Here is a 288358-nt window from a genome sequence, read left to right as displayed (position 1 = left end):
TCAGGTTTAAAGGCCTAGTCAATGATTATATATTTTTTATTATTTACCTGGTAAAAATTCCCTAAAAAGAGAGAGAGGGAGGGAGGGAGGCTCGATGTTTCCCCCAAACTTTAGGCTCCGTTCAGGGTTTTTGCGGCCATGTGGTACATCCGAAATGTCTGGCTTCTGGGCTGGGCTCAGAGCAGGGAAATCAGTTGAGAGACTTAAGCCTCATAGACCTTAGCCCGTAAGAGGGTCGGCTAGTGCAGGAAGTTCGGAGCCAGAGGGAGCTAGCAGCCCAACAAGGTAATTCTCCCAGCCTCCAGATGACAAAGGTTGCATTTACACCTGGCTGGGAGGTTTAATCATCTACCATTTCCAAACACAGCAGGCTAACAACCGGCTGGGCTGAAAATCATAAATTAAAAAAAAAAATTACGAAGAAGAGACAGTACAAGGGGGAAGGAAGGAAGATGTGGGTCAGTATTTCTGTTCCAGAGGACCCTGGGTGGGGGGCTGTGGGTGAGGAGCTGTGGATGGGGACCCTGGGTGAGGGGCTGTGGGTGGGAAGCCTTGATAGGGACCCTGGCTGAGGGCTTTGTGTGGGGGCCTAGGGCAAGAGGCTGAGTCAGGGTTCCCAGACAAGCAGGAGCAGCCCAGTTGCTATGAGCCCCACGAGAAAATGGCCACCTGTGACCATGGCTGTGAGGAAAGAAGTCTGCCATAAAGATCTTCCGTGGGGGGCTTGCCACTGGTGCTTATAAGTCGCTGCCATCATGTTAGAGGAGGCCAAGCTATCTTTTTGTCACCAGCCCAGGTGGTCTGGCATAAGGTTGCATGCACTTCCCCTCCCACTCCCCCTAGTGCCTGCCTGCCTGGGTTCAGATCTCCTGTGCGGCTTTGGGCAAATAACCCTGGCTCTGTAAGCCTCCATTGCCCCACCTATAAAATGTGGATGGTAACAGTCCCTGCCTCATAGGATATTGTCAGGGTTAAAGGGGACAATGTGTTGGTTACTTCATGGAAAAATGCCACGGGGAGGGGGGGGACCAGTGGCCAACTTAAGCTGTAGGTTGATGGTGTCTGAGCTCAATGTGTGTGAACCAGATGATGCTGGATTTCTAGATGGGAGACACTCAGGGGTCCTGTGGTCCACAGGTTATGTGTTAAGTGTTAGTTTTGCACACATTGCTTTGAACACACCAAGAGAGAAAGCCATAGATCCTCATGGATGAATAGGATCTTCATAATAAAGTTTTTATTGCAGAAGAAAAATCCATCTTTTAGGTAATTAGCAATAAATATTTTCAATGCCTGCCATCTACGCGACACTCTGGACAGCGTAGGGGACGCGGCAGAGTTGGGTCCAGGCCCTCCTCCCTCAATAAATTTACTGTCTTGATAGGGGACAAGACATGCATGTAAATGGATAGCTAACAACTCAAGATAACATATATCAAATACCACATGAGTTGTATTGTAGCCCAAAATATGCTTGTGTCTTATCTTCTACTCACTCTGTGAAGACAGAATCCACATCTGTCTTGCTTGCTGTGCTATTCCCTCTGCCCACATGTGCATTATGCTCAACCGTCCTGAACATTTACTATGTCCCGGGCAATGTTCTGAGCCTTTTTTGGTATTAACTGCTTTAAGTCTATAATATAGGCTATGATGGAAATACTATCAACAACCCCATTTTTACGATGAGGAAAGTGAGGCACAGAGAAATTTAAAAACTTGCTCAAATTTATACAAGTCCGCTCATTGTCCATAGGCAATGGCTGGCACACAGTCTCCCTGTGCCTAGTGACCATGAGACAATATATTCATGGGGCCCCACCAATGTTCCAGACACCTTGCTGGGCACCTTCACAGACTGCCTCACTTCATCTTCACAAAACTCCATTGAAGAGTATTGTGATTTCATGGTTTTTTGTTTTTTTAAAGATTTTATTTATTTATTTGAGAGAGAGAGAGAGAGAGATCTTGAGAGCACGAGCAGGGTGAGAGGCAGGGGAAGAAGCAGGCTCTCCACTGAGCAGGGAGCCTGATGTGGGGCTCAATTTCAGGATTCCAGGATCGTGACCTGAGCCAAAGGCAGACGCTTAACCAACTGAACAACCCAGGCGCCCCTTGTGATTTCATGTTAAAGAGGAAGGGGCTCAGACAGGCCAAGGACACACAGAAGTTACTGGCTGGCAAAGGGTGCTGTCCAAATGTATTCCTATACCAAGGGACTGACCTGGAGTGGAACAAGTGTTTGGAGTTCAGAGGACTGGAGTGGTGAAGGAAGTTTTCTCCAAGATGGAGTGTGTCTACTAGATTCTGAAGAAGGAACCAGATTCAGATAAGCAGAGAATATAAGGGAGAGCTGGAAATGGGGCAGAGAGGCCACACAGAAGTCCTGTGGGCTTGTACAAGCAGGCTGGCTAGAGTGACTAATATGTGCAAGCAGGAAGTGGCAAGGACAGTGAGAAAGGTAGATCAGGGACAGATTAGAAAAGGCCTTGAATATAAGCAAAGGAGGGGAGACTCTGAAGGAGCAAACTCCACAGAAATGATCTGGGCACGTCTTGAGTGCTTAATGTTTCTGGATCTCTAGCTGGGACCAAACATTTGATAAGACTGGCGTGGCTTTTAATTTCTTCAAGCTATAGTTATATTGAATTACATAACATGTTTAATCAAGGCCACTGGAAAATTACACAAAGCGTTTGTTTCATATGGCATGGGAAAACTTGAAAGCCTTGCAGAAAAATGCCAATGTCCCCGCCTCCCTCCCTCTCTTTCTGCGCTTTTGAGTAAGTGGACTCTATGAAGTAGTACTGCCTTATCATTGAGGAAATGGAGCAGACAACGAGGCCCGAGCTGGGGACTCGTAAGGTAACAGCAGCTTCATGCTGCTAGCAACTGTTCATTTCAGTTCCAGGTGCTCTGGGGTTCTACACCTGGTTCTAGGGAGTCTCGCCACAAGCATCTTTGCTGCGAGCATTTTTGCCATGAACATTTTTCCCGCATAACTAATTGGCCGTAATGCAATGTTGCCATAAGATAGAAAAAACTGGTTAATAGTTGGTTTGACGGCTCGTTGGTTTCATCAGCCAGTTGACGGTTTAGTTTCATCTCTCCATTGACACAAAACTCCCATTTTTATCTAAATCTTAGCCATCGTAATGATCTATATAGTGGCAGAGTTTTCAATGCACGTTTCCACAGAATTTTGGAACATCCATCAACAAACATGTGACAATACGCCAAGAACAAACAGCAGTGTAGAAGGCTTTCACAACGCCGTACAAAGCCCGGTTACAAATATGCATCCTAATATTGGAAACTGATACTTCTCTCAATGAGGGAAGACATCTTAGTGAAAAAAAAAATGTGATGCCAAACGAAGAGATGAATCAGCAAGCAAAACAGCGTGTGACACCATGAACAAAAGACGTTGAAGACAAGACCTTGGGTACAATCCACAAAATACAATCAGGTGTTTGAGCAGTATTGCCATGAATCTACAGGCATTTTCAATGTATTCAAATATTTTGTGTTTTGCAATAAAGTTTTTTTTTAATTTTGTTATTCATTTTTCGTGTTTCATTATGTCCTTTTTAATGAATGCCCCTCCTTTAATTTTGGTGATTTTATGTTTTACGGCAAAGCTGCCTTACAGTCAATTAGTTATGTGGCCAAAATGTTTGCTCAGAGATGCCCGTGGCAGAGATGCCACAGAGAAGATCCTGGATGCGCCTGGGCCCAGAGCAGTCTGGACCACTGCCACTAGGTTGGGCTTCCAGCTGTGGGCGTGAGCTTTGCCACAGCTCCTCGCCACTCTGTTTTTCCACCGTGAAACAGAGGTTCCTAATGGTTCTGCTCCCTCTGCTCACACGAGCATGGTGACGAATAAGGCAGTGCTGGCCGAGGCCAGTGGGAGCCTGGACGTCACACGAGCACCTCAATTATGACTCCAGGTAGAACCCAGATGGTGGTGGTGTTTCTCTGTTTGCTCTGTTACAAAGCAGAACCTTATTCCACACGCGGACCCCTCTCTGTCTATTACAGCGAAGCCAGGATATGGCGGATGGCGATGGCTGGAACATGGTGGTGTGACAGAAGAAATAAAGCCACCAGGACCAGATCTTGCTTTGTGTTGCCATTTCCTATGTTGTCGGCTGTGTTTTCTGGACGTGTGGAAAGTTTAAACAGTAAATGTAACTTGGGTATCTCACACCTTTCTGTGGAAAGTATACAAACTTTGCCGACATTGAAAGTTGGAAGATTCAGCTCCTTCATTTGGTCTATAACACTTTGTCTTTCTGGTTCATTCCTTTTGGGAAAACATATCTTTTAAAGGAGAAAAGACAAAAGTAGCTCCTTAAACTACACAAAAATAGGTATTAAAGGTCCTCTGTGGCTGTTGTAGGATCTTCTCTTACTTGCTCGGAGGCTTGGAAGAGTAAAACCGGAAGTGTACATGGTGTTAATCGTGGGTCCTGTGGGACTTGGAATGGAGGGGCCGACTCCCCTGAAAATTCTCCATGTACTTTCCAAATGGAGACTTGAAAACCTTTGCCTGAGCAAGCCATCCTTCTTGTTTTCCTGTCCTCTATCAAGATTCAAACTAAGTTGGCCACCCACTGATATGAATCTGTAAATAGACCAAATCCTCCCTTTGAACACACTGGTCCCTAACTTGCTATCTTATGAAAATGTTTGGGGGATGACAACATCACAGGGCTCAGCAGAGACTAGCATGTCTGCCCTTTGCTAAGGAGACCTGGAAAGCTCTGGGTTTCTTGGAGAGGGAAGGGGATGCTGGGGAACGACAGACCACAAAATATGCCTGCACAGAATCTAGGCTCCCTGGCGCCTTCCTGTCACTGTGTGTGTGTGTGTGTGTGTGTAGTTTGTGTTGTACGTGGTATGTGTTGTGTGGTGTGTATGGTGTGTGTGATGTATGGGGTACGTGTCTGTGTGTGTGTGTTGTGTGTGTGGGATGTGCGTGTGGTGTGGTATGGGTCTCTGTGTGTGTGGCATGTGTGTCGTGTATGTGGTATGTGTGTTGTATGTATGGGGTGTGTGTTGTGTATGGGGTGTGTGTTGTATGTGGGGTGTGTGTTGTGTATGGGGTGTGTGTTATGTATGGGGTGTGTGTTGTATGTGGGGGGGGTGTTGGTAGTGGAGGATGCTATTTCTGCAGAGATCTATATTTCTAGTTAGCTTTGTGCCTTCTGGTGGGAGGAGAAATGTGGAGAACAGAGTTTTTAAATTTTTTTTAAATTGAGCTATAATCGATATCTAACATTATATTAGTTTCAGGTGTACAACATAATGATTTGACATTTGTTTATATTGTAAAATGGTCATTGCAGTAAGCCTAGTTAACCATCATCACCACTCACAGATACAAAAATTTCTTTTTTTCTTGTGATGGGAAATTTTAAGATCTACTCTCTTAGCAACTTTTAAATACACAGTATGGTATTGTCAACTCTAGACACAGTGCTGTGCATTATATTCTTATGACTTAGTTTTTGGTATTACTTTTTGATTGCCACATTACTAAAGCCTAATTTTTTATTCTGCTCTCTTCCCATACCTTCCAGTGCTCTGTATTGTCTCGTTTCTTTATTTCACGGTTTTCTTTAAATAAATCCATTCTGCTCCTACCTCCTCTAACTTTTCTCCCACTATCCCCTTTTCTCTATTTCCTTATTTTTATTTTTCTCAATTTCTCCTAATTCTACTAAACTTCCTCCCTCCTCCCATTTCTCTCTTGCTTCTCTCCCTGGGAGCTGTACGTCAGAGAACTTGAACTTGACCCACAGCACAGCCAGAAGCATCGGTTGTACTCTATATCACGTTTCTTTAAAATAAAGCCTGCCAGCATGACAGCCTTAGGGAGTTGGCTCTGGTGCGTGCGCCCAAGCTTCTGCTTTTGTTCTGAATTCTGAATTCATGCTGTGGTTTTAATCGCCGCTCATCAAATGGAGGTGGCTGTCTTTCCAGTTGCTGGTGAGTTGCTAGGAGCATAAGAACAAGACTGTTGCAAGGAGTTGGTGAGGAGGTTGAGCTGGAGAAATAAACGAGCAGTTGTCTTCCTTCCACAATCTGGGCCGACCTGCATTCTGTTTACCTGCTGGGTACAAAAGGGATCCTCAGAGTTTCTAAGTTTGAAATAAAGCTCTAGAAATAATTTGCAAAGATGTCACAGCTGCTGAAAACTGATAAAGTAACCGGGTGGTGGGTATGGGAGTCTGGAGAAAAGAGAAGCGCCTCCGAAGCTAGGAACCACTTGAACATTTTTTCTCTCTGCAACCTTGAGCACCTCTGAACCCCACACGGGTCATTATTTCCTATCTGCTCTTACACCTGTGTCCGTGTCCCAGCAACACGGGGCTTTAGCACAGTGGCGAAGGCTCTGGAGTGAGGCTAAGTTTGAATTCCAGCAAAACAACCTCTCTCAGCCTGTGACCTCAATCGAAAGTAGGTACAATAGGACCTGTTGTTAAACCGGGTGATCCAAGGGAAACGCTTGGCACGGTGTCTGACACTAATAAGTACTCAGCCTGTTATTACCCATCATTGAGGAAGTCTTGAGTCTCAAAAGGAGTTAACGGAGAGCTACACATGCATGTGGTCCTCCATCCCGCAGGGAGAGTGAGAGAAACTGAAACCACGCGGACTGGCTGCTCGGCGGCCAGAGCCCCTCCTCACGGCGCCGGCTTCATAGTGAGTCGGGGGCCGTTTTGATGCAAGGCGAGAAAGTCACTGTTGTGATAGACCTTTATCCTTAGGTCGGTTATCTACTACCATGTAACAAATCAACCCAAATGGGGTAAAACAACCATTTTTGTTCATTCATGACTCTGAGAGTCAGCAATTTGGGTTGGGCTCAGTGGGACAGTTCTGCTGGGCTTGCCTGGGTCTGCTGGTGGGTCACCTGAGACGAGGGGGTCTCCAAGGTCTTCACTCACATGTATGGTGGTTGGTGGGGCTCTTCGTGGGCTCTCTCATCTTCAAGGAGGCTGGCCTGGCCTCCTCACAAGGTGGCAGCATTCCAAGAAGGCAAGAACAGAAGCTGCAAAGCCTCTTGGAAGCCTAGCCTTGGGTGTTGCCCTTCTGCTGCAGCCTGCCTTTGCTGATTCAGAATGGGGTAAACAGGCTTTTGATGGGAACCACAGCCATGTCCTGCTGCAGAGGGAAGTGTGTACGGGGATGTGAGAAATTCTTGTGTCCATTTTTGCAAAGAATCTACCAAAGACCGCCTCTGGCCTTAATCAATCACATCCCCTCTCCATAAAAACACTTGTCCCCAAAAGGCTCGTTCTATCGGTTTGAAGTCTGAGATGTAGACATTAAAAATAGGGCCTCATCTGGATGAGGCCCCTCTGGTACATCACGCAAAGTACCACCGTGTATTTCGGGGCAGAATGGTACAGATTTCTGTAAACTAAAAACACAGGTTCTCTGTACCATTCTTCTTCTTCTTTTTTTTAAAAGATTTTATTTATTTGATATGGGGGGGTTGGTGGGAGAGCAAGCACAAGCAGGGGGAATGGCAGGCAGAGGGAGAAGCAGGCTCCCCACTGAGCAAGGAGCCCGATGTGGGGCTGGATCCCAGGACCCTGGATCATGACCTGAGTCGAAGGCAGCCACTTAACTGGCAGAGCCACCCAGGTGCCCCGCTCTCTGCCATTCTGCCCCTGAACATACTATGGCGGGAGAAGCCAGACAACCCTATAGACACCCTCACTCAGAAAGGGAAAAATAAGTCACGTCACAGTATCGAGTCCATGACAATTCTGAGACACAGCTGGACTTGTATTTTCAGGCCCCTCTACAGTAAGGGCAGGAATTTTCCTGGTTAGGACCCGGTTTTACTCCCTGGGAGTAGTTTCCTAGTTCATTGCTCCTCTCGACTCTTGGCTCTCCCCTCTGGGCTCTTGGCTCTACCTTCTCATATGTGGCTTCCTTTCCTGTAAGAATTGTCCAGGCTCTCGGCAGAGCAGTGTTCTCAGCTTGCTTCCTGCCCTAGAAACCTGGGGACCCAGAAGACTCTTTTCATTTCGAACTGACTCTGTCCCTTTGGTCTGATGGATTATGCCTCCTCTTACAACGGTGTGGCTTTCTGGACTATCAGCCTGCAGTCTGCTCCAGTAGATAGACCTCTCTTAGCTCGGGGCAGCGGGTTGCCCTGCTGTAGGAAAATGCCTCTACGATCTGGAAAGTTCTTTCATCCACTTGAGAGGGTCTGCTGAGTGTTCTGAGGGATCAATAGAAGGTATTTAGGCTACATCTTTGGTTTCCTCTTTTCCTGAAGGCATTTCTGGGACTCTTGCCAAATGGAGAGACTTGGTGAAAAATGATTTTATTTGTCAATCAAGCCCATACGCAGGCTTTGCATATGCCCTCTAATGTCTGCTTGCAGGCTGAATGGTTCCTCCCTGAGCTTATTTCTTTCTCCGAGAGAGACGCTCCTTACTGGGATCCATAGCTCATTAGGTACATTTCTTCCTTCCGAGTTACTGCAGGCAAACTTTTGCTAATTTTCTGTCACTCCATAGAGTAGAGATGGCCTTTTTTTCCAATCTCTTCTGGCAGCTTCCTTTACTGTGTTTCTGGTGCAGGAAGTTCATGGACAGTCTCCTCATTACCTTTTCCGCCTCTGCCCTCCACCAGGTCCGAACGCCAATGCCACTAATTTTAGGTTATTTATGGCAGCACCTCACTTCTAGGACCAACTTCGGTATCAGCTGTTTATTGTTGCATAACAAAGCTCCCCAAATGTGTGGCTTTAAATGATAACCATCTATTTGCTCACGATTCTGTGGGCCAGCAATTTAGGCTGGTCTCAGCTGGGCAGTTTTCTGTCAGCGTCACCTGGGGTCAATCACATAACCGCGTCAGCCGGTGGGTAGGCTGGGACTGGCCCATCTTATGGCTTCTTCACATGCCTGGGATTGGTGTTGGCTAGCCCCTGGGCCTGTCTCTCCACATGGTCTCTCATCCTCCAAGAGGCTAGTCTGGGCTTCCTCCCAGGGGCGACATCGTCACAGGAGGGCAAGGAAGGGAACTCTGGGGCATCTCCAGGCCTAGGCCCAGAAGTCAGACAATGTCATTTCTGCTACACTCTGTTGGTCAAAGCGAGTCACAAGGTTGGCCCAGATTCAAGGGGCAGGGACATGTATGCTTCATGGCTCAGTGGGAGATTGGCAAAGTTCTGTTACAAAGGGGTGTGTATGACAAGGATAGGGGCATAATCTCAGCCATTTTTGCAAACCATCAATCATAAGCACAGTCTTTTTTTCTTTAATTTTTATTTTGTTATGTTAGTCACTATACAGTATAACCCCAGTTTTTGATGCAATGTTCCATGATTCATTATTTGCATATAATACCCAGTGCACCATGCAATACGTGCCCTCCTTAATACCCATCACAGGCCTATCCCAGTCCCCCACCCCCCTCCCCTCTGAGGCCCTCAGTTTGCTTCCCAGAGTCCACAGTCTCTCATGGTTCATTCCCCCTTCTGTTTACCCCCCCTTCATTCTTCCCTTCCTTCTCCTACAGATCTTCCTATTTCTTATATTCCATAAATGAGTGAAACCATATGATAATTGTCTTTTCTGCTTGACTTATTTCACTTAGCATAATCTCCTCCAGTCCCGTCCATGTTGCTGCAAATGTTATGTAATCGTTCTTTCTGATGGCTGAGTAATATTCCATCGTATATATGGACCACATCTTCTTAATCCAGTCATCTGTTGAAGGGCATCTCATCTCCTTCCACAATTTAGCTATTGTGGACAATGCTGCTATGAACATTGGGGAAAAGCACAGTCTTGAATGTGATGTTCCCAGCACATCTGTCCCCTCCCAATTCTTCCCATCACATAAAATATTCTTCCTCCTCATATTTATTAACCTGTACACCATCATCTGAACTTCTTCCACCTTTCCTCCCTATTCAATTCCCCCATTGGTTGCCTAGCTTTAAAGTATTCAGGCATCAACTTAAAGCCAAATCCCCTGTGTGTCTCTTCCCATTCCACACCTTTTCTCATGAAAAGCCAATAAAAAGGTGAGGCCTTGCTGCAGTAAATTCTCTCAGGTGCTCCCGTCTATTTTTCCTAAGAGTCCACACACACAAGTCACTGTTTAACTTCCTGGGTATTATATTTTACTGTCTTGATGTCTTAGTCATTTCCAGCACCCTGGGAATAAAGTTGGAAGTAGGTAAGAATTATTATCCCTGACATACTGCCGAGTCTGTGGCTTAGTTAGAAATAAAACCAGCCATCCCTGACTCCCCACTGCCTCTCCTATTTGAGTTAGGATGTGAATACAATGTTGCATTCAGATGCGGCTTCCACATTTCACAGATATTCTGACAATTACAGAATTGCTCAGTCGACCTGTTGTCAGTGAAGCTGGTTTACATCGTGAAGCTATTTTCTGAAGGGATCAAAATAAATTAGTCATGATGATTAAAACGCTTTGTAAGAAAATCCTCTTTCAAAGGGATGAGATGATTTCAAACCTTTAGAGATCAACTGGGAAGTTTGGGGCATTATAAGGGAATAACAGAATAACGAAAACATCTCCTTTGACTCTACATTATACTATTGTGCAATTTTCCTCTAAAAAAAAAAAGAAGAAGAAAAAAGAAGGAAAGAAACCCCTGAACACTTTTACCCAAAAAAGCCTCAATAACAATGCTGAGTTTTTCTGTGCCCCTTGACTGTCCTTGCTCCACATTCCCAGCTGCTTTTTGTGATCCAAATGTCTGTTTACTTCCAGAAGAAACATACAAAAGGAAACACTGAAGGGCACCTCTTTCAACCTTGACCTTCACAAAAGTTTTGGCTCATTCCGTTCAGCTTCTCTTTATTAAGAACCAACTGGGCACCCACACCCAGTAAGGGGCCGTGGAGAAGGCAACAGGCATGAGAACAGCTAGGAAATTGCCCTTGTGCGTCACTTGGACACACTCTCTCGCAGGCCACCCAACTCTGCAAAGCAGGAAGCTTGCCTCCCCATAGGTGGGAGTTAGCGTCTCCCTTTTCCAAGGCAGCTCTACCCTGTGTCTGGGGACACACGGTGTGGTGGTGAGAGCCTGGACTCAGGAGCCTGACTGCCTGCATTTGAACCTGTGATCGTGACTGACTAACTGTGTTACTCTGGGCAAGTTGCCCAACCTCCCTGTGTCTCAGTTTCTTCATCTGTGAAATGGGAATAATACTAATAACAATGATACCCCCTCTTTGGGTTATTGTGAAGATTGAATGATCAGAAGCATGCTTGTTGGCACTCAGAAATGTTATACATATTCAATAAATTAAGAAAAAGAAGAGGTTTTGTTTTTGTTTTGTTTTGTTTTTAAGCGAGGAGTGTGGGAGGGATGGGGGAGAGGGAAAGTGAGAATCTCAAGCAGATTACCTGCTGAGCGTGCAGACCCTGAGATCATGACCTAAGCCGAAATCAAGAGTCCAATGCTTTAACCCACTGAGCCACCCAGGCACCCCAAAAGAAGACATTTTTAAAGCCCCTTTGATGGCTCTGTGCATACCAAGGGAACATTAATACATTAAAATATCCAATCAGTGTGAAGGTGTGTTGCAAAGAGGGGCATTGTTTCCTAGCCAGTGTCCTTGTTAAGAAAAATTGTTTTCTGGAGTGTAAGATGAAGACCGTGTGCCACTGGGACACACTCTCTCACACGCCACCCAACTCTGCAAAGCTGGCAGCTTGCTTCCCCGCAGGTGGGAGTTAGCGTCTCCCTTTTCCCAGGCCCCTGTACTGTGTGTCCGGGGATGCACGGTGTGGTGGTGGAAGCCTGGACTCAAGAGCCTGTAAAATCTATAAAATAGTAGGTAAAATATTTTAGGGCCCTCTTAAAGGAAAGAGCTCATGTTATTTCTTTTTCTCAAGCATTCCCATTCGTCCATGTCAATTTTCCCATGGGAGATAGTATCATTTAGTGTTTAAGGGCATGGGCTTTGGTCTGAGATCCACTCTGTGACCTCTGAGCAGGTCTCAGTTTCCTCATCTGTGAAATGGGTGTGGGGTTTAATAGGAGGGTTAGAAGAGACAAACAAGTAAAGTACTTAACACTTGGCTCTAATAAAATTTATTATTATCACTGGAAATGTTTCCTCTAATCCCAGATCATATTATTCAGACTGAAGTTCTGTGAAAGCAGGGACTTTACCTCGCTCCTCTTTTAGGCCCCTATAAAGGTCATTTATGATAATTAGCAAGTGATAGTTGTTGATAATATAATGATGATTGATGCTAGAAATTCTGGAATTTTTTGGAGGACCAAAGAACAAGAAAAACCCTGGCCCGGAATTCCACAAGATCCATTCTGAGGCCAAAAGGAAAATGGAGGTATGGAAGAAGGCTGTGCTTTCCATATCCCAAAAATTTTTTGGTCAAGAGCCCCATTCTTGATCAAAGGGAGCTATTAATACCTGGTTTATGTTCCTGGTGAAATATCAGCTCTGTGTTATTATATTTAAACTTAGTTTTTTTCCAGGGGCACCTGGGTGGCTAAGTTGGTTAAGTGTCGGCCTTTGAGTCAGGTCATGACCCCAGAGTCCTGGGATGAAGCCCTGAGTTGGGCTCCTTGCTCAGTGGGGAGTCTGCTTCTCCCTCTCCCCCTCACCTGGCTTGTGTTCTCTCTCTCAAATAAATAAATAAAATCTTAAAACAAAACAAAAAACAACTTAGTTTTTTCCAAATCCCATTTTCTAGCTTTACATGAATGATAATGTTAATAAACGAACTGTCTCACACACACACACAAAGTCCCATTCTTGGCCTGCCACTGAGTGGCTGGGAAAATCATCTGATTTTTCTAGGCCCTGGTTTCCTCATTTAAAAACTGTGAGGGTATCCTGAAGGTCCTTTACCTCTGATATGCTTGAGGAAGGTCCCAGATGGAACTAGTTCTAGCCAGGTCATCCACCACTTAATCCTGGAAAGGAAACCAAATAGCCAAAATGAGGAATTTCCTTTCAACAGATATCTTGTAATTATGCTGATTTTTAAGCCACATAATCAGTCTAAAAGCAAATCCCATCTCAATGGAATTTATAAAAGGATTAGGAAATGGAGAAAATGGGGGCAAGTTAGCAAGCCCATTTGATTTAATTTAAGTCCATTTCCCCTTTGTCCTTTACTAGTTTTTAACCGAAGAAGGTGGAGAGCCCAAGCAAGTCCCTGGCTTCCAGGCCTGCATTTCAGCTTCTCTATTCCAGGCTAGGTAGTAGGCGATCTGCTTTTAGGATGCACATCCCTGCAGTTCTGATACTCAGGGAACAAGAATGAAGCATCTCTTTGGGAGCGGCCTGTGTTGATACCCGAACAAGAAAAACCTAGGTTAGGAAAAGCCACAAGGACTCTTCCAGCCTCCATCTGGAAAAAGGACGGACGCCGCTTTGACTCACAGCTGTGCTTCGGGCTCGGAATCTGAAGCGGTCTTCTGCTGTGCTCTCTGGTTTTATTTTCGTGGGTAACTGCACGTTCTGAGTAATCAGGCTGTCGAATGAAATCCCACTCTAGCTGATCAGCACTGAGACAAGTTCATGTGCCTTTTTGTCATTGGATTGCGGATTATCTGTCAGTTTATTCAATGTCAGCCACATCCAAACCTCCTTCTTGAGATTTGGCCAAACTCTGGGCCACAGTGTCTTGTACAAAAATAAAGCAGTTAAAAGAAATGATGTCCAGCTTTTTATCTTTGACTTTTGGCTTTAACTTTGGAACTAGGACGTGAATTGATTTTAAAATGGCACGGCTTACATCGGAAACCGGGGATGTCTTATATCGGAAACCGGGGATGTACTATATGGTGACTAACATAATATAATAAAAAATCATTAAAAAAAATAAATTAAAAAATACAAATAAAAATAAAATGGCACAGACATTTGCATAGTTCTTCAAGGGGTTAAAGCAGCCTCACGTGCAGGAAATAAATGTTTCCCTGTAACAGTTCACCGAGCAGGTCCTGTTAGCAAGCTTCTTTTTTTCCAGATAACTTACTTGTAAATGCTTCACAATTTTCAAACTGCAACTTATTTTCATTGAAGTATAGTTGACACACAGTGTTACATTAGTTTCGGGTGTACAACCTAAGTGATTGGACAAGGCTGTATGTTACGCGGTGCTCGCCACAAGCGTAGCTACCGTTTATGACCATACAATATTGTTACAATACCGTTTGACTGTATTCCCTATGCTGCACCTTTCATCCTCATGACTTATTCATCCCATAACTGGCAGCCTGTACCTCCCCCGCCTTCACCCACTTTGCCCGTCCTCCCTCCCCCCTGCCAACCTCAGTTTGTTCTCTGTATTTATGAGCCTGTTCCTGCTTTCTATTTTGTCAAACCACAATTTTAATTCTCTCAGTAAATTTTAGTCTTGTCATCACGATTTTAAAATGAGCAAATTGGGATTTGTACTTTCAGTGGCTTCCCCAAGGTTTGGGGCTGCTCAGCGGTCCACTATGGACGCCAGGTCTCAATCCCTGTTCACGGGCGACACGGAGGCGTTCTGACTCCGCATGATATCAAGTCAACTGCGGATCAGCTCCTGAGCCTCAGAGCTTCAACTCCCCTCTCTTCTGTAAATCTACTGATGCCCTCAGCAGAGCGCTTACTGTATTATTTTAATTGCCTGCGGGCTTGCCAGCCTCTACCCTGTCACTTAAGGGCAGGAAAGGTTTCCCTCCTTGTTTTTTTAATGCTCAGAGTAAGTGTCTGACACATATGGGAACTTGATAAATGTCTGTCCAGAAAGAAAAAACTAACAAATTCATCTTACTAGGCGGATTCTAAAACCTATAAATATTTTATGGATATCACAATTTTTGCATTTAAATATTTTAGTGTACATTAGAATTTTGACGAGTCCTGATAAGGAGTATTAAAAAGTTTTGTGTATGAAATCATTCATTTTTCCTTAGACAAATGTCCAGTCACTCTGATCTAAGCCTTGGAATCTTATCAATCAACAAATATTTGAGTATCTCTATGTATAAGACACTGTGCTAGGCGCTGTCAGGGATCAAAGAAATCTAAGCGGCAAACCCTTCTCTCAAGGAATTTGTAACTTTGTGGAAGGCTTGGTTTTTCTTTGTCCACTCAAAGCATTTCCATGGAGTTTATCATACAAATAATAGTCGGAGGGTTGGGAAGAACCGGAGTGAATGTGAAGATCTTTTTCAGAAAGCCATGCAATTGTCCATTTAGGGTCTTACATTTCAAGACCCTAGCTTTGGCTGGTTAGAGGGATGAGCCTATCCTTTAGAAGTTAATTCTCCAGATAAATAAGAGGGTCACTGCAGAAGCCTGCGTGTTACAAAATGCAGGAGGTGGGGAAGTGTGGGAAATAGCAACCCTTTCATCTTCAAGGCGAGAAAAAATATTGCATGGGTCCAGGACAAGCAAGCCATAAATTTCAGGCTTGAGCCCCAGCAGAGCTGCCTCCTAACTGTGGCCCAAACCCAGGCTGTGAGGATTGAGTCACTCTCAAGGCACGAGACACGAAAGAGGAAGAGCTCTTCTCTACAGCCTGGGGCAGCCAAGTTCCCAGGGGCTGATCCTGTCTCTCTCTTGAATCCAGCTTTCTCGAGGGTTCCAGCATCAGAGAGTGACAAAGAAGTAAAAAAAACAGCGGTGATAGCCAAGAACATCTCATACACTAGAAGGAAAGGGTCCTCCTGGAAGCCAGAACTTGTAAAATTCTCAGAGCCAGACAGGGAGAAGGAGCAGATTTCTTTGAGGTTCTGTTGTTTATACTTAAGTGTTTGGTCTTGGGAGACCCAAATGGGCCTGTAAGGCCTTGCCATTAGAGATGACAATGGCGGACTTTGGTGTAGCCAGACTACATCATCTGTTTCTCTTTATTTTCTTTCCAATGTCTTAACTTTTCTCTTCTGACAGTATCAGAAGCTATCAATATGGTTTTGTGTCTCAGAACCTACATGTATTTTAAAAAACGAAGTCCAACCTCTATTAAATACTGACGGCTTGGCAGTTGTCCTATTGTAAACGCGGCAACCCCGTGTGGTAGGTACTATTATTATTGCCATCCCCATTTTCCAGATGAGAAAAATGAGACACAGAGAAACTGAGTACAGCTGGTAAGCGGTGATATTGGAATTTAAACCTTGGTCATGTGTCTCCAGAGTCTGCTCACGTAACCACTAAGGTATAGTGACTTTTAATAGCTTATAGGATAGGTTCATATGCATAAGAAAGGAAAAATCCAACCACGTAGTAGAAAATTCTTTCTGAAGGTGTCCTTGGAGACTCAGATTCTGAGGGCACAAAGTCAAAAGGGATCAGCAGACCACTTCTTATTCTGACTGTCACAGTCCAAGTCAGAGGGTAGAGGGTGCATCCCCAGATGCAGCCTGCTGGACATGCCCGTGGAAGAATGGAGACTGCCTCAAATGAGAGCAGTGGGGCACGTGTGTAGGGAGAGCAGAAGCAAGTTTCAAACACTAGGGAACAAAATAAGTCAATGTTCGTATGTATAAACTATGGAATTCTGTCCAGCATTTGGAAGTAAGGAATTTGATGGCGATGTAGCAGCACGCATTTTATAAGCTTAGTGTTGGTTGAAACAGTAAGAAACAGAACAAGATCTCTAGTCACTAACATTAAGGTAGATTAAAAACATGGACACAAGTAAGCACAAAGTTTTTTATGAAGATACATATGCTCAGGAGCCTAAGAAGGGGGAGAAATTGGGAATAAGAATCTGAAAAAAAAAATAAAATAAAAAAGAGAAGAGAAAAGCAAAGTCTGGAAGTGATATGGTCCTACTGGAAATGTGGATGGTAGGTTGTTAAATTTCACATCATTCATTCATTCATTCATTCATTCATTCACCTAACAAACACGGTATTCATGGCCAAGGGGATAAGAGGCAGGTGGGATAGGGGAAAGAGCAACGGCTCTGGGAATGGGTAGATGGAGTTCCAATCCTGGCTCCATGTGTATTTGCTGGGTGGCCTTGGGTGACCTCCCGAAGATTAAATTTCTTAGGCTGCAACATGGAAATAACATCGAATTCATAGGGTTGTTGTGAATAATGTATGCAAAGCTCCTTGCATGCAGTGCCTGACCCAGAATATATACAGCAAGCCTGCGGTAAACAGTTAAGTACGAAACTCTGCTATACTGGCGATCAAAACAAAGACCTCCCTGTGGACTGGTGGAAAAGGTGATCTTAAATCATTATACGGGAAAATTTAATGATCGAAATTGGTGCTACAAAGGAGAAGGTACAGGGTGCTATGAGAGAATTTAAAAAGTCTGGAACTTATTCTGGGGGCTTATTGTTAGGACTTTATTACGATTTTATTTATTTATTTGACAGAGCGAGCGAGCATGGGGTGGGGGCGGGGAGGCAGAGGGAGAGGGAGAAGCAGACTTCCCACTGAGCAGAGAGCCAGATGTGGGGCTCGATCCCAGGCCTGGGATCATGACCCAAGCCAAAGGCAGACGCTTAACCAACTAAGCCACCCAGGCGCCCCTTGTTAGGACTTTAGAGATGTTTAAGATGTTGAATAATTTAAGAGCCAAGTTGAGGAGACCAGCCATGAGCACGTGCACAACAGTGTCGACAGTACCGTCAGGGCCAGCAGGAGAGATGATCCCAGCGGTGCACGTGCGCTGAGAGCCAGGCAGCACGCTGTTCAGAGGACGGCAGAGGTCTCCGAGAGCTGACGGGAGCTGGGGTAGCCTGTGGGCTGGTAGCGGGGGTGGAGGGCTGGAGGGAAGTGCAGATGCAGTAAGCGCTGGAGGCAAGAACATGCAGGGTGCGCCTGGGGACTGGGAGTAGACCCCAAGGCCTGAGAAAGAAGTCCTGTTCAGCCCATGCCCCCCTTTGATAAACAAAAGAATCCCATGCCCTTCCCCACAGCCCCCACACCTGGAGATTCTGATCTACTTTAAATTAGGCTGGCCCCTGGTTATCTTCTGTGGATCTCTGTTGGCCAAGATTTCACTGAGTTTTTCTTTCTGTAATTTATATCAGAACCGCAATAGGCATCTCTTCTCATTTTCCACATATAAAATGTATCATACTAACTATGCTTTTTAAGCTATACCTAACCCTCCCCCTGATTTTCTCTTAGACCATTGATGGTAAAATAAGTAGTGTGGGTGGGGGGAGAGATAAGCTCCTCTGGAAAGTAGGTTAGGGCCAGATAAGAGGGCCTTAAATGTTGCTAATGTCTCTGCTACTATAACTACCCCAACCCGAGGCACAAATTCTTCTTACGAGAGGAGAGCCAAGGGGGCCCATTTGGGGGCCCTCAGGAGTGAAGTGAACTCGCTTCTGTGGGACCCCCCCCCCCTGCAGCCGGTACTTGGCCCTAGATGAATGAGGAGAGACGAAGTCTAATATATAAAAGAACTCGCTTTGGTCAACCTCAAGGCTGGGGAGTTGAGAGGTCAGTTTTCCACAAGATCTGTCTCTGAGCCCACTAGCTTCTCTTATCCCAGAAATCAGAAGAGAAGAATTCTTCCCATTCTGCAAGCTCCAAAAACCTCACTCCCTTAAGAGGAGCTCAACTTATTGTCTTTAGTTCTAACTTGGAATCTTTAGGTGGTAAGGGCGGGGGGCGGGGGGCAGGGGAAGTTCTTAAACTCATTTTAGTATTACGAATAGCCAAAAAATTAATGTATTGACCCCGGACAAGATGCACAGGCTAAAGAAACTTAGGTTTTTTGCTTTGGGCTAGAATCTTATCGACCCAATGTAGTAATACTGGTCATTTAAGCTGATTGCAAAGATGTGTCATTTATTTATTTGCTTATTTATTTATTTTTATTTTTTTAGTTTCAGATGTAGTGTTCAATAAAAGATTTGTTATTTAACAAATGCAGTTTGTATGGTAGACAGGATCTTCAGTGCATGGAATCTACGGTTGAGCAAAGATTGGGGTCCTCTGTTCTAAGAAGTTTGTTGAATAATTGAGGGGAGAATCCAGTTCTGCTAAGTAAGAGGGAATAAGGATATGGGAGAGTGGGTAAGCATTGCAGAGTCACCTTTGGCCCAGGGAAGGGTCACGGTGAAGACCATAGAACCTGGGAGAGAGGAAGATGAGGCACAGGTGTTCTGCCACTCATTTCTTATTTGTCTTTGAATGAGTCGCCAGTTGCAGCCAACGTTAAGAAGAGATTCTGAGTCTCCATCAGGCTCCCTATCTAGATTTGGCATTAGCTGGTGTCTACCTGTTGGTGCATGAGCAGGACTGTGTTTACAAGGAGAAGCTAAGCAGCCGGAAACCTACTTCCCTACTCCTGCCCCACCAGACTCCCAGCCCAGGGAACCGCATTGAAGAGCTCTGTGCTGGAGATGGTAAATCCATTCAATTTTGATGATAGAAAAGACTTTCTTCATCCACCCATTTTCCCACTCATTCATTTATGCAACAAATAATATTTGTGCAAAGTGTTCTGGGGCCATGGGGACTTTTACCTCTGAGCCCAAGGTCCATGAAGTTGATGATGCCCTAAACTGAGTGATATCAGCTCAACGATAGTAATGTGGCTGCTGATTCTGACACTATTACAGCTTCAGTGATGAGCTGTAATGAGGCAGTGTTTGGCCGGATGGTTGGAAGACTCCTGAGCCCAGAGAGCTGGGAGAGGAGCTGGCTGGAGTGGGAGGCAGCTGTGCTGTCGGGAGGAAGTGAGTCTGTAACCAGGACTGGATTCAAAGAAGTGGTCTGAGCAGCATCAGCCTGAGACACGGCCCTCTCCCAGGGGTGCACGCCCCTCCAGCTTCTGCTTACACACCTGGAGAAGGGCTTCCTCCCACCCTATTTCAGGAAGTGGATCAAGAATGGATTGAGGGTCGGTCCTGAGTGCAAGATTCTCACACATACTGCTTTTCTGAGCTGTGGGTGTCCTAGTAGGTAGTACTCAGGAGACCGGAGATCCTTCAACTTCTAGCCTTTGTCCCCTAAAACTCTCAGGTTTGAGTAATTGAGCTCCTGGCAGGTGTTGTCTGCCAATGGAGCTGTTGCCTGCATTGCTGGGAGGGTAAGAAGCAGGCTTCCTGGTGTCAGCTAGCCCCAGTGCTCTCCAAGGGGCAGTGAGTGAACATCGGTGCACTTGATTGAGCACAAGCCCTACGTTCACCAGACGTAGCCAATGGGCCTGCCAACCGAGGCTGATCGAAATGGACAGCTCTTAGGTGAGAAGGAAGGAAAACAGGGGCCCCATTGAGGACCTACCAAGCTAGCTCCCACTTTGGCATCTAAAATGGTCAATTTTAGCTGATTGGGTTCATTTCGCAACTGGGTTATACGATTCCCAAGCATTACCTCTTATCTCTAAACAGAGGTGTGAAAACAGAACTGACTTGGCACAGACTGGTTGCCTAAAGGAACGTCTTTGTGTAAGGCTCAAGGCTTGTTGGGTGGAAAAAGACACAGGATGCCAGCCCCTATGCCCCTGGCTCAACTCATCTATTTTTGGTTCCCTTCATTCAGAGGAGACCAGACGCAGGTCCAGTGCATAAAAAAGGCGGTCCCTGTAGAGAGAATTAATACTTGTGCCATGATGTAGGGCTTTGGCCTCTCCCTGGGGTTAACCTGCAGCCCCAAATGAACTACTCAAATAGCTTGTGGACATTTCCCAAATGTGTAGTGAGGCTTACAGACAAATATGCAGCCGGCACTGTTCACTGCCTCTTGGGAGTGAGAAGCAAGATGGCGCCGTGCCAGCAGCCTCACAAAGCAGCGTTGTTAATGCTCCTTTCGATGCTCCTGTGTGGCTTCATCGGAGCAGAGGAGGATCTGTTTACGCCACTGACTCCTATTGATTCTTCTGGGGGATGGGAACTACAATGCTGGTCTCTGTTAGTCTCTGGAGCCTTTGGGGAGTGTTTGGCCAAGGCTTGAGGGTGTCCTGTGATCTTCTTGGTTGATGTGATACTGAATTATACCATTGGAGGGTGAGCTCATTCCTGGGCTTCTGAAAGCAGGTTTCTGACTAGGTTTGGGGCAGAGAGGCCCATTGTCTCCTTGCAGGGAGTTGAGGGTAATGTTTCTCAAAGTTGAGTCTCTGGAAAATTGGGGGGTCCCAAGGCTCCTCCAAAATATAGGTGACAGTGAAATTTGAGAGGCTGAAACACATCTCTCTCCAGTCACTTGAATCATAGCCACTAGCCACGGTCTCTTTTGTTGAAAAACTTGAGCAATTCTTTGGCTGTTGTTTTATTTTCCCCCTTCAGAAAAGCTGTGAGCACTTCAGGCCCTTTGTTCTGCTTAAAAGGATTACAAACTGAGTAAAGGGAAGCCATCAGCTAGATCAGGAGGTAGGGCCCCAGGTCAAAGAAGATCCAAGGCCAGCCCCACCTGCAGAGCCCAAATAGCCAAGTCAGTCTTGAATCTCCTCCCACTTTCTTCAGGGACCGGCCTCACCCTGAGCTCTGCCTAAGATGTACTGCCCGTTGCATTCTTACAGGCCTTTCTTTCAGCAGAGTGCGGAGCTACTCCAGCTCCTTGCTAATCGGGCTTCATCAAGGGCAATGCACTGCATTAGTAAAATCGGGATATTCCCTGTGACCTAAACCAGACCCTTTCAGCAAAGTATCCCTTGAATCTTGACCCCTTGCCCCCAACCTCCTGGTTGAACAAGGCAAAAAATCCACACCACTCTTCTACCTTGAAAGCGCTCTAATTTGGCTGAGGGGCCCCTTATTGGGTCCCTATGTTCAGAACCCAGTGACGTTTGAGCCCGTTTCATCTCTAGTTGGGTCTCTCTTCAATCCATTTTCCACCCTGTGGGCAGAGTGAATTTCCTAAAATGAAAATCTGCACGTCGTTCCCCAGTTTTAAAGGTTTTAATAATTTCCTATAGTTTTTGAGAAAGGGTAGAAAGTCCTTATATGGCATTCAGAGGGCTTGAGGATCTGGCATCTTCCACCCTCTCTCTTTCCTCATCCCCAACCACATCACAAACCAAATTTCTTCAGGCTGGTTCTGCTCCATTTCTCTGGCTGTCTTATGCTTTCCTGCATCCCCTTTATGACTTTTCTACTGTGACCAGACCTGCCCTTCCTTCCAGACTGTGAACAAATGAAGGGAGACATGGTATCAGCTGTCTTTCTATCCCCCCCCCCCGCCTTACAGGTGGCAAATACAGGTGCTCAGTAATTGTTTGCTCAGTCATTTTATTTTATTTTATTTTTTTAAAGATTTTATTTTATTTATTTGACAGAGATAGCCAGCGAGAGAGGGAACACAAGCAGGGGGAGTGGGAGAGGAAGAAGCAGGCTCCTAGCGGAGGAGCCTGATGTGGGGCTCGATCCCAGAACGCTGGGATCACGCCCCGAGCCAAGGGCAGACGCTTAATGACTGCGCCAGCCAGGCGCCCCTGCTCAGTCATTTTAAATAGGGCTCTTCCCACTATGGGAAGTGTTCTCGACAACAATTAATTAAGTGTTCTTGACAACAGTGGACTATTTTGGATCCGTCTGCTGTTTTCCTGAAGAGCCTATGTTTGATCACAATTGCTCCTAGGAATCGTGGAGAGGAAGCCCGAGGACTCCAGACCTGGAAAGGAAAGCAAAGCATTTTTAGGGATCACTTCTTTTTTTTTTTTTTTAAATAATGATTTTTTATTATATTATGTTAGTCACCATACTCAGGGATCACTTCTGTATTAACTAGCAGCTTTTAAAAATGAGTTTGACCAAAACATTCCAATCCCAGGAGTCTAAGATCTCATGGAAATAACGTTTTTGAGAACAAAATATTGGAGCTGAAGACCAAAGGAAATTTATATCACAGAAAATGATGTGACTATTATTAAGAAGGGAGTCGATTTGTATTTCCAACATGGTGGGATGTCCGTGGTATTGGGTGAGGAAGTGAGTTGGTGAAAAATTTGAACAGTGTCATCCTCAATATCAGAGGATAATATGTTGTGTGTATAGAAAATGGTCTGGAAGGACACACATCAAACGAAACCTATGTCCTTTCCTGGGAATGGGACACAGAAAAGAGCAGGGGGAAATTGGTCAATTTTACGTGATATTTCTTGGAGTGGCTTGAATGTTGAATTACCTGGGTCCAATGGGGGTGGTGGAGGATTAGAGTACGTGACTTTAAAGCTCTGGCATGATTGATTTTTCTCTGCCTCTTGCCTGCTTTTTGTCTCTCAGAGGTTACTGTCCTGCCTTCATGGCATTTAAATTGGGATTCTGGAAGATGGGAGTGGAGAAGGTGAAGGAGACTCTTTCGGTCAGACTTCCCTGAAGTGACCCATGAGGGGCTGAGGTGGGTCAGAGCCTACACAGCTCATGTCTGAGGTGCGGTGAGCCTGTGGCAGCGCCTCGTTCTGGTCAGTTTTGGTGTCGGAGAGCAAGACTGGGTTCACAGTCTCACGGGCAGGCGTGTGCTGGGCAGGAGCAAAATAAAGACCAACAACTATCATCTATTAATTCCTACTTATTAATACTGAGCACTTAGTCTGTCAGCCCTGGGCCAAATGCTTTATAAACATTTCTCCACCGAAGCCCAGGATTAATTTTTCCTCATATAACTGATCGGGTTTTTTAAGTTTTCTTTTACCAGACATGAACTTAAAGCGCCTAGATAATAAGTGATAAAGCAGGATTTGAACGCAGGTCGGACTGAATCCAGACTCCATGCCTGTTACCACGACAGGCCTACAGGGGTAGACAGCGAGTGAACCCCAATCACGCGGGTGGGCGGTGGGGGGCTCTGCGGAGGCGGCGCCTGTAATGGAAAGAGCGCAGAGCTCGCAGGCGGAGACACCTCGGTTAAGTCCCGACTCTAACTTGGTCACTGCGAGGACAAGTGCCTCTCTGGGCCTCAGTGTTGTCGTCGGTAAAGTGGCCGACAATCCCCACTCGGCACGTAGGGAGGAGAGCTACTGGCAGTGCGGATTTGGACACGGCTTCCTGCTCCGTGTTGGTCCCGGCGCGCCAGGCTCAGCGGCGCCCTTCCATGGCCTTTACCCCTTTGACCCTCTCAAGGAGCCAGCAAGCTATCGGCCGACTCCCTATCGCCCCGCTTCAGGCAAGATCTGTTTACACGCGGGCTCTGCTTCCTCACCGCCATTTACACCTTAGAGCGCTGGAATCTGGTCTGGACCCGCCACTCCGTCGGTTGGCTCTGGCCAAGGTCACCTACACGCAGTTTGCCGGGGGCAAAGTCCAGCAGATACTTGTCTGTCTCTGCCTCGCCTCATCTCACAACGAACACTTTCCTTCGATCTCGCTCTCCTGGTTTTCTTCCTTCCCTCAAGTCCCTGCTTCACCAACTTGTTCCTTCCTGTTTCCCAAACCAGGGGCACCTGGCCGGCTCCGTCGACGGAGACTGCGACTCTTGATCTCGGGGTTGTGAGTTTGAATCCTGCATTGGGCGTTACAGATTACTCAAAAATAAGATCTTGAACCCCCCCCCAAAACTTCCCAAACCCATGGATTTCTCTTCACCTGGCAACCCCAGGAATTTTCAGATCGGGCTGTGCCCTCTCCCGCTCCATCAAACTCACCTTGCGCTCTTAGGATAAGACCACAGTCTTCACTCAACATGGCCAGCAAGTCCGGCCCTTCAGGCTCTTTGACCACCTTTTAAAAAAACATTTTATTTATTTATTTGAGAGAGAGTGAGAGCGAGCAAGAGAGCATGAGTGGGGAGGAGGGGGTGAAGCAGGCTCCCTGGGAGCAGAGAGCCCGATGTGGGACTCGATCCTAGGACCCCGGGATCCTGACCCTAGTGGAAGGCCGACGCTTCACTGACTGAGCCACCCAGGTGCCCCTCTTTGACCACCTTTCAGGCTTCACCGTGCCCACTCGGCCCTTGTGTCCCGGGCTCTGCCTGCTGGACCCCTGTGGGGGGAGGGCTCTTTGCCTCTGTAGGGGGAGGACTCCTCCCTTCCCCGGCACTTCACACATGTGCTTCCTTTTGCTACCCGTCCCCCACCCCTACCGCCCCCACACCCTTCCACTTCATCACCCCCCTCCTTACCTTTGCCAAACCAACTTCCAGTCTCGTTTTAAATATCACTTCCTCAGGAAGCCTCTTCTTGATACCCCACGCCAGCTGGGGCCCCCTGCTTCTATGTTTTTCCTGGCACGCTGCACCTCTCCTTCCCCATGTTTATCATAATTGCAACTTTTGTGTGATCATTTGTTTAATATTTTAAAATAATTCCTTCCCAAGAGGGCGGCTCACTTGTAGTAGGCCCCGTGGGTCTTCCTCACCCCTTGATGAAGCAGGGCCTGTAAGGACCAGGTGAATGGATCTGTCCAGATGCTGCCTGTTCCCTCCTCCTGGCGGCTCCCCTCCCCCACTCCAGGCCCCAGCCATCCTCCAAACCTTGACCCTGTCATTTCCCTACTTAGAAATCTTTGCTGACCTCCAACTGCCCAACACCGTCACTCTGTTTCTCTCTCTCTGGTCCTATTTTTTTTTTTTTTAAAAAAACAAGCTTTGCCTTGGAATTCTAAGTTTTGTCAAATTTAACGGACTCGCTTCTAGTTTCTGTAACTGGTCATCCTCTGTCCTCCGTCACGTTCCATATGCCTCCGTTCTGGCTGTTGCCTCTGCCTAGAATGGAATGAATACATATTCACCCCCAGTCTTTTTCCGGCTTCTTGGTCTCCTTGGCCTGGCTGGGGTGTGTCCCCCGTGTGCCCCAGTAAAATGCAGCGCTACCCCAGCGTCGGCCCACATGTCTGTCTCCTCCACTGGTAGCAAGCTCCTGGAGAGCAGGACCAAGACTTGCTGAGTACTGTGCCCTCAAGCCCCTGCAACACGGAGCCTGCATACAGATCCGATGTTCAGCATAGTTGGCGAATGAAGACTTACCTGATTTGTGTAGTCCGTGGCTCCTAAATGAAGCCTATGCTTTGAGGGGTTGGTCCTGCCCTGCTAAGGTCAGACCAATGTATTGGTTCCTCTAGAATATGGAGGCACAGTTGCCCCAAGGAGAGCTCCGTGATGCACTATCTGGTGGTGGAGAGGGGAGCGAGAGAGGAAAGAGCACTTTTGGGGGTAGTGCCCCTCTAATGCTAATGGATGCTATTTCTCCTTTTGCTAAGATAAAGTGAAATACCTTTCTGTATACCCTGTTTACTCTCTTTATGAGGGCTGATTGGAAGGATCTGTTAGGACAATGGGTGGAATACGTTGTACAAGTACTTAGGCTTCTCTCCAGGTTTGTGATGTATACAACTGCTTCTTTTGTTTTCCGTCCTAGACAACAGGAAAGTGATCCGTCCAAGGAGAAGAAGGCCTTCAATACTTGGGGTTAGACGAACACCGGGGTGTCCCCAACTCTGCAGGTTCTGCCCCACCCTGCTCGCCTCCTATGCTCAACTTCTCCAAACAGCGCAGCTCTGTTCTCCCCAAAAGTCCCCCAGCGTGCTCTTCCTGCTCGACGGAAGTAGTTATCAACCCAGGCTGTGCGCTAGAATCATCAGGCTTTAAGAAATACGGACGCCCAGGACCTTCCTACATCCTTTGAATCAGAATTTCTGGGATGGGCTCGTACATGAGTAATTTTGAAAGCTTCCCAGGTGACTCCAGCCTGTGGCGTGTTGAGAACTACCACCCTAGACCTTTGCTGGTTTTCCTGATGGAGGGTCCTCTGTGCCCCGGCCAGACTCCTGCCTATGAGATGCCGCTTATCCCTCAGACAGCAGATCCAGATGGTCGTCTCGTGTGACCTGGAGGGCACTCTGGACCACTGCCATGATAGCGCATTATGATTATTTGTGATGGGGAGACTATTTGCTTCTGGAGGACCCTCAGTAGCATAGATCGGAATACCCACAGTGTTGTAGGTTTTTAAATAACTATTACTTAGACTGAATCCAGTAGAAACTTCAGCTGCTTTGAAATTCCCATGGATTGTCAGGGAATTAGATCCTCCCTTCCTTATTCACTCTGGGCCAAGAGACCCTTTTCTCTTTTGCTCTGATAAGTCACTCTTTGTGATGTGGGTTACACTGACTGCAATTAAGTCCAGTCTGGCTCAAATATTAATTTACAGGGTTGTTCTGAGGACCTTGGAATGTACTTGGAATGGTTCAGGCCAACATATGTGAAGATACTATGTTTTGCAAATAGATTGATCCATTGTGATAACATGAAGTCCATCCCACGTCAAGGAAGGGTGTGAGGAGAGAGTCAGGAACACTGAACTGAACAACGTTTTGCAAATAAATTGATCAATTGATGAACCTCATAGACTTTATCCTAAAAAAAAAAAAGTCCCCCCCCCAGTCCCAATTACTTTGGCATCTGAGCTTCCTTTTTCAAACTCAAAACTGCCTGTCATAACTGTAACCAGTTTCCACTGCTCCTCTCTAACTATTCCGCCCCTATAGACCACTAGCCACTCTGTTATGATTGTACGTGCTCTTTATTCCTGACTCTTTTCTCACACCCTTCCCTGACCTGGGATGGACTTCATGTTATCACAGGAAATCCTACCCACTCTTCAAAGTCTAATTCAAATGTCAGCCCCCGGGTGTCCCCAGCCAGGAACAATCCCTTTCTTTTCTGTGTTTCTAACATACTTATTTTCTTACCATTTAATCCCTCATTCATTTTGTAAATATTTATTGAGCACCAAATATGTGCTGGGTTCATTTATCCATGGTCTCGTTCTATACTCCATTATAATTATTTCTGTTTTGTCTTCTTGAGGGCAGTGGCTGAATTTTGTTTCTTTCCCTTCTCCCCTCTGCCCTCCCTTCTAAGAACATGGGGTCAGGTGTAATGATGTGGTTGTTTTCTGTCCTACACAACAGGAAAATGGTCTGTCCAAGGAGAAGAATGCCTTCAATACTTGAGGTTAGCACCCAGGCCCATGAACACCTAGGTGTCCCCAACTCTTCATGGGGTCAGGTATAATGATGTGGTTGACAGAATTGGGTCTTGTTAATGATACTCTTGATAATGCAACCTGGGCACAAATTTTCTTCTGAATAAAGGAATCTACTTGACCTATCAAGGCTCTGTAAGTCGTGACATCTACGGAAGTGACTTTAGAACGAAGGAAATTTTCCCTTTAGGGCTTATCAGGTAATGCCACCCCCTAAATTCTCCTAACTCTCTTTTTAACAGATAAGAAATGCCTTCTCTGGAGATACTTCCTTGGCAGTGAGGACCTGAATAGTTTGGCCACTGAATAATAGTGATGACCTCACTGCTATCCTGCCTCCACTGTCTCTGTTCCCATGATATGATTTGCACGTGGCTGTCCCTGGCCAGGGTCCGTGCTCTGTGTCGCCAGGCGTTCCGAGCTAAATCACTGGAGTGTTCTCCCTATGAGCCTGTGCATGGGTGGAGCGTAAGTACAAAGCTTCATTCCTGGGCCGGTCGAAATTCACCCGAACGCTCTTGCCAAACACCTCCCTTGGATTTCCTCTGCTTGTCTTTCACTGCATCTTCTGCTGGCCATAGAAGGCTTCTCTGGCAAGGTGTTTTGCTTTCCCAGCGACCAAAGGGAGAGCTGCTGTTTGGTTTCTTAACTAGACTGGGAGTTTTCTAATTCTTAGCGAAGACTCCCAAACCCTTTTCTCTGCAATGCCGGAAATAAATCCCACGCTAACCCTCATGACAAATTTAGAACACAACACACTCGCAAGCCCCACATCCCGTCCCAAGGTCTGTTCCAAGTTTATAAGGGCAGGTTCTGCCTTTCTGCCTCCCGGCGTGGAGAGTGCTTTCAGCTCAAGGACAAGAGAGCTGAAGACTGGGAGAGAGACGTAGCAAACCCATGACCAAAACTGAGAGAAGTGAGAGATTACAGAGAAAGGCAGCTTCTGGGAGAAATGCAGCGCTGCGGAATGGAAGGGCAGCCTTCAGGTGACTTTGGGCAAAACGTAATTTCTGTGGGAAACAGTTTTTACAAAGTCAAGAGGAATTAGTGTGTTAGTACAAAGATTTTTTTTTCTTCCTTCTACAAATGATCAAGGAAAATGGATTTTTAAAATGTAAACATTCTCTTGTGGTATTTACAGCTTCTCTAATACAGGAGGACAAAGGTCTCGGAGTTTAAAGTAAAAAGCAGGAACAGAGAGATAACAGTTCTTTTACAGTTTGATTGTAATCTAAATATAACAGGAAAATCACTCTTTACATAAAGCACCGTGATGGAGAAATATCTGGGTGAGAAGATTATTGGGTCTTTTTTCCTTTTTCCTTACTTTTTCTTCCCTGTAAGTTTTCTTTGTCTTTGAGAAAGGCCTGTAGTGATGGAGACAAATAGTGGTTGAATGAAAAGCCAATGTTGGGCTTTGCTGATAGAGAGTTTTGGGGAAACGATTTGTTAGGGCAGAGAAGCTAACAGATTAAGAGGGAGACCTCAGAGATCACCCACGTCAATCCTTCATTTCACACATAGGGGTACTGAGCCCAGCAGGTGCACAGTCTGAGGAAGCACAAAGCCTCATTTCGGGAGATTTCGGACTCACCTGTGTCATGATATGGAAGAGGGACACTTATTATTTTTTATCAAACTGCTGGTCTAATGAACTCACCCTCCCCCCAGGAAAGAGATCCTACAATTACCTCCAAATGACCTCTGTCCTCTTTGATAGCAAAGTCACTTGCTAATAGAAAGTTTGCTGTTTGGGGAAGTTGTTATTCTGTGCGCCCCCAACCCCCCCGCCCCCCCCAGCCATCTAGTTTAGCATTTGGGGAGTTTGTGATGTGCTGGGTCTCACTCTATTGCTGATCTTTCAGGGGTGTCTGTCCGTTTAGGTTTGGTTCCCTGCCCCCTAGATGCCTGAAGTCTCTCTCACCCCCACTGGAGAGCACTGTGGCACCCTGCGGGCAGTGTGGATGGCGCTGGCTTTCTCGTGCTCAGGGTACAGATCTGTGGGCTCACACGTGCAGTGTGACAGCTGACTTCTCCTGCCCCACTTGGCTCCATCCACTGGTACCAGCTGTGGGCCTCAGCCTTTGTTAATGCTATCCATAGCGGGGTCCCCATCTGTGAGAAGGGTGAGCCCCCGCAGGCCCAGAAACCCAGTGGTGAGTTTGGCCATGTTCTCCCTCCAGGGAGAGGGGCCCAGCCACCCTCTCTGCTCCTTGCCTGGACTTCCTGGGGTCCTTTCATAGCTGCTCCCCAGCCTGCCTGCCCCCACAGAGCCCTCGGATGACACTAACTGGGTCTCATTTATCTCTGCGTCCCTGGCTTTAACTCAGGGTGGGCAGTTTATAGATGTTTTGCAAGAAGTGATGCTAAGTGGCCATTCAGGTCAGTGAAAACCAAAACCCAAAAACCAAACAAACATGTGTTTCATTTCAACGAATTATGGAGAAGCTGCCGAGCCCACAGCACGAGGCAGACAGCGCAGCGTGAAATGCAGTCCTTGCTCTCCAAAGACTTCCTGGGAACTCATATGACAAACAGAATGGAGGAGCTCAATCAAAATGTGCTCACCAGTGGCCCGACAATGGGGACTAGACCCTCATCTTCACCAGAGGGGCGCTAGGAGAGAGTTAAAGTTCAGCGGGCATTTGGTAACGTGTAGGTAAAATGTCATGATGGGTCTAGTCATTCGTGGTCATACCACCCATTCAGTCTCTGTGTATCTCAAAGGAGATCTTCCTGCAGGAGAGAGAATGACTCGATGCTTTCAAATAGCATGACTTGGCATCTCACTCTTTTCCAAGGTCCTCGATTGGTTATGAAGACGCTGACTTGTCTCCTGCGTCCTTCTCTGTTAATCATCTTCAGGAAATTGTCTGGATGAGGGTTTATGTCCTCCTGGAGAAACTGCCCTTTACAAAAGGTACATTGTGCGACACCAGGGGCCAAACTTGCAGGACGTGTTCTGAACCCCCAAATATATCATGTTTTGCCTAAGAAAATAAGCAAATTATATAAAATGTGTTTGATAAAATGCACTCCCCTGCCTCTGCAAAATATTCCTGGGTGGAGAGCAAATTCTGCCCTTGTTTTGTCTGTTTTCAGGGAGGGAGACTCAGGCGGGGGACGCTTTATTTGCTCAGCATCCAACGCCAGCCCATGCTCGTGACCGTCCGAAATGCGGCTGTGAATAGCAAAGTATATCACAAGGGTTCTCAAATATGAAAGTGGGGTTGGAACAAAGAGCAGGCACCAGACTTCCTCTGTTAAAGATTATCCAACGTGTCACCTGGGTGCCAACATTCCCATAAACCCCAGCAGCTCTCTCTCACCTAAGGTAACTTAACGGCTTTGAAACTCTGCCCGGGGCCTAGTAGCATTCCATGAAACAACCTCATCACAGGGGAATGAACTTTATCTCTAAGACTGTAAGTGTGTTTGCTTTAAAGATGATTTACCATGCTCGACAATTACCACATTTCCTAAATTAAACCCGATCCTTTGTTATAATTCTATCTCTGACGATTTCATCGAGAGGAATAGACCCACGAGGGAAGGGTAAAACTCTCTGGGTTGGGTTTAAATGAGCCTGCAGGCTGGTCCCCAGTTTGGGGGAAGCAAAGAGAGGAAGGTTTCTCATCTGGGGAAGGCTGAAACTGGAACCAGTCAGAAAGACAGGTTGGAAGAACCTTCCTCCTGACCTCTGCCCCATCTTCCTCTTTCTCGATCCTAATTCCTCGTCTCTTTGTCTTTTAGAAATTGAGGCTCTCAAGGTTCATGATTTATGATAGAGAAAATTAGTTTCTCTTTTTCCTTTGCCAAGGCCAGTAGGAGAAGCCAGTCATGGCAAGGACTCCACTGAACTCTCCGTGAGGCCATCCCCTCCCCGGTCAACCTCTGCTCTTGTTTATTTTGCTCATTGAGCAGCAACTCCCAGCAGCTTCCAATCACACAGCCTGGTTTTGAGAAGAGGGAACGGCCTGCATCCCTGGGTGAATTTTGTTCCCTTTGCTGCACTTGCTTCAAGCTTAAACAATCCAGTTAAAGGATAAGGGCTAATTCGTGGAAACCCTTCGAGAACCAAGATAAGATGACAGCATTCAAAAGGAGAGCAGGTGATGCGTGGGTGCTGAAGGGTCTGCAGGGCCTTAGGCAGGGCCTTCAGGAGTAAGCAGGGTTGGGACGGGCACAGAGCAGGTGTTCTAGATGAGGGGAATGTCATGCCATTGGTAGAAGGCAAGCGCTTGCTTATTTTATAGACGGAGATTTGTGGTGCCATTTTGTAGAGACGTGGGGCAGAGCCAGGCAGCTTCAAAGGCAGCGTGTTTCTGGAACTGGACAGCAGGTTTTGGGTAGAAGCTGGATTCGGGGACTGTGGGAGTGCTTTTCCAGGTCCAAAAGGTCTGAAACACAGGTCCTTTCCAGACACACAGATGTGCATGGACGCTGAGTGCGCAGCATACATTCTGCTGACCTGAGGTCGCTTCCTGTTCTCTACCGAGGCCACTTCTTACAGGTGACAGCAAGGACTGCAAGGCCGGACATCGCTAGGAAGAAATTCTGACTCTGCTCGTACAAGCTTGAGCTATTTGGGGTATGGGACTTAAACTACAAAACGGGAATAACGATGCCCTTCTTCCATAGTTCATCTGCAGGAAAAGCTGAGGGGCTAAATGAAATGCCAGGGGCTCCGTGAACGCTAACGTCCTTTTTTTCCCCCTTCCTGTTTCGCTCTTCTGGAGGATTTTTCTCCTCCTCTCTTTTATTTTGCCTGGCTGGAACTTCCTTTCTCACCTCCCCCCACCCACCCCAAATTGTCCCTGGGCTCCATTTGAAGGACCCAAGTGTGTGTACTGGAAAGATTAAGCTGTCCTTATAAAGGAGAAATGTATTCAAAATGGGACACATCAAAAGTGAATGTAGGTGACAAATGTTTATATTTGGAAAGTGCTTCTGCTTTGATCCTGGTTTCTATTTTTTGAGAGCTTGACAAATGTGCCCTCTGGGTCTTGGCTTCAAACGTCTTCAGTCAGCAGAGCACTTTAGAGGAGGCAAGGCTCATTTGATCCTGCTCTTACTGTTCCTCCTGCATGACAGAGATGAGGAGATCTGCAGTCGTGGAATAGGTGTCCCCTTGTGTCCCCAGAGCCAGCGTGGCCGCACCGAGGGGGCCACCCCTTCCCTCTCAAGTCCTGCTCTTAGGGCCGCAGATCCCAGAGGTGGTGGAGGCTGCCCCTGGCTCGGGCCTCCAGAGGCTCTGCATGGGCTTGGCCGTCAGGAATGGTTCCCTGACCCTCTGCCTCCCTTCCTGCTCCCTGAGGTCACACCGAACCTTTGCCGACCAACCTCTGACCCCCTGCTTGGGAAGGTGCCAAAGGTGACTCCCCGGGGGGAAAGTCATCGGGGGTGGCTGTGCGGTGGCTCAAGTCAGGCGAAAGTCTCCGGACAGCCAGGCCCAGAACGAATATTTCCCGGGTTTGGAAGAAAAATCTTGACAGGCTTTAAAAACCATGTTTAGCCGCCAGAACTTGCCCAATGCTCGCGAGTGGGTTATAAAATGTCTCTGTGGGGGCACCCGGGTGGCTCAGCTGGTTAAGCGTGGGACTCTTGATTTTGGCTCAGGTCGTGATCTCAGGGTCGTGAGATCGAGCCCCATGAGGAGTCTTCTTGTCCCTCTCCCTCTATTCCTCCCCCTGCTCCCACACGTACTTGCTCGCTCTCTCTAAAATAAATAAACAAACACGATCTGTAAAAAAATAGAAACCGTGTCTGTGTGCGAGGAGGTTGGCTGCGGTGGTGCGCGCAGCCTTGTGCCCGCTCTCAGCCCTCCAAACATGAGCTTCCTTGTCCATAAAGCCGTTTCTTTCAGGCCAATTTCTTCCCCTTCTTGGATCTTTGAGCTGAAAGCAGGACGGGAGGACACCGAGGTGGGTATCTGCTGTTCCCGCCAGGGCAAGCGTGCAACCAGGGAAGACAGGCCAACCCTGAGTATTTCCGACAGAGGGACTTCAATGCCAAGGATTGGTTCTGTAGGTCAAGGAATGGCTGAGGAGCCAAACGAGGAAGAGCGAGGCAGCCGAGGTTAGCTACAGCGGGAAGCCACCACCGCCTCGCTGCACGGGGCAAAGCAAGGCTGTGACCTTACTTCCAAGTATAGGCTGGGGTCATCGGGCAGAAGCAGGACCACAGCAGGTCCCTCATGCAGGAGCTGGAGCTGGACTCTCCAGCTGCTTGCGGGGGAAAGGCTCTTCCTCCTCCTCATCTCCCATGGGAAGCTCTCACTGCCCACTGCCCACCAGCCAGAAGCCAGGGGACACAGATCCTGGGTAACAGCTGGCGGGGGTCAGCCACTCTCTCCCCACCCTTAAGACTGAGAGCAAAGCAGGGGAGAGTGAGAAGGTTCTCTCGCTTCCAGTGTCTAGAAGCTTTGGGACTTTCTTCTCTGAAAACCAGAAAGCCACAGGAGAAGGGGAGGCCAGGGTCCTGGAGGGATGATGGTATGACATTCGGCCACGCCTGTGCCAAGTGCAGACAGAGCCACACTCCCGTGGGGGAGGCTCACTGTCCCCAGTGTTCTCACAGAAACACTCATCCCTGAATGACTTCTGGAGCTCCCTCCGCAGTGACTGTGATCCATGCCTCTGTTCTCAGAAGGGTTGGCTTAGGCAGGTGGCATTTCCAAGAATGCTCTGGCTGGGACTAGCAGGTTATGAACTCCCCCAGGGGGTCACTGAGAAATGTGACATGCCTTGATAACTGGGAGGCACAACCGTGTGGCTTGTTATGGTAAATGCCGGGTTCTGGCGACATTTGGGGCGTGAGGACACTGTTGATTCTGGGAATCTGCCGTCTCTTCCGCATCTTTCATCTGATGGCTCTCTTACAGTGGTACAGACGCTGCCCGCTCTCTTATCTAGATGTGTCCTGTGTGTGACGTGGGAGAATATATTTATTGAGAGGTTATGGGGGGGGCACGAGTTGCCAAGCAACTCTCTGGAAATGCAAGCCTATAGAGTTTACACTTCTGGGTCACCTTGGGAAGGATATTCTGCTGCCCAGGGCTTCGTTTTTCTCTCGCTGGCAAATGGAAGTTATAGGCACTTCCTAAGCACTCTACCACCCTCAAACATGCCCTTTAAATGCACACTTTTTGATGGTGTTTAATTACATATTTTTTCCTTCTTTGTAAATACATGTTCATCGTAGAAGATTTGGAAAATAGAAATATTTAGAGAAGAAATTAAAGATCACCTACACTTCCATAACCCAAAAGTAACCAGTGCTAATCATTTTGTGAAGTTACATTAATTTGAAATTAGGACCATATTATATACATTGTTATACACTTAAAAAAAGATTTATTTATTTATTTGAGAGACAGGGGAGAAAGGGTGCCTGCACGCGTGTGCGCACATCTTGGGGGGAGGGGCAGAGGGAGAGAATCTTCAAGCAGACTCCTCACTGAGCGTGAAGCCCAACACAGGGCTCAGTCCCACCACCCATGAGCTCGTGACCTCAGCCAAAACCAAGAGCTGGACACTTAACTGACTGAGCTACCTAAGCGCCCTGTTATATACTTTTTCATGTAATAGTCAGTAAAAGGTATAAAAGTATCTTATTTTTTTAAAAAATATGTTTTTAAAATCAGTGAATAATACCCTAGTTGCATGGATGTGCTGCATTTTGGTCAATTATTCCTAATTACTGGATGTTTATACTGTTCCATTTTTTTCTCTTCTAATCACACTGCGATCGACATTTGTCCCATAAATTTTGAAGCTGGTGCATCTGAAAATGTAAGTACAATTGGGGTCCCTGGCTGGCTCAGTAGAAGGGGTTGTGACTCTTGATCTCAGGGTCTGTGAGTTCAGGCCCCATGTTGGGTGTAGGGATTATTTAAAAATAAATAAACTTTAAAAAAAATCGTAAAATATATATAAATAAAATTAAGAGGTGTTAAACTATGAAGAAGAAAAGATTTGCAAAAAAAGTTACAATCAATGTTCTCAATGTATAAAGAGCTCTTTTTAATCATTATGAAAATCACTATTGCTTTAATGGAAAAATAGACAGGAAAATGAAATAGAAGAATTATCTGATACCAGTAAATACATGAAAAATGTTCAAAGCCACTGGTAACCAAGACACACAAATTAGGGGCGCCTGGCTGGCTCAGTCATAGAGGATATGACTCTTGATCTTGGGGTTGTGAGTTTGAGCCTCACATTGGGTGTAGAGGTTACTTAAAAATAAAAAAATAAGAAAAAAAGGACACAGAAATTAGGACAACAATGTGACCTTGCTTTTCCTGTAAATTTGGCAAAGATAAAAACAAAATAAAACACAGAAAGTATAATGCTGCTGGTGGTACTCGTGTAGGTGAGAGAGATGTCTTGTAGAATTCCTTGTGGAAAAGCAGATTGATATATTATTTTTGTTTTAGAGAGATTTTGTTTATTCATTTATTAGTCAATAACTGTCAAGTCCCTATTATCCTTAAACATGTTTTTAGGAGGCCCCTGGCTGGCTCAGTTGGTTGAGCGCCCTACTCTTGGTTTTGGCTCTGGTCATGATCTCAGGGCTGTGGGATGAAGTCCCATACTGGGCTTTGCTCTCAGAGAGAGTCTGCTGGAGATTCTCTCTCTCCCTCTGCCTCCCCCACTTCGCGCGCGCACACGTGGACTCTCTTTCTCTCTCTCTAAGGTAAATAAATAAATCTTTAAGCAAACAAGTGTTTTTTTAAGTGCTGGGAGTCCTAGTCCTATAAAAATATGTGGGACATAGCCCCGTCCTTATGGAGGCTGTGATCAAATAAGAGAGGTCACAGGTGTCCAAATACAGAAAATGCAAGGTCAAGTGGACTGATAGGAAGAGCATTGGATTTGTAATCAGAAGATTTGGGTTCTAACCTTGGTTTTGGCCTCTTACTAGCTGTGTAACTTTGGAAAAGTCACTCTACCATCTCGGGCTTTGATTTCTCCACCTGCAAATAGGTTGTAGGAAAACGAAATGAAACCAATGAAACCAAAGATCTCAAAATAATTTGTAGGTTGCTCATGCTTTTCACATCTGAATCTGGTAGCTCTGTGATTTCAAAGGAAGAAGTCATTATTTTCTTTTGGGGAGATTTGGAAGCTGGTGGGGGAAGACAAATCGTCCTGTGTTGTGGGGGGAGATTTGACACTGAGACTGTAGAGAAAGGATGGGCCACGAGGCAGGAATTTAAGAAGCAAAGTTGGGGAGGCAGGAGAGAATAAGGAGAGTTTAGGACCCTGTGAGTATCAAGCATCTAGCTGAGGCGTAAGAGACCTCTGGGGGTTGAGATAAGCCTGGGGAAGCCGGATTGGGAGCCAACGGTGAGAGCACCTTGATGCGAGGCCAAGGGCCCAGACTTTGTTCTGCAGATAATCAGAGCTGCAGAGATGTTTCAGCAGAGGTGGTTCTAAGAGTTGAGGTGATGCCTGGCGTAGGAAGAAAATGGTAGGTGACCCCAGCATGCAAATCTAATCCCATTCTCCAGGAAGAGGAACAAGAGGTCCTTGGAGAAGAGGCCGATGCTCAGGCTGGAGCAGGGAAATGCAGGACAAGCCTGAAGCACCTTGTAGTGCTGGATAGTAGGAAAGTGAGAAACCAAACCAAACGGGACATGGGAGCCAACCTGAAACAGGGCTTCAAAGGCCAAAGTTGAAACAATTTGAGCAACGTTAAATATATTACTTAGTACAGGATTATAACCCAAAGTATAAAATAAATATCCATGTGTCCGTACTGATAGAAATGAACGAGGGGAGAAGAAGCAAATCTCTCTCGTCAAGAATTCCCAGTAATTCCCATAGACACTCCTTCTGCCAAAGGTGGAGCTAAGCTCCCCTCCGGCCCCTCCTCACCCTGAATGTGGGTTGTGGTTACTGACTTGCTTCCAGCAGGTAAAGTATGGCAAGAATGGGGAGGGGGAGTAACTTTACCAGGGCGGAATCTGGCAAGTACTCTCTTGGCTTGGGGATCAAGGTCAACATCTTCAGCAATAAGTTGTGTTGCCAGCATGTGCCCTTGATGTGACGTGATGAGAAGGGCACTTACCTCTGTGGTCCTCGGATCCATAACCCTAGTATAACCATAAGAAAATTATCAGGTAGACCCAAATTGAGGGTCATTCAACAAGATGCCTGGCCAGTGCTCCTCAAAACTGTCGAGGTCTTTGACAAACAAGAAAAGTTTGATAACCTGTCACAGACCTGAGACGTGGCAACCAAATGCAATGTGCTATCCTGAACGGGATCCTGTAACAGAGACAAGATATTAATGGAAAAGCTAATGAAATCAAAATAAAGCATGACATTTTTTTAGAAAGAATTTTATTTATTTATTTATTTATTTATTTATTTATTTATTTATTTAGAGAAAGAGCGAGTGTTTGCATGCGGTGGGGAGCGGCAAAGGGAGAGGGAGAGAGAGAATCTCAAGCAGACTCCCCACTAAGCTCGGAGCCTGACGCAGGGCTCGATCCCATGATCCTGAGATCATGACCTGAGCCGAAATCAAGAGTTGAACGCTTAACCAACTGAGCCACTCAGGCGCCCCTAAAGCATGAAATTTAGTTGGTAGTCTTTTATCAGTGTTGGTTTCTTAGCTGTGACAAACTGCCAGGGTGACATGGGATGTCAGCAATGGGGTGGGGGGGACACTGGGTGAGACCTGTGTGGGAACTCTCTGTACTACCTTTGCAAAAAAATTTTTTTTCTAAATCTAAAGCTATTTTAAAGTGGAAAGTTTATTTAAAAATTGCTTTTAAAGATGAGCGAATGCTGTAAAATTCATTGTAGAAGGTAATGAACAATTTTACGGTGACTTTGAATGAAGGTACTCCCTGGGGACAGGTATAAGGAACAAGCTGATTGGATGGAATTTCTACACTGGGCCACCTAATAATTGGACTCTCATCTCCCTTTATTTGATATTGAAGGCTCTGTTTTTTCCCTGTAGCTTAGATATTTAACCTGGAAAAACACACACAGACACACAGTGTCTTACTAAATCCCTCCAAAAAATGCAAGTTATTTTTCTTCAGATCCTTTCAAGACTCCTTTGATAAGCGTTAAAGATATAACTAGCCAAGTTTTCCTGGACCCTTATCTTATAATTATCTTTTCTTTTCTTTTTTTTGAACTGTAAGTGTAAAATGTGACCGAACGTTTCTACAGTCTCAGGTTAAGTCCATAGTACATTTTATATGAACTTCCATTCAGGTTCTCCTTGGAGTCTATAATTTTTCCATTGAATGTTTATTTCCCACTAAATTTAGGGTAGGCTTTAAACAAATTTAAAGTAAAATAATTTTCTCCTTAATCCCGTTACCCTACCACTACAACTTCTAAATTTCTGTATGCTTCCTGCCAATAAGCCTCTGAGTCAAACCCAAGAAGTGTCACAGGCATCAAAGAATGTTTTCTCCGTGCTCACCACCTTTCCTTCAAGAAGAAGAGACTCATTTCCCCCAAATTTGCATTTATAGGTATTTCCTGTTTACACGCTGGCTGATGATAAAAGATAACTACTGGGTCTTATTTCTTTTCAAAGACATTATTTGATAAACTCACTTTGATTCCACCCTTCCATTGACTACTTGTTAATGCCCTGTGCCTGAGAAACAGGACTGGCTGCATAATTTCCAGGACCTGGTGCACAATGAAAATGCAGGGTCCCTTGTTCTAAAATTATTAAGAATTTCAAGAGAGTGACAGCAGAGCATTGAGCCAAGTATGGGGTCCTTCTAAGCCCCGGGCAGCCCAGGCGGCATGTCCCTGAGGCTGGCCCTGCTAAGGGGACTGAAGTTAGAGGGCTTCTCATTGTGCACCTAGGACTTTACTCCAGAAGAAAAGGGGCAGAAGCATTTTAGATGCCACCATCTACCATTCATTCAGAGGCTAGGAAGAGCTGGAGAACCATGGAGCATGGTCGTACAGAACCAGGAGCCCTGTGTCCAGCACTTCAGCCCAGTCCTGTGGTTAGAGAGGCTGAGGGTGTTCAAGGAAGGGACCCAGGATGGCCTGGAGTGGAGTTTTGGTAGACAGGGGATAGCACCTTCTTTACAACATCCGTGAGGGGAAGGAGAGGGAGAGACATGGAAGCCCACTTGACTCTGGGTCTCCGGAGCCTTGGACCTCAGTTCAGTTCAACAGTTTTTGAGCATTTACCAAATGCCAGGGACAAAGTTAGAAGCTAGAGGTAAATGTGAATGAATGAATGAATGAATGAATGAGTAAATGAATGAATGAAATATTTACTCTTGAGGAGAGAGTCTAGTATGGGGAGGCAGATATATAGATAGATAATATCAGAATAAATATGGTAGATATTTTAAAAGCCTCTTAACCCTGTTTTGGTCTTGGGAACCTGGAATCCCCTGACCTGATCAAATGATGTCCATGTTTCATCCTGGATACGGCAGGTAAGAGTGCTGTGCACTCCCTTCAAGGAGCCCGGGAAAGGTTCTCATGGGGGCATGCAGCGGGGTTCCCCAGTGAAAAACAGCGTGCATGTTTTATTTAACTTCTGTCTAAATAGATCTTAAAGGTTTTAGGTATACACATGAATGATAACCTTACATATGACAGAGTTTTTGGGGGGCACCTGGATGGCTTATTCGGTTAAGTGTCTGCCTTTGGCTCAGGTCATGATCCCAGTGTCCTGGCACCAAGCCCTGTGTTGGGCTCCCTGTTTGGCGAGGAGTTGGCTTCTCCCTCTCCCTGTGTCCCTCTCCCCATTGTGTGGGCGCTCTCTCTCTCTCTCTCTCTCTCTCTCAAATAAATAAATAAAATCTTAAAAAAATATGTCAGATACCCCCGAAACAAAAAATACATTATATGTTAATTTAAAAAATTTTAAAAATCCAAAAATAAAGATTTCATGAGGGTGATGAGCACTGGGTGTTGCATGGAAGTGTTAAATCACTATATTGTACACCTGAAACTAATATTAAAACCATAGGTTAGCCAACTGGAATTTAAATAAAATTTAAATAAATTTAAATTTAACTTGGAAAAATAAACAAAAATTTAAATAAAAAATCAATTTTTTAAATAAAAATTTGGAATTTAAATAAAAACTTGGAAAAAACCCAGCGACAACAACAATAAAAACAAAAACAAAACCAAACAAAAATATGCCAGAGTTTTTAGTGCCTTAGACTTATTTTTAAATTTACCAGTTGAGATGATTAAAGAATTTGCTGCTTTATTTATTTGTTTTTATTGTATTTATTTATTTATTTATTTAATTTTTATTTATTTATTTTTATAATTATTTTTTATTATATTATGTTAGTCACCATACAGTATATCCCCGGTTTCCGATGTAAGGCTCGATGATTCATTAGTTGTGTATAACACCCAGTGCACCATGCAATACGTGCCCTCCTTACTACCCATCACCGGCCTATCCCATTCCCCCACCCCCCTCCCCTCTGAGGCCCTCAGTTTGTTTCTCAGAGTCCATAGTCTCTCATGTTTCATTCCCCCTTCTGATTACCCCCCCTTTCTTTATCCCTTTCTTCCCCTACTGATCATTCTAGTTCTTATGTTCCATAGATGAGAGAAATCATATGATAGTTGTCTTTCTCTGCTTGACTTATTTCACTTAGCATTATCTCCTCCAGTGCCGTCCATGTTGTAGCAAATGTTGAGAACTCGTTCTTTCTGATAGCTGAGTAATATTCCATTGTATATATGGACCACAACTTCTTAATCCAGTCATCTGTTGAAGGGCATCTCGGCTCCTTCCACGATTTAGCTATTGTGGACAATGCTGCTATGAACATTGGGGTGCATATGGCTCTTCTCTTTACTACGTCTGTATCTTTGGGGTAAACACCCAGTAGTGCAATGGCTGGATCATAGGGTAGCTCAATTTTTAACTTTTTAAAGTAGATCCCACGCCCAGCATGGAGCGCCACACGGGGCTTGAACTCAGGACCGTGAGATCAAGACCTGAGCTGAGATCAAAAGTCAGATGCCCAACCGACTGAGCCACCCAGGCACCCCTTTACTGCTTTCTTAAAAAAAAAAACAGACTGAACAAAAAGCATTTCCCATGGATATCTGTCACAACTTTAAATGATCTTTTACAGTGTTTTCTCAGAATCAAATTCTTCTCCGAAGTGAGTAGCTTGCCATTTCATACCCGGTGATAGGTGATCCCGCATCAGTTGTTACAAATTCAGTCCGCTTCCAGGGCGCCTGGACACACAGCACGTCAGAGCAGTCGTCTCCCGGGCTGTGGAGTTCTCCCAATCCGAAATTGCTAGTGATCATTTTTTATCTGACAATCATGTGGTCGTGGCGAGCACACTCATCGGGACAAGCGCTCAGAGGGTTTAAAACCAGGACCATTGCTCACACGCAGAATTTCTCCTGCCTTCCTAGCAGGGGTCACTGGAGATACTCCCCTCCCTTCTCCCCTGGGGCTGTCCCCATGCCCTTCTCTGACCTGACTGAGGCCCACGGGATGACACAGCAAGGCCATCTCAGATGCCGGGCCCCACCCCAGGGCCTCATCCCTGTGCCTGGGTCGGTGCCTGACACACACGCCGCGTCCCCACAAAAGGCTGACTGAATGAGTGAATGATTCCCATTTTTTTTCTTGCAAACAGCTTTGCAAGTACTCTCCCATGAATCTCGCGAAGGCTCTGAGTCGTGGGGAGGCAGAAAGAAAGTCCATTCTGCATGAAGAACCAGAGACCCAGTAAGCTAAGTGAATGACTCATAGTGACGCAGCAAACCGAGCAGGTGCTAGGGCTGCCGACCCAGCCCCCTGCTGCTTCCCCGTCGCCCGGCCTGCAGACCAGGGCCCTCACTTCGCCCTGAATAACCAAACAGCGAGAGTAACAAATGTTGGCTATAAACTCTCCTGATCCATTGACTAGCTAGGGAACTCGCTAACGAAGAGTAGCATCAGAAGTATTTGGCAATTTACTGTCGACTTTTCCTGAGAACACAATTTTGGAAACAAGATGTTAAAAAAAAGAGAGAGAGAGGGCAACAAGATGTTAAAACCCTCAATGAGATACAAGAAATACCAGCTGAAGCCCAGTCTATGCTTAGGTGTTAAAGCTTCTCTTACTACCTGTCCCCTCACCACATTTCTTTTTTTTGTTGTTTTTATGAACAACATATAAAGACTAGGAACAGCATGTCTAGGATTATAAGTCAATTTTCTATGATTTAAGAAGTACTTTAAAAGCAAAACAAACTCTGGAAGATAGTTTGAGGAAATAAAAGTCTTAACCTCATGACAAAAGAGGTCAGTGGTAGTTCTAGGTGTCTACAAAAGGGGAACTAATACATCCTTGTTACAAGGAAAAGCAAAAGGAGAAGCAAGTTGTGACCGTTCCCTGCAGGGCAGCAGAAAGGCCAAAGCTTGTGAAAAAGAAGAGTTAGCAGAATAAAGCGCAGTCATCCTGGAAACATGTACTGGGAGAAAAAGAAGACAGAAGAATGAAAAATCTGATGCTTAAATTGTTTTTCTGAAATATCATTTTTAAGTAATACTACTTTTTCTCTCTCCTACACACACACACACACACACACACACACTCACGCACACGTGCATGCATACACAATTAGCTACCTAGACAGATAGATAGACAGAAAAATTCTGGTTTTTGTTTGGTGGTAGAAAAGTAAGTGGCAATAACAAAATGCATATATATGAACAACCCAGAATTCTGGAAAAGAATCAAGGGGCATCCCCATCTCTGGTAGATAATGGATAACCAGTTGCCTAGAATGGTTGAATTGTTCATTGGCTCAGCAGCAGAGCGGACCGTTCTAGACCAGCCGGGAGTGGGCAGACAGCGTGATTCTAAGCGGCAACCAGCAGTTATTCGGCTTGTGGGGACTTCATCATTATTTACCTTTTTATAATCAGGTAACATTACAATTTGCATTCTGCAATAGCATTTGGCTCTCAGATCCGATAACTGCTTTTTAAAAAAATATTTAACATCTCTTTATGGGCAGGGCTGCAAAAGGAACTTTTAACCGGGGGTTAAAATACTGAAAAGCCTAAGCACTGGTTTGGAAGGTAAACCTTTCACTTCTGCCCTGCTGTCTGCCGTTTTTCTTCTCATTTCGCAGATGTGCGGCTTGAGAAGAACCCAGCCTCCCGGTCAGAGGGTTACTGCCCAACCCTCTGGGCAAAACAGACAGTGGTTTACCCGCAGGCTTGCTTGTGGTGGTCCAAGGAGAGGAGGCCATTGGGGAAATGTTAAATGTAAAAGGTATTAGAGAAGAAAATCAGAGCATTTTAGTGAAATACTGACTCAGAGCCAGGGCACTAATGCCTCCTACCCTCCCCACCCCCAGCCCCTTCATTTCGGAGCTGTGTCTGGGCTGGATGTGAGCACATTTCTCAGGGGGGTTTGATTGGAGGAAATTAACACCCCCCCACCCTCCCACCCCTTCTCCACCCGTGGTTTGCTGGAGGGGAAAAGCTCTTCGGGCAACACCGTTCTCATGAAATGAAGCTCAGCTCCACACCTGCATTGAGATATAATTGACATATAACATTGGATTAATTTGGGGTGTAACATAACGATTTGATACAGGTTAACACTGCAAAATGGTCACCACAATTTTTTTAGTTAACATCCATCACCAAGCACAGTTACAGTTTTTTTTCCTTCCGATGAGCTCTTTTCAGCCCTACTCTCAGCAACTTGCAAATATACAATGTCGGATTGTCAACTCTATCACCGTGCTGTATGTGCCGTCTGTTACGTCCCCAGGACATCTTCGTCTTATAACTGCAAGTCCAAACCCACATTTTACAGCTCAGATTTATTTCCATTCTAACCCAACCCCCTTCTCAGAGCTCCTGATGACTGTTGGTGCTGCTGTATGCCTTTGTGTGCTGGGGAATGGGAATGGGAGCTAGACATCACCATGGCGGAAAGTGGAAACCTCTTTAGGCTTGAGTCATTCTTGGCTCAGGGGTCTTTGTATAATGAGGTGACCATCAGTCTGTTTCCTGAGCTGCTCGCACAGGCTGGAAAAGGCTTTGAAGGACGAGATTCTTTTCCAATCAGAGGTCTGAGAGCTTTGGTCGGCTCTCAGAGTCAACCTTTCTTTGACTCACTGGAGCTTTGGAGAAGTCCCTGTAGACCAAGTCCCTGCATCATGGTGGGCGGTTACCCAGGTAGATGCCACGGATTGTGCCCTGGGCTGCTTATGATCTATGGGATCTTATGTTCCAGAATTAAAATGAACAAATGAGTGTTAATCATATTCTTCAACCAAATGGGGGAAAACGGGCTTCTTTTCCTGAGTTAGCTTTTATTTTCCTGTGTCTTTTTTTTGTCTGCAAGTTTCAAGTATCTTTTGTGGAATCCAGTTCTGATGAAAGGTGCTCTCCAATGGAAAGTGTGGAAAATAATGCTAGGAGTTCCCCCACTTCTATAGATATTTTTGACTAAGTCTTTCTGAGTTCCCTGGACTTCCAAAAAACTGAAACCAGAAGAAGAAAACAGCTATGAACCTCTTGTTTCTTGACATTTAAATCTGCTGTGTCCTTGGGGTAATTCATTTGGGTTTCTTCTCTCTCTCTCTCTTTTTTAAAGATTTTATTTACTTATTTGAGAGAGAGAGAGCGAGCGCGTGAGAGAACAGAAGCAGGGCGAGGGGCAGAGGGAGAAGCAGACTCCCTGCTGAGCAAGAAACCTGATGCAGGGCTCCATCCTAGGACCCTAACACTATGACCTGAGCCGAAATCAAGAATTGGATGCTTAACTGACTGAGCCACCCCGGCACCCCAGACCTGGTTTCTTTATAGGTTTCATGGCGCACCAGGAATGGGTATGTTGAAACACATGGACCAAAGCACTGCTATGACCAGTTGGGTTATAGAAAGTCTTGCTAAAAAAAAAAAACTGTAGAGATTTTAATCCTCTTTTCCTTGCTGCAGAATGGGGAGGGTGCAGAGGATGGGGAAGAGGCAAAACGGTGGGGAATGAATAGCGTTTCCATGAGTAAGTTTAATTTGACCTTTAGGAATTTATTAACTTGCTTTTGGGTTGAAGTTCTAACCTGAGATCTAAGGGTCGCATTCAACAATATGCATGATTCGAGGGTGGGTGGGTGCAAGGTACATTAGTCATGGATTCGGTTATCAAGAAAGCTCAGGGTTGGGACAAAGTGTGGCTCTGTATGCAAGTGTCTCCCGATATCTGTCCGCTTGATACTCGGACTTCCCATTGTTCTCCTTGTGAGATTACACCTTCCAACCCACCCCCTCATCCCCTTTTGAGTTTCTCTGTTCTCAAATTCCTCTGAAAATAAGGCTACCAGAGGCGCAAGCAGGCAGCTATGGTGTCTAGACAGCCTGTGTCCATGTTCTCTTGGCCGGAAGGTGTAGGGATAAGAGCAGGGGCCCCCTGGCCAGCCCTGCCCTGCCGCAGCTGACCTGACTTTGATGGCTGAGGGCACGGCTGGCCAGGGTATGGCAAGAACAGTAAGGAAGAGGGACCGCACAGATAGATCAGTCATACGCAAGCTCTGGCCAGCAGGACTCTGCCGATTACTCAACTCTTCCTTTTCTTCCGCTCCAAGGGACAAAAAGGTCAGGATTTCATGGCAGAATTCTCCTCCTGGACTCCCCTCATTGCGTCTTCACAGACTCAGCCAAGATCCAGAAAGGACTCCAGTTTTGTAGGAACTGCAGAGTTTGTGCCCTTGTTGACTAGTCTAGGGCCCATGCTGTGTGGAGGTGAGGGGTGAAGATAACAGGACCCGAGCGAGCCCCGCAGAGCCCTAGGAGCCAGCTCAGCCAAGGAGACAGCCACGGGGCAGCAGCGAGGACTGTCCCTTCTGGAGCCCCATGAGAAGCCTGGGCAGGAGGAAATGTGCGACATTGAAAGGGATTTCATCCTCAAGCAGAAAGCATTTAGCGGATGTCTGAACCCTCGTTTGGAGGAGGGGGAGATATTATGCCAATTAAATCAAGACAATAGCATCTTGTTCCCCCTGCAGTGAACCCTGAGCAAATTGCCTGGCCAGGGGAAGGAAAGTATTTCATTATTGCACCTTTGAAAAAGGATAATCCTTTCTGTATTTCCTCTCTGGGGGATGGTGTCCTTTGTTCTTGTACCTCTGACTCACATCGACTCCCTACCTTTAGTTTCGGGGGAAAAAAACTTGGTAGTTAAAAAAAAAAAAGTGTGTGTGTGATTAAATGACCAAGCTGTTAGACAAGCGAGGACCCATCTCAGGATTCTGATCAAGAAACCAGGGACGATGGGGTGGTAATCTCACAGTGTCCTCTGGGGCAGGGGACTGATAGGAAGCCCTCTCCTCCCCTGGGGGACCGGGGCAGCGGGGGTGGGTTGTGGGGGGCCGGGCTGGGCGCTGCAGAGCTGAATCCTCTGGGGCAGGCATTTGAGCCTGGTGGACATGCAACTCTGGAAAAGACCTTTTAGAAGCCAGGGGCCACGGGTTACCACTCTGATGACCTCACCCCAGGAGAGAAAGTCAGAAAGTGCAACACGGGAAGGAGGTGCTCTCACAGAATCACGACACTTTGGAGGGGGAAGGGATCGTAAAGCCCATCAAGCCCAGGGTCTCCATTTTACAGCTGCGGCCACTGAGGCTGCGGCTGATGGAAAGACATTCCCAGGTCTGCTGAATGAGTCTAATGTGCTTTGCAGCACTTGGGAGGGCTTATCCCCGGAATGCTGTAGGTTCCAAGAGCATCAGGGAGCAAAAGGGAAAATGAGAAGCTCTGCCTAGCACAGCTCTCCAAGTCATTGCGTTCGTAGCACGATCAGGAAGTTTCAAGCATCCTTTTATCAGCTGTAAACACTGTTTTAATCATAAAGCGTCTCTCACTGAGGGACAGGAGCTTCCCAGGCACGAGTGAGGAATGTCTATTTCTCAGAGCGCCTTGCTTCTTCAGGGTGACCTTTTCTTAGGTGAGATGCAAAGACCTGGCCTTCTCTCAGAAGGGCAGGTGACTAGCTTTTTCAGACTCCAGTCATCACCTTATGGTCCTAACTCCAAAGGAGTGGTGGCAATCAGGTTTCAAACCAGAAAGCTGGTCCTCATCCTACGCCAGCGGAGGACCGTTTCTGGACACAGTCTGGATACCTTTAGGGGGACTCACTAATTGATCTGTGTTGAGACCAGTGGCTTTCCTGGGGGGCCTGATCCCAGGGCCCTGTGCCCGTCCTCACTGTGTGTGAACGACCTGAAGTGTTGATTTGGGGATGAACAGTAGGTTGGAGAGGTTTGATGACACTAATGGAGGTGGAGTGTGTGTGTGTATGTGTGTCGAGGGTCAGGGGGCTGCCGGCCTGGTCCTGGACTTCATCTTTGGGGAAGGACATTTGCTGGAAACAGGAGTGGAATGGGGGTGGAGCTTGCGAAAACACCTTTCTAACAGCAGAAGCTCTTTGAGGATGAGACACAAAACTCTCCCAGGACCAACAGCTCACCCCACATAGCCCTCAGCCTGTTTCTTAGAATTTGGAGAGTATTTTGAACCCTCCTCTGGTACTTTAGTTTTTCCCAAAAAAAATCCTACCACATTCTCTTCCTTTAAAAAAAAAAAAAGAAAGGTAAAATATCTGAGATCCTAGTTTTACTTTTATTTGGAGTTAATAGTAATTTTGATACTTTTGACAGTAAGAAGACGGTAAAAGATAAAGGACGGAGAAATCTTCACTGCCTCGCAACTCCCTGATCCCCACTTCAGCTCAGAAATAGGGCAGAGGGACCCCAGGACATGGTAATGCAGGTGTGAACGTGTCGCCGTGCTGCTGGAGAGAATCACAGGGCTGGGAGGGAACCTACGCGTGACCACCCTTCCACTGTCCTAGCCCTGACCTTCGCAGTCGTTAAGACTTCTCCAGCATGGAAGACAGCAGTACTGGGACGGAAGGGGAGAGGGTGGGGGTGGGGAGCAGCCAGAGGAGGGTTACTAGGGTTATTTGTCAGCTGCATGGAGCACAGATACGACAGAACATCACACTACTCTGAATTATGGACAGTGTGGTTCCCACTCACGAGGGGCCCAAGGAAGGCCCTAAGCAGCCTCCCCAGAGTGGACGGGCCCCCCAGCAGACAGGACCACTCCCGGTTTCTGAATCGTGCGGACAATTTCAGGTTGTCATAAGCCTCCGGAAAAAGCCGCTTTTAAACCCCGACACCTGGGTGCAGGGCAGCACCACGCCCTGCCCATCCGACAGCCTCTGCCCTCCGGCAGGGGACTGGCTGGCAAGAGGTGGAAAGATCAGTCTTGTATTGTTTGTTAAAGCATTCAGCAGCCCAGAAATAAACATGGACACTGATGCTGATTTGAGAACTAAGGGATATCTTTTAAGTCTAATAAATGTGATAAAAATAAAACAACATCCTTCATAAATTTAATGGAGCTTGGCTCAGTGTTTACCTTGTGTCATGTACTTGAGATTACCCCACTGGAAGAAGAAAACACTTGATTAATGCAGGGAGTCTATTTTGTAATCTGCAGTGGTTGGAAAATATTTTTCTACTTCCTGCCATGTCCTTTTTTGCTTCTCTGAGGAAGTTATTGATCGTGTACTTTATAATCATGAGAAGGCAGCAATTTCTAGTGAGAAATCCAACAGGTTTCTTCATTGCAGACACTCTTCCATTTGGTAGTTAGTGAAAAAGGGGTTCTCTGCTCTTTTTCTTTCACCCTGTGGCTGACGTTTTCCTTTGGGTGTTTGTGATGATGAGAAGCTAAGGTTTTGGGGGGAGGTGTCCTGCTCAAGGTCGTGCAGCTAGCAGATGGGGGATGATGGGCTTCAGGACCAGTTCTGTCTGGCTCCCATCCTCACTGGGAGAACTCTGTCAGTCCTGCGCGGAAGGACCAAGGCACTGAACGGTACTCATCTTATTCACTCATTCATCATACTTGAGTATGATTACAGCGTCTGCTGGGTGCCAGGCATCATTCTAGACACTGGAGATACCGAACCGAAGCAAACAGAACCCCTGCCCTCTCAGAGCTCACATTCTAGTGAGGACCAGTGAGGTGAGATGTAAAATCAGCAAAATAAATGAGCGGATCTACACCAGTGAAGTGGTGACTTATGCTATGGAGAAAAATAAATCAGAAAATGCATATATAAGGTATGAGAGCGGGATTTGCAACTTTACATAGACCAGTCCGGGAAAGCTTCATTAAAAAGCTGAGAATTCAAGAAAGAGCTGAAGGAGGTGAGGGAGTAAGCCACATGACTACTGGGGAAAGGACCAGCTAAGAAGATGGAATGTGCAAAGACCCTGAGGTAGGGCTATGCTTGGCATATCTCAGGAATGAAGAGGAGACTAGCATGGCTGCAGAAGTACTGAGCAAGGTGGGGAACAGCAGATGAGATGGAAGAGGCCCATGGAGGCTGGGTGGCGAGAGCCTTGTAGGCCACACAGGGACTTCACCATTTATGCAGAATGAGATGGGGAGCCATTGGAGGGTTTTGAACAGAGAAAGGACACGCTCTGACTCAGTTTCAAAAGGATCTTTCTGGCTGCTGCGTGAAGACAGACTCAAGAGGGCAGGGTAGAAGTTAGGAGCCCCACGAGGAGGCATTTGCTGGAAACCAGGTGAGAGATGGTGATGGCTTGGACCAGGGAGGAGACAAGGGAGGGAATGAGGAGTGGATGCGTCCTGAAAATAAATGGAGGTAAACTGGAGTTTGCTGATGGACTGTGGGGTATGGGATAAAGGGAAGTGTTAGGATGCCTCTGAGGTTCTCATTTCAGTCGGATCCCATGAGAGGAATTATAAGGCAGAGACTTAAGGTCAAACCAGAAACATATTTTATTTTATTTTATTTTATTTTATTTTATTTTATTTTATTTTATCTTGTTTTGTTATTATTATTTTTTTAAAAAATAATCTCTACTTTCCACGTGGGGCTTGAACTCATGACCCCGAGATCAAGAGTCGCATGCGCTACCGACTGAGCCAACCAGGTGCCCCCAGAAATGTATTTTACTGTGGAAGAGATCGCAGAGGGGGGCTTGAGGCGGGCAAAGGGGATTCTGTGACTCCGTGGAGCCGTCTCACGGACAAGCAGGAGACACCGAAGAGCGCTTCCGAGAGCGTACTTGGTGGATGCAAATAGACAGGAGGTTCTCCTGCGCATAGAAAATTCTGCAAAGATAAGGCCTTTTTCCTGTCTTTTTCTCTTCCTGAGAGTATCTTGCCTAACCACCCTGAGGGAAGAACATTTTGTCACAAACCATCGTCACACAGGAACCTGCAATTGTGCCCGAATGGGGACAGGTGGGTTAGTGATTACAGAGGTGGATATTCTAAGGGTCAGGGTGGGCTCTGAGATATGCAAAGCCTGCCTGCGAATGCAGATACGCTTATCAGAGCAGAATCTTGCAGGTTCCTAGAGGAAGTAGGGAATAAGGAACGGGGGAAAGTTTAGGGAGAGCTGGAGTGGGCTGGAAGGACCTTTATCTACTTTGGGAGGCCTCATCCAGAAGCCATTGGACTCTCTGAAAACCGAGGCGGGGGCGTAGGGAGGGAAAGGGGTCATTTCCATGAATCAAGGTACTTTACTGATTGGGAAACTAAACCCTGCTAGGATTTCCAGGAAAAGCTCTTCTTCTGCCCTCACCCCCAACCCTCACCTATCACAGTGTTTCTAGACTGAGACACTGATCTTAAAATGAAACCTGTTCCAAGAAAGAATTTGACCCTTAGTTGGGAGAATTGTCAAACTCTGGGGTGTCCCAAGATTGGAAACCTCCGGGAAAAGCAGGCATCTATGGTATAATGATGACAATAGCTTACCTTAACTGAACGCTTGCTAAATGCTGGGCTCTGTGGCAGGCAACTAAAGTGCATTTTCTCAGCTAATCCTCACGCAATCTGAGCAGACAAGTGCTATTATTACCCATATTTTGTAAATAAAGAAATGGAGACTCGGAGAATCAGGGAATCTGCCTGATTTTATAGAGCCAGTTAGAGGCACGTCTGAGAGCCTAAACCCGGCCAGTGGACTCTAAAACCCGTCCTGTCCCACTGAGACCAGGCCGGGGACACACAAAAGGGGGAATGACAGGCTATTTGGGAGGGGGGGAGGAGTCTCTCTTCCCTGCAGTCTCGGAGCTGGGCCACACAAGGCTGAAAGCCAGTTAACCTTGATTTCAAATTAAGGAGTCCTTAGTTTTCTCAACATTTGCCTCAGAAAGAAACACCTCCCTTCTTCCTTCTTGAAGTAATTAAATGTTCACATTATACTTTAAGGGATATCCTCTATTTACCTAATGCTTTCCTGTTCAGTCCTTTCAGACTATGAATCTTGTATATTTTATATACACAAAGGTGACTTTTCCTTCCTTGAATGACCAGCGCTTATCAGCACAAGCAACCGATACGGAGCTCATAAATATGTCACTCGGAATTCAGTCCCTGCCCTTCTCTTTTCTAAGAGTAATTCTCACATGACGCGTTTTGTCCCCCTTTCTTTCCCTAACCCCGTGGAGACCGCACTTGTGCCCCCGGAGCCCCGCGGAGTCTGTTTTGGTTCTAACTCCCCATTGGCGTATATAAAAATGAGCGACTGGTACTTATGCACCAAAGTCATTTCGGCAGGAGCCTGCAGACAATATAAAACAAGGCCCATGGAGCCAGCGCCTTCCGATTCCAATTAAATATTTCCTGTAAGTCTGTGCCAATTGTGCGTCTTGTAAGAACATTTGAAAGCAGAAGTTTGAACTCACAGGGACCCCGTTGCCTTAAAAACCTGTTTCCTGTTTGACAAGATTTTACTAGTAGGAGCAAAGTAGCACATTCAGCAAGAAAAGTCATTGTTAGTGGCTGAGATGTGCAAAGGTGGTGGTTTCCTCTTCCGAGTCCCCCCCAGCACAGCCTCGCTGGGTTGCAGATTTCTCTCTTCCAGATAAATCTCTCTCGGAGCATAAGAACCCTATTCCAAAGGGCCCTAATGGCATTTCCAGGGAAGGAGAAAATATTTGCTTATCTCCCTATCTGCACATCCTACCCCTTGCCGTCTTGTCAAGTTTGAAAGGCTCAAGAGAACCCTGTAGATGTTATTCATCTCCGTTTTACAGATGAGGAAACTGAGGCTCAGGGTTCATATGTCATTAAGTTTTGTACTGTTTGCGATTGGCAGGGACTAGGTGTTCAAGGTGCCTCTTGTGTCACCACTTTGCACAAGTTACTAAAGTTGTCTCAGTTTCCCAATCCATAAAATGGGGTAAATGGCAGCGGGAATTTGACATCATAGATTTGAAGTACCTCTAAGTTGGTCACAAGAAAGGCACTACAGGGGTGCCTGGGTGGCTCAGTTGTTAAGCGTCTGCCTTCAGCTCAGGGCGTGATCCCAGCGTTCTGGGATCGAGCCCCAAATCAGACTTCTCCGCTGGGAGCCTGCTTCTTCCTCTCCCACTCCCCCTGCCTGTGTTCCCTCTCTTGCTGCCTGTCTCTCTCTGTGTCAAATAAATAAATAAAATCTTTAAAAAAAAAAGGCACTACAATAATCACAAAGTAGTATTATTACAGGAGTATCACTATCATTATTTAAAAAAAAACAATTTTAGGACAGAATCTCAAAGTACCCCGTGCTCTCGCCCCAGCCTACTAATCTACGAACCTTTTTTCCAGCCACGATGCCCTCCTGTCATGCCCTGGTCACCCACAAACGCACATACACACGCTATCCCCTTTCTTCAAACTTTGTCCTTTGGATCTTTTCCCACATGGTCCTTTCTACCTGGAACCCTCACCCCTGTTTCCGTGAAGCCTTCCCAGCTTGCCTGGGGATCAGGCTGGTGCAATACAGAGTTGCTCTCAGAACCGGAGAGCTGCTCGTTTGAAGCCCCGTGTATTATCAGTGTGGTTTAGGCAAGTTACTCAGGTCCCCCGAATCTCTGTGCTCCTCTCCAAGATGGGCTAGAGCCCTTCACCTCACCGTATTATGAAGACTCGGTGACATAGTGCGGGCCCCACGCGGGGCGCAGGATAGGCTCGGAGCGCCCCGGAGCCCCCCTCGCTCCTCAGGTAAGTGTCCTCCCTCCCGTGCTGTGCATGCGCTTTGCTTGTACTTCTCGCAGAACAATTCTCCAAACTCTGTCTTGAGTTATTGTTCTTACTGCATGTCTCCGCTGCTCACATGAAATTGTGGGCAGGCTCTTTGAGATCCAGGAAGAAGAGGGTTTATTTTTATGTCCACCATTGTCCTTACCCTGTCGTAAGTCCTCGGTGCTGCTGGTAGAACCCCAGAAATGTTATCAGCTGGCTCTCTTGGACCTGCTTGCCTTGTGGCGTGGGCTGGTGACTAATATTCAGGGCTAATTTGTAGTGCGTGGGAAGCTGAGCCAAAGAGGGGTGAAGTGAGCCAGCCATGAGGCCCGAGCATTCCAGAACTCATTCCGAGGCCCTGCCTCCAAACACCCTTCTTTTACCACGTCAGCTCTGGACAAATTCAAACAACTGAGTATTTCGCTTGATCACGTGAGTATAATTTGATAAAGTAAGACTCAAGCATTCATACAACAAACCTGTAATAGTAATACTGTTCATGGGTAAGTACTGCATTCTAAGCAACTAGACCTCTTAATATGATATTAATCTCATGGAAACCCTGAGAGGTGATATTTCCACCACCCCCCCATTTTGCAGCACAACGATGATTAGACAGTACTTGTGATACCCTGTGCTAAGTTCTAGGGGTGGCAAAGCTCCGGTCCGTTCAGATCACAGTATATTGTCAGCGACAGGCGAGCAGATCATTGAATGCATTAGGAGGTTCAAACACTAAGTTACAAAGTGGGGGCACAGAAGGGAGAATAGTTACATTGGGAATGAGAAATTGTCAGGAAAACAGGCACTAGCTGAACAGAATCCTGAAGGATGAGAGTTCAGAAGACCCATAAGGGAGAAAAGGCAATTCTAGGAATAGGGAACAGTGTGTCGAAGGTTAAGGAAGAAAGAGCAGGGCCTATTTCAGTTGTAGTGGAAAGAGGACGTTAAACTTAGGCTGGGGCAGGAGTATGGGCCAGGCCAAAGAGCTTGGCCTTTTTCTTTAGGCAATGGGGAGCCATCGAGGGTTGTACACAGGAGGAATTACTCTGATGTTTTCTTTTTTTAAAATTAATTTATTTATTTGAGAGATAGAGAGAGAGTGTGTGTGTGAGCAGGGGGAGAGGGAGAGGGAGAGAAAGAAACTCTAAGCAAACTCCTCTCTGAGTGCGGAGCCGGACTCCGGGCTTGATCTCAAGACCCTGAGATCAGGACCTGAGCTGAAACCAAGAGTCAAGCACTTAAACCACTGTGCCACCCAGGCGCCCAACTCTGGTGTTTTCTTAGGATTACTTAGTGGTCTTAGAGTTGGAGGAGACAGTGAAAATGTCCTAAGCATGTTAGCTATCAAGTTATATCAATGTTAAAAGTGATTCTCATGAAAATATGGATGAAATGCTATCACTATTATGCCTGGATATTAGCAAAATTAAGCTTTTTCTATTTCAGTGCTTATTTCTTCTTTGGGTAAAATGGAGAGGAAATGTGCTAAAACACTTCCTTACAGGAGCAAAAGATCTCAAAGAAGTTTCATTTTGGAGAATGTTCTGCCCCACAGGTAAGAGTTAATCTTGTGAATGACTGTATCTCTTTCGTGAATGGAAACACAATTTGTCTGCGGGTGTCTCTCAGGACACGTTCCCCGGCACTCTCTTCCCAGGGCCGGCCAACCCCAGCACCACAGCAGACACAGCTCTCCTAGGCACCCAGCCAGCCCAGCCCAGCCCCCTTTGCCCCAAATGAACGAAATCTGCAGACACATACTGCATATGCACTCATATACTTGCAAATAGTGAGGTAGGATATGGGGAAAGATAATCCAGAAACTTTCATAGAGCCCAAAGCTTCCAAAGATTTCCCTGGTCAGTCTCAGTCAAGCCAAGTCCCAGGCTGCGAGCCGTGTGTCTGCAGCCCGAGAAGCTCCCGGCTTGGCCCCTGGGAGGCCGGGGCTCCTGCCCCTCTCGCTCCCCGTGGCCGCCTCATGTGACCAACTTGCACAGGAAGTGTTCTTGCACAGCTTTTCTTTCTTTCTTTTAAGCAACACCTGACTAATCTCATGCGAAATGTTCTTCATGAAGTGAGCTCACCAACAGATGGTGCTGCTGGGACCCATCTGGGCACAAACAACGTCCTCACCCCTTGCCAGGGCTGGCTCCTCCCGGCTTTCCACGCCAGGCTTTTAACATTCCTTCCATTTTCAAGTGATTGAACTCCTGCAGCGGCCTATGAGGGAGGCCGTTGTGAGCAGTAGGGCAGATGCTTGCTGGGAAAGTGACTGTCCCAAGGTCACCTGGGTGGGCTCCCTCTTCCTCTGTGTCCACCCCCCCCCCACCTCCAAACCCCACCTTCCCCATGTGTGACCTGCCCAGGCCATCACAAAGTTCTACAGGCTTCTCCCACCATCATCAGGCATTAGCTCTGGGTCTGCAGAGCTTCCAGAACCTTGGAATTCTGCCCCGCAGGCTGGTGTTGGAAACTTGCCCATCTCCTGGCGGATCTGACGCAGGCGGGCTAACTGCTTTACGTGGTGAAGACGGCCTTTGGGGTGACTGACCACTGGGTTGGATGTTGCCCCAGGTGTGGTTCCTGTGGAAGCAGTGAGTCACAGCCCTGGTTGCTGGCCTTCTCCTTCATACACCTGCCTCTGTCTGGAGGTATCTCACTTCCTCGTGAAATGGAGAGAGGAGAGCCCCAGGGTGCCGGGGCACGCGTCGGCTCTGCCAAGTTACATCATCTTCCTCAACTCCTGTTGCCTTTCCCCAGCCGCCGCCATTACCGCCGGAATCAGCCAGAGAACAGAGGAAGGCAACGGGGGAACGTGTCATTGTGATCACATCAGGCTCTGGATCTGCTCAGGTGAGTTCAGAGATAGTTCAAAGGAGCAACAACAGTTCAAAGTTCAACGATCAGAGCACCTGAACTCAGTTTGTGCGTTGGGTGGAGGGAGCTGGTGCAGGGTGGGGGTGGGAGAGGCATGGATGTTGGTGTCAGGCAGACGTAAGTCGGAATCCTGGCTTTTCTACTGATGAGCCCTGTGGCCTTGGCAAGTGACTTGAGCTCCCTGAGCCTTAGTTTCCCCATCTGTAGAGGGAGAGGCCCAGTGTTTTCCTCACAGATGTGAGCAAAGATTAACGGTAATGATGAATATAAGGCACCAGGTTCTTCTGTCACTGGTCCTGGCTCCAGGTCAGCGGCACCTTCAGGAGCATGGACAAGAGTGTGGGCAGAGCTCCGACCCCTCTGGTCTGTACCACAGCTTTGGGAGGCTGAAGGGCCTGAAAGGTGTCTGGTAAACTCCCCGCTCTCAGGCACCCAAGGTAACCTGTGAAGGGGAGCCAGGAGCCTGTTTGAAGGGGGCCCCAGGGCGCCTGGGTGGCTCAGTGGGTTAAGTGTCTGACTCTTCATTTCAGCTCAGGTCATGATGTCAGGGTCGTCAGATGGAGCCCCGCATCAGGCTCCTCGCTCAGCATGGAGTCGGCTTCAGATTCTCGATCCCTTTCCCTTGCCCCTCCCCCCACTTGTGCACTCTCTCTCTCTCTAAAAATAAATACAAAACTTTAAAAATAAAATAACAACCCTGTAAGGTAGGTACTATTACTAAAAAAAAGAGTCCAACTCTTGATTTCAACTCAGGTCATGATCTCAGGGTTGTGGAATCAAGTCCTACATTGAGCTCCGCAGTCAGTGGGGAATCTGCTTGAGATTCTCTCTCCCTCTTGCTCTGCCTCTCTCCCCCAGGCGCGCTTTCTCTCTCTTTCTCTAAAATTAAATAAGTATATATTTTAAAAAAGAGTGCCTCAATGACAAGCCCGGAGGGTGCAGTGGATTGAGCTGGCCCTGGTGATGGGGAGTCCCGTGCATGACGGCGCCGCCCCCGCTGAGGCTTGCTTACCATCCTCTCTGGGCTCACACTTCGGGGTAAGGCCTCCAGTCCTCCTCCAGTCTTCTTCTTCCTGGTCAGCAGAATCCTCTTTATCAACGACAGTGCCTTGTTCTGGATGGCATTTCCTAAGCTTCTAAACGTTTAGGTATATTTAAATGACAGACATAAACGCGTGTGGAAATTCAAATATTCTTTCACTAGAAAAATGAAGTCCGGTTGACTGAATAAGGAAAATACTCGATATTACATTCAATAACTCATCTGATTTCTTGGGAGCCATATTTGCTCCAGGGTGAAGCATTCGTCGTTGCTTAATTTCAATATTCTTCATAAAAGACATTAAGATGATAAGCCAATGAGTTATAAATCTGTTTTTTATTTTTATTTATATTTAAAACAGTTTTTAAAATTAAAAACAACAACAACAGAACCATTGCAATGATCTGATTGTATATAGAGAAGGTGACTTAATAAACATTCAAAATACAGCACAAAACCACTGTGAAATAAGATATGGAACCAAGATGGCAAGATGAAAATGTTTCTGCCCAGTTTAGAGTTTGGAGAGATATATTTATGTTAAACATTTCAGTGAGCATGGAGAATGGGTACTTTCTGAAGTTACTATTAAAATTTTATTTAAATATTGGAGATTGGTTTATCATATTTTTGTCATCTACCCTATCTGCTGATTATTCCTGCTTCTCGTGAACTCATGGTTCTGTGAAATTTCAAGGAGACATCTGGTTCTTCTGATTACCATGTCCCTGTCCCCAGTTCAGGATGACTTCCAGGGTCCCCATGGCAGTTCCCCCTTTCTGTGAGCCTGGCTTGCCGGCCCTTTCCTTGATTGCTCCTGTTCTGTTAGGACCCTACCTTTCACTGACTCTAGGTTCTCACTTGCACCATGGGAAGAGGTAATGCAATGGCTCAGGTCCAGCCAGCAAGATGGCCTTTGTGATAGATACATGTCCCCAAATTGAAACCAGAGATTCCCTCTCCTGGTGTCACCCTAAGAACCCTCACATTAGAAGGGTCAGTGGGGCTCTTCAAGGGAGATGGGATGGGTGGGCTCCTTATGGCTTTGCAGGAGTGGCAGTGGAGTCCAATGATGGAGTGGGGGGAGTTACTCTCATCCTGTGCCTTCACGGCCAGGACCTGCATGGACACTTGGAAGTTCCCACCTGCACCAAGGCATCCTTAGCAACTGGACAGCAGAAATCCCCTTCTGAGTCAGAAGCTGCTGGTCTCCTCTTGGGCGGAATCCATACCTCTAAGACAAGGGGAACAGCAAGGTCACCCAGACCGTACAGAACAAGGTGAGACTCTCCAAGGTTAGTGTTATACCCCTCCCCCTCCGTGGGTAAGTGTGACGTCATTGTTGTGCAGGTGAAGATAGAGCCAGACTCTCTCTTTCAAGTAATTTTTCTTTCTTTCTTTTTTTTTTTTAAAGATTTTATTTATTTATTTGACAGAGATAGAGACAGCCAGCGAGAGAGGGAACACAAGCAGGGGGAGTGGGAGAGGAAGAAGCAGGCTCATAGCGGAGGAGCCTGATGTGGGCCTCGATCCCATAGCGCCGGGATCATGCCCTGAGCCGAAGGCAGACGCTTAACCGCTGTGCCACCCAGGCGCCCCTCAAGTAATTTTTCTAATATCTCATTTCGCAATAAGCCAAAACTTGGTTTCCTTATTTCCTTAGTTTTATGAAGACCTCTTAGCACATCAAAAAGGTATTTATGAGGTGCTTAAAAAAAACCATTGGGTAAAAAATCCAAACGATAATGAGGATTAAAAAAATCAAGTAGAGGAAGAAAGTCAGAATGTGCATTTCTCAAATGCTTACTATTAGCACTTACACGGCAAGCACTCTAAACGATCTAATTTAAGCCCCATCACAAGTGGAAATGCAGGCTTTCCCATCTCCATTCTACAGATGCGGGGTCCAAGCCTCGGCTGGGGGTTAAGTAATTTGCACGGAGATGTGCTGAGGAGCGGGATTTGAGCTCGGGCCTGCCAGCTCTGAGGCTGTGCTTGTCCCCTGCGTCACCTGCCAACCAGGCGGAGTGCTATACACCCACGGGCTGGGTGAGGCGTGTGTGGGGACATGGGGACACAGGCATTTCTCTGGCCCTCAAGGTCCTCAAATGGGGCTAAACTGGAGACTCCTTCCACTGTTCTCAAGATAGGAAAGTACTGCCTATGTAGGCTTCCAGTGAGCGCGGACGGAGCCATAGTGTATCTGTCTGAAGTTACCTAATAGACAGACGCCCCGCCCAGGGAGGAAAAGAAAACAGTGCAATGTTGTGACTGCACCCACTTGCGTTTAAAGTGTCCATACATAGGGACCCGAGCCTTCAATTTGTTGTTCATTTTAATATATATTTGGTCACGTTGGAAGTGCCTTTTAGGGGCGCCCAGGTGGCTCAATGGGTTAAGCGTCTGCCTTCGGCTCAGGTCATGGTCCTGGGGTCCTGGGATCGAGCCCTGCGTCAGGCTCCCTGCTCGGGGGGAGTCTGCTTCTCCTTCTCCCCAAGCACCCTCCACCCCTCATGCTTTCTCTCCATATTTCTCTCTTTCTCTCTCAAAAATAAATAAAATCCTTTAAGAAAAATTTTAAAAATTTACTTATTTTCCTTTTTAAAAATTGAAGTTCAATTAATTAACATATAATGTATTATTGGTTTCAGAGGTAGAGGTCAGTGTAGTGTCATCATTTTTTTAAAAAACTGCATTTTTACAAAAGTAGAGTTTTGGCTCCATGCCCAACGTGGGGCTTGAACTCACCACCCAGAGATCAAGGGTCGCATGTTCTCCCGCCTAAGCCAGCCAGGTGCCCCTTGGCATATTTCTTAATAAACAAACACGGTTGGCTCTTTTGTTATCCTTTTAAATGCACATCTGGGGTTGTATAAATCAAACTGACTTCTCTTCAGCTGTATATTTTCAATTGTTTCTATTTCCACTGAGGACTAAAGGCCCCCACGGCAGTGGTAACCTGAGGGTTAGCATTCGATGTGTGCGCCTACCTGCTTTATGAAGCTCCCCGTATGGGAAGCTCCTCGTATGTCTGGGGTGCATGCCTCCGCTCTAGGGAGCATTTCCTACACTGTGCTGGGGCTTACCTTGTATGGACTGCTGCCACACTTACTTTATCTAGACTTATCTGGAACATTTGGGCCTCCTTGGTTTATGTGAGTGGAATGAAAGAAAACCATGGGTCTATCTCAACAATAAAGATAGCAGGTGTGATCGCTGAACCCAGGAGTGAGGAGCCCAGACTCCTGCAGTTCCCTGCCTGCTCGGGCCACACTGGATGTGCCCTGGGCTTGGGGGTGACTGGCATCGCCCCTGGGTCATCAGGCCAGAGCACTGTGGGTATCCAGTCTGAGGTTGGGGAATCCGCTTCCAGCAAAGACGCATGTGGCTTTGTGTGACACGGTGGCTCATCTCCTTAAGAGATAAGCTGTACCTGGCTTCCTTGAGGTCTAGAGATCTCAGAGTTAGCTGGACTTTTGTCATTAAGCTTGCAGCGGTGGTGGGGGGGATATATATGTCACTTGGAGTGGCAAAATAGTAAGAGTGAAATCCTGACGTTTCTCCTTCTGCATTTGAAGCCCTACCCAGGAGGCATCCCAGAAAGGGAAACTTACAGGGTTCCAATGAATAGTTTCCTTATAAAAGACCTACAACTTATATACACAGCATCACCCCAGAAAAATCAGCGCCCTGGTCTAGGGCATCAGGAGCCGGAGGCCAATGCCCCTGTGCTCGTCCTCACCTCTCCGGCTTCCTGAGACTGCTTCCCTTCCTTTTTGCCCATGCAGCACAGTTCCTCTGTAGGAACTTACTCATGGGAAGTGGGGAGCTGGGTGCCCGGGACCCCGCCAGGGACAGCTGCTTCTCTGACACTGGCTCCAGGGTGCGGAGTGACGTCCAGATAGTACCTATCGGAATACACTCAAAGCAGATGACTGGCTTAGTGCACTTTCTTTAAAAGCCTTATTGATAAACAGACGGATTTCTGTTCAGGCGGGGTAGACCAGTGGCTCTCAACTCTGGCTGCCTGTTAGAATCATCTGGAGGCTCAAAATCTCAGGGATTTTATGGTTTCTTTGATGAATTGAAAACAGAGAAAAAGATGATTCTAACAGACTGTTTCTTTTGGAAACCAACGTCCAGCACCTTCATTAATTTATTGGAGTCGACCCAAATAGAAATGTATCTCATCGCGTCCACCTGCCCTCGCTGTCACTCACTGAGTAAGGAAGATGAAGGGCCTTGGAAGCCGAACTTGGCACCGTGCATGCCGGATGACACATAAGCCGATGTAGGATGCTCAGGGAAATCTGCGGTACCAGCATTTCTAACCCATCCCTTCTCCCAATCCATACACCTGCTACCAGAACCTGCAAGGGAAAGGAAAGTCAAGAGCAGGAACAGCACTTTTCCTCTGCGGGAGGCGTCTTAGTGATAGAATGGAGTTGCCTGGATGTCACTCTGCACTTAGCAACAGCAATAACAAACCCCCCCAAACTCTGGAGTGTTCCAAAGAAGAGGGTCAAATTCTCCTGGTGATGAAGATTACAGCATCCTGGCTGAGAAAGAATCTCCAGGGATGGACGACTGAGGAACCAGAAGAGAGGCGGAGCTAGGGACTGACTTGTTCTTGATGGTGGATCTTGCAGTGAGTTAGGCTTGTGCTTCTAGAGAGTAAGACGTAAGCAAACAGGGGAGGGGAAACTAGGTTTTGAAAGAACTAGAGGCTCGAGCAATTACTTTTTGTTGTTGATGCTGCAGGTTGTTTGTTTCGTGGTTAGTCCGTAAAAGAAAACAGGAATTTAAACCCTTACACCTCTGCTTTTCTGAGCAGCCTGGGAAGGTAGAGCCTGGATGGAATATATGGGGAAACTCTCAGATGGCTGGGACTCTAGTGTGTGTTTTTCACTCCAAAACGCATCTGTTGTCATCCCTCTAAGGAACTGTTTGTAGTTGACAGATGTCTCGGTGGTAACGTTGCAAAGGGACGAACCGCTTAGCTTAATTGCTGCCAGCATTGATGTCACTTAGCGTAGGACATTTAGGAGAATCTTAGCTCAAGTCACACAGAGGACACTTTCACACCTTGTCCTCTAGGGCCTGGCTGCGCCAGATCATTGACAAGGTTTGGTCTTGTCACTGTCATAGAAATATTGTAAAAGAGAAAACAAATTAAAAATAAATAACAACAAAACCAAACTTCGGAGTGGACGTTGGTAAAGAATGTAAAAGCGTTGCAAAGGCACCATGGTCACGTGACTTCCAGCTTCCGAAGTCTGTGCTGGTGCTTTGTGAGTATTTAGGTAGGAAGGAAGGGTTTGGTCAGGCTGGAGGGGAGACTAGAGGAAAGGGGTGGGGGAACTGCTCACTGCACTGGGAACACAAGAGGGGAGCATGGCCAGCACCTCCCAGGCTGGGGTTGGGGAGCCGGGCAAGATCCAGGTACCGGTGCACGTTATATCCCTGAAACACAGGTACCGCAGTCCAGGGAGGGTGTTCGTGCTGTTAACTGTGCCAGGCAGGTCCCAGGCCCCTTCGAGCTGCCCGGTACCCTGCGTCCTTCTCAAACACTGTCCAAGTTCATAAACAAAGAGCAGTTCACATATGTGGGGGACAAAACTGAACTTTGTTTTAACCTTTTAAACATGAAAGCTTTAAGAAATTTATTACTGTGATCATAGATGCATGGGGAAGGTAAACCTAGGGTCTCCATGCATTATTCGAACAGAGCTGTCTCATGTTGTCTGTTTTGTAGTTGGAAACTCAATAGTTTTACATGGCAATATTAAAAAGGAGATCTGTGAATGTCTTTTGAGTGTTTGGTGGGGGGGGGGTTGGGATAGAACAAAACTGAATTACTGTATTTCTTAGCAGGTACCTGCAGTTTCCAAAACACTTCATGTCATATTTAAAAAAAAAAAAGGGTGGGGGGTCCCGGGTGGCTCAGTCAGTTGAGCGTCTGCCTTCGGCTCGGGTCATGATCTCAGGGCCTGGGATGGAGCCCCACATCGGGCTCTCTGCGCAGCGGCCAGTCTGCTTCTCCTCACTCTCCCTCTGTGTTCTCTTTCTCTCAAATAAATGAATATATAAAATCTTTAAAAAAATAAATAAAATAAAATAATTTAAAAAAGGATTTTCCAGGTCAAGGATATGTTCCCCGAGTTATGAAAGTAATGTAGAAAATAATTGTGTCTTCATAAGACAAGTCCATTCAAAAGAAGACATAAAAATACCTTCTAGGAACGGCAAAGGAAGGAAGATATGCCTTGTGTCCAAACACAAACAGGGAAGGTTAATGTTAGTAAAAATCACTTCCAGTGGAGCAGTGTGGCTCAGCAGACATCCAAATAGTTTTTATTCCCACTGGTTTCCTCCCCAATTATCGCATCTTCTAATCAATTCACTTTCAGGAAAGAATACTGAAAATAAACTATGTGCTTTAAATTCATGGTCCCAACGTTAAACTGAAAGCTCTGATAGATAAATGTAATAGTTTGATCCAGGGTCCTGACGCGTGTTTCAAGTTTGATGAGGGGGGCTCTCACCCACCAGACTGCCACTTGCTTTTCGTCCTTCTGGTCACAAGAAACCAACGGTAACTCACGGGCTTGCTGACGCGCTCAACTGTCATGTCAGGTCAGGTGGGTGATGATTCAGTCTGTGCCTGTCCTGTAGTCAAGTGGAGGAAGACGAGGAGCACACAATGCCTCTCAGACAGGTGTCACCCAGCCTTCACGGCACTCTCCTCCATTCACAGTATTACCTCCTGAGGACTTGCCAATGGAATTTCAGGAATCCTCCATTTTAATTCTGTTTTCTAGTAATAAGGATAGAAACCCTTCTTCATTTCAAATGATAAAATCACATTTGTTTCCTGGATTTTTTTTCCTTCTGCTTTATCACCATCATTAGTATTTAATGATTTCATCATTGGACTCTAATATAATTACTCTTTAAAATAAATTTTAGGGGCGCCTGGGTGGCACAGCGGTTAAGCGTCTGCCTTTGGCTCAGGGCATGATCCCGGCGATCTGGGATCGAGCCCCACATCAGGCTCCTCCGCTATGAGCCTGCTTCTTCCTCTCCCACTCCCCCTGCTTGTGTTCCCTCTCTCGCTGGCTGTCTCTATCTCTGTCGAATAAATAAAATCTTAAAATAAAATAAAATAAAATAAATTTTATTGTTGTAAAATGAGAAATAAAAAGTTAGGAAAACATTAAGAAGGAAAAATAAGAAAGAAAATGTCACATATTTTTCGACCAATGAAAAAATTAAAAATATTACTTTGAGGTTATTTATGCTCTTTTTTCCATGTAATCATTTTTTAAAAAACTCAACACAGACATAATATAGAGAGTGAAAAGGCAATACACATACATTCTTGGGAAAATATGTTTACAATAAAAACAAAAACCTCATGTCCAGATTATTAAAAAGTTCCTACAAACTAATAAGAACAAGACAACCTAATAGAAAAATGGACAAAAGACTTGAATGGGCACATTGCTAAAAAAGATATTGAAGGGGCCCCTGATTGGCTCAGTGAGTAGAGCATGCGACTCTTGACCTTGGGCTTGGAAGTTTGAGCCCCCCCATGTTGGGTGTAGAGTTTACTTAAAAAAAAAAAAAGACATTCTAATGGCTCAGAAACATATGAAAAAGTGTTCAAACTCACTACTCATAAGGGGAATGCAAATTAAAGCCACAATAGCATACCACTATATGCCTCCCCGACCACAAAGATTAAAATGACTGATGGTATCAAACGCTGGTGAAGAGGGAGAGCAACTGGAACTCTCATGCACTTCTCATGACAGTGTAAGTTGGCACAATACTTTGGAAAACTTTCAGGCAGAATTTACTAAATATGAACACACATACACCCTGCAACCATCAATTCCTCTCCTAGGTACATACCCAACAGAAATGTGTACATCTGTGCAACAGAAGTCATGCTCATTGGGGCGCCATTTGTAATAGCCCCAGCCTAGAAGGGGCAAAATGTCCATCCACAGTAGAATAGATAAAAATGCTGTATTTATGTAAGGGCATACCACACAGCGATCAGAAAGAATCATTGCTAAATGTAGCAATGTAGAGAAATCTCACAAACATAAATTAAGCAAAAGAAAAGACACACAGAAGTACAACTGACCCTTGAACAGGCAGGGATTAGGGGCCCTGACCCCAAATGCAGTGGAAAATTCACCTGCAACTTCTGACTCCCCGAAAACTTAACTAATAATAGCCTACTGTTGACTGTTGATTAACACATGTTGTGTATGTTATGTGCATTGTACACTCTATTCTTACAATAAAGTAAGTGAGGGAAAAGAAAATGTTAACAAGAAAATCATAAGGAAAAGAAAATACATTTACAGTACTGTACTGTATTTATTGAAAAAATTCCGCATATAAGTGAACTCACTCGGTTCGAACCCATGTTGTTCAAGGGTCAGCTGTACGTATTTATGGTCCCACTTATATACTTCAAAATTAGGCAAAACTTATTTATGATGATGCAAGTTTGGTTATCTTCTGAGTTGTGGTGACTGAGAGGGGACCTGAGGGGGCTTTTGGGATGCTGGCAATGTTTGATTTCTTGTTCTGGGTGGTGGGTACATGTCTGTGCTCACTTAGAGAAAATTTGTTGAGCAATAAATCTATGGTTTTATACTTTTCTGTGTGTATAAATGTCAAGAACAATCCACTTTATAAAATCTCATTTAGCAAAGAAAAGGACACCATTTTCAAGATGTTTATGAAGAGTTAAATTTTTTCCCCTAAAATGAGTCGAAAAAAAGCAGCATTTCAAAAATTACCATATTCTTTTATGTAATCTATGATTGTAAACATTTGAAACAAAATTAAAATTAAACACTATAAGTAAAATGACATAGTTTTAAATCTTGTAAAAATTTTATATCTAACTTTTTTTACTTAACAAAAAAAAGGATACTTAGTGTTATTAAAGATTCATCATAAATATAATCTCTGATGTCTATTGTTAGGTCAAAATTTGTTAACCCTTTTCCTCCTGCAGGACTGGGTAATTTTAAATTTAGGGATATTATTAAAAATGCTACAATGAATATCTTGGTGCATAATTTTTTTCTATGGTTAAAATTATTTGCAGGTGTGGAATTACTGGGTTAGAGAGCGTAGAGATTTTTAACTCTTGATGTAAATTACTATATTTCTCTTTTAAAGGGCTTCTCCAAAGCAAAGGAAACAGGTGACAAAACTAAAAGGCAACCTAAGCAATGGGAGACGATATTTGTAAATGTCTTATTACATAAAAGGCTAGTATCCAAAATCTGTAAAGACCTTATTAAATTCAGCACCCCCAAAACAAAAAATCCAGTCAAGAAATGGGCCGAAGACATGAACAAGATATTTCTCCAAAGAAGACATACAATAATTGGCCAACAGACACATGAAAAAATGCTCAACATCACTTGGCATCAGGGAAATACAAATCAAAACCACCACTGGTCAGAATGGCTCAAATTAAGAAGTCTGGAAACAACAGATGTTGGCAAGGATGCAGAGAAAGGGGACCCTCCTACACTGTTGGTGGGAATGCAAACTGGTGCAGCCACTCTGGAGAACAGTATGGAGGTTCCTCAAAAAGTTAAAAATACCCTATGACCCAGAAATTGCACTACTGGGTATTTATCCGAAGGGGCACCTGCACCCCAGTGTTTATAGCAGCAATGTCCACGATAGCCAAACTATGGAAAGAGCCCAGATGTCCATCGACAGATGAATGGATAAAGAAGATATGGTGTATATAGACAATGGAATATTACGCAGCCATCAAAAAATGAAATCTTGCCACTTGCAACGACGTGGATGGAACTAGAAGGTATTATGCTAAGCGAAATAAGTCAATCCGAGAAAGACAATTATCATATGATCGCACTGATATGTGCAATTTGAGAAACAAGGCAAAGGATCATAGGGGAAGAAAGGAAAAAAATGAAACAAGAAGAAACCAGAGAGGGAGACAAACCATAAGAGACTCTTAACTGTAGGGAACAAACTGAGGGTTGCTGGAGGGGAGGGGGGTGGGAGGGATGGGGTGACTGGGTGATGGACACTGGAGAGGGCATATGTTGTGGTGAACACTGTGTATTGTGTAAGACTGATGAATCACAGACCTGTACCCCTGAAACAAATAATACATTATATGTTAATAATAAAAAAATAAATTAAAAAAATTATTCAACAACAACAACAACAACAACAAAACAAAGAGCCTGTCATATCAGAAAGAAAAAAAGCTATCAAGGAATATTAGGGTCATGCCATAAAGACATGAGAGCCCAGCACCCACTTATCCCATTGCCCCACCATCTCCCCTCCAGGAACCCTCAGTTTGTTCTCTGTAGTTTAAGAGTCTCTTGTAGTTTGTCTCCCTCTCTGTTTCCTCTCTGTTTCTTATTTTATTTTTCCTTCCCTTCCCCTATGTTCATCAGTTTTATATCTTAAATTCCATATCTGAGTGAAATCATGTGATATTTGTCTTTCTCTGAATGACTTATTTCACTTAGCATAATAATTGCTGGGTCATAGGGTAGTTCTATTTTCAACTTTCTGAGGAAGCTCCATACTGTTTTCCAGAGTGGCTGCACCAGCTTACATTCCCACCAACAGTGTAGGAGGGTTCCCCTTTCTCCTCATCCTCGCCAACATTTGTCATTTCCTGACTTGTTAATTTTAGCCATTCTGACTGGCTTTAAAAAAATGTTTTAGGGGTGACTGGTTGGCTCAGTGGAGCATGCGACTCTTGATCTGGGGGTTGTGGGTTCGAGCCCCCCACTGGGTATAAGAGGTTACTTAAAAATGAAGTCTTTAAAAAAATGTTTTAAATTGATTTATCTTTAAAGAATGAGCATTTCCAGCCATTGAAAATACTCAGAAAGGGAACTTTTGAATCTGAATACAATTTTCACACTAGAATCTTCCCAAACATTCCGAGCAATGGCAGCTTCCTTCAGGAGATGGAAAAGGTGTCTACTTATATGATACAACTGTCATCAATTCCCAAGTTTTTTGTATTTTTTATAAAAGCCATTTACATTCTTTCCTAGTTAGTCATAGATGGTTTACATGTCTGACTCCCCTGCTAGACTGTATTCTGAGAACAAAATCTTGCCTTATTCATCTTTGTAGCCCTAGCATAGCACTTGTCCCTTAGTAAGTACTTAGGAAATGTATTTTTTTCATTTTTGACTTTAGAATTAAAATAAATAAATTTAAAAGAGCTATATAATATGGGAAGTACAGTAAGGGAAACAAACCCCTGCCTTTCCAGAACCACACACACACACTGTTAGCACGTCACATGTCCACCTGAGAGACTGGCTACGCACCAGAAAATGAGTTTATGCTTTGAATTAATATAACTTTGCACCAATATAGCAATTTCTATAATCATGTCTATATACACCTTTAAAGATCTATACAGTTATGTGTAGTGTTTTTTTTTAGGATTTTATTTATTTATTTGACAGACAGCGAGAGAGGCAACACAAGCAGGGGGAGTGGGAGAGGGAGAAGCAGGCTTCCCACTGAGCAGGGAGCCCGATGCGGGGCTCGATCCCAGGACCCTGGGATCACGCCCTGGGCCGAAGGCAGATGCTTAATGACTGAGCCACCCAGGCGTCTGGTTATGTTTAGTCTTAAAATACTTTCATATTTATTACCAGCTTTTAACCCTCCTCCAGATAATTAGCAAAATGTATGAACACAAGATTAAGTGCGGCCGCTTTGTAAATTGGGAGCTAAGGAATAGAAAAGTCTAACGACTTCACAGAGGACGCAGAGGAAATGTCAGAGCCGAAGAGGGAGCGGTGATGATCTGGTTCTCAGCTCCGTCCCCGATGCCTCCCAGAGCCTTTGGGGCAGAACTGCTGGGATCAGCCCAGCCCGCGCTGGCAGCACGCCCACGACCAGAGTTTGTGGGGCCTGGCCTCTTATGACAGTACGACCATTTCAAGAAAAGGACTAGAACAGGCATCTTTTCATGGCACCAGAAATGCTACCCTTTGAGGAGGCTAAATTTTGCCTACTTTTCAACACTGTTTTGGAACACAAGTTACTCATTCCACTTCAAATGAAATTACTTAGGAAAAAACACTTTCACAAAATGTATGAAGGGCCATTTTTGGAAACAGAGACCAGTTCCAAGTTCTGGTTCTGATACTTATTAGCCTCTCTACACCTCAGTTTTCTCATGTGTGGAATGAGATACCATTCACCAGAAAAGATCTGTGTTGGGGTTCAATAACTGAGGGAGGGAACTGCGTGAGGAAGGGCTTTGAGGGTGCTGTGGGGCCAGGCTGCTGGGCCAAGGTCACCATTCGACATTAAGTGAAAGAGCAGAGGAGTTTGAGTCCTGAAGATTCCTGAAATGTGAGCAAAGACATGCTGTGAATTCTCACTTTCTCAAGTGACAAACACCTCTAGCGCTCCCAGGCTCCGAAGTGGGGGTTTAGGGGTGTGGGAGTGAGGTGACCAGATCAAGGCTGTGGCTGCAGTGGGGTGAAGGTCTGGACTCACTCCGATGGGCAGGTGCAGCCTGGAAGCAGAGTCTGCACCCGAGAAAGTAACCCCTGTGGCGACCGGCGGTGCCCTGTGGAGCCCGGTGGGGCGCTGGTACCCCTGGGGCGCCTTCCCAGGGGCGGCTCGGCTGCACGCGTGAGCCACGTCCGCGCTACTGCTCCGAGGGGCGGGGAGGGTGGAGCTCCGCGTCTCCGATTTTGGGTCCGCGTCTCCGATTTTGGGTCCGCTTACCGTGCCCTTATTCAAGCTTTCCTCGGGCAGACTCGAGGCTCCCGAGGGACCCCCTCCCCTGACGGGAGCTGGGATATTTTACTCCAGGAGTCCTGTCCCCACCCGGCGGCTCCTGCCCATCCCAGGGGCCCCGTCCAGGGCACACTCACACCGACACAACCGGCTTGAAACCTTTCAAAGGGCTCGTAGACCCTGGTGGGCCTGCTGTGCTTTGGGAAGGACTGCATTAAGCAGACTTGGAATCTTAGGTACTGTGAGTCGGAAATGGCGCGACCTCTTTTCAATTCATCTTCTTCCCTTCACCCTTTCTCCTGAACACTTTCAAGGCTACATAAAAGTTGAAAGAACAGTGTGATGAACACCACGCTCTTTCACCGCTTCTGCAGAGAAGCCCGGGTGCCGCCGCGTCTGCGGTGTACCGCGGCTTCTAGAAGATACTGAAACAGACCATGCTAAAGTGTTAAGCTTAAAGTGTTTTTTGAGATGAGTGAGATGATTGCCTAGGCTCGTTTGGGAAAGAAAAATAAAGCGGCCGCAGGGCTGGCGGCTGTCCCCGATCCTACGTGAAGAGCCCATTGGTGACTCAAGGGCGCCGAGTTTCCCGGGGTGGCTTTCTTGCTATATCAGCCGTGGTATCCATCATGCACATGTTGGGGGCCCCTGGCCTTCGCGAGTTCTTGGGGCCTCTGTCCTCTAGCAATAATTTGCTTCCCATTTCCTGGAATTTGTCAGAAGTGAGCCTTATAGTATAATTACCCTAAATTGTTATGACTACGTTTTAAATGACAGGGAATGAGCCCTCTTTACCTACTTGAAAAGCGAAGGAAGACACTTTGAAATGTCAGGAAGACATTTAAAAGGATGCAGAACTCATTTCTCCTTCTATGGAGAAAGCATCTCCTAGCTTTTCTGTACGGCTCTGGACCGATTGCAGGTACAGGGTGGCCGTATCTGCAATTTCTCATCTCTGGGGAGGATTTAATTGCCTTTGTCATATAGCAATTAAGAGGACTAAGTCCTTCCATGCATGGCCACATTTGCTTTAACTTTTTCATTCAACACTTAAGAAAACAACTCATCAGGACTATGAGCTATGACGTCTGTCGCCTCGCCGCGGATATCCAAATTGTATCGTGTTATTGTGGAAAGGCCTGGCCTCGCCTGCTTAATTTGTTTAAGCATACTGCCGCCTTTTTCTCAGTGTCTTTCAGATAGGACGGTGGGTGGTCTCACTTTAAGGGGGACTGTGGTAGAAAGTGGGGCTGGGGTTGCTGAAGGACCCCTACTCTTTCTGTTTCTGGCGGGGGGGAGGGGGATCATAAAGAAATTCAGCTGCTTCAGCCTCATTAGATACTCCCTCTTCTTTTTCATCCCAGGACCCCGAGATCACGACCCGGGCCAAAGGCAGATGCTTAACTGCCTGAGCCACCCAGGCGCCCCAGCACCTCTGCTTTCTGAGAGCACGAAAGTTCTCTCCTGTACCGTGTGGCTCCAGGCCGGCAGAGCGGAGCGGGGAGAGCCGGAGGCCTTACTTAGCTAAGGACATGCTGACAGAGAAAAACACAGCATTGTTCCCTTGCCTGTTATGCCCTGACTGTGGCACTGCAATACCCCGAGAAAATCGGAGTTGCCCTTTATATAAAAAACAAAGAAAAGACTCCAATCATCCTTATTACTATTTGCACACTTTCAAATCTAATGGCATATTCAGACTGCACTGGTAGGTTTTGGATCAAGGAATTAAAACAGTTGATACTTTCAAAGGCCAGTTCTTTTAATTTGATTTTGATTTTTTCTACCTTTATTGAGATGTGATTGATAGATAACGTTCCATAAATTCAAGGGCTATGATGATTTGATACACATATATATTGCAAAATGATGACTATAATAAGGTTAGCTAACACCATCACCTCACGTAACTACCATTTTATTGTGTGTGTGGTGACAACATGTAAGATACTCTCTTAGCAACTTTCAAGTCTGTAACGCAGTCTATTAACTCCAGTCACCACGAGGTACATGCGACCCCCAGAACTTATTCACCTTTTTATTTCCTTTAGAGAGGGCGTGGGGAGCAGGGGCAGAGGGAGAGAGAGAATCTCAAGCAGACTCCCTGCTCAGTGCAGAGCCCGACTCGGGCTTGATCTCGGCACCCCGAGATCAAAATCGGGAGCTGAAATCAAGGGTCGGATGCTTAATCGACTAAGCCACCCAGGCGCCCCTAGAACTTATTCATCGTCATGAGGGGCTGTTCCGTAGAAAATCCAGGCATGATAACTCTCCCGAAACAACTTAGAATCTTACTAACATAAGGCACGTAAGCGTTAGGAATGCCGCCGCTGGGGCTGCCGGGAGTCCAAGGAGTCACACGAGTGACGGCAGGAGCAGCCTGAGGGGACAGTGAACGGACAGGCTTCCACTTGGCCAATATCACACACATGGCACATGCGCATGGCGCTCTGGCAGATGCAGGCCAGAGTGCGGCGTCCTGGGAAGGACACTGGGGCTGCGTGTGGGGGCTGCCGAGGGGGCCGTTGATGTTTACTGCACCTGTACCGCTTGTGTAGTCAGGGGTGTGCTGGTAAATGTTTAAGCCCCAGTTCTCTCTCCGTCTCAGAACAAAAGTTCCTTAGTGTTCTCCATGGTGTAAAGACTTCCACTATGGCTAAGTTCAAGCAACCAAGGTAAGACGGACCAGCTCACAAATTCCTGGACATTTAAGAATTCAAGCACTTGTTATGTGCCAGGTTCTGGGTCAAGCGCCGGGGGAGATGGAGAAAAAGGTCTGATGTAAACCTTGTCTGCCAGGAGACAGAAATATATCAGGGGAGCTGAAAAAGGAACTAGGGGAAGGACAGATTAGCCTCGGCAGGGTGTGGGGAAGTAGGAGAACGGGAGAAAGGTCTCTGAAGGAGCTTTGAAAGATGGGATGATAGCTAAGTAATTAAAGAATGAGAAAAGGCCCCAAACCATGGACGGACATGATGCGTTCAGGGAATTGTGTGAGATTATTGGCACCAAAACCAGGATGAGGCCAGAAAAGAAAGTTGGGGCCATACTGTCAAAGGTGGTGAATTTCACTGTGTAGTAATGAGAGCTATGGACAATTTTTGAGAAGCATCCAGCAATAATTCTTTTTTTAAAAAAAAGATTTTATTTATTTACTCATTTGAGAAAGAAGGAGGTGGGGGTGGGGCAGAGAGAGAGAGAGGGAGAGAAAATCCCAAGCTGACTCCCTGCTGAGCACAGAGCCGCAGACGGCGCTGGATCTCATCACCCTGAGCCAAAATCAAGAGTCGGAGGCCTAACTGACTGAGCCATCCAGGCATCCCAACATCCAGCAATAATTCTGATGGTAGTGGGGAGACTAACCTGTAAAAGAGATCACTGCAATGTTTCAAACAGAATATAACGAGAGCGCCAATTAAGGCAAGGCAGTAGAGATAGAAATGGGGCAGAGCCAAAGGGCATTTAGGGCGGAAGAACTGACAGGATATTGGATTGGCTGAAGTGAGTGCAAAAGATTGGTGGCTGGAAGATAATACCCAGGATTTTGAGGAATGGCCACTCCACCCCCTGTGGAAATGAGTGACTTGAGAGCCTAGTTCATCATTTCCTTTGTATCTCACCGACATTTGTGAGTTTGAAAGGGAGAAGGTCTGAGACATGAGTGAGAGGCCATGAAGATGGCTTTGTTTTACTGTATTTGCATTTACAGATCTTGATTCTGGATAGTTATGCTGTGAAAATTATGGACTTCTGATGTGGGATGGAGGGCCTTTCACAAAACTAGGAAATAATAATTACCCCAGGATAAATAAGAATTTATCCATGGCGCTTGAAAACAGAATAAATCAGGGAAGGGAGGAAAGCACCCAGGTAAACCTGTGAGTCCAGTTATTCCGAAGAGCAGTAGGCATGAGATAGAAAGAATAAGGGAGCGGGAGGTGTTTTGTGATTCACGTGAGAAAACAGCTGGGAAGGAGGCCAGAAATTCGAGTTGGTGCCTTAGATGTCTGTGTACAAACACCCAGGGCATAGGTTACAAGCAAAGTCAACTCAGGATTATAACACCAGGTGTAAACATGATGACCTCATTGAAACCTCGTAGATAGGACTCAAGACTTGCACCTAGTGATGAAATCAAACCTATGCCCTCTTCAAAGAAGCATGTCTACGAAGTGGGGAAGGGGATTCATGTCTGTTGTAGAGGAACCAGGTAGAAGCCCACTGAAGAGCATGGAGATGAGAATTTAGAAGGAGAGGATCAGAACGTTGCTAGATACCATTTGGCCAGAAGGTAATGGGGGAAAAAATGAAATTTCACATTTGTATAAAACATCCAGATAAAATTCTTTCAAATGTTTAGTGGGAACTCTGACCCTGATTTCACAAACATAACATTTTTATATCCGTTTTTATGCTTGAAATAGCTATATGTGGTTCCTGACAAAAACTTTTTATTTTTTTTTTTAAAGATTTATTTATTTATTTTAGAGAAAGAGAGCACAAGTGTGAGGGGCAGAGGGAGAAGGAGAGAGAATCTCAAGCAGACTCTGCATTGAGCATGGAGCCTGACGCGGGGCTTGATCTCATGACCCTGAGATTACAACCTAAGCCGAAACCAAGAGTTGGACATTTAATGAACTGTGCCACCCAGGCGCCCCCTGACAAAAACTTCTTAAAAATGATCTCTTGAGACTCTCAATAATCTCTATGAAGGAAAAACATTTTGTTGTATAAGTGGGTGACAAAAATTTGAAATGTTTTTATAGTTATTTAAACATGTACGATAGTACTATTTATAGCTATTTAAAAATGTATACTAAGACTATAGAGAATCAAACAGTACTTCCCTTTTTCCCCATTGACATGTGTAATGTTGAAATTCATATGATAAGGCAAACACATTCTTTATGATGGGCAGATCCACTCAACTCGCCAATGGGGATAACTCTCTACTCAGGTTACTACCCCCCTGTAGCCAAGGATCAGAGTCTGTTCAAAGGGGTCTGATAAAAAATGCAACAGTGGGAGTCTCTAGAAAGTGTCAGGCCAGAGGCATGTTGATGCTCTCAGGTGGTCTAATCTCACGTGGAGCCATGCTCCATCAGTACCCGGGATGTGAGTGTTATCGGCTGGATTGTGTCTCCCTCGCCACAAATTCGTATGTGGAAGTCCTAACCCCCAGTACCTCAGAATGTGACCTTATTTGGAAATAAGGTCTTTGTAGATATAATCAAGTTAAAATAAGGGTGGTCCCTAATTCAATGACTAGTCCTTTTAAGAACAGGGAAACTTAGACACAGAGACACACAAAGGAGAGACAATGTGAAGACACATGAAAAGAAGATGCCAAGGAGAAAGGCCTGAACAGAGACTTCCCTGTCAGCCCTCGGGAAAAACCACCCCTGCCGACACCTTGAGTTTGGACTTCTGGCCTCCAGAACTCTGAGATAAGGCATTTCTGTTATTTAAGCCACTGGGCCGGTGGTGTTTTTTTACAGTAGCCTAAGCAAACTCATCCAGTGAAAATAAGAGTTCAGTCCCCAGGAAAGGGGGCACTGGTGAGGACCAGGCAGTATGTTAGGGTAACAGCCAAGCAGGCAAGAGGAACTTCAGCCCCGGAGGAGGAATGAAAATGAAAAAGGGGAATGGAGACAATGTCCAGTGAATTTTGGGCAAACTCTGTGAAGTTAAAGCTGTTCTCATGAGCTTTCCTAAAACTCATCTCCCAAACATAAAAGATCTTACATCAAATAGAGTGGTAAGAACCCAGGAAGGCTGGTTGCCTCCAGGGAGAGTGGCCCAGTGGTTGGGCCACGTCATCGTGTGTGAGGTCCCTTGTACCCATGGCTGAGGGCAGGTAGGGTAGGCAAGGCAGTTATGTGGTTGAAGATTTATTATATAGAAGGATAAATTTTGGCTCAAAATTAAGGGAACTTTCACTTTTTCCTCTATAAGAACATTTGAAATTTAAAATATCATAGGGAATTTGTAAAATAGAAAAAGAATAAAATCTCCCCACAATTCCACTATCTTTTTTTTAAAGTAATCTCTACATCCAATGTGGGGCTCGAATTCACGACCCCAAGGGTAAGAGTCACATGCTCTACCAACTGAGCCAGCCAGGCACTCCCGCAATTCTACTTGCTTAACCAAATTCACCATGTATTTCCTTCGTCTCTCTTCATGTATGTATATTATAGGTAGTTGGATATAGTAAGTGTACGTATAATTTGCATCCTGATTTTTAAAGGAATAAAATTATAGTCTAAGCATGTTCCTATTTTGCTACATGATTTCTTATAAAGATAACTTTGAATGGTTGCGTAAGTCCGGGAAGTACACGAAGCATAATAAATGATTCCCTGTTGTCGGATGTTAGCGTTGTGGCTGGTTTCTTCCTTATCGATATTCTCTTTACGGTTCCTTCTAGCACTGAGAGTCTATGATTCCATGTTTGGCAAAGGGAAATGAAAACCACTTCTCAAATTATCTTCTCCATCTCTAATTACTCTTAAGAAGGGGCCTTTTGAGATATCCTGACAGGTTACATTAAGTAAGTCAGATTTCTGTTTATTTCCTGAGTATCACTTCACAAAAATAATTTTAAGAAATTTTTATCTAGTTGACTATCTTGGACAGTTTTTTCCCCCCAGATATACGTCCACAATTAAAAAAATGGAAAATCAGTACCAAGAATTTCTAGACACATTTCATCCAGATTCTCCCAAAGTTAACATTTTACCTAATTACAGTACAATAATCAAAACTGGGAAAGTACTTTTGATACAATACTGTCATTAAATCTGCAGACCCAAGTCAGAATTCACCAACTGTTCCACTGTGTCCTCTTTCTGGTTCCAGATCCAGTGAGAAACCACAAGATGTATGAACTGTCTTGTCTCCTTAGTCTCCATTAATCTAGAATACTTCCTCAATCTTTTCCTGTCTTGCACACCTTGATACTTTTGAAAAGTACTGGCCGATTGTTTTATAGAATGACCCTCAGCTGGGGTTCTCTCGTGTTTCCTCATGGATTTTTCATACCACCATGCTGATTTTGTGTCCTTCTCAGAGCGTCTCTACGGGGAAACACATGATGTAGACCTGTCCCATTGCAAGTAATGTTAACTTTAATCATCTGGTTACCGTGGTGTCTGTCTGATTCCTTCACTGTAACGTTACCATTTTCCCCTTAGTAGGTATTGTGGGGACCTACTCTGAGACTGTAAAAATCTTGTTTCTCATTATACTTTCATTGACAGATTTTAGCTTTTGCTGATGATACTTCTCTGAACCAATTACTGTGTTTTCCACATGATTTTCTATGTTCATTATTCTTTTCATTGTTATTAGTTGTAATTTCCTTGGACAGGTTTTATAGATTTCCTTAACCCATATAGCCCTCGATCATCCTTTCGTTAAAGCAAAAGAAGAGTATTTATCTAGGGCTCACCCTGTGTTGTTCCTGTCATCAGAACATAAGGGGGCTGCCAGAAGATTCCATGTATCTGTATCGGCTCCTGATTTTCCGAGTCTTCCTCAGCTAATTATAGCTCATTCTGCGAAGGAATCACACACACTTCTTCATGTGTTATTTACCCTTCAATCATTACTGTAAAGTGATAAAGGAGTAGCAGTTGACACTTCCATTCTACAGATGAGAAAAATGAAACCCAAGGAGGGAGACCCACTGCTTGGATCAGGTACCAGCACAATTGGAATTCGTTTCCGGTTCCTAGAGGTTTTTAGTTCCTATCTGGGGCTGGTCTAAAAAGCATATCCTTCTATTTGTGTAGGGATCACATGATATGTCTTCAAGAAAAGATGTTGCTTTTTTTTTTTTTAAAGATTTATTTATTTATTTGACAGAGACAGCCAGCGAGAGAGGGAACACAAGCAGGGAGAGTGGGAGAGGAAGAAGCAGGCTCATAGTGGAGGAGCCTGATGTGGGGCTCGATCCCAGAACGCTGGGATCACGCCCTGAGCCGAAGGCAGACGCTCAACGACTGCGCCACCCAGGCGCCCCAAGAAAAGATGTTGCTTTTGAACAAACTTGTTATCAATAAGACTATCACTCTTTTGGCTACTTCATACTGTTCACCATTATCATCCAGTCTATTATTTGCAAATAACAACAATAATAGTTCCTTAAACATAAGCTTCTGACAGACATAAATTTCATTTTCATCTCAAGGTGACTTCTTGATGATGACCTTAAATTTTGAATACGGAATCGGCCATTTATCCAGAATGGTTAAGAGGTTCTGGTTAACTGAACACGACCCTGTGTAGCAGGGTCACCACCTTTCAAAGAATCCAAGCACGAAGGTGAAGAGCAAGTATTCTTTAAAACCAGACAGTATCATATGTTAGCACAAAAAGCAACCCCCACTGCATGGTACCATTAAAACAGGAGGTGGGAGATAAGCTAATTTTTTTTTATTTTTTTATTTTATTTATTTATTTATTTATTTATTTATTTATTTATTTATTTTTAAAGATTTTATTTATTTATTCGACAGAGATAGAGGCAGCCAGCGAGAGAGGGAACACAAGCAGGGGGAGTGGAAGAGGAAGAAGCAGGCTCATAGCGGAAGAGCCTGATGTGGGGCTCGATCCCAGAACGCCAGGATCACACCCTGAGCCGAAGGCAGACGCTTAACCGCTGTGCCACCCAGGCGCCCCAGCTAATTTTTTTTTTAAATTATCTTCTATGTTACCTTGTTTTCTTGTCATTTATCTTTTTTCCTAAAAATAGCATGTACGAGAAAAAAATTTTAGATTAGGTGGACTTTCTGGTGATTGGTATCTCAGTTTTTTTTTTTTTTTTTTTAAAGATTTTATTTATTTATTCGACAGAGATAGAGACAGCCAGCGAGAGAGGGAACACAAGCAGGGAGAGTGGGAGAGGAAGAAGCAGGCTCATAGCGGAGGAGCCTGATGTGGGGCTCGATCCTGTAACGCCGGGATCACGCCCTGAGCCGAAGGCAGACGCTTCACCGCTGTGCCACCCAGGCGCCCCTATATCTCAGATTTTAAAAACATACTAAGATACCTGTTCAACTGGTTTTCTGTAGGGTACCAGCAGTTAGAGTTTGCCAACGGGACAGCAAGCATCTGCATCTGTTCGCACAATCAGGTCTCGCTGTGAACTCAGTGTCTCAGAGCAGCACCCCTCCTGGGTGGTGGTGTTTTGTTTTGAAGTCGTTTGTGTCCCCAGTGTTTGTCCCCGTGCCTGGTACAAAGAAGGCACTGGATACATATTTGCTGACTGACCCACTGACCCACTGACAGCCAGACTTCACATCCAGGGTGAGGGCCCGGCCTGGGCCTTCCTGAATTCCTGGGATTTTTTCCCCCAATTTCAAAAAACAATACACGCTCATCATAGAAACTTGTAAAATAGAGAAACCGTCACGCACACTCAAAAGAGAAAATAGAGCTCTTCCTTATCTTCCCAGCCATAAAGCTGATGATGCCATAAAGAGCAGCATTTTCCCATTTATTAAAGATCCTTTAAAACATGTTTTTAATGGCGATAAAATGATCCACTGTGTCGATGTGCCGTATATAATCATTTCCTTGTTGTGGGTCATATAAATTCTTTACAGTTTGCTACCATTGGAGAACATGTTGTAAGGTTATACAATAAACTCTCCGACTAGTAAAACTGATTATCAAGTTGCTTTCCAAAAAGATTATATCCATTTAGGCCCACTTGCTAGTGCTCCATAGATTTTAAATGCTGACAGTTGAGAAACAAGGGTTTTGAAACGACTCCTTTCCTTTTAAACAGCTTCCAATGTGATGAGAATGAGCTAGCTTTTTCCTGCAGACTTAATTCTGGGCCCCTGTGAAGGGTAGGGTAAACCACAGGGGAGTGGATAATTTGGAAAACATGCCTGGAAACCTCAACCTAAATTGAAGAGAGAGTATTAGCCCTTTAAAAAAAAGAAGAAAAAAAAAGCTTTTAGAATAAAGCAAAGAAACAATATCCCAAACTGAGTGATTAATAACACAAAACAACTAATATCATTATGCTGATTGTTGACACTTTATTTATGCCCCATATTAGAAACTACTTTGTCTTTACAAAAGGCAAAATCATGCTAGTGAAAAGGAGAAAATACTTGGGCTAGAAACCAGTCAAAAGGAGAGAGCACTTTAAAAAAACATTAACATTCAATAAATAAATAAATAAATAAATAAAATTTAAAAAATTAAAAAAAAGGAACAATCGCTTCTGAGGAATAGACGTTTCATCCTGAAATAAAAACTTGATTTTCAAAAATAATATATAATAAAAGCCAATAGAATATATAGAAAAATAATGTGTAATAAAAGTCAAAAATTATTTGCAATTATCATTTAAAAAGTTCCATTCTGGAACTTGTCTTTTTCTGTAGCTGCGTAGTCCACCTTAGAGACTGGTCGACCAGGTGTCAGACTGGAAGCTTTGCTCTGTTCCTGCTACAAGTATCCTTTAGCTCCTAAATATAAGATGTACACATCTCTTTATTAAGTCAGCATTTAAAATGACTGTGAGCCATTACAAACATGTGAAGTATTATTATTGCAATAAAAGAGCTTAACTATTTAAAATTTAACCCTTGGAAGGATAATTCTATTTCCAGGCTTCCAGTCAAGCAAAGGCTGCAATACTTGGAACTCTGTGGAAAGCTCCAGAGATAGAGCTCTGGGCTCTGAGCCAGTCATGCAGTGGGAAACCACCATTTTAGAAAGTGGGATTTTTGGAGTACAGTGGAAGCGAGACTGAAATCAATCTTTATGTGGGACAATTTTCCTGAGAAGCCTGAGTAATTGACCCTTTATTTTATTTTGTGTTTTCACTGATTGTCATGTATCCCATTCCAGCTTATTTTCCAATCACAAGCCTATTTATTACATTTTACAGCTGGACGGCTCGTGAATAAACACTGTAACCACCATTAGTCAAAAAGGGGATACTCTGTGGAGAGTTGGGGTAATGTGCTTTTATTAATGTGAGGTAGTTGGGAAAGCAGTATTGACCCCACTTTCTTTATACATTTCTTTAGTCAGTCTCATGGTTGACCTTGTAATCTTAGTGCATGATTGGCTAAAGATAGACCATCAAAAGTGGAATAAAGCCACCATGGTTTTGTCCCAAAGCATCCTGGGAAGTTAATGGATACCAAGTTATTTTGTCAGGAGACAAAGAGTAAGTCATATTTCTAAGGCCCTTATGTTTCCCTTCAACAAGGAAGTGGAATGGAGAGGAAGAAGAAAGACATGTAGGCACTACTAAGTGATGCAAGATACGTTTTTCTTTCTTCTTTTTTATTTTAAAGATTTTATTTACTTATTTGAGAGACAGAGATCGCGAGAGACAGCACGAGGTGGGTGGAGGGACAGAGGGAGAGGGAGAAGCAGGCTCCCCGCTGAGCAGGGAGCCCTACGCGGGGCTAATTTCCATTTCCATCCTCTGATCCCCACACCTGTATGCCTGCCCCTGTTCATCTAGCTTTCTTAGCTCCACCATGCCACATAATACCTCCCTTGGTGGCTGGGGCTGGGGTCAATGGGGAAAGATGGTTTGGTGGACATTGTTGGTATTCTGCCCATTTCTCCTCTTCACCCAGCTCAATGCACCACATTTTCATTTTAGTTTACATCATCACCCATGTACTCCGAGGCGAGATGATCTCAACCTTAACTCTTAGTTGGCTTAATCCAATCAGCCCATTCTACTTGGAAGCTAAGCGTACTAGTTTAGGTGTGGGTATATGACTTACAGGGTCCCATTAAGGTGCATCTCAGGACTCCTGATTGAAATCCTATGACTGGGGTGCTCTCTTTCTCCTTCTTGTTCCAGGAAGTATAGGAACCATTGCAGTCCTTTTGCCACCTGACCAAAGTGACCTAAAGATGAAGTCAACAAATGGGAGAGGCACAAACAAGGGAGTGGCAGAGAAATGGAGCGGAAGCTCCTGGGTGAAAATGACTCGGAAGCTTGCCCCACTATGAACTTCCAGTTACATAAACACAGGAATGTCCTCATTGCTCAGTTCAGTTAGAGAAGGTTTTCTGTGCCTTGGAACAAAAATATTCGCTCTCTCTCTTTTTAAAGATTTTATTTATTTATTCGACAGAAAGAGAGACAGCCAGCGAGAGAGGGAACACAAGCAGGGGGAGTGGGAGAGGAAGAAGCAGGCTCCCAGTGGAGGAGCCTGATGTGGGGCTCAATCCCAGAACGCTGGGATCACGCCCTGAGCTGAAGGCAGAGGCTTAACAACTGAGCCACCCAGGCGCCCCGAAAAATATTCTCTTTACAGAGGGGTGCAGGTGTCTTGTATCTAGGCATCATAAGGGATATCTTTAGGGGCATTGGCTCCCTTCTTTTTTTAAAGATTGTATTTTGAAGTAATCTCCTTGGGGCTCGAACTTAACAACCCCGAGATCAAGAGTCGCACACTCTACCGACTGAGCCAGCCACGTACCCCTACTGTGTCTTCCTTCTGACATGTTTTGAACAGTAGTCAATCACTCACATTAACCTAGACTGTAGATTAAATGGTATACACTTGCAGTAAACAATGCTAGAAAGTAATACTGTTCAGATATATACAATACTGTATAAGGAGAGGGGGAAGGGCAGTATTTGGGCTCTAATCATCCCTTATCACATTATTTCTATGACAAAATTTGTTCCAAGTCCCAAATAAGTGACTTAGAAGTGAACTTTTAGGGACCCTCTGGATCTCAGGTTTCTCACCAGGATGTCACATTTGAGGAAGTTCCAGGTATCTTCTAGCATCAACATTCTATAATTCTTGGTCCCAGTTCATTTTAAGTAAGTAAAAGAGAAGCCCTGTAATAGGGCAGCGTTCTTGACTCATACGGCATTTGAAGATTGTACATCTCCCACTCAGCAAGCTGGATCTTGTTTGTTTTCACAGCAGTTGAAGATTTGCCATCATTATTTTAGCCATTTTTGAAATTCTAGCATACTGCTCACATCTTGCCCTTAAATATTTATACACAGAATACCTTATTTCCCACAGCAAACTCATTTTTTGATTTGTCAGTTTTTGGAAACCTGAGAGATCCAAACAGACTCACATTTCTAAGCAAGAGCAAATAGTAATTTCCTCCTTCTCTACCCATGGATTTGTCAAAGCAGGGACTTTTTCTAAGAGCGGAGATATTTGCCATCTTTAGATGGTTTCAATCCAAAAATTCCATGGTTCAAAATACTTTTCCTTCAACACTTAAATAATAATAGATTGAAAAACAAGTGACCAAGTGAGCACAGAGAGTGCCTTGAATTAAACAGATCTAGGCCTGCAATTGTGATTAGGCAAAAACGACCTTACCTCTAGGTGTGGCAGGTGATATCCTACCTTGTAGAAAATAAACGTTACTAAGTGACTCCTCCCCCAAATCTTCACAAGACCGCCAAGAACTTGGAAACTCTACCCACCACTGTTTAAAGAAACTCTACTATACAAGTCTCTAGTAAAACGATAGCATGTTACCTTGGATGAGCTGGTTATTAGCCCAGCTAATGTGGGCTTCCAGTACCACACTAGCTTAGATCAGACCCATGGCCACCTGCTTGGGGGTGGGTTGGTGGAAGAGGGAAGATGACACAAAGATTGACTGCGGGGTAGCCTGATGAGAGCCCCTATTGGTTACACAGCACTAGTTAATGAGAGACCAAAGATGATTTGACCTATTTCAAACTGTTGCCTTGGGCTTTCTGTATATATTTTCATTCACAGGAAGTCAATCGATCTCATTCTCCTTGAGTCTCAAGAGGGTGTGGATTGGAATAGCTCCTTTTTTTCCCACATTAGTCCTCTTCTCTGCCCTTTGGTTCCCCCATGTATGATCTCCTACAAAGAAGTCTCACCAGGAGCCCTGTTCCGTAGCCTGGCAGTTGCTCTGTAGGCAAGAGAATGGCTGATTTTATATGTTTCTTCTCTCCCCTGAATGGTGTACTTAGGTTATGTCCAGATGCCTCTTCAGTGAGCCCGAGTTGGTGCATGGAGGGAGGAAGTGAGAGAGTGTTCTTCTTTTGCTTTGTCCTTATCTCCGGCCCACAGTCCCTGTATCAGTGGAGAGATGAAGCAAGTAAGAGAAAACGTGATACTGACGTTTGGTTTTGATGTTGTGGAACAAAAGCAGCACAGTTGAACTGATGTGGGTCCGAGACTGCACGATGAGTCTCTTCGGAGTGCAGCTACTTAGGTAGGATATTTTATGGTGACAAGTCCTTAAAAAAGGATTCTGTAGGGCAGGACCTTTATCTACAGTATCCTTCTCGGATGCTCCGCCTTTGTGGTGGTGTGTGGGAATGTGCTGGACCTTAATTTCTTTAGCAGGTCTTGCCCTATTTCCCACGTTTTTGGGGGCTTCAGGGAAGGGAGGACCCTTGGTGTGGATGATGGCTGGTTTTCTTCAAATAGGGCACCAAGGCTCACACTAGGCACATCTCCTTCAATGAAGAGAAATTTTGACTACCCCGAACAACACAGTGGTAAACATAAATGACCGTATTCTTAAACTGAGTTCAGCAAAAATGAAAAGAACTTGACATTGTATTTGAATGAGCCCTTCAGAAGTGACTCTTCTTGTCCCTTTTTTGGTGTGAACATATCCTATTTTATCTCTGGTGTGTGCCAGTCATAAAATCTGTTCCTTTATCTTATACCTAAGGCAAAAGGCATTGCTCTCAAGACTGAAATCTGCTCCTCTAATATTGGCATGATGGAACAAAAGATCTCTGCTTCATGTTCATGGTGCTGGAGATGCCGTTGATGTCTAATAAGTTCTTCCTGATTGGAACCATCAGCCATGGATTCTTTTAAAGTGCTCTTTCCAATTGGCTTAATAACTAATGGCTAATACAGAATGCTGAGTACAGACAATATTCTTAAGTGGCTGAATTGGGGGGGGGGGTGTGGAGAGCATTCTGAAGTTGGGTGGCAGTAGAGTGGTGAGAAATATCCAGTCCATAAACACCGAGGCAAAGCCCCAGCTGCAGTAATAGCCCCACAATAGCTTCTTTAAAGAGCAGCAAATTTCCACAAGCTACAGTCATGATTTGCTTGTATTCGGATTATGGGACCAGAAAATGACTCATAGAGATATCACTTGATAATCAGCTCTATTCAATATAAAATCCCCTGCAAAAGTTGATGTTCAAACATTCTGTCGGGGATTCTATTTAATAGTAGAAGAAAAAAAGTGAATTTAGGAAGTCCTATAAAGAGGTCATTGTTTTTAGTGCAGAGTGACGTGGTGTTGATAATGCTGGATTTTACGCTTTGCGTTTGGACCCCCGCATCTGAAATCTTCGATATTAGCACCCTCCGCCGTTTATCCAGCGAGTGTTTAGCGAGTACTTTGTGCTAGACCCTGTGCGTGTTAACGGAGAGACAAAAATGAACGAGACGTGCTCTACGCCCTTCCGGTCTCACAGACTAGAGGAGCACAGGGCTGCAGTAAAGATGGGCCGCCGGTGACTCACTGTGTGTCACAATGACCACAGTGCTGCCTGGGCATAAGGGCGGCAGCCATCTTCGTGGGAGTGCGGTTGGGTGGAGAGAGAAGAGGGCCGCTGTGTGGTACAGACACGCTGTGGTGGTCTTCGCTGGTTTGGGGATGGGTTTTACAATCATTAGAATCATGCTGGTTGTGACTGTGGACGCAGCCTGGGGGAGCTCATGGGGACAAAACAGGTGCGGAAACCCGGGCCCAAGTTTTAGCCATCCTGCAGGGCTTCCTTAAGTGAGAAAGGTTATTGACCTGCCGAAAGAAGAATCATCTACACTTGTAAGACAGTAAAATATTTGCACCCTGAAAGAGTTTCATTGCCTCTGCAACCTTCAGTTTTGCCTCTGATGTAAACACACTATGGTGGGCGAAAGCCTGGGACTCCAGGGGCGCCTGGGTGGCTCAGCTCGTTGAGCATCTGTTGATTTTGACTCAGATCATGATCTCAGGGTTGTGGGATCAAGCCCTGTGTGGGGCTCTGCGCTCAGTGCGGAGTCAGCTTGTCCCTCTCCCTCTGCCCCTACACCCGTCTCTTGCGCATTCTCTCTCTCTCAAATACATACATACATAAAATCTTTAAAAAATAAGATCCTAGGATTCCATTGGCACATTTGTCACTGTGAAGACAGCACATTGGAAGGTGAGTTTATGATCTTAAATAATCCCCAGTAGGAAATGCCTTTCCCCCATCTCTTTAGTTTTCTTTATACTTTCATCACCTTCCTACCTGTTTGAGCCCTTGATACCTCCTCTCTTCCCCCTCATCTCCCTTCCCCTTAAGAGGTGGCCTGAACTAGAAATCTGCGTTTTTGCTTATTTATCAAACAATTCAAATCTGCATATCGAGCCAGGCACTCCTCTACGCACTTTATGAATGTAGTCAACTCACAATTCTTTGGAGGTGGCTACTGTTATTACAGCCCCCTTTTATAGATAAGAAAAATGGCAAGTAGAGACCTGAAAAACTTTCTTAAGAATACACAACCAGAGAGCGAGCTGAAGAGCTGGGATTTGAACCCAGAGATCCGCATGCTCTCAAGCTCCGCGCGGTGGCTGAGCCCAGCCACGGTGCTAAGGCGTGGACATGTTCGGCCCACCTGCCCAGACACTGGGTAGGCTCTTTCCTACTTACCAAGGCCTTTTCACTTTGGCCCAAAGCATGCTGAGCTCTTTCCAGAAAGATGCCTTTGAAATGCAAAGGTGACAGCTTTATTTGTGGACCCACACTGTGGTTTTTGGCTGGAGTCTGCCGGGCACAGGCTATGTGCTAGTCGGGCTTTAAAAACGGTGTAATAGTCACACTGTTTTTGTTGGATAATTGCATGCCTTTAATTTGTGGTATTATAAACAGAGCAGTAATCTGGTTTAGGAGTAGCCAGAAAAAGTTATTTGATATCCATTAAGTCAAGCTGCTATTTTTATTCACCTCTGTAGAGGTGAATATTATTATGGTCCAGAAAAAGCAACATTGTAATATATTCTAATGGGCATCTCCTGACTGGATAGGTTGGGGGAATAAAAAAAGAGCCTTCTGAAGCAGGTAGGTAACAATTCCGCTTGCTTCCCTAACAGGTGAGTACAATTTTCCCTTTAGATATTATGACAGTTTAGTTTCCTTTAGGATATGAATTTTTAAAAGAGAAAAAGACACACTTTTTGGGGTTCATGGAGTTGGAACAGTGCTTTTTCTTAAAGACCTACTTAAACCACTGCTGCCTAAAATGTTTACTTTACTCAGAAAATTCCGAGAGTTCAAGAAAAATGAAAATATTAAATCATGTAAAAATAATTATTGAGTAAATGTGAAGTCCCCACATAGTAACCATATTGTAAATAAGATATTCATCATCAGTGGTTGCTTTTCATCAATATCCTGTGATTTAAGTTTACTTATTACATATTTATAGACAAAGAACAGGTTATGCAGATAGCATCTTCTATCCGAAGACATTTCAGTGGTTTGCAAACTTGAGCCTGACTTAACCGCTGAGTCTTTGGAGATGAATCATTTCTTTTGTTTAGCCCATAGGCATAGTATTTAGATTAACTTGTACGTTTGTATTTAACCTGACAGAATCCAAAGAGCCGGATCAGACATGGGCTGGCAGTCTTTCCTGGGGCCCGGACAGAGCTACACGCAGGGAGGAGGGCCCAAGTCATTAGTTAGTGATTAATGTTTGTAGAAAGTAGTATTTCTACCATTTTATGGATGGAGCAACTGAGTCACTAAGAGGTTAAGTGGCTTGCCCTCGATCACGAAGCTGTTTAGGAGAGCCAGGCAAATCAGGCAATAATAATGCAAGCCAACCATGATTCTGCGCTCAACTCTCACCAATTTTAAAATTTTGCAAGTTAGAGCTCCTGCAACCTGCCCATGGGCAGGTCACAAACCAGAAGTTGAAACTAAAATGAGAGGATGTTGCCAATCATTTTCTAGGGGAAGGAAGAGACCAAGGGTTGCTTTGGCTAACAGAGTTGGCATGGGGACTATCGTCCCCCTGGACCCAGCCCTCTTGGACGGCTGGCTCTGCTGATCCCCCAAGGCATCTGTCCATGAGGATTCAATCAGGCTCAGGGCTGCTGGCCGGGGTGGGGGGCAGGGGGACTGTAAATCTGGGAAAGCTGCAAGTATTCAGGGTCTTGAACTTTATCAGGTTTGAATGTGTGATTGTGAAAGTAAAGAGCGGAGAAATGACAGCACTCAGTAAATCAAACGTGGAGAAGATCAGGACTGTCAGAGAGACGAGAGAAAAACAGGCTCTGGGCACAAACCCGCCGAAAACTTGCAGGCAGGCAGGAGACTTTTATGTTCCCTCCAGACTGTGCCTTCTGAAAAACAAATCTCTTCCCTGTCATTTTATCTAGAGAACGGCATTTTGTTTTGTCCCACGGATTTCTTTCTTTACGTTTTCATTACTGAAGTTGAGATCTTGTTTTAGAAGATGGGGTGCTACATGGAAAAAACAAAAACCAAACAACAAAAACCCCAAAAATCGACAACCCAGAAAGAAAATCAGTTGAAAAATGGTTGGAACGGCCTGGATTTTCCCTTATCAATAGTGTGTTCCATAGCTTCTGAGTGACCATCATTTTCTATTCCTTAACAAAATGGGACTAAAGCAGAAGTCTCCTGCATAAACAGTGATACCAAACTGAAAAGTACAAAGCATGGGAGGAGTATAGTCAGAGGACCAGGTCCATTTAATTAGCTTGCCCCCACCCACCCTTTTATCTAATGCCAGCCCACAGGTTGCCCTTCTTCATGGCCCCATCTGTTCACTCACCCCTGGTGCCAGAAAGCAGTTCCCTGGGAGGGGTGCTGCTGAGGAGCAGGATACTTTTCTCAGGGGATAAGCCTCAAGATTACTATCTTTGTCCTGTAGAAGACGTTGGAGTCTGCTGCTGGCATTTGCAAGGGGGAGAGACAAGGAATGTTTCTTCTTCAAAGGAACCAAAAGCAAGTAAAGGGATCTATGTTTGTCTCACCCCACCCTTTCCTACTATAATGCAATAAATAAAATCCTCACTGCTGGTACATAAGAACTTCAAGTCCTTAAAGTTGAATGGCTGCTCAAAGAAGTTCTTTCCTGGAAACTTAATTAGCTCCGAGGAACAGCTGGGTCACGAGAAAGAAATGAAATCTGGTGTAGTACATACGAGTCTATTACAATATAGATACTGGTGATCTTTTAATCCCCTTAACAATCCTGTGAGGCAGGTACTTTTATCATCCCCATGTTACAGATGAGAAAACTGAGGCACAGAGAGGTTAGGCAATTTGGCCTGGTCACACAGTTAGAAAATGGTGGAGTCAGGATTCAAACCCAGGCAATTCCCTCCGTCTGTGAGCCAGAGTGACTCCCTTCTTTACAAACTTACTGTGAAGCCTAGAGGACATTATAAGCCTGCGTACTTTTCCAGAGAAAGGATCGAGCATCTCCCTCCATCTTCCAAGCTGTCTGTGGTACTTTGCCTAACCGGCTCTACAGAAGCGCCAAACTTCTAGACTGTAAACACTTCAAAACGGGTTGCTAACCCTTCTGGTTCTTCTCTGTGCAGTATATATGCGGTGTTGTTGGGCAAGTGCAGGAAACTGGAGGGCTGCCTATGGGTAGACAACTCTTGGTCCCGATTCTCCGCATATCTGCAACGTAACTGAGTGCAGAGGTCATAGTTCTGGGTGGCAAATGCAGTAATTTTTTATTTGGGGGGCACTTTCCCCCCCTTTAATTGACTTAAGAAGGAGCATTACTTACTTAGCAAATCTCCAAAGGCTTATCACCTTCTTTTCTGCTTCCCCCTAGCAACACCCAACCCCCCTCCCCAAGAAAAGAAAAACAGAAAGGTCTCTGAGCTGAGAGAGCTCTGGGGCAGTGGCATCTGGACTCTGACCCTAGAACTGGCATTGTCTGAACATCTAGCGATACCAGCAAACTCCAGGGAAAGCCCGGGTCCTGTCTGTCTAGTGTGGTGGAAATTTCTGTATCTTTCCCTTTTGGGGAGCAGAAATGGCCCCTTTCCTTCTCATGCTCTGAGTTTTCCTATCCCAGGAGGCTGGGGGAGGGGGGCAGAATTAGATAAGGTGGATGGTTTTGGAGTTCACCTTATTTGGAGCGGGGCAATGAGAAAAGAGAGGCAGATTTCACTTCCGGGGCCCAGCACGAGGTGCCAGAAACTGAAGATGTTGGTTTGCCCTTTGGAATTCTGAGTCCTGTCTCCAGCTTCCCCATAGAAGATATGGGAAGAATCCCCACTGCAGGGAAGCCAGTGCAGTCTCTAATCTGCCACCGTGAGGTTCTTGTCCCCCATACTGCAAAGAGGTAGAAAAGGTTTAGGTGTGTTTGCAGTATGGAGGAATGCTACCTAAGAGGAGAAGAAATGACTCAGTGCAGAAACCCCAAACCATAGCACCTGGCTCCCCAAGACCCCTCCTCAGCCTTGGATCAGGAAAGTGGATTCCCTGCTTCACCTTTAGTGAAAGGGAAGGGATCCCCCCAGGGGCAGGGCCTGGGCCCAGCTGGCAGCCCTAGGCTTTGTGTAGTGATGCCAGTAATAATTAATAACGATAGTAAATACCACACTTCATAACCAAACCCAGCCTGGGGATGAATGAATGACTGGGCCTCTGCCTCCCACCTACAAACTCTGACTCTGGGAGTCCACACCCTCCCCATCAGCCTCAGTCTAATTTAGCTGCCCAGTTCCACCCACCAGGTTCTGATCCGGGTTCAAAAGAAGTTCTGCTCCGGACCACCAGCGATGTGGCGTAACACCGACCCTCGGCAAAACCGCAGGGAGTGAGGGTGGGAAAGTAGGGGTGGATTGACTGTAGTATTATTCAGCATCGAACAATAATCAAAAAGGTACAGTAATTCAGGCCCTAATGAGCTCGGTTTAGTTTTTCTGCCAAGCGCAGGGGGTCTGTTTTGGAAGCCCAGCCCCGCCCGGCCTGGAGGTCCACGGCTCCCGGGACCCTGGGGCCTGGCACCTCCAGGCCCGGCCGCCTCGAGGCCGCCACATTCCCAGGGCAACGGACGCAGGTCTCGCCGGGCCCGTGGAGATCTGGCCAGAGAAGCGGAGAACTCAGGGTGCCAGGACGCAACCAGGCCGCGGGGAGGGAGGCCGGCGCCGTGTGGAATGTCTTTATCGGGATCAGAGAGCCACCAGCTTCTCCTTCGCTTCTTTAAGCGATCACGGATAGACACCTTTCGATCTTTTGTCAGACATCTTGGCCCTTAATAGCTAAATTTATTTGGTTTAAAGCGGCCTTGGGAGAAGCCGGGAGGGGAGATCTTTCGTCGGTCATGGGTGGCCTAGATAACAAGCTTTAAAAGAGAGAGGGAAGAAGAAAGTAAAAAGGTTAATGGATGAGGGGAGGGCTAGAAGGCGCCCAGCGTGGGGCTTTTACAGCGACTCTCCCCCGGCCGCCCCCTTATCGCGGCCCTAACTTACCCGCGGCGTAAGAAGTACATTAAGTCACGTAAACAGCGCGCGGGGAGGAATGCCACCGCGGTGACCTCTCGCGCGCCGCCGCAGCGAGCCCACCTCCGCGCCGTGCTGGCGGCCGCCGGCGGCGCGCGGGGGGCGTTCCGGGGCTGCGGGGCCGGGGGCGGCCGGGCCGTGCCTGCAGCCGCCGCGCGCCGGGACTCGATGCCGAGCGCCCGCGCCCGCCGTTGGCGCTGCGAGTTCCTTACCCGAAGTGACCGGCGGCGGGAAGAGGGGGCGGGGAGCCGGGCCGGGGAGGGGGCGCCCAGTTTTCTAGGCTGCGCAGTTTTCGCGCTTCCGCCGCCACCACCTGACGCTTCTAACGAGTATTTTTGGGCTTTCGAGAATTAAAAAAAAATAGAACAAAACAACAGCCCTCCCCCACCCCAAACACCGCCAAGACTCTCTGGACGCGCCTGCATTGGCTTGACAGCCGCCTAGTCCGGGGACAGGCCGCCCCGACCCGACTACTGGTCTGGGAGGATGGCTGGGGTGGGGGGCACCGGGGTGACCCTTGTCCTTCGGCAAAAGCGTCCCGGGGACAGGAAGAAAGCCGGTATAGGCGAGAAGGCCCTAGAGATCTGGCTTTGTAAAAACTCTCAATTTAATACTAAGTTTTTTCAAAAATTGTGTTCTTTCTTTCTGAAACGTCTTTGGAGCAGCCGGGAGCTTTGTGAACTGACAACATAATGAGCTTAAGTTTGCACGGGGTAAAGTCGTGTCGTTATGCGGGTCCACGCCAGGGTCTCACAGCTCCTCTGGAAGCAAAGCGCGACTGGGTCCCCAAACATCCCTTCGAATTTGGCAACAAAGCCTCCGCCCCCTGCCCAATTGGCTGCTCTAATCTGGCTGGATTCGAATCGCGAATAGTAGTGTGGCGCGCCCCAAATAAATCAGCCCTGGGGACAGGTCGCGCCCCAGAGCCAGCACCTCTCTGAGGACGAGGAGGGCGGCTCACTCCGGAGGGGCCACTCCTTGAGTCTAAATAGTCGGGAGAGAAATAATTTCGTTTAAGATTAGCACCCCCCCCCCAAAAGGAGACAGGCAGAAGGAAAAGGAAAGAAAAAAAGAAAGAAGGGAAAAAAAAGCCCAAAGAAAATAGAACTTTTAAGAGCCTATTTACTGGGGAACTATGGGGGACTTCTCCAGTTCTTGGGTTCCTCCCTAGTTTAGGGTACACTTCTCCCCTCTGCATCCTCTATTCTGCCTGCCTTCCCGGACTGCTGGGGTGCTCAAAGGAAACTCTGAGCACGGGACCTGGGACCCCCTAGGGGGTGGCTTTGAAATGTGCCGCTCCCCCTGGGGAATGGAAGTTTTCCCCAGGGCCAAATCCAATGCATTGGGAAAATGGTAAACTGGATGGGTCAGGCTTCCTTGCCTTCCTGTCTGAAGAAACTCTGCGGTTTAAACAGTTTTGTTTTTAAGTTAACTGAAAAGAAAAACACTTTACTAGCCATTCCGTCCTTTAGTTAGAAAATCAATCTTAAAAAAATTGTGACCCCGCAAAGGAGCAAATGACAACCTCCCACTCTTGTTTCAGGCAGTGTTAAAAAGAGACTGGGAATCTGGAAGGTAAAATGCCGGGTCTCCTCTCAAGCCCTTAGAAACTGCTGGCTGTGGTCAGTCTGCCCCGCTGCTCACCTCTGTCCCAGCGGTGCCAGGGCCAGCTCATCCTCTCACAGCTGCTGCAGAGCTGCGGGAAAAGCAGGTCCCCAGGGCTTTAGCTATTGTCCAAGGAAATTCACATGGACACCTTCATACTTGCTAATATAAAGAAACACACACAGCAAGAACCGGGTTCGGGTCTAGGTCTCCTCAAGGGCTCAGGCTTGGAGGCCATTCACAGCTTGGAGTCTAACTTAGCCAGAGGATTTAAAAAAACTCGTCTCCATTGGAAATCACCTCACTGAGATATGTATTAAGAAAAAAAACCCCTGCTTTTTAGAGTAAAACTGAAAAGCATTTCAAAAACAGCTGTACTCAAAAGAAAGTCAAACGTCCACAATGTTTCTCTATCTGCTTACAAATGAGCTTCTGAAAAAATCAAAATTTGGTCGGAACTCACGCAAAACCCAAAAGAGAAAGGCTTTGGAAACCCTGGTCGGAGTTAAGTGGGAGGCAGACGCCAGGTCACCTCTTCTGCTAGTCCCATTCGATCGAACTCAGGTTAAATTTTAAAGCCCTGAATCCTGCTCCGGTCGCCAGTCTCTGTTCCAGAGTTTTCTACCTTCACTCCTGCCGAATTGTGGCCGCATTGAAACTGGGAGCCGCCACAGCAATTGGGGGAAGCAAAGAGGATTGTAATGAAAGTGACTAAATTGGATGAGAACGGTTTATGGACCGTCGTAGTAGCAATTTAAAATTCAGATGTGTTTAGCAGCAATTTACAACGAAGAATGGAAAAAAAAAAAAAGAATTCTCGCCAACTTCCTTGATTTCACGATCTTCCCCTCATTGCCAGGCCCTGTCCCCTTCTCCCTCCAGGATACACGGGTTCACAGTTCACAATTATATTGGGAGGAAACACTTTTAACGACGAGGTCTCCCAATCTCTCAAAATCCTATTTTACAATGCCCCTCGTTATGCTGTTTCAACTCTGCTTTGGCTCCTCTCCGTTCCCCAACTGGAAAAACACAAAATTAAAAAAAAAAAAAAAAAAGAGCCCAAATGCTTTCAGGGAGACTGACCTTTAGAAAATCATTTACTTCGATTTACCTGGAAAAAAATTGTAAAATCCATCCTCACAAAGCAACTCCTCCTGCCCTAGTTAAAATTCTCTCTCCGCGGCCTTCTGGGGTCACGTCTGTCGGAAGAAATCTTTTTGTGAGCGAAAGGGAGCGAGACATATATCACTGCTCCTGCGGCGGCTGAACCTGCGCCCGCGCGCCTCGCTGCTGACAGATCCGCGCTGATAACCCCGCGACGTTCATTTCCAGTCCCTTTGCCGGCTCAGGACCATATCAGTTTGTACACAGTTGTGATAACCATTTGGAGGGAGCGAAGAAGGGGTGTGTATGTGAGGGTGGGGGTGGGGAAGCGGTATTTCCCGCTGGGTCCTGGGAAGGTGAACCCCCTCCCCCCTTTCCAACGACTTATCCGAGACTTACCTGAAGTTCTCCAGGATAAGCTCAGAGCAAACGGGACACCAAAACTTGGAAAGCATCTCGGGGCGCGACTGGGGTGGAAGCCCTTTTCATCACGCGCGCCTTCAGGGACTAGCCTTTACGTATACCACGACCCCGAATTAAAAGTTCCCAAAGGTTAGCTGGTGAGTGTCGACGTGAACTTCCCGAAACCTCCTAGGAATTTAGTCTGTTTCTAAAAAGCAGGGCAGAGCGCTGGGGAGCGGGGCACTCGAGTTCCTTCTTTTCCATATCTTTGGAACCTCGATCCCCGACGGTCACCACAACCCAAGTCCCAGGGTCTCGATTAGAAGTCGGGGAAGTTTAAGGTAGTTCACATACAAAGGCAGAGCATAAAGCTCTTCTAACGTGGACGAAGGAGCGGTGAAGGCCCGCGGAGCAAAGCACTTTCCCCCTCATTCTGGGGGCACGTTGACCCGAAAGCTGCCGCGTCCCTCCCGCAGCGGTGGCTGCGCAGGGCTGTGCACAGCCAACTCCTCTCGTGCCAACCCTCCCCCCCGCCGCCCCCGTGAGTGCGTGTGTAACTGGGGGCGGAGGAAAGTGCTGTGCCGCCGGATGGGTGTGGGTCGCCAGCCAGGTCAAGCGTTCCGCCACCTCCGCCCCTCCCTGGGCGTCCCAGGGCTCGGCGCCCCCTCGGTGGACTGGCCCCCTCCCAGGAGGTACTCGCAGCTCGGCCCACACCCGCAGGCTGCGCGGCGCTCATTGTCTGCTGGGGTGGCGCGCTCCCCTCCCCCCGCCGCCCGCGGTCCCCTCCCCACCCTCTTTTCTCTCCTCCCCTCGCTCCCTCCTCCTCCTCCTCCTCCTCTTCACCTCCAGCGCCCAGCTGCTCGCACAGCGCAGTTCCGACCCACAGCCTGGCACCCTTCGGCGAGCGCTGTTTGTTTAGGGCTCGGTGAGTCCAATCAGGAGCGCAGGCTGCAGTTTTCCGGCAGAGCAGTAAGAGGCGCCTCCTCTCTCCTTTTTATTCACCAGCAGCGCCGCGCAGACCCCGGACTCGCGCTCGCCTGCCGGCGCCCACAGCCTCTCTCCGCGCTCGGAAGCAGTCTCCGCCGCGGCCGTTCTCCATGCGCAGCGCGCACCCGAGGTTCGGCTGCTTTCTCGCTTGCTCGGGCTCCCCTCTTTCCTTCCCTCTACCCCCCAACCCGTGGCGGGCCCCTCCGCCCCGGGCTATCCCGCCCTCTGCGGGCCGCGGGCTGCTCTGTGGGTGTCTCCCTTCTGTCGCGGCGGGCTGTAGCGGCTCCCAGGTTCCCGGGACACCGCGGACCAACTTCTGCTGTCTCTTCCTCTCCCTGAAGCGCTTATCTGCGCGCAGCCTTATCTCCGAGTTATCTGGCGCAAAGGGGCGGGAGCCGGCAGTCAGGCGGGCTGAGAGACTCCTTTCTAGCTATCTAGCCCGGGTCTGTGTGTGGGCATTAATTTTAGGCTGGTTATCTCCGAGGAGCCGAAGTGATTTGGAAAAGCAGCTCGGAGGAGGCCCGTCCCGCTGCATTTCGCCTCCCTACCCCACTCCCTCCGAGTCTCCCCGTCTGTCTTCCTGCTCTCCCCTTTGGGGTGGCCTCGGCCCCGGGGCGGTCTCACCCCCCCCCCCCCGCCCTGCATTTCCCCCTCCTCCTTTACTCTGAGCTCCGCTCCACCCCGCTACGTCCGATTCCGGAACGGTCTGGCCTTTCCGCGGCTGGGGATGACCACGGGGTGGGCGGGGGTGGCCCAGCCGGCGTGAGCGCACGCGCTGGTGGCTGCAGACGCGAGCCTTGTTTAAGGTGTGCGGCGCCACGGGGAGGAGGGCTGGGCGTGAGACTGCGGCCCCGCGGGCACCCAGCAGTGCCTGGGCCCGGAAGGTCGGAGACTGTCGTCTCCGCCCCGGCGCCCCACCTTCCCTGGGCTGAATTGCACTTCTCTCTGGAGCTCGCGTTTCGTCCCGTCAAGCGCAGCCGGGGAAGCTCTGGGAAAGCCAGTGTGGGAGAACGCGGCGGTTTCGTTTTCGGGGACAGGTTGCCTTCCTCGCGCTAGTGATTTTCGCCCGGGCAGACCTCACACCGAGGCATTCCGGGCGGGGGGCATCAGTAGGGAGGCGGGAGAAGACAGAGCCGACAAGCAACAACTACTTAAATTCTTTTGTGTGTCATCGGCCGAGAGGTATCCACTTTGGGACGGAAGGAAAACCTCGGCCAGTCTCCCCGTCGCCCCTGGGATCTGGCGCGCTCAGATGGAGGATGCTGCGGAGGGGGTGGGCGGGAAGACAAGGGGACCCGGGCGGTGCAGGCGAGGGAGGGCGGATAGCCCAGTCCTGGGAGGACTCTGCGGCGGCTACCCAGGCTCTGTTCCCCTGTCCTTCCCCAACTCCCGCGCCCGGGGCAGAAACGGGATATTTGAGAAATCCCATTAGCTAGAAAAGGCAGTGGGAGTGAGATTCTGTGAGGCCTGTGCTTCTGGTAACCCTTTTTGATTTCTCCTCCTGTCCTTGCCTCCCCTCACCCCGCCTCAGGAGCTAGAAGTTAGTTTGGAGAGGCGCCGGACCGTGGATGGCCTTGACTGACGGCGGCTGGTGCCTGCCGAAGCGCTTCGGGGCCGCGGCTGCGGACGCCAGCGATTCCGGAGCCTTTCCAGCGCGGGAGCCCTCCACGCCGCCTTCTCCCATCTCCTCCTCTTCCTCCTCCTGCTGCTCCCGGGGTGGGGAGCGTGGCCCCAGCGGCGCCAGCAACTGCAGGACGCCGCAGCTCGACACGGAGGCGGCGGCGGGACCCCCGGCCCGCTCGCTGCTGCTCAGCCCGTACGCCTCGCATCCCTTCGGGGCTCCCCACGGACCTTCGGCGCCCGGGGTCGCTGGCCCCGGGAGCGCCCTGTCGAGCTGGGAGGACCTACTGCTCTTCACTGACCTCGACCAGGCCGCGACCGCCAGCAAGCTGCTGTGGTCCAGCCGCGGCGCCAAGCTGAGCCCCTTCGCACCCGAGCAGCCCGAGGAGATGTACCAGACCCTCGCCGCCCTCTCCAGCCAGGGGCCGGCCGCTTACGACGGCGCGCCGGGCGGCTTTGTGCACTCTGCAGCCGCCGCCGCAGCCGCCGCGGCCGCGGCCAGTTCCCCGGTCTACGTGCCCACCACCCGCGTGGGCTCCATGCTGCCCGGCCTGCCGTACCTGCAGGGGGCGGGCAGCGGGCCCGCCAACCACGCGGGCGGCGCAGGCGCGCACCCCGGCTGGCCTCAAGCCGCGGCCGACAGCCCCCCGTACGGCAGTGGAGGCGGCGCGGCCGGCGGCGGGGCCGCGGGGCCCGGGAGCGCCGGCTCGGCCGCTGCGCACGTCTCCGCGCGCTTCCCCTACTCGCCCAGCCCGCCCATGGCCAACGGCGCGGCGCGGGACCCTGGGGGCTACGCCGCAGGTGGTGGCGGGGGAGCGGGCGGCGTGAGCGGCGGCGGAGGCGGCAGCCTGGCGGCCATGGGCGGCCGCGAGCACCAGTACAGCTCGCTGTCGGCCGCGCGGCCGCTGAACGGGACGTACCACCATCACCATCACCACCACCCGAACCCCTACTCGCCCTACGTGGGTGCACCGCTGACTCCCGCCTGGCCCGCAGGACCCTTCGAGACCCCAGTGCTGCACAGCCTGCAGAGCCGCGCCGGAGCCCCACTCCCGGTGCCGCGGGGCCCCAGCGCAGGTAAGGGGTGCGCCGCCGCGTGGGAGTGGGGGCCTGAGGCGCTGGGGTGTACGGGGGTGTGGAACAGCTGGTTGACTTGGGCCTTGTTCATAGGGTTTTTCCGTCTGGGTGCCTAGCGGTCGGCCCGGCCCCAGGGAGAATTTTCAGAGCTTTGGTGGCAGGGCCACCCAGAGTCTGGCAGCGTTGGTGAGGTGCTTCTATTTTTCGGATTGTTTCAGTTCCTTTCCACGAAGGAGGCGTAGGGCGCCTATATGTCTCAGTGCTTTGGAGAAGCTCTAGGGACTTGAACAGTGAGTGGGGTGGGTAAATTGGAGAAAAAGGGCCTGGGAAGGAACAGACAAGGCCCTGAGACCTGTCACCGAGCCTAATTGGCCTAAGTGAAAGAATGAGACTCTATGGGGCGGGGGGGGGGGTAAGTTTAGGAGAGCGTGGGGCAGTTGGTTCACCCTCTCATCAATTCAACTCTCCAGAGGTGAGGAATTGTGCTTTTCTCAAGGGGAGTGTTTAAAGGCTCCGCGGTGGAAAAGGAGCTAGGGAGCTAATTAGCTTCCCCCTCAGTAAGAGGGAGAGAAAGAGAGGATACCTGGACTGGTCAGCCTCATGACTGTCCCCACGGAAAGCTGGTGGAGGGGCCCTTCTGCTTGACATCAACTGAGCTGAGGTCCCTGGAGTTGGCGGCTGCTGCCGGCCGCTGGCAGGCTGGGACCCAGGGATCCTGGAGCTCCCACATCAGTTCTTCCTCCAGAATTCAACCCACCGATCTTATTCCAGTGTTTGGGGGTGATGTGGGGTGACCTGGGAAAACAAAATTGTCAAAATACCTGGAAACACCCCATTTTGAAAAAGAGTTTTCTGCTCAAGCAGCGGGTTATGAACTATGGTGTCCGAGTGCCGCTTTTCTCTGCTGTTGCAGCATTCTGGTTCCTTCTAGGTGCTTTCACGGGTCTCTTCCTTTGTATTTAACCCGTTTGGTAACTTGACAGACTCCTAAGACAAAACCTTTTTGGGGGGGAGGGGCTGTTGTTTGTTTGAGGGGAAGTGTGAGAGTCACAGAGGTGGCAAAGAGGCAGGAGACCATGTCAGCCTAAATTATCCTACCTGGTGTTGTCACACTCCAGGTTCGGGCTTTTCCTGGGAGCCTCCATGCTCCGTTTTGGGACAACAAATCTTTCAGGGGCCCTAACTAGTAGGACGAAGTGGTGAATTGCCAGCCTTGTATTCAAAAGACATATTGGAAATGCCAGTGGCCCGAAAGCGAAGGATCTGACTTGAACAGCCCTCCTGGTAACACTGGGAGGAGGCAACAGGCTTTTTGGTAACAAGTTCTGCTCTTTCTCTACCTCCTAAGATCCTGGTGTCAGAAGTCCCTCTTCTTTGCTCTGCGAAGTTGGCCCTAGAGACCGTCTTCACCATTGTGTAGAGTGGGTGTGGAGGGCCCTGTTGAGGAGAGACTTGAGAGCAGAGCACTGTCACCTCATTGTGCAGCATAGGGACCCACAGCTGGTTCCCGGGCTCGAGCTGAGAGACTGGGACAGGAGGAATCTTCAAAGAATGGTTAGGGGGCTGGTGGTTAGGCTGAGGCTTTAGTCGGTCAGGAATCCGGCAAGGAGTCTGACAGGGTGTGTGGGTTGGGTGGGGGGCAGCTCCAGTTGGAGCGAGATCTGCAGCCCCACCTGTCTCAGGACACACCTTAGTGTAGTCTTCATAGCCCTCTCCCCCCAGACTGAGAAGTAGTCCCAAAAGACATAATAATCAGAGTCTTCCGATGCTTAAAGCAACTTGTTTTGTATAGAAAAATCTTTTCAGAGGCAGTAGGGTGCAGTTGGCAGGCAAGTTAAAATATCATTTTAAACCTAGCTTAGTCTTTCACCAACTTTTCACCTTCTTGATAGGATGTTGCAAAGTTAGGAAAATCTTCTGTAGATCCAGAGTATGTTAAAAACAACCACCAAAAATGGGGAGGGGCTTGGGAACACCCAGCTTTTGCATAAAGAGTTTTTAAGAACGCAGGAAGCTGCTGAAAATCAAGCCGGTCTGGGGGTGGGAGAGGCAAAAGACCTAATTTTGGTTGTCCTCGCAGGTGTTCTTGTGGTAGAAAAACCTTGACCTCCAACCTCTCTCCTCCCAGCTTCCTAGATTCCCCCCTTTTCCACTTTGATTGTTTAAAAAAACAGACCATTTTTGAAGGCACTCTTTAATTGATTTGGGAAACAGCAGGGCTAAAACCTGAGCTTTTTCAACCTACAGTGGGGAGGCCTCCGGGAACCTGCTTCATACACCTCTCCCTGATTTTGGTGGTGGATGGATGGGAGGGAGTCCTGGGGTGAGTCTTCACCAAGCTTCAGTCCCTGAGCTCAGCGCCCTCCTAAGCTCCCGCTGAACTGTGTTCCATTCTTTGGGTCTTGGGACGCATTCGCTGGCCGTGCCCTTCTCCCCAGTGCCTTTTATTTTCTCCAGGGGAACCCAACGCAGTCGTGTTTAGGAGACATGATGAGTAGGGTGAAACCGGTGAACAAACATCTAGCGCAATTAGATTTTCTAATTGTTTTTAAAGTTTTTCTTACGTTAGTCGGTTGTAGGATTGTCGCTGGTGGGTAAGCGGTAGGGAGAAAATAGGAGGTCTAGATTTAATTTAATTAGACATCAGCAAACTTCCTAAATTTTATTTATGCAAAGTGGACTTAAAGTTTTGTCTTCAGGTTTTCAGATGACTAAAGAGATTTACCTGGAGAGTTCACACTGTCCTCTCTTGGGAGTCTTTGTTGGTCCCAGCCTAGGGGAAGGAGGCCGGGCTTAGGGCTGGGTTCTCCAGGGAATGCCCCACTCCTCTATCGAGAGGGTCTCTGATAGGTAACATTTTAAAGTCAACAACTAAGACAAATACCTTGTTTAACTTCAGTGTCCTTGAAGTCCTGAGCATTTTACTGATTACCGTAGTCAATAGTGGCTTTTAGGGTGGAGAAGAATAAATCTTTGTGATGTGTTGTAAGTTGCGGTATCCCTGTGACAACTTTGAACTCCAGTTATGTAGGATGCTAGTTTCTTTTAAACTTATTTCTTGAGGACGAAGTAGACTTGTTTTGTAGGGTAAATAGTATCATGTAATTAAATAGTATTCACGCCAAAGACATATTTAAATATCTTTACAACAAGTAGTTGATGGTAGAAACCAGCTGTGAACTGTTCGGGGAATGAGAAAGAATAGAAAGGTTTACTAGCACACATCTTCAAAATAAAACTTTAAAATGTAATGTTTATTTACTTTAAAAATTGATTCAGAAGTGTTTCTTAAAGAAAGCCAAATTTGGACATTTGAATCTTCTATAAATAATTGTAAACAGGATATTTTTATTTTTTATGAAGTCTATTTTAAAAGTACTTAATAAGTACCTGTCTCATTTTACATAGTATTCATTCATATTTAACAAATTTAAGTGGAAGTAATAAATGTGACTAACAACCATTTACTCTGGAGATTATTTTTTATTAACAGGTTTAGGTTAGTTGTAAACACCAGAAACTATAATCAAATAGCAAAGTGACACAAACACAATTTAGGTAGATTGTGTAAGTTGAAGTTTGGTGTACAAAAATATGAAAGTTTTATTGAGCACTGAAACGGTTTTAGTAATGTTCTGAATCAATAAAGCATCAACCGTTTGTAGAAATTTCGCAGATAGAAGCGGTTAGACCCATGTGAAACTCAAAATATTTCAACATTTGGTCCTTGCGGCATGAAAAGAAAATTTAACATTGATCTCTGTGCTTGTTAATGTTGGTGCCTTTTTTCCCATGGGGAGACCTGAGTCATTTTCTAGTTAATTGATAAAGTGCCCAAAAACAGTATTTCTAATTTCACTTGTCCATTTTTTTTTTTTAAATTAGAGAAAAGGAAAGGGTGACAGATACAGTAAATACTTTAAAAATTACTTGGGGTAAAAGTAATAAGGTAGCCCAGCTGTGTCCCAGGATGTTCGTGGGTTTGGTGCAGGGGTCAGTGATCAGTGTTGATACTGTATGGTTTGCTCGGTTTGGCAAGTGGCACACTGTAATTATGATGGATTTCAGTTTTGAAACGCTTGGGAACAGCCGGAAAGGAGGGGTCAGGGGACCCAAACCGACTTCCCCACAGCGCATCTCAACTCCGAGGTCCTTGGAGACCGAAGGCAGATGATTGGCGCTCGGCCTCCAGCACCATGTCCTGCTACTTTCCTGGGGTTTTACTGGGCGCGCCCAGGGCTGCAGAAGTATTGGACAAAGGCTGAGCAGATCGATAGCGACAACGGCCGGCTCCTGGCTTGGCTGCTGAGCAGAAAGACCCGTGGGGAAGGGGAAGGGCGGGGAGGCGGGCAGCAGGTCGCCAGCGCTGGGGCCAGGGGTGCCGGGGGTCTTCCGGGGAGCCCGGGGAGGGGCGGGAGCGGCGCGGCCTCACCGGGCCTCTGTCCCCGCTCTCGCCGCAGACCTGCTGGAGGACCTGCCCGAGAGCCGCGAGTGCGTGAACTGCGGCTCCATCCAGACGCCGCTCTGGCGGCGGGACGGCACCGGCCACTACTTGTGCAACGCCTGCGGGCTCTACAGCAAGATGAACGGCCTCAGCCGGCCCCTCATCAAGCCGCAGAAGCGCGTGGTGAGTGCGAGCGCCGCCCTCCCCTGCGGCCCGGGCCCGGAGCGGCGCTCCTCCTGTGGCCCCGGCGCTGCCGGCTCGCCCCGGGCGCTCCCGCGGGAACAGGTGCTGCGAGACCCGGGGCTGCCGGGGTCTGCCCGAGCGCGGGGACTCAGCTGTCCCCTTCACACCTGCGAGCGCCCGGGGGGAGGTTGTCCCGAAACCAGCGTCTGGGGAACGAAGACAGCCTTTCCCCACATTTACACCTGGGGCATGGTGTCTGTAAATGGGGGGAGGAGAAAGGTGTAGGGAGCTACCATTTTTTAAATACACGAAAGTCTATATTGACATATCTCTAGATATACTTGGAAACGCACTAGAAAAATTCTGGAAGGACACAAGAAAGTAGTAATGACGGTAACCTCCGGGGAGAAAAACTGAATATACCAACCGAGGTCAGATGAAGGAGGGAGATCTTTCTGCTCTGGTTTGGATTTTATTCTTGAAAAACCGTCCTCGTTTATACCCCCTCTCCTCCCCAGTAGAATATGACAACGACAAACCCACCCTCCCTTTCTCCCCACAGCCTCATTCAGGGTTCCTTTGATTCTGTTCCTTATACCTTTGGGTCCCTTCTACCTCTTCTCCTGAGAGAGAGATTTTAGCCCCAAATTCCATCGTCTTTTGGATTGTCTTTGATGAAAATTTACTCTAACCTTTGTTACTTTGAAATCTAGCTGCTTAGAAAACTACATAGAACTTGAGAAAAAAAAATGCAGTCTTCATGCTTCTCAAGTTGGGGATTTTCACCAGTTCAAACACATTTTTTACTGTGTTTTAAATTATGCGAATTCTGATTTTCTTCAGGGACAAATCTTATACTTAGGTGTGGCTTTAGGGGAGGGCATTTACTGCTGCAGTGATTAGAGAAAATAAATGAAAGTGTTCACAGGCCCCACGGTAGGGCTAACATTTGTTTAACCAAGCACTCATACTCTTAATACCTTTTAAAGTAAAATATTTTACAGTGAGATGCCAGACATCTTAAGTATCCAAGTAATTTATTTAATTGTTATACTCTAATTTGCAGAAACAAATGCTACACATGTTGTTTGTGTTAAATAGATTAGGGCGATATTGCATCACAATGGAAGTCTGACACCTTAAAGAGAAGCAATTAGTTTTATGGTTGTTTTGTTTTTAATGCATTTAAAATAAAGTGGCTGAGGCTAATTTAATGTGAGTATGTGCCTTAAACTTGTTACAACCTCCTGCAGCTTAAAATGGTCTTCAAAGGGCATCCTTCACTTAAGTATCTGACTCCCTATGGTTTTTCACTTCTTATGCATCATATTAAGAAAAGAAAAAGTGGCCAGAAAATATTCCAGGAAGTTCGTTGTTTTCGTGTATGCACAGTGAAACTGATTTTTTTTTTTTTGAAAGATATATTGAGCTGAGTTCTAGCTGAGTTCAGCAAGGTAACCTTTTCTTGAAATTGAGGGGGACTCTGGTAGAAGAGCAGCTGATGAGGTTCTAGTTGCATTCTGTGCATATGGATCTAGTAACATCCATATTTAGGTAGTGCCATTTGTTTTGTGCACTTACCAGTCAACATAACTTACCAGAAAAGAGTTTTTAACATCTCTTAATCTGTTGGTTTTCCTTCTGTGTGGCAGGTGTCTTGGCCGTGACCAAGGTCAGCCATTGTGCTTTGTAAATGGGTTATAAATGATAACCAATTGAAGGGCGTGTTCATCAATTAGTTCTTGTGGGCTTCTTATTTATGGTTTTGATGGATCTAGCTTAGTTCTCAGAATGTTGAACCCAAGTTTGTTTAGCCAGCAGTCCAGAACCAATCACTGTGAATTTGAACTTGTAATACATTGCAAAATAAGAGATTTATGGTGTAACTTGAATTCCTTGTCAGTGATGAATATAACTGAGATCACTTGTTACAAGGAACTTTTATAACCCGTTCACCTTCATTTCTCATGTTTATGGAGACTGGCTTCACTTATGATTTGCAGTTGACAGTCATAAAGTTCTTTGTTATAATGGCAAATTCTGATAACAAGGTTACTTCACGTTGGCTTCCAATTCCACTGGAAACTGTCATAAACGACCTGTTTATAAAATGAACCTTCTTGTCCCTAGTTTACTGATTTCACATTTATGAAGAGAAAGGAGTGCTCTCCTAAGAAATTATTTTATTTTAACCATAAAAGGAAAAAAGAAACAAATCCCGATGTGTAAGGTTTTATGTTTTTATCATTTTAGCAAAAAGATTCATGCAAATGGTTTGCCTGTCAGCCAAGCATGCTCATTTCAACCAAAAGTCAAATCGGTTTTTTCATAGCATTGCCTTCTTAAAAATGTTGGATTAAAGTTTACCATTGTCACTTTGTTTTTATCGGTTTGTCTGTAAAGAATAGTGCTACAGTAATAAAATAGGATGTGAATTGTAAATGCAGAATTCAGTTTCATCTTTTAAGTATGTCAGCAAAGGATTTGATAAATCTATCCTTTAATCTGTGAATATTGTACACCCTCAATTCGTATTTTGTTGTACCTTCTTTAAAACTATTCCTTTCTGAAATTGATCAGTGTAGCTAACTTCCCAAATTCTGTCGAAAAAACTTTGAACGTATTTTGGTCCTTGGATTTTCCCCTCACAGCTTCTTCACTGAAGTCATGGCACTGTTTTGTAGTTGCCCGTCTAGGTAATTTAAAAACAAATTTAGATTTTGGCATTTTGGGGAGGAAACATATACTAGCTTAAACTCTTTGTATAACTTGCACATAAAATTTAGCTGAGATAAATTCCCTCTCAGGATGTTATGGGCGTAAAGGGAACATGGAAATCGGAATGACAGTGCCTTTTCTGATAATACCATTTAATCCTTTGTATGAACAAAAGTTAGGTACTGTACTAACAGGGTAAAGAAAATATATCCCTATCACTGTCTGTAAGACAGTGCCAGCATTAACACAGTGCCGTAAAATTTGCTTATCCTTTGTAAAATGAATAATACAAAAACTCAGGAGGCAGGCAACCATGATAATTATGAAATGTATTAAAACATACTTCTTTGTAAAAATTCTGTACATTTTATAAGATCCATTTTTATCTATCTATCTATCTATCTATCTATCTTATCTGTCTAATCTATCTGCCTGGCTTTCTATAGTTTTTGGGTTATTCCTCTGCACAGATCTGAGAAATAGACCTGATTATCTCTAGCTTCCAGGTGAAGTGGGCACTGCCCAAAGCCACTTAGGACACTGGCGGGTGGTTTGTGATTGAGTGTCGTTGACTCTTACATCTCAGACCTCTGACAACAGTGGGCACAGTTACTGGCCAGCGTTGTGACTTGGTCCCAGTCATTCTATACTGTGAGTGAATATGCTGGAGCGACCCAAACATGCACGTGGGATGGGGCACCCTACGTGAAACCCCAGTGTCTTGGTTCAGGAAGGTCAGTCTAATTATACTTTATATCTTTTTCTCAGGGGAACTTTTATGTTTTTATAATAAAAGGTCCATGCTTGTTGATGACAGGGAAAGGATACATTGATGTATGTACCAGATACATAGTCACTTAGTCTGTACACTTACTTCCTTGTGCTACTTTTTAGCCTTCCTCCCGGCGGCTTGGATTGTCCTGTGCCAACTGTCACACCACAACCACCACTTTGTGGCGCAGAAATGCCGAGGGTGAACCTGTGTGCAATGCTTGTGGACTCTACATGAAACTCCATGGGGTGAGCCACCTGTTCTGCTCACGTGCATGCATATTTAGTCTCTCATTTGTACATGGTGTCTGTTAAAAAAAAAAATCAGCCAAGGAGAGGGGATGAAAGTGAAGAATCTGATTTTCTATATGCACATTACTGAATTTAGGATGTTATTAATTATAATAAAAAGGAATACCTTACGTACCAGTAAGAAACAAAACGTGTGTACATGGTAAGACATCCCAATTTTAAAAATATAAAAAGTGAAAAATGTGCATTTTAGGATCTAACGTAGTAACATTTTTAAAAAAACTATACCCGAAGGAAAAAAGCATGGAACCAACTACAAATGCACAGTAACTAGTTTATATCTTAACTTTAAAATTTTTTAGTGCAACCAAGTCATTCGTGCGAAGGAGCAATCATATATTCAGTAGTTATTGTTAGCAACATTCTGTCCGTCATTTGAAGGATAGCATGAAATATAAACTCCATCAGTCTTAAAAAGGAAATTAACCTTGTTACGTGTGGGAGGAAGAGAATGCACAGTCTCCGAAATAAAAATAAGTACCCAGTGGTTTTATTCTATAATTGAAGTAGTTTAAAGCAATAAACAGTTGAAGGAGTAAATTTTCCCTGGCAAAGTCATCTCATTTTCTCCTAAGGAACCTGCATTTGATGGGGAGAGTGTAGTCTTTGTACAGGTTGAGATCTATTCAGCATGTATAAAAATTGGACTGAAATTTATGCCAACTTCTTTTAAATGAGGGCTTTCAGTACTGATGTTGAGTCTTTGGTTAAAGTTGGGTTTTTCTCAATATAATACTTATTAAACTTAAGGCCTATATGAAAAATTTTTTTAGGTGCCTCGACCGCTTGCTATGAAAAAAGAGGGAATTCAAACCAGGAAAAGAAAACCTAAGAACATAAATAAATCAAAGGCTTGCTCTGGTAAATACAATAAAATGCTATTTGGTTGTAAAGTATTGGCCAACTGTAAGAGTGGAGTATGTGTATATTTATGAGGTTAATTTTGACTGTTGCAGGTAGTAGCAGTAATTCTGTTCCTATGACTCCAACTTCCACCTCTTCTAACTCAGATGATTGCAGCAAAAATACTTCCCCTACAACACAACCGACAGCCTCAGGGGTAAGTGTTAAAGCAGCATAGACTCTTTGAAGCCAATGGGGTTGCTCTCTAGTGTATTATCTCAAATTTTATCTTATCTGGTAGTACAATAATCTAAACCAACAGTTCAGTTTAGTTAGCTGATACCTAAGAATAGTTTTCAGAGGAGATTACATTTGAATGTCAACAAAATGACAAACTTAAGTACTTTACAAACCTCTTAATTAAGATCTATATCATTTTTTTATGGTTAAATTAACCCAAGTAAAAGCAAGAAGTTTTGGTTTGAAGTGCTTGAAGTTGTTTTATTTCCAGGTTTCTGTCTGAACTGCTATATATATGTATTTCTGGTGTAGATCAGGAGAACGATGAGCTCGGGTTTTATATATCTCCCTGCCTGTGGCCTTTAAATCGCTTTTGCTTATCATAGCTACTCCGTCTTTTTCCCCTTCTCTCTGCTTCTCTTCCTTCCTTTTTTTTTTTTTTAAAGTCATCTTTAAAAAGCAAAACTCATTATAATGTGTCCTGTGCTGCCGTATTCACTGGTCTTCCTTTACCCGCTGGCCTCTTGCCGGGAGCCCTGGCCTTCATGCTACCCAGGCTTATTTCGGCCTTGCCACCCGCCTGGGAGCAATTCGGTTTGTGAGTAATTCACGCCCCTAAGGATAGGGATGCCGGGGCTTTCTGAGGATCCCAGTTAGTTTCTGTAAAGGTGTGATTGAAACTCAGTTTTTCTCAAGGGTTGAGCACATTCCCACCCTAAATTTGTTTTCCAAAATTACCTGGAATGCTCTTGAAGAATAACTTGGCTTTACCCTAGACCTCCGTGGGATCTGGGGTGAGATCTGGGCCACGGGACTTTACAGCAGGCCCTAGTGATTTTTTAGGATTATGCTGAGACTAGTTGAAGGCAAAGCACCAGCATTAAAATCCCTGTTTTTACTTAGTAATTTTTTTTTTTTTTTACATTTAGCTTTGCCCTGTTTGGGGTACTTTGAAATGCTGCAGATTCCTGGGCCCCACTCTAGATTTTCTGAGTTAGAGTCTCTGGGGGTGGGGCTTGGGGAGTTCTGTGTTTTTGAACCTGCGCTCCAGGTGAAATTGAAGCTTGTGGCCCTCGAGGTGTCTTCTAACCAGGGTTTGGGAACCACAGAGCCGGTATCTTTTCATTGTACCTTGAATGGCTTTAACAAGCAAAAATGAAACATTAAAAAATTTAAATTTGATATTTCTGTTTGGTCCTCCATCCCAAATTCTTTTGGGCTTTTTCTTTTGCTTTAATGACACAAGAAGTATATTCAGAGTCACAAGGCAAAAAGCCTTTCCATTGTTTTCGTTTGTTGCAGATGAATGTTAAAGAACATTTCTAGCCTTTATAAAGGTGGACTCTGGTGTAAGATTTTTTTTTTTTTTTGCATGGTGACTAACATAAAAAAACATTTAAAAAATATATTTTTTAATTGAAGGGTTAGGAGTAATTTTAAGGGTCTAACGTGGTAGATAAAACAGTTATTTGTGTGGAAATGGAAAGATAAAGAATTTTAAAATACTCTTTATTATGCCCTAAGTCCTCAGCAGCACTTAGGTAACAGCTAAATGAGGCAGAACACTCCTGGTTTTTGAAAGCACGGGGGGAACAGCCAGGTTCTTGGCTTGGGTGTCAGTCTTTTCTAGGGGAGATGGAGATCGCTGCCAGCTTCAGGTCACTTTTTTTGTTAAGACCAGCTGAAACCTGGAAAAAGCCAAATTTGAATGATAAATGGCACAGAAATACAGGTATTTGCCCAACAATGGACTTTTGGGGACGTGGTGTTTGTTTTGCATTCATGGTTTCGTGATGTGAAATTTCAAAATGGGCCGTTTGCGTATCTGATCCGTCGTCTTCCGAGGGGGGACTGTGGAACGTCAGTGGCGGGATCTGGCTCTGGCCTGCCTGCAGGAGGGACCTCGGGAGCTGTGCCGGCCATCCTCTGGCTGCTTCGGGCGGGGGCATCCCTTCCCTGAGACCCGGCACGCTGGGGACAGCTCCCCGGCCCTTGCCTCTTCGGAGGAATGCTCTGTTCCTTGCTAGAGGCCAGGCGGCAGAGCAATACGATATGGAGTTTGAGAGCAGTTCCGTGTGAGGTCTTGTGCTGTAAGCCCCCAGCACTCCTTAGCCCAGGCGGCCTCCACGGGGGGCCGGCTGTGTGAGCTGCCGAGGAGACGAGAGAGAGAGAGAGAGAGAGAGAGAGAGAGAGAGAGAGAGAGCGAGCTTGCAAAGCCCAAGCGACCTCAAAGGCTTCCCAACACCTTTTCCAGGGGCACGGGGTGCGGATTGCCTGCCCTCCTCCTCTCCCTACAGGGACCCACTCCCCCAGGGTTCTCTCACCCGTTAGTCCATCACAGATGTCTCCAGGAGCCCCTACTTGACTTGGCTGTTGGGAAACTAGGCCCACGTGACAGAAGCCAGTCTGCTGGCTGCCTTTGGAAACTGTCCCCCTCCAGGAGTAAGTGCTGTAGACCCAAGTGGTCTCCCCAGGTGACTACCGAGCAGTGCCAGCATGTGTGCCTCATGGTTCAGAGCCTTCTCCGCGTGGGTTGAGTCTAGTTGTGTGCGGCCCGCGGCTGAGGAGCTGTGAGGGGGACCTTGCTGGGGGAGCTGTCTGTGAGCAGCTGGCGGAAGCATTTGTGAAAGGTGACTGTGCTGACAAGATGCATCATTTTCCCATTTTGGTCACAGTTTATATGATGGTGGAGGGCAGCTGGTGTGGTGACTGAACGATTATAGGATTTGGGGAAGTGCTGTAGGTGAGGAAAATGTTCCATCCGCATAGCAGGGTTGTGCCTGGTACGCAGTACAGCGCCCTGCTTGGTTCAGCGTTTTTAAGTCTCCTTTGATGATGGGTCTGGTCCGTCCCACTGATCTCCCGCGGCCCCTGGGCCTGACGTGGTGGAAATTAGTAGTTCAGGGTTATTCACTTGCATAGCGTCATCTGAGCTACAAAACAAAGGGCGATCTTAGGCACACTCCCAGTGGAAGACAGGAGCTGGGGGCCACATGATGTAAGGGGCAACATAGCTGCTTTGCCATCTTTCCGTAAAGATTGTAACAGCAAGGAAGTCAAAGATCCTTGCAGCGGTCCGCAGCAAACCTGCTGTTCCTTTGAATTCCCCCTGAGAAAGCAGTGTAGGAGACGATCCCTTGGCGTTCCCAGCAGGCTCCTTTTAAATCCGGGTGTTCTTCCCTGTCCTGCATGTGGGGGCACCAGGTTCCCATGGCTGGTTCCTGAGCTGGCCTGGAGGAGCTGAGTATTCTGGAGGGAGGGTAGTTGTCTGCCGCTATGAGCAAAGGCTCCAGGGCTCCCTCCCCCCCAGCAGTGAAGGTGTGGGCAGGGTTCCCAGCATTCTTCTTGAGAAGTGTCTCAGGGCCACAGAAATCACTTCATGGTGCTCTGAGGCCTCGTGTCTTCCCTTATTTTATCATAAAGCTACAATACCTTAGCTTTCTGTACTTGTTGCTAATTTGCGTTTTAACTTAGACCTCTTGGGAAAAGAAGACATTCCTTCTGATGGTCTTCAGGTTACTGACTCGGCTACCTTATGACTCAGTTTCTTTGGTGTAGGTTTTCTGTGTGGTGTGTGTGTCGGAGACAGAGGGAGGGCAGTGTGTTTTTTTCTCTGAGACGGGGGCGGGGGGGGGGGGGGCTGACCGCCATGCCTGCCCCTAGTATTAAAATAGCCCCGTCTTGTTCCTTTCAAATTCTTGTTTGTTAAGAAGTGTGTTAAACTTAAATTTTGATAGACAATTGATTAATTTTTGTGCCTTTCGAACTTAAAGATAGATTTTCCAAGGAAAGTCTTATATGCTAAAATTTTCTTACACATAATAGGTTTACTGAAAATATGTATTTAGTTTGACTTAAATAGATAACATTTTCCTTTGGCTTTTATAGTCTCTGGTCAATTATGAGAATATTTAAATCTTTCATTGAATTCCATTTATTGGCTAAATTACATTTTATAGGTTTGTTATTGATTAGGAGGGAAACATGGAACATGTTCTGTTTTAGCAATCTCCAAATAAGATTTATTTTTTATTTTTTCCAAGAAGATACAATAATCTATAAAATTCTTACCCTTCTTATGATTTGTAACTAAAAATTAGTAAAACTGGAGGATTCTTTACATACATGTAAAATACATACAGTGGGTGTTGCAAATATATTACGTATAAAATGAATATATATAATATATATTATATATTATATATAATATTATATATAATATATATTATATATATAATATATATTATATATAATATTATATATAATATATATAATATATATAATATATATTATATATATATATATGTTTTAGAGCTCAGTCCCCAAATTTTGTAGATAAAAGGTATTTGTGACAGGAAGGATTAATTTGGGGATTAAATCAGCAGTAAGACTTATGTTCATTATTTGCCTGCCTAAAAGTTATTCTATAAACAACTACTTTAAAAAATTTAAAGCTACTTAAGTTTCTATTAAATATAAACCGCAAATATAATGTTGAAGTCACCATTAAACATACAATGTTGGAATAAATGGAGATGAACTCTGTCGGACTAATCCTTGCTTTTATGCTCATTGTTCGATTTAGAAAGTTCTGTGCTCTGGGAGGCCCTGTTTACAATTGAGTAAAACAAGTACCTGACCTCAGACTGTTTTATAATGTGGTGACAGGGGTGGGGAGCAGGTGTAGACAGAGCTCACTGTTGGGCAGATGTGGAAGTGCCTTAAATGACTGGACACCGTGGGGTAGGAGTCGAAAGGAGGGAGCGGTTGATTCCAGCCTCAGTTAGAAATGGCTTCACAGAGTGCATTTGAGCTATCGGAGTAGGATTTTTGCAGGGCAAAGGAAACACTGGGATGGAGGCTCCAGAAAGAAGAGCATGGGCATCTGTGGTAGTTCGAGGACATAGTGTGAGTGCCCAGTGTTGCTGGAGCATAGGGTGTGGAGCCAAAGGCAGGAGGTGAGACAGGTGAAGTAAGTGGGAGGCACACCTTTGAAACTGACTCAAATCAGTATAAAGTCAGCCTTAAGTGGGACCCAAAGTGCCTTCATTTCTAAATGACAGACTCTAATCCCCATCTGTGGTGACAAATGTGTCTCTCTTTCTATGCTAGAGTCCCACAGTTACAGCAGTCTTCATGGAGTATTTTGATGATTGACATAAAGAAATGCAGGCGTGCTCCTGCTCGTACATTTTACCAGCAGGGTTTCCCCTCATAATTAGTAGGGAAAGGACTCCCTGGGAGCTGGTGACATGCCCTCATGGCATATGATGTAGGCCTGGGCTTCAGTTCCTCTGTCCCCAGGGCTTCTGAGGGCAAGATGGTTGGGGCTGGCTGCCCGGTGAATCTTCTTCTGAACGGAGACGTATTAGGCATGGTGTGTTGGTGATAGGAAATGTTTCTGCACCTTCGTTGTTCGTTGCTGGTAATAGACAACTTCCAGAGAGAGAGGCAGACGTCCTCAGACTGAGACAAGGACCTCATCTCAGATTTGATGGCTGGCTGGTACTGCGCCTTTGGGGTGGGGTGGGGGCCTTACCTGCTTAATTTGGTCATTTTCTTGGTACTAAATAAGGGTCTTCTTTCCTGCCTCATTTATTCCTGTGGGATGCTATGTGCCTAGATAGACCTGTTCCTGACTGCGGTCCCTTTTTGGTAATAACTTCTATTCAACGATCTTGTCAGAAGAAATACTTCATCTGAGCTGCATGGTGCTGAGTGTCGGGCTACATTGGTTTGAAAGAGTTAATGCGCACCCCTGGTGCTTGTAGAGTCCCTGGGTGTTCTCAGAAGGCCTTCTGAGGAAAGGCTGAGTACTTTGTAGTTAATATTTAAAGTTATTTTTTATGGATTTTATGTTTATAGATTCTATTTGCAAATTTTAGAAAGCACCACGTTATAGTCACGTACCTTACTTCGTATTGGCAAATTTATACTCTGCTGTCTTTTTCTCCCAGTGATTGGATCATACTGGATTTACTGTGGCATTATGGTTGGTCACAAAATAATAATTCCTGTTGTTATTAATTATTCCTGCAATAGCCAAGTAACAGAAAGGTACATTCATGAAGGACTCATACATTATATGAGTTGTTTTCACTCAGAGGAACTCCGCAGAGCAGTTCTGACTCGAGGCTCCTGGAGGGGGGACGAAAATTACTGCTCATCTCTTAAGTTGAATAATTTACAGGAGCCTTTAAGTTGCAGGAGAGCAGGGCATTAGTGGTAGTCTTGCATTTTATCATTGTACTCTTGCTTTTGGGAAGATCTCTCCCTTTCCCATACTTCATCACTTACAAGATACTGGACGTAAGCAGAAACCTGCTTCTGTCAAGTACTTTTTATGTGCCAGGTGTTTTATGTACATTTTCTCTTTTATTCGTAATTACCACTCTGCCTATGGTGTTACATTTCCATTTTCGATTTGGGGAGGGGGCTAGTGAGACTCAGAACAAAGTAACAGGCTCAAGGTTAAGTACGCATTAAGAGGCAGGATTTGGACCCAGGTCTGGCAGTCAGTGTTACCACTGTGGCATACTAGGCGTTTTTTTTTTTAACTTTTTAATTTTTTTAAAATTTAAATTGAATTAATTAACATAGTTTATTATTAGTTTCAGTGTGGCATACTAGATTAAGATACGGTAAATGGCACTGAAAACTTCAGAGAGAAGAAAGAGTTATTTTCTTAAAGAAACCTGATGAATTTTCATTAGTCATTTGAGCATCAAAAATCGTCCTGCAGAAACAGGTGGGAAAATGACATCAGAGAAGTGATTTGCCTGTAACCAAATATACAAGGCATGTTGTACAACTTTTCATGTATTTCTAAATAAAATGTGCTAATACTATGTTAATTGGATAATAAAATAATAACCGAAATTTACTGTGGTCGATGTACCTAATATGATTATGAAAAGGCTCTTTTACAATATCAAATACAAGGTTGCTGAACTAACATCCTTCTAATGCTGCGATTTCAATCTAATACACCGTGGGTGCCAAGTTAGTTGGAGTTGTTCAGAATGTTCAAATTGCCTTCAGTTAGTTTTTATGAAATCATTGAAAAAGCATTTAATAGGCAAGTGTCCATTTCCCCGCAGAGTTTATGGTCCACGATACTCTTTTCTAAATGAATAAAAAGAGAGTTAAAAAGTCATTAATCTCCCGCCAGGGTCTGTGAGAGTGCCGCAGTTAGGGTTTATTATTGCCTCATTTATAAGCTGGGATCCAGAGTGACTCCCTAAGGTCACAAAACCAGCCGGTGTTGAAGCCGGGACTGGAACCAATGTCTCCTGCCTCCCCGTCCCAGGGCTGTTACCACTCCCAGGGAGTTGACCAATCATCACAGTTATTAATATCCTACTTGCCACTCACTGCAAGCCATGAACGTAAATATTTTGTTGGCATTTTATCTTCACCCTCCCTACATGCCAGGCTCCCTTTCTTCTTTCAGTTCCTTCTAATAACTCACGTTCCTGTCTGACCACGTTGGCCTTTGCTGAGAAAGTCGCACGCCAACCTGGCAGGGAACATGGACGCATGTGGAGTTTGCATACTTTCATTTTGATCTCAAGGCCTTTTCTAGGCTTCCCCCCTTTTAGTCTTCTGTGTGCGCGAGCGTGTGTGTGTGTGTGTGTGTGTGTGTGTGTTTGCGTGTGTGTGTGTGTACGCCTGTGTTACGGGGAGGATAGTGAGGAGGAAGAGTTAGAGATGCATTGCACTATGTTAATATCCAATACCTTTATATATATTTTAGGAGTCAGCACAACTATATTGTCCTTTAAATGGTTTATAATACATATGTGCACCCAATTGATCACAGGACTGTGGTTTAATGAGTGACTCATTATCACAATCTGAAAGCCAGAAGGCTAGGTGAAGAAGTGTGGGCAGGGTGTCCTGTGCCTTCTCATGGCCTCAGGTTAGAAGGCTTCATTTTAGAACACAACGTTTCTCTGTAGATTACGGATTCCTTGCAGTCTCCCCCCCCCTCCCCGCCCTGCCTCTGTAAGAATATACAAATTGTCACAAAACATGAAATAATGTTACGGGAAAACATGGCCAAATTTAAGAAATCCTGGCTTAGAATGCTCTGAAATGTTATTGCTAAATGAATCTTCGAAGAAAATGAATTCCTTTACTGGAACAAAAGTGATTTATTATGCATTTCATGGGTGTCTGCCAAAAGAGTTACTAGCAATATGAAGACCTAATGGTTATGAATTAAATACAATCTTGTTAGCTCTGTGCATGTTGAGATCTACCTGTTGCTAAAGCATCTCCGAAGACAGGTGTTGGTATATGCGATAATTCATAATTCAGCTCCGCATCGCACCAGACCGGGCACTTGGAATTTGTGGGGCTGAGCACAAACAGATAATTCTGTTGACCTCAGATTTTGAGAAAGACTTGAACAGATAAATGACAGGTATTGATTTCGGTGTCCTGTTGGAGTCTTGTGAGTAAATAGTCCCAAGTCAGTATCTGACAATGTTTAAATTTACTTGCTGTGCTGCTGTCTTCGTTGCTAACATGGCATGGTTTCACCAGAGCTGAGGCACACGCTCCGGAATCGTGTGTTTATCTTATTAAGGACACATACTTTTAATTTAAAGCTCTGATGAAGCTCATTTGCTTGATTCATAGTGAAGCCTCGGTATGGTCTGAAGCTTATTCGGGGGGTTCACAGATCAGCAGCTGGAAGGAAACACAGTCAGGCAGCCAGGCGCTAGCTGCAGCCCTATGTGTGACTACAGTAAGCTGCCACGGTTTTGTAAAGCCTCTGTTTTCCTCCTCCTAAAAGGGAAAAGTAATTCCTGCCATCTGGTCCTTAAGAGCATTGTGTAGCATAAGTGGGAGATGCTGCAGACCTCTTTGAAGCTCAAGGAGACAGCACTATTTAATCTTGGAAGTCGGTAGTGCCGTGCTTTATTTGCACGGCATTGTTTTTTTTCATTCCAAGACATTAGAAATAAATCCTTACTTTCCTGATGGGGGAAGTTAAGAGACGTAGAGCTATTGCGTTAACAAAGTAACCATGGGTTTTTTTTTTTTATTTTAAGATTTTATTTATGTATTTATTTGAGAGTGAAAGTGCAAGTGTGTGTGTGGAGGGGGAGGGGACGGAGGGAGAAGCAGACTCCCTGTTGAGCAGGGAGCCCCATGCGGGGCTCAATTCCAGGACCCGAGATCGAGAGATTGTGACCTGAGCTGAAGGCAGACGCGTAACCAATTGAGCCACCCAGGCGCCCCCAAAGTAACAATGCGTTAAATATTTTTAGTTTTCTGATAGCCACAATTTTTCATTCCTTGTGACACTTAATACTTTCATAATGCTTTTCCTGTAATAAATGCTGCATGGTCTGCTTTCTCTGAGATGGTGAGATTAAGATATTCATCCAATCTGAAAAGCCAGTATCGTTAGAAAAGATCATAATTCGCCAGGTTTTAAATCTTTTCCTTGGGATTCTTTGACTTTGACTAGAATAGAGTCATCCATTTTGATTCATTTTAGAAGATAAACTTTTTCTTCAGAATGCCAGTGACTTCAAGCTGTGGGACAGACCCTCCCCCCTACCATTTATGTTTGTAATCAGCATTTTTTAAAAATTTTATTTATTTATTTGAGAGAGAGAGCAGGAGCGGGGGGAAGGAACAGAGGGAGAGGGAGAAGCAAGCTCCCCACTGAGCAGGGAGCCCAATGCGGGGCTCGATCCCAGGACCCTGAGACCGTAACCTGAACCAAAGAAAGACACTTAACCACTGAGCCACCCGGGTGTCCTTGTAATCAGCATTTTACTATTAGTCCAAGGGCACTTAAACTTCAGGCTGTGCCTGTCTTCACCGTGACAAACCTGCTATTTGAATGTGTACAGATGTACAAACAATCTGCCCCTTTGCCCAAGGTCGACTGTGTGCATAGAATTGTTCTTCCCCCTTAGGAAGGGCAGCGTCTGGGGTATGGATAGAACCTGGCCTACTTAGGCCCAGAAGGGGTGAAAGGGCCCACGGGGGCAGCCAGTGAGCTCTCCATTGAAGAATCAGCTTGTTAAATTACAAAAAAATGATTAAACATGCTGCTAAAAACTGGATTCGGTTATTGGCTGTCGTGACCGTGACTCTTCCTCTGTGTGAGAGAAGGTGCTTGTGATGTTCTGCGCTGATCGAGTTGTTACGGGAGACATACAGGGGTTCGTGGTGACTGACGATATTTACGGGTCGCGATGGAGACAGAAACCTTGTGTGTGTGTTTATCTTCTTGTGCCGCTTCCTAAACTCACAGTGAGTCACTTTGGTGTCTCCCTCCAAACTGAAATGAGTATGGTTTTCAGAGTGAAAGTTGACTTATCTGAACGTGTTTCTCCTTTGTTGGAATTGACACATAGCTGTTACTTTTCTTTTTTGAGGCGCAGCCTGCTGTAAAGCACTGCGAGAGCCTAACCTAGAGGTTACGAAAGCAGGGACGAGAGCGTTGGCCGTGAGGGATGGCCGGCTTCCCCTCACACAAGAAAAAGCCGTCACCACAAGTTGCTTAGATGCGTAGGAAGGACAGATCAGAGGCCATGGAAGCGGACAGTCTGAGTTGGAGCTAGGGAGGCAGTGTGATCATTATCAAAGTCTTAAGCTCTGGGAATGATCACAAACTCAGCCTCAGCCTGCCTGGGGTGCTGTGTTTTGTTTCTTTAGATCAGGGCTCTGGTCAGAGAGATGACAGCATGGTGGACTGAACATACCCCCTTTGACTCCTTTGTGCTTTCCTTTCTCAAAGATGAAATTGATGTTTATAATTCACAAGCTAGAGAACCTATGTTGTTCTGGAATGGCCCTTCCTGTCAGGAAGGGTTGCCTTGGCTGTGATGCGTCTCCTCTCCAGAGCTGCCTTAGGAGCTGGGCTGACTCGGGGCCTGCCTGCCATCGGGTGTGTGAGGTAGTGGAAAAGAGAGAGAACTGACAGGGTGGGTGAGCTCACCGGAGCCAGACACTGCTGGGCACTGACTCTAGGAGTCAAATCAGAAGTCCTTGACTTTTTAGGGACGCCTGGGTGGCTCAGATCGTGAAGCATCTGCCTTCGGCTCAGGTCATGATCCCGGGGTCCTGGGATCCAGCCCTGCATCGGGCTCCCTGCTCAGCGGGAAGCCTGCCTCTCCCTCCCGCTCTGCCCGTCTCTCTGCCTGCTTGTGCTCTCTCTCTCTCTCTAATGAATAAATAAAATCTTAAAAAAAAAAATCCTTGACTTTTCAGCTATATGTCCAAAAGTTTTCTCACAGGAGGAAAAAAAGATCCATGTGATCTAAAGGTGACCTGTGCCTACGTCACAGGCTGGTGGATATTTTCCATGTCCCGGCCTCCCAGAAGCCTGGGTTGTCCCTGAAGTCATTTATTCCTTTAAGAGGGAGATTTCCAGCCCAGCCGCTCTGCCTGGTCTCCTACCTAACCTGGCCTGAGTTCAGTGCTAAGCCAGGGCCGAGTCTGGTGCTGATAACACATTCTTTCAACAGGAAGTGCCTCCATTTTCAGTTGTCTGTGGGAGGGTGGAGGGCAGATAAGCTGTGAATGGAAACACAGAACAGATTTCTGCCCCACCCTCATAATGCACTTTGATCAGAGAAAGAGCGAGGACCTCCGCCTGCGTGAGCTGCCCACCAAGAGAAGGAAGGATGGTTCAGCTGTGGGCATTCTGAAACGTTCCCATCAGAGCTCCTGTTGAGGAACACAGGCGGGATTGGGTTGGTTTAGGTCAGTGGAGTGCCTGCTTTTGCTGTGTTCACGTGTCTGCGATCCGAACTCAAGTCCTTTCAGGGGTTTAACTGGATGTGGGAAAACATACTCATCAATGGAAATTTATGCTTGTAATTTTGTGTGTGTGTGTGTGTGTGTGTGCGTGTGCGTGTGTGTACTGGGTCCAGGGTTGTAAGTTTTCTCTGATTTTTTCCCCCAAAGTTGTACTGATTCTTGGTAGGCACCTCTTGAACATCACTTAGGAGGGAAAGGCACTTCAGACAGACAGTGGTGTGACAAGCCAGGTTTTTCTTAAGGAGAGTTGTGCCAATTCTAGATTTCTTACACAGTTAGAATACCGGTTTTGAGAACTCAGGTTACACAGTTGCGCCCATTGTAGCGTGTTTGATGTTTTAACGTATGTGGAACCATGTTTCACATCAGCCAGGTTCCAGCCGATGGCAGGTGGCATGGATGGAGGTGACTTCAGGGGTGCATGGGGGCCCCTTCTGGTCCTCTCTTCTCTCGCTTAGTGCCTCCTCTCTGAGTCCTCCCTATTTTTTCATGCTACTTTATGACTCTTTCCAGGCTGGCTCATCTCTCAAGTGCTTGCGCGTGATATTTCTGGTGCTGACGTTTTCGACCTTCCCCAAAGTTAGACTGCACTACGCCATTCAATTAAACCAATCCAGGGAAGGTACTGATGGCTCATAGATGGTCCCCTGTCCCCGCACTCTACTGCATTCCCTGGAAATACTTTTGCATGTGCATAAATTCTAATGATGACAGAATTTGTATCCTGCTGTTTTTCAGTTAACATTGCATTACAGGATTTTTTCCACTTCGCTACGTGATCTTATTATTTTTAATAATTACATAATAGTTCATTGAGCGGATGTACCTTGCTTTTCCAAACCATCCCATTTTATTAGGCATTAGATTATTCCCACGGTTTCCACTATTATAAGTTACCCAGCAGTGGATGTCTTCCCTTGTGGAGCCTTTCCCTTCCTTTGAATTCTTTCCTTACAAATAAAATTTCCAGAAGTGAAATTACAGAGCTGAGTAGGGTATAAAGTTCTTAATGGCTTTGCTAACTGCTTTCTAAAGCGTGTACCAGAATATAGCCCACTGGCGGTGGATGAGGCGACTGGGGTTATCATGATCTCATCAGATCTCATCACTATGATCTCATTATGTATCATTACATAACAATTTTATTTTTTTATTAAGGTATGATTGATAATACAAAAAAGCTGTACGTTGTGGTATTTCATGTTTAAATAGCATAACCCCAATTACAAATAAGGTTCTCAAGTGTTGGCACAAACACTTGTTCCATTTTTTTCCTGAGAAAGTCATATGTTGCTTTTGATTTCAAATGAGCTGATATGAGTCACTCATGTAATTTGGGGTTTGCCTGCCCTTTGATGCAGGAGTCTTGGTCTGCCATAGAGCTTAACATTTTTGACTGAGCAGAGATGAGACAATAGGTATTTGAGCTGGTGGCTTTTGGAATTATTGCTCAACTGTTAAGAATAATGTTCAGGGTATTAGGATTTCTTTAATGTGGTGATTTGAAGAAGGCCCATGAACCTTTTGAAGGGCTAAGGAGGCACCTTGTTTGTTTGTTTGTTGTTGTTTTTCCTGAAGAGTTGTCAGTAACAATGAGAAGAAGGTCATTGCCGAGGGAGGTGGTTTTCCGTTAGCTCTGAATGAGTTCCACTTGGGCTCCCACTAAGTAATGGTGGTGACTCACCTGGTGAAGGGCAGAATTGGGGAGATTAAGTTAGGTCTGTGCTCCTTAACAAGAATAATTACAATACTAATAGTAGTGTATACTGGTGTCGTCCCTGTTGTTGTCAGATGCTGTTGGAAATGTTTTGTGTATGTTAATGAATTTAATTCTTGCAATAACTTCAGGACATAGGTGCGTCTTTTAATTTCCATGTTCTAGGGGCGCCTGGGTGGCTCAGTTGATGAAGTGTCCGGCTCTTGATTTCGGCTCAGGTCATGATCTCGGGGTCCTGGGATCAAGCCCCGCATTGGACTCTGCACTCAGCACAGAGTCGGCTTGTCCTCCTTCCTCTGCTCCTCCCCCTGCTTGTTCTCTTTCTCTCCCTAAAATAAATAAAATCTAAAAAGAAGAAAATAGTTTCCATTTCCTAGGTGAGGAACCTGAGGCATAGGGAGTTTCAAGTCTGGCCTTCTAGTTTACCTCTCTCACGTTGTCTCCTTGCCTCCTTTGCCCATCCTTCTGTTTCAGAAGGCCTCTGGCATGTCCTGCAGGCCTCGCATTCTGACTGCCCTCGCCTCACCAGTGTGCTTACCATGGCAAGGCCTCACCCTGATGCTTCCACAAGCGCTGAATTGTCCCAGCCCTACGTGATGGGTGATGGGAAGGCGAGTTTACCCAGGAGGCGGCTTGGAGAGGTGACCCTACCTCTGAACCAGGGTAGTGCTTGGAAGTCCATCCACACCAGTCCCCGCTGTTGCAGGCTGCATGCGGCCCATTCCCAGGAATCCTTTCCCCTCTGATTCGGTTTTCGACCTACTGCTCCACCTGCATATCTCAGCCACGCGTGATCGGCAGTTGGTCATTGTTACTGTCACGTGTGTCTTTGGCCTGGGAGCTCATCCAGGGAGCGACTGTCTCTTTGGGGCTCGTGGTCCCGGTGCCTGGTTCTCCTAAGCACCTTGCCTTGCTGATGTGTCCTGTTGCTGACTTGTGGTGGTGACCCACCCCTCTGCTGTCTCAGCATGTCTGGCCAGGTGAGGTGGGCTGCTTCCTGGGCCAATCGGGTACCCTTTCTTTTTGTGTTAGAAAACAACACTTGCTGTGGTGAGGTCAGATTTAGCCGGATAAACGTCCATGCGCTTTTTCTGGGAATAGATAGATCAGTATAAGATTGGATGTGACATAAATCATTTATAATTGCACTCACTCTTTTTATTAGTTGTATGGCAGCTCCTTTCTAAAATGAGTCCTTCTGTAATTGAGTATCACCCTTTTGTTTACTTCTTCGGGGGGTAAGTCTGAGTCCTGTTGGGCTTGCTCACAGTGGAGTTTCTGGAATTAATGGCTAACATTAATTACCATATTTATGGCGACCAAACCATCGCTTTGGTGTGTTTGACAGGATTATTTCAGCCATTTCAAAATCTGTTTTAAGTTTTAAGTGACTTCATGAAATTTGCTTTATTATGCATCCAAAGTCTCCTGTTAAAGAAGTTGGAGTGTGGTGGTACTGTCGTGGCTGGATTTTTACAAACCCTCGTTTTTGGCCAGGGAAGAGAAGGATTGGTTATCTGTGAGGGGCTGCACTGGGAAGTTGGGATGGGCCAATAGGAATTCCCACGGCCAGACCTCCTGGAGCCTTCCTTCCCAGTCTCATGCAGTTATCGTGAGAATTAAGAGAAAATCAGATGTTTTTTGTTCCAGAAAGAGCAGGACCACATTGACTTCTGGCCCTTGAGTGGAGCCAAGGGGGCTCAGTGTACCTTCCATTCAGTTCAGCCTGTGTCTGGTGCCCCACATTTCTCTGAAGTGGATGTCACATCAGCTGAGCCAGACAGAGCGATGTTTTTGAAAAGCACAAAACACCTGTGTCAAAAAGCAAATAGCCAGTAACTTACGGGATGAAACCCTGAAAGCTAGGAAGAAGTAACAGACCTCTGAGATTTTTAGAAGGAAAAAGTCATGATTTAAGTATGGAATCATGGCTAGATTTTTATTTTTTTTATCTTTAATTTTTATTTATTTAAAAAATATTGTAAATTATTTAAATTTTTATTATTTAAATTTTATTGTCAGAGCACAAGCAGGGGGAGTGGCAGGCAGACAGGCTCCCTGCCAAGCAAGGAGCCCGGGGCTCGATCCCAGGACCCTGGGATCACAATCTGAGCCGAACGCAGATGGTTAACGGACTGAGCCACCCAGGCGCCCTGTTTTTTATTTCTTTCTTTTTTTTTTTTAAAGATTTTATTTATTTATTCGACAGAGATAGAGACAGCCAGCGAGAGAGGGAACACAAGCAGGGGGAGTGGGAGAGGAAGAAGCAGGCTCATTTCGGAGGAGCCTGATGTGGGACTCGGTCCCATAACGCCGGGATCACGCCCTGAGCCGAAGGCAGACGCTTAACCGCTGTGCCACCCAGGCGCCCCCTGTTTTTTATTTCTTAATAAACTTTTTACTTTGGAGTGATTTTAGGCTTATAGAGACATCGCAGAGGCGCCACAGAGGGTCCTGTACCCCTCACTCAGTTTTCCCAGATGCCAGCCTCTCAGGTTTCCAGGATGCTTTTGTCCAAATCATGGAAGCGGCATTGGTCTGTTGACCGACGCAAGGCGCTGCCCCCAGGTGTCTGTGTCAGTCCTGGTCTGGCGAGGCCCCCCTTGATGCGTTGCCGTTCTTCTGAGCCTGCTCTCGGCTGTGAGTTTCTCAGTGAGCCTCATTCAGAGTCTGTCTGACTTAAGGCGAGGTTCTGGGCTTTCAGGCAGAAGACCACAGAGATGACTGCCCAGGTCACATCACAGCGGGGACTTGCAACATCGTGTATCCGGGGCGCTGGCCCTTGGCTCCTCCACAGCCACAGTGGCTTCCATTCTTTGTCCAAAAAGATGTGGGCTTGCATGAGAGAGTGGTGGTCTTTCCTCTCCTGTCTTTTTCTCTCGAGAGGGAAATGCGGTCCCTGTGTAGACAGGGTGGTCGGTGGTGTTTTCAGGTGGATGGAAGGCTGATGAATCTCAGCTGTGCCAGCTGTCACTGCGCCCTGTTCTTTCCCTTGGGACCCTGGATGTCACTTGCATCGTCTTACAGATCCTGCAGCTTATTTTTTTTTTTTTTTTTTTTGCAGAGATGTTGTTTATTTAATTGAGAGAGAGAGTGAATGAGAGAGAGAGAGAGAGAGAGAGAGCGCATGAGCAGGGGCAGAGGGAGAGAGAGAGGCAGACTCCCTGCCGAGCTGGGAGCCCAATGCGGGACTCGATCCCAGGACCCTGGGATCATGACCTGAGCTGAGGGCAGACGCTTAACCGACTGAGCCACCCAGACAGCCCTCGATCCTGTAACTTCCTAACCAAGCACAACATGCATACAAATCCCGAGGGAAACACCCCTGTGTTTCCTGTACCTGGCAGTCGGCACCGTGTGTCCCTGGAGAGAACAGTGGCATGTTCTGCAGGTGTCCGGGCCGAGTTGGGACACCGGAGATGGTGTGTGCCTGAACTCAGATTGGTAAAGGATGCTCCACGCAGACGTGTTGGATCTTCAACCTCTGGAAACACTGTGCATGCACGGGGCACTGTCTCTGTGGGTGTTGTGCACAAAACTGACCCCTGTCCTTGGAGGCACACCGAGCAGCCTGGGCGTCACGCTAGTCATGGCTCGATTTTCTTTTTTTAAAGTCAAAGGCAACTGTGTTCTCAAACTGTAGTCTAAACACGATTTTAGTTATTTTGGTTTGACGCTACTACGTTATATCATGTTTTCTATTTGGCCTTCCTCATTCGGATGGAAGGAATGAATGAAACAAGAGAGCAGTGATCTTTTGCTTCAACAAAACATTGCCGCAACCATGACAGATACTGGCTGTTAGCGTTTTCTTTATAATGTGATCTGCTTTCAAAACGGCCTGTTCTCCTTGCAAAGAATTAAAGGTAGATATTAAAACCTGTGTATGCATGAGTTAATTTTCCATGAAGTCGGTGCTCAAAAATGTCATTTATTAGGCCTTGCTGAGCTGTGTAGCTCTCCATTTCAGACTTTGGCATAAGCGCCACGGTTGTGGCTCTGCTGGGTGTGTGTGCGCGCTGCTCTGTGGTTCTCTGGAAAGGAGTAGATTGTGTGGGCATCAGGAAGCCCTGTTCACCTAGGTGGTGTGCTTGGTTTCACGGTCAGAGCTCTGAGAGGTTGCACTGCCTACAACTAGGCCTCCCGCGGTTGCCCTTTCCTACCTTTGTCCCGCCGTGCATCTCGCTGGGTGGTGGCTGCCACGAGCTCTCGAGTTCGCGGGAGAACGTTTCTAAGAGTTCACGCTGCCAGGGTGAGGCCAGCGGCGCTGCCCGTCTCCTTTGTCCCCAGGTGTTGACCTTGCAGGAGAGTGCCGCCTGACAGATCTGTCGATAACCGTCTCTCCCCTTCTCTCCCCCCTCTCCATCCCTCTCTTCCGCCAGGCGGGCGCCCCAGTGATGTCTGGCGCGGGAGACAGCGCTAACGCCGAGAACAGCGAGCTCAAGTACTCAGGTCAAGAGGGGTTGTACATAGGCGTCAGCCTGGCCTCGCCGGCCGAAGTCACGTCCTCGGTGAGACAGGATTCCTGGTGCGCCCTGGCCCTGGCCTGAGCCCGCTGCGGGGAGCGAGGGCGCACGGCCTGCTGGGGTTTTGTCAAGCCGTCCACACCAGGGCGAGGATGCTGACCGAACATGCCTCTGACGCGTGATTTCCGTGCCTTTATTTTGAAAGAGATGTATTTCCCGAGAGGCCTGCTCTGCCTTACCACGCTGCCCCTGTCTCTGAAGGGCCAGAGAGAAGATGGAGAGCTTCCAGGGAAGGGCCCGTGCAGCCCGCAGCGTGTGGCCCCCTCCCTGGCCGCGGCCCCTTCCAGCCAGCCTGCCTCGGGGCCTGCCAGGGGGCCCTGAGGTCCGCCGTGCCACTTCCAGAAACCGGCACTGGGACCGGGGCCTTGCCTGCCAAGGAATCTTGAGAGAGATTTTTTTAAAAAAAGGTTTTATGTGTATTGCCCCAAATCATGTGCTTCTTCTGATCGGTTTTGGTTGTTCCAGAAGTTCTTCGTACCTTTTCCACACCTGAATTTCACGTGCTTTCGTGGAGAAGACCATTTGAGGCCGTTTGGTACACACCTCTGGAGGCGGAGTCGAAACTATTACTCAGTTTGCGAGACTGCATTCTGACTGTAACGTACACTGTGACTGACGTTTCTCAAAGCTCACATCGTGTGCCTGACCCGAAGTCAGTCGGGATTTGTAAACAGGGTAGCAGACAAGATATTTTTCTTCCATGTAAACAATAATTTTTTTAAAAAGTGCAATTTGCGTTGCAGCAATCAGTGTTAAATCATTTGCATAAGATTTAACAACATTTTTTATAATGAATGTAAACATTTTAACTTAATGGTACTTAAATAATTTAAAAGAAAAAAATGTTAACTTAGACATTCTTACGCTTCTTTTACGACCGCATCCCATTTCTGTATTTCCAATTGTGAAGGAAAAATATTTCAAGAACAAATCTTCTCTCAGGAAAATTGCCTTTATCCATCTGTTAAGAATTTTTGTACAAGAACACCAGTATCCCCTCTGTTTTACTGTGGAATACGTGCTGGAAAAATCGCAACGAAACTTTACTACCTAACAGATAACATTTGTAAATATTCCCAGGCATCTGTACCCACTGCGATGAAGTCTAGAGTGTGACTAACCCACAGGCAGGTTGGTTTACATTAATTTTTTAAAAAATGGGATGTCGTATGGAAACCTATTTCACCAAAGTTTTAAAAATAAAAAGGGTATTGTTTTGTCTTCTGTACAGTGAGTTCCTTCCCTTTTAGTTTCATCTTGATACTGTATGTGGCTAGAGATACTCGTGTAAAACAAGTGCATGTGATGTTTGCCACTTGCCTTCGGCTTTCCTTTCAACGAACTGTCCTTCTGGATCTGCTTTATACCTTGGTTTATTTGAAGTTGGCACATGCAGTTAGTTATCACCGTCAGTTTGCATCGGGAACAATTTTCATGCGTGAAAAGGACCCAGTTTTCTATGAGGGTATCTGAGACTATAAGCATTCTGTGTAGGACTAATCCTTGAAAACTTTTTTTTTTAAAGAGTCCAGAGTTTATTTCCCTCTGCATGAAATACACTCTAAGACCCAGAAACAGAATGGTTTTCCTTTCTACTTCCTCCTTTTGCAAAGTGCCACCAAGTCTCCCAGCTCATCTGAGGTTGAAGTCCTTAACACTCACCAGAAGGTAGGAAATGATCTGAACGGTCTCTGAATTTCAGAAAACCAGGGGACTGTTTCACAGCACAATGTTGCTATTTCATTTTGGCTCCTGACTTGTGGGACGTTTTTTTACTTCTCTTCGTGTACTGGTTATAGTCATTCTATGGTGGCCAGTCTGAGTCTTCCAAGACCGGGGAATTCTTGGCTTTGTCATGGGTAGTATTGGAAGTGACACTCCGAGCTGGGGGGTGAATGTGTCTGGGGAAGCCACAGAGTCCCACATGCATGCTGATACCGTACGGTGGGCCAGAACAGTGGTCTGGGTGTGGAGTCAGGTCCCTGCTCTGCACGCACGAGCTCTGTGACCTTGGGCAAGTTATCCCATTCTGTTTTCCTCATCTGTAAAATAAATCCAATTAGCATGTAAGTCTTCGGATTAGATGAGAGAATCCATGTGAAGTGCCCGGAGCGGTGTCTGGCACACAGGAAGCAGTAAGTCTTGACTTTGAGGTAGGGTGGCAGGAGCTCTTCACACATGGAGCTTTGAATGCCTTACTCACCGTGGGGTAGTTAGAAGTTTATGGTCTGCGAGAGTCTGGTGTCCCTGACTCAGCTTGCTGGGGTGAGTGAAGTGAGGGATTCCCGGAGCCCAGGGCACGGCAGAGTTGGAGGGAAAGAGCACACGGTTCAGTCTGAGATCGGCTGACAGTTTAAAAGAATAGGGTGAGTCTGACGGCAGAGGAAAATCGACCTTTTTTTCCCCTCCTCTTCCTCTTACAGTTCTCATTACTTTGAGTGCTTTCTGGTGGGTTGGGAGTTCGGTAGAGTTAATACACTTTGGTTGGAAAATGAATTTTTCTTACTGGGGCTTCTGAATAATCTTTTTTTCTGGGGATGGTCGCAGATGTTGCTCCTTCCAAACCCAGGACACCACTGGGTTGCTAAAGCTCTTTTTTTTAAGAACGCAAAGGGGAAAGAATTCAAGCTTTCGTGAAATAAAGTACAAGGGGCAAGAACCAGGGGAAGAGGGCTGCTTGGATGTAGCCTGTCCTCACACCATGAACTCTCCTCAAGTAGGCCTTTCAATGCTAACTTCTCGCCTGTGATTGTATAAAGAAGTTTGTTCCAAATATATGATCTCAGCAGTGCTCCCCCAAAGTGTGACATAGAAAAACCAAGTCATATCTCAAAAGAGAGTGCATTTAAATAATCCTACACTTCAGCTTCCAGAGTCCTCAGACCCATTACCGTGGGTTGCAGAATTTCTGTCCTCTGTCCCCCATGGCTGATTTTAGGCTACCTTAAATAACCGAAGGCTTTGTCTGGGGTCTCTCTTCGGGGTCACTTTGTGGTGTTTCCTGGTGCCTAGGGGAGGGTCAGGAAAGCAAAGAGAGCCGTTCATTTCCCCCTGCAAATAAATTAACTTCTTGCTCATGGGAAATGTTTTCCCCAGTCCTTGGAAATTTGATGTAATTTCAGATCACAGATATAGATTAGCTGCTGGGAGGGCAATAGCATGTCTTTGGTGGCTATGCCAGATTCCAGGCTGCTTTTAATTTGGGGCAGTGTGGTGGCTTTGGTGCGTTCAATTCCTACGTACTGGCATTTTCCACGGGGTCTTCAGATCCGGTGACTCTGAGAAGGAAATACTAGTGTCACATAGATGAGGCCAGCTGGGGGAGCAGGATCGAACGTTCAAACATTCGTTCAGGGCCGATCTGCTCTTGCTAATTAAAATGGCGTTTTTTGTTTGAGTTGAAATACCGAGTCAGCTTGGCAACAGTCATTACCTCTCCCCTGTTGTTTGGAAGCTCTAATGGGCAGTCAGGTATGAATCTGATGATTTTAAATGAGAAGCAAATATCAGTAAATTTGCTAGACCAGATCTTTCGAAACCGGGTCTGTGGTTAAAAATTCGGTCCCTACAGCTCTGGCTACTGAGGCATTCGAGATGGCTTTTGCATGGCTGAACCTTTAGCCGCAGCTAAAGCAGACCCCTCTGCTGTGGTCCCTGGAGGTGGGTGGGGCTGGGGGGTCCGGGACAAGGTGGTAGCCCTCTGTAGGACCTGCAGAGGAAAAGAATCCTAGGATGTCTTCGACCAGATCGAATGTCAAATACTAGGAGGTTGAAAGCCTAAGGAAGTTCATTTATAGGGGCTCTGGATAAAATAAATTATGGTTGATATTTCGCATAGCCTCTAAAGGGAAGTCGGGATGTGGCAGGTACACGTCGAACCCCTGAGTGAGACGTTCGAGCAAGCGACCACGCTCCCACCAAGTAACTCCAGCATCGCCTGGCTGTGCACCCGAGAACTGGTGGGACGGCGGGTGTCCGCCGTTCTTCCTGCATGGGAAGCGCCCAGGGAGGTGCTGCCCACACCTCTCACTGTTCAAGAGATACTTTGCTTGGAAGTTTTTTTGTTTTGTTTCTTTGCGCGCTTGTTTGTTTTTCAAGACTGGACTTAAAAAATGGCTTAAATATAGCAATTACAGATGAAATGATGTTTTAATTCGTGGGAGGGCTTGTATTTCAGTCATCAGTGGCTCCCCGTGGTAAGATAATCATCTAGATATCCCTTCAGGCTGGGGCAAGTCATTTCCCCTCTCTGGACCTCCGTCTCCGGAGCAACCATAAAATGCAGAAATCGGGCAGCGTGGCTGCTCAGAGGTCCCTCCCACCTGCATTTGCTGCCCACAGGCCCAGGTGCAGACGCTCTGCAGAGGTGGTGGTGTGTGTGGGAAGCTGGTGGAGTTGGGCTCGCCTTCTGCTCTCTTCCGCTCCCCTCACCACCTCAGGTTCTTATCTACGGAGGGCACGTCCTGCTGCTGTCCTGCTGCTGCTTTCGGCCACAGAGGGTGAGAATCCTGGTCATACTCATGAATGTAGGGGCTTTGTAAGCACCTCCCCCTAATGCCAAACCTGTTTGGTCTGGGGCCCTGATGCAAAACTTATACAGCGATACGGACCCAGACCGGAAAATGGAAACGTCTGGCAGCTGAGCCGTCCGCAGAACAAGGAAAAAACAGCTTTGCTTTGCTTGGCCCATTGCTTCAATATCTTGTAGTTGGTTTTTTATTTCTTGGAAACAACCAACTTTCCATTGTTGTTTGCCTTCTGTGTCTTCTCTTCAACCATTGAGAGTTTTCCTCCCTGTCTCTCCACCCCTTCCCCGGGTTTTACCTTTATTTTTGGTGAATTCCTGTTCTTTAACACTCCAAGACTGGTCTGAAATAATAGCAACTATTTATCTAGCACTGACTATGTACCAGTTTCTATAGAAAGTGTCACACATATGTCGATTTATGTAATCCTCATAAAAAGGGAACAAAGTGGTGCTATCCCCATTTTACAGATGTGTCTGCAGAGGCACAGAGAAGTAACTTGCCCAAGGTCACACGGTGGCACAGCGAGGAAAGCACATGCTCTTAAATCTATCCATGATGCTGTCTTCTCATCTCAATTTAAAGGGAGAGACATTGAAAAATGCAAAAGGGGAGCCAGAATTGCCTGAGACTTGAGGCTAGGTCCTTCCTCTCTCCTCCAGCATCTCAGAAATAGGTAATTGTGTTTTGTAATACAGGTGTGCCTCGGCTGAAGACACCTAGTAGATGTATGTGTTTCCTCCAATGACAGGTTTCTTTAGAACACGGAAGGTAACGTGTAGTTGTTAGCCGGAAGGTAAGGGCAGGAGTTCGCAGGTATCGTGCTGTGTTTGAGCAATTTACTTGTCTTCTTTTCATGGAACTCCAGGTAAGGCTTGTTTTGCCCTTACCTGGCCCCAAAAATGAGGGTAAAACATTTTGCAAAGTGTAAAGAACTGGCAAGATTAGTAATAGTCATTAAAGCTGAACACAAGAGAACAAGGAATGCTTCATAGTGGTATCAAATCTTTCTATGCTTGGTTGTGCCAAGGAATTTTTTTTTCAGAAAAACTTGTGCAAGATATTGGCAGTGGTGTCTTAGGCTTTATCTTTTTAAATAAGTGTTCATTAGTGCTTACATCATTGTTGCTATTATTACTTTGATAAGTGTACATTACTAATGATGCTCTCTGTCAGAGGTTCTCAGACTTCTATGCGCATGAGAATCATGCACAGTGGTGTTAAAATTGCACAGCCCCTGACTCTTCCCTGGGGACTCGGATTCTGCAGGTCCCATGTAAGGCTGAAGAATGTACATTTTTTGGCCTTGCATTAATTAAAATTTCTTGAATAGTACAAACTTCAGAAGTTATAAATTGGAATACAGTGAAAAACAATTGCCCTTCTTACCCCTATTCCCCAGCCACTCTTCTCCCAGATGTAACTTCTTATTTCTTGTATTGATTATATGCATTGACTACCGGTGCATACGCAAGCGTATACAAGTATATATACTCAGTTTTGGTTTTTTTTTTTTTAACACACCTAGTAGCATACTATACACATTGCATTTTGCTTTTTTCACTTAGTATGTCTGGGTAGTTCATTATTTAATCAGTGCCTTACTGAAGAACATTCATTTCCGATCTTTGCTGTTGGAGCAATGCTGCAATTACTATCCCATATCTGTGTCATTTCACTCATATGCAAATATACCTATGAGGTGAGTTTCTAGAAGTGGCATTACCGAGTCAAGGGATATCTCTACTTTTGATTTTGATAGCTTTGCCAAATTGGTCTTAACAGAGGTTGGTTTAGTTTGCACTCCCACAGGCAATGTACAAGAGTGCATGTTTCCCCTTGGCCAAACACTGTTTGTTATCAAACATTCTGATCTTTGTCATTTTTGCATCTCTGAGTTTTGTTTTGCATTTATCTTATTGTGAATGAGGTTGAACATTTTTCCTATGATTAAGAGCCATGTGTGTAGTTCCATTTATGTGAACTCTTTGCCCAATTCTGTTCATATTCTTACCTATTTTTTTCTGTTGGGTTATTGGTTTCATTGATTTGAGAAGCTCTTTGCATATGAAGGACATTAGCCTTTTGTCTGAAATATACTTTAAAGATATTTATTCCTGTTTTTTCGTTTGACTTTGTTTATACTTTTTAAAAAATCATGATGATCTTTTCTTTTTAAAAGGTATTTCAGTTAATCAAGCTTGTCTTTTATGGCTTTGGAGTTTTGTGTAATATTTAGGAAAGCCTTCTCCACTGTTAAGATTTTTTTTAATCCCATGTTTTCTTCTAGTACTTCCGTGGTTTTGCTTTTGAGGTTTACATTTTGTTTCCATCTGGAATTTTTGTTTTTGGTGGTTGTAATACGTAGATTATATATTTAACCTTATGTTTTTCCAAATGGCAACCGAATTGTCCCAGCATCATTTCTTGAATAATCCATTTACCTCCCACTGATTCAAAATGGGAATTAAAAAAAATGTAGATTCTCATATGTATATGTATTCTTGTATAAATTCTTATGTGGATATATATAATATAAATTTTTATATATATTTGGGTCTATTTCTGGATTTTTCTATTCTGTACGAATGATCTGTTTATTCACGCTTTGATCTAAATTGCTTTGACTATCCAATATATTTAGAGGGCTAACCCCTTCTCATTAATCTTTAAAAAAAGGGAGAACTTGATCATTGTTTTCACTTTATTTTCCATACAAACTTTAGAATCGACTTGTTCAGTTAAAAAAAGTATTGGAATATATTTTTATTGGGATAATATTAAAATTTTGAATTAATGTAGGGAGAATTAATATCTTTATTTTGTTAAGTCTTCCTGTCCAAGATGAAGTATATCTTTTCATTTATTTAGATTTTTTTTTGCGTCCCTCGTTACCATTTTAAACTTTTCATTTAGATCCTGTGCGTGTTTCTAGTTAAGTTTATCCCTAGGTGTTTCACACTTTCTGATGTTAGTCTCACTTTTCTAATTGGTTGTTACATATGCTAAGTGTATATTAAGCTTGTTTCCCAGAATCATTCTGAATTTTCATATCTTCTCTCTGTTGATTCTCTTGCGTTTTCTGGGGGGGACATGCAGTTTCTATTTGCACTGCTGGTGGCTTGGGTGTTGGTGGGAAACCCTGCTGTTGGTGTTGTCCGAATAAGGAAATACATACCTTTTTTTTCTTTTTTTAAAGGTTTTATTTATTCATTTGACAGGGAGAGAGAGAGCATAAGTAGGCAGAGTGCAGGCAGAGGGAGAGGGAGAAGCAGGCTCCCCTCTGAGCAGAGAGCCCAACGCAGGGCTCTATCCCAGGACCCTGGGATCATGACCTGAGCCGAAGGCAGATGTTTCACCGACTGAGCCACTCAGGCGCCCCATGGAAATACATACCTTCTAATGTACTTGTTCACTTAAATCATGGATTCATTTAACTTTAGAAATGGAAGGTACCTTGCTGAGGTCCAGCAGAGGAAACAGTCTTGAGAGGTTAAGTCCTGCTGACCAGTGTGGACCCTGGGTTTCCAGGCTCCTGACTCAGTGGCCTTGGCTCTGGGCTAGGCTGAGAGGTCACTAAATGAAACTAGAGAACCAAACACTGTGAGCAAAAATTGGGCCTTTGGCAGAGGCTAGTAATTCCTACTACTCTGAGCATTGCTTCATTAATCAGTTTAGAAATTAACAAGCTACTGAGACTTGGGCCAATAGAGTAGTTCAGAGATTGCGTATGTCCCCAAACACCAGCTCAGAGTTACCTCCAGGGAGTAGCACAAATGACCATTGGTCTCCAGTGAATCATCAGGCTGCATTTGCTGGAATAAATGAAAGCATTGTGAGAGCAGGAAATCAGGACAAACACCTACACTTGCTAACCCAAACAGCTTCGCTTTCTGAGCCCCTGGAGATCACTTATCACCAAATAGATAGATGCACTCTGCAAAGTTTTTGTAGGCCTCACAGCCTGTAAATAAGAGACCACATTCTTTATGCTCCCTTCTTGTTGAATCTGGCAGAGGGAAGATCTCTGGCTCCAGTCAGCTGGGCAATGACCAGTAGCTAGGCTGGTGAACAGTGATGACTCCAGTCAAATGAACTTTGTAAACCCAGTGTATTTAATTCGGAGCACCCTACGTTTTGAGAACACAAGCCATCGTATTCATGGAAAATGATGTTGGGAGCACCTGTAGTGTATTACCTATCAGTTATGAAGACATACTGAATACCAGTTGGTCTGTGAGGAACATACTGGCATAGATTACATAATATTTAGTATCTCTTTAACTCTTAGCATCCCTTTGCTCGCACTTACACACTTACTATTCCTTACGTACTTCTACCTGGACTGACTTTCTGTTTACTCTGTTCTTCTATTTACATTTTGTTGAATACTTGAGTCTACAGCAAACATTTCTCATACTTTGATACCGCTAGGTTCACTGATGAAATTTCTAGTTGAATCCTCCTAGGAGAAATTCCTAGAAGGTGCCTCCTTTCCTTTCCAAATGAGTGAGAGATTATTTTATTTTGGAACTGACTAGAGAAAGCCTTTGGTTTGTGGCTGTATCTTTGATTGGGGCAGTGGAGGAGGATGCTTCTCGGTTCAGCCTCCCTTCCTTGACCTCTTTAAAGCATTTGACGTTGTGGCCTACTCCATTTTTCCTGAAACCTCCCCTTTTGACTTTTCATGATGTTATAAATAAATCAGGAGTGTGATGAAGTGGAAAGGCTTTGGAGTCATGCAGTCATGAGTTTGAGTCCTGGCTGCACACCCCAGCTCTGTGGCTTGACCAAGTTGCTTAAACTCTCCAGGCTGCCGAGTTCAGTGTTCATAAAGGAGAGTGATATTACCACTTGAAAGCCCTGTCATAGCCTTGAAGCCTTACTCCACTAGGGCCTTGTGAAGGGAGGAGCCGTGTTTTGTAACTCCGGGCATAGTTCTACAATAGTGCCTTTATGAGATAGGCACTCACTGGTTTCGTGGCTTTTTCTTTCCCATATGCAGCCTAGAAGAACCTCATTCGTTCATTCGTTATCTATTAGTCAGCGTTCTCCGGAGAAAGGAACCGTATATGTATATGTACATATGTATGTACCTGTGTATGTGTATTTATATGTGTATGTACACGTCTCTCTGTGTGTATAGTCTCATCTCTTCTGTCTTTCTCTCCCTTTAAGGAATTGGCTCATGCAGTGATTGCGGGGGATAACAAGTCTGAAATTCATAGGGCAGGCCGGCAAGCTGGTAACTCAGTTTAAGAGTTGATGTTGGATCAACACCCATGTGTGATAAAAGCTCTCAGTGAAGTGGGTATAGAAGGAAGGTACCTCCACAAGGTACAGGCCATGTATGACAAGCCCTCGGCTAGCATCACACTCAGCAGTGAAAAGCTGAAAGCTGCTCCTCTAAGGTCGGGAACAAGACAAAGATGCCCACTCGCACCGCTTTTATTCACCGTGGTACTGGAAGTCCTATCCAGAGTAATTATGTAAGAAAAAGAAATAAAAGCCATCCAGGTCGGAAAGGAAGAAGTAAAACTGTCACTGTTTGCAGATGACGTGACATATATAGAAAACCCTAATGACTCCATCAAAAAACTGATAAATGAATTCAGTGAAGTTGCAGGATACAAAATCAATACACTGAAATCTGCTGTGTTTCTTTTTTTTTAAATTTTTTTTAATTCTTTTTTTTAAAGATTTTATTTATTCATTCGACAGAGATAGAGACAGCCAGCGAAAGAGGGAACACAAGCAGGGGGAGTGGGAGAGGAAGAAGCAGGCTCATAGCGGAGGAGCCCGATGTGAGGCTCGATCCCAGAACACCAGGATCACGCCCTGAGCCGAAGGCAGATGCTTAACCGCTGTGCCACCCAGGCGCCCCTGCTGTGTTTCTATACTCTAATAAGAAACTGTCAGGAAGAAAAATTAGGAAAGCAATCCCATTTATAATTGCATGAAAAAGAATGAAATACCTAAGAATAAATTGAATCAAGGAGGTAAAAGACCTGTGTATTGAAAACTACAAGACCTGAATGAAATCAAAGAAGACATGAATGAAAGACACTCTGTCCTTATGGACTGGATGAATCAATGTTGTTAAAATGTCTGTACTACCCAAAGCAATCTACAGATTTGGTACAGTCTCCATCAAAATTCCAAGGGCATTTTTCACAGAAATAAATAATTCTAAAATTTGTATGGCACCATGAAAGACCCAAATAGCCAAAGCAATCTTGAGAAAGAAGAAAGCTGGAGGCATCATGCTCCCTGATTTCAAACTATATTCCAAAACTATAGTAATTAAAACAGTATGGTATTGGCATAAAAGCACATAGATCAATGGAACAGAATAGAGAGCCTCGTAATAAACCCACACATATGTGGTCAATTAATTTACAACAAAAGGGCCAAGAATATCGTGGGTAAAGGTCAGTCTCTTCAGTAAATGGTGTTGGGAAAACTGGACCGCTATCTGACACCATACACAAAAATTAACTCAAAATGAATTAAAGACTTGAATGCAAACACTGAAACCATAAAACTCATAAAAAAAAAGATAGGCGGTAAGCTCCTTGATGTAGGTTTTGGTGATGATTTTTTGAATCTAATACAAAAAGCAAAGATACATCAAAAATGAAGCAGCTTCTGCACGGCAAAGGAAGCCATCGAGCAAAATGAAAAAGCAACCCACCAAATGGGAGAAAATATTTGCTAATTATATATCTGACAAGGGGCTAATATCCAAAATATATGAAGAACTCGTATCAGCATCAGTAAAACAAAAAATCGAGTTAAAAATTAGGCAGATCCGAATAGACATTGTCCAAAGAAAACATACAGATGGCTAACATGCACATGAAGAGGTGCTCGAGGGCACCAGTCATGAGGGAAATGCAAACCAAAACCCCATGAGATACCCCTCACACCTGTCAGAATGGCTAGTATCAAAAAGATAAGAAATAACAAGTGTTGGGAACGCTGTGGAGGAAAGGGAACCCTTGTGCTCTCTTGGTGGGAATGCAGCCTGGTGCAGCCAGTGTGAAAAATAGGATGGAGGTTCCTCCAAAAATTAAAAATAGAACTACTATCAGATGCAGCAGTTCCACTTCTGGGTATTTATCTGGAGAAAAAAAACATTAACTTTAAAACATACATGCACTCCCATGTTCACTGCAGCATTATTTACAATAGCCAAGATAGGGAAGTAACCTAAATGGCCCTCAGTGGATGGACGGATAAAGAAGATGTGATATATATATTGTGAGATATATATATGAATATTATTCAGTCATAAAAAAGAAGGAAGTCTCGGCATTTGTGACAACAAGGACGGACCTTGAGGGCATTACTCTAAGTGAAATAAGTTGGACAGAGAAAGACAAATAACCATATGATCTTTCCTATATATGAAATCTAACGCAAAAACAAAGCCCTCCCCCAAAAACCTAAGCTCATAGATACAGACAAGAGATTGGTGGTTGCCAGAGGCAGAGAGTGGGAGTAGGAGAAATGAGTTGAAGATGAAAAAAAAAAACAAAAAAAAGGAGCCGATGTTGGAGTCTCAAGTCTCAGTTTTGCAGGGCAGTAGTCTGGAAACCCTGGCAGCATTTCTGTGTTGCATTCCAGAGGAGGAGTTTTTTTTGCTCTCAAGGTCTTCCATTGACTGGATTAGGCCCACCCTTCTTGCGGAGGGTAATCTGTTTTATTCAGTCTGCTGTTGCTGTGGTAATTACATCTAAAACAGAGTAACCTCTAGACAATACTGGGGACGCTGGTAGGTTTCTTACTGGGCAGGGACGTTTTGTACAGGGGTGTTACCCTCATGGGTAGGAGCTGTCCACTCCCATCTGCTCAGTTCTGAGCTTGGCTTGCCATGGTCAAGCTGTGTGACTCTGGAGCAAGTCACTGGGCTCTTCAGGGCTTCAGCCTGGCCATTTAGACTTGACGCGCCTTACGTTTCCTTCTCACTTTTTAACGCTGCATTTCTCCGCTCCTTTAGTGTTGGTACAAGATTTGCAGAGACTTGTCGGGAATTCATAGCTTGCAATTGCTTCACTTTTTTTTGGACATGGCTCCATGTTTTCAGACGGTCTTAAAAATTGACATCACATGTTTATGAACCAGAAGAGGGGTGTCTTTTTATCACGGTGATGTGATGATGTAATTCATCTAGTCCGTGCTTGAGAGGTGTTTTTAGATTTAAAAATATTTTTAAAAAGTATGTCTCATTAAAAAGACATGTTCCCGGCACAAGCTCTAGGGTAACGATAGGTAGACTCACCCTCTGTATTAGCTTTCTTGAGATTTAGGGAACCCTAGAGTATACTGGAAAGAACCAAGGCTTTGGCATAAGACAGATCTCGACTTAAACCCTGCGTTTCCACTTACAGCTGTGCGACCTTGGTCATAATATTTAACTTCCCTGAGCCTCCGTTTATTCTCCTCTGCAAAGTGAGAGTCATGGGATATCTTCTGGGGTTGTTGTGAAATTAAATGAAGTGCTGTATGTGAACTGCCAAGCATTTTACTTGACGCTGAATGAACTTGAAATAAAGATGCGCTCCTTTCTCTTCCCCTCAGTTGTTTCTGAAGTTCTGGAGTCCAGCGATGCCACTAGTAAGTTTGAGGCAAGAGGCTTACTTTCAGTGTGGAAGAACACAAAAAACACAAAAAATACAAAAAACCCCAAAACCCCACTTCAGGGTGTGGTTACCATCAGAGTCTATCAAATGAGAAAGGGGAGGGTTAGGCTGTGGAGTGCTTTGCTTTTTTTACAGACAAGCTGTACTCTAGGTATCAGCGGTTCCTCCATCTTAGGAAGAAGTGATTAATCGTGACAGGACATAGTTTGTATTGTATTTTTTTCCCCTCGAGTACCTTACCAGTGAAGGTAATTAAAACTAGAAACTTCACTCTCATCTATGGAACATAAGAACTAGGATGATCGGTAGGGGAAGAAAGGGATAAAGAAAGGGGGGTTAGTCAGAAGGTGGAATGAAACATGAGAGACTATGGACTATGAGAAACAAACTGAGGGCCTCAGAGGGGAGGGGGTGGGGGAATGGGATAGACTGGTGATGGGTAGTAAGGAGGGCACGTATTGCATGGTGCACTGGGTGTTATACGCAACTAATGAATCATCGAGCCTTACATCGAAAACCGGGGATGTACTGTATGGTGACTAACATAATATAATAAAAAATCATTAAAATAAAAAAATAAAAAAAGAACTAGAAACTTCAGTTGAGGGCAATTTTGGGAGAAGTCAAAACGGAGACGGGCATCCCAGGATTGGAGTTGGCCTCTTTTGAGTTATTTAATCCTGTCGCGGTTTTAATCCCTGTCATGACGTCTCCAAGGCCACGGTGGGCTTGTATACAGAAAGATAAATCGCTCAGTGCTGCTTCGGAGCAAAGACTTAGAACAGCATCAGCGATGGGAATAATGGCAATAACGATAGCTGACTAAAAAGGGGCCTCTGTGGGTTGCTGGAGAAAAGCTCTTTTCCAGCCGCGGAGGATGGGGAAGGTATGGCGTTTCTAGAGCACGAGGGCGGCTCATGCTGCCCTCCAGCAGGGGTGAGCGCAAGGGTCTGACCATTTTCTTTACAGCATCATTTGTGCTGGAGCAAGACATACTCACCCTCTAGTTTTACCTGGTTTCGTTCAAGCTCTAAATTGCTGTTAATTATCATTGACCAGTTTCTTACAACTGTTCTTTTCTTCAAAGAAGATATGTTCTAAGAAGTAGGAAGATCGGTAGGAGAAGAAAGGGATAAAGAAAGGGGGCGTAAACAGAAGGGGGGATGAAGCACGAGAGACTATGGACTCTGGGAAACAAACTGAGGGCTTCAGAGGGGAGGGGTGGGGGATTGGGATAGACCGGTGATGGGTATTAAGGAGGGCACGTATTGCATGGTGCACTGGGTGTTATATGCAAGTGATGAATCATGGAACTTCACAGCAAAAACTAGGGATGTACTGTATGGTGACTAACAATATAATAAAAAAAAATTATTATTAAAAAAAAAAGAAGATATGTTCTAATTTATTCACTTTACTACATTCTGAATGTGATTTTCATTGACACTCCCCAAATGGCTGCCATTGGGAGTTGATGTCACATGTACCATTAGTCTCATGGCTTCTTTGGGTTGGTTACTACAAACCATCAGGTCAACATGACCGGCCACTTGCTTCAATTCTGCTTTCACGTGGAGCGCACAAAGCCGTTTCCGGTAGGGCTGATTTTAACCTGGGGCCGAGGATCTGGGGATCCTGGCTCTTCTTTTCCAAAGCAGAAAGGCAACCTCGCTTTTCCCTGCAGTGGACGCTTCCCTAGGCCTCAGAGGCCAAGCGGCTCTATCTGAACTGATGGCTGCCATTTATATGGTGAGAGTAAGAATGAGAAAAGAGTGAGAAAGAGCACTAAAGATGCCTTGAATGAACTGTTTCTATAGAGCCTGAGCCCTTTGGCCTCCCTTCCGGTGCTGGGCTGAGCTCCAAGAGGCTGGAGTTTGTGGCCGGTCCAACAGCCAGCTTCTTGTCTCTCACCTGGGGCAGGTATGCCCCCAGGAGGGAGTCCTCTGTTCCCCTGGCCTGATCTGTCTCTCCCTCCAGGCAGTGGAGGGCAGGGGGCCTGGGGCTCAGCCTCACCCCTGAACACACAAAGACGGAGACTGGCCCGAGTCCTGTTCACAGATTCTGTTCTTAAAGATTTGCTGCTCACATTCCAACAGGGTCAGGAAACAGGAAGCCACACAGAGGAAAGAAGTACAGAGGGAGAGACTTCACAGAGAAAAACTCTCAAATCTCATCCACTAATTGGCTCATTCTGTTAACTTCAGGTAGAGTAGGCAATGGGAATAGAGAAGACTTTAAATATTTTTATTTTCATGATATTTATAACCCAAATAGCATAGGTATCTGCATATATTCAGTTTAGAGAATAATCATGAGATACCCAGGTTCCCACCACCCAGCTTAAGAAATAAAGCATTAGCAGTATTTTTTAGTCACTTATGGGGCTCCAGAAACAGATTTCAGTACCTATGTCAGTAGTCAAGTATCTGAATCCACCATACATTTACATTTAAATATGCCACGTTATCACCTCTTTTGGCATTCTCCAGATATGAATGGGCTTTATTTTATTTTTACTTATTTTTTTCAAGTAAGCTCTACGCTGAACGTGGGGCTTGAACTCACAACCCCGAGATCAAAAGTAGCATGTTCACCGACTGAGCCAGCCAGGCAGCCCAGATAAGAACTGGTTTTAATGATGTGAAGGATTCCCGACTTCCCCCAGATCTTTTCATTAGCCTCTCCCCCACCCTAGCCACCATTAGAGATTTTCCCCAACCTTTGTCTGCAAAAAACAGGTTGATAATCCATCTAGAGAGACCTATTTCTATGAATAACGTCCACTTAGCTACCTGACTCTCCCTAAAGCCTACAGATGTTCGAGCCAAGGATTCTACAGACTTAGGAAGAAGCAGATGCCTTTCTTTCAGGGTAGGGGGATGGAAGGGGAGGTTGCAGGTAGATTTTCCTCTTTTTAATACACAGTCATTGAGGCTTGCAACAAAGATCACTTTTCTTTGGCCTTTTCCAGGGGGCTACGGAATGATATCGTAGGTTCTGTAGGGGCCATTTCAGGAGCTATGAGCTGGGTGGACGGATGGTGCAGTTAGGTTTGATCATATTAAGACAGACACGGCTGAGAAGCCCTTGTGAGCAGTCTGCCTGCCTCTGAAGGTCAAGAAGCTTCTCCCATGTTCATCACCCAAAAGCAGGCTGTGATAGTTTTGTCACCCACATAACATTCATTATTTTCCGGGTGTCACCAGATACTGTTTCTAGGATTTTTAGGTGCCCTTCACCCCATTTCTATAGCACGGATTGCTGGACTCAACCTGGACCAGTTTTAACTGTCCTAACTTCAGCTGCCTCCTCCACAGGGCTTTGAGAATGATCTGGATGTGAGACCCAGAAAGACCTAAATCTGTATCCCCACCCCCCCCACCCTTAGTCTCCTTCCCAGAATCCCATGACCTTACACCACCAGGTGGAGCTTTTTGGCCCTGGACCCAGAGGAACTTTTGGCCCTGGCAGGCTGGGGGGAGGGGGGGGATCTTTTTGGATTTGGCATTATCATTGATGGGTAGGGTCCAGGCAAAAGAACAAACTCCTTCTTATTCCTCTCATGAAAATTCAGGCCACCATGCAGCAGGTTAGTCCGGAGAGCCTTAGACCCTGAGAGTGGGACCTTGTCCTTAGTCTCCTACAGTTTGTAGAGAACCTCAGATCCATTAATGATGACCAGAGGATGAGGTCACTAGTCTAGAGTCAGGTGGAAACTAAATTACCAGCTAAGAGCAGGTGCTCTTGACCTAGGGCCTGCAGATAGTTGGACTTATTTGAAAAATATATGTATGTAGGTATGTACATTTTTCTGGGAAAAGGTCCATTATTTTCTTCATAGTCTCAGAGGCACTTGTGACTCAAAGTAGATTAAGAATCAGTGATCACTTCTGGTTGCTCATTTGCAATAAAATGAGAAAAATAGGAGCTATAATTGAATTTTTCATAAACCTAAAATTAGAAGAATGTCCTTTATTCTGGGATTATGTCCATTCTGGTTTTTTTGGCATTGAAATGTTTTTATCCTTTTATGGGATAACGGTGATAGTGAATGGTAATAACTACAGGAAAAAGTTCTTTCTTGACAAAGTCAAAAGTTGATAACACCCCCAATTATAATTTCTTTTTCCTTTTTCTGGCCTGTGAGATCCCATATCTTGGGAACCACTAATCTAGAGCCTTGCCCGTTACATTTGTCTATGGTTTCAGGTGTGCTGTTGTCTGTCACTCTCCCCCATCTGTCCCCTCTACGTGAGAGTTGCCTTTTTTATTATGTGCACAGCTGTCTTAAAGAAAGTGTTAAAAGATAAACTGAGGCATGTTAAAAATTTTAAGACTTTATTTGAACAAAAATCGATTGGAACTGGGCCACAAAAGATCGGAAGTGGCTGGGAGCGCTCCTAAAGTCTTGGGGCAAGAATTCTATAGGGAAGATGCAGAAGCAAAGAAAGGAAATTATTTGATGGACTAAAGCTTATGGGGTGTCCCTGTGTGGAAAGCCTAGCTGGCCATTTGTGATTGGTTGTCCAGGTTTGGATTTCTTAACCTTGAGGCATTGCAGGCATGGGGTTTGGTTTCCTTACTTAGGCTGTGAATGTGTTGGAATCACCTCAGTCTAATGGCTTCCTCCTTTAATTAATTTAACCTGTTCAGACCCAATGTCTTCTGGTTCTAAGAAAATGTAACTGTCACTTTGGGAATATAACCTAATCTTCCTGGGCCTTAATTTTCTCACTGAAATCAGAGAGTTGGGCTGGTACCTCTCCAAATTTTGTCCAAATCTAACATTATGTGATTCGCGTGAATATGTGTGAGGCCAGGTGCGAAAGGCTGATACACAGAGCAGGGCCTCGAGGGAAAAGGGTAGAGAGAAAACTCTGTCTTTTGATTTTTCACAAAAACCACAGTGGGAGAAAAAACTGGGGGAATCTGTTTAAAATTCTGGGTTACACGTTCTATTAACTCATATGCTAATCTGGCTTTATGAGGGGTTCTTACTGAGATTGTATAGCTTTTGTCTAAAAGCGGTTAATATGCTTTTTATACAAAGATGGGAAAAGGAGGAACTGATCAAAAGCAGATATAACAGGGGCACCCGGGTGGCTCAGTCGGTTAAGCGTCCGACTCTTGATTTCAGCTCAGCTCATGATCTCAGGGTCCTGAGATCGAGCCCCACGTTGGGCTCTGTGCTCGGTGCTGAGTCTGCTTGAGATTCTCTCTCCCTCTGTCCCTCCCCCTGCTCGCGTGCGCTTTCTCTCTAAATAAACAAACAAATAAAATCTTTAAAAAAGAAAAACAGCCATAACCCTGATACAAGCAATGAAAACAAATACTGGTAATTACTGCTCAGTTCACTGAGTGCCGTCTCTAACTGAACTCTGCAGTCATTACCTCATGAAATCCTGCAAGGTAAGTCTGATCATCTCATTTTTATAGATCCAGTCATTGGCTGGCCAGCCAGTAAGCGGCAGAGCTATGATCTGAACCTAAGTGCACTTAACTTGAAAGCTCCCAACCCTTCTAACACACCTCACATTCAGTTTCTCTTCTCAAGGTGGTGTCCAATGGCCAGGAGCATGGATATCACCTAGGAGCTTGTTGGAGTATCTTGGGCCCCCCTACCCGAGACCTATTCAAGCAAAATCTGGATTTAACAAAACTCTTAGGGTTACACATTCGTGGGAAAGTTTGAGAGGCACTGGTTTAGACAACTTGATTTTTTTTTTTTAAAGATTTTATTTATTTATTCGACAGAGATAGAGACAGCCAGCGAGAGAGGGAACACAAGCAGGGGGAGTGGGAGAGGAAGATGCAGGCTTATAGCAGAGGAGCCTGACGTGGGGCTCGATCCCATAACGCCGGGATCACGCCCTGATCCGAAGGCAGATGCTTAACCGCTGTGCCACCCAGGCGCCCCGACAACTTGATTTTTTTAAAAAAAGCTTGTCCTACATGTTAATATACATCGAGCCTTCCCTTGCTTGATGGTTGAAGCCTTCTACTAAGGATGAGAGAGGGAAGTTCTGCTTTTGAGCCTGGAGTCCTTGCTTAGTAACTGGTTTGTGAATTTCTGATCTCCCCCTGCCTATTCCCTTCCTTGAAAACTGACTATATCATAGGATGCACAACACCAAGAGTGAATCCGGTTGTAAACTGTGGACTCTGGGTGATGAGGAAGTCCATGGACTGTAACAAATGTGTCATTCTAGTGTGGCTGTCCATCGTGGGGGCGGCTGTGCATGTGTGGGGAGAGGGAGTATAAGGGAACTCTGTACTTTCTACTCCATTTTGCCCTGAACCCAAAACTGCTCTAAAAATACATATTTAAAAAAAACCCAACCCAACACAATTAAATATGTGAGCTTGTAGGCCTTGCCAAAGATGGGACAGCCAGAAAGATAAAGCCTGTTAAATTCTTTTTTTATCCATTTGGATAAAAGGTGCTTTTGAAAGAGAGGGTTTTGTCAAGTGCCATGATCTCATCATCTGGCAGCACCGGTGGGAGAGGAGCCAAGGGAAACCCAGGGCGTTGACGTGTGGGTGACTCAGGGGCCCACACCGCTGACAGTGAGCAGCCCCTGGTTTGGAGTTGGTGGGAGGGGGCAGGGGACGTGCTGTTCCCTTTCAGGTTGTGCTGATCAGTCATGAGAGCCTGGAGGCTCCCACCTCGGGCTTTTGCCTGCCCAGAAGTGCCAGGCGCTGGCTTTTGCTTCTGTCTGTTGTTTTGGGCTCTGTTTCCCCCTTTGTTCTTCCATAGATGGTTGTGATCTGGGGTGGCTCTTTCAAGGGCTTTGCTGCCACCGGGCAGCGCTGGATCTCGGTACGGACATTCCAGCCCACTCCCCAAGCTGTGCCCTCACTGGCAGCCTCTGGGGGCAATTAACATGCCTGAAGCACACCCTTTGATGTGTTTTGCTTGGGTTTTTTTTTTTTTTTTTAATAATATTACTAGCTTATGTATAAAGCTTTTAAAAACTTTTCATTCCTGTATCTCATTTGATTCTTACGATGGTGTCTGGTAAACGGATGGGTGAATGATGGTATTAGAGAGCCCGTATGTTTGTCTTCCGGACTGAAGAAAGAGAACTTCAGTGAGCAAAGTGACTTACCTCAGCTCGGTGCCGAGGGGCGACAAGGGTAACATGGACCCCGATCCTGGGACTCTTCCCCATCCCAAGGTTTCTGGCCTTCTTAAACCCTGAGTCCCACTTGTGCTCGTAAGTGCTAATAAGGTCAGCAAAATAGGGAATACTTTTCTTGCTAGCCATCGAGGGAGAAAATTAACCCTGTGTATTTGTATTTGTGGGATTTTCCCCAAAGTTAGCACTTTCTCAGGAGATTTCGGATCCGGGTAGAAAACAGTAGGCAGAATGACTCTTTAAAAGGACTTCTTCTTCTTTTTTTTTTTTTCATTTGTCTGTGCTGTGGTGGCCAAGCACTTAACCAAGCCCTTCTTATTTGTATCCATAGTGCTATATTTTAAGAAACAAAATACGCAGGAAAACAAAGCTGAGTGAAGTGGCTTGGCTCCGTTGAGGGATGCCTAGCTCAGGTCATGTCTGAGCGGTGAGGAAACCATGACTTATGAGGAGCCATGATGCCCTCAGGGAAGCCGGGCTACTGCTGACAAGACAGGTTATCGGAATTGCAGGCAAATGGTCCAAGTAGCTGTTTAGTGTCTTTGGCTTTCACAGCTTCCATTCCAAGCCAATAACTCCCTTGGGTCCCCCAAATGACCTGTGTTCCATACCTCAAGTGGCCCCTCCCATCTCCCCAGGTGGCTCCTTCACCAGCAGCAAGTGTGCGACATGACTAATTAGCACCCCTCTGCCTGCTAAAGCAGCGTAAGCCATAGGGGGATGTTGAAAAAGAACAGCTCTCATCCCAAGCTGCTCCCTCCGAGATACTTGCATTAACACTGGAAGGATGTTTCCATTAATGAAACCACCATAGCATTGAAGAGTTTTAAACTGGAAAGATGCACGTAAAAGGAATGCTAAACGAGTTTGAAAAAAATGTAAAAACCTGTAACACCATCATCCTGATATGCCTGCAGTACTTTTGAAGCATTTGCATTTTTCCTAGTCTTTGTCCACGTATATGTTTGTTGGGCATTGTGGTAAGTTCATTGTAACATGTACATTTGGTACCCTCTCCTGGTATTAACCACATACATTCTGCATGTTTATATACAGTCTTAATAATGATCATTTCCACGATGCGTCTGCGCAGTACTTACCGACCGACACCCTCCATATGTACTAACCAATCTCTTTGATGGACATTTTGATTGTTTCTAGTTTCTCTGTTATTGAAATGGCCAGGAACATTCTGGTGTGTAGAAACTTTGTCCTCTTTGAAATTGTCTCCTCTAGGAAATACCGGCAGTGACAATTGAAAGAAGGTTGCTGGAAAGATGGTTCCAGTCTTCTGCCTCTGTCCCCACTGGAAGGGGATGCTCAGTGCTTTCGAGCCATCTCACAGGGGCTGCTCTCTGAAACACTTTCCCAGTCCCTTTAAAATATCCCTCCTTGGGGGGCTCTTGGGTGGCACAGGTGGTTAAGCGTTAGACTGTTGGTTTTGGCTCAGGTTGTGATCTCAGGGCTGTGAGATCGAGCCCCGAGTCAGGCTCTGTGCTTAGCCAGGAGTCTACTTAAGACTATCTCTTCCTCGGCTCCTCCCAGCACCAAACAAATAAATAAATCTTTAAAAAAGAATTATCCCTCCTCAGTTCCTACTTATGCTTCTGCCTTCTTTTCCTCCTCTTCCTTTTCCTAACCATCTTTCCTCAGCCCCAGTCCACCCCTTGGACTCTCTGTATCTCTCACTCCATCCCCAGAAGGGTCTCCTCGGAGTGATCAGTCCTTCTCTCCTGTCCTGGCTCCTTTTTAAAGAACTGCCCTCTGAGGGATGGAGAGGGGAGAATAGCTCACATTTGAATCTTATCAGCCTCTTGATCTGATGTCTTGTCTAAATATTGTTTCTTGTCCTGCTTATGTCACAAGCCCTCAAGGCGAGGGCCATGCCTCTGCATGAGCCGTGGAGAACAGAGCGCGCTGCTGGCGCTCGCAGTGTTGTCGCTGTAAGGTGTTAATGACTGGAAGATGTGAGTAGATGTTCTCGGAGGTAGAACCTGTGCTAGAAATGAATGGGGCTTCCTGGGAAGATCACTAAGGAAAAGGTCTTCCCAAGAAGGGGGTGATTCTGCACTTTCGCCAGTGTGTTCAGAGAAGAGTCTGGGGTTTCTACTCCGGGAGATGCTGACATCCAAGGAGGCACTTGAATGGGCTGCTGTGCTCTTGGATACACTTCACGGTGCGTTTTGTGTCCCAGCTTAAATTCAGGGCCTTAGACAAGGGAGTGACGCAAAAACACGGCTGAGATACTCCTTCAGTGACATGGAGCAGGGGGACTGGAATTCCTTGACAGTTTCTACGTTTTAATATTTGGAGTTTCTGAATGGGGGGTAAACTTTACAGAGGATTTTTCAAGTATAAAAATCTCCTGTTGGAACTGTCCATTCTCTGTGACATCAACAGAGGGAAAAAGGTTATCCTTTTTGACTTCATTCTAAGATGATATCTATCGAACCTCCCTTGATGATTTCAGTTTAGGTCTTTCATTAGTTAAATGGGAATTACAAATAGGCTACAAATCAAAATCCTATGTGGTCAGGGCCTTTCACATCAGGCTTTCGGACAACACAGATGAGTAGAATGTTTCTACAAATGGGTGCTTTTTAATGCAGAATCTGTCTTTGGATTTGCAATGTGTTGATGGTTATGAATTTATAAATTTTTAAATACAACTTGCATGGGAAGGATGCTGATAACTCTGTCTACATATTGTTAGACAGCTTGGCAAGCATTTTAATATACATTTCTTTCAAGTCTCATAACAACTTGTGAAGAAGATGTAAGTCTGCTTCTATTTTATGGACGTGGACAGGGAGGCAAAAGAGTGTAAGGGATTCAAGGCAATAAGTTGTTGCATCAGAATTTAAACTCAGCATTAGGTATTTGTCCAGGGTCATGCCATCTCTCGGATATGGAAAATAATGGTAATTTCTGGTACCATCTCATCCTTTTTCTGTCTTTAAGAATATTCAGTGACTGGCCCTCATCATCTCTTCTTATCACCTGTCTCGTGGGTCTCATTCTTATGTTGTTAAAATTCCAGAGAACTCATTGGACTTTGTATTGGTGAAATAGCCAATACCTCCAGCCCAGAAATGGCAGCCTCAGGGATTTTCAGGAAACAGAACTGGAAGAGGGGAGGAAGGGGGAGCCCAGTCAGCTAAAAGCGTCCATTAGACACCATGTGAGGACCATATGACGCATTTAAACAGAAATGTTCCGACGTGTGAGTTGAAGGAGAGTGGGCACTCCTGAGTCATTTCTGGAATGCTCTACCTGCCCCAGAAATCCTGCGGGTAGTGCTGCCCTGAGAGTGCTGATGGGAATCTCCAGTAGATGTGGCTTCTCCTCCATATACATTTTGATGCCCAACCAGGAGTGAACGTTCTTTGACTGCTAATGGGTAACCCTTAAGTGTTTAGGTTACCTTTTAATTAAATTACATGAATGGCCTACCTGTGTCCTTAGAGTCTCTTGGCACATCCACTGTTATTACTGGGTGACTTTGGGTAAGTGACTTCATCTCTCTGCTTCACTTATGACATGGAGATGATACTAGTCTCTACCACATAGGGTTATTACACGGATTGATTGTTTATATATTTTTTATTATTATTTTTCTCTCTTACAATTTTAATTTAAATTCAGTAGCCAACATGTAGTACATCATTAGTTTTTGATGTAAAATTCAGTGATTCATTAGTCGTGTGGAACACCCAGTGCTCATCACATCCCGTGCCCTCCTTAATGCCCATCCCCCAGTTACCCCATCCCCTCGCCCACCTCCCCTCCAGGCTAACTTTACTCCACCTGTGGTGTGGATAACTAGGTGTGCTCTTCAGTTGGTAATAAGTACATTTCTTTTTTCATTTTTAAAAATTGTGGTAAAATATACATAACATAACATTTACCATCCTTATCCTTTTTAAGTGTAGATCTGTGGCTTACGTCTCTCCACAGGGTTATGTGGAATATTTTAAGTGGGGAGTGGACTGGGGAAGGCATGGTTGTCGATGGGTGTGGGCGCTGTGTTTGCAGCATTCAGAGTCCTGCTCTGGGCGCAGTCCAGTGCAGGGAGAGAGCAGGGTGACCAGGCCATACGGAGGAGAGCCAGGCAATCATCGTCCAGCCGTTCTGTGAGCAACTGAGAGGCTGACACTCAAATATTTATGTCGTGTCGTCTCTCCACTTTGTTTTTATCCACTTTACGGGCTTCATTTGCTCAATCAGTTCTTTGATCCTGGGAAGTAAAGGCCTGGGTTCAGATCCACTTTGCGGTCATCGCTTGTTTGAAATGTCAGCCAATTAGTGGCTGAGAGAACATTTAGAAGTGCAGTGTGCCTTCCACGCTTCAGAGGTTCATGACTCAGGTCTTAATCTAGACATCTGGATTAAGCGTGGAACTAAACGCAGTCATCTGACTGCATTCCTTGTAATGGACAAGGCCAGAAGTTTAGAAGATCCATTTTTGAGGGTCATAAGGATGTGAGAAAAAAACAGACTTTTGTAAAAATGGGAAGTCTATACCCTGATCTCCCTAAGATTGTTGAAGTTGGTGGTTGTAGAATTTACTGAAATGCTGCTTACAATGATCTCATCCTCCCCCAGAACAGGTTTACTGTGAGCAGTTTCTAATGTGTAACTTTTCAGGTAAGTGGCTGTTATCCCTAATGCCGAATTTGTTATTTCGCTCTTCTGCACCTGCGTACTTGACAGGTGTCAAGAAGACATGAGCTTTTAAATACATGCAAGAGGTGTGAGGTTGGCCGACTGGAAACATCAAAGAGCATCATGTCTCCAAGGAGGCTGCCCTCGTTGTTACTTAGCGCTCCCAAAGAGAACGATTGGCAGCCTGAAGGTTCCCAGGGGGCATACCTAGAGGCAACCGCCTAGAGATTATTATTTTCTTTTCCAGCTTCATTGAGATGTCATGGACATGTAATATTGTATAAGTTTAAGATGCACAGCTGCAGTGATCTGATACATGTGTGTATTGCAGAATGATCGCCACATTAAGGTCAGCGAACACATCCATCCCCTGGCAAAAATCTACTCTTCTTAGCAACGTTCAGATGTACAATACAGTGTTGTTGACTCTAGTCACAATGTTGTGTGGTATATCCCCAGGACTTGTTCATCTTCCTACTGAAAGTGTGTTCCCTTTGAGCACTTTTGCTCATTTCCCGCCTTGTTCCTCACCCCTGCCCCTGGCAACCACTGGTTTTTGTGAGTTCAGTGTTTTTAGACTCTGTGTGAAAATGAGATCATACATTACTTGGCTTTCTCTGTCTGACTTATTTCACTTAGCATGATGCCTTCAGAGTTCATCTGTGTTGTCGCAAATGGCAGGATTTCCTTGTTTTTTTTTTTAATAGCTGGATAATATTTCTTTATTATTTCCTTTATCCATTCAGTCAGTGGACACTTAGGTTGTTTCCATGTGTTAGCTGTTGTAAATAATGCCGCAGTGAACATGGGAGTGCAGATATCTCTTCAAGACAGCAATTTTATTGCCTCTGCATAGATCCCCAGAAGTGGAATTGCTGGATCGTATGATGGTTCTATTTTTAATTTTTCGAGGCACCTTCATACTATTTTCCATAGTGGCCACGCCAGTTTATATTCCTACAAGGGTTCCCTTTACTCCCTGTCCTCACAACACTTGTTATCTCTTGTCTTTTTGGATATAAAGATTTTAGGGTAGCCACCCACCCATCCATCCAAAAAGCACTGAATGTGCTCAAAGACATTGGGAATTTTCATGAGGGGAATCACATGTAACGTTTTCCCGTGTAGTCTGTGGAACCCTAAGTTTTAGAAACACTAAATAACGAGCTGCTCAATGCCCTTGGATTCCCTTTAGTGTCTCTTCTATAACACTAACCAGACTAGCCTTTCTGTCTCCTAGGGTAGGGGCGCCTGGGTGGCTCAGTCGGTTGAACATCTGCCTTCGGCTCAGTTCATGATCCCAGTGCCCTGCATCGGGCTCCCTGCCCAGCGGGGAGCCTGCTGCTCCCTCTCCCTCTGTCCCTCCCCCTGCTTGTGCTCGTGCTCTCTCTGTCAAATAAATAAAATCTTCTAAATATCTATCTATCTATCTACTATCTATCTATCTATCTATCTATCTATCTATCTATCATCTATCTCCTGGGGTATTCTGCAAAGAGTAAGACGTGGATAAGCAGTGGCTAGAATTTGTTACATCCGCAAGATGTTGTGAAATTCCATCGTTCTCCAGTGATTCAAGGGGTTGAACTTTCAGTTTGGATGAAAAGAATAGAGAAACAGGTATCTGAGAATGCCAGGCCTCCCCTCCTGCATTTTCTAGATAAACAAAAACTGCCACCTTCCTTTCATGCAGAGCCACCTGGCCTCTGGCCTCACACCTGGGATGTTTCATCTTTAAGTATCTGATTGACCTGCCTTTCCACTCTCTACCTCCTACTCCCAATTGGAATCCAGGGAGTTGTGAACGTACGTGTTTGGGGGAAGGCGGGAGTTGCAGTACCACCTGGAGGCTGGGCAGGCACACCCCTGCATGCCATGTTTATGTTTGTGTGAAGGTACAGAGGTCCTGGCTGGAAACTCATCTCTTGGGTTGGGTCTAACAGGCTGTTGATGCCCGGGGGAATCAATCCCCAATTTCCTGGGTCCCCAGTGTCCGCCTCTCCCCGAGATCACTTCTCTCATCCCACCCTGGATGGGGTAACGTCCTGATTGGGGGGGGGGGTTCCTGAGGGAGAGGATGAAGAAGGCTATCTCCCTTATGTAGTCCTTGAGGATCAAAGAGGCATAAACGTTTCCTCTGAAGAACACTGCTTCCTGACATGTTGATTGTCTTGCGATCAGGTTTCTTAGCAGAAGGAAATAGCTTCTTCTTCCCTCCCACGAACATTCCAAGATGTAGGGATGGTCATAGTTGAGAGACACAGAATAGAAAATAAGATGAAAATGGCTTCAAGTCCCTTTCTGACTATTGTGAGGAAGTAGAAGAGTGAACCCACGAACAAAACAGTAGTTTCCCCAAATTTGTAAAAATGGCCTTTAAAGAAACTACAGATACCTTCATTGTCCTTGTATGATAACATGCTGGTAGCGTGTTTAGAGAGGCGCTTGGACTCTGAGGCTCTGTTTCCATACGTGTGTGTATCACGTCATCATTAACAAAATCATATGTGTGAAACTGCTTTATAAAGAATAAGAAAGGGCGCCTGGGTGGCTCAGTCAGTTAAGCGTCTGCCTTGGGCTCAGGTCATGATCCCAGGGTCCTGCGATTGAGTCCTGCATCGGGCTCCCCGCTCAGTGGAGAGCCTGCTTTCCCTCTGCCTCTGCCCCTCCCCCTGCTTGTGCTCTCTGTCTCGCTTTCTCTGTTAAATAAATAATTAAAATCTTTTTTTTTTTTTAAAGATTTTATTTATTCGACAGAGATAGAGACAGCCAGCGAGAGAGGGAACACAAGCAGGGGGAGTGGGAGAGGAAGAAGCAGGCTCATAACGGAGGAGCCTGATGTGGGGCTCGATCCCATAACGCCGGGATCACGCCCTGAGCCGAAGGCAGACGCTTAACCGCTGTGCCACCCAGGTGCCCCTAAATAATTAAAATCTTAAAAAAAAAAAGAATAGAGTAAAAGAAGTATGTATAGGAAATGATTCTTGTTCCAACAGCACTTATTAAAGCTTTGCTTTTTGTGGGGTGTCATGGCTGGCCTTTTACCAAGGCTGGCTTTAGCACTTTAAGGTGGATACTTGCCTCCTGGAAGAACTCAGGCTCCTAGAGCCAAACTGCCTCTCTTTGTCAGGTGACGTCAAATTCCCATCGTTTTCCTGCTTTTGTGACAACTGGATGGGATAAGGCATGCTCATCATAACGCGGCTGATTGAAAATGTAGCAGAAAGCAGAGCTTTGAGGGGCTGGAGGAAGGGACAGATCCATTTTGAAAGGGGAAAGGAAAGAGGTGAAGCAGATGACCTGTGGTCAGAGGTACTCTGGTGTCTGAAGAGCAGCCTGCCCAGAGCCAACGAGAAGGAATGATGAGCGCTGCACTTGCCTTATGGTTTTTCCCTGTTGTTCATTTTGAGTGAATCTGAGACGGTCCTTGATGTTTAGAAGCTCATGCAAACATATTGAAGACATTAATAAATATCTATGATAAATAAAGCATTTCCATTATGGTAAATGCAGCCTGTGGGGTGCTGAGTGATGGGGAATTCTGTGAAGTTCATTTTCAGATAGGGTGCCTGAAAATGTCCCTGACTCCCAGGGGGTCAGGGACTGCTTCCTAGAGACAGCAGACTTCAGGAGCCGTCAGAGTGACCGCGTGGAAGTTCTAGATGTCGGGCAGGGGACAGGGTGAGGCTCCAGGGAGGACTTGGAGCTTTGGAGAGTTTGCAGGTCGGTCATTGAAATACGCAGGAAATCTTACATAAATAATCAAGACACTGTCCTGGGTTAGCGCAGAAGCATTTTAATGTGTTGTAGGAAATCCTAATAAATATGTCTTTCTTTTTCCAAAATCAGCACAAATGCCAGGTCCTTTAGTGTGTTTGAGTCTCACTGAAGGCCTTAAGGGGGTGTGTGTGGCTTCTGAGTAGGGTTTCCCTGCGAGTAAAAATGTATTTGCTAAAAAGATAGATGCCATTGAATGTGGTCAGAGTTGGTCCTCGGAGTCCAGACTGTCCAGCGCTGCTGTGGGCTGTGATTTGGGCACGAGTTCTGGGTGGCTTCTGAAAGTTCTGCTTTTTGTACGATTCCTGAAATGATAACAGTCTACGCCCTGAGGGATAGGAGCTTTCACTCACTGGCTGCTTGCTTGATGAAGCTAATTTTTCTTTCTTTCTTAGACCTTGGAGAATTTTCAGTTGAATTTATCTTGAAACACTTATTTCTTCAAAGTTTGTTAATATGTTCAGTAAAATCTGTGCCTCCACAGTCAACATCACATTTATTAAAAACCACCGAGATTCTACTGTTGGGGGTTCCGCGCGTATGGAAGTCGATTCCCAGGAATATGGAGGACGAGACGGAGAAAAATGTTCAGATTCCCTCAGGCTGAGTTGTAATTTAAAGTTGTGACTCCCACGTGGTTATAATTCCAAACTATCCAAAGCCATTATTTTCATCAATAATAGTTTATTGAGGGGAATCTGAACTCTCATACTTCAGAGTGAATGTCCAAAAACCAAAGACCCTTACTTCAAGGATCTTGTAATAACAAACCAGCCCATCGTTGAATCCTCAAACTCCCGCCACCTTTGCAGTGTTGTCCCAAGGACTGCGGGAAATACAAAAGAAATCTGTCTCTGCCATTCAAGAATTTGTGGCCTCATTGGATATTAAGATCAGTACATAAGAAACAATGGGCCCTGTCTCAGTGAGAATGCTTTTGACTGCAGGAAACAGAGCCTCAGCTGGAGCTGGCTTAAAGGAGTAGCTGGTCAGGTGACCAGACATCAGCGGTGGACCGGTGTAAAGCTAGAGGTCCGGAGGTTCAGAAACATTAGCTAAGACCCAGGTTCTGTGAGTCCCTTTACCAGCCCCAAGGCTGCTTCATCTTGGGCTGGAGGCTGGCAGTTGGTAGCAGCAGGTTTACGGCTCCTCCTAATGTCCGGTGGGAGAGAGCTGGCATCCCATAGCTTGCTCAGAAGAGCAAGGAAATTCCATTCTCAGAAATTCAGAAAGTCCCCTGTCACTTCTCATTGGCCCTAATTAGTTACACAGCCATCCCTGAATCAAGAAATTTGGCAAAGGTGATGGGAATACTCTAACTGGCTTAGATCCTTCAGGGTTCACCACTGGAGCTAGGATAAAGGTCAGCTTCCATTAAAGCACTGGACTGCATGAAGGGGAGGGTAGATACTAGAAGGGGAATACAGGTTCAGTTGAAAAGGGGTCAGATGGTTGCTGGGTTGACTAGTACGTATATTCACTATGGGATCCAAGCAATGCATTCGGCTGTCTTGGGGGAAATATACTCTAACGTCTGTAACCACAGCTGCCTTCCAGGAATGCTGGATGTCATTAGGTGGACACCATCTTGCTGCTGCCATCTTGGAAATGTGCCAGGTTTAGGCTGTGGAGTAGTGGGGGTGGATCAGCTCTACACGTGGAGGCATACAGATTTTAAAGTTGGGGGTTTGGAAAAGGAAAAATCTAATGGAGAGAGGAACCAGGAAGGACCAGGAATTTCCTTAGGTAGAAGCAGATCCAGAAACACTCGGGGTGGCGGAGGGGAGAGGCAGATGAGAAGGTTGCAGAGAAGTGTCTAATAAAAGACTTTGAAAGTTGCTGCTGGCAGGTGCAATGAAAACTGTTTCTCCTTCTCCAAAATGCTATGTATAGTTTATGTTACTCAATAATCCTTTTGCTTTGGTGTTGGAGTTTAGGAATAACCTGCAATTATGCTCTTAATCTCCAGTTTACCTTTTGGTCACTTTTGGGGGTCACTTTTCCCCCCAAACAGGTTTCTGTAACGGGGACGGCTGGGGAGACTGAGACACGGTCCATCCTCCCTGGACCTTAATCTCCTGGCTCCTGTTCTCCAAGGGAGAGGCAGTGGCTGTGAGGATACCCAGTAGAGGGTCCCTTCCACCAGCAGAGATTGGCTCTGACGTCTCTCAGATGCACTTAATGGCTTCTGGGGATGGTTATGATTTCTTCGCAGCGTGCAAATGGCACAAAAGTTCCTTGAGCGGGCTTGGGTTGCACGTACAGTACAACGTATCTGTATGCAGAGAATTGTCTTTCTTTTCTTGGTTTCACAAGGCCAGCGGGAGTACATGCTTTCCCTCGTTTATTCTTACAACAGTCCACTGTGGTAGGTACTATTACTATCCTCATTTTACAGATGAGAAACCAAGGCTCAGAGACATTCGGGCCAGTTATCAGTCGCAGTGAATCCTGAATTCACTCCGAGCCCGTAGTCCTGACCGAAATACTGCATTGCCGCTTTCATTTCTGGAGGGGTGTACAGAGGCCCCTCCAGCTAAATGGCAGAGACGCAGTTTCATGACTCCCAGTTCAATGCTCACGCTGTAGTCATGTAGTGAGCTTGGCCTCCAGTGCCTTATCTGTAAGATACTTGTAGCCTAGCTTCTGATGAACCTGTAGATGAGCTTGGGGCCTTGTGTTGGTAAATCAAGTTCCAAGACCGTGCTGTCATTTTGCTTCTTTAATATCCATGTTTTATCAATATTCAACAAAATTTGTGCATCTCATAAGCGAACATCTCACGCATTTTTCTAGAAGTGCCCAAGGCAGACAAAACTCCTCATTCTATTCTGGGGCACATGCTTTACTAAAAGAAATACACAGGGTTGTCTTTTGGGGTCAGAAAGTGAGTTTTCCATTGTTAGCACTCTTCCCCTGCCTGCCCTCACTAACTTCTCATATTCTTGGTCAGGGGTCAGTCAACAGCTTGTCTGCCCGCATCTAACTTATTTCCCCCGTCACGTGAGAGTATCTACACAGAGAGCAGGAGAATTCAGCCACCACTCTGCTTCCCTAAAACATGGTGCGCGCCAACAGATTCTCATTCATGGGAGTAAGGAGAGAAAGTTGGTGGGATGGAGTGGCCAGCCCCTGTCACCCAGCAGGGACCTCGCACAGCCCAGCACATGGTTTATTAGGCGTGAGTAAATGCATGCACTTGTGAAGGAATGATGTGGCTTTCCAGAAATTAGGCAATGACAAAAATGCATCCTGAACCCGATAGATTGAAAACGTTTCAGAAGTCATTTCTAATCTTTTCAGGTTTGCTTGGAAATTTCAGTGGTCTAGAAGTCTGGCATGCTGTAGATGAGAGCTCAGAATGAGTGCTCTGTTATTAGAGAGCTTTACTGTTTATAATTTCTCCCATTCTCCTTTGGGTCTGAGACTGATACGAAACCAGTTAAACCCATAAGCAACCAGTTCCCTCCATTCTTATATGACCTAGTCCAGTTTACTTTATGTACCATATGTTAGCAGACTCAAAGATGCCATAACAAAGATAGAACATAGGCGAATACAGCTTGTTTCCCACTCTGTTTCTTCTTGCCTGACAGCAGGGCAGCTTGAGGCTGGCAACAAAATCTGCTTCTTCTCTGCAATGGGAAACATCTCAGGAACCAACAGGTTGTATTCCTGCATCTTTCTTTCATTTAGTCCAAATATTGACACATTCTCTCTTAAATATTTAAGATGCCTGGTAAAAAGCCAAACGGTATTACTCAAATTCCTTAAATCAATGATTAAAGATTTTTAATCTTGCCTTTCAAACAGCACACTGAAAGGTAGCCTGTAAGAATGGCTGACAAGCCTAGTGGAGATCTGAGTTACAAAGTAACTAAAAAACCTTTTCAGCAAAACCCAAGTTAATTCTTGCCTGATGTTGATCACAATAGACCTGTGTAAACCCTTCCGTTACTTAACATATGACTTGCAATAAAAAACGACCCTGAAGTCCACTATTTATTATTATTTTATTTTGTATTTTTTAGTAGGCTCCACACCCGGTGTGGGGCTTGAACTCATGACTGTGAGATCATGAGTCAGATGCTGTACCATCTGGGGAGCCACCCAGACACCCCAACTATATATTATTTTCGAATTTATCTGCTTATTACCTGATAAAGAATCAAAGGATTTTGGTACTGGAAAAGATATAGGAAACCTATGGTTTATTTTAGACCTAACGCTTGGAGGTCCAAAGGGAACAAATAACTTTCCCCCAGTTTCAGAGATAGTATGTGACACGGCCCAGTTTTTCTGACCCCATCACAGTGATTCTCCCCCACTAACATGGTGATGCCTGCTCGCGGCCTTACCCTCAATACTCCTTCTAAAGAAAGAAGTCTCACACTGCTCCTTGTGGGCGGAAGTTGACCTGCGGAAGCTGTAGTTACCTTCCTGGGTGTTCTCACTGTGGACCTGCTAAGAAGAGCAGGACATTTCCCTTTCTAACACCCATTCATTCTAGAGTAGGAACTGATAGTTTCTTTCCTTTTTTTTTTTTTTTTTTTTAAGATTTATTTATTTGAGAAAGAGAGGGCGCAAGCAGGAGGGGTAGGGAGAGGGAGAGAGAATCTCAAGCAGATGCCATGCTGAGTACAGAGCCTGACCACACCTGAGATCACAATCTGAGCTGAAACCAAGAGTCGGACACTTAACCAATTGCACCACCCAGGCGTCCCCTGATAGTTTATTTCAAAAGTATTTATCACAGCTGTTATCACCATTATTGATGACAAACATTTTATGTATTATAGGACTGACTATTCTTTTTCTTTTTTTAAAAGATTTTATTTATTTATTTGAGAGAGAGAGCATGAACAGTGGGAGGGGCAGGAGAGAGGGATAAGCAGACTCGAAGACTCCCCGCTGAGAAGAGAGCCTCACTCAGGCTCGATCCCAGGACCCGGGGATCATGACCTGAGCCGAAGGCAGACACTTAACCAACGGAGCCACCCGGGTGCCCCAGGATTAACTTTGCATAGCATTTTCTGCACTTATCTTTCATGCACTATCTTATCCTCATTTTAACTCTGAGTAGCAGTGCTTGTGTTCCCATACCACCGGCGAGACTCGGGGCCGGGTGTGTTATTTGCCGGAGGTCATGTACCCAGTAGGTATGAGTACGTAGAAGGTTCTAGCCTTCACTAGGACCGAGGTCTTTTAATTCCTCTCCTTTATCCTTTTATTTATATTAGAACTTCTGTTACTGAGATGACAAAGAGTTCTGTAACTATGAGGGAGGAATTTAAATCTTCTGTGATTTATGTTGAAAAAAATTTTGGGTTACTTAATTCCCACTCAGCCACTCTCTTTGGCCTCTGACTTTTGTCCCCACCACGAGGACCGTTCATGACTGGGTTTCTGTTTGGCAGTTTCTCATTCCAGGTGTCCACTGTGTGGCCTGCTATTAACAGTTCCCAGAAGGCATTCATGCCGGCAACACCCCGAATCACCATCGAGGCACCTGCCTTAAATTTTCTCTCGTGCGTTTTCCAAATCCTGAAATCTGTGGATTTCTGGAATTTTCTCTGAAGCTCTCAGGCACTTATTTTAATGGTTACAAAGGGCTGGTTGGACCAATTTCCTTAGGGCATGACCTCTCTCTTTGGGAGAATTGTGCACCCACAAATCATGGCTGGAACAAGGAAGTATTTTTACTCATGTGTCCCGCATTCCCTTTTTTCTTTCGAGTAGTCTACCAAAGGCTTCAGGATTACCCCTCTTGCTGCTCCTCGCCTCAAATGTAAACAAATCATAAATTCTGCAGGAAAGCAGTGCAAAGGTTTTAAAGACTGTGTTTACAACCGGGATTGATCTTCTGAAAACCGAACTTTACTCAAGATAGAGAAAAATCCAAGGAAGAAAGAGAAGAGAGAGATAGCTTGCATTGCATAAATCTCTCTTTTCACCTCATCGGCCTCCAATCTGAGAGAGACACATTCCTGGTATTCAGAACCGGTGTTCTCACAGACCGACATCTGCAATACAAGTTAATGGTAGTTGAGTGTTTGTACGGGAGTCCTGCCCACAAAACCTGTTCCTCGTGATTAATGATCACTTACTTAAGTGTTTCAGATCTACGCCATGGCTTCTATGGATAGGAGAGAATATTCGGAGCTCAGACATGTTCGTTCTTTCAAGAAGCTCGTCCGTGGGCTCAGAGGTCCTCAGGAGACCAACTGTGGCTCCTGACAGGCTTTTCCCTGAGGGCTCATGACTCCCACAGGGCACCTGCTCCCACAACCACAGACCAGAAATGCAGACGCAGAGGAGCCATTAGGGGTGGCCTGGCCATCAGGTCTTCTTGCCCAAACCTCCAAAAGCCTGCTTTTCCTACTTCCATTCTTGATGGAAAGAAAATTCATAGACAGGCAAGTTGAGGCAATTAGTAGTCCCTGGGAAGACTGAAGGCTGAACCTGGGAATTTGGGGGTGGCTCAGCCATGTAGACTCCTTGGAGAAGTGTTGTCAATTAAAAAAAAAAAAATGAGAGGGCTCTTCATGGCCACTTTAATCATCTATCTTGGTGAGAGGATCTGAAATAACATTTACCTTTCCCTTTGTTTTCAATTAGCTGCAAGCAACAATGGGCACTGGGTCTGCTGACCTTCCCCCCACCCCCCACGTCTTCCACATTAATCCCGGCTGGTCCTGTCTCCTCCGTCATGCCTGTGGCCCGCTCCTCCCAGTACTACACAGCTGTGATTAGTTTTGTACCTTCTTTGGGTTATATTTGCCTTTATTTCTCACATCTGTCTGTCTTGTCTCCCACTTCCCCATGTAAGAATCTCAGGATAGACAGAGTCACACATGATAGCACAGTGAAGGCTTAGTGACTGACTCTGCCTTGTCATTGATTGAGAGCTGAGTCTAGAAGTTTCTAAAATTCAGCTGGCAAGGCAGGAGTAGGCTAGCATTAGAGCCTGCTATGTGCCAGGTACTGGGCTGAGGACGGTGGCTGAGCCAAAGGTGTCCCCCTCCTTTGTCTCCATCAGCCCCTCCTACAGCTAGCCAGGAACCATGATCATAGATAGTGACCTTAATAATGTCTTTTGATCTGGACAATGGTTATTTTTCAATTCTGTGTGAAATTCTAAAGGAAATTTGCTCTTTTTCTTAAGCTTGTCTCAAAAGTCTGCTTGGTATTAAAACACTCCTTCAAGACAAGTTCCCCGGGCGCCTGGGTGGCTCAGTCAGTTAAACGTCTACCCTCAGCTCAAGTCATGATCCCAGGGTCCTGGGATGGAGCCCCACATCAGGCTCCCTGCTCAGTGGGGAGCCTGCTTCTCCCTCTCACTCTGCCTGCTACTCCCCCTGTTTGTGCTCTCTCTCTCTAATAAATAAATAAAATCGTAAAAAAAAACAAGATAATTTCCCTAAGTCTCCCCTTTTAACCTCATCTTCTCCCGACTGGAAATTCTGGACCCACCACTGGCTTTATCTGTGTAGTTACAAGGATGGGATCTGAGGGGCTCACAAGACAAGAAAACTCACTAGTCAATATCAGTCAATACTGAAAGCCTGTCACAAGGCTGGGCATTTTATTTGCAGTATAATAAATTTCAGGCTGTAACAGAGGCACGGTGACTGATGAATACTAGCTTCAGAAGTAGATGGAGGCAGTTTTGCTGTGCACCTTCTGCCCAGCACAGGGTCAATAAATAACACTCAGCACGTTACGAATTTGTTTAAACAGTGGGTGTCTCACCTGGTATCAGCATCATAAATGTGCCCGAGGCCCCTTTGATACCATTCTCTGTCTACAACAGCCCTGATCCCTAATTGCAGTAGTTTTTGAATTGCTTTGTTTTGTTTCAACACAAACTGTTCAGCGACAGACTCAGGAATGAAAGAAAGTTAAGCTTTCAGTATTCGAAAAGTCACTGATGTGCAATGTAAACCCCAAATGACAGCGAGTTCTCCATGAGAACTTGGCTTCAACCATTGACCCCATGTCTACTCCTAGGTGATCTATGTGTTGTCTGTAAATAATCTCCCCCAATCTTCATAACAACCTGAGAGATAATGTGTGATTATCCCCATTTTATACCTGAGAAACCTGAGTCTTAGAAGGTCGATAATGTGCCCACAAGCACAGAGCTCTAAGCGTGTCTGCATCCAGGTCTGTCCGGCAGCAAAGCCCCTGCTTGTCCTACTGCACAATATTTGTATATAGAATCTGGTTTGACGTGTGGGGAAAGCAGCTGGAGCTATATTGCAGATAGTTTCCAATGCATTTATTGTAAAAGGGACAAAGGGGAGAAGGTAATAAATTGCTTTATTGCTTTCTTCTCTTTACCTCTCATTTCATCGGCTCCTCCACTCACCCACTCTTCTAGTTCCTCTCTTGGTCACCTCAAGTTTTGCCTGGATCCTATTTTTTTTTAAATAATTTATTCTAAAATAATTTTAAATGTGTAGAAGTTGCAAGAACGGTACAAAGAAATTTTGTATCCCTTTCCCCCAGAATATCCATTTATTAATATTTTATATTTTCAGGCTCTTTCTCTTGCCTTCTTTCCCTCTTCAAGTGTATAGTGTAGTCGTAAATAATGACGACATAGTCTTTTTCTGAACTGCTTGAGAACAGGTTGCTGACATGCTCTCATCACTCCTGATTATTCAGGTGTATATTTCCCCAAAGGAAGGACACTCTCTTATAGAAATGTCATACAACCACGCAGGTCAGTTTCACCATTATCATGGCCTCCTCAGACTCCGTTTACATATTGCCAACTGTCCCCACCATTGTCACTTCTTTCTTTCTTTCTTGTCCAGGGTACAATTCAAGGTCCTATGTGGCGGTTAGTGGCCAAGGCTCTCCAGTCTCCTTGGATTTGGAGCAGTTCTTTGGTCTTTCCCTATCTTTCAGGATCTCGAGTAGAAAAAGTACTCGCTTTTCACTTTGTAAGATGGCCCACCCGGGTCTGTCTCATCTCTCTTCATGCCCAGACTCGGGCCATGCATTCCTGGCTGGAATCCTCCAGCAATGATGCTGTGCGTTGAGAAGTCGCCAGTGATGTAACCACTGGAGATGTTACTCTCCATCACTTCATTTCTCTACCATAAATTCCCGTTTTCCCTTCATAACTGGTAAGGATTTGGGGAGGAGACCCCAGTAGCCTGTTCTCGCCAGCCTGTCTCCACGGCTGAGTCCCTTCTGAATCAGCCATCACTGTGATAGTTGTTGAATACTGGTTTTCTGGGTTTATCATTAATTCTGCCTACTGCTGACATTCTACTGTAAGCAGAATGTTCCCTTCTCATTTTATTTGCTATATATATGTGTATGAAGAGATGCATGGATTCCCATTATTTAAAGGACTGTTATCATTAGTTATTTTTGATGCTCAAAGTGACATTGGACCAGTGGGAACATCATCACACTGGCTCCTGTCATGTCTCCATCATTCATTCTTTTAGCATTTGCTTACTTTTTTCTTTTTTTTAGAGAGTGAGCAGAGAGTGTGAGCCAAGGGGTGGGTGGAGGGAGGGCAGAGGGAGAAAGAAAGAGAGAGAGAGAGAGACTCTTTTAAGCAGGCTCCAGGCTCAGGGAGGAGCCTGACACGGGACCCTAAGATCATGACCTGAGCCGAAATTAAGAGTCGGACGCTCAACCGACTGAGCCACCCAGGTGCTCCATCTTTCCTGTATTTTCTGGCTCAACATGTTCCGAGCTCATTGCCCCAGTCCAGGAACCAGCCATTTCTCCAGGGAGCTCTCTGGCTCCTCTTAATGAAGGATGGTGCTGAGAAACCCAGAATCCAGTTCACACGCAGACGCATACACGCATACATCTGTTTCTGTACATGTATTCTAAAATCATTTTAGATTGATAGCATCTAATTCTAATCCAATACTTCAGTTTTCTCTCCGGTCTTCTCCCTTTCAATGTTTGTAGATTCCTTTTCTGATGATGAGAGATAGGCTCCCGCGGGCCCCAGTATGCTTACTTGTTCAACCCCCTTGTATATCATTAATCTCTTTACTGTTCCAACTGCCTCTTTAGGGAACTGCTTCCGTGGTCCGCCGTTTTTCCCTTCCAGCCTCCAGCTTGGCCACTGGGCATGCCACCACCTCCACACTGTCCCTTTCTTGTCACTGCTACTCCCTGGGCACACTGCTGCCTTCTTGCCCCCCAACCCTGTCCCCCTCCTGCTTCACTGCTCCTCAGCTGCTGGGTGTGCTGCTGCTTCCGTGCAGGGAGGAGAAGGGCCTCAGTCCTGTTTGACAGACCTACGGTTTGAGCCCCAAACCAAGCTACGTGGGACGGGCAGCAAGCTTGATAAATAAAAAGCAGCCTTCTTTTCTTTTTTCTTTTGGATGATTAGTGCTCAATATTTTTGATAATGATGCTGTGCTGTTGTTCAAACTGTGCTAATAGGGGCGTCCGGGTGGCTCAGTCAGCTAAGCGTCTGCCTTTGGTATCGGTCATGATCTCAGGGTCGTGGGATCGAGTCCCGCGTCAGGCTCCCTGCTTCTCTCTCACGCTCTTTCTCACTGTCTCTCTCAAATAAATAAATAAATAAATCTTAAAAAAATAATAAATAAATAAAATGTTTAGACTATGTTAATAACCACCTAATAAGCCAGGGCACGGAACTACTCTCCAAAACACAAAGCAAACAGAGGGATGCATTTTAATCTATTTTAAGAAGAATTTCGCATGTGGTACTGTTGTTGTGCTTTGCAGGGCTGTTTCCTAATATGACTGACAGTATGTTTTGAGTTTGGTTTTAAAAAGTTTTAGAAAGTAGATACCATTTCCTGAGAGCCAAGAAAGCTCAGGGCTCCTCCCCCGCTTTCTTACTTTTTGCATTTCTATAAAAATTTTTACCTGGCCTGTTGGGAGGGCGGAGGGAAAGAAGGTAAAACTCATACAGAACTAGGGGAAATGTGGAAACTCTAAAGTTATAAAGTTTAAATCACATCAACCATGGAGACCTCGGGCCTGTTTCCTCCTTGTGCCTTTTTAGGCGTTTATGGGAGGAATGATGGAAATCTGGGATCTTAAGCTGTTTTTAAACCCTTCTTCCCCAACGAGATTACTTTGGATTTTAGTGAAAGGGGTTATTTCACCTTGCAGTCTGCTTGTTTTGAGGGCTAGTTCTTGTTATTTTGAGGGCTCTCCCATTCAGAGCAGTCAGTGAAGTGTTTTGAGCAATTTGGATCCGAAGGTCCCGGCTGGCCCATGAGGAGCACAGAGCAAGTGTGACGGTTGAACGTGCACGGAACAGAGGAAGGTAGGCCTGGGGTCTGCGGTGGCACTTGGGACAAGGACTTTGTTTCTCACAGTCTAATCTGGTAAATGGGGCTACTATTATGTAGGGCTGTTCTGAGGAATTAAAAAAGAGAGAGAATGGGCTTAGCCATGGCACAGTGGGGAGTCCAGTAGGGGTTATGACTGAATAAAGTCTAATACGTGGGCCTTGACCTGGTTGCCTACAGTCCCTGAGTCCACGAGGTGTAAGTACGGGGGAAGTCAAGCACCATCCTGTTGGCTTCTATCTCCTCTCGTTGCCACTACTCCCAACGCACAAAAGAACTTGGATATTTTAGGAAATTAAAAGAACAAAACAAAACCACGTTGCTTCCTTTCTCTGTGTGCCAAAGGGCGTTCCCCCAGCCCCCACCTTGCCCGTCTTAGGTCAAGCTCCCCAGAAGCAGGCTCTTAGAGAAGACCCGTGATTTATCAAGGGCGTGCTCCCTGGAGAGACAGGTGAGGGAGCAGGAAAAGCGGGATGGGAAAGCAGAGGTCCCCCGGGCAAGGGTGTGGTGTCAGAAGTCCCTCAGGGGGCAGTTTGGCCTGACTCTGCAGAAGCATCCTGAATGTAAACTATGCCTCAGAATTATCCCATCACCCGTGGGTCCCTGGGCAGGGCTGCCCTGGGGGAAGAAGTCCCAGGCCCTCTGGCTCTCTACTAGCAGGGTAAAGTGGTTCTAGTAGCCTGAGGGTGGTCCTCCAGGGAAGAGCCTGGGGGCGCTCCTGTGGGATTGAAAGCATATTATAGTGAAGATGGGAAGGGAGGGAAGGAAGGGTTGCCACTAGACCCCACTCCGGCACGCGGGTTGTGGAGTGCTGACCAGGCCCAGAATGACCGCTGGAGTCAAAGCTGCCCTGCCTCTCTCCCTTTCCTCTAGTCTCCAGGGTTCTCCCCGTCAGAGAAGGTGGTGAAAAGGCCCTGGGGCATCTGACCGGGTTCCCATTTCCCTGCCAGGCTTTACTGCCAAAATATGACTTCTGTCCTGCCAGCCCACTTCTTTTTCTCCCCTCCTAGGGCCTATATCCTTCTCCTTGTAATTATTCCCAGCAAACACGAGTCATGGCGTAGACAGTAAGGGAAGAGCCCTCTGTCCCGGGTGGTGCACAGTGAATTGCCAGAGCAGTAGTTCATGTCACGAAGGACTGGTAGTGTGGGAGAAGAGAGCTGGCTGGGGCTGGCGGTTCGAAGAAGGAAGTTGCCAGGGCTTTCAGGCCGACCCTGACTGCAGGCCTTACGCTGGCGAGAGGGGCAGACATTCTGCCAGTGGGACTGATCCAGGCAGAAATGTGAGGGATTTGGAGTGAATCATGAATCACTCTGTCTGTCAGGGGCGCCTGGAGGGAAGAAGAGGGAATTGCTGGGCGGGGCCAAGAGCAGAGCAGCAGCTGACCCCCCAGGGCTTGGTTTGGGGTGGGCACAACAGGAACAGAAGGGACCTTCCTCTGGGACTCCTGAACTTTTGGGCCAATTGTAGGGATATTTTAGAGCAATTCTTGTCAGGCTACATAGCTAGGTCGGGTGTTACATTGTTATGTATGTTATTATACCTAGTATTTTGACTTTGTCCGGAGGAGGGAAATTTTGACAGGCAGTAGACTCTACTTGCTACCCATGGTTCGAAGAAGGGAGGATTAAAAAGAAACATTCCATCAAATTGTGTTAATCTGATTTTTAAAAAGTGGGCCTCAATGTCTGTGATCCTGACACATTTAAGAGACAAATAGGGGTGTGAGCTGCCAGACTGTGCACATAGTAGGCACTTTTTAAAGATCTATCTGTCTCTATCTATCTATCTATCTATCTATCTATCTATCTATCTATCATCTATCTATCTATCTGACAGAGAGAGCCAGAGAGCGCAGGAGCCCAAGCAGGGGGAGTGGCAGGCAGGGGCCGAAGGGGAAGCAGGCTCCCTGCTGAGCAGAGAGCCCGACGTGGGACTCGATTCCAGGACCTTGGGATCATGACCTGAGGCGAAGGCGGCCACTTAACCGACAAACAATTCTTAATGGTTAGAATAATTTGCTCAGAGCTGGTATCTGTTGAGATAGTTTGGTTTTAGTCTCCTCTCAGTATTGTTTTATGCAGCGTGGGGCCTCTAGGATGGGTGTCACAAGAATGCTGACCACGGACAGAATTAAGCTGTGCTTTGGTCTTTTGAGGGGATGTTTTCATGGGTGCCTCGGAGTACCAGCTCCCAAGAAGACAAAATATTCTAGAGTGGGAATCGTGTCCGCGTGTTGAAGGAAATAAACCACTTGATTTTCCAAGTTCTTTTAGGCTTTAATCTTTAAAAAAAATTTAAAATATTTTTTGAGAGAGAGAGAGGGAGAGAGAGCTAACCCCCTTTAGTGGGAGGAGGGGCGAAGGGAGAGAATCTTAAGCTGACTCCACGCTCAGTGTGGAGCCCCATGCAGGCTCAATCTCAAAACCTTGAGATTGTGACCTGAGCCAAAATCAAGACACTTAATTTTGACTGAGCTACCTAGGTGCCCCTAGGCTTTAATCTTATTACTGACATAATCTAGCCTAATTTTATTTAAAAATTAAGGTAATAAAAAAAGTGGACTAGAATACTAGGTAGCATGTACATATGGCACAAAATTAGAAAATATGCAAATTATACACCATGCAGAGGTGTAGTCCCTATTTATCTGTTTCTTAGCCATCCATTTTCCCTTCCCAGAGGGACCAGTTGGTGCCAATCCCACATATACGCTTTAAGAGCCTCATACAAATTCTGCGTACAAATGGTTGCATAGCATATATACTGTTTTGTTCCTTTTTTACCCAACACTGTATCTTAGAGAGGATAACTGACTAGCACATACACAGCCATCTCATTTTTCTTTCTTTCTTTTTCTTTTTCTTTCTTTCTTTCTTTTTTTTTTGAGAGAGAGAGGGAGGGAGCGTGAGGTGGGGGGCAGTGTGCAGAGGGGCAGAGGGAAAGGGAGAGAGAATCCTTTTTTTTTTTAAAGATTTTATTTATTCATTCATTCGACAGAGATAGAGACAGCCAGCGAGAGAGGGAACACAAGCAGGGGGAGTGGGAGAGGAAGAAGCAGGCTCATAGCGGAGGAGCCTGATGTGGGGCTCGATCCCATAACGCCAGGATCACACCCTGAGCCGAAGGCAGACGCTCAACCGCTGTGCCACCCAGGTGCCCCAGGGAGAGAGAATCTTAAGCAGATTCCCCAGAGTGCGGAGTCTGACATGGGGATCAGTCTTAGGACCCTGAGATCATGACCTGACCTGAAATCAAGAGTTTGATGCTTAACCCACTAAGCCATCCAGATGCCCCTAGAGCTGTCTCTGTCTCTCTCTCTCTTTTTAAGATTATTTATTTATTTATTTGTCAGAGAGAGAGAGAGAGAGAGTGAGCATAAGCAGGGGGAGAGGCGGACAGAAGGAGAAGCAGGCTCCCCACTGAGCAGGACCCTGGGATCATGACCTGAGCTGAAGGCAGATGCGTAACCGGCTGAGCCACCCAGGCATCCCAAGCTGTCTCACTTTTAAATTTGTATTTTAAATTACTGAATAATTGCATGTTATAAAGCTTTTAAGTAAAGCAGAAATACACAGCATAAAAAGTGAAAGCTCCTTCTCCATTCCCCTCGTAACTTTTTAATGTCTTCACATACGTGTGTGTATGAACACAGGTGTACTCAGAGTATTTTTTCTTAAAGATTGTATTAATTTGAGAGAGAAAGAGAGTGTGTGAAGGAGTGTGTGAGCAGAGGGCGGGGCAGAGGGAGAGAGAGGGACAAGCAGGCTTAGAGCTAAGCATGGAGTCAATATCAGGGGCTAGATCTCTTGACCCTGGTATCATGATCTGAGCTGAAATCAAGAGTCAGAAGCCTAGGGGCGCCTGGGTGGCTCAGTCATTAAGTGTCTGCCTTCAGCTCAGGGCGTGATCCCAGGGTCCTGGGATCAAGCCCCACATCGGGGTCCCTGCTCTGCTGGGAGCCTGCTTTTTCCTCTCCCACTCCCCCTGCTTGTGTTCCCTCTCTTGCTGTCAAATAAATCAATAAAATCTTTAAAAAAAAGAGTCAGAAGCCTAACCGACTGAGCCTCCCAGGCACTCCTATGCTTAGAGTATTTTTTAAAGCATAGGTAGTATCATACTGTATATATTTTATGTGACTTCTTTTTTCACTTTATTTTTTTTCAAGTTTTTATTTAAATTCCGGTTAGTTAACATACACTATAACATTAGTTTCAGGTGTAGAATTTAGTGGTTCATCATTTACATGCAACACCAAGTGCCCTCCTTAAAGCCCATGACCCATTTAACCCGTCCCCCTGCCTACATCCCTTCCAGAAACCCTCAGTTTGTTCTCTGTAGTTAAGAGTCTGTTTTCTGGTTTGCCTCTCTTCCCCCTCCCCCCCACCATTTGTTTTATTTCTTAAATTCCACATATGAGTGAAATCATATGGTATTTGTCTTTCTCTGACTTATTGCACTTAGCATAATAATCTCTAGCTCCATCCACATCATTAGAAATGACAAGATTGCATTCCTTTTTATGGCTGAGTAGTATCGTGGGTGTGTGTGTGTGTGAGTGTGTGTGTGTGAGTGTGTGTGTGTGTGAGGGTGTGTGTGAGGGTGTGAGTGTGTGTGAGTGTGAGTGTGTGAGGGTGTGTGAGTGTGTGTGAGGGTGTGTGAGGGTGTGTGTGTGAGGGTGTGTGAGGGTGTGTGTGTGAGTGTGTGTGTGTGTGAGTGTGTGTGTGTGAGTGTGTGTGTGTGTGTGAGGGTGTGTATGCTACATTTTCTTTATCCATTCATCAGTCGATGGACATTTGGGCTCTTTCCATAATTTGCCTATTGTTGATAATGCTTCTTTTTTCATTTAAAATATATGATTGATATGTTTATTTCTGTAGATATGAATCCATCTTATTTTAATTTTAGTTTTTACTAATAAAAAAGAAACTCACTAATGTGTTTGAATAGATAATATATGGACAGGGTGTAAATTCAAAAGATGTAAAAGGGTGCACAGTGGGAAGAAAGTCTCCACCAGTCTCTGGTCCCCAGCCACCTATTCTTCCTTTTAGACACAACCATACTGCTACTGCTGTATCCTTCCCAAGATAGCCTACACAATTACAAATATATATTTAAAGAAAAAATTACCCACACAAATAGTAGCCTGCTATCCAGGCTGTCTGTCCTTAGCTTTTGTTTTCTTCCACACAAAGTTGGTCTTAGATATTTTTCATATCCATCTGTATACAGATGTTTCATTTTTTAAACAGCCACATAATACTGAATTTTAGAACACAGACCACCTACTATATTTTATGTAATCCGTTCATTAGTCATTTTACAGGTATAGAGGGGGTCTGTTGGGAAAATTCCTAGATGCAGAAAACTGTTTGCCCTCCCTGTTCCTCTCTTTCCTTATCAGTCCATTCCTTCATCTAATCACTCACTCATTTGTTTATTTACTAAATTTTTTGACCCCAAAGCCTGTCAGGTGCTGCCTATCACTCTGTGTTCTTGATTAATTTAAACTTAGCTTTCTTTTTTAAAACACAGGCTTATTTTGCGAATAGGCAGCCTTCTTCAACCAGAGGAGTAGTTAAAGGCCTTCCTATCTCCTCCCTCCGTTGTGCTCGGACCACCTGTCAGTTATCCCCATCAGCTGAGAGGGCGTAAGCATTCAAGGGAAGAACATACTCGGTGTCTCTGAGTCCCTGGGACCTCTGGAGGCCCTGCTATTCAGTTCCACCCAAACCCAGTCCCTCTGCCTGGGCTATGAATGAGTTTGGCAGTGGCCGGGAAGCCAGGGGATTGTGTTCCAAGTGCCAGATGAGTAGGAGAGAGGTCTCATGCCAGCCAGCGGGTAGGTAAGTATTAGTCACACAGGAGTACAAACAAGTCTCTGAAACCACATTTAGCCAGCTGTGGCCAGCGGTGTGCCATGGTTGGCTGCCTACAGACACCTTTGTGCCACATTAAGAAAGAGTTCCCATGTGTTGCAGCAACAAAGCCAGCTGCTGGGAATTAGGTGGTGAAGCTCACAGGAGGGGGTGGCGCAGGGACGAAAGGGAAGGCCGGGCCACTCCCTGCACAAACAATTCTTTGTAACTCTCCTCTGAATGGGAGTTGGCACCAGGAAAGGAGGTGGGTCAGAGGAAGGGAAGGCAGCCCTCCAAACCTCCGCCATTTCTTCAATGACAAGAGAGAACACTTGCTGCGGGGTGGTCCTGATAATGGCAGAGGGGCTCTCGCGATGGAGGGTGGGATGAGTGGAAGGGCCAGGGCAGATAGCAAAATATCACGCATTCTTTTCTCTTGCATGTGAGGTGGGAAAGCGTTTTCCAATATCTTGGCTCCAGGCCTCAGCTCGGAAGCAACTAGATCAGAAATACCGTGTGCCATTTCTCCCCAGGACCCTGGGTTTCAGGGCTGAAAGAGTTCATTTCTGCCACTACTTGAAGAACAAGTTAATAGTGTTCCTTTCCTTGCTTTCAGTGTGATCTTTAAAATTTAAATCTCAAGAGTACAATCTTTGTTATTTTTTTTCACGTATTCCCAGAAGTGGATAAATGTTCCCAAAGCATTTCTAGAATAGAGGCTGTGCTTTCGCTTTGGAAGATGTGTCCACGAGTCTGACATCTTTGTTCATCACTGATTTGTTGGGTTAGTAATCCATCAGGTGAGCATTTATTTAGTGCTTAGTTTGGGCCAGCTAACGCTCTCTCTGTAGAGGAGGAGAAAGGTGTTGTGGGATCACCACAGGAAGACAGTTCTTTTGGTTGGGGATCCAGGAAGGACCTCGAAGAGGATGTGGCATTTGGACCCGGGGCCTTGAGGGATGAACTTGCACATTGGATCTCAGATTAAAGCTGGGTGAAGCCCTGATGTAATGGGGAACCAATGCAGTCCCTTTCCAGGTTGCCCTGCTTATACTGACTTTAATGTAAATTCCTACCTGAGAATATGGCTGGTTGGCTGTGTCTGGCATCCTGTCTCTGCGGGTTTGATAGAAAGCATGTCATCCACGTTCCCTTTCTGAGAGAGAATCCTAAATTCCTCTTCATTGCTTTCCACGTCATGGGCCTTGTATCTCCTTTTCAGAAGTCACTATTTGGATTAAGTCATTCTGCTCAGCCAGTGCCTATAAAAACCCCCATTCCTTGCCAGTGATGAAAAATTGCCCTGATAGCGTACTTTCCCCCTCACCCTCGACCAACCCCATCTTTCATAATTGGAAGGAGAGAGTGAATATTCTTTGCTTTTGATCAAGACATGTCTCCTGCCAGGAGCAAGGAAGGATGTGTAGGAGGGAATGTCTCCGACAATAACAATAACAAGAATAATGAGTAAAAGTTCTCAACAGGATCTTGGGCAACTAAGTTACCCAGACCATTTATGCGTGTTTACAGTGTGTGTGTTTTTTTTCTCCAGCTAACAATGGTTCCCAAATGCCTTCCTTCCCTAGGCCCCCTCCCTAGCACCGTGAATGGTCCTGTTTGAATGATAGTGCAGGAGCGTTCAAAACCGGGCTTTCATTCCTGCTTGTTTTTGGCAGCGCATAAAGCTAAGTGGGGCGCCCTTAGCTTTTGGTTATGGGAAGGCGAGGCACTCCCCGGCCAGGTTCTGGATTCTGAAGCTGGGAGTGTCCTGTGACTTCTTGAGCCAAATGCAGCTGCTTCTCCAAGTGGCTGAGAAAGACTTTTGTTCAGTTCCTTCCACGTCTCAGCTCTAAGGTAACTGGAGTTGGGATCCTCTGTTTAAGAAACAGACGGTGACTTCAGCACAATTAGCTGACTTCCTACACATCCCTCTGTACCACCTCTTGGGTGATTGAAGAGGAAACAAGATTTCCTCCTCCCAGGCTCCGCTGGACAGAGCCTCCTCCAGCTTGGGTCAGCCCAGTCTTAGCTCTGGGGCCGCAGGAAGTTTCTGTCATCCTCCGCACCCCATTCACATCCTGGTAACAGGAGGATGAGCAGGAAGTGGAAAGTGTCAGGGCAAAGCCTTTCAAGCTCACAGTCAGCTCCGGGCAGGGCAGCGCGTGGGCCTTTAGGAAAACAATACAAAACTTTCCAAATGGTTCTGCTAATGGCTCTCCACAAATACTTTACACAGTTGCGTTAGAAATTGTTAGTCACTAAGATGCTTCTTTAGGTTTTTTTTTTTTTTTCATTTGCTTAAAAAAAAAAACAGGTCAAGGTTGAGTGTTTAAACCTCACGTAATTCTCTTTCTGTTTGTTTGGGAAACTTTTGACAGGAGGTGGCACAAGCCACTGATAGCCCTCTGGTACGAGAGAGTGGCCTGTGGTAGCCCCTGTGCTCAGGATCAGAAAAATCGGTCAGCCCCAAGCAATGCTTTATATTTGGGAAACACCAAGTGCCAGCCGCCAGCTTGTTCTAAACCTCTGGACAGGGCACATCCCTTTTTCAGGCTTCAGGGTCCTTATTTGTAAAATGAAGGCACTGGGATCTTTAGGGTCTAATGCTCTCTGAGTTGGCGAGCGTCTGATGAGACCCACAAGGAAGCCCTCTGGGCTCTCAGGAGGCAGCCGAACTCAGGTACACCTCAAGCCCCTTGTCCAGGGGGCATGTCTCCACTCCTCTGTCCTTCCTTCCTCCCATGTGGGGCTGACCTCTGATGTGCCCTTCAGCAAATCCTCACTGACTGGGCATAAGGCATGGGCTAGCAATTGGGCTTTCACACAAGGGTCTTCCAGAGTCTCTTATCAGGGGGATTCTTCTAAATCTTAGGCCTAGAATCATCCACGGGGCCCAAAGATGGGCCTGCTTGGAAGAGCTCCTTTCTCGTCAGCTCCTCCTGTGTGAGCACTCTTGTCCTTATGCCACTTACTGCACGAAGTCCAGTTGCAAAATAACCTGGGAGGCTTCTCCCTGTCCTCGCCTCACCGCCCACCCCTTTTCTTCTTTAGCTCTTGAGGGATCATAGGAAAAAGGAGCTGTGTTCTTGGTAGGAGGTTGGCATTTACCAAAAGTAAAATTTTCCCTGACAAATTTTCAGGTACTGCCCATCCATTACCTTGGAATGTAAACATTTTTGAAAAGCAAACCTGTACTAAGGCACTCCCGCACTCCCACGGTGGGCGATCTCAGGGCAACACCTCTGACTTGGTGTGAGATTGGCATTCAGAAGCTCCTTGCGAGATGCCAAACCCCCCGCTTCCTCTGATTCCAAGCCAGAGGCAAGGATACAGGGCAGAGCTCCTCGTGCATGGAGCCTCCCTGAATTTCGAAAATAATGGACCACGAAAGTATCCAAATGGAACTGAAACAGATCTCTCTTACTGGCTTTTCTTCCTTGTTCTAAAGGAGATAGTCTCTGAGAAGTGTCTGCCACAAAATAGGCCCTCAGTGAACGTGTGCATCCTTCTCGATTCCCACTCCCCGTCGCGCCCGATGTGGGGGTGCGCCTGCGCGGAGTTGGTGTCCTCAAGAGCTGGGGTAACAGAGGGAGAGGAGGGGCGGAGACCCGTATCTGCTGGCTGAGACCCTTCCTCTCCAGAATGTAATGTACAGATGAACTAGTCAGCTCTCAATGGGGACCCAGGGCAGCCTTCAAGGAGAAGGTGCAGTCTGAGCGATGTCTTTGAAGGGGAGCAGGCTTGACCCGTCTGATTCTCTGTGGTGCCCCAAGAGAATTTATACTTGCACACATAGGAGTCCCAGGTCCTTTTCAAAGCATCAAGGGGCTGAATTGCCCCCTTGTTCCTCAGCAGAGTATATGCACCTTCCCGAGTCACAGATCCTTGAGGACTTCATCAAGTGCAAACTGCGGCCAAGGTCACCGAGTCTTTGCAAGGTCACATGAGGCCTGGATCTCTAGAATCTCCTCAGTAAGGGCCCCACTGGGCAACCAGTGTCTGTGAGCCTGGAGGCCTAGAAGATTCAGTAATGAGCAGTCACAGAAAAGGCATTAAAATCAGACTGAGATAATGACCGACTCCACTCTAGTTTAAATCATTTCTCCTCTTCTAGTACTTAGAGTCTGCCGCTCCGAAGTTTGGACATCTAAATTGAGAAGGACCCAAATAAAACTGGGGGACCCTGAGGAGACTCTGGATGAGCTTAGCTGTGGCTTGACATCACCCTGGAATGTGAGAGACTGGCTGACTCTTACAGGCCTCGTTCTCCTTCATGGAACCCCCTCCCGGGCCTGTCCACGTGTCCTTGCTGATCCGGGTCTTCTTCCATCGTTGTCCCATATCTGACCCAGGCCGGCTGCTGGGCAGGTCACTTTTGAGGTGCGTGTAGCTTTGTACCTTAATTGCTGCGGCTTTTCTGCTGCTGTGACTCTTCATTACATCAGCACATTCCTGAATTTGATGAAATTCTCTGTTATGGGAGACACTTCTCTCTTCGTGTTCAGGAAGGCCGTGCTCTGGTCAGGTTCCCAGATCTCCGAGAAGCCCTCTCCTTGGCTGCGTGGCTGGTGCCGCCCGGTGCCGACCACCTTGCCCGCCCTGGCCAGCTGCGCCGTTCCAGCCTCCCCTGCCTCCCTCGGATTCAGCCCGATGCTACGTCACCACGGACTCTGGGCGCCCTGATCTCTCCGACTGCCTTTTCACAGTCTTGGGAGAAGGCTGCTTGCCCCGCCTCCGCGTTCTGGATGTGAAGTAGCTGTTTCCCAGCAAAGTGGCCAGGGTGTCTGTCTCCGAGGTCAGGCGAGCTGAGCGGCTTTGTTGCACACCAGCCCTGCAGCAGCCACTCTGCGGGCACCACGGGGCCGGGGAAGCTCTCGGGCTAGGGGGAGCCCAGACACGGACAGATCACGGCACAACAACGTGGAGAATGGAGGGGTATAAAGAAGGGGTGCTGACATTCCCTCAGATGTTTGGTTCGCCGAACCTGGTGCTTGTGACCCGCCTGCCCGCAGTCCGACTGCTGGGCCCCTGCTCTGCGCGGATGGTGCCCCGGCAGCATGGAATTCCCCCCGCAGCAGCAAGCGGAGCACCGAGCAGGGGGACTTACCCGGCCCGGGACGGGGGAGGATGGGCATCTCAGAAGCAAGGGTGCTGAGCTGGCCACTTGAAAGAGGAGGAAGAATGAGGGGAAGGAGGAACGAGGGGGTGTTCGGGGCAGTGGCACGTCACTGGCTCAGCGAGAGGAGGTGTCAAAAGGCGGGGTGTGCGCGGGCATCCCCGGGGGGCCGAGTCCGTGGCGTGGAGGAGAACAGTGGCGGCCCGGCGCCTTGTTAGTGGTGGGCAAGCTTGACAGAGACGTGGTCAGATGGCCAGGAGAAAGATGGAATTAAAGGAGGCAGGGCTAGAGAAAGAGGTCCAGTTAGGGACTTTTTGCAACGAAGGGATCCAGGAAAGAGGCAGTCCAGTTCTTACAGGGTTTCCCTTCCTTTCCCTTTCACAGCTCCCTCTTCTTCCCTAGCTTTGAGGCAAGTGAGTGACCAAAGGGCCATCTTCCTCCTCGTCCTCCTCTTCCTCCTTCCTTTTGTTTTGTACGTTTTATTTTTAAATAATTATAGACTCCCAAGAACTTGCACAAATAGTGCCAAGCCCTCTTTGGCCTTCCCCAGCTTCCCCCAGAGGTATCCGTGTAATATCATGACCAGGAGATGGACCTTGTACGAACTGTTAACCAGGTTACAGGTTTCATTCAGATTTCACCAAGTTTTACGTGCCTGTGTGTGTGTGTGTATGTGTGTGTGGTTCTGTTCAGTATTAGCACACGTGTATATTCTGGTGCCCACCACCCTAAATCCAGGCACGGAACCAGGCCAGCACCCCCGGGTGAACCTCCCCCTGTAGCCCCCTCAGCACCACCAGCCTCGTCCTGAGGGGCATTCTAATGAGTTAAGCCAAAGCACGTATTCAAACTGCTGCTGACTCATAAAGGGGGAAAAAATGTGCCTTCTTGGCACATTTAGGTCCTTTGAGTTTTTCTCCCTTACTCTGTGTAAGTCATGTCTACCTCCCCGGAGAACATGGGTGTGTGTGGGGGAGTGGGGATCTGTGCTTTGGGTCTGAAGCAGGATTGTTACCCATGGGCGGATTCAGTCCTGCCCGGGTTTTCCTGAGGCTGAGGACGGGGCTCTTCCTGCCCGAGCAATGCCCACCTTCTCGAAAGTACCTCTTTTATGAGAGCTCTTAAATCCCCAGTAGAGGATAGAACCAAGGCTTAGGAATGGATATGGTGATTTTAAACATATATTTTTAAATGTATGTTTAACATCACACACATGTATGTTTAAACATACATTTAAACATATATGCTTAATAGGAATGTACAAGAAATTCATTATGTGGCTGAACACGTGCTTATTTTATAGATATTTCATATAGTTCTATTTCCTTAAAAAGGCCTATTCTTCAGGTGCCTGGGTGGCTCAGTCAATTAAGCATGTGACTTTGACTCAGGTCATGATCTCGAGGTCCTGGGATGGAGCCCCACTTCGGGGTCCTGGCTCAGCAGGGAGTCTGTTTGTCCCTCCCCCTCTGCACCCTGCCCCTCCCCCCCTGCTCTTTTGCGTGTGCTGTCTCTCAAATAAATAAAATCTTAAAAAAAAAAAGTCCCATTCTTTGCCAAATGATGAATCATTAGTTCAATAAGAGCGTCTCATCCTCACTCAGTCTATTATGTATTTGAAGTCCATAAATATCACGCACATGCAGACTGACCTCACCAGAGGTACATTTCCGCGATTTACGTATAAAGCGTTTCAGTGTTCAGTAGTTAAGTGTGGTGAATCCGAGCGACTGTGATTTTAGAGCTGTCATAATGGCCGTTTAGACTTGGAATAGCCATATGATACCATCTGGTATAATTTTTTACTTATTTAAGGCATCACTTCTCCAAAGCTCTGGTATTCGTAGGGCATCAGCCCACCCTGTGTCAGATAGCTTGACTCGGTGCATTTTCCTTTTCTGGGCCCAGATCTTACATCATAATGAATTTCACGATGGTTGGAGTTGGTCCTTTTGAACTACTCAGAATAATGTAATCCCTTTTCCATGCCTGGTCTTGTTGGGGATTTGAAAGCAGTTCTTGTGTTTCCTTGAAGCCGCCTCTTTCTAGTATAAACACCTTCACTTCCTTGAACTCACACTCCTAGACCTCGCTTCCCAGACTCTCCGCCGTCCCGTCACTTCCTCAGGAAGTGCTCGCGTTTACCCATGTCACTCGTACGCTGTACCATCCGCCATCTCTCTGTTATCACAGAAGGAAAAGCAACAACAAAGCCTGACGGGCCTCACGACGTAAACCACAGGGAGGGTATTGAATCCTCTTAACAGTATCCTGCCCTCGTGATGTTAAATCTCTGCCTTTAAATTTCCCTACAATTCCTGTAAGAAAAGTTAGTCACGTGAACACTTCATTCATACAGTAAGCACTTAATAAAGGCTCGCTTTTATTATTATCGCTAATTTAAAACAACTAACACTATATATTTAAAAAAACAAGAGCATTAAAAAAGAAGTGGATTAACTGAGAACAATAAGGCAGTTTCCTCACATCTTAACTTTAGTCAGATGGTAGTCAAACCTTCCTGACTCTTTAAGGAGGTTTTGCCTTCCCAGGCATAGAGAGAAAAAATCAGTTCATTATTGACATGCATAGAGAGCGATCTTACTTCTTTTCCTGCGATAAAGCCTCACTGGGCCTTCCTCCCTCAGTTTAAGGTATACACCAGAGCGACTTCATATATGTATATACGGTAAAGTGGTCGCCACAGTAAGTTACCATCCATCACGTTGTGTAGTTACAATTTTTTTCTTGTGAAGAGAATGGGTCTGCTTTCTTAGCAGCTTTCAAATATACAGTACGGTATTGTCGTTGTTTAAGATTTTATTTATTTATTTGAGAGACAGAATGAGCGAGAGAGAGAGAGCAGACCAACAGGGGCAGAGGCAGAGGAAGAGGGAGAGGGAGAAGCAGGCTGCCTGTTGAGCAGGGAGCCTGACGCGGGGCTCGATCCCAGGATCCTGGAATCATGACCTGAGCTGAAGGCAGATGCTTAACCGACTGAGCCACCCAGGTGTCCCTACAGTACAGTATTGTTAACTCTGGTCACAGGGCTGTGCACTATACCCCCAGGACTCACTCATTTTATAACTAAAAGTTTACACCTTTTGACCTCTTCACCCATTTCCCTCGCGGCTCATCCCTGACTCTTCCTAATGATTATCATTAGTGTTTTTCTGAAGCAGTTGAGAATGAACTGAAGACATAATGCCCCATAACTCCCAAATATTCTGGAATGCAATTCCCCAACATCTCACCACATAGCCACTAAATAACTTCCAACTCAGCATTGAAATCAACATTGACAGATCAGTGCCCCACTGTCCATAGGTCCCATTCTGATTTTGTCAAATGTCCCATCAATGTCTGCTTTTTGTTTCTGGTCCAGAATTTCATCCAGAACCACGTGATGCATTTAGGTGCCATATTTCTCCCATCTTCAGTCTAGAACGATTCCTTTGTCCTTCCCTTTCTTTAAGGTCCCTGCCTTTCGAGAGTGTTAAAGAGAATGGGCCTTGCATTCCTCAGGACTATCTCCTTGTCACTTATTTTCTCTTTGGTTCTGTCTAAGCTACAGTTTATTGCATTTATTGGTAGTTGTGCTAAATGACTATCTTTTCCAAGATTCTTGATTATTTATATACAGTGGTTTATGTTTCATTGCTTACTGCTTTTGTCTCATAACTTCTTAAACTTTTTAAAAAAGATTTTATCTGTGTATTTATTTCATTTATTTTAGAGAGCGTGAGCATGCAGGGGAAGGGGCAGAGGGGGAGAGAGAATCTCAAGCAGACTCCCCACGAGCTCAGAGTCCGACACGGGGCTCAGTCCCACAACCCTGAGACCATGACCTGAGCTAAAACCAAGAGTTGGACACCCGACTGACTGAGCCACCCAGGTGCCCCTCTTATAGTTTTAAAATGAAAGTTATTCCATTGTTTGAGCATCCTGAATATACATAGTTTGTGTTCTGTAAAATAGTTTGGCATGTTTTTGAGATTTCCTCCACCAGTTCTCTGGGGTGCCCAGGTCAGAGCCCAGGCTTAGTAGGGTTTTTCAGAACTTTGGTCCTGCCACGATTTGGCGATACAGAGCTGGCAGGTAGCTTGGCTTAGTTACCGGTGGTGAGGCTCTGTCTGTGTCCTTTTGTCCTCCTCCCCCTCCTGGGCCTGTAGGTTGCTCAAAGCTTCAGCCCAGGCAGTAGGAGGTGCCAGCTTTTTTCTTTTTCCTCCTCTGTTCCTTTTCACTATTGGAGATGACCTTACCCCCCTCACCGTCTTTGACAGCACTGAATTCCCTGTCCGGCTCTCTTTTAGACCTGGGCCCTGTTGCTTCAGCTCTGCTCTCTCCTTTGCATTTATGATGCATTACACTGCTTTATGCTAGGGCTTACACATTGCATGAGAGCACAGGTAATATATAATAGCTAGTGCTCCAGACACACCTGCTGGAACCTCTCACCTGGACCTTCTGCAAGAGCTTCCCAGAAGGGCTCTGCAGCTTCATACTGGCTCCTACAATCCATTTGCCATTAAAAATGCACATGGAAAAATGATGTCCCTTTCTAACTTAAAATCCTCCCAGCATCCCCTTGCTCTAAAGTTCAAAATCTTTAAGCATAGTTTACAAGGCCCTGTTAGATCTGGTTCAGCCTTCGTTCCAGATTTATTTATGCCACTTGCCCCTGGAACATGAATCTCTGCTCTCCTCTGTAGTCACGTGGGCTCTCTCTAAACTCCTGAAACCACTGGCGTCCCACACACTTTAGGCCTTTACACAAGCCTTTCCTTCTGCTTGAAACCCTTCTCCCTCCTTTACACCTTCATCCCTGCTTCCCTGATTAACTCCTAGTGACCCCCAGGTCTCAGTGGAGATGTCTTGTCCTTAGGGAGACATTGCCAATGCCCCCATGGTCCCCCAGCTTGGGTGACCTGGTTATAAACCTTCAAGGGGCCCTATAATTTTTCTTTAAATAGCTTATTTATTCGTATAACTTACTCACATTTATTTATGTGATTATTTGTTAATACCTGAGGACTTTGTTCACTATTATATCCCTAGCACCACGTGTGGATTGTAACAACTCATTCCAGATTCATGAATGACGCATGAGCCTTCCAAGCCCCACGTGGTCCTACCCCTGTTTTCTTTGTGACCTCACTTCTACCACTTTCCCTTGCTCTCACTCTGCTTGAGCCCCACTGACCACCTCGCTTTTCCCCAAACCTAGTAGGCACGCGCCTGTGTCCAAGCCTGTCTCAGTCTGCTTTGGCTGCATGCATGGACTGCATGGCTTAAACAACAGAAATTAACCGTCTCAGTTCCAGAGGCTGGAAGGGATGATCAAGGTTCCAGTAGGGTTTGCTGTTTGGTGATGCTTCTTCCTGGTAGCTTTGTCCTCACATGGTCTTCCTTTGAGCACCAGGAGAAGGAGAGGGAAGGGGAGAACACCCCGTTTCTTCTTATAAGGACATTAATCCTATCAGATGAGGACTCCACCCTTAAGACCTCATTCAACCTCAGTTACCACCCAAAGGCCCATCTTCATATACTGCCACACTGAGGTTTAGGGCTTCAATGTGAATTTTTTGGGGGCGGGGGGGACACAATTCAGGCCATGGCATTACACCCCTGCCCCCCCAAATTCATGTTCTTATTATATGCAAAAAATACATTCTTTCCACCCCAACAACCTCCAAATTTTTAACTCATCCCAACATCATCTATAAACCCCAAAGTCTCTATCCGCTAAATACCATGTAAATCGGGTATGGCTGTGACTAGGGGTACAATTCATCCTGAGGCCAAATTCCTTTCCATCTGCGCACCTGTGAAACCAGACAAGTTAAGTGCTTCCAAAATACAGTGGTGGGACAACATAGGATAGACATTCCCTTTCCAAAAGGGAGAAATCTCTAAAGGTGGCAGGTCCTAAGGAAGACTAAAACCTAGCAAGGCAAATTCTGCTGGATTTTAAGGCACAAAAATAATCCTCCTTGGTTCATTGCTCTGCCTTCTGGCCGGTCCCAAGGCCCTAGGGAGGGTTCCCTGCTCTTGTTGCATTCCTGGGTGGGGGTCCTACCCCCAAGGCGCTGGCCCAGCCTGTTGAAAGGACAGTGGTGGCCCCACCCTTTGAAACTGAGACAGGGACGGCCCTAATGATCTCTGAATCGCCTTTGGGATCATTGTTCCCTTTTCTTAAAGAAAGCATGTGAGCATTTGCAGCCAAATAGCGGTATTGTCCAGTCCTGTAGATTCCAAGAGGTTCAACAGCCTTTCTTCATTTTGCTTTTCACTTCTTTCCCTCGTGCTGGCAGTATTTCTGCTGGTATAATCCTGTCTCTTCCTGGCTTCTTCTGAGGGGGCTGATTAAGTGCGTGGTTCACACCCATCCTGATCTCCTTATCAAACGATGTTTCAGCCGCACCCTGGTGTTCTCTTCAGAACACTTTCTTCTCATTTTTTTGCATTATGGATAGGCAGAGGATTTTCCAAATCTTCAAGTTCTGGTTCCTTTTTGCTTAAACAAAACAAAACAAAAACAAAAAAACTCCTTCAGTTTGTCTCTCTCTTCTCTCATTTTTCTGTAAGTGATAAGGGAAAACCACACCACTCCTTTCAACACTTAGCTTAGAAATATCCTCAGCTAAATATTTAATTTCATTGCTGGCAAGTTCTACCCTCCACAAAACACTAGAACACAATTCAGCCTGGTTCCTTGCCACCTTATGACAAGGGTCTAGTTTTCAATGACCTGTTCCTCGTCTCTGTCCGAGACCTCACCAGAAAGGCCTTTGATGTCCTTATTTCTGCCAACATTCTGTTCATGATTATTTATGTATTCTCTGAGAAGACGGAGGCTGTCTGTCCAGCTCCCCTCTGTTCTTTCAGAGACCTCACCAGAACTGCCTTTAACATCCACATTTCTACCAATAATCCCTTCATGGCAATTGAAACTTGAGTCTCTACCCATTGCCCAGTTCCAAAGCTGCTTCTGCATTTTTAGGTATTTGTTACAGTAGTATCCCCCTTCTCGGTACCCAAGTCAAGGCCGCTTGGGCTAGCATAACAAAATACCACACACTGGATGCCTTAAACAACAGAACTTTATTTTTGCGGGGGCGCCCGGGTGGCACAGTTGATTAAGCACCTGATTCTTGGTTTCACCTCAGGTCGTGATCGCAGAGTCTTGAGATCGAGCCCTGTGTTGCTCTCCATGCTGAGCTCGGGGTCTGCTGGGTTTCTCTCTCCTTCTCCCTCTGTCCCTCCCCTTGCTCTCTCTCTCATATCAATCAATCAATAAATAAATCTTTAAAAAAAAAGAAATTAATGTTTTCACACTTCTGGACTCTGGAAAGTCCAAGCTCAGGGTTCTGGCAGGGTTCGGTTCCCGGGGAAAGCTCTCTCCCTGGCTTGCCGAAAGCCACTTCCCTGTTCTCTTCTCCTCAGGAGCGCAGAGCACTGCCCAGTATTCCACAGACTTCCCTTGCCTATTGTCTTTCTCCTCCGTGAGAGGTGAGAAGTAAGCACCAGGAAGGCAGAGTTACTTGTCCCTGGGGTTCACTGGTGGGTCGTCCACACTCAGAACACAGCAGGTACCAAACAGGTATTTGTTAAATGAAGGGGTGAATTGCTGCCCACTGTGTATGGATGCGTGAGTGTGTGTGTAAAGTAAGGTAAAGAATATTATTTGATGTTTATTTTGTTCTTACGGATGTGGAAAGAAAACCTTGTCACATCTACTTTAAAGCTAAGGTTATTTTCTTCTTCATGATTTTAAAATATTCCTGTTCATTTTTATTTCTCGAAGCCCAACAGGCATTTCCTCTGCATATGTGTTTGGTTTTATGTTCCTGAGATGTTCCTCTTGAGAAAAACACATATTCCTGTTTCTCTCATTAAATGTCTTAAAATGGTAATAAGGAAGAGGCGGGTCCCAGCACAGATAAGATTCACATCCGAGAAAAGTTTCCCATGGTAGGTGGCAGGTAGCGTTCCTGAGGTGGGAATCCTTGTGGCCACAGACATTGAGTGAAACAAAATAATAAAGAGGGGGGATGGAAAGAGAGCCTGTCATCTAGCAGCTTTTGTAGTCGGAACCTCAGCTGTGTTTGAGGCTCATTTCTAAGTGCCAGTGAAGCCACGCTCAGCCCCAGCCTGGGAGCGGAGTCCCACCCCCAGGCCTGCCTGCAGCAGCACCCCCCCCCCTTCCCTCCCACACTCCTCAGATGGTGACAGCCACACACGCTCCGGGCTTCGGCAGGTCCAGGTGGGAGTCTGTTTTCACAGGTGCATCCCACAGCCCAGAGTTGAAATTTGGCTCATAATGTGTCCCTGAACAGAAAAGCTAAATTTCTATTCTGCAATGAATGAAAATTCTTCCCCCCCACCAACAGGAAACAGGTTACAGAGCATGCGCACATTTTTAGACCCAAGGATGTTCCTACCTTCCGTTGTCACAAGGAGAGTTTCTTTCTGCTCCAGAGACTGACAATTATAATCATTTCTGAAATCTCTTATGCAGTTTGAAATATTTGGGGATTCAGAAAAAAGACTCTTTTTTCCTTGCTACCTACCCCCCTCAAGCTTACTTTTAGAAGAGTTCCCCAAACCACAGGCATTCTTCTGCCTTTTGATAGTTAGAAAGGAAGGGTCGGAATAAATGACGCAACCTCTGTTGACAAGGTCAACCTCTGCCATTGTTTTATTTACATTAAAAAAAAAACACTTAAAAATCTGCGTCACTCACGCATCTTTAGTCCCCTGGTCTCAGCAGAGTTGATTCCTGAATATTCTGATTCTGGGGCTTTTTAGCAGCACAGAAACACAGCAGGGTGTGATGGTTAGGTGAAAATCCTTCTGGAGTTAAATTTTTGTTAAAACACGCGTACTTTTTATGTGTTAGCCCTTTAAAAAAGGTTTAAAATGTTAATATCTATTCACTTTGCCCCTGTGACAATTCTACACCTTGGATATGAACACTGACCTCTTTCTGTAAGGGCAGAGGGATGGTTTAGGTGCCCTGCCCAAGGCACAGTATTAGGAAGCAGCAGAATTAGAATCGAAAGCCAGGCAGCCTGAGCTTTGAGTTGGTTCTTAACCACTTCCAGCTTGTGGTCGACGGTGTTGGGTCACGTACGTTCTTCCCCCTTCACGGGAAGCTGAGGTCAGACACTGCACCCTAGGTCTGGCACAGCGGCCAAAGGGCTTTGCCACTTCCCTTCCCTTGATGCCACCTGTCATACACTTCAGGGCAAAGGAGCTGCTCTCCTTGCCTGGAAATGAGCCTCTGTGCCTCACCCTTTCAGGTCACTTGGGAGTCTTTGGAGTTTCAGGGGTTCTGCGCCTCTGCCACACAGCAAACATGTCAGCTTGCGGTACCAGTTCTCTTGATTAAATGTTTTCACATTTCCTTCACTTGGGATCTCGGGTGAAACTCCTACCTTTCACCTGGTTTGAATTCCTGGCCTCGACGTATGCAGGAACCATTGAGTAAAGGAGGCGTTGGCAGCCGGTACTCTGGAGGCCAGAGAAGCATCCTTTTGTGATGAGAACAGATAACATGATATAATCCCTTGGCATCCAAAACAGAACAGGCTGTACTTTTTAGAAATAGCACCCACCTTTTAATCAGTTCTTTTAGGGTCTGTGCACCCTGAGCTGTCACCAGGAGCTGTCACCAGGAGCCTCCTGAACTTCTGCGGCCACTGAGGGTGTCCGGCGAGGCCACGTCATCCTGTGCTCTGGGTGCTTGGGGTCAGCGGGTGGGGAGGCGCTCAGAGGCCTGGGAGGCTGGTAGGGGACTCTGAATAGTGCCAGCTGGGTGCCCGCTCTCTTCCTTGAATGTGCTTTGGCATTTCTAATGCCTCCTCAGAAGAGGATAAAGCATGTTCTCCATGGCGGTGAACAGTCTGGGTACAAACCCATGGGAGTTTTTATGATGCATCCAGATGATTCAGTAGGAAAATCCAGAGAAATGATTGCTTCAGTGAGTGCCCTTCTGGCCACTGGTGCTTGCCCTGAGTGTCTGGGGACAGCCCTTCTATCTCCACTTCCAGACAGCCCATCCTGGCTGGCTTTCTGTGTGGTCACTAGGAGGGTGTGGTCCGTAGTGGCTTCTTGCTGGTACCGATGTCCCCTCAGGGGACGAGACATATGGGATTAGAATAATGTGGGTCTTGAAACTGACTGGGAGCCAGCGTGCCTGAAGGAACGTGGTGGGTGTGGGGAGAGAAGAGCTGGGATCCTGGCCGGACCGGCTCCTTCCCGCTGCGTGGCTCAGGCCCTGCCCCACATACTGCACGGCAGGCAGGGGCAGCCTGGGCTTCCCAGGGGTCGGCTGGGGAGCGGGCGCTGACCCAGGCACACTCCATTTCCAGAGCATCCTTTCCTGCCATCCTCATGTTGGTAAATGAGCCGATCTTACACAGACAAGGAAGCCATACGCAGTGTCCACATGTGTGCGTATGGAAGGTGTTGCTGAAGTCACTTATTTATTGTTCATTCACTTTAGGATAATTCTCTTCCTACGTTGCCACTGCCTTCCTGCCTTATTGCCAAAACTCCTCTTTTCCTTACTTGAAAATAAATACAACCTTGCACGCTCTACCTTGCTTAAAAGGATATCCACCGCAAAACCTAAACGTACTCTAAAAAAATGAAGTCTAGTCAGAAAATGGTACCCACTTGTTATTAGCTCCATTCATTCAGCCACTTGTCAGATTTGCTTGGGACACAGCAGTTTCTGAGAATGATTAGATCCTAGCAAATTTTATAATTCGATGGAGAGGAGTATAAAAACTATCGTAAGACGACACGAAGAATGTTATAATGCAATTGTGTGCAAAATGCTAGGGGACACGCAAGCTTGAACACAAACGTTCACAGCAGCATTATTTATAATAGTCAAAAGGGGCACAACCCAAATGTCCATCACCTGATGGATGGATGAGTACGATGTGGTGTATCCACACAACGGAATACTACTCAGCAATTAAACAGAAAGAAGAAGTGACATATGTAGAAAATGAAAAAACCTTGAACACATCATGCTCAGGTAAAGAAGCCAGTCCCAAAGCTACTGTATGATCCCACATTTTGTAGGATTCTGTGTGTGTGAACTAGCCACAGTACACACGTCTGCAGAGACAGCAGGTGGATCAGGGCAGAGGGCAGAGGGTGCCTACTGATGGGTATAAAGGTTTATTTTAGGATTATGCGAATGTTTTCCGATTAGACTGTGGGGAGAGTTGTACAACTCTGTGAATATAGTGAAACCCACTGAGTTGTACACTGTAGATAGGTGAATTTAGGACATGTGAATTATATCTTATTTAAGCTGTGAGAAAATGCTGTATGAATATAGGAAAGAAAGTTCATTTTGATCCACATATCTGATATCCAGATATCTGAAGGCTTCAAATTGGGGGAATATTTGAGTCGGCCTTTGAGAGGCAAATTTTCCAAGTGAGAAAGTATAGCAAAAGCATTCTAAATGGGAAGCAATTGCGTGCAAAGCATGGAGGAATGAAAAGGAGTGGCACATCGGAGGAACAGCCGGAAGGTTGGCGTGACTGGATGTAGGTCATGGTGGGAGGTGGGAGCAGACGAGACAGGAAGAGAAGGAAGGGGCTCGACTTCCACAGGCATTTTGTGGGTACCAAGGAGTTGGGCACTGTTTCGTCCACAGTGGAAAATCACGGAAGGGCTTTAGTGAACACAGCGTCATGATCCGATTTAACTTGTAGGACTCGATGAAGAGGATGGTTTATACTGGGGTAGAAATAGAGAAAGAGAGAGGAGCTGCCTGGTTTTTGCTGTTGTCTAGGTAGAGAATGACGACGTCTTTGACTCATATAGTGTGAGCGAGATGGATTCAGTACATCTTTGGGAGACAGAATGGTCAGGAACTAAAGACCAATCCTTTTTGGAGTGAGGAGAAAGCGGAGGGGGATGGGTGGGTGGGGGAAGAAGACACAGAGTATCACAGCTTGGGTGGTTGTGTGAGGTAGGAGTGTCATTAAGCAAAAGCAGAATGCAGCGGACTGAGGCAGTTCCAGGGCATAGACTCTGAGTTTAGTTTTCGGCATGTTGAGTTTCAGGACCCTTTGGGACACCTCGGTTCAAATGCTCAGAAGACGGTCAGGAAGGATCATAATTGTGATGAATTACACCACCAACAGAGCCTGTTATATAGTGGTTGTCTGTTGTGTTTCAGCCAGTGTGCTAGGTGCTTTATACATTAATACTTCTCATCATTGTAAGCCGTCCCTGCAGAAAGATCTGGAATGTTATCTCCATGTTATAAACAAGCTGAGAAATAAAGAGCTACTCTCGAAAGAGACACTCTGAAAACAGCAGCAGTATAGATTTGGTTTCTGGAGACTTAGGGAGCAATTCACCATTAAAAAGCAATTTCCAGAAAAAAAAAAAAAGCGGTTTCTGGGGCACCTGGGTGGTTCAGTCAGTTAAGCATCTGACTTGATTTCGGCTCAGATCATGACCTCAGGGTCATGAGATCAAGCCCTGCCTCAGGCTCCATGCTCAGCGCAGAGTCTGCTTAAGATTCTCTCTCTCTCCCTCCGTCCCTACCCACCCGCACCCGCACCCCCACCCTCTGCCCCTCACGTGCACATGCTCTCTCTCCATAAAAAAAATAATAAATTAAAAAAAATAAACGCAGCTTCTGAGCTCATCAATGATGGCCTGACTGTCTCAGGTGGGGAATTAGCTGAGCAGTAGACAGTGGGGGCAGGGGCAGGCTTCACTGTCACACTAGTCCCCTTGCTGGGACTATAATTCCATCTCCACTCCCCCAATACCAGCAAAAGAAAGGGATAGGTAAGTCTATATATTGAGTTGGCTGTCTTGGGAGGTCACATCAATGAGCTGGAAGGTGGAAGGAGAGACCTGAGTGAGCTAGAAATCCAAAAACGTTCTCTTCTGTTTTCAGATCAGTCTCCAAAAGAGTTTAGTTAAAAGAAAGGCTTATTCTCTTATTTGGCTGGATCTTGACACAAGCAGCTTTTCTTTTCCAAGGCCACCTTTGTGGACCAGCACTGCCCACCACCAGGCTGTAAACCTGGGGAGGAGGTTAGCTGTTGTGGCCCACAGCCTCTTGGCTGGATGGAAAGAAGGCTCAGGAACGATTTGTGGAGCGAGTGGGCGTGCCATGACTTTAATGCTTGGGATGTGTGCCCCGCAGTTTGCTGGGACCCACTGTAGCCTGCCTCCTTCTGTGCAGCGCCTTTCCTGCTCGGTTGCCCTGAGGCAGTGACACTGAGGCCACCCATCTCTGTAACCTTCTTGCCAAAGTCCCAACTCAGGCGATTATGTTTGAATTATTTGTGCTGAGATCCTATGCTGTGAGTGAATCCTATTAGTACCTGAGCCCAGCACATGTAGGAGACCCTCAGTAGATATTTGTTGGAGTAAAATGAGAACTTGAATCAATGTGAGGAGTAGGTCAAGTCCTTGGCTGACCTCAGCAGGTAAGAGCCCTTGGATGAACTGTAGCAGGGTGCATCTGAAATTTCAGATTTCATGAAGCTCCTGAAACTGCCCATCCCCCTCCTTTGCTTCAATTTTACTTCAAATTGATTCAACATCAAGGGAAAGGTGGGATTTAAGGAGGAAGAGTGTATACTTCAAAAATTACTTTCCCCCCAAATATTTATTTTGTGACCGTTGTGACTGCCTCTAGGAAAATAAATTGAATCTGGCCAAGATTGGGACAAGGAAGAAAATCGATGGAAAAAGGGAAGCATTTGTGGACTAAATTGAGAGGAGTTGGAGGCTGGGGGGACAGGGAGCCAGGGGAGAGGGTTCTGGAGGTGGTTGGCTCCCTTCGTTGCCCTGGGCACTCTCCATTCTCTGCCAGGAGACCATGCTTTGGGGCTATTCCCCACGGCCCTAACTGTCCTCATGTCACACCTAGCAGAGCCTGATGCAAATCTGGTATCCATTGGTCAGGAGCAGAAAAACTCACTATTTGGAAAGGGGGGAAAAAACCCTAACCTCTTTTTAGGGATCAGAAGAGGCTTCTCTAATTCCTTGTTAGTTCTCTGATGATCTGAGTTGACCAGATCAGAACTTGAAATGGCGGTAAGTGGCCAGTTAGAGAGTCCTAGCCTAAAGTCGCATCCTTGCTCTTTCCTTTCCACAGTGCTGCCTTGATTTTTTTCCTTTTTCTCCGTATCTGCCCCTGTATAAGTTCCCTGTCGCTGCTGTAACTAATGAACATTAGCGTAATGGCTGAAAACAAAACCTGTTTATTGTGGAGTATAGGTGGGCTCCACTGGGTTTTTCTAGTTGAGATGTCAGCTGGCTGGGCTCCTGTCTGGAGGCTCTCCAGAAGATTCTGCTTCTAAGTGCAACCTTCTAAGGTTGTTGGCAGGACCCAGTTCCCTACAGCTGGAGGACTGAGGTCCTGTTTCCTTGCTGACTGTCAGCCCAGCCACTCTCTGCCACTAGGGGCTTCCTGCTTTCCTTCTCACGTGGTGTCCTTCATCTTCAAGCCCGCAATGGTGTGTCGGGTCCTTCTCGATCCCTGTCTCCTTTTACTTACCTCTTTGCCACTACCTAGAGAACATTCTCTGCTTTTATGGGCCTGTGTGACCACATTGACCCATCTGGGTGATCTCCCCTTTTTAAAGTCAACTCTGCCACATAACATAACATGATATGATATTTTGTCACGTTCCCAGGTTCTGGCATCAGGGTGTGGAATCTTGGGCCCATTCCTAGAAATCCTGCCTATTACACCAATCATTGGTGTGATAACAGATGAAATGAACCACCCAAAGCTGTCTGGGAGGGTGTGTCCTTTCTAGGGAGGGAAAACCAAGTATCACCTGTGTCCATTTGGTGGCAGCGTGGAAGCCATTTGCCTTGTCACAAGACACCTTTTAAGTGCTCACTTGGTTTATGAAGTTCAAGAAAGTTTTGTCGTTCTCTTTCAAACTTTAAAAAAGGTGAATGACCTGCGGGTGGATTTTTCTTCTTTTTGGATCCTTTACTTACTTGTTCGTTTCATGCTAAGCTCTCAGCTCTCATTTTGACCTTGCTTTTGCTAAAGGAAAGCTCAGTGTAAGTAATATTGTGGAAAGTTAATCATTTTTAGTCAAACAATATGGAACCAGGCAATAAAATTCAGGAAAGGGGCCTGTTTTGAAACTTGTGGCCTTGTCTAAATCACTCAGTGTCAATAAATCGCTCCCAAAGCAGGTGGGACACCACTCGCCTGGCCGTGGACAGAGCAGTCTGGTGTACCTCACGGACCCGAGGAGATCTGGGCTCTGCAGTCACATTCTGTTAATGCCTCATCAGACCCAGTGATTCAAGCCCGTGTCTTTACATGTTATGTGCTGGGTGATGGGAGAGACAGATGCCAGTTTCCCAAGAGGGAAAAAAAGCAACTGGAAAAAAAAGAAATGGCAGATTGTCAATGAGATAGCTTTTGTTTCAATTTTCCCTCCTTTGTTTTCTTTTTAAGCTCTCTGTGAATTACCGTACTTTCCCTTTTGGTATTTTGGGCCATAGATCTCTGTATTAACCTGAACTTTTTTTTTTTCTTCCTTTTCCCTAATATTCATCTGGAAAATACCCCTACACCTGACAGCCTTGTTTTAGTGAGAACCACTGTCCACTTCCAGACTGTTTTATCGAGGGAGAGTGGCATGGTCCCATGGCAGGAGTCCCAGACTTGAGGCCAGGAAAGCTGGGCCCCTTTCCCAGGCCCATCCACCACGCCTCTGCAGTGCCTCGAGGCCTCCCTTACCCTGTACTGGGCCTGCAGTGTGCTCGTGTGATAGCTGGAGATAAGCAAAGGGCAACCTTTGTTGGGTCAGGGTTCCCAGCCCTGCCATGAACCAGCCATGAGACTTGGGCTCAATCAGTATTCCTATATCTGAGCCTCAGGTTGCTCTTCTGTCAACTGGGGAAAAGGATATTTGCCTCCTTGTGTGAGAAGCCAGTAGATGACAAACCCATGGCGTTTTGCATGTTAGCCGTGGTCAGCCTCACAGGGCACGCAGGATGTGGCTCTCTGGGACCATGAGGAGCTGGGCAGGAGCAGGAAGGGGCCCAGCTGTGGTGTTCAGGACGAGCTGTCATGCTCTGTTCCTATTTCCTTGTGGTTTGGGACGATACGAGGGGACCCTAGCTGCAGCCCTGTGGCTCCTGACACTGGCAGGTCTGCTGAGGAGAGTGGCCGCCAGAGCAGAAAAGGGCAAAGGCCACAGCAGTGGGCAGGTGGGCAGTCACAGGAGGCAGAGGAAAACAGTCACTTATAGGGCTGCTTCTTGGGGTCTTTGAGTCTGTCTCGCTCTAGCACCCTGTCCTAGTATTTTCCAAAATTTTCTCTGTGCAGTGTTGCTTCTGGCACTGGTGGCTGTGATTAAAGAAATAGCTATATCGATATCTAGATAGATGGATAGATAGATAGATAGACAGATAGATAGATAGCTAGATAGATGTAGATAACAGCACACTGGCCTTGGGTTCAGACCAATTGGATCTTGGATTTGAGTTTGATTTCACCAGTTCCACGACGCTGGCTAATTGACTTGACCTCTGCGCCTCAGCTCTGTTGACCTCATCGGTTTGCTGTGCAGAGCGGGAAGCTCACAATACGTGGGTGTTTTGGGTGTTTTGTAGGCCTTAAATCGCGTGTTATCACAGTTAGTCGTTCATTTTCCTGTAGGGCATTTTAAGGACGAGGGAAATGAAAGTGGCAGTTGGGCCTGGACATAGCGTACTCCAGCATATTCTGTGTCCTGCGAAGGAACAAGGTCAAATGAATGAGCAGCTGAGAACGGAGCGGCTATTCGGAGGGGCCCACCCCTTCCTTGATTTCTCGTACTAATGGACATCTATGTTTCCACTCAGAATTCCTATTCATTTGTTAGGTACAAGGCCAAGATACCAAAATAGCACTTGTGTAGGGCTGAAACTATTACTGCTCAGTTGTTTCTGGGCTTTACTTCTTTCGCTCAGCTCCACCTCTCCTGGAGTATCTGCGGACGTGTCAAGGATGGACTCCAGGCCGGGTGATGGTGCTCAGGAACGGTCCAAACATTACACATGGAGCCAAGAATTTTAGAGATGTTCCAGGGGACAGGCGCAAACCCGACTTCCCCCTGGGCAAGCTGATCAGCAGTGCCAGCAACAGTGGGGGCTCAAACATGCCCCACATGCTGTGGGGGGGCTGGCTTATGCAGGTAAAGGAGACCAACCCAACGGATGTTCAACTTGCAATGAAGAATTTACAGTACATTTCAGGGCACGCGATGGATGTCATAGGTTGGCAGTTCGAAATTCATCACTTACACTAACCAGCAAATTCCTTTTCATAAACACACGAGTGTTTCCTAATAGGCATAGCCATTGAGTTTCACGTGTTTGATAACAACTGCATCTAAATAATGTTGGAAACACTGCAAATGTCACTTTGAAAAGGCACAGTGACCCTGGAGGACAGGCACAGACCTTTGGGCCGACCCTCTTTTCTGTCATTTCCAATGGTGCGGCCTTCAGTGAGCCCAGTAGCCTCCCTTCGGTTTCCTCATCTTCACAGTGGGGGAAATTATGCTGAACTTGGAGCTTGACATGAGGAGTTAGGATCCTGTGTGAAAAGGGCAGAACGCGGGTCCAACGGTGGTGGGAATTCAAGACCTGGAATCTTTTGTTATTAAAAAATGAAACACTACATATGGTGTTTAGGATTTAGCATTTTAAGCTCCTGTCATATTCCCCCCCCCCTTCTTCAATGGAGTATGATGGTCGGGTTCAGTAGAACTTCTGTGATTTTGTTTACGTAGTGTCTTGGCTGATTTCCCTGTGGTGGGTTAGCTGAAAAATGAAGCATAAAATCACAGCAGTAAAATAAAACCAGTAAAACTTGTATTATGTGCCCAGCAGTGGGCTGCACATTCTACGTGTAGAGACAGTTAATTCTTTTTTTTATTTTTTAATTTTTTTGTTGTTGTTTTCATTCTTTTTTTTTTAATGATTTTTTTTTTTTTTAAGATTTTATTTATTTATTTGACAGAGATAGAGACAGCCAGCGAGAGAGGGAACACAAGCAGGGGGAGCGGGAGAGGAAGAAGCAGGCTCATAGCGGAGGAGCCTGACGTGGGGCTTGATCCCGGAACGCCGGGATCACGCCCTGAGCCGAAGGCAGACGCTTAACCGCTGTGCCACCCAGGCGCCCCAAATGATTTTTTATTATATTATGTTAGTCACCATACAGTACATCCCCGGTTTCCGATATAAAGTTCATAACTCATTAGTTGTGTCTCACACCCAGTGCACCATGCAATACGTGCCCTCCTTACTACCCATCACCGGTCTATCCCATTCCCCCACCCCCCTCCCTTCTGAGGCCCTCAGTTTGTTTCTCAGAGTCCATAGTCTCTCATGGTTCATTCCCCCTTCTGATTACCCCCCCTTTCTTTATCCCTTTTGAAAGACCTTAGGCGGTGGGTACCACTGCTGTCCCCACTTTGCAGATGAGAGAACTGCATTTTGAAGAGTTTGGGTCATTTGACCAGGGCCACATGGCAGAATCAGGACTCCCAGTGAGGGTTTTGTGACGCCGGAGGCCATATTCTCAGTTACTAACGCATACTGACTTCACTTAAATGTGGCCTGTTATTGCAGCCTCATACTTCAGAGCGGTTGCTAGAGTTGTCATGGCTACACAGAGGCGAGGGGGAACTTTGGGGAGATGACAAAAGGAGTGGGGGCTGTTCGTTTTGGGGGACATGCTAAGGTCATTTTCCTCATCTTCCATGGCTCAGCTAACCACCTCCCACCCTCTCAACACATACCCCATCCTTAAAGCACCTCCCCCCCCACATTTATTCCACACTCAATTCCCAACTCCCTTCTCCTGGGTCACTTTTGGTGTGCCATTTGCTTTTTGGAACCTGAGTGACTTCAGTTATTTCAGGGTCAAGCCCAAGAGTCTCATGAGGGTGTCTGCAAATGACCTTCACGTCCCTCCTCATCTTTCATCTTCCATCAGGCCCTCTCAAGCATGCCGCCTTGGGCACCCTCCATGGACATAGCCCATCCCACCTGGCGCCCTGACCAGGCAGCACCGGGCCTCCTCTGGGCTCTGGCCAGCTCCGTGGGCCATGGAGAAGGACGACTTGGCAGCCCGGTGGGCGGATCTTAGGATGCAGCCCAGAGGCAGGACTGCGCAATGGGAAAGCCAGGGCCTTTGTATTCACTCACGCATTCATCCATCCATTCAGCCAGTTTTTATTAAACACCAGGTGTTAAGAACACAACAAATAATCCGACACAAGCCTGCCCTCACAGCTCAGTAGAGGGGACAGACTCAGAAACGAAGGCTGATGGTTCGGTGGGTAAGTGATAGCGTCCACTGAACGCCCTGAGAGTGCGGACGGGAGTCGAGGAGGCCGGACGGCACAAGGGGGAGGAATGTGTAAGGACGCAGCGGCAGGAAGGAGCCGGGGCTTTCACAGAAACACACAGAAAGTGGTGCGACTGGAACGTACTGTGTGTGGGGAGAAGTGGCAAGAACCCCAACCCATTCTGAGAGGCTTGGCAGCCGCCATCCCGGCTCTCCGTGAGATGGAGTAACTGAGGAGGCTGCCGAGGCGGGAGCTCCGCGGACGTGGGCGCTGCTCACAGGAGCCAGAGAGGGCGGGGGCGCACCCCGGGGCCCGCAGGAGAGAGGAGGAGCTGTTAGCGCTGGAGGGGCGAGCGGAGGGCCCCGTGATTAAACCCCATGAAAGCTCCAGCATGGGCATAGGAGAAGGCTGTCGGAGAAGAGCTGGGGACTTTGGTAAAAGACACAGCCACCGCACAGCCTGACGGAGGATGCAGAGCAGGGTAGAGAGGGGTGAGGAGGCTGCCTGGACGGAAGCAGAAGATAGCCAGCCTGCAGACGTCCAGCACGTCCCTAGCTCCCCCCCAGCCCCCATTCACCGTCTGTACCGCAGACGGCAGGTCTCATTCAAAGCGCCGTGCCAGTGCACAGCGAAAACACACCGCACGGGAAGACGTGTAAACCCCAAAGTAGAGTCAGATCACAGAAGACACGAATTAAAGGTCAGGTCCGGGGAAAGAGAGGAGGAGGCTGGGTAGTAAAACAAATATGCGGAGATCATTTGAACTTACAGAGTTACCATTGTTGAGACAGAAATAGGACTCTGAGCTTCCTGGTGGCCAAATTATAAAGGAAGATGAGGTCAGTTATGTGGTTTTCCTTGTGGAAGAAGTGAAAACATACTAGTTTGTGTCAGAAGCTAGACTCTTTCTAGACCTTAGCGTGAATAGGAGTTTTCTCCATCGGGGCAGCATGATTTTGACGGACTGTGACCCTGTGAAAATTCCTCTGGCACATTGAGGTCGATGCCACACATCTGGCTTCTGTCTGTGCTGTTCGCTGGTGGCTCTGGGTTCGTTTATAGTGTTCACCAGGGGTGTTCGAGCTCTGCCTCTCCCCCATGATTTCACGTTCCTCGAAATCAGGGACCACGCTTCGAACGTCTTTTCTACCTCCCATACCGTATTAGTTGAAACTGAACCTAGTGAAAGTATTTTGAGTGAAAGTATTTTGAGTATTAAATTTTTTCCATTGTTGCAGGAATAATTTTTTTTCCCCACTGTGAAGAATAATTAGACCAAGCAGAGCTGGCTCCACAGGCAGGTGCTCCAGGGGCTCGGGGTACAGCGGAGAGCGTCCACTGTTGGAGGTACTTCAGGGGACCGCGGCACCGCCATCCTCGTGGAACCGTGCACCGGGATGGAAGGAACCGTAACAGTGCATCCTGTTCTCAGTTTAACTTTAATGAAATGCAGTTGAGACCGGTGATGCTTAATATTTGGGGTCAAAAACCCCTTTGAAAAGATAACGAAAACTAAGGACTCTTTCCCCAGGAAAAGACAAAGGCATGCAATTTCGGTTTAAGTTTCAAGAAGCTCACAAACTTCTTGGAGCCCAACCCTGGACTCGTTAAGGGGCTCTGGACCCCAGTGTAGCATGCCTGGTCTAACCTATGGTCTCATAACATCATGTATAAGGGATTTTTCTTCTGGATGCACTGTGGCCCCATTAGTGATAGACACAGAGTGATATTCCTGGGGCCAAGTTCATCCCGTGGGCGTGAGAGGAGCAGGCAGATGATTAACCAGGCCCTTATACCCCTTACTGCATACAAATATTCTACAGCCAGGAGAGAATAAATATGACACATGAACTATTAACCAGCCATAGAAGGGAAGGAAATTCTGACACCTGCTACCACAGGGATCAACCTTGGGGCCAGTATGCTAAGTGCAATAAGCCAGTCACAAAAGGTTAAGTACTGTGTGATTCTACTTCTGGGAGGTACCTAGAGAAGTCAGAGTCATCGCACAGAAGGTAGAATGGTGGTTGCCAGGGGCTGCTGGGAGAGAACAGGGAGTGAGCATTTCATGGGCACGGTGGTTTCAGTTTTGCAAGTTGAAAGTTCTGCCGTTGGACACTGGTGATGGCTGCATGGCGCCGTGAACATACCTGACACTACTGAGCTCCACTTAAAACTGGTTAGGGTGGTAAATGTTATGTCATACGCATCTTACCAAAATTAAAACCAACAGGTAAATAGGAGTTTAAAACAGTGAACGCAGCCTGAGGGGTCCGTGGTGTGGGACCCCTAGGCTTACCTGCTAGCTTTCATAGACTGTGGCCTCGTGAAATGAGCCTCTGGGAGCCGATTCTTTCTGTGCTGGGTAGGCTTCCTGAGCTGTGCCGAATGGTCGTGGCATTGAAAACCGGCACCAGGAGCACCTTGAGTGACGTTGGAATGGTTCTGCTCGGAACTCTGGACTTGTTGCAGGGTTTTCATTTCTGTATATATTCTCTTACTGACATTAACTTGTCCTACAAGACAATGGCTGGTGACGATCTTCTGTTTCTAGGGCTCTGTACATAATTTTAAAAGGAAAACTGTAGCTGCAGATGTGATTCACTGTGCAGGGACTCTTCATTTTATAGGACCTGTTTTTTTTATAACAGGAAGTAAATACGTGTTGCTAAGCTACTATGTCCACCAAAAAAAAAAAAAGTCATATAGTAGATTCCATTGTACTCTTTGTGTTCTGTGAGAATTGATGATTCTTTTATGCTAATTCTGCCCTTTTGTTCTTGGCCTCCTTTACCTAAAGTTAATTAGAGTCTGGCCATAGTGCATTTGGTATAAATAGGGGGGAAAAAGGCTTGAATCATAATTTCGCATGAAAAAACAGAAGTATTCCTTAAACTTTCTCAAAGAAATTTAAAAAGCATTTATTGGCCCATATTTTCAGTTCCTCATCTGTCTATCATCTATCTACCTATCATCTATCTATCTATGGTTCAAGGAACTTGAAAACATCTGATTTGATCTTACTATTGCAAAGGAAAGAAATACAGGCTGCATGAGTAAATTTTAGGAGTTGCAAGTATCTCTTTTGATCCTCTGGGGATGAGGCATCTGTTTTCCACCTTTGAGAAGAATAAGGCAGGTAAAGACCATTTTAAGATGCTTCTTAAGAGGTTTAGGCCAGAGGAAAAGAAGAACTGCAGGTCAATTATTCCATTTTCCCAAAATTGAGATCTCAAAATAAAAATGGATATCGTTGCCCATATCAGATACCTTGACCCTCAGGGCAATGGGAGGGTCCTGATGTAATGGAATTGTTCCATCTGGATATTTAATTTATATGAACTCAAATTTGCACATATTTGATAAGGAGGGAGCCATTTATTTATTTTTTTAAAGATAATTTATTTGTCAGAGAGAGAGATACAGAGAGAGACAGGGCACAAGAAAGGGGAGCAGCAGAGGCAGAGGGAGAAGCAGACTTCCCACCGAGCAGGGAGCCCGATGCGGGACTCGACCCCAGGACCCTGGGATCATGACCTGAACCGAAGGCAGATGCTTAACTGACTGAGCCACCCAGGCATCCCAGGAGGGAGCCATTTAAATAGAGCTGGCCATTAGGCCTATCATTCAGCCCAAGGTCCCACAGAAAGACAGGATGGGGGTACGGGAATTTATACTTCACAACTGGGCTTTCTCCCATGCTCTCAGTGTAAACAAGTCGCCCTACTGAGTGTGACTCTAGCAGTGTTTATTCCCATGGAGCATGGCTCCCACACGCGGTCACCAGGCTCGTCTAATGCTCAGTGGTTAGTTTCAACTCTAGGGCAAGAGCTGGCTGTCCTGAGCTTCCCGGGAGAGGGGCAGTCTGTCTCCAGCGTGGTTCACAAATATGGCCTCGCTCAGTCTAGCAGGGGTCATGAAGAGTGGAGAGAGAAAAAAGTCATCAAGCCGTGGCATCAAGTACGACAATGATCATTCAGGAGACAAGTGAAATACATAGAAAGTTCTAGTGAAGACTGATATGCGTTTGACTGTGCCTGGAGGAACAGGACGTTGAGCCTGTGCATATGAATTGTAGCGAACGCTGCAGCTTCCTGCCAGAGAGGCTCAGACTTCTGATGAAAAGGGATTTCCAGGAGTCATTGCAACTCTACATGCTTTTCACCAATGTATGGTCTTCTGACCCTCACTCCCATGGAAATGACAATGGTTAGAAGCTTGAACTTTGGGGCAGATTCCAAACCCCAGCTTCTCCATATTAAGCAGCTAACATGTTAATTTTACTAAGCCTCAGTTTCCTCAAATGTAATGACAGTCTTACCTAATAGGACAGTTCTGTAGATTAAATGCAAAGCGTGCTTTGCTCAGCACCTGCATTTAATAAGTAATGCAATAGATGTTTACTCTGATTGTTCAGGAAGCAAAAGCAATCCAGTGCATTGGCCGAATGCCACTGATTTGTGGGAAGAACAAAGGACTGGTTCTGTGCTCTGGATCCAAAGCAATGAAAAAGCTTTGAAAACATACTTGTTTTTATTCTCTCATACGTTATGTTTTATATGCCTAACTTCTCAGCTATTTAAATATATGTGTTAGCTGTGTACCATCCATCCAATGTATTCAGTGACTGTTTGTTGAGTACTTCTATGTACTCAACATAGTGCTGGTGATACGGAGGCAAGACAGCCTCCGAACAGGGGGAGGAGACAGACCCAGAAGCTGGTAGTTATAAACCAGCATGGAGAAGGGAACCACTGCGGCACCTGAAGGGACTTAGGTACAGAAAGCAGTGAATGAGTCAAGGAGAACGTCTGGTGTGAGAAACTTGGGGGGTGAGAAACAGCAGGGGGCATTGGGGGCAGCCGCAAGGTAGTCAGTTTGCTCGAGTGGAAAGTGCAAATCTGGGAATGGTGGGCAAAGAGGCTGGACAGAGAGGCCATCCTGGAGCCCTTCCAGAGCCTTTGACCCTCATCCGAAGGCTGTGTGAGCTGTTGATTGAATATATATTCTCATTCAAGATAGAAGATTCTGTACAGAAGACAGAGTGGAAAGGGAGACCAGAGGCGAGGGTTGGGGTATCAAACTACACAGCAGCCATTGGGTGAGGACTGGTGAGGGGGTTTGTGAGCAGGTGTTCCTAAGAAGGAGGGGAGGCAGGGAGGCCGAGGAATGAACAGCAGGTGAATGTAACAACTTGTGATGGCTGGGGTAGAAAGTGGGGGCAAGGGAGAAGTCAAAGGTGACTCCCAGTTATCTAGTTTAAGCAACCGAGGGGGTGGTGCTGCCAACTGAGACATTTTTAGAATAAAAGAGGAAGAACATGTTTGGAGGGTAGAAGATGATTTTGCTCCTTTTGAAAGAAATTTTAGTTATACAGAACTCACAGTCTAGGAAGATAAGTGATTCAAATGTGCTTTTCTTTAAATACATCTGGAATTCAGCAATCAAAGGAATTATTTGTGGTAACAAATCCTCAGAAAGCATATCTAACCAGGAGGTTGCATAGTCCAGTATTCTCAGCCAGGTACAAGCAACATCTGCGCCCAATGACCTTCATGATTTAAGGTAGGCAGGGGGAGAATCTTAAAGAAGCTAGGAAAAAGAGGGAATGGATAAAGGACAAACCCATGTAATAATACTAATTTAAAAATGTAAAAACCCTGACTTCAGATATTTTCTATCTTTTCCTTGATGTTTAATTAATTGCATCTCAATCCGTCTCCCCCCCCCCCCATTATCTCCTGATGGAGATTCTAGAATAAGTGGTAAATGGCAAAAAATGAAGCCAAGAGACGGAGGGAGAGATGGGACTTGGGTAATCCACAACCTATTACTTCAACCACTTAAATCAGGCAGAAGTTGGTGTACCAAGTCTCCAAGACGGGGAGAATTAAGAACGAATGTGGGGCTGTCTCCCCAAGGTTGGCCAATCTGTGGACTCAAATCTGTGTGCTTCTTTTTGTGAGTTAGTGGCATAAATTGTCTCTGTGTTTTTTGAATTTCGCTTCTTTTAGACTTAATCATCTTATTTTGGAGGGTTCTGGATAGTAGCGAGAGGCGGTATTTGGTTTCAACCCTAAATCTGGTTAAATAAGAAGCCGGAAGTGGGGGAGGGGAAATGCACACATTTTTCTTTGCTGAAAATGGATGGGTAGTGCCATAGTGGCGTACAAAGGGCTTCTCAGAGTTATCATTTGACAAAGCGCCCCAGGAGAGGGCTGATGGCAGTGGGGAGAGGGCTGTGGGTGGGTGTCCCCAGGATGACTTCCTCTCTCTCCTCTTCCTGCCAGAGCTCCCTTGTCCAAACCTGTAATCCCTGCCCAAGCAATTCCAGTTCTGGGTGTTTCTTAAGCAAATAGAGCAAATCATGCCAGTGTTAGGGGTTGTCACCCTTTATAGATTGTAGTCCAGGGCGACTATTCATCATCTTTTCTCATGACTCAGTGTCACTGCCTCACCTGCGACTTTGATTTCTCCGTCCTCCAACTCCTCACTGCACTCACATCTGTATGTGTAGTCAGCACCAATAACATCCTGTCGTGTTTTCTTACGATCTACTTTGTGAAGTCGAGCCCTTCCTCATTTACGTACTGTCATGTTCTCCAATAGTTAGTTTCTCAGGCCTGTGTCTTCCTGCCCCACTACAGGGGAAGCTTTCTGTGACTGGGAAGAGATGTGTCAGCTGCTGCTTGAGTACGCATCTTCCCCACCTCGTCCTGCCCCAAGGTGAGTCCAGCTCACAGCAGGTGCATTGTGAAGCAGTGCCACCAATATGACAGCTCCAAGTCAAAAAAAAATATGTATCAGAGTGCTGGACATCAGGCTTCTACACAAAATGAAGAGAAGTACTGCCCCTCCAAGGAGGTCTTCTCAGTATTTCTGGAACGGGTGATAATAATAACTCTTGTTATGCGCTTGGGGTGTGGCAGGTGCTGTTCCAGGCACTTTACAGGTATCGCTGCATTTGATCCTCACAATAGTCTTCTGCTTGTTGTTATCCTCATTTTATAAATGAGGAAACTGAGGCACAGAAAGGTTAAAAACTCACCCAAGAGTCAAGAATATGCAATGGGGAAAAGGACAGTCTCTTCAACAAATGGTGCTGGCAAAAGTGGACAGCTACCTGCAAAAGAAACCAGATTTTCTTACACCATACACAAAAATAAACTCAAAATGAATGAAAGACATACATGTGAGACCTGAAACCATAAAACTCCCGCAAAAAAACTTAGGCAGTAATCTTTCTGACATCAGGCTGTAGAAACATTTTTCTAGATATGTGTCCTTTGGCAAGTGGAACAAAACAAAATTAAACTATTGGTTCTACACCAAAATAAAAAGCTTTTGCACAGTGAAGGAAACCATCAGCAAAACAAAAAGGTAACCCACCAAATGGGAGAAGATATTTGCAAACGATATATCTCATAAGGGGTTAATATCCAAAATATATAAAGAACATACACAATTCAACACCAAAAATCCACAAATAATCCAATTAAAAATGGGCAGAAGACACGAACAGACATTTTTCCAAAGAAGACATCCAGATGGCCAACAGACACATGAAAAGATGCTCAACATTACTCATCATCAAGGAAATGCAAATCAAAACCACAGTGAGATATCACCTCACACCTGTCAGAATGGCTAAAATCAAAAACACAAGAAACAACAGGTGTTGGCAGGGATGTGGAGAAAAAGGAGCTCTTATGCACTGTTGGTGGGAATGCAAACTGGAGCGGCCACTGTGGAAAACAGTATGGGGGTTCCTTAAAAATCAAAAGTATAATTACCATATGATCCAGTAATTCCACTACTGAGTATTTACCGCCTCAAAACGAAAACAGTAATTAAAAAAGATAACGTGCACCCCTATATTTATTGCAGTATTATTTACAATAGCCAAATTATGGAAGCAACCCAAGTGCCCATCCACAGATGAATGGATAAAGAAGATATGATACAAATATATATGAACACACATACATACATACGTGTGTAATATATATAGTATGTAACGGACTATCACTCAGCCGTAAAAAGAATGAAATCTTGCCATTTGCACAAACGTGAATGGACCTATGGATCTAGACGGTATACTGCTGAATGAAATAACATCAGTCAGAGAAAGACAAATATATGATTTCACTCGTGTGGAATTTAAGAAACAAAACAAATGAACAAAGGAAAAAAGAGAGAAGTGAGAAAACAGACTCTTGAGAACAAACTGGTGGTTACCAGAGGGGAGGTGGGGGTGAGGGGGTGGGTGAAATAGGTGAAAGGGATTAAGAGTACACTTACCTTACTGAGCACTGAGTAATACATGAAATTGTTGAATCACTATATTATATACCTGAAACTAATATAATGCTGTATGTTAATTATAATGGAATTGAAAAATAGTAAATAAAAATTTTTAAAAAACCAGACTTGTCCAAGAGTGGAATCAGATTTCAAACTTAGGCAGTTTGACTCTGGAATGTACACTCCTACCCCTAGACTACATTGCTCTTTGTGTCCCATTTAAACCTGTTTGTACTTACAAGGTTATTCTCCTGTGCTTTCTTCCGGAGGCCCTATTGTTTTATCGTACATTTAAATCTACAACTACCAGGAATAGCGTTTTGTGTCTAGTATGAGGTCAAGATTGATTTTCATCTTGCGGGTTCCCAATTGACAGTACAGCATTTATTGAAAAAGCCCACCCTTTTCCTAGTGTGGTGTCACCTTTATCGTAAGTGAGGTGACCTTCAGGTGTGAGTCAGGTTTTGGGTTCTCTGTGCTGTTATATTGCTCTATTTATCTTTGTACCAAAATAACATTGTCTTAATTACTATAGCTTGATATTTCTTGGTATCTAGAGATGCAAGTCTTGTAACTTTTTTCTTCATTTTAAAGATTGCCTTGACTACTCTTGGTCTTTTGTATTTCCATAAAAATCTTAGAATCATTTTGCCAATACAACTCCCCCCCCCCCACACACACATTCCTGCTGGGCTTTTGATTGAGGTTACATTGAATCTATAGACAGATTTGGGAAGAATTAACGCCTTCACTCTGTTGGGAACATGTACGTGGTATGACCTCAGTTTATTTAGGTTTTCTTTAACTTCTCACAGTAATGTTATATAGTTGTCTATGTACAGGTCTCATTCATGTTTTGTTAAATTTATTTCAAGGTACTTAGTTTTTTGAGTCATATTATAAATGTTATCATGTAAAAACTTTCATTTTCGAATCCCTTGTGGTGGTATATAGGATTTTTGTATATTGACCTAATAAGTAGAGACCTTACAGCTCACTTAGTAATTCTAATTGTAGAATGTTTTTAGATTTCCTATGTATATAATATGTTATCTAAAATAGTGACAATTTTATCTCTCTCTTCCAATTTCTTAAAACTTTTATTTCCTTTTCTTGATTTATAGGCATTTTAGAATAATGTTGACTTGAAGTAGTGATAGTGAACATTATTTCATTCCCAATCTCAGGGGAAAGCTTTCAATATTTTGCTGCTAAGAATTATGTTTGCTATAGTTTTTTTTCTTTTTTTAGATACTTAAAGAGTTTTAAAGGTATTGAGTTAAGTAAGTTTTAACTTAATCACCTCTTCAAATACCTTCTTTCCAAATACAGTTACATTTTGGAGTACATGGCCTTCCACATACAAATTTTAGGAGAACACAGTTCAGGCCATAGTACCCACCCCAGCTGATGGAGCTGCCATCCCTTCAGCTCCTGGGACTCAAATCTCTGGGGTCGCTGACTCCTCCCTTTATCTCTGTCCCCTACAACATCCCCAAATCTGTTTGTCTTTTCTTAAAAAAACGGAGTCAGAATCAAGCCCTTCTCTCAGTTCCAAGGCTACCACTCTGGTCTGACATTCACTTAGACTCCTCCAGTAGCCTCCTTCTGGACTCCCAGCCTGTTCCATCACCCCCACAATCTATTCTCTGCTCTGTAGCCAAACGAAGCTTATTGGTACCTGGGCAAGACCTCCTCCCTCCTCTGATCCAAACCTCCCATTACCTCAATAACACGTGCCCAGCTCCTCAGACAGCTATTACAGTCCTGACTCTTGCCCTGTTCTCTGTTGAAAGAAAGGAGACCTGTGCTTTCCTGAGCACGCCTTGCTCAGCTTTCGTTTAAAGAATTTGCATATCCTGGTCCCAGTTCCTGGGATAAACGTCCACACCTCTTACCACTGGTTGCCAGAAATGGGAAGCCCTCCATACAACCCTTGTCCTGGACTCAGGACCCTGGGCTTGGGCTATCTCCAGAGTCTCCAGACCCAAAGCCTCAGAAAATAGCAGGTGAAGAGTCTCAGGACACCGTAATCCCAGAGAACACATGAGTGGGTTGGGACCAGGGAAGGACCGGAACACCTTCTGCTTCCCTGTCCAGATTCCACAAGTGCTTCCTCAGCCATCAGCACCTGTGGGAACAGGCAGGTGACCATGACCAGGCTCCACGAGCTCAGGCCTCCCTTGTACCCCTGCCCAGCCCGGAGCCCAGTGGCCTCAGGCTAACCGACTAACCTGGGTGCTTCAGTCCTCAGTGCTGCCACTTACTAGTTCTGTGACCTCTCACCTACAGTCAAGCTCCCTGTGCCTCAGTGTCTCCATCATCGCCGGTCTAGTTGTTCTGTTTCTGAGCAGCTTTTGAAAAACTCTTAAAACTCTAACTCATCTTGAGTCCTCCTTCTGTTCACAACCCGCCAGGACCCTCAGGATGAAGTACAACTCCCCAGCCTGCCATTCGAGGTGTGACTGCTCTGTTCCCTGCAGACACGAGAAGGCCTTCCTGACCTTTCCTGACCTTTCCGGCTCAGCCTCACCTCTAAGCCTTTACACAGGGCGGTCCCTCTGCCTGTAACATTCCCACACTCCACCAATGCACTGGCAGAAATAGGGAACCCACCCAGGAGCAGCTCACTGGCCTGGACACAGGGGTCTGGACCACAGGGGCTTGAACAGGTGTCCCCTCACTGGGGGCTTTCGGATGCGGGCGGGAGTAAGGGTGAGCAAGGGCCTGGAGGAGGTAGCATTTTCCTGAGCTGGTCTGTGAGCATGGCCACTGGAGTCTGTGGGCAAAAGGGGGCCAGCTGGTGGTCCCTACCCGGGCCCTGGCAAGGCTGAGCGTGCCCTTCAGACCTGCGTCTGTGCAGCAGGGACAATGACTTCTCTCGCAGCTCGGTCCCTACCCAGCCACTTGGAGCCTCTGATCCGATCTCTTAAGTCGGACAATCTGTAGTGATGTTTTACACGGAATGTTTTACATTCCGTTTTGATTTGGACAATTTTCGCATTTTTTTTCTCGATGAGTCTTGCTAAGTGTAATTTTCTCTTTCCAAAAGCACCAACTTTATTGATTTTTCTCTCGTGCATTTGTTTTCTACTTCATTAATTCATATTATTTTTAGTTTTTCTTACTTATTTAGATTAAATTTGCTCTTTTTTGCACTAACTTCTTGATTTATTTTTGTCCTTCCTTTGACTAGCAAATGCACTTAATACCACATATTTTCCTTAGCCAGGGTTTCAGCCACACCGCACAGGTTGATGTCATGTTTTCATTACAGTATATAGGTCCAAATGTTTTCTAATTTTTATTGTGATTTATTCTTTGGCTCAGGATGCGTTTTTAAAAATATTAACTTATTTTTAAAGGTGAATTGCTCAATTTCCAAACATTTGGGCATCTCACTGTGGTCAGCAAACACACTCTGAATGATTTTAAAAATTTGAAATTGTTCGGAATTTATTGATGGAGAGCATAAGGCTGCTTTTTTAGACGTTCCATGTGTACTTGGAAGGAATGAGTACTTTTTTACTCTTGGGTGGAGTGTTCTGCATTTGTCAAATAAATCAGATTTGTTGATTTTGTTATTCACATCTGCTGTGTCCTTACTAACTTATTTATTTATTTTTGCCTATTTTTTTCCCTCATCTGCTAAAAGAGGCTTGTTAAAGTTTCCTACTAAACCTGTGCATTTCTTCTTTCATTTCTTCGATTTTTGAAGCTAGGGTATTTAGAATTAGGTGGATTTACATTTTTATCATTATGAATATCTTTCATCTTTAGGAACGTTTCTTGCCTTTAAGTTTTCTTTGCCTGATATTAATGTATTTATGGTACCTTTTTGTTAACGTTCCCATGGTTTATCTTTTTCCATGTTTTCCTTTCAGTCTCTCTGTGATTGAGGACTTTGAATCCTGTCCTCGTATTAGGACGTGCATCTTGTAAGCTGCATAGTTGTTCTGGGTTTGTTGTTGTTTTTGAGGTGGTTACACGAACTGTTAATTTTTCAGTTGGAGATTTTATTCTGCTTATATTTAATGTAATTACTGAGATAATTGGTTTATATCTCTCTTAATATTTACTCTCTTTACGTTCACTTGTTTTATGGTTCATTTTCTTTTTTGCCTTATTTTCTTTTAATCCAGTATTTTTCATTATTCCACATTTCCTTTTATTAGCTTGCTATATATTCTTTTAGTTATTAATTTTGAGATTACAATATCATTCTTTGATTTATTTATTTTTTAGATTTATTTATTTGAGAAAAAGAGCAGAGAGCATGCAGGATGGGGGTGGGGGGAGCAGAGAGAGAGGGAGAGAGAGAAATCCAAGCTCTGCACTGAGCATGGAGCCCGACAGGGGACTCAATCTCATGACCCATGAGATCACGACCTGAGCCAAAATCAAGAGTCTGACATTTAACTGACTGCACCACCCAGGTGCCCCTCATTCCTTGATTTATTTGCATCTCATATAATCTATGCTTTCAACATTGCCCCTTTGGACAGTGCTTCTTAAATAATAATTTAATCTCTTCTTGTCTCTTTTTTTTATTGCTGGTATGCATTTTAATTCTACATACATTTCGGACCCTACAAAACATTTTTTCTACTCCCTGATACAATCCAGATTAATATGTTACACATTTACCTTTTTTATTCTTACATTTCTGTTTCTATCTGGTATTATCTTCCTTATAAGAGAATTTTCATTAATGTTTTCTCTTTTTCCCTTTTTTTTTTTAAAGATTTTATTTATTTATTTGACAGAGATAGAAACAGCCAGAGAAAGATGGAACACAAGCAGGGGGGGTGGGAGAGGAAGAAGCAGGCTCCCAGCAGAAGAGCCTGATGTGGGGCTCGATCCCGTAACGCTGGGATCACGCCCTGAGCCGAAGGCAGACGCTCAACCGCTGTGCCACCCAGGCGCCCCTCTCTTTTTCCCTTTTTTCTTTCACTGAGATGTAATTGACATATAACATTATTAGTCTCAGGTATACAACGCAGTGATTTGATATTAGCATAAATATGGCATGATCACGACAGGAAGTCTTGTTGACATCCATCATCTTTAATGGAAGTCTACTGATGATGAATTATCCGATTTTTTTTTCTTTGCCTGAAAATTTGTCCCTAATTTATCTTCATTTTTGAAGTATATTTTCAGTCAGTGGATACAGAATTTTAGGTGAACATTTATTTTCTTTCAGCACTTTAAAGATGGCATTCCTTTGTTTTTTGTTTGTTTGTGGTCTTATTGTTTCTCCTCAGAAACTAATGCGTCTGTTTTCCCTGGCTGTTTTTAAGATTTTTGTCTTTGTCTTTTTTTTTTTTAAGTGTGATTTTCTTTATGTTTATCCTACTTAGGTTCTAGAACTGTTTAGATTTTTCCTTGATGGCTTTTGTGAGTTTTTGAAATATCTAGGATCTTATTTCTTCAGATCTGCTTCTGCTGTTTGGTGTCTTCTTTCTTCCTTTGTGGTGATAATGTCCACCTTTCCATTTATTTTCCTGAACATACAAATTCCAGTAATTTAATTATTGTAAAGTCTGTCTCTGATAACTCCAGTGTCTGGGTTAGTCATATGTCTGTTTCTACGGCCTATTTATTTTTTGGTCTTGTTTCTTCTCATGGCTGTTAATTATTGATTAAAGGCCAGACATTTTCTATTAAAAAAAAAAGTGAGAAACTCTGGATGAAATGATCTTCTTCCAGAAAGGGTTCACACTGTCTTCTAATTGGCCGTTAACGTAGGGCTGTTTTGAGATCGAGCGCGGTCTCCGTGAGGACGGTCCGTATTTGGCTTGTTTCTCCTCTCTGTGGTACGCACTTCCAGATGTCCTGACTGAGCCCTGGAACGTTTACTAGGGCTGTTCCTTCCTGGCAGGACTTAAACTCCAGTTTTTTTTCTTTAATCTTCCTACAGTGAGACTACTGCCTCTTTCCCTGCATGGCTTAAGCATCTAGAAAGTGCCTCAAACGTAATTGTCAAACGTTGGGCCCATTTTTCTGTACCGCCTCCACTCTCTCAGGGGCCCTGTCGTTTCACATCCCCGCAGCCTGAGAACCATAGTCCCTCAGTTTTATTTTATTTTTAAATTTTTATTAATTTGGGGGTATCTCCCCCCCCCATGCCAGATTCATATGAGGAAATCTAATGTACTGGTGTTTGGAGGTAGGGCCTTTGGGAGGTGATTAGGTCATGATGGAGGAGCCCTCACCGATGGAATTAGTGTCCTTATAACAGAGGTCCCAGAGAGGGCCCTCATGGAAGGTGACAGTGAAAAGATGGCTGTCAGTGAGGAGCAGGCCCCCACCGGAAACCGAATCTGCCTGTGCCTCGAGCTTGGACATCCCAGCGTTCAGAACTGTTAAGAAATCAGTGTCACCAATCCATGGTGTTCTGTTGTAGCAGCCCTAATGACTTATTTTGTTTTAACTGAGTTATCAGTGACACATAACATTATATTAGTTTCAGGGGTACAATATAATGATTCGATATTTGTGTATGTTTATTGTGAAATGATTTCCACAGTAAAGTCCAGTTTCCCTCCATCATCGTGCATGTTATACATTCTCTTCTTGCAATGCGAACTTTCAAATATGCAATACAGTGTTGTTCAGCAGAGTCGCCGTGCTATACATGACATCCCTGGAACTTATTTATTTTTATAACCGGAAGTTTGCACCTTTTACATACTTCCCCCAGTGTTCATTTGTCTCCCCAATCCTGTGGGATTACTTGAAAGATCGGTTGACTTCCTGCTTCTCAGCAGCTGTCCTTTCTCTAATTTTTCAGCCTCCTTCCCCCGCTGCCCCCAGACTGAACAAATGTCATGGGGACACAGAAGTTGCATGCACAATGTTGGGATTACCTCAAAGACCTTTTCTTTCAAGAATCTTGGTTTCTCATGTCCTGGCTGCCCAAGCCGCTCTTTCACAACCTCTGACACTTGTTCTTTTGTATTATATTCAGCTTTTCTGGTTGTTTTCTGTGGGGGTACTAGTCTGCTACAACCTACTACATCATAGCTGGAAAGTTAAATGACCAGAAGTGATCATTTAATGTCAAATCATATGGACTTCTGTATTAGTCACCGTTCCCCAGAGAAACAGAGCCAGTATAGGAATATAAGAGGAGATGTATTATGGGAATTGGCTTATGCGATTGTAGAGGCTGAGCTATGTCTGCGTCTGCTGTCTGCAAGCTGGAGAACCAGGAAAGTGGGTAGTGTCTGTGTCTGAAGCCCTGAGACCAGGATAGCCGATGGTATGAGTCCCAGTCTGAGGCCAAGGGACTGAGAGTAGGGAGGATGGTGTTGGAGGTGCTGGTGTAAGTCCCAGAGTGTCAGAGCCCAAAGACCAGGAGCTCTGGTGTAGAAAGGCAGAAGATGGATGTCCCACGTCCTAGCTTCAAGAAGTGAGATAGCCAATTCACCATCCTCTCCCTATTCGCGCCCTCAGTGGTTGGGCGATGCCCATCCACGTTGGTGAGGGCTAGTATCTTAGTCAAATGCTAATCTCTTCCAGAAACACCCTCACAGACGCACCCACAATGATGCTTGCCAGCTCTCTGGGCATCCCTTAGCTCAGTCAAGTTGACACATAAAATAAACCATTACAACTTATAAGGATCTTTGATGTGTATTATCAAGGTGCTCCCCAGAGGGCTGTTCTAATCACCTTTCTGTCCAGAGTATATTAGGTAATTACCATGTCCACACTTCTAATACAGTTACCTTGTAATATCCACTATTTAGGTGTAAGGGGTTGGATAGAAGAGATTTTCTCCTACTCCCTTCTTACAACACAGTGCCTTACGTACAGTAATGCAGTAGAATGAGAACACTGTCGTCTCACCAATTTTTAGTTGTGCGATAGTAGTGAGTGGAATAATTTGATTCTGTGACTTTTGATTTTTTTAATCTTCAGATAGTATAAAATCTCTGAGTTACTTAGAGAATTCGTTGAGCTAAAGTGTAAAGCTGCAGGCACGTGGCACATATTCGTTAAAGGGGAACTATTTTTATAAGTAGTGTGTCACTGGTATTTGCTGAATGAATGAATGAGTAAGCTAATGATGTAGGGAGAATGGAACTGCCTATTTCTGGTTTCGATGGGACAGAAGACAGCATAGGGAACCGGCATCTGCAGCAGGGGACAGCACAGGGCAGCAGATAAACTCAGAATGGGGCGTGTGCCAATGATATTTCACAAACTTGCCAAAAGACAAAAAGGTAATTGTCAGAATATAGGGGAGCAAGTCTCAGTTGTTCTGTGAGCCGTCTGGAATTGTGGGGGACTTCAGAAGGCTTCCTATTACTTTCATCCTCAGGTGAATGCTGAGAAAAGGGATCTGGTTCCCTGTCACGTCAAACGCAGGTATATTTGGCTTTCCATAAAGCAAAGTCAATGATAATAAATTCTTTCATATAAACTTATCTTCACATCAGTTGCACAATCAGAGAAACCCAGAATCGGAGAAATCTCTGAATCTGAGAGCTGACGAGACCAATCTCATTGGTACCATTTCTCATCCTCATTGGAATCACTGAAGCAGAATTCCTGGCAGTTGGTCACACCTGCTGCCTGTTTGCTTGGGGCGCCATAATGACTCTGCTTCATGGGGAAGTCTGTTCCATGTTGGCCTGCCGGGTACGGTGTTCTTCCAAGGAGAGAGATGAAATTGGCCCTTGATAGTGTTCCTCTATTAATCTGGTGTTGGTTGGTCCTCAAGGTCCTATGGGATGATTCCAATCGTTTTTTTCTAAAATACCTTTTTAAACCATTTGAAGATAGCCCTCCATGGAGAAAACACCAGAGGAATAAGAAGACTTGAAACTATGACCGAAGTTGTATTACTAGCAATGTGACAGCGTATAACACTCATTTTATAGCGTAGGAACCTGAGGCTTTAAAGCTAAGCAAAGGTCACACAGCTATTAAGTGGTGGACTTGGACTGTGAATCCAGCTTTGCTGGTGCTCCAGTTCAAGCTCTTACCCATCACGTTGTAGGGCATCTGTGCTGGTTTGCACTGAACTTGTGTCTTTTAGTAAACCTCAGTCTTTTCTCTCTCACAAATGTTGGTCAAGTCAGATTTTCTCCATTTGGAATTTATGTGATTCTGTCTGTCTATCTATTATCTATCTATCTATCTATCTATCTATCTATCTATCTATCATCTATCTATCATCTATCTATATATCTATCATCATCTGTCATATACCCATCTATTTATTTTTACTTAAATGTAGAGCTATACTTTCCCCTGTTAAGTCTAAAATGGAGGGGTTGACCACTTCAGCCTGTTTAACTGATTATTAGTGTTTATCATATGACATCCCCCATAGAATTTTGAATTATCCACATATCTTATGATTTTCAAAGTTGAAAAGAGACATTGCTAAAATGTTTAATAGAATTATATCAGGCAGGGTCGTATGACAGGCTACTGGCTACTTCAACCAATTGTGAACATATCCAACCGTCCTATTATCTTAATTGCATATTTTCACTTTGACCACAGTGACATCCCAACAGACTTAACCTTATTTCCTAGTGGATATGTTTCATGGTTTGGCATCATGATTTAGTGAATCCGTGTTGGCTCCCTGTGATCACAGCATTCTTTTCTAAATGGTTCACAAACCATCTATTAAGAAATTTTATTCTAGATTTTTGCCAGATGTCAACAGGTTGACACCAAGAATTTGCTTTGACCGAATTGTAGTTCCCAGAATTGAGGTTTTCTCAAGTTTCACAATCAAAAACTATTTTCTAGTCTTCTGGCCCCTCTTTGTTCATGTCTCCCCTGTCCCCTGCCGCACCAAGATTCCCAACAGTAGTTGCATAATAACATGTTTGAATCTTTCAGTGCATTGGGTTATGATCTGTCTGGGCTGGAAGGTGTGACCTCACTTGAAGCCTGATATAGTGGAAAGAGAAATGTACCTAGCATTGTAGACTGAAATTCTTGTCCAGTTGCATTACTTGCTAGTTGTGTGACCTGCGGTAAATTACTTAGTCTATGTAGCCTCTATTTCCTCATTTGTAAGTGGGGATAAAACCTGACAGGGCTTGAAAGAACTACATGAATTAACAGCTGGGAAAGTGTCTAGAGTAGCATAAGCTTTAAAAATCTAAATTTCCCTTAATGCCTTATCCATGTTGGATTTCAATTTATTCTTTACATTTTTAACTGTCCTTTAGAATTTGAAGATTTTTTTTTTTTCTGGAGAAGACTAAAGGAAACAACTCTTTGGGGTTGCAAGATGGTATAGAGCACTGGACTGGGAGTAACATGAGACATCACTTATCGGGAGGACGCTTCGTTAATTTGTGTGACTTTGAGCAAGTCATGCAATCGCTCTGGATTTTATCTTCATTTGTAAAATGACGGAGAAGGACTGGGCAATTTCTCAGTTCTAGTTCTTAGTTCTAAATCCTATGAATCTAATTTTCCCCTTGCCATGTTTTTGAATTGTATAACCTTCTTTCTATAGAGCTCTCTATTCTTTTAGCCAGTTCTTGATCCGCTTGTGAATCAATCTCCGAAATGAAAAAATCCTAAGCAGATCCCTTCGACACAAAGTGCTTCTGAGCTGAAACTCTGTCATCTGTGGGTTGACATGGGCTATTTGCCCAAATGAACCCAAATTGGGATGACAAACTTGCTGTCCCTACGCTATTTATTCTTTATTGTTTTGGATGATCCAGAATTTGATTCTATCACTCGCCTAATGATTGAGAACGGATGGCATGATAATACTAAGTCAGCATATAACGATGTTATAGAAATAATGGGAATAATTGTATAGCACTTTCCAAACTAAAGTGTTTTTTGAAAAATGAGAATGGATTTCAGATGTAAAATATAGCCATTCCTCTTTGCCCTAGAATGCTGAACGAAGCCTTTGGATCTCCACAGGAAGTAGCTATTCATCAGTTATGATTAATTTGGGGAAAAAAACCCCCACATTCCTTGCCTGTAAAATATTAATAATAATAATTTTGTTTTTATTGTGCTTATTTTCTACTCTGGGGACATGAACCAGAATCTACACAAAGTGTTTTCTGAGCTTGAGGTAATTAAATACCTAGATAGCTTTGCTTCCCTTTTCAGGGCAGATTTTACCAGATAAACTTCATTCATCCATTTGCATTGTGTATACATTCATTTATTGAAGAAATATTTCTCTCTTTTTAAAAGAGTTTATTTATTTGACGGAGAGAGAGAGAGAGAGCACAAGCGGGGGAGGGGGAGAGGGAGAAGCAGGCTCCCTGCTGAGCAGGGAGCCCCATGCGGGGCTTGATTCCAGGACCCTGGGATCATGACCTGAGCCGAAGGCAGGTGCTTAACGACTGAGCCATCCAGGCGCCCCTGAAGAAATATTTCAAGCACTTGTTGTATGCTACACCACACGTAGGCTCAGAAAAGAATCGAGGGGGTGATCCCTGCTTTTAGAGAGGTCTCAGCTGGTTGAGGGTGATCTGCAAAGGCTAACCGAGAGTGTGTAGTAAGGCCCTTTACAAAGTGAGTTCTGGATCCTGGACATTTCAGGAGCCTTTTCAGGAGCCTTGCTCTTTGGTTAAGCCCTGTCTCTGCATTCTTAACCTCTTGGCTTTATCATCCAAATATGCTCTATGTCTCACATCTTAAAAGCAAACAACAGACCTCTGCTAACTCCTGAGTCCCTCCAGGATTACTCTACTTTTCCATTCTCCTTGGAAGAGCTGTTTGCGTGTGGCACCTGCTCTTTACCTCCCATTCATTCTTCAGCTGACTGTGGTTACCTTCCCCTCCTCCATCCCATCCAGACTGCTCCGGAAGAGCTCATGAATGACTTCCAAATTAATCCAACGGATCACTTCAAAGTTCTTGTCTTACTTCCCTTCTTAGCAGCATTTGAACCAATTGATATTCCCTCTTGAAATACTCTTTTCTTTTGAAACTCCACTCTCTGGTTTCCTTCTTCCTCAGTGGCCAATCCTTTCTAATGCTTTGTTCCTTTCTTTTCCTCTGTGCTGCCTCTAAATGCTGGTATTCCCCAGGGCTGGTGGTTGAGCCTTCTTGTCTTGCCTTTTCTGCTCTGTTCTTCCCTCTCCTTTTCTCTTCTCCCTTCTTCCTCTCTCTCTTCTGAGGTAACCTCATCCTTTCTCATTGGTTTAAATGCCGCCTATAAGCTGAAGAGCCTCAAATTCATGCTTGCAACCCAGCTCTCTTTTCTGAGCTCCAGATGCCAGTATTGAACTGTCTACTTGCTACTGTTATTTCAGTGTCTCATAGACATTTCAGATGACATCTCAAAATCTGAGTGCAGATGGCCCTCTACAAATCTCCTCCCACAGGATCCTACCCCCCCACCCCCGCCAGGTGGACTGTACCTCTACATGCCCAGGTTCTTCAGGGCGTCTCTGGCCTATTCCTGCACTTTGAACTTGATATCACATGTCTTACAGGCATCGTAGACTCTACATGCCCCAAACCAGCCTGTTGATTTCCATCCTTTCTGCCATTACTGTGCTCTCAATCATCTTCAAAACAAAACACATTTGACAGTTTTTTGAAAGTAGACTCCATGCCCAGTGTGGAGCCCAGTGGAGGGCTTGAACTCAGAACCCACCTGAGCTGAAATCAAGAGTCCGATGCTCAACCGAGTGAGCCACCCAGGTGCCCCAAAACAAAACATAATTAAAACAGATGTACACAAGAAGGAAGGAAGGAAGGAAGGAAGGAAGGAAGGAAGGAAGGAAGGAAGGAAGGAAGGAAAGAGGGAAAGAAGGAAAGAAAGAAAGGGAGGGAGGGAGGGAGACTGGGAGAGAGGAAAAAACAAAAATAAATCCAAAGCCTTCTTGTTCTGCTCATACCCATCTACTGTTCGGTTAAAGTCAGAACCTGGTGGCAAGTTTTGACTTCTCCCTTTCCGTTATCTCTTATATCAAATTCACACAAGAAAAAGTCACTTCCATTTCTGGCCATGATGGAGTAACAGGGAGTAGATTCATTCTTCTATCTTACAGACTGAAAAACTGGGCAAAATATACGAAGTGATTTTCGGGGGATTGGACAGCTGGTTGGTTGGACAGGAGGTGATGCAGGACAGTGGTCCCCGGGAGGAGGGAAACAATGCGAGCCCTACAATTGATTTGTCAAGGATGTTAATATTTTACCTATTTGTGTGTCCGTGGATTGCCTGTCTCCCTCGGCTAGAATATGAACTCCAGGAAGGGCAGGGCCTTGGCTGTCTAGCCGAGCACCTAGTCTAGTGCCTAAGCCATTGTAAGCACTCAGTAAATTGTCTGGATGAGATAAATAAAGGAGTGAATCCTTGCTAATGTCTGCTCCCTCACTAGCCAAGTTCTGTCTTTTCTCCTTTTATATTATGTCTCAAATCCATCCACTCCTCTCCAGGTCTGCTGCTGTTACCCCGATCCGCAACACTATCAGATCTCCCCCCAAACACTACACCTTTTTAGGTGGTCTCCTTACTTCTACTCTTGCCTTCCTGCAATCACTTCCCCCAAATTGGTAAACTTCAGGGGTGCCTGAGTGGCTCAGTCAGTTAAGCCTCTGACTCTTGATTTTGGCTCAGGTCATCATCTCAGGGCGATGGGATCAAGCCCCACCTTGGGCTCTGTGCTCAGCATGGGATCTGCTTCTCCCTCTCCCTCTGCCCCTCTCCCCTACTCATGCTCTCTCTCTCTCAAATAAATAAAATCTTTTTTCTTTTTATAATTTTTATTTTGTTATATTAGGCACCATACAGTACATCCGCAGTTTTTGATGCAATGTTCCATGATTCATTATTTGCGTATAACACCCAGTGCACCATGCAATATGTGCCCTCCTTACTACCCATCACCAGCCTATCCCAATCCCCCACCCCCCTCCGCTCTGAAGCCCTCAGTTTGTTTCCCAGAGTCCACAATCTCTCATGGTTCATTCCCCCCTCTGTTTACCCCCCCTTCTTTCTTCCCTTCCTTCTCCTACCGATCTTCCTATTTTTTACGTTCCATAAATGAGTGAAACCATATGATAATTGTCCTTCTCTGTTTGACTTATTTCACTTAGCATAATCTCCTCCAGTCCCGTCCATGTTGCTGCAAATGTTGTGTAATCGTTCTTTCTGATGGCTGAGTAATGTTCCATTGTATATATGGACCACATCTTCTTAATCCAGTCATCTGTTGAAGGGCATCTCGGCTCCTTCCATGATTTAGCTATTGTGGACAATGCTGCTATGAACATTGGGGTGCATATGGCCCTTCTCTTCACTATGTCTGTATCTTTGGAGTAAATACCCAGTAGTGCAATGGCTGGATCATAGGGTAGCTCAATTTTTAACTTTTTAAGGGACCTCCACACTGTTTTCCAAAGTGGCTGTACCAACTTTCATTGCCACCAACAGTGTAAGAGGGATTCCCTTTCTCCACATCCACAATAAAATCTTTTAAAAAAGTAAATTTCATCCTGTCACTTCCTATTAAAATATATCAATGATTTCTGCACTTGGAATAATCTAGACTCTTTACAAAGGGGTGGGCAGCTACTGCCTGTCTACTTATCCTCCTCCTCACACCTCCAGTTACCTAATTCAGCAGCCCCTGGGATACATGATGCACAATTTGAAAACCAGTAACCTAGATACTCCCTCGTGTCCTTTCAGTTCTAGGTGCTGTGCTATGATGGTTAGAATTATTTGCCATAATCTAAGTTACCCATTAAGGCAGAATTGATAAAAAATTTCCTCTAAGTTTTACAATTCTAAGCATCATGACAAGTACAAATAGAACGAGAGTGTGTCTGGTTGACCATGGGAAAATGAGGGTTGGGCCACGAGAATTGATCAGTGTTACTCTGACACCCTCAAAGAGAAAGGGACATCTCATTCTAAATAGTAGTCTTGGTTTTTCAAGCATAGCATGGAAGGCAAATTTCCTAGTCTACCAGAGCTTCCTATAAATACCACGTGACAAAACACAAACACCGTTGCTTTGGTCCCATATTGACAAGGCAGTGCTTTGCTTTGTCGTTTGGCTTCTAGGGTGGACATACACCAAACACAGTGCCCAGTTTAAATGCATGTCTTTGCTTTTCGGGTCGGTTTTTATCTTTCTCTGTAATTTAACAAATTGTTCTCCACACTTACAAGTCAGCCTCTTGTGGGTTTAATTAGTGTGAATCAGTTTACCAACCATCAGATCTTGCAGAGTGAACAGATAAAATGGTTTCTGTGGTTCTGCCAGTGTAAGGACAGACCAGAACATGAACATCTCAGTCCCCTCTAAGGAAGAAATGATGTCATGGCAGGAGAGCGTCACGGGGATACACAGCATTGGCTCAAGAAAGTTCAAAGGAGGCCCCTGTCCCAAGCGAAGGTCATACAAAAGGAATGAGGCAGAAATAATTAGAATAGTAGCCAATATAATTCATATGACCCATTTCATGTACGCAGACTGGCAAATAAGGTCACATTTCATCTGCTTTTGAAATTAATGCCTCCTCTACTCCCCACATGCCTAGATTAACAGGAAGTCCCCCCGCCAAGCCCCTGTCTCCCCCTCATGTGGGAGTCATCTACACAGTCATGTTTGTACCTGTCACCTTATGCTGGACACAGTACCCAGGGGACCGTTCAGGCTGGAAGAACCACCTTGCTGAGTTCCAAGAACACTTCACTGATGCTGGTTTTGTTCCAAAGACAAGCTGTGTCTAGGTTTCTGTTTTGGGTCCCTGCTGCAGGCCCATAGTTACTCTTCGGAGGGTGAAAAGATTCAACTCCCGTCAGACCTGCCCTTCCCTTGGCGACAACAGAGCTACCCCACCCCCAACACACACGCAGACTCCCACCACAAACTGGCCTGCTCCCAGCATTCTGCTTTTGAAATCCACTATTTTCACTGCCAGTTTCCTGGGTGCTAGTCAACTTGAGAGGGGTGGCCGGGACAGGCTCCAGCCTCCGCTACCACGTGGACCCCGAGTGGCCACTACTCTGAGGTCATTAACTTGTTCCCTTCCAGAGCCAGGAACAGCCTTGCCCAGGAGACACGTTCTTACTTCCACTTTTAGAGCCACAGGAAGCAAATTTCTGGAAGATTTCCAATACCTTTTGTCCCTCATTTCACCCTCAGGCGTTCAGAAATGTTGAGATCTAGTTTCATAACACCCTGCTACACATTCAAAATCTTTGTTTTAATAATTTAAAAAGTAGATATTTGTGTTCCTTGTTTTTGGGGTGTGTGTGTGTGTGTGTGTGTGTGTGTGTGCATGTTTAATCTTGTGAAGCTGAAGCTCTGGCACCCCACACTCTGGCTGCATATGGTGAAAAGACGGTGCATGTATGTGTCTCTGTGTGTGTGTGTGTGCATGTGTGTGTGTGTGTGTGAGCCTGAGTGTACCCGCTTCTGTAAGAGAGGCAGGGAGAGGCTGCCGCGGGGATCCGTGCAGACCCAGGCTCCCAGCAGACGGGAGCAAGGGGAAGGGGGTTAGTGGACACGCAGGGGTGCCATCCACACAGACAGGGAGCTCAGCAAGAGAGTCTCACTGGGGAGAGAGGTGAGTCCGTGTGGCGTCGTAGTGAAGAACGTGGGCTCTGGAGCCAGACTGAAGAGCAGGGTTCAGAAACCTGTCCTGCTGGGCGCCTGGCTGGCTCAGCTGGTTAAGCGACCGCCTTCAGCTCAGGTCATGATCCTGGAGTCCCAGGATCGAGTCCGCATCGGGCTCCCTGCTCAGTAGGGAGCCTGCTTCTCCCTCTGACCCTCCTCCCTCTCGTTCTCTCTCTCTCTCTCTCTCAAATAAATAAAATCTTAAAAAAAAAACCTTGTCCTGCTGATGAAGCCGAGTGACCTCAGTTTCTTTACATGTAGAAAGGGTGTGGTGGTGGTGGTGGTGACGAGGACGATAGATCAAAGGAGAAACAGCATAAAGGTGTTAACTGTTGTCATCATTTGCCCCATATATGCAAAGATAGAATGTTTTATTTTTTTTTCTGAAACAGTTTCTACCTTCTATGATTGTGTGAATTGAATATTCCCAAGAGTATAAAGAACCGGAAGTAGTGGTTTAGGCTACATGACGGCGTTTTCTCGCTCTAATGCTGGCGAGCTGGCTCTGGCTTTCCGGGGTCTGGGTGGCTGATGGGGGTGAGGTGGGGAGTGTACAATGACCCCGATCGTGGGCAGGGCAGGAGGATGAAAGGGAGCCACAGAGGCATCCCTCAGAGGGAAAGTGGGGCGTGGAGAGGGAGGAAGGAAGACCTGCCTCAGGGAGAAGTTTCGAGAAGAGAGAGATTGAAAGAATTTCAGCACTTGGCTCTATGATGAGTGACACAACACATCTTCCTGCAGGTCCTCGAGAAACCATCAAGAACACGGACGTTATTTCCGCAGGCCTGAGTGAGGTCTGAGGGGTTTTTGTTTTTTGTTTTGTTTTGTTTTCAAAACAGGCCCTATTATAGTTCAGGTACCCATGTAAAGAACTTTGAGACGCTAAGTAAATTCTGTCCATGTTCCCCTTGCCTTTATGTATGTTTCTCTTCTAAAATAAGAGATTAATTTAGCAAGAACCCCCCCCCCCCCGCCGCCATCTTGCCACATTCTAAAGATATGCAGGGTTTCTGCTTGGTTTTATCTTCCACTAGTTTACCTGTGATGTAAGCGCAGCTCCCATTTCGTTTGCACATACGGATGAGGCTCTTCCTGGCAGTCTGATAGTCGTGCATTTTGGGTAACAGCTCCTTGGGCACTCTGGAGTAGCTGCTCTCTGGCTCTGATGACTTTAGTTCTTTCAACCTTGTCTAGAACATTCTGGGCATTTAATATCTCCCATTAGTATACTTCCAAACCGAATCTGGGAGGCAAAGTTTCCCTAAAAACTCCATTTAGTCTCTTTTGACTTTCATCTTCAATCAGATCTTTTGCACCGTGATCAAAAGGGGTCCTACAGGCTTGCAGCCGAACTTCCCCAACCTCTTACCCCTGTGTTTGAAGCTTCCTGGCAGGCCTTTTTGCTGCCCAATTTCTGGTTTACACCTGTCCTTCAAACTCTGTGTCTTCTTATTCCTCTTTCTCAATCTTTACATTAAAAAAAATACACACATATACATATATTCCCCCTAAACTAGAGCTGTTTTTTGTTTTATTTTTAACAGTTAGTGGTTATATGGATTTTTTTTTAAAGAAACTTTTTTAAAATTAATGGCAGATACTTTTCTTGGGTTTCTAGTAATGTTTTAGCAATAACCTGGCTTTCTCAATTAATTTCCCTTTATGTGATTCTTTTATGATTTCCCCCCCTCGATGTACTGCTTGTGGGTTGGTCACACTTCCCCTTTTAAAGTTGGGTAACTGCATGATGGATTTTTCGAGTTTCCTTCCAGAATGTGGAACTAAATTGTGTTGTAACAGCTATTACGGACTGATTCCTATGAAAACACTTAATTGCCGAGGTCTGATCTAGCCCTCAAAGCCATGACCGCGATGGTTCCTTTGTTTGTGAATTCTAGGGAGCAGTTCTTCACTGGATCCCCAGACTCCGCCTCCCCTTGTGTGATTAAATGAGGTATGCCATTTTCTTGCTCTGCTTAATCTTGTGTTTTTTTCACTTTCAAGTACCATTTTTAGTTCATCTCACAGATTTTTGACTTATAATAAAGCCCCGTAGCAACAGAGTCATGATTTAACTGTGAAATTTCTGCCTAGAGTAATCCGGCTGTACTTTCTTAGCCCCGCAAGAATTTTCCAGGGTTGCTGTTGATTTTGTGCCCCACATACAGTGTCTTCTGGGCAACATGGTCCATCCTCTCCCACGTTGGTCTCTGGGTAGAGCCTAGTGCATTGCTCACTTTTTTCTCCTGAGGATTGCTTTGTAAAGGGCCGAATCCTCCACTTCTATTTTGTATGTTTCTTTCTTTTTTTTTAAAGAGTTTATTTATTTATTTGTCAGAGAGAGAGAGCACAAGCAAGGGGAGCGGCAGGCAGAGGGAGAAGCAGACTCCCCACTGAGCAGGGAGCCTGATGAGAGGCTCGAGGACGCTGGGATCATGACCTGAGCCGAAGGCAGCCGCTTAACCGACTGAGCCCCCCAGGCGCCCTATTTTGTGTGTTTCCAAGCAGAAGGTGCTGTGTTTGCTTCGCTTTCCCCAAGCCCTACCCGGTCAGTTGTCGACTGAGGTGCTTCGATTACTTTCTTTTCCTTTTTTCCCCTCAACGTCAAGCTAAAATTCACGTTCATTCCCATTGGTCAGATTTACCCTAATATTTACTTTGAAAGGACCTGGTCAGCTTTCTAGCTAGAAGGCTCATGCCAGTTTGGTTTAGGTTGGGCCTGTCCTGCCTTTAGAAGTTTTAATTATCCTAAAGGTAACTTTTATTAGTTGGGTAATTACCAGAGACTTACCAAGATAGACGTTTATCTCGCTTTTAAGTAAACAGTATCTAGGGCTGGTAACGTGGCTCCATTATCATCAGGCACCCGAGCTCCTTGATTCTTGGGTCACGGTCCTCAGCGTGTGGCTTTCACACTGAGGCCTGAGTCGGCTTCTCTAAAATCTCAGCCGTCCCATTACATGTCAGTGACCAGCAGGAGTAGGAAAGACACAGGAATAGGGTAGGCTCCCTTCTGTTAAGGACATTTTCTAAGTTACACGTACCATTTCCTCTTAAAATCTATTGACCAAAACTTAGTCAGATGGATATACCTCTGTGGCAACGGGTGCTAAGAAATAGAGCTTTTATTTTAGGCAGCCATGTGCCCCGCTAACATTTGAAAATTGTTGCTGAGCAAGAAGGGAAGATTAGGTATTAGAGATCAATTAGAAATCCTTGATATATACCAGAATTCCAAAGGAATTCCCAACTCCCTCCGTTTATAATGTCTTCTAAGCATCCAAGTTTTGGGAATATTTTATTTTATTTTTATTTTATTTTATTTTTATTTTATTTTATTTATTTCCTAGCTTCACTGAGATATAATTGACATCTAGTATTATGTAAGCTTAAGGGGTATTATGTATTGATCTGATACACTTTATACTGTGAAATGACTACCACGATAGTGTTAGCACCTCCATCACACCACATACTTAGTATTTTTTCTTCTTTTTGTGGTGAAAACATTTAAGATTTACTCTCTTAGCAACTTTCAAGCATATAATACGGTATTATTAATTATAATTGCCATGCTATACATTAGATCCTAAGAATTTACTCATCCTGTAACTGGAAGTTTATACCCTTTGACCAACATCTCCCCATTTCTCACACTCCCCACCCCTCCCTGGTAACAACAACACTCTGCTTCTATTTCTATGAGTTTGGCATTTTTAAATTCTGCATATAAGTGACATTTTACAGTATTTGTCTTTTTGTGTCTGACTTATTTCACCTAGCATTATGCCCTTAAGGTCCATCCATGTTGTTGCAATGGCAGGATTTCCTTCCTTCTCATGGCCGAATGATATTCCATTATCTCTCTCTCTCTCTCTCTCTATCTATCTATCACCTCACATCTTCCTTTTCCATTCACCTGTGCACAGACACGTAGGTTGTTTCCCTGTCTTGGCTATTGTGAATAATTCTTCAGTGAACATGGGAGTGCAGATATTCTTCAAGATCCTGTCTTTATCTCCTTCGGATACATACCCAGAAGTGGGATTACTGGTTGGGAACTATTTAATTCAACAGTCTTGCCTTTGGGAACATAATTCTCTTAGCGAGGAACTTACCTGTTTTCCCATTGGCTCTCTCCCACCCCGCACAGAACTAGGAGTCACGCCATCTTGGTTCAGGCACTGAAAGTCGCACTTTTCTAGTAAACTGGAGGCTCACGAGTTTGTGAAAAGATTCTACTTTTGATGGTGTCAAAGGCTAAAGTCTCACTGCTAAATATTTTATTTCATGTGAGTCACACATTTCTAAGTTTTGGATCTCCAGTTCACTTCTGTTTACCACAACTTTCTCCTAAATCCTCTGCTCATGGGTGGGGAAGTTTTGCTCATTCTTCTGCCTTTCCCTCCCATTTGCTCCTGGCAGATCTTCATGTTTACATTCATTTCACATACAGACATTTCTTTTTTCCTGAAATGTGCATGCTTTACTTTTCACCAGGCTTTTAACATCTTTCCTGGTGTCTACCTTCCTCTGGGTGGAGTGTCTCTTTCTCTGGGTTTTGGCATCAGTTTGCGCTTCTTTGTACTTACTAAGGAAGTAACTATAGGGCAGAAAATGTCAGGTAAAAGTTTACACGATACCTAAAAGACCAACTAGCTGTCTCATACCAGCTACGCTTATTCAAGACCCATTGTGATTTTGAGCCCTGATTGCCTCCCCTAGTAGAAGATGTTTTGATTACATGTAGTGCTGTTCTGCTATTTTGTTATAAATGAAAACATCATCTGGCAGCTACATACTATTTTGATGTGTATGCTCAAAATCCCCCCAACTTTGTGAATTTCAAAGCTATCTGAAACTAAAGCCAACAAGAATATTAACCTTAATTTTAACCATGTGTCTTAGAATTAGAAATTAAAAAGAAATTTCCATGATGACTAAGTTGGTAATAAATATTACAAGATTTATCCCAAAGGATGCTTCATACGCTTCATTAATTCCTCTTGCTCGGTGCCACCACCATGCCCTGGGCCCAGGCTTTTCATTCATTCCTTCTCCTTCGCTCCGTGTACGCAGTCATTTGCAAGCATCTTTCCTTTCTCTGCAGAGTCTCTTGGATTTGTCCCCAGGTCTCAGTTTCAGTGCCACCTCTCGGAGCCAAGCCCCTATCAAGTCCCATAGAAATTACTCCAGCAGCCTCTTCACTGGTCTCTTCCCTCTCAGTTTACCCCACATGCTGCTGCCAGGCTCGTCATTGCTCTCATCGTCTCTTGCCCCTGATGAAGACCCTACACTGTTGCCTTATTTCTGATCACTTCAGATCTGGACTCCTTAGCTGGCTAACAGTGAGTCTTGCTCCATAAGTCGTATTTTTCCATTTTCTCCCACACAGCAACCCCCTACATGTGCCCCGCTTCAGCAAGCCGGTTTTCTTCACGTCCTCGTCTCTTTTATCCACGTTTCCATCTTCACATCTTTGCCTACGCTCTGCCCTCCCTGGAGAACCTCCTCTCCTCTGCTCCCCCAGTCCACATGATGCTTTTCCTTCAGTACCCCGAAGGCTGCCCATTCCCACCCCATTCTACAGTGATCTGTCCTTTACATGTAATATTTCTGACTATGGTCTGCATTTATCAAATTACTGCCAATGAATCGAAGGTTGCTTTAAGGTTGTTATGTATTTGTCTTACTTGTATATCTCTTCTCTCCTCAACTAGTCTATTTTATCTGCTTTTTGTTCCTAGATGGGTCTAGCTGGATGTAATTTGGTATTTAATTTTATTAAGTCCACAAAATCAGAACCACCTAAGACACAACACATTTATTTCACAATGTTTTGCTGTAATGTCCTCCTACTTGTTCTTGGATTGGGGTTAGGGTTTGAATCTTTTCATTTTATTCCTAAAGTTCTACATTGTTTTTCAGTATACCTTCATTTCTTATCTTTATGGCCTTGTAATTTCCATACTTAAGTGAAACAGTTATGAGATGCAGATCACAGACTAAGCCCAAGGGGGATGATATTAAAGGAAAGGAACGTAGAAAGTAAAAATGTCCTTCCTGAGATCTGTGGCTTACCCTCACTGGATTTAATTCACAAAACATTTGAATATCTTCAAATACACTCCTTTAGAACAAAGGATAGCTATCTGTTTGAATTTGTTCCCACCCTGGCTGAGCTATTTATAATTGATTCGTGTAGTCTGTTTCCCATGATACTGGATAAAATATCCTGTATCTTAAGATCCATGATAAGACGTTGTGTAACCAAACAAGAGTAGTTAGGGTCAGTCTAAGACAAGCTGAAAGGAAGAAACTACCGGGAAAGATGAGTTACCGTAAAACCGTGGCTTTCAAAATCTATTTGTCTCAGCAAGAAACTAGGCCTTGAAATCCGGAGGCTCAAGTTAGCTGTTGAAGACTGGAAGTTTGGGCTGGTGTGATGGCGAGAATTGAGGCCCAAATATGGTAGTCCTAAGAGGGAATGCTGAAAACACGAAGGTACATGCTGAGGGGACTAAGGACTGTTTGGGCAGAGTTTCATGTTCATCTGCTCTGATAGAGCCAGCAACCACACTGCTTTTTGGTCTCGCTTGTCTGCTGAGGTTGACCATTTGTCAGTGCTGTGAACCCCAAGTGCCTAACCGGTGATGAGCAAACTCACTCATGTGGAAGATGACTTGAAGTCATGGCGCTCTCTGCAGAACATACGACCGTGCAGCAGAGGCTCGCCGGTCCTAATCTTCTTCCCAGCCTTCCTTGTGGTTAAGCGGGAGCTCTATGATTAGTTTTGGTCCATGGAATTTGGGTAAAAGTGATGTCTTCCACCTCTGGGCCTGGCCCCCAACCCCTGAGGAGATCCTTGGCTTGCTCTTTCTCTTTGCATGCTGACGAGTGAGATGAAGAAAATCCAGCGGAGGCCTTGAAGGTCGAGTACGGTAGAGCCACAAGATGGAAGGAACCTGGGTCCTAGAATCATTGTGTAGATTGCCGCCCACGTAACATCTTTATTAAATAGTGAAATGAATGCAAAACCTACTTTGATTAATTTAAGCCCCTGAGAGTATGGTGTTGTTTGTTAACATTATTAGCTTGACTAATATAAATAATGATGTCTTTAATTTAATCTCAAGATAGAATAGTTTTACTTAAAAAAAATTACCTGTTTAAGAAAAATTTCCTAAAGCTACCAGATGTAATTCTGTTTAACAAAAAGTTGATGAGTAACTACCCATGTGCAAATAATAATAATATTTATGTAGTATACTAGGAGTAACATGCTGGACAAGGCAGAATATTTTACTGGGGAAGGCAGATAAAAAGATCTACACGTGAATGAACAGTATGCTTATGAGTTCTACGAAGAAAATAAAACACAGCAAAAACCTGAAAGAGAGTGACTGGGTGACCAGGGAGCTTCTCTCTTTTAGGTGACACTTAAGTTGAGACTTGGGTAGAGGGAAGGCACCAGCCATGTGGCTGTCTGGGGAACAGCTGTGTGCACAGAAGGTACATTCAGAATCCCTGGGGCAGGAACGAACTCAGTGTGTGCAAGGCAGTGGAAGACGCGTGTGACAGAAGCTTCATGCGCAAGGACCGGGTGATAGTGCCAGGTCGTGCATGGCCTTTTGATCTGGGTTAAAGGTTTGTACTTTATTCAAAGATCACTAACGGGTTTTAAACAAGGGGCCTGGTTTGTGTTTTATTAAAAATCACTGGGTGCAATTTGGAGAATGGGCTTTAGAGAGAAAACAGGGAGGCCAATCAGGCTGGGAAGCAGTAGTCCCAGCAAGAGATGGTGGTGGCTTAAACTAGGATAGAATTGGATGTATTTGGGATTGAGATGAAAGAATGATTTTTCTGATGGATTGAACACAAGGAGTTGGGGAAAAGAGGAATAAAGATTTATTAGAGAATTAACAAATATTGATTTAACGCTGGCTATGTGCCAGGCACTCTTCTAGGCTTGGGGGACAGAGTAGTGAATAAAACAGGTCAAGTCCCTGCTCTTCTAAACCTTACACTCTTTTTTTTTTTTAAAGATTTTTTAAATTAATTTTTGAGAGAGAGCAAGAGCGCACACAAGCCAGGGAGAGGGGCAGAGGGAGAAGCAGACTCCCTGCTCAGCAGGGAGCCTGATGGAGAATTCAATCCCAGGACCCTGGGATCATGGCCTGAGCTGAAGGCAGACGCTTAACCAGCTGAGCCATGCAGGTGCCCCCAAACCTTACGCCATAGTGGAGAGAAACAGATGGTAATAAACAGCGTATGTCAGGTGGGGATAGTGAAAGAAAGCAAAGCATTGTGAGGGGATAAAGAGTGACACGGATGGCCAGTTTAGATAAGATAATCAGGGGAATCCTCCTTGATTGGATGATATTTGAGCAAAGAAGTGAGGAAGTAAACCATGGGGTATCTGAGGCAAGGGTGCTCCAGGAAGAGGGAACAGTGAGTGCAGAGGCTTTGGGGTGGAAACACACGTGGCATGTTGGAGGGGCAGCGGTAGGCACTGTGGTGGGAGGGGAGTGAACAGAGAGGAAGTGGGAGGAGACGAGGTCATAGAGAGGTAGGTGGGTGGGCAAATCACAGGCTAAGATTAGGACTGAGATCCAGTTTTGAGATGGAAAGCCATTGGAGAATTTTGAATAGAGGAACAGAAGTAGGGAGACCAGCTAGTCTTGGCGCGATATGATGCTTTTATTTTAGCCACTGGTTGGATGTTGATGCCATTATTCTTTTTTTTTTTTTTTTTTTTAGTAGTCTCCATGCCCCGTGTGGAGCCCAGTGCGGGGCTTGAGCTCATGACCCTGAAATCAAGACCTGAGCTGAGATCAAGAGTTGGACACTTAACCGACTGAACCACCTGGGTGCCCCGATGTTGGATGCCATTATTGAGAAGGGGCAGACAGAAGAAGAAATATGGGAGCAGAAATCAAAGTTCTATTCAGGACAGATTAAATCTGAAATGCCTATTAGACATACAATTAAAGATATCAAGTAGATAGGTGGATATTTGAGTCTAGAACTCAGGAGAGGGGTCAGGACCAGAGGTAGAAATGTGGAGTTGTGAGCCTCGGCATGGGGTTCAATGTCTTAGGACTAGACGGAATCACCCAGAATGAGAAAAGAGCCAAGGTGTGGCTCTGGGGCTCTCTTCCTTGCAGAAAGTAGCCCAGAGGGGAAGGAGATTGAGAAGGAGTGGCCTCTGAGGTTGGATGAGAATCAGAAGAGTTAGTATTACAGAAGCCAAGATAAGAAAGTGTTTCAGACGAGAGGGTTCAACTGTGTCAAGTGCTGCCGAGAGTCAAGAAGGAGGAAGACAGAAAAGTGGCCCTTGGATTTGACAATGTGAAGTCACTGGTGACTTTGCCAGGTGGGAGCAAGTTCAGGAGATATGGTGCACACAGGACAATGAACAATTCTTAAGAGAAATTTTGCAAGAAGGAAAACACAGAAATGTGACAGTAACTGGAGGGGTATGCAATTTCTATGGGTCAGACTCTCCTTTTCCTCAGTTGATGTGATCTCTCGAAGATGCTAGGGGAAGGCATCGCCTTACACTGTGTTCGACCAATTTGTACAGGACTGACGGCTTCATGTGTTGTTTCTTTCATATATATTTGCATTTTAAAAGGAGGAACTTTCCATTTTATGTAGTAGATAGTCTAACATATGTTGGGTACCTAGAGCAGATGAATTTTCTAGCTAGGACTATCTCTGGACTCCTGTGTGTGTGTGTGTGTGTGTGTGTGTGTGTGTACGCATTGTCTCCAAATCTGGTGAGCTGGAAATCTTCCTGACAATCTGTTAGGCATCAGGGATTTTTATCTCCAGATGGGTGCCCCATTTTTCTTTTTGATAACCTCTTACTAATGAAGAGCCAGGGATGGGAGTTCCATTTACAAATGGTGAATCATTAGAAACAGATTTGTAGGTGGAGAAGGCTTGTCCAGCAGCAAAGCCTCACTTCTGAGGCATGCCATCAGTTCTTTGCACAAATGGGCCCTGCAAGCAGATCCATGGGAGGGGATACAACTCATTACACATGTGCTCTCCCACACCGCTGCTCTAACCACAAGCCTCCATCGGAAAGCCTGAGGCCAAGAGGACAAGCGCTCCATTTAGAGATCACCTTCCAAGTTCCTGCCCCTCCTCTCTTCTTTCCCTCCTTCCTTTATGGCAGTCTGGGAGAGTGAACATTTCTTATTCCTTTTTTTTTTTTAAGATTCTATTTATTTATGGGGGAGAGAGCGTGAGCACAAGTTTGGGGGAGGGGCAGAGGGAGAGGGAGAAGCAGGCTCCCTGCTGAGCGTGGAGCCAAAGCAGGACTCACCCGAGGACCCTGAGATCATGAGCTGAGCCGAAGGCAGATGCCCTGAGACTGAACATTTCTTTGCATTGCAGCTTGTAGTTGCTAAGCTCTGGCCTGCTCTTTCCTCTCACTTGGCCTGCCTCTGAGCTTCTTTCCAGCTTGGCCCTTGGCCTTGAGATAGCTCTCAGAGCGTTGTGCTCTTGGTTCTCTGGCCAGTCTGCCAGTGGATGTGCTCCTGCGGGGACGGGGTACTTTTCTGTAACTCAGAGAGTGGAGACAGCTCAGGACCTCCAAGCCTTTAGAACCGTGGTGGAAGGCAGGCCGGGCCAGTGTACTTTGGACAGGAAAGAAGAGGCACATTCTAGAATCATCATGAGAGTCTACCTTCCCAAGTCCTAGCCCCTCATCCCTATGACATTTTGATGGATTATTTCATTCTGCTCGGTTTCCTCCTCCTAAACGCCCATGACCTGGTCTTGCTTCCTTGTCCTTCCCATTCGACATCCAGGAGGGTGGGTCTGAACTTCAGCCATGCATGTCCTCCCTTTGTGATTTTTTTGGCTATATGTATGTGCCACCAATGCTATATTTACCTAAATTTTTCTTTAAATCAATTCATCATTTTACTTAAGGATGTATTTCTTTTTTCAGAGAGGGAGAGAGAGAGCACATGCAAGAGGGGGGAAGGGGCACGGGGAGAGAGAATCTAAAGCAGACTCCACCCCCAGCACGGACCTCGACATGGGGTCTCAGGATGCTGAGATCATGACCTGAGCCAAAGTCAAGAGTCAGGAGCTTGGGGCGCTTGGGTGGCATAGTAGTTAAGCGTCTGCCTTCGGCTCAGGGCGTGATCCTGGATTTATGGGATCGAGCCCCACATCAGTCTCCCCTGCTATGAGCCTGCTTCTTCCTCTCCCACTCCCCCTGCTTGTTTGTGTTCCCTCTCTCGCTGGCTGTCTTTATCTCTGTCAAATAAATAAATAAAATCTTTAAAAAAAAAAAAGTCAGGAGCTTAACTGATGGAGCCACCCAGGTGCCCCTTAAATGTTTTTTTTTTTTAATAAAAAAATTTTGTTGCTGCACAAATAGAAATTCAAGGTGAATAAAAAATAAATACAAATGAAGCACCAGTTTGAATTCTAGTTGTATGCTTGTTTGCCAAGGGCTAGCAGCTTGCTTTCCCTTTTTTCTTAGAAAGGAGATTATCAAATATTACAGTTATTAAAGATACAGCAGCACCAAACTGAGACTTTCTACTTGACACAGTCTGAAGCATTGAAAGAGAAGAGCTGTTTGCAGAGTGCTGTGAATGTACTAGAAGCCACCAACTTGTACACTTTAAAATGGTTACAATAGTCTGTGTTACGTGAATTTTACTTCCATTAAAAAAAAAAAAAACCAGAAGTGAAAAAGATTCATTTTTGATCCAGTGACTTAATATCCTATTATAGTACTATAGTCCCTGATTTTGGTGAAACACTGCACCAGGACAGATGGAAGGCTGAGACCCTCGTGGTTCAGGGTCCGAGTAGCTCCGCTGTCTGGGGAGCGCAGCTCGGGAGTCCGTAGTAGTTTTAAACTGTGTCAGTGCCTTCACGTGAATTTCTTGACTAATGGGAAGTCATGCATGGAGCAATACTCTTCTAAAGCCCCAACTGGTTTCCTTCCCACTTCTGAAACTTACAGTACGTTTGAACTCGAACTTAAATTTCTTTATCTGTGAAGTAGAGATCATACTACCCATCTTACGGTGTCGTTTTGGGGATTACCTGAGAAAATCACAAAGCACCTAGCAAAATTCCTGTATGACCAAGTGTTCCTTCTTCTCCCGACTCCCCATTCAGCTGAAGAATAGTAGGGAGGCAAATTCATATGGATGCTTTATGAGAAATTCGATGCTGATGTGTTAATGATTTGCTAGAAATTCTTATAATCCAGAAATGGAGTAATTGAGAGAGTCTGGAAAATAGTCACTATTAAGTATTTAGCCAGTGCCAAAAAAAAAAAAAAAAAAAGACTTCTGATTGCATTTTGAGAATCACTGTTGAAATACATCTCATCATTTGCATTAAGAAGTGTTAAATCCTTATTTGTATCCTTATTGAGTTTCTATAGAATTCTCTTTAGAGTACAGTTTTATATGTTGGGACTTTGCCAATCTGGTTTAATTAATTAAGCTTCAAGTAAATCCAGAGCATATTAAGAACATTTATGGGATTTCCTTATGAAATATCATCACTTCTGGTTCACCCGCATTTTGCTGTTTTTGGTCATCATTATTTGTATTGTTGTGTTTGGCCGCAATCCTGGAAATACAATTTACTTTATGCTAAAACCATGTCTAAGGAAAAACTTTGACTCCACTGTGGAGTGAAATATGGTTACCCTCCCTTGCATTGTGTTCTCGGTGTTGGCTCTACATCAAACCAGCCATGATGTATTCTTCCAAACATTAGACCGGAGTGTGGGAGGTAGGGAACTTTCGGATGCCACAAACACAGTTTAAAAAGCATTTCAGAACCAGTCTTCTCTAAGATGAAAGATACAACTAAATTCTCCAATTCTTTTAACCAAAAAAAAAAAAAAAGTTAAAAAAAATAAAGCCCTAGCAGGGTAAAAGGAAAAAAAAAGAAAAGAAAAGAGAACCGTCAACAGGCTTGTCATGGCATTTGGAAGGATGAGCAAGGTCTCGCTTGCATGCTTGAGGCACAGCTGGGCTCTCGGAGCAGCTAAAACATGTGGAGTGGTTTATGATGGGTGTTACAGTTAAAAAATATTCACTTACAAGGAAGATCTTTTAGCGCTGTAATTCTTGAGGTAGACATTTTCCTCCTCAAAGTCCAGAAGGCTTCATGCTCCGCAATGAGACTTGGATGTCAGGCAAATTAGAGAGAGTTGGAACTTCTTCTTCCAGGCTCGTTGTGTTTTCAGCGGGTGAAATTACTTGGGTCCATCCTATGTAAATCCTTCACTGCCGTGCCTAGGGCTCAGCCCCTTCACGTCTTTTTTCAAAAAAGAACCATCTAAACACCTGTATCTTAAAAATGAAGGTGTGGCTATGGCCATATCTAGGGCTGATGTCACAGATGTCCCTCGATTCACCGTTCTTGCTCAACAACCCAGGCTTGGTCTACAGGCACCGACAGTCCGACTGTGTGGGAATGTGTCACCCGTCACCTACACGGACTGTACGTTTGGGAAATTTGGGCTCATCAGAGAGGCCTGGCTATGGATTGCGGTTCTCTGGAGTAATACCGGCTATAGGAAGCCAAGAGGATTTTTGTGAATGCAGTTAATTGATTCCGAAACAACTCTTCCTAGAATTCCCTGACGTCCCGTGGAACTGGGCAGCTCTGAGTTGTGATCCCTTGTGAGCGTTGTGAAATCATCGTGTTATATAAGCGAGGAGACATCCCGCCAGGCTTGGGGTTCACCTTGCTGCTGGTAGGTCCGAGCCTGCAGCTCGGCGTGAGTGCCGGGCACGGCTCCCCACCCCCGCGGGGCAGGAGCGCGTCCTGTTAGACAAACACCGCTCACTTTCAGCGCCGAAGGCGGTGTGTGATTAAGTGGGTCTGAGGCTCTTGCAGTGTAGGGAAGCGGGACAAAGCGCTGCCTATGACTGGTAGGACAGGTGTCGGCTTCCTCCTCTGTCCGAGCAGCGCTGTTCCTCCCGCGACGGTCGCTCTGAGAGGAGATGGGCACCCAGACAAGCCAGGGGCCAGGCCCTCAAGCCTACGCTTACAGCCAGAGGTGCAGGGCTGACTTCTGCCCGCTCTCGGCAATGACTCGGCACCCCTTGTCCCCCCTTGTATCCTAACACGTCTCGGTGAGCTGCCCATCCTCTCAGGCCGGCCTCCTGGGAAGAGGCCGAGTGTGGGTGCCTTTGGTGCCCCTTCTCATCTTTCTCTGTCCTTTTGGGTCTTTTGGTTCCTTTTCTTCACCCTCAGGCTTTTTTTTTTTTTTTTTTTTTTTTTTTGTTCTTTGTTCCTTTCGCTTCTCTCCTCTAAAACAGACTCTTTGGCAGAGGCTCTGATAAACACATTTGCACCGAGGTGTAGATGGCTGATAAAAGGTGTGTTTCTTCTCCCAGGAGTGTTTGCCCTGCAGCGAAGACATAAATTTCTAAGGGTGGAATTTCAGATCATCAAGCCAGGTGGAAGAGGGCCTTAGGAGTGAGGAATCTTCCCGAGGCCACCCTAGGCCTGCTCCCGAGGACGGCCCTGCTGCAAGGTAGCCCGTGGCTGGTGACGGGAGGCCCGGGCTGCTGGCCGTGGGAGGGGCTGGTCCCATGGCCGAGACGCTGGCCTTGCTCCACGACTGGAGTTTGAAATCGTGGGGCCCTGTCTGAAAATCTTGAGCAAGAGTCTTGCTTATCCCGGAGGAATGTTTGGAAACACTAATAATGTTACATTTGTGGCGAATGTTTCATTATCTGACTGTTTTCTTCAGCTGATGTGACGGACACCTCTTAGCTTTAAGGAGTCTTGAACTGGCCTTTTTTGTGGAACGTCCGAAGTTCCCACATCGAGGTTCACTCCTGCTGACAGAAACCGGTTCGTTTCATCATTCCTCAGCTTGTCTGAATCAGAAGTGGTTTTGATATTCAAACGCTGACCTCTGGGCAAATGAAAAATGGCTAAGTCGCAGTAAAATTCCTCCAGGCTTGGCGCATACATTCGTGAGCGCATCGCTGCAGAATGGGATCCCTGGGGCTGATGTCAAGACAGGGAACACCGGCCCCCACGGCCCCCACGGCCCCCACGGAAAAGCCTGCCCCTCCCCTGAGTTCTCTTAATGGGCTTGTGAGCCAGCCTGTTCCGCAGGCTGGGCACATGTCGGCTCTCAGAACAACCCCTGCCCCATTTGAAAAAATAATTCAACTCCGTATAATTAAAAGCAAAGAATATTGGTTAATGTTTTTTTCCCCTCTAAAACACAATTCACATGTTAGAGAGACGAGTTTGGTTTCTGATTTATTCTAGTGAGTTGAAAATTCACCGTAAGTTCTCATAAAAAGTTGTGAAATGAATAAAGACCCTCACTCTTCACTCTATTTGTATAAGTTAAAATCCTTCATTTCCTGGCTGTTTTGTCTGCAGCATTCTAAACACCTGTATAGCCACATTTATACCACAATACAGAGGAGCCTTGGAACCTTACAGACTTACGCTCAGTGAAAGCAGTTGGTCATAGAAGACCGCCTTCTGGAGAGTTCCCTTTATGCGAAATGTCCAACAGGCAAATCTGTAAAGACAGAAAATAGATTAGCTGTTATATGGGCTGAGCGGGGAGGAGAAGGGGTGTGGTGACTGCTAAAGATAGGAAGTTTCTTTTTGGGATGATGAAAAATGTTCTAGAATTTATATTATGGTGATGATATAACTAAAATATAAATATACACGGAATGGTACACTTTGTTGCTATGGCATGTAAGTTACATACCAATAAAAATGTTAAAAATGAAGAGACTATGGTCTTGGGTGAAATGGAGAGAAAAGGAGAGGTCTTGGCTTGGACCCTACCTCTATACAGGCATGGGAAAAAGAGGAAGAGTTAGTCCTAGAATTTTACAGACGCAGTAAGAAAGTATTTTGGTGCGGAGATGCAAACGAAGATGAAGTGGTCCTCTTTGGGAATGAAGAGGAAATTGAGGCGAGCTGGCAAGGAACTTGTGGTGGACCCACCGTAAGGTGATCCTCAAAGACCTGCCTTGTGTAATTCCCTCTTCTCGAGTGTGGGTGAGACATGCGACTTGCTTCTAACCGGTAGAATATGGTAAAGGTGATGGGACATCATTTTCACAGTTACGTTTCATTCTCTAAGACTCCATCTTAGCAGACCAGAGTGAGAGATCCTCCTGCCGGCCTTAAAGAAGCAAGCTGCTGGGATGTGGGCTTCCTGTGCAGAGAGCCAGAAAGCTGGGAGCCGCTGGGGGCCTCTAGGACCTGGGGGCAGCCTCGAGTCAACAGCCAGGAAGAGACCAGCGGCCCTCAGTCCCATGACACAAGGAACTGAGTTCTGCCCACAACCACATGAGCTCAGACGAGGACTCCGAGCTCCAGAAGGAACGCCACCCTGCCAACACCTTGACTGCAGCCTAGCGAGACCCTGGGCAGAGAACCCAGAAACTGTGAGATAATAAAGGTGTGTCTCAAGCCACCGTATTTGGTGTAATTTGTTTGTTTATAGCAATGAAAAACTAATGCAGAGCTGTTGTAGGAAGAAAAGTGATTTTCAGGATCAGGTTAGCAGAAGGGCTTCTGGAAAAGAAGACTCAGGGTGGTAACAAACCTGGGTTAGGACAGGGGTCTTGCTGTTGACGTCTGCAGAAGGCAGTTAAGATGAGTGAAAATCAAATGAATCTGAGAATATGGGCTCCTGTCCACTCAGACTCATGCTGGAAGTTCACATCTTACGGATGAGTGGAGATGCCTGGAAAAGCAGAACAATATAAAAATCTGACTATCATTTTACTGGTGGTAACAATGACAATAATGTGTGTGTGTCTGTGTATGTCCGTGTGTGGTGCGTGCACAGGCACTGGGCTAAACCCTTCTACGCATATTTAATTATTTCATTTTAAAAGATTGTATTTATTTATTTATGTATTTGAGAGAGAGAGTGAGTGAGCAGGGGGAGGAGCAGAGGGAGAGGGTCAAGCAGACTCCACGCTGAGTATGGAGGCCAGTGCAGGGCTTGATCTCACGACCTGAGCTGAAATCAAGACTCAGTCCCTTAACTGACTGAGCCAACCAGGTGCCCCTAATTATTTCATTTTTAAAGAGACAGCATAGGACAGGTTCTGGTTCTGAATTCGGAACAGTTCCAAGGTCTGGCTCTGTCAGCTTACCAACCACGTGACCTTCAGCAAGTCACTAAGCACCCTTTCCCCTGTATCTACACATTTGTAAAACAGGCTTAGTAATACTATCTAGCTCATAGAGTTGATAGGAGGACAAAATGAACAGTGCTTGGCACACAGTAAGCCGCCTCAACCACCGCTAAGTGTTATTGTTATTGCTACTGTTTAATATTGCTTTAGCACATGCTAATTACGTGTACCCCTCTCTTGTTCACTGGGTGACCTTGGGCAAGCAACTCTCTTGCCTTCAGTTCCTCTTTTGTAAAACAGGACTGGGAACAATAGCTTCCTTGCAGGGTTCTGTGAGGATGAAACAGACGACGTCTAGTGCTGTGTGCAGAGGTCTGACTGATGAGATGGTCTTTGTTCCCTTCCATCAGGGTCGAGATGTGCCTCCTAGAAAGAGGCTCGGTGCCAAATAGGACATTATAATCTCTTCCTTTATTCAGCAGTTTTGTCTGCAAGCTTGGGAGAAGCACTGAGCACAGGGACCAATGTGTGTTAATTTTCAGGGAGTGTTAGTTCATCACAACAATTCCTTCATTATACCCATTTCACATATGTAAATCTTAGGCTTCGAGAAGGCAACTTGCCTAATGCTAAGCAGAGTCAGAAATGAAAGGCAGACTTGTCTGATCCTTCCTTTTTTTGAAGATTTATGTGTTTATTTATTTCAGAGAGAGAGCATGGGCCCGCATGAGCAGGGGGAGGGGCAGAGGGAGCGAGAAAGAATCTCAAGCAGACTCCCCACTGAGCATGGAGCCTGATGCAGGGACTCGGTCAAAATCGAGAGTCGGACACACAACCCACTGAGCTACCCAGGCACCCTGACTTGCCTGATTCAAAGCAAAAATATTTCAGGAAAGCCTATTTTACACAGACCACAGAGGACAAAGACCCTTAATACGGTCAAGACCAAGAATATACTTTGAGATGGAATTGGGGGAAAAACAGGTAGAAAAGGACCACCAGCAAATGTGGGTGATGACAGGGAAGAAAAGAACACACACTAAATGAAATTTCTGGTAAACCAGCCCATGACATTCAGAGACATTGAATTCCACTTACATATTTTATAAATACATGTGATTTGTACAACCAAACAGCGACACTGGATTAGAAGTTCTCATTTCCTGGCTCGGGGGTGGAATGCGTGGACAACCCAAGCGAGCACTTCCACGTCTGACTTCTGCAGGCCGTCATCCGAGACAGACGCGATTACAAAATCCCACAGTCTGGCTGGGGTTGATTGGGAGGCAGGACTCAATTGGTCTCTTTCTCCAGCTAAACGAGGGAAGACAACAGGCGAATGGGATGAAGTTGTGCCAGGGGCCACACACTCTGACTCTGCGCCAGCTCGTATCCTGGCTTCAATCTTTCGGAATCCCAAGGCCTCCCTGGACAGTACTTCTTACCACCCAAGTATTCGTGTTGCATGGGATAGACCTTTGGGGCAGCCCCAGACGCTGCCAGATAGATACGGTTTTGTCTGTGCAACAGAGTTACCACCGGAGAGCTGTCTGAGTAGCCGGGCTCCCTAGAGCGCTTTGGTAATATGGAATAGAGTCGCTGGCATCCTGGACAACGATGAAGATGACGATGGTGATGGTGATGACGATGATGGTGATGACGATAATATTTATTGACTTGAAGAGTGCCTTGAGGCGATTCGAGACTTTTGTTAAGAGCATGGACTTGGATTCCAGATTGATGGCCTCGGTTGAAATTCCAAGATCTGCTATTTACTGGCTGTGTGACTTTGGACAAGTTACTTAACCTGACTCAGTTTCCTCACCTAAGAAATGGACACAATCATAGTTCCTATATCATCGGTTTGTTGTAAGGATTACATGTCATTACAGCCAATATGTGGGTAAATATAAACATACAATATATATAAATATACACATATAAATGTATACACATATAGACACACAGTATAGATATTTACGTATTTCCGTGCACACGTGTGGGTACAGATACATAGTATATAAAGTACTTCCTGCACTCACGATCAAGGCCATCATTAGCATTAAGTGGCAATCATTAGTACTCCAGCACCCACCGTTGCAATGATTGAGAGCTTCCTCTGTGATAAATGCTTTGAAGACATGATCTTATTTCATTTTTACAGCAGCCCTGTGAGGTATCACATTCCCATTGTACAGATGAGGACCTGAGGAGGAGAGCTGAAGTGAGGTGCTCCAGGTCCCATCAGATGGAGCCAGGGCTTCAACCCTGGTCTGTCTGACTTCAAAGCCTGCCGTGTACAAGGCTAAGCCATGTCATCTCCCCGCGGATGTAAGCAAACTACCCACAAATATCCCAGTGCCTGTATTTCTCTAAGCTGTCCTTAATTCACATGCCAGAACAGAGGCTTAACTACAGAGCTCTCTACGAGCCATACAAATATCTGCGTGGATTTAGCATAAAATGATTTACACCCCCTCTGGTAGAAACCGGAATGTCACATGTGGTACCTAAAAGGCGTGCCACTGGAGAAATGGATTTTACAACCCACAGAGGAAGGTACATGAGTCTGCTGGGGAGAAAGGATTCCTCTAAATGAGACTGTTTCTCTTTTCTCTCCAATAGTTCACACTCCCCGGTCAGGAATAGTAAAAATTCTATCAGGGTGCAACCGGAGAGGAGCGAAGATTATGAATCAGAGACGGTGCTTTCCCGTGCTGAGTGCACTTAGTTATCCAGAGATATTACCTGGTGCCACAGGATTTCGTTCCTTCAGAAGAGAGATCGGCCCCTGCTTTGCCAGACAGTGTATTAGGTGCTGAGGGATCAGAGATAAGCAGCCCAGAGTCCCACAGGTCAGACACGCATGACCAATGGAGGGGCTGTGTGCGGGAGTATCTCCCTGCTGATGGCAATCCCAGAGGACTTCATGGTGGAAGTGAGCTGGGCCCAATGGATACATGGGGGCTCAGCAGGCAGAGAATTGGAGAAGGCCTTCCAGGGAGGAGAAACTGTATTTTCAAAGGCACAGAGATATGAACGAGGCTGCTTGCTTGGGAAAAGAAGGAAGGCAGATCTGGCTGGAGCCAAGAGTGGAGAGAGGGGAGGAGGAGGGTTGTGGGGGAATATGTAATTGGTAAGGTCAAGTGGGGGTGTCTGACAGGGAAAGGCCTCGTGTTTCCAGGAGTATGGGCTGCAGCTCTGGGAAAGGGTACGGTCCCCAGGCAGCGACGTGACTTTTCCGTGCTTGTAAAGATTGGAAACGGGAAAGACTGGAGAAGAGCAGCCCAAGAGCAGGGCACTGTGATGTTACGACAGGAGGTGAGGACAGATTGAACTGAGACGTAGCCGCGGGATGGAGGAGAGGGAGAGGATGGCAGAGAGGTCTTTGGGGTGGTTCTTCATCAGATGGGAAAGTCGAGGGGGGAAGCCATTAGGGGCGACGGAGAGCTCTACTCTGCACAACCAGGTCTTTGACTAAACAGGAAACACAAAAGGAGCATCGGCAGAAGGACAACGCAACGTGGAGGTTGGAGGGGGGGGCTGCTCTGCAGGGCGAGTGTCCCGCTGGTTTCTGTCTCAGATGGCCGTCAAGAAAGTGTGGTTGACTTTGCCAGATTCTCGTTCGCGGAGTCAGTGGGGAGATGGAAAGGGGGTGCGGGGCCCATGGGAGAGCTGGCGTGTGGCCACTGGGAGAGGGGCTGTAGCTGAAGCCACAGGGAAGGGAGCTGGCCAGGGGGCAGCAGGGGATGATGGGGGGCTGGCCGCACGCTGGGGGGCGAGCAGCTGGAGAAGGAGGCACAAAGGAGGAGAAACAAGTCATGTAAAGAGAATAGGAAGATTCAAGAAGAGAGGGTTGGCGACGCTCTGATGCCACCAGAGGCCACCTGGGAGAGTCCTGAAGGTCCATGTCGGGTATTCTCATCAGGAGCCGTGGAGAAGCCAGCAGAGCTCCCAGGACTGAAGACCGAGGTGAAGGTGTGGGTGGGAGCGTGTCAGGATCAAAGGAGGCAGTTTCTGCGAAAGCACGCTCATCACTGTCCAGGGGTAGAAACCCAAGTTGGGAGCCCAGCATGATGGCATCTGTGTCATGGGACCATCTTACAACAACATCCTGTCACCAAATCCTGGAAACTAGGGAAAGATTTTGATTACGCTGAGTTGTTCCTGGCACCGGTGCTAATGTCTTGTGGAACCATAAGGAAGAGGAGAATTCTGAAGAAATTGTAAAGAAGTGTCTGGTGAAAAGGAGAAAGAAAACCTTCTCGGCTGTGGAGAGCAGCGCACAGAAAGGGTCAGAGGCGGCAGTGAGCAGGGCAGGTGGGGGAAGGCGGGTGGGGGCTGGTTTGCTCATCCGCAGTGAGGATCTGACGTGAGGCGTAATGGCACTGAAAGTTCATGACTAAATCCTTGGGTCTGACCTGAAAGGCCAGTGGGAGCCACGGAAGGTTTCTGAGAAATGGAGTGACGTTATCAAAACAACATAGTATATGCGGCGTCAGGGTCCAAGGCCAGACTGTCAGGCATGACCTCCATGTTCTACGCTTGCTTGGGCAGAGTCTGCAGTGGGAAGGACTGTGTTTGTTCTTGTCCCAGTAAACTCCAAAAAGTGCTTTGGCGTGGGGGGCTGACACCACACTCAATTGCACATGCAAATACAGTAATTATGCCTGAAAAATTAGAGGTCAGCTGGAGGCCAGCGGAAGATTTGGCCTCTCTGCTTCCAGATTTTGAAATAGCAAATTATGCACGACTCACTGTCTTCCGCCAAGACCTCGTTACACACTTTTGCCTGGATCTCGTTTTTCAATTTCCATTCTTTTAAAGAGAAATCCCCACACGGTGGTGATTCTGGCCAACTAAGTGCTTTCCCCCAAAGTGCGGTTTGTCAGAGCCCCCCCACACCCCTCCCCCGGCCGGCTCCCTGTACCTGCCGGCCCTCTGGCCGGGACCCCGGGGGCCTCAGGGCCACAAAGGAAAATTGCGTGAAGCCAACGGCGCCTGGATTTTCTTAGGAGAAACATTTTGGGAGAGGAGGATATAATAGAGTCCTGAATATAATATGGCACAACAATCTTAAATATTCCAGACAGGAAAAGTTTTTTGTCAAAGCCTCTGACAGTTTAAACTTTAAAGCTTTAGCAAAACTTTTAAACTTTTAAACTTTGAACCTGTTTGAACCTCTCATGATTTATGAATTATTAAATGTACCACTGAAAATCAGACTTGCTCTTTAACTAGGAAAGCTTTCTGCCTAAAAGCAACTGAGAAGAGGGTGACTGGCTGTGGGGGATACGGAAAGAAGGGAGGGCCATGGTGTTTTTGTTTTTTTCTGGAGTGGTATTCCTTTTGGTTCTGTAAAAACCAAATCCAGGAAATAGTTAGGAGATAAAAGGCCCGAGCCAAGGCACACAGTATGAAAAAGGAGGAGAGAGATCAAAAGTAAAATGGAAACTGTCTGAAATTAGTTACATATCGAAATAAGAGTTGTGTGAAAGCATATAATTAATACACATTTGCTAGACTGGTGGTAAAATACACATACGTGAAAGTCACCGTTTTAGCCATTTCAAGTGCACAGTTCAGTGGTATTAAGTGTATTTGCGATGTTGTACAACCATCGCCGCCATCCATGTCCGGATTTTTTCATCTTCCCAAACTGAAACTCTGTTCCCATTAAACACTGTCACCCCCCATTCCTTCTCCGCAGCCCCTGGCAACCTCCCTTCTACGAATCTGACTATTCCAGGCACCTCATGTAAGTGGAATTTATACACACACACACACACTCAAATATTGCACAATCCCACTTATGTGGGGAACTTGGAATAGAGAACTAATATATATATTTGTTTTTTTTAAACTGCTTTCATAATATAGCAACAAACAGGACGAGGGCATCAGGCGAGGAAGAGTCTGAGATTTTCCATGCATTTCAGACAGAAGTGAAAGGCAGGCAAAGTGAGTACAGATAGGAAAAAAACTGGTTATAATTTACGCTTCCCAGAGGGTACCATTCATTTCAATCCTCAGGAGCCCCGAAGCTCTGTTAAAACGTATGGGCTAAGTGGAGCTCTGTCCCTGACAGCCCAGTCTTTTTTTTTTTTTTTTTTTTAATTGAAGTACAGTTGACATACAATATATTCTATTCGTTTCTGGTGTACAACAGGGTGATTCGACAACTCTATGCATGACAAAATGCTCGCCACGATAAGTGCAGTCACCATCTGTCACCGTACAAACTTACTACGATATGGTAGAAGGGATTCCTTCTGCAGTGCTTTTCTCATGTCTTATTTATTTTATAACTGGAACTTGTACTGCTTCATCCCCTTCACCTGTTTCACCCCCGCAGCCCAGTCCTAAGGACTCCAGCGGGTTGCGCAGGGGGTGGCTGGGGTCAGGGCTGGGCAAGGGGGACCAGGGAGAGCTGTTTGCAGGGGGCGGGCACATGCTGGGGAGCTCGTGAAGGGTGAGTGAACTGAGTCCTGACCTCTTCTTGGAGCCTGGGCACGCATGGGATGAGATTGCATGCCCAGCTTCCCCATGGCTCCCAGCACGGACTTGATTACTTCTGTGACTGTGTTTCCACGGGCTTAGGAACAGTTGCTAGAAGCCACGCCCCCACCCTCAGCTCACAGCATCCCGCGTAAACTCTGCGTACATCGTAGCAGCCCACGGGGGAGCAGCAGGAAATTCAGCACCTGCCTCCAGACTCCCCCCCAGCTCCCTCTTCGGTGGAGCTCACCTGGGTGCGGGCACAGTGGCGCCTGGGATGTGCAGCCCGCGCGCACGGTTGGCATTCCTTCCTGAATAACGTCCACTACTATCAAAATGACAGGGGCCGGCAAAAGTCTGGGGTGAGGAAAGGTATGTCTCGTGAGGAAGAAAGGAGGGAAGGCAGTGCTGTTTAAGGGGATCGGGGCCTGGGAGGGGGGCCCCAAAAGGGGAAGGGCGGAGCAGCAGCAGCTAATGGTTTGCTTCGCAATCTGCCACGGGCTGTCCCTCACTCCACCTCTTGGAGAAAGCCTGTCCCCATGTTACCTTTGGGGAGGGTGAACAGGCTTGCCGGGAAGTTGCTTGAGTTGTAACTGGAGCCACCTAGTTCTCCCGTCGCGGGTATAGGGGTGCACACTGCCTTAGTGGCCAAATTTCTGTGACAGATGCCATGTCCATGGGAGGATTCCGGCAAGAGCAAGAAAGGCAGGAGGAGAACCTGGCTTGGGGGGTGGGGTTCTGCTCCTCCTATTGCACCTGTTAGCAGGAGGTGGGGGTTGGTGCCAAGTCCCATAAAACTGGACGAGCACTGTGTGAATGTCCCCTGCCCAGAGTAGGGCAGGGCAGGGTGCTAGCAGGGGCACCCTGCCTGGGAACCCACTTCGCCCGGGGTAGAAGCTCAGGAGTTAGCTAACTTCACCTTCCTCGGACACCATCATGGATTCACATGCTCCATGGGAGAATTTTCTGTGGCGGCTTTCCTAAATCGAAGGGAGGTCTTGTTCCATGATGGATCTCTCGAGGAGCTTTATGCCAAGGACAGCGCCCAGGTTCTTGTATTGGTGAGTTGTCCCTCTTGAGTGGATATCCCTGAAATATGTCTTCCAGTCTGTGGCTTCGCTCTGTCCCCACCCCAGCAAAAAAGAGCCACAGTTTACCAGTTGCCAGAGAGAGAACCACTGTACCCTCCCGTTCTATGACCCTTCCAGTCACCATGGTCACAGGACACTGGAGAGAGTAAGAACAAGATAAAAAAGAGGACAAGATACCCCAGGAAACTGAGTGGAACTTGAGCAGTCTGAACATTTAAACATGGAAACTTGGCTCTGGTTTCATGTCAACAGGGTAACTGAACTGAGAGAAAGAGGAAAGGCAATCCTGAGGTCAGCAAAGGGGAAAGGTTTGGAAGTCGGAGCATAGTCACTATCCCGCCATTTATGGACTGCTTCATATGTTCTAAGCACTGGCGGACCGTTTTATTTAAGCCTTTTCTAATCTTAGAGGAACTCTGGAACCAGACTGCCTGGGTTTGAATTCTGGTTCCATCACTTACTTCCTGTGTGACCTTAGCCAACTGTCTTAAATACCTGCAGATTTCATTTCCTTGACTGTAAAATAGATACTACCTACCTCACAGGGTTGTTCTGATGACTGATTAAGATTTGTGAATCTCTTAGCACAGTGCCTGGAATATAGTAAATGGCATTTGAATGTTGGATATATATGTGTATATATATCTCCACGAGTGTGGATAAGGAAGCAAAGGCTCAGAGACGCTAGGTAATTCGCCAGGGGTTGCCCAGCCAAGATCTGAACCCAGGCCTGTTTGACAGTTGCACTCCTGGTCTCCTTAGCTAACACGGTGAAGTGTTTTCAGAAATAGACTCTTTTCCCTGACATGATGGGTGACGATGATGAATGCCGATATGTGCCAGGTGCTTCATACTATTTAACTTAATTCGTATAGTAGTCCTTTTGGTTCTACAGCCTCATCTCCGGGTATAGGGTTGAATAGTATGCCTCTGAAATTCACATCTATCCCAAACCTCAAAATGTGACCCTCTTTGGGAAAAAAGTGTCTTTGCAGATGTAATTAGTTAAGATGCGGCTCTACTGGATCAGGGTGGGCTCTAAATCCAGTGACCGGTGTCCTTACAGGAGGGCCATGAGAAGACAGACAGACCCACAGGGAGAATGCCACATGACCATGAAGACAGAGATAAGAGCGGTATAGCCACAAGCCAAAGAATGCCAAGGCATTTCTGACATTCCACCAGGAGCTGGAAGAGGCCAGGGATGGTCCTTCCTAGAGCCTTCAGAGGGAACATGGCCCTGCCAAACTTTTTAGCCCCTAGAACCATGCGAGGATAGATTTCTGTTGTGTTAAGCCACCTCATTTGTGGTCCTTTATTATGGCAGCCTTGGGGAACTAAAACTCACCAGTCGCCATTTGAGAAACTGAGGCTCAGGCAGGCTAAGGGATTTACCTTAGGTCGGCTCATGGGTGGTAGCAGACCTGGGACTTGACCTTGGGTCTGTCTGACTCCCAACATCACTGGGGGATGTCAGTGAGAGCCAGGGTTGCCAAGGCATCTGGGTCTTGTTCAGGCTTGCTGTCATGGGCACCCTGCCCAGCACTGTCGGGTCCAGTCTCTCTGAACTTGACCCTGTGGTCCAGACGCCATGACCCACGTGCTGCTCAGTGCATCGTGTGGAAGGGACTAGAAACAGTAGCCGTACCTCCCCTACTGCTGGGGAGCAAATCCACCAAAAACTTGGGAGAGAATTTCTCAGTTAAGCAGGTATTAACTTGGGTTTCCTTTAAGTACAAGTGATAGAGACAATTATTTCAGAATAATAAAAATTTTAGCCCCTGGAGAATTACTTGATAGTATATCCCTGCAGTGCACAGAATCAGATGAATGATCGTTCATTACCACTTTCAGTTCACGCGTGGCTTTGCTGTTTATTCCCTCTGTAACAACCAACTATGAAGCTGCCGGTGAACCCCAGAAGCAGAATACTGGCAGTAACTCGCACAAACCCAGGTTCTCCTCCCCATTCCCTTCCCTCGCTCCTTGTAGCTGAAACAACCCTCTGGAGTGTGGTCTTTGTTATTTCTTTATAAATAAATACTTTTGTCCGATGGGCATATGTGTGTCCACAACGCCTGTGTGGTCTGGCCATTTCTTCGACCTTGACTCTGGTTTTATTCATCCTGCCTCGATGACTGGCAGGTCATAGTCTCGGTAGCCCGAATGACTTATTGAGAAACGTTTTCTTGAGCGTGCCGGGCACTGGGCACCCACGGACTCCGTTCTCGTGTGGTCCCACTCCCTTGATCGCCTCTCCCGGTCCTGCCCGCAGGTCTGGCTGCAGACCCGTTTCTGGAGACAAAGGTGCAGCACGCGGCGAAAGGAGGGCCCATCATGTAGCTTGAGTGACCAGAGTACTGAGAATGGGGGCCGTGTGCCAGGTTACGTTTGTTCGCCAAGTCTATTAGGGCATTTGATAGCTCATTTAGCTCCCAGGTGCTCTCGCTATGTGCACGGTCACACTTCTTTTTAGAAGGGATCTAAACAAAGGCTTAATCCCGTGGCATTTTTACACACACACAGGGGCTTTTGTTCCAAGCTCTTCTACATGCAAATAATAATTCTGAAGCAGTTAAACAAATCTCCTTGTCACCCACGGAGGCCCATGCCTGTCTTCCTATTTTGCAAAGGGAGCAGGCACACAGGTGAGGCCCAAAGGAATTGTTTCTATGAGGGGAGATTCAGGTCAGGCTGCTCTTGGTGGGTGCATTACACCTGAGGTAAATGTCAGGACTTTTCCCAAGCAGGGGCGACACCGGGGATTAGGAACAGGAGGCGATGAGGCTGGGAAATGGAGAACGTTAGGGGAAGAGAGACTTCGTTCAATATCGTGGCTTTTTGTGGGAGGGGAGGAAGGGCAAAATGCATCCTTCGCTGATTCACAGAGAGAACGGACTTCTGGTGCCTTCCCTCCCGATGGTCACTGACATTCTCCTCCATGAATAAGCACAGAGAAGGAAACAAAGGAAAGGAGACTTCTAAGTAATTCCAGTAAGTTGTTCCTCCGGCCAGAGACTCAGCCTAGAGCCAGCACACTTCAAAGACAATACAGTCGCCTGTCAGCTGCAGAATTTCTCTGTCCGAGGTAAAATATTTCATGGAGGGATGAGGCAAAAGTTTTGGAAGGAGAAGGTGATAACACGAAGCCAAGGAAACAGGGAAGGAATGATACTCCGGCAGGGGACATGCTTGGGGAGCAGGGGGACAATTCTGGCTTAAACCTAGAAGGTAAAAATGTCATAACAGGCGAGCAGATGTCTTCTGGCCGAGAGATCAAAGCTGTTGCATTTGGAATGCTGTCACGATCCCTTTGTAAGAGATTCTCCAAATGGATGAACGGTGACCAGTGAGTGTGATCGCGAGAAATGCTTGGATGGAAATCATCAAATCCAGGAATTATCACGGCTTTTATTCCTTTCCCTGGGAGATTAATCATGGGTGGGGCAAGGACCAAAGCCAGAGGGATCTAAGATCATAGGAAGAGACCCCCAGGGCTTCCAAATGGACGTCGGAGGTTATATTTTGGACGTGGCCAGTGGTGTTTGGAAGGGTAATGCTTACTCAGTGTTCACTCTGTACACGCAGGGTCCACAGACCAAAGGGTGGAGGACGGGGACTTCCTGCCAAAAAAGTAGCCCATAAAATGCTTTATTAAGCACAGAGAAATGAGCTTTGCAAGAACACACTCACACACGTGCAGGAAAATGATCAAGGTAAAAAGCCAGTAAAAACCTCTGAAAGCCAGAACTGTGGACATTCTTCAACTTCGATGAAAAGAAAGAGCAGTCATCATTGTAACAACCATAATCAAGTGACATTTCCAGCGATGAGGGGTCATGACATTAGGCCATTTCCTCCGGGAAAGTTGGTTATGGCTTGGGAAGTGCTGGCTTTTCTGGGGCCTCTCTCTGAATAGTGGGGTTGATGATAGATTTGGATTGTCTGAGGCCTGGTGGCCCCACCACGACTGGGAGCAACTCAGAACCCGGAGGAGAGGGTTGGGTCCCAGGAGGCCTAACAGTCCTTGCCTGACCTCCTCCCCCTCCTCCCCTCATCCATTCTGGGTTTTCGGACAGCCGAGAACAACTTCTTGCCAAAGTCACGGTGATGGATTTGGGGGTGTCCCCTGTTTGGGGGTCTGGGGATTTCAAAGATCTCAGCTGCGTCTGTTTTAAGTCTTACTTGGGTGTGTCTGCATGACGGATGTGCCACTACCGATAGAGGGGGGACTCGTGGCAAGGAGACGGGACCTGACAGTGTGGGGTGTGTAAGGGTAACGGGGAATTTAGGGCACTGAAGAAGCTGGAATTATTTTTTTTTTTTTTGGTAAAGATTTTATTTATTTATTCGACAGAGATAGAGACAGCCAATGAGAGAGGGAACACAAGCAGGGGGAGTGGGAGAGGAAGAAGCAGGCTAATAGCGGAGGAGCCTGATGCGGGGCTCGATCCCGTAATGCTGGGATCACGCCCTGAGCTGAAGGCTGACACTTAACCACTGTGCCACCCAGGCACCCCGAAGCTGGAGTGATTTTGAGGAACCAAATCAAACCAAAAGATGCATTAAAAGAAATGAAGGGATCCCACCGTTTACACAACAACGCCCCAGTCCTCTGGCCTGGTTTATGAAGCCCCTCGTGGTCTGCGCCCCCTGCCTCCACCTCCCTTGTGGCTGCACCGCCACCAGAGCCTGAGACTGCCTGCAACTCCCCAAGTGGACTGTGGGGGGGCTGACTCGCAGGGGTCCCGAAGGCTCCCCACCTCCGGCAAGTCACGTCCCTGTAGAATCCTCTCCCCTTGAGTGTGGGCTGACCTAGCACCTTGTTTGTAACAGAGTGTGACGAAGGTGATGGGATGTCATTTCGGTCCTGCTGGCAGACTGGTGCCTCTCTGACTTGCATGCTTCAGCGAGGCCGGTGGCCGTGTTGAAGAGGACCGCTTGGCAGGGAGCTCCAGGCAGCCTCCAGCCAGCTAGACCAAGGCCCTCACTCCAACAACCCTTGAAGAACGGCGATCTGCTCACAACCATGTGAGCTTGGAAATGGAGCCCTCTTACGAGCCGTTGGATGAGCCCCCTGCCCTGGCCAGCACCTTGACTGTCGCCTTGGGAGAGCCCTGAAGGTGAGGACCCTGCTAAGCCGTGTCCAGATTCTGCCCCACAGACACCGTGAGGTAAAAAATGTGTGTTGTTTTAAGCCACTAAAGTTGTGCGTCCTTTGTTAGACAGTAATAGATATGAGTGTAGAGCCCATGAAATGTCATGGATCAATGCCTTTGCTTCTGATCTTCCTAATGCCCGAAAGCCCTCCTCCACCTCCCCCTTGCCAGCGTGGCCGGTCCCCGCTCGTTGTTTAAGATGTAGCTCAAATACTATATCTTCAGAAAGGCCTGCACTGCCTTCCCCCCAAAACCCTGCTTTCCCATGGGATTGACTTTTCCCTTCTTGGACCTTGCACAGACTTTTCATAGCATTTAAACCTATGGAGCAACTTGCTGTATTTTTAGCAATCTCCATAGAAGCCCTCCAATTCCTGGAAGAGGAAAATATTTTCACTTGTTACAACTGCAGTCAACCTTTCAGAAGCACGTGGAATCCATGACCGCGAGGGCTTAGGCGGTGATGGAGGAAGGGCCCAGCCTGGGCTGGTGGCGAGTGGGGTTGCTGGGGAGCAAGCTAGGTGGGGGGAGGGAGGTAGCCTTTGCCCCACGGGCTTTGCGAGAGAACAGAAACCGTGAGAGAGAGGAGATGGCGGGGTGCGTCCAGAGGGAGAGTCAATGCTCGAGTGTGAGCCCAGCTCATCGGGTAGCACAGGGCTGTGCAGGGGACACAGCTCAGCGCCACAGAATGTTCTCACATGTTGTGAACATGTTATGCCCCCACCCCCGTTTTTTACCTCTTTGTCGTTTTATATGCTCTGATACATCGTTTGCTTATTGCTCGGGGTGCCCGCCACGCCGTCTTGTTGAACGTTGTAGTCGAGGGTTTAGCGGAGAAGGAGGCCCATGCTTGGAGTTCAGTAAGAATGTGCTGAGAGCACTGTGGCATTGCCACCTGTGGGGAATGGGAACCCTGGAACAGAGAAAACAAAGGAGAACCGGCCCCAGAGGGGTGATTGCTGATGGCCGGGAAGAGCCTGCCCTGCTTCTCCACACCTGGCCGGTGGGACCCCCTGGCAGGGGCACTTGGTCCTTACGCCTCCCACCAGCTCTTACTGACCATCTAACAAGCACCAAGCCTGGTATCGAGCTTGGGGACGCTATGACAAGACAGGACAAGGTTCCTGACCAGGGTGGAGAGAGCCTTGAAGAACATGCAGGGACTTCCAGGTGAGGACAGAGGAGGGCCCAAGCTAAGGGCTGGGCATGGAGGGGGTGGGACAAGGGGGGGAAGACTTGTTTTGGGGCTCTGTCAAGTCAATGGTGGGGAGGAATCTGCATGTCCCCCATGAAGAAGGATATTGTGTCAGACTGCTCAGGCTGCCGTAACCAGCTCCCATAGACTGGGTGCCTCAAACAGCTCTCTCGGCTCTGGAAGCTGGGAATTCCAAGATCAAGTTCCAGCAGGGTTTGGCTTCTGGTGAGAACGCTCTTCCTGGCCTGCAGACAGCTGCCTTCTTGCAATGTCCTCACACGGCAGGGGGAGCAGGTAGGGGGGTGGGAGAGGGAGAGAGAGAGCTCTGCTTCTTCTTATAAGGCCACCAATCCTATTGGCTTAGGGCCCCCCCCATGACCTCACTTAGCCTTAATGGCCTCCTAAAGGCCCATCTCCAAAACCTATCGCACTGCGAGGCTACGGCTTCAACATGTGCCTCGTGAGGGACCGAGTCCCGTCCAGAGCAGTTGTTTCCTTCTGGAGCCAGGTGGCTCACTCCACGCAGAGACAACCCACACTCCACCTTCGCTTGGGCCACACGGCCAAACAAAAGGCCAGGGCTCTCCAGGCTCGGGGTGGGGTGCCAGGGCATCTGCCTCTTTGTCTGAAATGACCTCAGGCCCCAGGGGTGCCACTGCACAGTTGGAAGCATTGGCCTTTCCTGGCAGGACCTGGGCTCTGGAGCGGGCGGGATACTTGTCATTAGAGGCGATGGCCCTGCCTTGTTGCAGCCTTGGTGCAGGGAGCGTCTGCTACGCTGCCCCCGTGGTAGGATGTCGCCTCAGCACCGGGGAGAGAAGAGCGTTGACAGCCATTATCTTGCCATCAGTGATGGACGCGATGCCCGTGTCCAGGATGGACTCGGATGTCAGCCCAGTAATGACTGGTCCACAGGCTTGAGGTGTTGCCCTGGGTTCCTGAGCACCTGTGCCTCCGTGTGCGAGATGTGAGCAAGGTCCTGAACTGCCAGCAGACTTGCTTCAACCACAGGTAATTCTCCTTCTTGCGGCTCCCACATCTCAGATCACTGGTTCTGGGGTGCATTCAGCATGTGGAAGTGAGGACACACGTCTTATGTGACCGAGGGACCGAGGCAGTGGCAGAGAGCATGGGGCTGATACCCATGGGGCTGATACCCATTTCTCTGGCCCACCCAGGAGAGCTGTGACCGGCAGGCCTCCCTAAACCAGCCAGACTGTGGTTCGGGGGAATTCGCTCACCTCGAAAACATAAGCCCTTTTCTGCTGAAAAGCAATACAAGCTCATTATAGAAAGTTGGAAAATATGGAAAAGCACAAGGGGAAAAAATTGTCCGGAATTCAACCATTCAAAGCCCTTGCTACTGTGATAATATTGTATCTTATTCATAGTTTAACCCATGGGTATGCTTGTTTTATAAAGTTTTAATCATATAGTAAATGTATCCTGATTTTTAAAGGTTCCTGTTACTGGGTAAGCATTTTAAGAGGTACTACAAACTTTATAAACTTTATTATTGCCCTTTTAAAAATTTCCTTATAAACATAAATGCTTTGTTTTTATTCTTTGCAGTTTAGCAATTGTAAGTGTTTTAAGCAATGGCTTTGCCTCTGGGGAAACTCTGGGCAGTGGTGTATTTTTATTAATAGTACTTTCTGAATTTTCTCTGTTCTCAATCTAGATCTCAAACTTGATTCAAGAGTTGCTTATTAGTAATTTTAAAATTCCAAATGTGGGTGCCTGGGTGGCTCAGTCAGTTAAGCATCTGCCTTTGGCTCAGGTCATGATCCCAGGGTCCTGGGATCAAGGCCCACATCGGGTTCCCTGCTCAGCAGGGAGTCTGCTTCTCCCTCTGCCCCTGCCCCTGACTTGTGCTCTCTCTCTTGCAAATAAATTAATAAAATCTTAAAAAATATATTAAAAAATTCCAAATGGTGGGTTTTATTTGCTAAAAATCACTTAAAATGGCTATTACTCAAATTGGCAGCTGTGTTATTCCTCTTTGCTCTGCACTTTCAACTATTAACTATTTAATTAATGTTGAACATCTTTGCACATGAATCTCTTCCCTTAGTACATTATTTCTCAATGGGAGTGATAACTGTCCTGAACGTGGGGTGGAAGATGGGGGGGGGTGGTAGTGAAATAAATCTCACTCTTTCTGTGTGTAAAACATGGATATAAATGCAGCACATAAATATATGGTTTATCTGTGTTATAAGATTATAGAGGACACAAGAAAAAAAGTGCTTAAAAAGGCTTTTTAATAAAGGGCTGATAATAAAAAGAAAGGGTAAGAGACAGTGGATGGGAATAGAGACCCAGGATGGAAATAGTAACTCAAAGGGCTTGAGCACATTTAAAAATTATTTATGTATTTATTTTTAAAGGTTTTATTTATTTATTTATTTATTTATTTATTTATTTGAGAGAGAGAGAGGGGGGGAGGGGCAGAGGGAGAAGGAGAGAGAGAATTTTAAGCAGATTCTGAGCTGACCATGGAGCCCGATGTGGGGCTCAATCTCACGACCCTAAGATCATGACCTGAGCCGAAATCAAGAGTCAGGTGCTTGACTGACTGAACCCCCCAAACGCCCCAAAAGGCTTGAACAGGTTAAAGGGCTTCATACATACTCCAGGTCCGACTTCTCCAAGGGCTGTGCTGATACACTCTATCTCCAGCAACATAATGGTTTTATCCTGATTATCTCATTAAAAAAGTCTGTGAAGTATCCACAAGAGAAGAAGCCTTTTATAATCCAATTCTCATTTTGAACATTTAACAATTAGTGTTGTCAGGAGCACGAGCCTTGATGGGCTGAAGGAGCGCCCCTGTCGGATGAGCGCGGGGACGTGTGCTGCATCACGAGACAGCGCACCTGAAACTTATTCAACACCGTGCGCTAACTAACCGGAATTTAAATAAGAACTTTTTAAACAAGAACACAAGCTTTATAATCAGCAGGTGTAAGTTCTGCAACCTTGGGCACTCAAGGGCACTCAGCTCAAGGAATCACTGAGAAGGTTGGGTCCAACCAGGCTTTGAAAATGTGCTAGAAACAGGGGAGGAGCCACCTGACCCTGGCATCCAGACATTGCTACCAGAGTTACTCTAGAACCAATTCTCCCTGTCCCCTTCCTACTGCCACTTGGTCCTGATTAAAATCTGATGGCCAGAACCCATCGCATGCCCATGTCGTGGCTGCCAGGCGGAGGAGGAAAGCAAGCGTGTGGTTTTGCAGCCTCTGGTCGGCAGAGAAAGGGAGCCCCGGGCTCGTAGAGGGAGAATTTCCCCACACCTAAGAAGGGGGTCAGATACCGGGCAGCTAAGACACAGAAGCCAAGAAGTCTCAGGACGTCCTTTACGGCACTTCAGAGCATCTTTGGGAGGATGACATGAGCTGAAGCGTGGAGACGCCTGGCATTTGGGAAGGGCTCGGGAGATGGGAGCTGTGTGTCTCCCGTAACTATTCTCAGCTGTAGCTCTGCTCCGCACGGGAGCTCCTGTGTCAGGACACGCACACGTGCGCGCACACACGCACGCACACACGCACGCATGCACATGCACACACCTCTTTAAAGAAACACGCAGTAGGTGAAAGGTCCACATAGGATGCTGGGAATGCCACAAGGCCATCTCTGTTTATGCGCCCAATGGTTGGTAGAGCCCAAAACTCAGAGGAGGAAGAGACACGGCTGGCGGGCCGGCTGGGAAGGCATTGCGGAGGAGGAGGGCAGAAATGGGTGATGAAATGAGGGCGGTTGCATAATTTGGCTCCTGCCATGGGCTTGCCTGTGTCACAGTTCTTCAGCACAGGCCAACAGCCCCCCGGGGTGACCCTTCATTTGCTCTGCAGCCTCCAGAGCTTGGGGGCCGCGTCGCCTATGTGGTGAACTCTACCCCTCAGCTGGCCGTCCAGGGACATGTGCGTTGGTGGACCACATGAGGCCTTCTGGAAAGCCCCAACTGGTTGCCAGATTGTCTGAGAATCCTGACTCCTACTATAATACTGCGAGTTGATACCTGCAACAATAGCTGTCCATCCCTTTGGACATTAAATGCATACCAGCCCCTCCCGAGAGTTCCTTCCAGTTCCCTCATGCTCCCCGAGGCTGGGCCCAACACCTGCCCACACAATGGGCAGGACTGCCATGTCCTTGCCCAGATGGTGGGAATCTGCTTCTGTCTTTTAGTTTGACAACACCAATGAGCTGCTATTTTTAGCTCTGCATGGGAAAGTCTGAGGGAGCGGGGAGAAAATGGATCAGCCAAAAATCTTTTCCAGGGCAGCTGCCTTCTCAGCCAACATGAAGCAAGAGAGGGGAGAAGGGAGGTAGAGATGTCTCAGTCACTCCATTAAACACCACTGACTGCAAGGTCCTCCCTAGAGCACCCTGGCAAGTAGGGACAGCAGAGAATTGAATCATTCTTGGGAGGCAGACATTCTTTGCCTGTGAGAGGGACAGGAAAGGAAGAGAGGAGAGATTCATTGTCTTCTGAAAATAGCAAATACCATCAGCAAGGCTCTGTGGGAGCTGCCTGTGGGCACTGAGCAGGACAGGAGGTGACCCAGTGGTGAGGGGTCTGGTGACAGGTGATGGGAGAAAGGCCCATAAGACAGGGAATGTGGAATGAGGAGATGGGGGGCAGGCAAGCAGTTGGTCCCCATCAAACAGAGTGAGAGGTTTGGTGCAGGGAGGCGGGCAGAGCAGGGGCAGGGCCGGGCAGAGGAAGGAGGCCCCGGGAGGTAGGTGTGGGACGTGGTGGGGGTCAGAGAGCGCAGTCAGGAACTGGCTCCAGCCGCTGGGATGGAATCGGGGGCAAGACTCTAAGCCTGTGAGGAAAAGGAGGGCGGAGAACACGGCCTGTCTTTGGAATAAGTGAGGCGTCAGCAGGTACTTCTGTCATGGAGAGGTAACATGACGTATTAGGCGGGGGGCTTTCAGACCGACCTGTGCTCAGATTCCCAGTATGATTCTTATTAGCTGAGTGAGCTTGAGCAAGTCAGTTAGCCTGTCTACACTGCGGCTAGCGTGTGCATTCAATTGTCTTCACCAGAATTACTCCTGGGGCGAGTACTGTGTTTTGCAGGAGAGCCGTGATGTCCTGTTTGGGGGATGATGCTGACGCCCCAAGACATGGACTCTACCCAGGGAGAGCAGGGGAGGGAGGGGGACTGTGCAACATGCATTGCACCCCCTCCTCTTCGTGACCCTTGAGTCTCCAGCAAAGTTCCCAAGCTCATGAATGATTTGGTGCAAAGCGCTCTTTCGGGAAAACAGGAAGGGCTGAGGTTTGTGTCGGGGCTGACAGGGCGCGGAGAGGCAGCAGAACACATGAACGGGAAAGGGTGCCAGCCCACTTCTGCGTTACAGGCACGAAAGGGTTAATGATACAAGGGTGGGGCACTCATGCGGGGAGAAGAACCCCGTCCACCACCTGGCATGAAGCTGGCCCTCAGCCAATCATGGAGCTGCTCATTAGCCGGGGGAACAGACCCGGGGAATTGGAGGGGATGCCGTGGCCTGGGCTTCAGGTTCGAGGAGGGGCTTCAGCCACGGGAATGAAGCAGAACCGCAGACACTGACCTGGGGCCGGGTGGGGTGAGTCAGCTCAAGGACGACCTGGTCGGAGCGGCCCTAATGCTAGAGCCAGGCTCCTGGATGGCTTAGGAGGGGCTGGGCACAGAGCAGGACTTGGATTTGCCGTCCAGAGGCCGAATGATCTCTAAAAGCTGTTTCTAATCTTTCTTGAATTTGACAGATGCCAGACGGAGAAAAAAATGATGACAACTCAAAAATGATTTTATTTTATTATTATTATTTTTTATAATAATATTTTTATTATATTATGTTAGTCACCATACAGTTCAAAAATGATTTTAATGTTCACGTGTTGTACCCAAACCTAAGGGCTTAAATAAATCCATAGAAATCTCTGTTTCTCGTGCAAAGGACAACCATGCAAAGTTGTGTTCTTTCCTCTTGTTTATTTAAAACCCTTGTTTTTGACTTTTTCATAAACCTGTTCCATTACTCCTAATGCAGCTGCATCTCGAAGTAAAATATTGGAACTTAAACCTAAGATAAAGCTGGGGTGCCTGGGAGGCTCAGTCGGTTAAGCCTCTGATTCTTGACTTCGTCTCAGGTCATGATCTCAGGGTCGTGGGATGGAGCCCTGCATCAGGCTCCGTGCTGGGCGTGGAGCCTGCTTAAGATTCTCTCTCCCTCTCCCTCTGCCCCTCCTCCAATCTTGTGTGCGTGCCCTGTCTCTCTCGCTAAGTAAATAAATAGAATCTTAAAACAAAACAACTAAGTTAAAGCTCAGGAAGAAGAACACGTGAGCAATTTCGGGTGTTCCTAGCCTTACAAACTTCCAGAAGCTGACCTACAGAGTTGAAGATTTCTCCTGTTCACCCATAAACTTCGAAACTTTTTCCTTTGACAAATACCTGCGATAGAAAATTAGAATTACTGACCATTTCCAACTTAATCTTTCCCTGAATATACACAGACACACCCCAAACACAATTCCGTCTTTCCAGGGAAAATCCTGAAAGACCACGACATTCTCTGGCGAGGGAGAACACGTCACAGGCTGCCCCTCCCCTGACACATTCACTTTCAGCAGGTGGTGGTCTTCTTCCCTGGCCGAATGTCAGGCCATCCGATGACACCTCACAAATGCTCCGAAGCACAGGCTTTGAATTCATGGCGTTGGGGGTGGGCTCCGTGTCGGCTGTGAAAAATAAAATATCTCCTCTCAGTTGAAAATACCCCATTTGGATTAGAAATTGTTCTTAGTGTGTGTCCTCACCTCCGATGACCACTTCTTTTTTTTTTAATTCAAGTTAGTTAATATAGAGTGTTTTATTAATTTGAGGGTAGAGTTTAGTGATTCATCAGTTGCACAGAACACCAGCGCTCATTCCATTAAGTGCCCTCCTTAATGCCCGTCACCCAGTGACCCCATCCCCCCACTCACGATGACCACCGTTTTGATGGCACTACCGCGTGTGCGTTAAAGCACACGGGGTGTTATGTCTTCCGGCAGGATGCTTGTTTCTGTCTTGAGATTTAAGAACACTGTGTGCCGTGGGCTGGGTTCCCACATGGAGCCTGGAGCCAAGGACTGTCACGCAGCTGAGTTTTGAATGAATGCTCCCAGGAAGCCCAGGGGTGTGGCATGGGGCAGCCCCGGGGAGGAGGCTGAGCAGAGAGGGGATGTGAAGCCAAGTCCTGCAGCAGGTCTCTGAGGACAGGGCAGGACCCACATCCCAGTGTCCTGCTGAGGGGTCGGAGGACGGAGTGTCTGCTCTCCTGCAACTGGCGGAGGGCTGCCCTGCAGGGTTGCGAGTTCGCAGGTGCTCCCTGTGCACAGGTGAAGTGCTGGCATCTGAGGGCAGCCCCCGACCGAGGTGGTGGGGCCAGCTGTGGGAGTGAAAGCACCTGGAAAGGGTCCCTCAGGGAGACGCTCAGTGACAGCTGCACTGTCCCAACAGCTTACCTCTTTGCTGTCACTTCACACCACTATGCCCCGGTGTCCCCTTTTCTAGCCGTGTTGAGTGCGCCTGGCAAAACTCTATAGTGCCCAATGCCATTTCCAGCCTGGAGAGACAAAGATAAACAGTACGGATGGCCTTCCTGCCTCCCCAGAGCTTGCGGTCCCCGGTACAATACACATTAATAAACAGGTGTGATAATGCCGGGTGATAAGTGTTAGGAATGGGGGTGAGTGAACGGGGTGCCACCTGGACTTGGGAGGTCAGGGTGGTTCCCGGAGGAAGGGACGTTTCATCGGGGACCCACAGGGGAAGTGGACAGGATAAGAGTAAGCCGGCAGAGGGCTGGGGAGGTGAGGGACATGTTCCTGACAGCGCGTGTAAAGGCTGGGGCAAGAAAGAAAAAACTTCTGTATGATTGAAAGACAGAAACAGAGCCAAAAATGAAAGAAAGGAAGAAAGGAAGAAAGGAAGAAAGGAAGAAAGAAGGAAGGAAGGAAGGAAGGAAGGAAAGAAAGAAAGAAGAAAGAAGAGGTGGAGCTGAAGGGATAGGCAGAGGCCTGACCACAGAGACAGATCAGGCGGCCGAGCGCGGGAAGGACCCCACTAGCAGTTCCTTGCATTATCATGGACTTGTCTCCTCTGTGCCTTCTCATCAGACATTCCCTCTGCCTGAAAAGTCTCCTTTCTAGGTAATACCCTCAAGCCAGGCTTAGGGGTCCCTTCTGTCCCAGTGCCCCAGCAGTCCGGGCATACCTCGGCCGCACTACACCGAGCCTGCCTCTGTTCTCCCGAGCCTCCCCGCTGGACGGAGAAAAAGCAGAGAGCGGGGACCGTCTCTGTGCACCCAGGTGCAGGGCCCGGCAGGGCAGGTGCAGACCAGCTTCGGGTTGGATGGCGGTTTGGGGCCAGCAGAAGGTGGTTGACCGGAAGGGAAACGGGAAGAGAATGGAGAGGCAGAAAGGGACAGAATATCGAGAGATGGAGAGAGAACAGAAAAGGGAAAAGAAGTGGAAAATGTCACTCAGATTTTCAAGCTTCTTAGGGGAAGGGAAGAAAAGGGCAATTCTTACTAGAATGAAAAGGAACCACAACGACCACCTTTAAAACTACAGAATATAGGAGAGAAGTCGAGTACAAAAGAGTAACTGGATGGATCAAGGTAAAGAGGCCCTTTGACGGAGGCTGAGTAATAGCAGTGACTTGGGCCTCTGCCCATCAGTTAAGAGCAGGGCTCCTCTGAGTCCTCCAAGCAATCGGAATGGTCAGTACCCGCTGCAAAACTGTGGTTGGCTTTTATGGCTTTAATTAAATTGAATTAACTATAATAACCAGGGCTTCTGTCTGCCCCGCTCTCCATTTCAAAACATTCTATTTTAGCTGTTGGGCACGGAGCTTCTGTGCTGAAAATCAGAATGGGGTGTGTGTGTGTGTGTGTGTGTGTGTGTGTGTTTCCTTTACTAGAAGGGCAGGCTGATCTTTGAAGAGCTGAATTACAGTAATAGGAATGGAAATGAGTTACTTAGGGCAGCCCCAAGTCCCTAATGCTGTCACTTCCTTACATCTCGGAGCCCCGCGGCGGCATGGGCCACCGTGCTGGTCAAGTGCGGAGGGGAGAGCTCGAGCGTCGAGTTAGGAGAGCTGGCTGGACAGCCCGCTGTCTGTCCCTCACCATCTGCAAGATCTTGGGCTCCCCTTCCAAATGTTTTCTTATTTCAATTCTAGAAGCATACCTTGGGGAAGGCAAAGGAGTTAAACTTTTAATGCTTTAAATAACTTCTTCTAAATACAAGCCTGTTTGGAGAAAAAGGAAAAAAAAAAACAGGCAAATGTCTGTCTTTGCAAAAGAGCAACAGGAAACCTCAGTTGGCAATGTTTTCCTGAATACTTGAGAGAGCCGAAGGTCAAGGTGCAGAAGGCCTAGCGCGGGACTGCGGGTCAGCGCCATGTTGTGCCTGCTCAGGGGGAGCTGTGCCTCTCTCATCTCCCTGGCCAGCCTGGTACCAGGAGCTTCCTTCTGAGTCCTGTGGAAGATTTCTCCTGGGCCCTCCGTAGGGTCTCTTGCGCCTCCCACATCCGAGCCAGCTGGGGCCCAGTGGAAAGTAGTGAGGGTGATCTATCCTTAACTATCCCAGGGAAAAACCCCTTGCAAGTGACAGAAAAAGGTCATCCTTTCTCAATACGGAGAAATTACATTAGGATTCTTGGAAACCACAACAAAAATCAGAACAAAGAAAAATCAGCATCCACTGTGTCTTGAAAATTCAAGTACAGAGCAATGATACATTGTAGCTGTGTGTTTTTCATGGGGCGGAGTCTTACTAGATCTACAGTTCTCAAGGACATTCTGGATGGTGACAGCAGCCATTGGCAGTGGGGGTTGGTGTGGCCAGGGCTCTTCCATCACCGGTAGGCAGACAAACAGAGGGGTTGTGTGCTGTGGTTGGGCTGTGGGCAGGCAGTCAGCCAGGCGAGGCTATACGCCAACCACAGCTCTGCCACTTTGTACTTGGGGGCTTTAGACAAAGAATTGACCCATGCTGCCTCAGTTGTTCAGCTGTAAAATGGGGAGAATAACGGTGTCCATCTCATAGGGTTGCCGAGAGCGCTAAATGGGTGAAGACAGGCAAAGCAGCTACTCAGTCAGTGGTATTTACTCCTGCCGTGTTCGAATCCTAGCTGTGCAACCGGGAACGTTACCAACTTCTTTTAGCCTTCATTTCCTCCTTGGAAAATGGAGTAAAAATACTTGGGGCCGTCGTCAAGTTTAAATACAATGGTGTACAGACTGGTGTTTACTGTGTTGGGGTCGGTAAACGGCAGCCTTCCCAGTGAGGGTTTTTCTGCGTCTTCCACACTTTCTTAGTTTCTTCAGGACATCTTTTCAAACACAAATCTTATAATAATGCTCCCCTGCTCTCTGGACAAGACAAGGTATGATCCTTGCTCAGAATGGCATAAAGCCACAGCCAGTAAGGCAGGCAGCCCTTCAGGGAGAAGAGACCCGAATAAAACAACCTCCGAAGGAAGCATTTCGAACGCCGCACGCAGTGCTGGACGCGGTGCTAAGCGTGTATTCGCTGACTTAAATCTCAGAGCACTCTTGTGACCTAGAGCGGTTCTCATTCCCATTTGCAGGGGATGAAACTGTGTCTGGCTCGGCAGAAGTAGGATTCAGACTGGGGGCATTTGGCTCTGGAGTCAAGTCCTGAGCATGTGGCAATGACTTCGCATAAAAGCTTTCTATGGAGAGAGGAGGCTGGAACACGTGGGAGGAAGCTAGCCGAGACGTTGGGAGAATGCTGTGGATGCCAGGCCCACCTTCATTTTAAAACAACTTCAAGGAAACAGCCCAATTATTCATTGTCACCCAAGCAGCTGCGGTCTCTGGTCCTGCCTGTCCTCATAATCATCCTTCCCCGCTTCCTCTCTCCCCTCCCCCTGGCTGCCTCATTGATAGGAACACGGACACATGAGGCCAGCAAACTCAGTGACCGCACACAGTGTCCTTCTGTGTGGGTCACTCGCTCACAAGGTCAGCACAACAAACTCACCCCACTGCAAGGATGTCCCTGGGAAGCTGGGGGAGGGGTGGGGCCAGTGTTTCGTCTTCGTCTCTGTCCGCCCTGTCCTGTCCGAGGCCAGCACGGGCTGGCTGATTGGAGACGGAACATTTGGGGGAGGGCAAGGGAGAGGTGGGGGAGGAAGCGCGATGGGTGGAGGGGGGGAGGCTTCATTTGGGCATTTTGGAAGATTACTCTGGAGGCTGCTAAGTGGAATGAGCTTTTGCACCTCTCACTCATGTACACCAAGCACCTTGTTACCTTGTTTTGGTAACAACTAGAGTCTGAATCAATCACCTTCCCGCTCCTTTTTAAAACCATAAATGTCAGAAATACAGTCCTTACTGTTGATGTGACTGTTCGGGAGGAGGTGGGGAAAGATTACATAGCCTGTGAATCATCATCGCCTCAAATGCATTCCATGGTGTAACTAGAAGATCTATGTTCCATTTCCCAACCAGAGATAGTCTAAGAATCATATTGTGAATTTGTGTAACATTTAGTTTATAAATTATTTTACCTGTATTTTCAGGAGACGCAAAATCATTTTGTTTCGGATTCTTAACTCTCAAAATAAAATCTCAATATCCTTCTTTCTGGGCACAGCTTTCCAAGGCCATGCTGCAGAATGGGGCTTTCTTTTCTCCCTTTATTTAAAGATCATATGAATCTCAGGAAAAGAAAGCCACTGATTTTAGGTGACTAAGAGCAAAGATTCAGAAAGAAAAAAAGAGGACTTGTTTGGAAGATCTGCCTATTTTGGGAATAGAGAGAGTTTTCTTTCTTCGAGCCTGGAGGATTTATGGATTTATGTTTCCTCCTTAAGACAAATGACCCAAGCACATTTTTTTTTTCCGGCACTAACTCTAATCAATTACCTTTGTTACTAAAGAAATAAATAATCTCTACAGAGTAATAGAGTTAAAATGCACTAGGATCTAGTGTTTGGGGTTATCTGAGACTTTTTGTTTGTTTGCTTTTTGTCTCTCTAGAGCTGCACTTTCGCTAATTCCTAGTTATGGAGTAATTTTTCCTTTTGCCAGGAGTCCTGATCCACAGGGGCCAAGTCAGAATGTTAGGGCCGGAAGGGACCTTGGAAAGCCCTAGCCGCAGGCCATGGTTTCCCAGAGAGCAGGAGCGACTTGCCCGGCATTGCCCCCCCGCCCCGCCCCGCCAGGGGCCTCCCCCCCCCCCACCCCCCGCCACGCCGGGGGTGCATGCCTCCACTTCTCTGCTCTGGACCCTTGCTGGCGAGCTGTCCCTCCTCTTTCACAGCTCAACACTTGGAGACAAAACCTTCTTCCTGCACCTCCTCGGGCCCCCTCTCCCCCCAGTCAAACAAGAGGTGCAGGCATCTGCAAGGTTTCCGCGTCCGAGCGGACCGGGTTCCCGACACCTCGCGGCGTTTGGGCTCGGCGAGCGCGCGCCCCGACGCCGGCCCGGGCCGCCAGTCTCAGCGCCCGGCTCCGGCGGGGCGGCCCCGGCCGCGCCGCGCCAGGCTCGCGGGGGTCAAGTCCAGGTTGCGGCGCAGGAAGGCGGCGGGGGAGGGGCGGCCCGGCCGCGCCCCCACCTCCTCTCCCCTGCGCGGTGCGCGGAATGTTGGGACCGTTCCATCGGCGTGGTATGTCTGTGTAAACACCGTCAGCCTCGGGAGCCCGACGCATTGTGCGTTTTTAATTTCGCCTTACCAATTGCGGCCTGCCCGCGTCTGCGAAGAGGATGGAGACCTTGCCTCTCCGCCTTTGCGCTGCATTCCCAGGCGCCCGGCTTCCTAGACACGGTGGGGAGAGGCGCGCCTCTTCGTTTTCTGCACCCAAGGGTGATTGATGTCCGTGCTGCATTCTTAACGCACCTCATTTGTAACGTCTTTGGCTCAGGACGAAGTCTTCCCTACTCACCTGGAACTGGCAAAACGTGGCTTCCTGGTAATGGTCACTCTTTAATCTCCCAGGCGCCGGAAGAGAGCAAAATCCTCTTACCACCCGGCCTTGGCCAATGGCGACGGCCCGGTGCCCTCTGTCTGCAGGCCCAGGGGTCCGCACGCCTCTCGCCCCTTCGCCGGCTGCCCCGGGTCCTCCTCACCTGGGTCCCCGCGCCTGCGCCTTCGCAGCGCACCCTCGCCTCTCCCCACCTCCCTGCCTCACTCATTTCTCAGAGCACCGGCCTCATTCAGAACCTCCTTCCAAACCCACTAGCTTTCAAAAATCTATTTCATCACCGTAAAAACGGCATCTCTGCTTTCCACGCTCCGATGGGCCTGGGGTGGGGCTGTCGTTCTCCTCACTGGGGGTAAGAAACCTCGAAGTGGAGGAGACTCCTTTCAGGGTCTGTGTTTTGAGGCAGGTCATACAAATGACAAAGATAAAATCCCTTGGAGCCTATGGCAGTTTTGACTTTAAACATGAGGCGAGTTAACAAGGGAAGAAGCAATAAATTCAGCCCAGGGCATGACCCAGTACTAAATTGTCTCTTACAGTGTCCAGATTTCTGGCCAAGTTGTCAATTTGATGCCCCCTTTCTCCACGAGCCTCCTCAATTCCCCTTTCAGGTCGCCTTGTTTTTGTTGGTTTGCTTTTGTTTTACTGCCAAGTTATCTCTGCCTTAACTCTTCCCCCCAACCCCCATTCTCTGACTCTGTTTTCCAAGTTCCTTAAGCATGACCAGAATAACATACCCACAGTTTCTCCTGCTAAATCCCTCAAGTTGCTTCCCTGGTAGAAATTTTGAAACAAGCTCACGTCAGAACATTTTGTTCATCCCTCCCCACACACAAGCTGGTGAAAGATGGAAGGCTTTGGTATTTGCTGGAAACGAAAACACGGGGACGCTGCTGGAACAGACATCACGATGTTCTTTTTGCCCTTTGTACAAGGTGATCGTGTATCCTTCACGTTCTATATCAGAACAGCCCATAAAGAACATGTCGCCCCAGCTGGAGACAAGCCATGCTGGTGAGGGTTAACCCAGAAGCCCATTGCCTGAGTCCGGGAAGGGATTAGCCCAAGCTAGACTAACGGGCCGACCCGAGCGATAACGTTATCCCAAAGATGCTTTCCGCTCTATGTTGAACAGTTACTTTTCTTCAAAGGCAGTGGGTAAATGGTGTTGCTTTTATGGCCTGGAACCCACCATTCGGACGTCTACACAACAAGCCAGCATGAAACATTGTATTATCTTTCCTGTTGCCTTAGATTTAGAAGGAAACCGTGATATCATTACATACACATCACACAGTGTTTTCCTCTTGATGTTCCACAAATCAAAAGGAGGGAGATCAAACGGGTTCAGCGCGCTGCGTAAGGGCCTCATGGAATAAGCCGTCCACAAGGCAGAGGTCTGGGACACGAAGCAGAGAATTCCAACTGCCCCCCTTGGACGATGGCGGGGACTGGGCAAGGTAAGAAGCGACCAGGAAATGAGGATTTTCTCAGCACACAAAGGTTGCTCAAAGCGTGTCTCTGTGTGGTGGTAGCAGTTGCCCTCTGCTTCTTGCTCAGCCAAAAAAATAATGACAATGACCTTGGTCATAATAGTAATACAACTGCGAACATTTCCCGAACACTCACAATGTGCCAAGCCGTGTGCTGAGTGCTTGCACACATGAGCTCACTTAATCCTCACAAGACTTGGAGGAGCTGGGCCCCTATTGTCCCAAGTTCACGGATAAGGAGGAAAGGAAGTCAGAAGGAGGTTGTCACTTGCCCAGGGCCACACAGCAAGGAAACAAAAATGAATTTGGAGCGCTGCTTTCAACTCCTACACTGTGTGATTTCATACTGAAACATCCGAGGCACTGTGAATGAAGAAAGGAAATCAGGTCTATTAAGTATCTGATTATGAGAAGTTCCACCATGAAGGGGGGCACTTAGTATGAGCTAGGCACTCAGTCCTCACCGCGGCCCTCGAGCTAGGTATGCAATACTCCCCCCCCCCCCCAGCTTGAGGCTAGGACAGTGAAGGCTCAGAAAAGCGGAGTAACGTTCTCAAGATCAGAAGCTGATGTTTGAACGTGAACCTACCAGTTTCTGAGCCTGGGCTTTTCATCTGCATCCCGACTTAGGTTCTTGTGTGAGTGTGAGTGTGTGTGTGTGTGTGTGTGTGTGTGTGTGTGTAGGGGGGTGAGTAGCAAGAAATGAAACCTTCTCTGTGGTTAAATTCCTATCAAGTGACTGCAGTTGCTGTGGTAACCCCAAAAATGGAGAGGTCAGGTGGGCGGGAGTGCCCGAGGCAAGCTTCAGGGGGTCAGGGGATTGTCCTTGAAGGGCAAGTAAGGTCTGGATGGTGGGCAATGAAGGGGCACCAGCTTTGCAGAGGGCTAGAGGTAGGACTGGGCACAGCAGTGAGGAAGGAGGCTGGCAGACCTGGGATTTGCTCCAGTGACCGTGGCTGAGCGTGGCATCAAGTCCTAGTCATCTTTGAACCCCCTTTGTCTGGCAGAGCACCTGGCAAGTGAATGCTCAGGAGAGGTTGGGGTAAATGCAATGGAGTCAAATCAGCTGAACTCCCTCACCCAGCCTGAGACCTGTCACGCCCTCTGCCCTCTCCGTCACGGCCCTGGGCCCTGCCCCTTCCCTCCTCTCTGCCCGCTTGTCTTGGCTTCACCAGTTCCTTGCCACAATCAAGAGACATTTTAAAATGGAGACTGGCCGTGCTCCTTGCCCACGTGCCTGGCAAAGGAGGCGATGACGGCGAGAATCGTGAGCAGAGCTCTGGGCGCCAGCCACTGTTCTAAGCACTTCACCGGCATTCGTTTCTTTAATCCTCCATGAAATGGGCATGCTAATGATGCGTATTTTATAGAGGAGGAAACTGAGTCACAGAATTTAAATAACCTGCCGAAGATCCTTCTGAGAGTTAGGGACCTAGCTTTGACTTAAACCCAGGAAGTCTGGCTTCAGTTTCCGTGTTCTCAACCATTCATTGCTTACTGGCTTCCAAAAATAGCTGAACATTGCTTCGACTGTATCCGAGCCACATGCAGCCACCTCTTTGATGTGTATAATCGTGACCTTCAGTCAGGCAAGTCAAGGTCAAGATTTGTGGACTCCATCAGTCTGAGACATGCTGGTCTGCTCTCTCGCTCGCTCTCTCTCTCTCTTTGTTATCTTTCAACTTCCTTGGAATTTTTGATTCTTCTTACTCTTAATTATCATGGAGTAGGACCGAATTTAGGTATGAAATTATGCTCTTTCGCAATCCCCGTAGAAAGCAGCATGCAGCTCTACTTTATGACTGTTCTGAAATAATTTTCGTGAAGATAAGCCTGTGTGAATCGATCTCAAATTCCGTGTCTGACCATCCTGTGTGGAATTTAACGCCACGGAGGAGAACCCTTCCACACTCAGAGCTCCTGTGTCTTCTCGTCTACTTGGCAGAGCCTTGAAGAAGCTGGGGGGGGGGGGGAGTGCTCTGTGCTAATCTCTGAATAACAGAGAGAGTTCACTAACCAGCTTCACCACCTCAAGCCAATCGTGCAGAGACTTGACTGTTTCTTTCGAAAATGGAAACAGGAAGCAGCTACACATGAAATTTTCGACTCCTGAATGCAAGTTAATACATCAAGCAGCTGTACTGAATGTGACCATGAACCGGGGTTCCTCTAAATGTACTTAATAGCACAGCCAAATTTGAACTTCCTGTATCCCCTGCAAGCATCCTTGCAGATCTGGCCTCTCAGTGACGTTGGTGAGCTGAACATTTTTAGGATGTGGGGACATTGGGTTAAAGTAGAGGCAAAGACCATGACAGAGAAGAATGACATCTAACAGCATCCAGATGATCCAGGGAACGGATGTGCCATTCTGATACTGAAAATGCCCTCTGATAAATGTGTGAAGTTTCCTGGACGTGAAATAAGACCAGGAAATACTTCGCAGAAGACTTATTGATATACTAACTATGAGTATCCCAGCCCAATGGAGTGGTGGATGAATGAAGGTAAGTATAGGAATTTGTGACTGTGTCAGGCAGGGGTCCCAGGTTTCTATTTAACCCCTCATTGGCTAACGGGGTGGACCACAGGCAGGCTCGTGTGGGCCCGGCAAGAAACCGTTGGAAGGATCTTCAAAGTCCTTGGGATGAAAGTCCATATGAAACAATATTCAGGCGACTTCCTCGATGCTAGGAAGTCAGTTAGTTTTGTATTTCTGCCAGTTCTAGAAATAAATACAATACCTTGCATCTTATTTAAGCCTGTGATCTCACTTTGCCCTTCACACCAGCTCTGTGAGGTAAGTGGCCCGTAATCTCCTTGACGTCTGTTTTACAGATGAAAAAACAGGCAGAGGGCGATTAGGGGCTCTGTCCAAGCCTCAGAGTTGTTTATGCCTTGGGCCTGGGAGCTGGGCCTTGTGACTGCCACGTGGACACATGTCCACCATAGTCACGCAGCGCCGGATGCCCGGGTTTGTCATCTCTTTATTGTGAGATGTGTCTGAGAATCCTGGCGCTTCTGGTGAGGTCTGAATATTGGGGTGAAGTTACGATAGCGGGGTGGTCTCGTCACACCTGGGAGAGATACTCCGCTTGTCCCCACAGCCCTCCTGGAGGGGATGAAGGGGAGCCAGGAGCACGCGGCTCTGTGGGGGTTGCCAGTGAGAGGAGAGTTCAGGTTGGCTCACTCCTGCCACACGTTCGCTCCGCTCGTCCCCAGAGCTGTCTCCGAGTGAGGATAAGACCCGTGATTCATGAGTTGCCAAAGACTGTGGAGGAAACTACTCTTATATAAACACCGCTGATGTGGAATAGCTGTAGAAAACCAATTATTCAAAGCTGACTTTTATTGTACTTTCAGACTGAATCCGTGGTCATTCCACATCTCTGTTCTTTTGAGAGCTTGCTTTCTTTATCTTTCTTTCTTTCTATTCTCTTTCTCTTTCTTTCTTTCCTTCTTCTCCTTCTCCTCCTCCTCTTCCTCTTCCTTCTCCTCCTCCTTCTTCGCCAACACCCATATCTTGTTAGCTTCTCACCATTAGAACGTAATGACTTGCTCACATCAAACCTGCAATGAGTTTTTCCAATCAGCGGGCAGCTCTTCTCTAAGCAGAGGCGGTGGGGCAGACTCTTCCATACTGGGGCTCCGACCAGGGGGTGCTCACCATCGATGTGAAGCCTTCCAGGTCACGGGGTCATCTCTATCAAGTGGGCAGCAGTGAAAGGAGCCCGCAGCTTGGCATGTGGAAGGGCTCTCTGGAAATGACACTTACTACTGCCGCTACTTCTGGAGAATCGGTCACAGGTTCACCCCACCCCACAAATCGTGCACGCCGGGAAGACGCGTAGCCACGTGCCAGGAGAGAAGCAGGGGGGGTTGGAGAGGAGCCAGCAGTTGTGCCCCACCGATTCCCTCGCTGAGTTTTCTTCCTTCTGGAGGCGTGCCGGGCCATGAGTGACGGGAGCGGTAGCCGAACGTGCAGGACTCCTGCAGCACGTAAAGAAGAGCCACTTTGAGTAAGTCCCAGAATGCTGTACATGCTGTCTACTGCAACAGGTCCTTTACATGGAAAAGAAAATGCCAAATAATCAATCTCACGAGAGAATATACGGGCAAGTAAAAAGAAAGAAAAATACCTACAAAGAACCACTGTTACCATTTTGATATATTTGATATTATATATTTGATAAATTTTCCGGCAGTTAATAGTTTTAAGAAGACTTTTTTATTTAAATAATTTTATTTAAATTTCATTTAAAATACATCTGCAAAGGAACTGTATTTCTATTTATTTATACCTGAACACAAGGCGTACATGATTGTAATAGTGAAGTATGATTTTGAATGCTACATTTTCACCCTATAATAACATTTTACATTAGTATGGGATATTAGAGCACACAGAGGACATTTTTGCATACATTTTCAGGACCTTCTTTATTATTTTCTACACTATTATTCACCATTTGTATAGTTTTCATATTTACAATCTTTAATATCATGTGTATTCTGTTAAGTTTCAACTCAACTATAATAGACTTCATTATTCTCTTTTTCTTAGATTTTCATTTCCTTTTCCCTCTCTCCATAGTGGATGGGGTTGGTGCTCTCTCCAAATACCTTCGAATTCTTTTTTGCATTTCTGTGTTGATAGAAATGTGAATCATTTAAGCCTTTTTGGAAGGCTACCTAGTAGATTCTACTGCAGTTTAAAATCCATCCACTCTTTGACCCAGAAGTCCCTTTTAGGGACTGGTGTTTTTATTTGTATGAGATAGAGTCCCAGGAATGGGATACCTGGAAAACACATTGAGGGATTATTCATAGGAGCAAAACAGAAAGAAAAACAAAATTGCAGAGCAAAACAACAAAAATCTGGTGACAAAAGGATTGTCCTAGTAATAAAATATTGTGTAGCCATTAATGAGAATGAAATGGAGCTAAAGCACTTAAATTGAAAGGATTTCCATGAAGTATTGGTCAGACAAAATGCAAGCAACTGTATATAGTGTGTTTAGTAAGATTCCCTTTATGGAACGCAAACAGGACAAAAATAAAGAAAAAAAGTCGTGTGTAATATATAGATGAGCCAAAGGCAAATATTTATGTCCCGGTCACAAACTCTATTTTTCAAGTCACTGGGATAGCAATATTCAAATGAAGTGTTATGTTTCTTGGGGGAGGAATTATTACTCCCCCTCCAGTACCTGAAAACAATAAACATCTTTAATATGAGGTCCAAAGACATCTAGCTAGAATCCCAGGGTGAAAGGAAGTATTATTTCAAATGCACAGAAGTAACACTTTTTAAAATGAGGTGGTGGTTTTGCTGTACATTTTCAGTATTGCTTTAAAAACTGTCGTGGTACTTGTTCCTGGGGGGAATCAAATAGTGAGATAGCGTTGGTAGGAATGACAATAACTAAGTTTTAAAGTTCTTCCTACGGGTCAGACTTTGGGCTAATTGCTGTAAATAAACAATCTTATTGGTTACAATTCTGAGAGGTAGAATTTCTCCATTTTCCAGAAAAACCCAGAGAGATGAATATTTATCAAGGGTTATGGAGCTTGGGAGTGGCCAAGGGAGACTTGGCATCCGAGTGGCTAAATCTGAGCCCTGTGTGTTTGACCGTCTTCCCCAACGGCCTGCCTGGCTTTCTGCTGTCTTTCTGTAACACAGACCTCTTTCCATACATGGAATTCATGCGTTCTCGAAATACACGTGTAGAGTTAATTTTTTTTATCGAATCATGCTTTCTTATTGATTTATATTTTAAAATTAGGTAAAATTAGGTATATATTTAAAATTAGGTGTATTTTAAAATTAGGTTTGTCCCTAAGGCCTAAAGATGGGTCTAATGACATTTGCATAAAATGACACGCATAAAATTGCACGTATACACACGTATGTATGTGTTTGTATATATACTACTGTTCGTGTGCATCCGTGTGTACGGAGAGTGGAGTGGTGTGAAGGGTACACGGCAGCTTTGAATTTCATTCTGCAGCTAGACAGTGACTTTACCTTTCTCTTGCTTGGGTTCCAGACGGCAGAAAAGCAGATGAGCTCTGTGCTACCCAGCTCGTGGCTTTTTGCGCTGCTTTGAGGATTCTGAGATCCCTTGATTCAGCTAGAGCCCCAAGAGAGGCTGGGCAGGCTGGGGGCAGCTAGAGGACAGAAGGACCTGGACAATCCGTGGACAGCAGGAGTTTGAGGCAAGTAAATCAAATTAAGTAAATAATGTTTTTGTTTTGCATATTAACTAGTGCCTGGTTCAACATAATGTTTTACCTCATAATGACATTGCCACTTTCAGTAAAACCCTTTATAAGTACAACTGGAAATACATTAAAATAATAGAACGGGATTATTGATGCTGCAAAGTGGAATTTCTGTCCCAGATTTAAGAGCACCAACTACTTGATACACAGAGAGGATCCGTGAAATAATTGCTGTGTATCTCTTCTACTTTGGCTGGTAAAAATAGATGAGTTTTATCAGGGACGTAGTAAAATATTTACATGTTATCATTTCTTAACCTAATACAAGTTTTTCCTGTGTATTAGGAGCCATCTATTCAAAATTAAAAATATTAAAATCTTCTTTTGCCCCAGATGTTTAAAAAATGCTGCCTTTTCCCTCGATAAAACATAAACATCCTCCTTCTCCATACTTCCAAGACAGAAGAGGATTTTCTTTTTCACACATTGCACTCTGGAGGAAGCCAGCAGCCTGGTCTCCAGAGTGTCTGTCTGTCCATTAGGGCAGGACATTTCGTTTGTTACTATTATCTTGCACCTCATTTAAAGCCTCCTGTGGGTTTCAGAGATATAGGTAAAGGCTGGGAAGCAGGAATTCTTTCTATTGGTTCTATGGAGATCTGCTAATGAATCCTGACTTAGTTGCCTGAGAGGGGGGAAAAATTAATTGCTTTTTTTTTTTTTTTTGGTAGTGTCACAGGGATAGAAAAAATTTTCACTTCCCATGCCAGCTCTGACAAATGGGTGGTTGATTCCTGGGTTGAGAGCTTTTGGGGGGCAACTTCAACTTTGAGTTTAGTCAAAGTGTTCTGGGCCCCGTGTTTTAAACTGGACCTCTGAGTTTCCCATATTTGGTGGAGTGAACCTAGACGGGCATTTCTCTGGTTGAAATTACATAAAAATGTTAGACTAAAAAAATGTCCAGAAAATATCTTCAAATATAGAGTTAAACTGGAAGGAAAGGGGAAGTCTTGGGTTTCAAAACAAAAAGGGAACTCAAGCCTAAAGGGAGCACTAGAGCTGGAGCTGAGATGACCTTTGGGCATGAGTGGATGTGGGCGGTAGGTCTCAGGGGCTGGGCATGAGGAGTTTTAATACTCAGATGGTGACAAGGCACGGTCTCAGAGCTGAGACTGAGGCCCTCGATCTGGGACACTCAGAGGGCCACTGGCCTTTGAAAGGGGGATTGTAAAAGCATCGTTTTGGAGTCAGACTGAAAACTAGGGTTTTATAGAAGCAAAGCTTTAACAATTTCTCCAGAGTGTCCCTGGCCCAAGGAAGGGTGTGTGGGATTCCAACTGAAAAACAACTTTTGCTGAAGATTAGCTAAAAAAATGACAAACTCCATAAAGAACAAGGCCACCATGATACAGAGCCACCAGATATGACAAATGAGAATACTGACATCCAAGGATGTGAGAAAATAAAACAATCTGAAAGAGACATAAAATAGAGATGTTTGAGATGCATAGGAATAAATTATAGAAATGAGATAAGAAAACAACTCTGTAAGAAAAGAATAAGCAGATTTGAAAAAGAAAAAAAATAAATTGTAGAAATGAGAAATATTTAAGTCTAGAATTCAGTAGATGGGTCAAAGGACAAATATGTTATAGCTGAAAGGAGAATTACTTAACCAGAAGGTAGAGTGCAGGAAATCACCCAGAATAGAGTACAGAGAGAGAAGGAAATGGAAAGTTGAAGAGAGATTCAGTGATAGGGATAACAGACTAAGGAGAACCAGTACATATCCAGTTACAAGTTCTGGAATGAAGGTATTCAGAGAATCAAGGAGATGTGATATTTGGAGACAGAGAAGCAGATGGTTTTCTTGAAGTGGAGAAAAATTTGAGTCCTCAGAATGAAGCAGCACAGTCTCCTCTCCCTTCAGCAATTTCCCCTCTCTATTTTATTATTACCATCAGCACACACGTACGTTTTAATAATACGTCCTAGTAAAATAAAACCCATTGCCCTTGCCCCACACCCTCCTCCAGATGCTACGCCATTTCTCCTCTTCTCACAGCGACACCCATCGGAAGAGTTGCCTGTACTCCTCATCTATGTCTCTCTCCTCCTGGTTTTTCTTGGAGCCCCTCTAATCTGGATTTCATCCCCATTTCTCCACAGAGCCGTCACCCATGATTTCCCCATTGTCAACTCCAGCGGTGCATTCTCCGTCCTCATTATGCAGTCAGAGCATTTGGTAGAATTGATTGCTCCCACTTCGTTGTTTAAATTTTTTTTTAATTTTATTTTACTTTATTTTTTAAACTTAATTTCAATTAACATATAGTGTATTATTAGTTTCAGAGGTAGAGGTCAATGATTCATCAATCTTTTACAACACCCAGTGCTCATTACATCATGTGCCCTCCTTAATGCCCATCACCCAGTTACCCCAGCCCCTCCGCCCCCTCCCCTCCAGCAACCCTCAGTTTGTTTCTTATGATTAAGAGTCTCTTATGGTTTGTCTCCCTCTCTGATTTTGTCTTGATTTATTTTTCCCTCCTTTTCCCTATGATCTTCTGCTCTGTTTCTTAAATTCCACATATGAGTGTGATCATATGATAATTGTCTTTCTCTGATTGACTTATTTTGCTTAGCATAATACCCTCTAGTTCCATCCACATCATTGCAAATGGCAAGATTTCATTTTTTTGTGGCTAAGTAGTAGTCCTTTGTATATATATACCACATCTTCTTTATCCATTCATCTGTCGATGGACTTCTAGGCTCTTTCCATATTTGGGCTACTGTGGACATTGCTGCTATAAACATTGGGGTGCAGGTGCCTCTTTAGATCACTACATTTGTGTCTTTGGGGTAAATTCCTAGTAGTACAATTGCAGGGTCGTAGAGTAGCTCCATTTTCAACTTGCTGAGGAAACTCCATACTGTTTTCCAGAGTGGCTGCACCAGTTTGCATTCCCACCAACAGTGTAGGAGGGTTCCCCTTTCTCTGCATCTCGCCAATATCTGTCGTTTCCTGAGGTGTTAATTTTAGCCATTCTGATGGTGTGTGAGGTGGTATCTCATTGTGATTTTGATTTGTATTTGCCTGATGCTGAGTGATGTTGAGTATTTTTTCATGTGTTGGGAAATGTCTGTTCATGTCTTCTGCCCATTTCTTGATTGGATTATTTGTTCTTAGGGTGTTGAGTTTGATAAGTTCTTTATAGATTTTGGATACCATCCCTTTATCCAATGAGACATTTACAAATATCTTCTCCTGTTCTTTTGATTGTCTGTTGGTTTTGTCAACAATTTCCCTTGCATGCAAAAGCTTTTTATCTTGATGAAGTCCCAATAGTTCATTTTTACCTTTGTTTCCGTTGCCTTTGGAGACGTGTCTAGCAAGAAGTTGCTGTGGCTGAAGTCGAAGCGGTTGCAGCTTGTGTTCTCCTCTAGGATTCTGATGGATTCCTGTCTCACATTTAGGTCTTGCATCCATTTTGAGTCTATTTCTGTGTATGGTGTAAGGAAATTGTCCAGTTTCATTCTTCTGAATGTGGCTGTTCAATTTTCCCAACACCATTTGTTGAAAAGACTGTGTTTTTTCCATTGGATATTCTTTCCTGCTCTGTCGAAGAATAGTTGACCAGTCCTTATCAAAAAGTACTTCATGATTATCTTATTTAGTGCTTTCCCAGAACTCACTACTCTTCATACCTTAATTTATTTTTCTCCATAGCACTTACCACTCTCAGACATAATTTATATGTGTGGGATTATGATTTAATTCTTGTTTCATCCCACCAGAATGTAAGCTGCTTGAACATAGAGACTTTGTCTGATTTGCTCTTTGCTGATCCCTAGTGCCTGGATCTGGCACGTAGTAGGTGCATAATAAATACATATTGAGTGAATGAAAGAATCCTGAGCAGAAAATAGAAATATAGATCCACACCTAGACACATCATAATGAAAACTGCAGCACATCAGATAACCAACAAAAATATTAAAAGAATCCAGAGGAAGAAGACAGATTACCTACAAAGAAATGATAATCCGTTGCGAACAGAATTCTCAAAAATAATACCAAAAGATAGTGGAATAATGTCATTAAATTATGGAAAGCAAAGCAGTCAACTTAGAATAAGTATTCAGCTAAGTTATTCCGAAGTAAAGGTAGAATGAAGACCTTGTAGTTCATAATTTAGAGTCTCTTAAAGAGCTACTTAAAAATATACAAGCCCTGCCCACTTATTTCCGATAATTCCTTCCTGGAAATCAGAAAATCTACACGGATGCACTGCCAAGCCTATTTCCCATTATATCAATGGGAAAAAATCTAATTCATTAGATACCAACCTGAACCACTACTTTCCTAAAATACAACCAAACCACAGCAAAACATTGACGTATAGCAACCATCAAGTGCTTAAATAAATACATAGCTACTTAAAGCATTATTTCCTGATTACAAAATAGTGAATGTGGCTATTAACAGACCTTCGTCTTGAGTCACACTCTGAAGCTTTTTGTAGCACCAGCACCATGCGGGGGGACACTGCTGGCTCGCAGGGGGCTTTTCAGTGTCTTCACATGATTCTACCAATTGTATTTGGAATAAAACTTCAGGCTCTTTTTTTTTTTTTTTAAAGATTTTATTTATTTGACAGAGAGAGACAGCCAGCGAGAGAGGGAACACAAGCAGGGGGAGTGGGAGAGGAAGAAACAGGCTCATAGCGGAAGAGCCTGATGTGGGACTCGATCCCGGAACGCCGGGATCACGCCCTGAGCCGAAGGCAGACGATTAACCGCTGTGCCACCCAGGCGCCCCTTCAGGCTCTTTTTTTACTTTGCTTCATTTAAAGTGTTAATGAAGTTTTGAGATAAACGTAAGTTTTTTTTTTTTTTCCCTATCAAAACACTAGGCAAAGAACCATTGTATTTATAAATAAATAAGGTTTATAAAATTTGGGAATTAAAAACAGGAAAATGTTGATCTAAAAATCAGTTTTCAGGGTATTCCTGTACTGCAGTAGGAAGAAAATTGAAACCAGTGGAAACAAAGAAATTGGTAAATATATAAGTAAAATTAAGAAGCATTGATGTAAAAACAGACCAACTCCAAACGCCAGTAATGATAATACTGAGTAATGAGGTAAGAGTTAAAATAAAGTGGAATTTAAATATTTGATAATAATGTGGCTGGCAGGTGGGGTGAGTGTCCCTTGCATTGTTGGGGAAGAGGGTAGAGCCAATGGTGACTTTTGACTTTATCACATGCCCATGTTAAAAATTTTTAAATGGGGCGCCTGAGTGGCTCAGTTGTTAAGCATCCGCCTTCGGCTCAGGGCGTGATCCCGGCGTTCTGGGATCGAGCCCCACATCAGGCTCCTCCGCTGGGAGCCTGTTTCTTCCTCTCCCACTCCCCCTGCTTGTGTTCCCTCTCTCACTGGCTGTCTCTCTGTCAAATAGATAAATAAAATCGTTAAAAAAAAATTTTTTTTTTAAATGGTAACTTCTAACAGACTAGAAATACAGTTTATAAATTGAAGTCCATAGAACGAAACAAAAGAGAATAAAGCAAGTTTGATCCCGTATAACACAGGAACATGGAGAAAAAGATACAAGAAATAGGGTATTAGAAAACACAGGAAAAGATAGTAGAAATGAGTCAAAATATGAGTAAACAAATTCTTCAGTTAAAAGACAGGAACCTCAGGTTGCTTTGGAGAATATGCCCAACCATATTCAGCTTATAAGACATGACTTCAACATAATGATGCAGAAAGATAAAAAAAAGATATGAAGGAAACTTGTAAACTGTCAAGTTATTTCCAAATGGGAAAGACTATTAGTTATTAAAGTCACATTACTCGCCAGGTTATTCCATGACGATCTTTGTCTCTCCCACAGGAGTGTGAAATTTTTGAGGGTAGGAACCATGTATTTTCAATATTCTATCCTAGGGTCTGACACATAGTAGGCTCTGAGTAAATATTTGTCAAGTGAACACATGAATAAATGAATGAATGAATGAATGGGCAAGATAATAGGTCATCCTTTGACATTGACTATTTTACCAGTGCGTGTGTGGGGGTGGGGGTGGGGGTGTGTTCTTTTCTTGAAGTTGGTAAAGAGTTCCATGGAGATTATTTAGATGTTGTCAATTTTATCTTGTTTTTTGGTTGCAGTTATTATGAATATCGTGGTTGTTTTGAAATACATTAGGTCTTTATTTCCCATTTGCTTGCCCTCCTCGTTCAACTGGCTCAATGTCACTGAGTCTCTTCTTGAAAATGAGCTAATGCCAAATACATCAGATTTTGTAAAGTCTGCTTTGTTAGTGTATATTGTCTCTTCTTTCAGGCTTTCTTATTTGTGTTGCCCAAGGTTGTGGTTATGATTATTTCTGAAAACAAAAATGTCTCAAGGCAGACACTCCCTCGTTTGTCAATAATGGTCGTGTCACTTAAGGAAGATGTACAGCTTGGTAACCATTGGAATTACAACAGCTCCTCTCAACGCTCTCTGTGAGGCCGGGTAGGACTGGGGAGGAGTTTGGCTGGGCTCTGTTATGTCCGTGCTTGAGCCCCTGGGAGGCTGCCCTGTGCCAGCTTCAGGCGGGCGTGTGGAAAATGCAGTGACAGTTCACGCTCCATCCTCTGGGAAACTAGAGACAGGAAACACTACACGATACGCTATTAATAAAGGACAAAACCACTTGATGGTAATGAATAGTATCCTCATGACTACAGATAGGTGTTAGCCAAGTTGTTTGGGCATGTTTGCTGCTTTTTGAGAAAATATTATCTGGATTTGGCTTTTCTCATTTTGCTATATTAAATCCAGCTTTACATTTCTGCGTGTGAAATGCTCTCAGAACGTTGCCTCATACCGTCAGCTTAATTCCAAATGATCAACGTCGAAGCTGAGACTACGGGACACCAAACATCTGGATATTCGCAAACATTGTTTTCTGACTGAAGTTTTCATTTGTTAGCATTGATTTGCCAGCTTTCCCTGCGACTTGATTAACAAACCATCAACAAACTCCCCAAGTAAGCCACATAGGTGTATTTCGTACTCAGAGACTCTTCACGAAGAATGAATTATTTGTATAGAAAAAAGTTACCTAAAATGTTCCATTTCCATGTTCTATATTGAAATCCCCATTGGGCTCGTTTGTGGACCCCGGGTCTGGCTCTAGAGGCGCAGAGCTGAGATGGACCCTGGCACGTGGGCCGTAGACCCCCCCATACACACGCACCACAGCCCGGGCTCACGACTGGCTCAGGAAAGGCCTGCTCTCGGTACCACGGGCACAGCCACGGGCGCTCATTGGCAGCATGAACCCAGATGGCAACTCTGAGTTCAGCTGAATTAGACCCTCGTCCACCAAGAAAGTAGATCACGGAGCTGCGACATGACCAAGGTCCCAGTGTATCTGGGGCTAGGAGGCTTCCCCGGACACAGGACTTCCAGTGCTAACACTGGAAAAATCCTGCGCAGACCAGCATGGTGGGTCACCCTAGGGGGCTGCTGGGCCTTTGGGGATCGCGGCAAACATCGCGTGGAGCCAGTCTGCGGTAACCCGACGTGCCCTCCCTGCACCACCTCTCCTGCGTGGAGTTTGCTGAGTTCCCTCTAGAGAAGATGCGTGTTACTTCTCTGGTTTTTGAAGCCCCATTGGTTCTTCAAGGTCTGGCTAAAATGTCACTTCCTTTGTGAAATCCTCTCAATCCAATTCTCCGGTTCAAATAGGTTAGTTCTCTACCACTGGGACAGGCCCATGGTTCCCTCTGTGCTTCTGAAATCCAAAAAGCTTTTATGCAAGTTACTTGGAAAATGGAAAGCTCTTACGTAAGCTCCTGGGCTGCAAAATCTTACCTTACTGATCTGAGGTTCTTAATAGTCCTTTTTTGTCTCACTGAAAAGAATATTCATACATTTTTGCTGCATAAAGATATTAATGTGTTTGATGACAGAGGGATACCCAGACTCTGAAGTGGGTGTAGTTAATGAATGATATGTACACTAGGTTATCCCTCTAGAATCTGAAGAATTCCTACATGCAGGTGACCCCAAGGTTTCAGATAAGGGATGGTGGACCCGTACCTCTACGAGGGCGCGGTTTTACTTGGCTTGTTTGTAATTAATTATTTGCATATCTCTGAGCCTCAGCTTCCTCATCTATAAAATGAAAATAATAATGTCTGTTCTGACATGTAAAAAAATAAAGTGTTGCCGGGGCGCCTGGGTGGCACAGCGGTTAAGCGTCTGCCTTCGGCTCAGGGCGTGATCTCAGCGTTATGGGATTGAGCCCCACATCAGGCTCCTCCGCTGTGAGCCTGCTTCTTCCTCTCCCACTCCCCCTGCTTGTGTTCCCTCTCTCGCTGGCTGTCTCTATCTCTGTCAAATAAATAAATAAAATCTTTAAAAAAAAAAAAAAAGTGTTGCCAACAAGTAAAAGGCATCATTACTGTTACTTCTCTCATCATCCTTATTCTAATGTGCTTTCTATTTTATTTACTTTCAGTCTCTGCAAAAAACCACCCTTTTCATAGCTGGTGCTCCATAAACATCGTGAGGCCTGGGTGTAGACATGTGCTCAAAGTGACAAGTTCATGAGTGATTTTCTCAGTGTCCCGTCTGGTAAGTCAAATTTAACATTGACTTGAGCTACAACTTGGAGGGGGTTGGGGATGGGAAAATAATTGATCTACACTACATTTCCAGAAAATAGCAGAATGTAGTCACTAAAATGTTGCCTCTGCCCTGTTGACTACGTGCAGAGCCTGGGTCATAGTGCGTGGAAGCAACTGCTCGTGGGGGATGCTTGAACTGGAGTAAAGGGAGAATCTAATAGGCCCTTTAGAACACAGAGCAATAATGTACAATATATCTGAGGCCGGGAAGATGGCACAGCAGAACACCGGCTTGTTTGGCGTCCGGCATTTAGAAATGAGGTGACTCATTTAGAGCAAAGCAGTGTTGTCAACATGGAAATTTGACCAGAGCAGTCTTATCCAAATAGTCGGTCTTTAATTCAAATACGATGTACTGCAATCTAAATCATGGGACACTATTTGACTGGTTCAAGACAAACGCCAAGATGAAAGAAACTTGGAACAAAATCTTTATGTTTTCAAATACTGGGATACCTGATATCAGGAAGGCGTTGTGCTCACTCCTGAGCAATCTGGAAAAATGATTGTCACCCTTTTAAAGCCTGTTTTTTCATATATGACTAGCAAACATCAGTAGTGTCTTTTTCAAATATAAAGGCATAGTACAGTAATAAGAGTTCAAAGGGACCGTGGAGCCTCCTAACTCATGCAGAAATTCCTTCTTTAAAGAACACCCTTCCCAGAGAGTCAGTCACCTTCTACTTGGCTTTTGTTTGGGACGGAGGATCATTGACTGCAGAGGCAACCTTGTTTTCCAGCAATTCTGGTTTCTAGAAAATGATTTCTGACATTGATTCAAAATCTTCCTTGTAATTCCTGCTCTGTAGTTTCAGTTTTGCCTTCTAGAATGTCTGAGGACCAAATGTGTTATTCTTCTCATGATGACAGTATCAGCTTGGAGTGTTTAGCTGCAGTGAACAGAACACCCATGGTTAAGCAAATAGAAGCTTGTCTTTCTCACAAAGCAAAATATCTGCAGACCGACAGTCCAGCTGGTAGAGCTCTCAAGGATGCGGGTGCTGTCTGTCTCCCTACATTGTCATTCTTAGCATATTTTTTGCTCTATCCTCAGGTAGGAAGAAAGAACTAGGCAGTGAAAGGCATGCCAGTCAACCCTTTTCTTCTTGAAAGGTAAGCAGAAACTCTCCAGAAAGCCTGATTTATCAGACTTCTCCTTAGCCACAATTGGGTTCACAGTCACCCATAGACTGGCTGTGGGTGATGAGGTGACTATGGCCGGTTTAGACCCACCGTGCTTCTACTTCCAGGATCTGGCTGGGGCCTCTTTTTTCTGAGGTCAAGGGGTCTCTGTGGCAACCTAAACAGATCTGTTTGGTTACCAGGGAAGAAGGGGGGACGGTGGAGAGGATGGATGATGGTAGGGCCATGAGAACAGAACCTGCCACAATCACACTTCAAATATTCAAAGATTGCTCTCATATCTCCCTGTAATTTTCTCTCTGCAAGGTTAAAATGCACTGTTTTGTCCCTCAATTCTCCTACCGATTTTCGTTGGCCTCCTGTGTATAGCTCTAATGTGTGCCTGGAGCCCGGCCCAGTCTTTCCGATACACCTCGCACCAGCGCATAGGACTATCTCTCGTGGGCAGACTCTGCATTTTCCATCCGCATTGTTGGCTTTTGCGGCAGTCATTTCATGGGCTGGCTCTTACAGAATTTGCTATCAATTCTTAGGAATTGACAAAGTCAGATCATATCCAGTATCTGTGCAATTGATTTAAACAAAACAACAAAAAAAAACTAAATGAGGCCTACAATGTGCTGATTTGGGGAATGAATGTATTAAAATACAGTAAGGAGTTATTTTGGTTAACTTTAAACAGCTGTTCGCTAATAAAATATGTTTAGAAGACCACGATGTGAATTTTATGGAGCCTTTTTAAAATTTTCTGAAAAATCCATAGGTAGCATTGATGTATTTATTACTGCATATGGATTTAAAAGGAAAACCATCACCTCTTTATGTTTCTTTTTGCTTTTCCTAAAACACTTTTCTTCTGGGACATTATTGTGTGCCACGACCAAGCCACACCAAATCAATTTGATTTATGCAGTAACAGAGTGGAAAATAGAAAGTAAGGCACAATGACTTTAGTATGTTCAATAATATGTGTATAACGGAGAACTACTACTTTTGGAAGTATATTATTTCATGAAATTTTAGGAAATAAGGAATTCTCATTCTAGGTGCTTTTTGGTCTAAAGCATTTTTATCCAATATAAGATTAGTATGTCTTGAAAAGCAGGAGTGTTAACAGTTATACTGTAACAATCACGTTTGGTTTTGTGATACCCAGCATATATCCAGTCATCTCTAGGGTTGTCATAAGATATTTATTATCCATGACAATGATTTCAAGTCACTTTAATTATATATAGATGAATAGATACAGGTAAAGCTACATAAATAGATGACACGTAGAATTTGTGTGTAGAACGGGGAATGGTATGAAAGTCTGTATCCAGAATAGGGTACCAAATACCCAAACCATTATAAATCACAGTTACATATTATAATGTGGCTTTATAAATATCACAATTACTCACTCGCATAGTAAGTGCGGGTCATAAGACGTATCAAAAATATGTTCTGAACATTAGAATTTCTTTACAATCTGTAAGAGATTATTCTTATGGAATCTCTAAGAAGCCATAGAGATGGTGACAAGAATATTTATTTCACAAAGCTTATGAAAGCTTTCTAAGCAACCTGGAAAGAACAAAGTTGGCTTCCAAAACCCACATACGAAATTGAAAGAATCATGTGTTTGCAGACATTTAAAAGTATACTGTTGTTGGAGAAATAAGAACATGATGGTATTCTGTGGGTTATGCCAACGTGTTTAAATGAATATATAAAATAACAAGCTAAAAAAGCCCAGAATTCAAAACAACATGTACACACTACTTACCATCGTGTAAAGTAGATGCGCAACATTAAAAATAGGGAATGTATAGCGATATAACTAACAGTTTAATGTGGAATAGGTTCTTTCCGTGTTTTTGAAAACTAAGTTACTGGCTCACTCAGGCTATGGCTGAATGAGGAGAGTGGCAACTTTTGTCCCTAAAAAACAATTACGGGTATGGACAAAGTGGGGAAACAAATAAGAACCCATTCAGCACTCCAGACCCCAACTAAAGGTTTCAATAATCTGAGAAGCATTTATGCTTGAAATGTGGCTAAACGTTGTTTGGGAAAGGTGTCATCTGTGGCAGTCTGGCCTACGGATGTGCCTGCTTCTCCCTCGTTCCAGTGCCCACAAGCCCAGTCGACACTGCATTTTCTAGATATAATAGTAAGACCATGATTGATAAAGGAAAAAAATTGATAAAATGGACTTCATTAAAATTAAAATCTTTTGCTCTGAGTAAGCCACCGCTAAGAGAATCAAATGACCAGCTACTGACTGGGTGAAAATATTTGAAAATCATGTATCTGATAAAGGACTTGAATCTAGAATATATAAAGAGCTCTCCAAATGCAATAAGAAGGAAACAAACTCTCATATCAATTGGCAAAAAAAATTTAACACTTCACCAAGATACGTGAATAGTAATGAAGTACGTGGAAGGAAGTTCAATGTCATCAGGCACAGGGAGATGCAAATTAAACCATAACGAGATACTACTCTGTAGAGTGGCTGCAAAACTGTCAATCAGACAAATAAACCTGACAAGACCGAGTGCTGGTGAGCATTCAAAGTAAGTGGAACTTTCATATATTGCTGGTAGGAATGCAAACTAGTATGGCCATTCTGGAAAAACTGGCAATTTCTTATAAAGTTAAATATACATTTACCAGCTGACCCAGCAATTAGACTCTTAGATATTTAACCTATAGTTACAGTTACACAGAAACCTGTGCATGAATATTTAGGCAGCACTATTCATAAAAATCCCAAACTGGAAACAAGTCAGATGTCCTTTCTGCTTGTCACCACATTTTCTGTTGTCACAGGTCCTAGCAACTAAGTGCGTAGAGACCAGGGGTGCTGCTAAACGTCTTACGGTGTTCAGCACGGCCCTCCCCCTCAACAGTGAATTATCCGGCCCCAAATTTCAAGAGTGACTTTGTTGAGAAGCCCTGCTTTAAGGTAACTGAGAGTACTTGAGCTGTGTTCGGTGGGGCTGGACAATTCCCTCGTTCTTTTTTACTGTTGCGTCTTCCTTGCTCTCCCTCATCCCGAATTCCTATTTATTTCTAACGTAGAAGTCTGCAGCTATTGCCTTTTCTCTCATCCCCAATGGATTATGTTTTCAGGCTCATACCTCCATCTCAAGAGGTTAATAAGGTATCTTCCTAAGCAAATACAGTACACTCTGTAAGAGGAATTTTAATGCCATTTGTTGAGATAACAATCATTTTCAGCTTGTTATACACCCACCGCCACTGAGTTATACTTGGGATACTATAGTGGATGGGTTTTTGTCACATGTTTTTTTCACTTAATAGAGTATCATGAATATTTTCACATTGCTTACCTAATAGGACGCTGCTTGCCAAATGTTTCTGGTTCTCTCTTCTTTAAGGACATAATAGGATCACGCCTCCTGACACCCTTGCAATGGGTGGGGCTGTATGCCTCGTTTTATTAAATGAGTTGAGAATGGAATTGACACATTATTTCCAGGCCAGAGTATTTAATTGCTTATTTGATAACTTTCAGAGTTCTTTATTTCCCTATGGTAACTTGACTAGCAATGGTTGAGATTGGAGCTTTTCCGTCAGCCTGGATATCTGAGGGACCGTGATGAAAAGAGGCCCTTGTTGATGCCCATGTGGCTGAGAAAGAAATAAACTTCTGTTATTTTAAATCATTGGGACTTTGGGGGTGTTTATTTCTGCTGTATGACCTAGCCTGTCCTGATTGATACGTCTGATACCCACTCATCACTTCTGTTTAGAGGCCTACTTCTCCCCATCAGATAGAGGTGACTATATCTAAGATCAAGAGGGTTTGTCTTCTTTGGTCTACCCTAATAATTGCCATCCTATTCTTTCCAATGGTTAGTTTGGGGGAATGCATATGACTCTCTTCTGAGGCATAATGGGAGGTCAGCTGGGGGCTCCTGAGAAAAGTTTCCCTGATCCTAAATAAGAGACCTGAAGAGACAGTCCTTTGGGCTTCTGGACATGGCTGTATTTGGATGTGGCACCTGGAACCTTATTGCCATCTTGAAAGCGTGAAAGAGAACCCCCTAAAGCAAGTCTGACCCACTAAGGATTGCAGAGCAGAGTGATGAAAAGCACCTGAGTCTTGTTGAGGTCTAGAATCAACCAACCTGAAACTTGTCCTACCTCTAGACTTCCTGATATGTGCCATAATAAAAGTCCTTATTTTCAAGTCCGTTTCAGTCAGTGTTTTATGTTCCTGAAAACATCCCAAGTGGTCTATCGTTAAGCTGACTTCCGCAATGTTGATTTAATTGTCCGTAAGGCATGTCTAGACTAGAATATATTTAATTAACTTCCTGTGACCTAACATTTAGGTAGTTTTCCATTTTCAGCCACTATAATATAAAGAGGGTCCCTCACTGCAAATAGTGCCAAATAAAAGTTACAAGCATTTTTCTGCTTCCTAAGAGTGGGAGGCCTGCCTCTCTTTGAACCAGATCTTTTTTCATTCACCGACTCATTTCTATTTTTTGTGGGAGTCTCAAGATAGAACGGTCATTTGGAACTGGCAAGATTCTGGTCCTCATGCAGCTCATAAAAACTTACATCCCTTTGATTTGGTAAAACCAGCCAATGGTGCTTTAGTTACATAAATGTGAAACTAATTCCCACCCACTGGTTCTTGGAGAAGAGATGACAGCCAATGTGCTGGACTGAGAGAGTGTTTTGATTAGAAATATAAAGTAAACATATATTTTAGCATAAAGAGTTATGGCTCCAGACTTTGTAACTTCTTAGGGAAATCCACAATTTCCCATGCATGAATTTAAATTACCTATGCCTT

At 45.7% G+C, this 288358-nt stretch overlaps 1 protein-coding gene and 1 long non-coding RNA gene across 7 annotated transcripts; one reads left to right on the top strand and one right to left on the bottom strand.

Annotated features, from left to right (window-relative positions):
* Positions 1-56503: 56503 nt before the first annotated feature.
* GATA6 (GATA binding protein 6) lies at positions 56504-232100 on the top strand. 6 transcript variants are annotated; one of them, XM_048218638.2, is made up of 8 exons: positions 56517-56608; positions 56718-56810; positions 97844-99009; positions 103470-103636; positions 107249-107374; positions 108211-108298; positions 108394-108497; positions 126413-133642. In XM_048218638.2, exons 3-8 carry the CDS (start codon positions 97881-97883, stop codon positions 126578-126580), a joined length of 1782 nt encoding a protein of 593 aa, XP_048074595.1. In that variant the 5' UTR covers positions 56517-56608; positions 56718-56810; positions 97844-97880; the 3' UTR covers positions 126581-133642. The 6 variants fall into 6 exon arrangements, with proteins under 6 accessions (XP_044238812.2, XP_048074595.1, XP_057169186.1 ...); XM_044382877.3 differs by having other exon boundaries at positions 56504-56810; XM_057313203.1 differs by lacking the exons at positions 56517-56608; positions 56718-56810; positions 126413-133642 and adding exons at positions 96184-96442; positions 230645-232100.
* On the bottom strand, positions 89906-92283 carry LOC130543939 (uncharacterized). The gene is made up of 2 exons (XR_008959724.1): positions 92182-92283; positions 89906-92054 (listed from the first exon to the last, which is right to left on the bottom strand). It is a non-coding gene; the product is annotated as an uncharacterized LOC130543939 (long non-coding RNA).
* Positions 232101-288358: the final 56258 nt, after the last annotated feature.

This window comes from Ursus arctos, unplaced genomic scaffold (assembly GCF_023065955.2).
Source record: "Ursus arctos isolate Adak ecotype North America unplaced genomic scaffold, UrsArc2.0 scaffold_17, whole genome shotgun sequence".
In the NCBI taxonomy this organism is placed as follows: Eukaryota; Metazoa; Chordata; class Mammalia; order Carnivora; family Ursidae; genus Ursus; species Ursus arctos.
Note: the sequence above shows the minus strand (reverse complement) of the source record. Positions and strands in the feature narration are given on the sequence as shown.

What these genes read in the sequence shown, in the direction of transcription:
- GATA6 (XM_044382877.3), top strand. Translation starts at nt 97,881, where the DNA reads ATGGCCTTGACTGACGGCGGCTGGTGCCTGCCGAAGCGCTTCGGGGCC. An exon ending in TCTACATGAAACTCCATGGG is followed by an intron (nt 107,375 to 108,210) that starts GTGAGCCACCTG and finishes AAATTTTTTTAG; the next exon opens with GTGCCTCGACCGCTTGCTAT. An exon ending in TAAATCAAAGGCTTGCTCTG is followed by an intron (nt 108,299 to 108,393) that starts GTAAATACAATA and finishes TGACTGTTGCAG; the next exon opens with GTAGTAGCAGTAATTCTGTT.